We start from the raw sequence: 268655 nt of genomic DNA, 5'->3' as shown, positions 1-268655 counted from the left end.
CACAGGAGTGGAGGTGCAGTGGGAATGTCATTTCTTCAAAGTGAGGAAGGGAAGATGCTATTATTAGAGGGGGCAAAGGACACTGTAGAAATCAAAACAGGCATCTACCCCAGCAAAGGAGACAGGTACATAAAAGGACAATCTTAGTGTGTGATGTATGCCATGAGACAGGTGGGCGCAATATGCTGTGGAAGCCCAGTGGAGGCAGGGGTCTAGCCACGAAGGCTTCTTGGAGTCGGTGATGTTCTGGCTGTTTTAGATGATGAGTAAGAGGTCTTCAAGGCAAGGGAGGAGAGAATGTGGACAGTGTTCCAGGCAGAGAGAAAAGCAACATCAGCAAAGATGCAGAGAAGGAAGGTAGCATTATTAGCTGAATTGTGCCCCCCTGCCCCTAAGTTTGTGTGTGGAAACCCTAAACTCCAGTTCCTCAGATGTCTGCATTAGGTGATTGGGCCTTTAAAGAACTGATTAAGTTAAATGAGGTTGTTAGGGTGGGCCCTAATTCAATTCAAGAATCTTAGTGGATGCCTGAAACTGTGGATAGTACCAAATCCTGTATATACTATGTTTCTTCCTATACATACCTATGATACAGTTTAGTTTATAAATTAGGCATAGTGAGAGATTAACAACAATAACTAACAATAAAATAGAACAATTATAACACTATCTTAGAATAAACATTATGTAAATGTGGTCTCTCTCAAAATATCTTATTAGACGGTAATCAACTTTTCACTTAAAGAAAGCACTTTACTGCTTCTCTGTGGCATATCTGAATCATCAGCATCACTACTCTTTCACTTTGGGGCAATTATTAAGTAAAACAAGCACTGTGATACCTTGACAGTTGATCTGATAACTGAGAAGGCTACTAAGTGACTAACGGCGGGTAATATATACAGCCTGGATGTGTTGGAGAAAGGGATGATAATGCCCTTGGTGGGACAGAGTGGGACAACACAAGATTTCGCTTTGCTTCTCAGAACAGTACATAATTTAAAACTTACTAATTATTTCTGGAATTTTTCATTTAATATTTTTGGACAGTTGTCGACCACAGGTAACTGAAACCAGGGAAAGAAAAACTGCGGATAAGGGGGGGACTACTGTCGAGTCTCTGAGCAACTGTTCTGCCCCCATGGGGTAGTTGCTGCAGGGAACAGGAAGGGCTCCATTCATGTCCATGGTGTCTCTCCCTCCCTTTCTCCCTTTATTCCTTGTCACTCTTCCTCTAGAAATCCATGGCATCCTTGCCATGAAGCCCTGCAATGTGGTCATCGGGATGAGAAGAGACCCCAGTCCTCATTTCTCAGTACCTTCGCTTACCTAAAATTAGCAACAATTGGAGTGAGGTAAAGCAACGGGTGTCAGAGGTGGGCATCTGAGATCTTGGATAGGGCACAGGAGCCCCACTCCATCAAGTCTGGTGACCCAGGTAGCCCTTTGGCCATTGCTTTTTTTCATTTGAGACCCTGGATTCTGACCTGTGGGGAGGTTTCATTTCCTCCCTGTGAGATTTTCAGAGTTAAGGACTGAGCTGATCCAATAGGCATCTCCAACTGTCTGCCTCGCCCTTTGCTAAGGAATAGGAACTGGAATAGGGCCTGATTAAACACCTACTGAGTGTGAGGCCTTTACTAAGCGCAGCCAGGAGAAGAGAAAAAAATCAGGCTGACCTTGGCCTAAGGAGGGAAACAGCCCACTGAGGGGAGTGTTGAGGGCAGGGCAGATAGGTGCTCTAGAACCTGGGGAATAGCCTGCTCCCTCCTCCTGCCAGTCCCCATATGATGAGGGCTAAAAGGTTGCTCCCCAACCCAAGGTCTGGTTCAGACCTGCCAGGGGGTAGCACTGTTCTGGTGGGGGGTGAGGGAATACTCTGCCAGAGCCTTCCAGGCAGCAGCCTCCTGACCATGCGCACTTCTCCACCCCGTCTCTCTCACCCTTCCCCCTCTCACTTATTAAATGAGATGATTGGAGTAAAGCACTTAGCATCTTCCCTAGCTAACAGCGGGCACTTGATAAATGTGAACTTGCAGTCTCAGTCTCCCCCACCCCCATACACTTTTACAGTCTGTCTTGCACACACCTCTTACATCAGCACTTTAAGCCTCTCTGACACGGGCATACCATTTGCTCACAGATATGCATCTCGTCCTCTGACTCACACACATACACTCACAGGGGCACCCTCATCACACCCATACACACCCTCCCAACCTACCCCATTTTTTTCTGCACTGAACTCTCTCCCTGGAAGGCTCCTGGGCAGGGGACAAGAGACATAATGGTAAAGGCTGGGCAGTGAGGAGAAGCTTGTTCCCCATGACCCAGCCCTATCACAGAGGTTGGAATCTGGAGAAGCTTGGAGGAGGGGACCTGAGGCTGGCAGGAGGGGTGGGAGAGGAGTTAAGCTGTGAGGGGTGTGGGCCAGGCTCGCATCAGTCTGTTCACAGGGAAGCTGAGAAGTCTGGAGACAGACTGACCTCTAAAAGAGATGCTGGGGTGGGGAGGAGGTTGCCTAGAGGCATAGTGAGTCTCTACAGGACCAAATCAAGCAGGGAGCAGGGGCTTGGAAGGGCTGTCCCTGACCTACAAGGCCTCTCCTACCTCAGGTCGGAACCAAGACCATGAGCCCAAAGACCTCAAAGCTGATAAGGACCTAGGAAGATGAAAGGGAAGAGGATCAAAGACTTTTCCCTCCCCCCATCTCCACCCCCAAGTGTCATGTGCAAGAGTTATGATCCTTGGGCATAGATAGATAGGGCTAGGACGGACAGACAACACATGAAAATAAAAAGGAATTGTAAGTTGGGCATCAGAAGATCAGGAGAGGTGAGAGGCTGAGCTCTGGGCTCTAACACATGCTCAACACCATCAACATACACTCAACGTGGACTCCCTACACAGATATACAAACACACAGCACAGAGATTTAATCCAGGCTCAACAGACGTAACCCAAGGACATGCACACACACACAGAATAGATACCGCTCACCTAGCTTGCATACCCACATACACACAATACACTCTCACACAACAGTGCAACAGCAGCACACAGAGCACCCAAGTACACTGAACACTGCCCCCAGCCTGGCCACAGCCCAACATAGCCAGCAAAGATATCCCCACCCCTGCTCCCACCTCTGCCTACACCAATGACCCAGAATCAGGCACATACAATGTAGGATGCAAATGTACAGGCACATGGACACATGTGATCTCGGGAACACACACACACACACACACACACACACACACACACACACACACACACAGAGCACCGTCATGAGATGCCCTGGGGAACAGTCTCGGGACAGAAAGAGTTCCTCTATCGCTTTGGGTCTCTGGAAGGCTGAGGGTAGGGATTTCAGTAAGGTGACCACTCTCACCCTGGGCCTTGGCCTCCTGGCTCCTTGTTCAGACCCCCACCCCTCATCTGCTTCTGCTACTCTTGCTACTTAGTTGCAGTCCCAGAACGTACTGTGCTTTCCCCTGCACAATTGTCTTGGCACGCGCAGTTCCCTTTGCCTAGAATGTCCTCACTGCACTAGCTGTCCATGAGTCTCATATTTTTTAATTTCATGGACCAGTTAAAAACTTCAAAAGAAAGTTTGGGGAATGATAGAAGGATGCCTAGTTTTTATTATGTCAGTAAGGATATTTAAAATATAACTACCATCCTTTATCTACCATCATTTCATAAAAAAAAAAATGCTTTAATATCAACAAAGTAGGAAGGACATAATCTCAGGATAAAGGGTAATCCTTTACATTAAACATATTTATTTTTACCTAAAACCCATTGCGTTGTCCTTCTTTTTCTCATTTTTCCCATGAGCCACCAGAAACTTCATTTGGAATTACCAAGTCCTCGGATCATACTGCACCTCCTCCAGGAAGCCTGTCCCACTCCTCAAACCCTTACCTTCCCACTTCCCATTAGACTCTGTGGCACTCTGTACATATAAGCCACAATAGGCACTGTTTATTGAAGGCCTACTCAGCTAAGCATTACCAGGTGCTTAACATGGATTATCTCATTTTATCCTCATAACCCTGAAGGGGGAACATTTTGCAGATGAGAAACTGTTTGCTGTCTTCCCCCAATCCTACACCCCTTGCTGGAGGCACTGATAGAAGTTAACAGCATGGGGTGGTGGAAGGAACTGCAGAAACAGGTCTGGATGCAAATCCAGGCTCTCCACTTGCTTGCTGGTTATATGACTGGGACAAGTTATTTCATCTAGCTGATGGACTGCACATAAAGCTCCTACAACAGTGCCTGGTACATGGAAGACACTGGGCCTGTGAGTTACTCCCCTTCCACGTCCCCCAGTCTTCCCTCCCTGATCCTTATGACTTTCTCTGTATCTCATTCTCCTGATTGTCCTCCCACCTTTCTTTCCAGGCCCCTGTGTTAGACCCTACTGCTTTTCTTCCCTCTAAAAGCGGGAGCGCTCCAGGGAACAATTCTTGACCCTCTTCTGTATTCTACCTGTGCTCCCTCACCAGGTGATCTCATCCAGTCCCATAGCTTTATATATCATCCATACACTGACTCCAACATTTAATTTCCAGTCCTGATTGCTCCCTAAAACTCCAAACCTATATATTCAACAGTCAACTTGACACCTCCCCCACATATAGGCCTTATGTATCTTAATACATATAAAACAGAGACTTGATTCTTCTTGCTCTAATCCATTTCTTCAAGAATTTTCCCATTTCGGTAAATCATAACAGTTGCTCAAGCCAAAATCACATGTGATTCTTCTCTTTCTCTCATCCCTCATCTATACTCACCCAGCAAATCTCACTGCTTTTATCTCCAAAATACAGCCCAAAACCTTCATTTCTCTCCATCTTTATTGTTGTCACTGGAGTCTGAGCTCCCATCATCTTTCATCTGGTTCACGCCAAATATATCCTAATTGGTCTCTCTCTGTACCTACTTTTACTGCTTTAAAAGACTAATTTGAAAGTATGTCTTTAGATCAGCTAACATGAGTCCTTCAACTCGGTTTTTTTCAAAATTATCTTGGCTATTCTAATTCCTTTGCATGTTTCCATAAATTTTAGAATGAGCTTATCATACAGATACACAAAAAAATTTGCTGGGATTTTGACTGAGATTGCATTGAACATATTTATCAATTTAGGCATAACAGATATCTTAACAATAGTCAGTTTTCCAGTCCATGAATATAGTATATCAGACCATTTATTTAGGTATTTATTTCAACACTGGTTTACAGTGTTCAATATAGAGGTCTTGTATATCTTTTTCTAAATCTATTTCTAAGTATTTTATGCTTTTTATGCTATAAATTTATAAATAAGCTTTTAAATTTTCTCTTTCCTGAATTATTACAGATAATATACAGAAATGCAATTGATTTTTGTATATGGACTTTGTATCCTGAAATATGTGCAATTCTCTTGGTTGCTACTCCAATTGGTCTTATTGCTTTTGAGGATCCCTTAGGATCTACATATAAAAGCAGTTTCACTTTTCCTTTTCAATCCTTGTATCCTTTTCTTGCCTTGTTGCACTGGCTAGAATTTCCAGTATAATATTGAATAGAAGTGATGGGAGCAAGCATCTTCACCTTGTTCCTAAAAAGCATTCATTTTTTTTTTTCACTATGAAGTATGGTATAAACTGTAGTTTTTTTCATAGATGTCTATTATCAGGCTGAGAAAATTCTCTTCTATTTCTAATTTCCTGAGGGGTTTTTGTTTTTTGTTTTCCAATCATGAATGGGTTGAATTTTGGCAAGTGCTCTTTTCTGCATCTATTGAGATGATCTTATAGTTTTTCTCCTTTATTCTGCTGATGTGGTGAATTAAATTGTCTTTTAAAACATTAAACTTTGGATCCCTAGAATAAACTCCACTTAGTAATAATGTATTCTCTTTTTTATATATTACTAAACTTGATTTGATAATATCTTGTTAAAGGTTTTTTGCATCTTTGTTCATGAGTGATATTGAACTATAATTTTCTCTTATAAATGTCTTTGTCAGGTTTTGGCATCAGAGGTGTGTTAGATTAAAGATTGCTGCAAATTCCCGCTGAGAGGTAGAGTCTAATTTTCTTCTTTTTAAATCTGGGCTGTCTTAATGACTCGCTTGACCAATAGATGTGCCTTTCCAAAGCTAGATTATAAGACACATTGCATTGCAGTTTCTTCTCAGGCCTCTTGGAATGCTCACACTTACAGCCTGAGAAACCATGTAGGAAATCCAGCTACCCTGAGGCCACCATGCTGTGAGCCAAGAGGCCATGTGGAGAGGGAAAGAAAGATGCCCAGCCAGTTTCCAATTGTTACAGCCCCCAGACATTTGAGTCACCCCAGCTGGGGCTCCAGACATTGTGGAGCATAAATAAGCCATTCCCAGTATGGCCTGTCTAAAATCCTAAACTTCGAAACATGAGATATAATAATAATAATTTATTGTCTTAAGCCACGACTTTTTAGGATAGTCTATTTTCTGAAAATGTTTGTGTAAGACTGGTATTATTTATTCCTTAAATATTTGATAGAATTTACCAGTGAAGCCATCTGGGTGAGAAATTTTTACATTATAAATTCAATTTCTTTAATAGATAGAGAGCTATCCAGATTTTCAATTTTTTCTTATAGAATGATCTTTTTAAATGCCAATAGATTATACCACTCCCCTTTTAAAAAAAAAAAAACCCAATGGCTTCCCCTTGCATTAAGAATCAAATCCAAAGTCCCTTCCATAACCTATAAGGCCCTTTATGATCTGGCTTCTGTCTACCTTTCAGATTTCACCTGGAGCCATATTCCTACTATTCACAGGAATAATTCCTTAATGTCGTTCAGATTTTCAGCCCAGGTATAACCTTTAGAGAGAGGTATTTTTGATCAACAGGTCAAAATAATCTCCTCAATTGCTTTATATCATATCATCCATTTAAAAGTGTTATAACATTATCACTAGCTGACATTAGCTTTATCCTTAGTTTACTCACTTATCATTTCTACATGGTCAGCAAACATTTCTGAAATTTCAGGCCAATGAGGCAGTGACCTTGTTGGTCTTATTCACAACTGTGTTTCTAGAGCCTAGAACCCCTTGTCACAGAAGGTGGTAAATACATATTTACTCAATTGTTGACGTGTTGTGCTGGAATCCCCAGCTTTGACTTGGGTGTCTGTGTTGAGAAAATGCTGGGAAGGGGTGCAAGAAGAGTCTTGGCTGCTACTCTGATTCGTCTTAGAAGTGGTCAGCATCAGGTACAAGAACAGGCAGTTTCCAGTGGCCACACCTGCCCACAGATTATTTTCCTATGGGGGTCTGGCTCCAGCCTGGCTCCCTCTTCCCCATCACTAGCAGCTGGAAGGTAGCTTAGAGGGCATTTAAGAAAGCGATCCAGGTGCAGCATCTAGGAGCAAAGACATGATTACGAGTTGTAGTTCAGAAGCCCCTCAGTTCATATCTTTGAAAAATCACTTCCTCCCTCTGGTTCTCACCTGACACGCTGTACATGCTCAATCATTCTTGAATAAAGATCCATCCCATACCTAAGTTTCTATGTTTCTATCTTATGCCCATACTCCTGTTATAGATGAGGAAACTAGGACACAGAGAGGCTAAGTGACTTGACCAGTGTCACAGAGTAAGTTACTGAAGGCGTGGGAGCTCAGAGGTTTTTCCCCTCGATTTATGATCCCACCAACAAGGGCATCAATTTCAGAGATTAACAGCTGCAAATGATGGCATCAAGTCGGCTGCCCCGGCAGCTCTCCGAAGTGCATCTTCAATTCAGGTTTATCTTCATTAAGCAAGTAATTCATTACTGGGTGGTAAGCATTCACATCAGAGAGAGAATATTAAAAAAGTAATTATATTTTTCACAGTGCAGCTTTCTGGGTAAATTGTATGCAAATTGCTGTCTAAATCAGGCTGGCAGATCCCATGCAGGTCTTGGCACTATTTGGGGGGATATTTTGGAGGCTGGACTAGTCACCCTCCGCTAACCTCAGTGAGTATCCAGCATAAAGCCTTGCATTCAGCCAAAGAAGGCTCAAAAATAGTAGCCATGATTATTATTTCCTTAACCCCATTGAGCCTCAGTTTCCTCTTTTAAAAAATGGGAGCAAAGACTAATACTAATAAAGGAATGGAGAAGACAGACTCCAGCACAATACCTGTCTGGCATGGACATGGGAGGCATGTGACTTCAGGAAATGGCAAGACAGCTTCAGAGAGAACCACAAGGCTGTTTCACCGAAGCGCCGACACCCACTGGCCCAGAGAAAGTGTAGGGGCAGCTGCTAGGGTGGGCGAGGGGGCACGGGAAAGAGGTCAAGAAGTGTGCCTTCCTTCTCATGCAGGCTCTGCCGCCAGCTCATTGTGTGACACCTAGTTCACTGCTTCTCCCCTCTGGCTATGCTTAGCATCCAGCCATAACTGAGCCCTGGGGAATGATCACCCAGCAGGTACAAAGAAGCACCCAGATCATACTGATCTCCTACCTTTGGGAGCAAGAAGTTTCGGGCTGAAACAAGGGCTCGAAGAGCAAAAATATCAGTTCTCTCAGTTTACAGATGAGAAAAAGAAGCCCAGAGAAGGGCATGAAAGACCCAAGGTCATGTATCAGGAGTAAGGACCAGAATCTCAGGTCAGGGCAGCTCCCAAATGTACTGTCAATACCCACATGTCAAAAAAGCATTTAAGGCCTGAGCTAGGAACTCCAAAGTGTGGTTTATACATTTTGTATCATCAGCTTTATCTCAGGGTTGAGATAAAATCCTGGAATTTTATCTGGGGCAGGTTACTTCTTGTTTGAACCTCAGTTTCTCTGTCTGCCAAATGAGGCCATTAAAGAGATATCTCTATGGACCCCTCCCACAAGACTTAGTACATAGGATTTTTATGACATCCTTTCCCTTCCCCCCAGGCACATACTCTGAGAGAAGCCCTGGGACTTCCCAGAGACCTCAAGGCAGAGGTAGCTGGGTCTGCCAAAGGGGATCTTGGTGCCAGTTCCCAGCCTACCCTGCCCACACACTGGGAACCAGCTGGCAGTGAAGGTTTAGAAACATGTGCAATGCCCTTTGTGATGGGGAACCACCTGCTACAGAGCCCCAGCAGCCCAGAGCCCCAGGACATAGGGCTTAGGCTACCCCAAAGACAGTCTCAAACAAAGCTAATGAGGCACAGAGCTATGTTGGGGGCCATGGCTATGCCTGGAGCTATATTCACTAAGCATACAGCCACATCCAGACACAAACTCAGGCTGGCACACACAGCTACACTCATGGGAAGCTCAGATAGAACAGGAGCCCACACCAGGCTGGCCAGATACATCTACTCCTGACTGGGTTGAGGGCTAGGCATGGACTTTCAGAGCTTTCTCCAGGCAGTGAGAATCCTCTCAGGCTTTGGGAATGTTCTCTCTGGCCAGCCTTTCTTTAACTCATATTTCTGGAAGAAGTTCAGGGTTCTCTTGGAAGTCTTTCATGACCATGGTCAGCAGCACTGACCCCTGGGTGCAGACATGGTCAAGACTTGACCCAGAAGTCAGGAGCCCAGGGTCATAACCCTGGTTCTTTTGCTAATGTGCTGAGTGACCCTGGACCATCTCTTCTCTCTAGGCCTCGGTTCTCTTTCTGCACTACGAGGATGGGTGGGGTAGGTTGTAATGAGGAGGACAGCATTGAACAGAACTTGAAATGCCCCTCCAGTCTCATATTTCTCAGGCTCTAATTTCCCCAAACACCGGGGCTGGTGTCTGAAACAGCCAGAACCAGACCCCATCTCCTGACACGTCTCCAGGCTGTAGACCCTGGGCCCCCAGCAAAGGCAGAAAGAAGCAGTGGGAAACGCAGTGACATCTGAATGAGAGAGAAGAGAACTGTGGGCACATGCTGTGCTTCTGGAGGGCAGGGATTATTACAGTTTGGATCTGCAGCTTCTTCTGCAGGGCCTGGCATTCAGAAGTCACTTAACAAACATTTGCAAATTGACTCTCATCCACTCCTTCCTGGCCATGTAGCCTTGGCAGGCGACTTAGTGTCTCTGTGCTTCACTGCTCTCCACTGTAAGATGGGGATAACGGCTCAATCCTGGTTACAGGTGGTCATGAGGATCCTATGAGGGACTGACCCAGAGGGAGCCCCGCCAACAGGAATCCTCAGGCCCTGTCCCTTTAAGCCTCCACTCTCACTCCAACTGGCTCAGGACTGGGACTCCCTGGAGCCTGCCCAGCTTAAGGAGGGAAGGCTTGCCACTGGAATGGAATGTGGAGGGGGACGGAGGAGGGGCTGTGCACTCCAGCATCCTGGCAAGGGGCGTGGGCTGAGGGGAGCAACTCACTTCTCACTGTTGCCATACTAAGGACCCTTTAAAACCCTGAGCTGGTCACTGGGCAGGCAGGGGAGGGGAGAGAGGGAGATAAACACACTCACCAACTCACCCACAGAGATATAAAATTCTGCCCGAGGTCATTAGTCATAAAGCATCTCCCAAGGAAAGAAATCCCGTCCACATCAGCCCTGGCAGGCTTTGCTCCAAACAGGTTGCTCACTGCCTCCTAGGGCTGCCCGTTCCATGGCTGGGCACTGCCAAGCTAAGCCTGCCTCCCTGGAGATTCCCTCTGTTGGTCTTAGCTCTGCCTTCCAAGGCTGCATGAATGCATCTGCTCCTTCTGCCTCTTGACGGCTCCAGGGCCTTCAGACCAACATGGTGCCCCCCTCCCCCACCCTTCACTTCTTAGACCTTTTTCACAGGCCAGACAGCAATTTTGTTGCTTCTACAACATGGATCTGAATCCTCTCGCCTGCTCAGACACATATCTAGGTGCATGCTCACATAGGCCTACACATACACACACTCACTCTATGCCCCCTCCCAGAATCCAGTCCATCCCAGAACGGCACATCAACCCTCTCCTGCCCATGAAGCTACTCCACCCCCTCTCCTGAGTCCCCATTGCTGCAGAACTGCCCTGGGAGATGAGGAGCTGGGAAAGGTGGAAGAGGCCTGAGAGGACACATCTCCCACTGGGAGCCCTTCCTCTTCCCCCACCCCCTGCCTTCTGCCACTTTCCTATGTCAAGGCCATGCTGATGACACCACAGAATCCATCAAATGCCACCCCCGTGTCAGGTCATGTCACAACATAATTAAAGCATTAGATCTTCGTGATGAAGCCGTTGCCATCAATTCTGAGAGTGACTGATCCAATCTACAGAAAGGGGAAATTTCTCTCCGCCTGCCGCAACTGCCACAGCTGCCTTCCCCTCCCCAAGAAGAGAGACAGCATGGCTTGTTCTATTTAGGGCTCTGGACCTCAGGGAGTCAGGAGCTGAGCCACAGGGGAGGAGGGCCTGACCTTGGGGTGTGTGCCTCCTCCTGCCTCTGGGTCTGCTTGGGGACAGCAGGGCCTAGAGACCTGGGGACTCCACTGGGCTCAGTCACTGACTCACTCAGTAACCTTACAAAAAAAAATACTCCCCACCTCTGATTTCGGTGCTTTTTTCTATAAATGAGAAGGGAAGGGTGGGGAGGGTGAGGAGGAAGGTGACTTGGTCTCTAAGGATCATGGAGGTAGAAGAAGCAGGAGCCCTGCGATCAGATGACTTAGGTTCACATCCTAACTAGCTGTGTAACTGTGGTCAAGTGAGTTCTCTTCTCCCTCACCTATAAGAAGAAATTTTTCATTCCTTACAGGATTACTGTGAAGGTTAAAGGCAATGCGGACTAGAAGGATCTAGCACAAAAGAAATGTCCCAATTTCTCAGTGCCCCCACCCCTATGCCCTTGGGCTCTTCGTAGGCTCTTGGGTCCAAGGTATTGGTCAAGGGGCTAGATTTAGGCCTGGTCTATTTCTGCTCAGGACTGATAAGTGTGGGCACAAAAATGTTGGGACTACGGTGACAGAGGACAGACAGAAAAGACAGAGAAACAAAAACAGAAGTGTTGTCTCTGTTGCTTCTCAGATGACGTCACCATCTGAAAGTCCAATATCGTAGGAATGGGAGCCAGGCTAATGGGAACAAGAGGTTAGGGAAGTCACAGCAGGGAGAAATAGGCACTGATGGGTCAAGGCCCTCTGTCTATGGCTGGCATGTCAGGAGAGGGGGAAGGTAAAAGCCAGACAAATGACTAAAGCCTCAGATGGTGGGGGCAAAGACAGAAACAGGGAGGCCAGTCTGAGGCCATTGCAATCCAGGCAAGAGATGAGCATGGCTCAGATTGGGTTTGAGCAGGAGTTGAGGGATGACTCCAGAGTGTTTGGTCTGAACAACTGGAAGTTACCATTTATGGAGTTACCATTTATCAAGTTTGAGTAGATTATAGCAGGAGAAGTTTGGAGATGGTAATTGGGAATTTGTTTAAAATTTGGGAGGAATAATAGACACTCAGGTGGAAATGTTGAGCAAGCAGGTAAATATATACATCTGGAGTTCAGGGCAGAGGTCTGGGCTGAGGAAGTACACTTGAGACTTGAGAGTCATCAGCAGATAGCTAATACCTAAAGCCATGAGCTTGGAGGAGACCCCTTGAAAAGTGAGAGTAGGCAAAGAAGAGGTAGAAGGATCAACTGGAGTAGAGCAACATTAAAAAGTTGGGGACCAAAGAGTCTAATAAGTTAGTTAATGTCTCTCTCCCCTGAAACAGAAGTTGGGGAGATGGGAAACCAACAATTGAAACTGAGTTGGAGAGTCATTAGGGGAGAGAAAAGCCAGGCCAGTGTAGTACACTAGAAAATGAATAAAGAAAGTATCTCAAGGGGGAGAAAGTAATCATACGCATTAAGGGTAATGACAGCTCAGGTGAGATGAAGATTGAGAACTGATGGATGAAAATGTGAAGTAAATATTTGTTGAATGAATAAACAGAGAATAAACTGAAATTTGATCAACAGAACCAGGGTCCTAGATGGGCCCTGGGATTGGACTTGTCCTCATGGATAGTAAGTGAGGAGATCCTAGTTCAGAAGCAGGCAAGGAGGCTTGGGGTCAAGTATCCAAAAGCCAGGTTGGACGGCCATGCCACCCTGAACGTGCCCAATCATCTGATCTTAGAAGCTAAGCAGGGGCAGGCCTGGTTAGTACTTGGATGGCAGACCACCAAGGAAGACCAAGTGTTGTAGGCATTTAAAAAAAAAAAAAAAGACAGGTTGGAGGTGCTAAACCCTTCCAGCCTCAGGTCGGCCAGGATTGATCCTGGGAACTAGGAGACCTACTGCAGGTAAATCAGGTGAAGAAACCTATGGGAGGAGGTGGACTTCAAGGGCCATGTAATGCCTGAAGGTCAAGTCTAGACCATGGATTCATAGCCAGAAGTAGAATTTAAATACTACACAACTCTGCAGAGAATTTGTCACGTGCCAGGCCCAGTGCAAAGCATAGAGAGGAGAACTCAAAGGTATAAAACACGGTCTTTCCTGGAGAGACTCCCCACCTAATAAGGGAGAGACACGGTAGATGGATAACCTAAATACACGATGGTTGTAAGTGCCAATCTTTTGTGGCTACTTTATGTGTCCAGACAAGCTCCTGGAACCAGATCCTACCAGGCTGCTTCGGGCCATCTAGGTTTTAGATTTCTGACCTCACTTGTTAATCCTCTTGTTTTTGAATATGACCCGTAGGGTCTGCTTAAGCCCTGACCCTTTAAAGCAGCCGTTCATGCAGGCCCCTAAAGGAGCTCAAACCCCAACAGAGCTCCTAGAAACCTGTGGCTTCTTCTGAACCTGCTCCCATGCCAGTCCTGTCCAAGTCCTATCCCAGTCCTGCTTCCTTTGTGTGGGGTATCTCAGGATCCAGACTTTCCGGGCCACATGATAAGCTCCTTCACTTCAGGCCACAGTTGAATCTAAGAGTCATTCTACCAACTATTCCCTTGACTCTACTCCATAAGAAGCGGTTCTCCTTTCTGGCTATTAGGCCTGTCCACTCAGTTCCAGATCATTCCCACCCCTACCCCTTCCAGCAGCACACCCACTCCGCCTGACCCCACCCCTCAGAGGTTGGGGTGGAAGCTAGATGTACATGCTCTAGCAGAAGAAAAGCAATGGCTGCAGGAGCACGGATGGGGGCAGAATTGATTCTAGCCCAGAAAGTTCTACTGCCACTTCCTGAATATGGTGCATTCATGCTGAATGGGCAGGTTTTAAACGAGTGTAGATATCACTGTGAGAACAAGGGGAGGGCATCCCCAGATGGAGGGGTGAAAATGAGTAAAAAATGAAGTCTCAGAATGGTATGCTTGAGGAGAAAGGTGTGATGACATGCTCCCCAGGGTAGAGATGGGTTCCCAGGATGGGGGTTGAGTTATAGCCACCAGCTACAGCCTGTTGGCTACTAAGTACAGCTTAAGACAGGAAGACCCCAGGCTCCTCTAAAAGCCCACCCCGGGACTGATCAGCTGCTTAGTAAAGATCCTTCGAGCTGCACAAGTCTAATATTCTTGGCTTGGTGACCTAACACCTTCTATTCAGGAGACATCCACGTCGGTCTCCAAAGTCCCTGCCAGGTCTCTCAGGATAAGATGGAGATTGAGTCTGAACCATTTCCCTGCTTACTGCACCTGCATCTCCCCCTGAGCCTGGAGTCAGGGTCTCAGAGATTTGGAGAAAAAGAATGAAATCATCAGCTTAAAGATGACCTTGGAGAAGAAGTCATGTAAAGGGAGAGGAGCAGAAGGTCATGACTCCCAATGTCTCCTATCGGGAAAGCTGGAGTCACTTATAAGACAGGGGTTAGGGAAGAGGACACACAGAACCTCAGGGCACAGAACCAGGGCTGGGATGGAACTTCAGGGCATCTAGTTCACCCTTGTGCAATGCAAGAGCCCCTTCTCATCCTCCTTGCCAAGTGGCTGCCTAGCCTTCATGTGCATACCTTCACTGATGGAGCACTCGCTACCATTTTATCTTTGGACAGTTTTGAGTCTTTCTAAGTTTAAATCAGCAGTTCCACGCAAGGTCAGAGGTTTCTACTTAGGCACCAAGCAAATGATTCCAGTTCCCCCTTTATAGGGATTGGAGAACAGGAAACCTCCTGGATGCCTCTGAGGATTTTCTTTCCCATGACGTTGTTGAACCAGCTCGGAGGCATCCCTCCACAGACTTCTAGTCAAGTCTACATCTTGGGTCACTATTTGGAGGGGTATGCAAAGCAGTGTCTCTGTCTGTGTGTGCTCAGATGTATCTGTGACTCGTACTATGTGTACACTTGTGGCTGAGGGGTTGCAAGTATGTAGATCAGCTCTGTGTGTTTATGTATATAAAAAAAGCATCACTTCATACATGCTTGGGCTGTGGTTGTGTGCGAGCACATGACGTGTGAGTATTTATGACTGTGGCCATATGTGTGTAGGAATGCATGTGCCAGTCTGCCAGTGATAGGTTGTGTGTATCTGTCTGTGATCACAGTATGATTCTGTACCTTAAGGACTTACTAAGGCTTTATGTGGATGTGACCAGCCAGGCATGTGTGGGTCTTTGACTCTGGTTAGATTGTCTCTGAGTGTCTGGTTGTGACTGTGTGTGAAGAGCATGTGTGACAGATTGCAATTTAATGCATATGTGAGATTGCATTTGTGACAGATTGTTATTTAATGTGTGTGAAAGACTGACTGAGGCCTCGCGTGTGTGAGAGAATGTGTTCCATGTGTGACGGTGTGCCTGTGTGCAAGAATGTGGTTGTATGCACATGCTTGGACGCATCAGTGTAACTGTGTGTTGGCGCTGCTGGCTGTGTGTGTGACTTTGTGTGATGATGCAATGTGTGCACGTGACTCTAGTCTGTGTGTGTATGTGTGTGTATGAAAAGCTGTGGCTAAGTGCAAATGAAGGTGCCTGTGTGTGGAGGTGGACAGGGTGAGGACAGTGCAGGATAAAAAGGAGACTTGTTCAAAAAGGTCTCCCCAACCCCATTTTAATCAGAAACAGAGCAGCTGTTAGTCTGAATAGACACTGCACAACAGCAGACGTCTTAATCTCTTCTGCATTGTGATTCACTTGGCGAAGCCCTATTACTCAGCTTTTGATAGAAGCTTACTTGTCTCAAGTGTTTTCATTATTGCCCTAATACTATCTATTAACATACTGGAGGGAGCTCGCTGCTGTCTGGAGCTAGCATCACTGGGCTTTTAAAGATTATGGGCCTTGCAAATACATAACATTTTACTGCCTTACAGACGTAATTCATTGGGGGGAAAAAAAGGCTCACGTAAATAGATAGGTAAATAGATAACAGAGTGGGGGAGAGAGGGCGCTGGAGGGAGAAGGAGAATCTATGATCCAAATGCTGCTGTCATCTCCAGCTCAAATAATCGCCTTTTGGGAGGAGGGGCCAGACAGACATCTGTCTCGTTTGGGGCAACTCTAGCATCAAATCCTTCATCTCTGGGTATCCAAGGATGGTGGTACTGCCTGGACCCACTGCAGACAGTAAGACTCTGGGCTTCTCTGAGGGGTGGTCAGAGGTGCAAAGTGGGACAAATGCAGGGAAGGATGTGGTGAAAAGATGGCAGGATTAGGTGTCAGGAGGCCCAAGTTCAAACTGCAGTTCTGCTGCTGATTTGCCGAGTGACCTGTGTGGCCATTTCTGTGCCTTGTTTCCTAAACCTTAATATAAGGAGGGAGTCTGCACTAAATCATCTAGAAAGTCAGCGGAGTCCTAGTCTCAGCAGGTGCTTGAATTTAAACAATCAGCATTAATGAATCAACCTGATTCCTGAGGAAGAAGAGGCTGAAGCGATCGTATCTCCACATCTTAGAACTGGCAAAGAGCAAAACCGTCATCTAGTCCAACCGCCACTTCTCTCTAGCATTCCTGTCGTGTGAGTGCACACCCATACTGAGATGGCTCTCACTACTTTCTTTTCATTTTTACAACACGAATATACCTTAAATTTTTTGCTTATTCTTGTGATTCAAGATAGTCTTTGAAGCATATCAAATTTCATTGCAGTTAAAGAAAGTGACATAAAAAGAACACATCCATTATCAGCCCGAGAAAACGAGAAATCACGGCATCAGTAGATCAGAAAAGTTTGAAGACTTTCTAAAAGATAAAAAGCAGACAAAATCAGATTTACGGAGAATACCAAAGAGGTTAAATCAGCACAGAAGAAATTGGCTAAAGAGATATGAACTGTCCTTTTCAACAGAACCTCAGGGAGACTCTAAGTGTAGGGAACAGGAAGCAGGTCACGGTGAACCATCAGGTAAAGAACTATTGAATAAACAAATGATTGGCCAGTCCCTTCCCCTCCCAACATATATAGAATGGCTTAGTTCCATTCTCTGATATGGAAGCCTGGTGGACTGCTTTCTAAACAAAATGAAAGATCTACCTTAGGAGATGTAAGCTGTTACACTGGTGGCAATGAACCACCCTCTCATTACTCACACCCTGGTAGAATTCCCTACAATTTGGCTTTGGACTTGACAATGTAACTTGCTTTGGCCAATGGGACATTAGCAAGCATGATACAATTTGGGAGGGGAGGTTGTCTGCTTACAATACTCTTCCTTGGAACCTGGCCACCATTTGTAAAGAAGTCCATCCTATTCTGAAGAAAGAGGCTATGGAGGACAAAAAGGCGTGTGGAGAAATAGACCACCCAGTGGAGAAACTAGCTGCTTCAGCAGCCAGCCGGCACCAAAGCCCTAGACATGAAAGTGAAGCCTTCTTGGGCCTTCGAACCCAGCCCAGCTGCAGCAACATGAGTATGTCCAGCCAATACTATGTGGAGTAAAAGAACAAACTCAGGCCATCCATAGAATCACGAGAAATAACAAATCATATTTTAAAGCACTCATGGAGTTGTGAGGTGTTTTGTTATGTGGCACTAAATAACTGATACAGGAAGGATGACTGTATAGGTGTTAAGGACAAAGAAGGAAAATGGAGCTAATTCTCTGTAATGGGAGTAGGAAGGGGAAAATAAAGAAAAGATGATGAGGCAGTCCAGCTCAGAAATGAAATATATTAAAGTACTTCACACACAGAAAAAAGTCTTCCTTACTTCAACAATTATGAAGGTCCCCAGCCTACCTTTGTACAGTCCCCTCACTCTTCCTAAAGGAAATCCTGCAGTGAGCAAGCTCCCTGCACTCTCTCACTTCCACAGAGTGGCAGGCAGCCTCCCTTTCAGGAAAAGGCCCATTCTGGAAGCAAGTCTGCACAGCCATGAAAAAAAATCACACAAGTCTCCTGAATATATTATTCAACCTAATCTTAAATTTATAAACCTGAAATGACCATCATGAATCACCTTTGAGGCAAAGCAAAAGTGTGAAGAAAAAAAAAAAAACAAGCTGAAAAACCAAAATAATTTACCCTAGAGGAAATGGAGAAAATGCAGAAGACAGATGGGAACTTTAAAAGAATTCTAGGTTGTTTCCCCAGAAAGAGCCCAAAGAAATTTGCTTTTATAAATTAAGAGCAGATTTCTATTAAAAAGAAGCAATAAATAAAAAGAAATCATTTTCAAAAATTAAAAACATGAAGATAGTTAGGAAAATTCCCTGGAAGACAGAGTGAAAATAGAAAGAGATACAAAATATGAGAAAATTCAAGACCTAATACTTATAGGAGTTCTAGATTGAGATAACAGAGAGAGACTAGAGATGATGAAATAATTAAAAATATAGTTTTAAAATATTTTCCAGAACTAGAGAAAGATCTGAGATCTAAACCTATATGAGACCCACTAATTAGTAAGTAGAAAAAACTAAAAAGACACACATCCTGATGACATTTCTAAATTATGAAATAAAAACAAAATTCTCAGTGCTTCTCGATTATTTCGAACCTATGATTCTATGTAAGCCAAACTGTTAAGCATGAAAGCAAATCCAAGATATTTTCTGATAATAAAGGACATAGGAAATTTACCAGCCAATTGACTTCTTCTGAAGAAATAATTATGTACTGCAGAAAACAAAAGAGGAATTCAAAAGAAAATGTCATAGGGTTTTAAAATTTTTTAAAGAAATCATAAAATGTTTAAGAGTATGAGTAATAAATGAAAATAAATCTAGAAATATTCATATAATTTTTAAGAAGTTACTTATATAAAAAGTATATAAGTAAAGTAAAATAATAACACTTGGAATAAAGTTTCAACGAAATATGAAAGATTGAATGAGGCTTAAAATATTGTTAGAAGAAAAAGTGCTTAAGTAAGTTTTTTAAAAATTTAGAGCACTAGAAAAATAGAAATAGTATACATAACTTGCCAAAAATAGAGAAAAAATAGAAGTGAAGAAAATTTGATCAAACAGAAAGCAGGGGAGAAATCCAAAAAATTAAATTCACGATAAATGTGAATGGGTTAAACTCTCCTATTCAATGACAGAGACTTTCAAAATGGCTGAAAGAAAATTCAACAACATGAACACATATCCATACATAATAGCATAATAGTGTTATTTTAAAGAGTCACATTTAAACCAATGTAATGCAAAAAAATTAAATAAAAGGATGGAAAATGAATATATGCTAACAAAACAAAACAAAAGTGAGGGCATAGAAAAATTAGTATCAGATTACATAGGATTCAAAATAAAAGCTCTCATGAAAGCACTTAATAATCTACCAAGAAGATACGACAAATCAAGTAAATTTTGTACTTAAAAACTGAGTATCAAAATATACTAAGAAATATTTTGAGAACTACAAAGAGAAATTGTCAGACTTGTAACGATACTTGATATCTATATGCCTCTTCAAAAATTGATAGATTAAGTAAACAAAAATAAGTAAAACTATAGAAAAATTTAAATAATAAATTTCAAATTTTAATTTGAGATTTTTATAAGAAAACTTACTGAAATTTTAATATATGTTTTTTATAAATATCTATGGTACATTTACAAAAACTGGCCATCCATTAAAATTAGCTAGAAGCAAACTCTTAATTCCAAAAAGTAGAGATCATACAGGCTACATTTTCTGACTAAAATGTTTTTAAAAATTAGATTCAAAGACAAAAGAGTAGCAAAACAATATAACAAGAAATCAGCAACTTGAAAATTTAAAACACTATTCTATAGCACTCTCAGGTTAAGGAGAACTCAAAACTGAAATGACTATTTATAAATGAATGACACTGAGAGCACCATATAATGAAACCAATTGTCAAAGCCAATACAGTCTTTATAGAAAAGACTGTATAGCCTTGAACACATTTGTTAGAAAACAAGAAAGAGAATCGAAACCAAGCAGCTGGGAAAAGGAAAACCAGGAGGAAGGTGGGGGAATGAAAATCTCTATAGAATTAAGGGATTAATAGAAACAAAAGCAGAAATTAATGAAATAAGAAAAAAACGTAGACCTGGCAATGTAACCAAATGCTCCTCTTTTTATTTATTTATATACCCTTAATGGCTCAAGAAGAGGTAAACATGCTAATATATATAGAAGAAATCAGATCACCAAAGATATACTTCTAAAAATAATATCAAGCCCAGAATGAATTGAACGGTAAGTTATATCAAACTTTCAAAGAACAAATAAATTATGTTATTTAAATGTTTTTAGAGCATAAAACAAAGATGGAAAACATCCCAATCCATTCTGTCGGGCTAGCACAACTAGAATAGGCAGCTGCGGTTTTTGCTCCTCAGTGGTCATTCATCCTTCTAGTAATTATACCCTGATTTTCCTCAGAAGGAGCTATGTCCACCCTATTCTTTGTCTTTGTCGCCTTCCAGGGAAGATGACACCATCCCTAGTTCCAGGGCTGGATTCACAAACATCATCAAGCTTTGCTTTTCCCCGACCAATAAAAGGTTTTGAGCATGTGATCCTGCCAAGAACAACAAAACACAAGAGATTTTTTCAATGACTTCTGGTAAAAAGTTGCCCTTGACACTAAAGCTATAGATCCTGGAGACACTGTTTGCCTGCCATGTGAAGACTAAAGCTGACACAAGGGGAAAGGAGAACCAAAAGATGGAGAGCAAATGAGCAAACTGATTACAGCAAAGAGCCCTGCATGCAGCCATGCCTTCAGGTGTGCCCTCACTCTGGACCCTTCAGCTCTCTGAACCAATGTTTAAATCAGTTAAGGTTGAATTTTCTGTCATTTTCAGCTGAAGCCGCTAACCCTGACATACCAAAGGTGAACAAAGATAGTACATACAATAAAGTAGTGTAACCCACTCACAATTATGTAGATGTATAATTCATAAATAAAATGATAGCACATTTAATCTGGCTATATAGTATATGACCAATTACAAGCTAAACTTAATTTTTAAAATTCACTATAATGGTACATTAAAGAATGAAAACAAAATGATTATCTCTAGAAGATGATAAAAATCTGTAATAAGCTTCCTTAACCAGGTAAAGAGTCCTGTAATGGTCAGTTTTATATGTCTACTTGGCTAGGCTATGGTCTTCAGTTATTCAATCGGACACTAATCTAGGTCTTACTGGAAAGGTCTTTTGTAGTATAATTAATGTCCATAATCATGTGGACTTAATTAAGGGAGATTATCCTAGATAATCTAGGTAGGCCTTATTCAATCAGTTGAAAGGCTTTAAGAGCATAACTGAGATTTTCCAAAAGGAAGAATTCCACCTGTGGGTCACAGCTTTGGCTCACGGCTAAGAGTTCCAGCCTGCTCTATAGATTTTGGACTTGTCTAGCCAGCCCCCACAATCACATAAACCAATTCCTTGCAATAAATCTTTTAATATACATCTCCTAGTAGTTCTGCTTTTCTGGTAGACCCCTGGCTGGTTTCTAACTACAGCGAACATCACACATACCTGTGGACCACAGGAAACATTTCTTCTCAAGCAGGGACAAGGTAAGATGCCCACTATGACCACCATTTTACAGAATTATCAAGGAGAGTCTTACTGGCAAGATGCAGTAGGCAGAATAATGCCCCCTTTCTCCTAAGGATATCCATGTCCTAATCCTAGAACCTGTAAATATGTTAGATTACATGGCAAAAGGGACTTTGCTGGTATGAATTAAGGGTTTTGAGGGAGATGATTCTGGATTACCCAGGTGGGTCCTATGTAATCACAACAGTTCTTATAAGAAAAGAAAGAGGCAGGAGCTTCATAATCGGAGAAGGAGATATGCATGATCCAGCCATGAGCCAGGGGACATGGGTGGTCTCTAGAAACTGGAAAATAAAATAAAATGGATTCTCCTCTAGAGCCTCCAGAAAGAATGCAGCCCAGCCAATTCATTTCGGACTTCTGATAATAAAACTGTGTCGTTCTAAGCCACTAAGTTTGTGGGCATTTGTTACAACCAGAGTAGGAAACAAATACAGAAGATAATATGTGAACAAAGACCTGAGGAAAAGAGAGAATGTAAAACAAGTGTGTATCTGGGAGAACTGAGTTTCAGGTAGAGTGAAGAGCAAGAGCAAAGGCCCTGGGGTGGGAATGCTAGAGGGACAGCAAATATTTATGTTTATATTTATCTGTATACAGATAGATACCATACACATACACATATATAATTTTCTGGTAAAGTATAATATTCACAGAAATGAGTGCACAAATCATAAGCATGAAACTCAGTAGGTTTTCAAAAGTTTATTCACATAACTCCTACCTAGATCAGGAAAGAGAACATTGCCAGTATCCCAGAAGGCTCCTCATGCCCAGTCATTACCTGCTCCTTCCTCCCCAGTGTAACCACTATTCTAACCATAAATTAATTCTGTTTTTGAAACTTATATAGTAGAATCACACACTATGACTTTCACTCAACATTGTGAGATGTCAAATGTAGCAATAGTCCATTCTTTTTCATTGACATATAGTAGGCTCTGTACAACTATTCCACAATTTCCGTATCCATTCTATTCTTGATGGATGGGCCTTTGGATTGTAACTGTTTGTGCTATTATATTTAATGTTACTATGAACATGATTGAGTATGTCTTTTGGTGCACAAGCATATGCATTTCCATTTGGTATCTACAATAGGCGTGAAATTGCTGGATCATAGGGTAAGTATATATTCGGTTTTAGCAGATATTGCCAAATAGTTTTCCAAAGTGGTTTTATCAATTTATACTCCCAGCATCAGGGCAATCCAGTTGTTTCACATCCTTGTCAACACCTGGTACAGTCCCAGGTCTTTTTAATTTTAGCCATTCTGATAGGTGTGTCAGCCCCACCAAGGTTTTAATTTTCATTCTTTTGATAACTGATATGGTTGAGCACCTTTTCATACATTCAGTGGCCATTCGAGTATTTTCTTTTATGAAGTGGCTGTTCCAGTCTTTAGAGGAGAGTTGAGAGGGTATTAAATGGGAGAGTAGGAGAGTAAATGGATTGAGACATTCACCTTGCAACACCAAGCAGAGTGGCCATAAATTTAAAATGAGACTGGTCAGCAGGTCTTGTGTTTTTCTCCAGCCTCATCCAGTTGTGTGGGGAAAAGAGAGAGCATGTGGAGAAATGGAGTTAGTCAGGTTGAGAGCTGCCCTGTTGAGTGAGGAGCAAGGGAGACGAGGGATCTACAATGAAGAACCATGGGCTCTAAGATGGATAGGGTGGAAAGTAAGGACCGTGAAAATACAGAAGGGTTGACAGATTGCAAGTCCCGGTGGGTTGAAGAATGTTAGAGTAGAAGAAAAAGAAGAATGAGCTGAAAAGTTTAGAAGTGATGACTGGAGAGGTGAATTGCTTAAACTGGTTCAGAGATGCCAATTATTGGTTATGATCAGGTCTGTGGCATGACCACAGCCATGAGTGTGGGTGAGGTAGGGTAGAGAACCAGATCGTAGTAAAAATCAAGAAACTGAGAGACCAAGGTATTGAAAAAATGATCAATTTGAATGTTGAAGTCACCAAGAATTATGATGGGATTAGAGCTAGAGAGAAGCTATTGTAATTTACCAGTAGAAAGTATTAACAGAGAAACAAACACATAGAGCAAAAGGCTCAATCAGACCTGTTTATACATGGGAATTTACTATTTAGGTCAGATGATATTTCAAATTAGTGTAGAAAAGATGGGTTATACCTGAAATAGTATTAGGACAACTGTCTATCCACTGGGAAAATAATAAAAATTTACCCCTGCCTCACATCATCTATAAGAGTGACTTAAACGAACTAAAAAACCTAAATTTTAAAAACTATATAATTATTAGAAGAAAATAAAGGAAAACATTCTTATAATATTGGAATGGAGAAAGTTTTCCTAAGTAAGGTATGAGATCCCAAACATTGGTAATAGTTAATATTGAGTATGTGGTATCCTGTGGTGATTACCATTCTACAAGATTTAATGTATATTAATTTATTTAATCCTCACAAAAACCCTATGGATAGCCACTTTTAGCTTCATTTTACCTATAAAAAAGGAGGCACAGAGAAGTTAGGTAACTTCCCTAAATCACGCAGCTATGATAACTTCAGAACATTGTATAAATATTTAATATATAAAACTTCTATATGACAAAAACTAAAGTTTAAAGAAAAAGAAAAACTGGGGGAAAATATATCACTAATTATGTAACTTTCATTTTTAAACAGCTTCATTGAAGTATGATTGACATACAACAAACTGTACATATTTAAAGTGTACAATTTGATGAGTTTTGACATAAGTATACACCTGTGAAGCCATCACCACAATCAAGAATGAACATATCCATCACCACCAAAAGTTATTTATAACTTTCAAACTGATTATTTCCATATCATACACACACAAGGAGTTCCTACAAATCAATAAGACAAAAACATACAACCCTATAAAAATAGGCAAAGGATATAAGCTGGAATTCACAGTGCAAGACCTACAAATAGCTAATAATCATATGAAAACCTCACTAATAACACAGGGGGTGTAAATTAAAATGATGAGATAGCATTTTAACCTGAGTGGTGGAAATTGGCAAAGTTGATGCTATCCAGAGTTAGTGAGGGTGTGAACACATGGGCTCTCACAGGTGGTGCTGACAAAATACATATATCTTTTTTAAATAAAGAAGCTATTCTCTGCACCTTAAATGCGTTCATCTTCTTTCCTTAAAGTTCAATGATTTTCTAGGAATCTATTCTTCAGCAATATCCACACATACATGCTAATGCATAATGCAGCATTTTACATAATAAAACATTAAAACAGGGGGTAAGGGGGAACCCTTAAATGCCTATTAATGATTAAATACTGTCCACAATGGTACAACCATACTCTGGAATATTACATAGCTATTAAAAAGAATAAGTGAGGTTTCTATGTACCAACAGGGAAAGGCAGAACCTCAGTTTTATTTTTAAAAATTCTGCGTGTGTATGAAAGTATTTCACCTTCCATTCCCTCTCTGTACTTAGGAATTGTTTCAATTTTTAACAAGTAAGTTAAAAATACATAAAAATGGAAAAAAGTAGGACATGCTTGTGAAAAAACAAATTCATGCACACTGGAACTATAGGGAAAGATGTAGACATCCTCTCCATGTCTACTAATTCGTGAAACAAACTGAGTGTTAATTTTGTGCCAAGATAAAGAAAACCTGGTCCCTGCCCTCATGAAGTTTACCTTCTATTAAAGAAGGAAGAGCAATTGGTTACCTGCAAGTAAAAAGAAATATCTAATTTAGATTGGAGAGGGAAAAAAAGGCCTCTATGGGAAAGTGAGATTTAGCTGCAAGCTTGAAGGATAGACGAGAGTCATCCGGGCCATGAATAGGGAAAAGGGTGACCTGTGAAGAGGCACAGGAGTGAGAGATATGACTGGGGTGTACTGCACCCATAATGAAAACTGAAAATATCCCCGGGGAAGGGCTTAGCAACTGATAAGACAGGAGGAGACATGCAGGAGAATGAGGAGTCTGCATTTTTAAACTGTTAGCCTCAGGACTACATGATTTATGTTCAGGAAATTCACCCTTTTAGGTATACAGTTTGATGAATTTTGACAAACATATATAGTTGAGTAACCACTGCCACAAGCAAGTCATAGAACACGTTGATCACCTCACAAGGTTCCTGTGCCCCTTTGGGCTAAACCCCTTTTCCCCACAGCCAGCCCCTGGCAAGCACTGATCAGCTTTCTGTCACAATAGTTTTGCCTTTTTCATATTATCACAATGAAATCATAAAGTATGTAGCCTTTATGACTGGTCTCTTTTACTCAGCACAATTCTTATGAGAGTCATCCATAAAATTGTATATCAGTAGTTCACTCTGTTTTATTACTGAGATGTGTTCCATTGTATGGATGTACCATAATTAGTTTATTCAATCACTAGTTGATAGGCATTTGAATTTCGGGGGTTTTTGTTTTCTGGTTTGGGGCTATTATGAAGAAAGCTGCTGGGAACATTCATGAACAAGTCTCTGTGTACATGCATCTTTTTATTTCTCTAGGGTAAATACCTGAGCGTGGAATTGCTGGATTCATAGCAATGTCCCAACTTCATAAGAAACTGCCAACTTGTTTCCCAAAGTCTACCATTTTGCATCCCACCCATAACATGTGTGAATTACAGTTGGTCTCATTCTTGCCGGCATTTAATATTATCAGTTTTTAAATTATATTATTATTACTTTAACTATTCCAATAGTTGTATGGTAACATCTCATTTTGGTTTTACTGTGCATTTCCCTAATGATTAATGTTGTTAAACATATTTCCACATGCTTATTTATCATCCATGTCTCTTCTTCAGCAAAGTAAGCCTTAAAACTTTTCATTTATATTAAATTTTTTATGAAAGTCCAAAATATTAAATAATACATACATACATACATACGTACATACATAATTAAAGTTGGGGCCCAGGAGTCCTAGCTGCTCGATTTCCTTTACTACCACCTCCCTTGTCCCCCTCCCAAGCCTTGACCTTTGAGGAGCAGTATTCCAATACAGACTAGTATTCTATGGAGCAGTATTCCAATACAGACTGGGCTCTCGCTAGCTAGTTTCCAAAGATGGCTTCCCAACAAGCCATGCCTTCCTACATCTAGGCCCTTGTATATTCTCCTCCTAATCTGGGTTAGCCTTATAACCAATAAAATGCAACAATAGTGATGCCTCATGACTTCTGTAGCTAGGTCAGAAGAAGTCATAAAGCTCTCACCTTGATCTTTTAGAACATCATTCTGGGAGAAGCCAGCTGCCATGCAAAAACTCGAACAATGTCAAGACCACTATGCTATCAGAAAGCCCCACGCAGCCATGTAAAGAGGCTGCACGGAGAGAGAGAAATGCCTGGTCAGCCTCCATCTATTCCAGCCATTCCAACCCAGGCACCAGACATGTGAGTAAAGGAAGCCATCTTGGATGTCCCATCCAGCCAAGACTTTGGACAACTCTAGCCCCAGCTGTCCTCTGACTACAACCCTACCAGAGTCCATAAGTTGGAACTACTTATCAGAACCATGAGAAATAATAATAAATTGCTATTTTAAGTCACCAAGTATTGGAGTGGTTTGTTATGTAGCAATAGCTAACTGGAACTTATAACGCCCAGGCTTATTATGGTTTGGCTGACTTGGACAAGTGATGCAATTGTCCCTGAACTGGGGAATGAGAGAGGACTATGGCTGTTGTCATGTTCCTTCTTTTTCCATCTGCATTAAAACTCCCTAGATGTCATCTTATATCCTTACACTGTCAGTGCCAGAATCGTGGGTGGCTACAAGAAAACGGAGACTGAGCAAGAAACAGGAACTGAGAAAGTCAAAGCAGATGCCAGGCTCAGGAATGAGCTCAGCTCCAACAAAATAATAAGAACAATAATTCCTTACAAGTTCATAGTCCTTTACAGCTTCTAAAGCACCCTGAAATGTGTTATCTTATTTGACCTTCATGCCAGCTAGGTGGGTGGAGGGAGGGCATTATGACTCCATTTAACTGGAAGAAGAAACAGAGGGTCAGGACGGTTAAGCATGCTAGAGAGCACAACCCTGGTACATGCTATGCTTGGAGTTGTTGGGATGAGAAAGAGAACTAGGACTAATTCAGAACTGGCTTGGGATAGGGACTGAGGGGAATAAATTATTTAGCATAAAAAGTTTGTAAAGGCAAAGTCAAGGCCTAATTATTTACTGAACATCTACTGACACTACCAGACTATATTATTAACGTACTTCATCTCATTTACTCTTCATTATAACCCTGTAAGGTGGATAAAATTACCACCTTCATTTTGCACCAGGTTCCTGGCTCCACCACTCAGAGATGTTGTCCCCAGCACTAATCCATCCAACCCATTTTGGTTCCAAAATGTCATTACCAATTTACTAGGCGCTGGTTCTGTGGCTGGAGCCTTATGCCTGGATGATGAGCACAGGGCCCTGCTGGCCTTCTTATACCTCCGGTGCCCACTGGTGTCCTCACTGCCCTTGAGGTCATGGTGGTCATGCCATTTCTGTGTTCAGAAACTATCAGGGGCTTCCAGTAGACCAGGTTTTTCATCAGTACCCCACCTTTGCCCAAAGCTCGGGACCACACCTGTCCTAGTTTTAGTAATTCATTCATTCATGCATTCAACTAATAACTCTCAAATGCCTGCTGTGTGCGAAGCACCATATTAGGGAGGAGAGGATAGTGTACGATAAGACAGACACCTTCCTTGACCACAGGGAGCTTGCAATCTAGCAGTGTATATAAATAAGTTTCCCAGGGCACCAAAGAGATTTGTAGAGAGCTATGGAAATATACTGAGGAGAGAGTGACCAAACCTAAGAGAGCAAGGTGAGGGAGGTAGGGAAATGAAAGGGGAAAAGTTGAGGGAGAGAAGCACGTGCAAATGCCCTGAGGCAGAAAGGAGCATTGTGGATGAGAGGAGAGGAGAGGAGAGAGAGGCTAGATTCTGTAGGGCTTTGTAGGGCTTATAAAGGATTTTGTTCTGAAGTGGGCATAGGCTGTGTTGGAGCAGAGACGGTGATGAGGAGTTTTTAATTAGTAATTTGACCTGTCTGCTGATTCCACTTGGACCCAAGGCCTCATCTCAAATAATCAGTTCCTAGAACTGGTCTCCCAGTGTGGAGCTCTTGCCTTGACAACTTGCCTACAGCTCTATCTTTTACCCATTAGCCTCTGTCACTAGTAGAGAATTGGTGGAATAGAAATAATTCATTGCCTACCCAACATCCAACCCTTTGTTGCTAACATAGCCTAGTTGAGTTTAGGAATTCTCCTTCCTATATGGGGTCTATATTTCAGAGCAGCTGGCCTCAGCCCCAGGGGAGAATCCTGACTGGCACGAGTCCACATTGGCAAACCTGCTCCACTGCCAGTGATTGGTTTAGGCACAAGTATGTAAGGAGGAGCGTGATGGGGGACTTCTGGGAAAGGATCCTCATTCTGAGACACCTAGGAGGAGAATGTCTTTTCTTCCACTGGACATTGTGGTATCTGGATGAAATTCCTAGATCTGGGGCAGCCCTTTTGTGATCAAAAAGACAAAATTAACACATTGAGGGTAGCAGCAAAAGACAGAAAGACCTTGGACTCTTGATGACATCATTGAGTCATCATATAGGAACACCTTCTCACTACCTGGAGGGAGTTCTTGTTATATGAGATCTTGAGTTTTCCCATCATTTAAGGCTGCTGAGTTTGAGGTGTTCTGTTACTAATAGCCCACAGCCTGCTGTACCTCTGGTCCCAGGCACCCCTGCTCATGCCCTGTACCTTTGAGGCTGATCCCTGTCCATATGACTGTGCAACCCCCCAGACTTTGAGACTTCCTGTTATAGCATTCTTCTTATGTACCTTGTGGGCAATCTGGTTTTGGCATCATAGCCCTCTTTCTCTCTAGCCCCCAGCAATCTGGTTTTAGAGCTCTTACCATATCTTGGACCTTGGTTCCCTCAATATAACTTGTACCCTTTTGCATTGCATCTGTGTCCTTATAACCAAGGATAAACAGGCTCTTCCCAAGTCCTGGGTGTTCTGTAGCTGAACTGCCCTTTGTCTGGTCCACTGGCTTATTCAGCAAGAGATCAGACAGAAGCTGCTCCATGTGTTGAGCCTGGCAAGGCTGTAATCAGGAAAATCAGTGAAGGCCAGAGCTTGGGGAAATCAGGAAGCAGTGATGAAGGGGAATGCAATAGAGAGCTTGGAAAGCAGATCATGGAGGAAGTGCAAAGGCCTGTTTGGAGAAAAATCAATGCAAGGTATGGAGGCAGGTCTACCAGGTTGATGAAGGTAGGCAGAGCTGGGCACCCCTAACATTCCCCCTCTTTCTCTCCCCACTCCTGTCAGTCCTCACCCAGTGTCTTGTGTAGATTTCAAAGTTTTCCTTCAGTAAACTACTTGAACTCTCCCTAGTTATAGTGGTTCAGACTTTGACTCCAAGATAATTCAACATGGACTGTCTACTCCTGCACGAGGTGTTAGGACTGCTGTGATGAATAAACAATAGCCCCTGCCTGCTAGGAGCTCATTGTCATCAAAAAGATTTGCATCCCAGCCCCAAGGCTTACAGAATCTGTCCCCATTCCCCATCGCTAAACCCAGAACATTCTCTTCTTCCTTCTGCATTCTTTTCCTTATGATTCCACTGAATATTTAGCTCTGCCAGGAAGTTTTTCCTGACCCTTACCATCAGGCTCATTTTATACCATTCCAGCAACCCTTGGAAATTTCCTATTGAACTGTGTCCAGCTGGAATTAACACAGCATACATCCTTTCAGTCTTCAGAGCTAGGTAGGTGTCTGTGAGTTCACTTCATTCAAGCCAAAGATCATATCCCCCAATGAATTGTCATTTGAACACATTTGGAAAGTGTCCTGAGCTAAGACCCTCCTGCCCTTTACTCTCCCTGGAGCCCTGTCCTACTTCTTTAGATGTCTCCCCTTGACGTTCTGCCAAGACACCAGACTCATCATACCCCAAATCATCCTCCCCAACTTGCTTTCTCTCCTACTGTCCCATTCTTGGTCATAGTCCCAGCAGCCACCCAGGCACACTGACTCAAGATCCTTGGACTCATTCTCCAATACACACACACACACACACACACACACACACACACACACGCAGAGTTCTAAAGCCACACTCAAAACTCATAGATTCCACATCTATACAAGATCTTCACCCTTGTGAATAGCCCACTCAGTCATATAATACAAAACTTAGACTCCTTCCTACAAAGCTCATGCCAAATTCAGAGGCACGATCAGTTTCACAAAAAATAAAGTCAGACCTAAACAGAGAGTTATGCAGAAACTCACCCTCCTGCATAGTCACATCAAGTCATGTGTAATGATAAATACATGCACACACTCACATGTGCATGGTCTTGGGTGACAAGCTTTTCACCAGGAGAATTCTGGGGAAATGAAACATCGTCAAGTCCAATCATCTTGAACTCAGACCCAGGCCCTGAACCTATCAATTCTGCTGGGGGAGGAAGGTAAGCAGTTCCTTTCCCTTGTGCTTGACAGCCTCATGATTTGTATCTGATCCATGAGCCCTGGTACCATAATTCACTCTCAGTGCCCACAAGGTAACTGGAGTTTTGCCTGACTTAAACTCCAGTCCTGCCTGGCCCCAGAGCCAAGCTGCATCCATGAGCTAGGGATGGAAGTGGGGAATGAAGGACACACAAGGGTTCTGTCTCCCAGAAAAAGGACTGCAAGATGTTTTTATTAGGTCCATGTCTTTCAGGATCACCTGCGCTGCGCACTTGGCCAGGTACTCAAGGACAAACTCCTCTCTGTGCCCAGACCACAGTCAAATCCAAGCTGCTTTAAATAAATTGGCAAAGCAGATCCCAGCAGCCTGAATCTGGGATGTAGGTACTAATGGCAACCTGGAAGCGGTTTGTCACTCTGCTCCTGTCACTCTGCCTTACTTTCCCCTACCTCCAAACCACACACAGACTGTCAATGCCCTGGGGCTGCCTTCCTGAGGACAGGCAGTTCCTGAGCCATCCCTGGAGCTGATGTTCACTGTTACAGCAGCGGCAGTATGGACGAAGAAGACAGGATGAACTACGTATATATTAGTATGATAACACAGAGGATCTGGGTGAATGGCCAAACCGGTTGATGGAGATGAAGTAATAGGAGGGGAGGCTAACAAAGCTCTGATGTTATAAGGCAACTTGCTATTGACTCCAAAATAAGGAAGACGGATTTTCTTATCAACTGCTGAGAGCTGGGAACAAGGCTGTCCTGAACACACAGAGCTTTCCGGAAGGGGCTCTGATCGAAATGCGAAATGCAGGGTCAGTCCCTCTAATATCCTGCCTCTACCCATTAAGGGTGAACAAAACAGTGAAGAGGAATTCCTCAGGGATTAGCTGCTAGCAGATTCTGGGGAATCTTGTCCAGAACTGCTCTTTTAACCTGTTGGCTTCCTTTTTTGTCTTGGAACATTATTTATTTATACTTGTTCCCTCTCTGGTCCTCATCAGGGGAAAGATCAAATAACCAAATGTTATTAAGATAATTGACCAACCATTTGGAAAATAAAGTTGGAATCATATTTCACTCTTTACACAAAAATAAATTCAAAAGGATAAAAACATAAATGGCAAAAAGTGAAACCACACAAGTACTAAAGCAAAGTGAATATTTGTATTATTTTAAGGAAAAGTGGCCTCTCTAAGTATGACATGAAATATAAAAGTTATAAAGGAAAAGCCTGGTAGACTTAACCACATAAAAATCAAGTACTTATGAAGGACAAAAAATATAAATAAGGTTGAAAGTGAGGATGAAGTAGAAAAACATTAGGAATAGTAGCTCTAATACATAAAAGAGCTCCCATAAATACCAAAAAAAAAAAAAAAAAGATAAATATTCCAATAGACAACTGGGCAAAGATCATGATGAGATAACTCACAAATGAAATATGAATGCCCACTAAGAACTAAGTATACCGATCAAAGAAATGGAAATGAAAAAGAAGTATAAGTTGTCACCTATCAGGTAGGAAAAAGATTTTCAAAAACTGACAAGGGCATATATTATTGGCAATGGTGTAAGGAAAGGGGCTCTCTCCCCACACTGTGTTCATGGATTGGAAGGCTTAATATTGTTAAGATATCAATACTACCCAAAGCAATTTACAGACATATAGACCAATGGAATAGAATAGAAAGCCCAGAAATATTCCTTTGCATATATGGTCAAATGATTTTCAACAAGTGTGTCAAGACAATTCAATGGGGGAAAGGATAGTCTTTTCAACAAATGGTGTTGATATAACTGGATATCCACATGCAAAAGAAGGAAGTTGGGGTCTAGCCTAACACCATACACAAAAATTAACTCAAAATGTATGAAATACCTAAACTTAAGTCCTAAAACTGTAAAACTCTTAGAAGAAAACATAGAACAAAACTTCACAACATTGGATTTAGCATTGATTTCTTAGATTTCAGAACAAAGGCCCGGGCAAAAAATAAATTGGACTTAATGGAAATTTAAAAACTTTTCACATCAAGAGATAATATCAACGAGGTGAAAAAGTAACCTACAGAATGGGACAAAATATTTGCAAATAGTATATCTGATGAAAGATTAATATCTAGAATATATAGAGAACTAAAACTCAACAACAAAAACAAACAAACCGATTCAAAAATGAGAAAACGATTTGAGTAGACGTTTCTCCAAGAAAGACACAAAAGGCCAATAAACACATGAAAAGATGCTCATCATCACAAATAATTAAGAAAATGCAAATCTAAACCACAATGAGGTACTACTTCCTGCCCTTTAGAATGGCTACTACCAAAAAAATAAAAGAAGCAGTAAGTGTTGGTGAGGATGTGGATAAATTGGAATCCTTGGACACTGTTGGTGGGAATCTAAAATGGTACAGCTATTGTAGAAAACAGTATGGTGGTTCCTCAAAAAATTAAAAACAGAATTATCATATGATTCAGCAATTCTACTTTAGGGTATACATCTGAAAGAATTGAAAGCAGGGTCTTGAAGAAATACTTGTATATCCATACTCATAGTATTATTTACAATAGCTAAAAAGTGGAAGCAACCCAAGCAGCCAATGATGGATGAACAGATAAGCAAAATGTGGTGTATATATATGGTGAAATATTTTTTATCCTTAAAAAGGAAGGAAAGCTGACATATGCTACAACATGGATGAATCTTGAGATTAAGCTAAGTGAAATTAGCCACTCACAAAATATGAGGTGGTACTTAGAGTTGTCAAAATCAGAGACAGAAAGAAGGGTGGTTGCAGGCCTTGGGGGCAAGACGGAACGGGATATTGTTGTTAAATGGGTACAGAGTGTCAGTTTTATAAGATAAAAAGAGTTCTGGAGATGGTTGATGATGATGGTCACACAACAATGTGAATGTACTTAATGTCACAGAATTGTACACTTGAAAATGGTTAAAATGGTAAATTGCATGTTACGTATATGTTGCCACAATAAAAAAAAATTGGGAATCAAAAGCTAAAAAGCAAAAACAAAAAACTGGTATAAGGAAAGGGGCTCTCTCCCACACTGCTGGTGGAAGAAATAAGAACAGCTTCAGTGTTTCCGGAGGCTAATGGGCCAAGGTACTGACGGCAGTAGCAAGTATGTATAGCCCTTACTACATGCCAGGCATCCTTCTACGGGCTTTGCATGTAATAACTTATTTAACCTAAACAGTAATCCCATAAAGTAAATTTTATCATTATCCCCAGGTTACAGATGAGAAAACTGAAGCCCAGAGAGGTTAAGTAATTTGCCCAAGATCCTTTTGCTAGGAAATGGCAAAACTGGTATTGAATCCCATGTTCTACTATACTATATTATAGCAAAATGTTGATTGTACAAAGCCTTTGTCCTAGAAACTCCACTCTTAGGAATCCATCTTAAGGAGTAAATTAGGAAACTGCACAGAGATGTATGTACAAGTATGGGGCTGTCTGTATCAAATATATCTGAGGAAGAACGGGAACAATATAAATGTTCGTCAGTAGGGGATCCATTGACTAATTTGTAACGTCCATAAAACAGAATGTCATGCAACCACTAAAGAGTATGAAGTATATTTCTATTCACTGATACAGAAAGATTTCAACAACATATTGTTGAGTGGAGAAGCAGGTTGCAAAACAGCATGCATAGTATGATCCCATTTAGGTAAAATTATACATATATCACTCAAGATCTGAGAGGATGCTCACCGAGAAGCTAAAGTTATTATCTTGAGATGGTGGGATTTCAGGAAATTTTTATTTTCTCCTTTCTTCCTTTCTCATGTTGTTTGGACTTTGTACAGTGAGCATATATTATCTTTGTAAACAGAAAAGGCAATTTAAAAAAATGAGCCTCCTAGAATTCATGTCTCCTTATTTGTATCTTTCTGCACTTTGGTCAGCGAACCTGTAATGGGAACCTACCATGTGTTAGGCCCCAGATTGGAAGGCAAAGGAGAGAAAGGGACACTTAGACCATATGGGGGCAGAGACAAGGCCACAGTGGGAAACATGGGGAGAGAGCCACCTGCACTCTGCTTGACTTGACTAAGACAGAAACCAGGCCAAGGCAGAAAGGCACCAAGAACATGTACCAGCGAAGAGGAAAGATGAGAAGGCACAGACACAGGTACTTGGTATGGGCGCCCTGTCTCCTTCCCAGGTTGGCTAATGCTGTCCTGTTAATGAAGTGAGTGATTAATAGCCAAGGGGATAGAGAGCTGGTATATGAGATTAATCCCAGTTAATGAATCCATTGTTAACGGCATTAAATAGCAATGGGGGGTGGGGGGAAGGCAGCCTCCTCTCAGTGCATCCAGGCTCGGGCTCACTCTGCAGTCACCAGAGAGGGAGGATTTGGCATGAGATGAGGAGAGAGTGGAGAGAAGGAGGACAAGCAATGAACATGCATCACATACCTATTGTAACTCTGGTGCTTCCTCACACTCTCTTTTGTGCTACTCCCCATTTAGCCTTAAGCCAGCGGCGTCAGCATTCCCATTTCACTGGGCCGTGGAGGTGACAGCTTGCCCCTGTCCCTGACTGCTGTGCCCTCGTCGGCCTGACTGAAGGCCAGGCTCTGCTGTCAGGCCACACTCCCTTTCAAGAGAAGCTGAATGACAAGGTCTGGAGTAGCGGTGGGAGAGGGTGAGGAGAAATGGTCATTGGTCACTGGAGGCAGGAGGAGATGAAGGGACAGACAAGAGGAGTTCTCCAAGAACCAGGACAAGAGCCCTTCACTGAGGCGGAGAAAAAGTAGATGCAGAAGATGTCTCAAACAAGCAGAATCCAGGGGTAAAGTGACCTGGTCATGCACTGCCTCTCTCCCGAGAGACCCAGATCTCAGGACTGTCCTGAGGCAAGGCATCAAAATAGAGAAGTCCGTCTCCCCAGGATGCCGCTCTCCTGGTTCCCACTGACCACCTCGAGTCCCAGGTTCACTCCTGCCTGCCCCAGTGTTTCCCAGGCGTGGAAATAAAATTTCCTGACTTCCAGCTTGTCTGGTCCTGAAGGTAGAAGCTGAAAACATGCTGATTTGCTTGATCCTCAAAATAAACCTGAGTAATGGGTGTTATTGTTCTCATTTTACAGATAAGGACACCAAGACTCAGGGACAGACACTGTCTTGCCCAAGATCCCACAGCAAGTTAGTAGTAAAGCCTGGATTTGAAATCAGTTCTACCCGAGTTCAAAATCTGTGCTCTCACTGCAACCCCTCCCTCCCCTAGACCAGTGGTCCTCAATGTACAGTCTCCACACCAGTAGCAATGGTGGCAGCATCAACTTGTCGGAAATACAATTCTTGGGCCTCAGCCCAGACCTACTGGGTGTGGGCCACACATCTGTGTTTTAACAAGCCTGAATGATTCTGAGAGCCACTGCTTGCCCCTGGACAGGGCCATGCTGGTGAGCCTTTTGAGTCCTCCTGTTTTTCCAGCCCTGCTCTTCCCTAAACTGAAGCACCCAGGGGCCCTTCGCTCCTCTAGCTTCACTCTACATGATCTCATCCTATCCTCTGGCTTTAAACAACATTTATATGCTGACAACTTCCCAATTTATATTCTCAGTCCTGACATCTCCCCTGAACTCCTATCTCATACATCCAGCTACCTACCTGACGTCTCCATTTAGATGTCTCAAAGCATCTCAGAATTAAAATGAATCCTGATTGTCCCCAAATCTGCTCCTTTCCCATCTTTCCCCTTTCAGTAAATGGCAACAACACTGATCCCGTTGCTCAGGCCCAAACTCTTCGAATCACCCTTCACTCTTCTCTTTATCTCATAGCTCACATCCAAGCCAACGGGAGACCCCATTGGTTCTGTTTGTAAAGTATATTTCAAACCTAACTGCTGTTTACCACCTCTACATCTGCCACTATGGTCCAAACTGTCTCTCTCTTCTCACCTGGACTCATATGGCAGCATCCTAATCAACCATCTGCTCCCACTCATGCCTCCTACAGTCTTGTCTATACTCAACGGCCAGAGCGATCTCTTTAAAACAAATCTGAGATTAAATCACTTTCCTGGTCAAACACCTCCAGTGGCTTCCCAACATATGTAGAATTAAACCCACAGTCCTTGCTTGTCCTCCAACGCCCCGTTTAATCTACACTCCCACAGCCCTCACTTCTCTCCAGCCTCATCCACTCTCTCACCACACCTGCCCATCACACCACAACTGCACCTGCCTTCTTGCCCCACCTTGATTACAGCAAGCAGGCTCCCACCTCAGGACCTTTGCCCAAGCTATTGCCTCTGCTCAGAATATTCATACAATTCCTTCATTCAGTTCTCTGCTTAAAAGTCACAGCGACCTGCCTACCACCTCCTGATCTTTACTCAGCTTTGTTTTATGCACAGACTCATTTTCACCTGACATTGTGTCATAGATTTATTTGTTTTATTGTCTCCCCTACCAGGCTGTAAACTCAATGGGGACAGGGACTTTTCAGTCATTCAGTAACTAGAATGGTGTCTGGCACAGGAGGTGCTCAATCTGTATTTGATGAATGAATGATTGAATTTCTCTGAACTTTTGTTTCCCCACTTGTAAAAATAGGCATATTCAGCTCATAAAGTACCTGTGAAGACTGAATAAATATAATAAAATGCATAGGTTATGATTGGCATAATGTGGATCCTAAATAAAGATTTTGTCATTTTTGAATCTTAACTTCCTTCCCTTGCTGGCTCCATATTTCCTACCACTAGACCAGGCCAGGCTGGTTAAAGTCTGACCAGGGTTTGCCAAGAGTTGGAAAACAGCCAGATTACAACCCAATCTGCCTTCTCTCCGTCCCCTGAAAGAAACCAACAATAAATTATACCTATATACCTTACAGTTTTCCCTACACTGATGTCGGTCTTCACAACCATCCAGCAGGTTGGTACCATTACGCCCATCTGCAGTTGAGGACATCGACAGTGTGAAGCATTTAGCCAGGATGGCAGCTGCAAGGTGTGGCTGAGACGGTTATCACCCCTAGTCATCCACGGCCCATCCCCCTGCTTTCTCCTACTTCAGGGTCCCTCTCTGCACAGCGTAAGCCCTCACTTCCTACCTTTCACCTATGCCTGTACTCCCTTTCCTTATGCTCCAAGTCTCAATTCTGCTCTGGCTCTGAGATCCATCTTACCTTCCTCCTCCTCTTGAAAGCCCTCCTGACTCTCTCTCTCTCTCTCTCTCTCTCTCTCTTCTCCAAACTTCTGCAGTATGTACTGCATTCTGTACTCTCTTGCTCTCTTCTCTGTCTACCATGTGTTTTCCCTCTTCAACTACAGCAATAGTGACACATAACTTTATAATTACTTTTGTTCTATAGGCAAAGCAGATCAGAGAGATATAGAGGGAAAAAAAATCTAAGCTCCCCTGTACTACCTCCTCCCTAACTCTCAACCCCTCCAGTCGACTTAGCGACCACTGCAGATAGTCTGGTCTAAGCAGAACAGCCCCCTTGCAGGCTCGCGTGCTAACAAAACTTAATAGGTAGGATCATCCTGCATCTAGTCTTCAATTTGGTTTTTTGACTTTGCAATATGTCTTAGTGATGATGCCCCATCAGCACATGTAGATACCCTTTTGAAGAGCTGTCAGGCTGAGGATGCACCATGATTCATTTACTCACTTCTCTGTTGATGGATGTTGGGGTCATTTCCAATTTTTCCCCACGAAAGAGCAACCTGCCCCAGCAGCCCATGTGTACCTCTCTGAGCACACATCTGTTCTGCGGGAGGGGGAACTGAAGTGGAGTGACAGGTGGAAGGCCCCCATTCAAAGAGGCTGGGCCAGTTCATACTCCACAGTGGTCAGCACACTGACCCCGTACTCTGAGTTTACAAACCACTTCCATGGGCACTACTTCATTTTCTCCACATGAGAGGGAGTAACATTTGTACCATTTTACAGGTGAAGACGGGAGTTCAGCCCCATCCTGTCACCCTCCAGAGCTCATGCTCAGATCTGGTCCCATACGGACAAGACGGGTCCCTGGGCCCTGGAAGTGGTGGTGGGGGTGCATGTGCGCTCAGGAGTCCCAGTGGAGTTATGAGCAGCAGAGGAGCAGGGGGTCTTGGGGTGGGGAGTATAGAGGTAAGGCACTTCGTAGAGGCTCAGAAGCCCAAGGAGGGGTTTTCTTCCCACTCCTTACATGGCTCAGAGGAGCCTGGGCTCAGGCTGAGAAGCAGGGCTGCTATGTTGCCATGGAAACGGAGGGTTCCTCTCTCCCTCACAGCAGGAATCACGGTGATTGGGGGGTGGGGTGGGAGGAGGATGTTTCCCTGGCAGCACCAAGGGTTGGGGCTGGGAGGCCAGTCACTCCTCCCTCTCCTCCCTCCGTTCCCTTCTTCTCCCCACCCCACTGTCGAGGCCAGCAGCCAGCAGGAGGTATAGTGTGGGTGCTGAGGGTGCCGGTATAGATGTAGAAGGAACACATTCAGTTGGCGGGGGTGGGGTAAGGTGGGAAGGCAGGGGCTCCTGAGAGAAGCTGCAGCAGGTTCCTCTTGATCAGGGGCTCCCTTACAGCCCGGAGCTCTTCCAAGATACTCTTGCAGGACAGAGCCTCCTATCACACTCTCACTCGCTCACAGAGTCACACAGTCATCCCCACTCTCCAGCCCCGCACGCCCAAGCTGACCTGAGGCACATGTGCAGTAAACTTCTTACACACACACACACACAGAGCCAACCACTCACATGCAGAGTCATGCATTGATATGCTCATATGTTGACATGTTCACACATTCATTCATACAGTCACACCCAGACACACTAGCCACATGCTACCTGATGCACGAATATGGTCACATATTCATGCACGCACACAAACACACATCCTCTCTGACTCTGTGACTGATTGTCAGTCCTGAAGGCGCCTTCCCTTCCTCTTCATATCTTCTCCTGCTCAACCCCCTCTCTTCTGTCTCTCTCCTCTCTCCCTTCGACCCTCAGCCTGTCCTTGGCGGGAGCCCTGCCCTCTGGACTCAGCCCTGGAAGGAGATTCTGTCATCTCCAAGGGGACAGGTTCTCAGACACAGACAGCACTCAGCCTTGAAAGAGCAAGAAGGGCTGGAGGGATGTGGTGTGAGTTTGACACCCTGTCCACCTCCCTCCCCTTCCAGATGATGCTCCTGCCTGATTCTGGCTGGATTTAAGAGCTGCAAAAGCTATTCCCCTCCCCAAACAAAACAAACAAAACCTGAGCTTGCCACTGTAAAAAAAAATGTGAATATCTGAATTATCATAGTTAATAATAATAGGCAGCTAAGTGGTTCATTACCGAGGGCTCGAGTGCCAGCTACCATACTAAGTTCATGGTCCCACTTCTTCCTCATATCAACCTCCAAGGAAAGGAATCGTTTATTTATTTCTCAGAGAAGGAAACCAAAGCTTAGAGAACTCATGTAACTTCCAAGTGATGGAGTAGGGCTCAAGCTCAGGTCTGCCAGACTACAACAACCCCTAACCAGGGGACCCCTAACCTCCAACTACCCAGGTTCCGTGCACTATGCAAGGGCACTTTGACAGGGCATCTGGGGTATCAGCAGGATGAATGGCACGGGAAAGCAGATACCTGCAGGTTGAAGGTGAATATTAGATATCATTATACTTAGGGTTTGTGGGTCATTCTCTGCTTACCACTCAAGGAACTTTCACGAGTAGTTTCCGGGATTTAAGCTCCCTGCTCTGTGTCTGGACTACTCCTTGCAGATTCTCCTCTTCGTGTCACTAGCTTGCTCATCCTTCCAAGCCCCCAACTGCAAGTCAGTTCTTTTGCAGAGAATTATTCTAGTTCCATTTCCCTTCTGGCCCACTCCAGCCAGGCTCAGAGAGCTATTAGGTATGACGGCAATAGCTCATCAACATGTTACGTTAAACACAACTTAGCTCATTTCTAAGAGGAATTCAATTCTCACTATTTTTTTTCTCCCTGCTACACTGAGTTTCTATCTTCCTAGCTTTTTGAAGGTAAAATATTTTTTTAAGTGTCCTTGTTTGATAAAATTGTAAGTCGCCAAATTCTAAAAGTTGTACAATTTATTTTTTTTTAATAGAAGGGTCCAGGGACTATTGATTGCCTACTAATCTAAACTAACCCTTCATTTTCAGGGATGAGAAAAAAAGGAACCCAAGAGGCTTGTCAAAGAATCAGCTTTATTTTTGAGTCCCACAAACTATGGGATCAAAAAATCTGATCCAAAGCCAGCCCAGGCACTGTGTGACCACAACTGGGGAAGCCACTAAACCTAAGTGAGCCTTAGTTCCTCATCTGTACAAAAGACTGATCTGAGAATCAAATAAATCATTACATTGTCACTTTGAAACTATGCAATGCTGTCAAGCATTAGCCATCACATAACCCTTCAGCAGCAAATTTGAAGCCAGAATCCAGGCTTCCTGACCCATGTTCTGTTATTCCTCCATGCCTTGGTATGTTCAGTTGGGACAAGGATGGCTGTGCAGTCGGACCTGGATTAAACTCCAGCTCCTCCATTCACTGACGGTGCAACTATGGGCAAAATCACTCAGGATTACGATACTTAATTTGTGGTTGCTGGGATTAAATGAGTTAATAATTTGTGGTTGCTGGGATTAAATGAGTTAATATACAGACTGCCCCATACCTAGCACATGGCCGACTGACAATAAGTGGGTGTTTTCTCCCCTTCCCTTCAGACTCTTTCCTCCAGCTGTCATTCTCTGAATTTCTTCAGTGGTGACCAATCTCCTGCTTCCTTTGAATAAAGATTTGATTTTGGAAAGAGCCCAAGGTCACTGAGAGGCTTGTCTGGCCAGGGAGGCAGACGATTAGTAATCAAGCCCAGGAAGGAACACCCTTTGGATGCGCAGATGGGTTTGGGCCCTGCAAGGGGGAGGCAGAGCTTCTCCTTTGGTGCCTCCAGAGCCAGCTGGGAAGGAGGCCATTCTTGCTTGGGGGCTCATGGTGCCATTTTGGAGGGCCTCTTCTGGAGGTCTGCACCTCTCAGGAAGGGGCGATCATCATGCTGGCAGTTCAGAGGGGATGGTTCTGGCCTCTGTGACTGCCTCCTATCTTTGCCAAGCCGAATGTCAGAGCCAGAATGACACATCATTCGGTCCACTCCCCCATGTTTTTTAAATGAGAGAACTGAAGCCCTTCCCTCTCCAACCTGTTCCCCAATGGGCAGAAGTGAGGCTTCAAGTACAACCTAGAAACTGACCTTGGTGATATCCAATCTAACCTTCTCTTTATTTCCCGCCCCACTTTACAGATAGGGACACAGAAAGCAGAAAGAGAAGAGCCATGTGCCAAGGCTTCTGTACACCCAAGCCTCCTGGTCCCTAGACCAGTGTTCTTCCACTGCCCAGAGACACAGCTCTTTATATGAGGAGCACATAACTGCTCACCCATCCTCTCCTGAGAACACCCACGGAGGCAGAGAGAGAAGGGCCAGCCCAGGAAGAAACTTGGGAGGAGGGTAGGTGACCCAAGGGGGTGGCAAGATGTGCTTTTATCAAGGGTCCTGCCAGGGAGCATGTAATTAGCAGAGGAGTCAGCTGGGCAGCAACTCTGTTGCTGACTCCCCAGGGTACACAGGCAAGACCCCTTCTCTCCGGCTTTCAGCTTCCTCATCTGGAAAAGAGAATGGGTGCTGCACTGCATACTCTCCTGGACCTTCATCCCTTGACCAAAGGCCGTAGCGCCTAGGGTCCCACAGCTGGATCTGATAGCCTGGGTGGCTGGGGTGCCCTGTCTCACTAACTCCCATAGTGCCCTTTGGAGGAACAGTGAGAATCAACAGCTGCAGAATTCTACCTTAAACTCCCACTTTATTGGTTTCCAGTATCATCTTTGCCCCTCATCTGCTCAAAATCTTCCCACCCCTTAGGAGGCAGTTGTTGGGGGCTCAGCCTAGGAACACTGCGCCACCTAGGGGCACTCAGCCCCCACTGCAGCTTGGCAGAGGGAGGAAGGCTAGATCTAGGCGTTTCCTTCTCTCTTGGAGCTGGCTCCTGATCCCTAAATGTCCTCTGGGTCCTCACTACTACCTTGAGAAGGGAAAGTAAGGGATTTTTAAGCGAAGAAAACTGAGAAGATCAAGCAGCAGCAATGTGGCAGAGTCTGAACCAGAGTTCAGGCCTCCTGATTCTAGCAAGTTTTTATAAACTTTTTTCCCCCTCTATTCTAAGGTTATCTCTGGGTGGAGCAATGAGTAAGTCTTTCATAACTGCTCTTTAGTAAAGCAGAAATAATCTTAAATCGCTATCAAACTTATTTTGTTTGTTTCAATAAGGACTTAGGGTGGACAGGGTCTCATCATGGGCAGTGGAGTGGCCTAGAGGAAATACCAGGGGTGTAGACAGACTGGGAGTCAAGTCCTTGCTCTGTCAAGGACTCAGTTGGGCTATCCTGATCCTCCATCTGGGCGAAGTCTCTGAACTGTCTAGAAAGCTGGATTAACTTCTTTGCTGAGTCTTCGGGAGGATTAGCAGCAAAGCGTGAGAAACACCTGACACGCGGCTGGTCTCGGTGAGTCTGTCCTCCAGGTAGTAGCCAGGGCCAACCTGTCATTCCTCCACTCAGAACCTGCTGCTGGCCTCCCAGCCTGGAGTAAGAGCCCACGTCCCCAGGGTGGCCTGGAGGTCACTCGGGACCTGCTTCCCCTCCCACACCCAGCACCCTCCTTCTCCGTCCCTGGAACCTCGCCTTCCCACTCCATTCCCACCCTCCCCCCCGTCACCCCCTACCTGGGCCTCCTCAGTGTTCCTCGACACCCTGGGTGTTGTGTTTGCTGTTTCTTCTGTCTGGAATGACATCAGCATGACTCGCTCCCTCACTGCCTGCAAACTTCTACTCAAACGTCACCTTCCAGAGGGGTCTTTCCTACCTTAAATTTCAATCCTCCCTTCCTTGCATGATTTCGTTTTTTCTCCTTTCACATTTGTTACCACCTAACATACTGTCTATATCTAACTTACTACTCTTGTTTATTGTCTAGTTACCATTTGCTGTGTTCCCTGCCGAATTCATGGCATATAGTAAATATTTGTTAAATATGTGGATGATGAGTCAAATAATTTTTAGAAGAATGAAAAAAAAATAGAACACTGACCTCCTCATTGCCTCTTGGAACTCATAAAATAGTTAACATGTTTAAGACTTTTCTGTCTAGAAAATATTTTCCTATAAAATATCAAATGTTATCCTCAGGACACTGTGAGGAGCTAGGGAAGGGGGTGGTGTGCCCACTTAATAGATCAGGAAGTGGAGGCTCTGCAGAAGAAAGGGCTTGTGTTTGGGTCACGCAGTTGCTAAGGGACAGAGGCAAGAGAATCCAGTCTCCAGGCTTGGAGGCTGCAGAGATTTCTCCTTCCCACGTTTCAGCAGCTTCTAAGGAGCAGGGGACCTGGAAGTACTTACACTGAAGCACTTGGTTGAAGGATTGTTCTTAGCATAAGCATAGTACTTAAGTGGCCACCCAGTTAGCTTTCCGAAGGCTATCCCAGAGGATGAGCACAGCCTCTCTTAACATGTGTGAAAGCTTATTGGGCACCACCTCTAGGGCAAGACCATGAGACCAACCCGGGGCAGAGAAAGCCAGACTGCTCAAACCAGTGTGGCTAGCTTCCCAGAGCAGAAGTCACTCCTGTCAGGCAAGCCTGGGGGAGTGGATGGACCTGGAGAGAAGCAGTGAGATATCTGGGAAGGAAGCACTAGAGCGGGGCACGGGGGCCCTGGGCTGGAATCCCAGCTCCACTGGGAACTTGCTGCATCACCTTGGTGTTGACACCATCAGGTCCAGTTTCCCAGGAGCCTCTCCTATCTTCTATGCCACAGGGTACCTGTGTTCACCTCTTGCGCAGCACTCAGCACACTGTATTGACATGTCACTCTCTCCCTCTTCCTAAACTAGTGGTTCTCAACCAGGGGGAATTTGCCCCCCAGGGGACATCTGTCAATGTCTGGAGATATTTTTGGCTGTCACAATTGGGGGGATGTTACTGGCATCTAGTAGGTAGAGGTCAGAGATGCTGTAATACATCCTATAATATACAGCCTCTCATAAGAGTTATCCAGCTCCAAGTGTCAAGAGTGCCAAGGTGGAGAAACCCTACTCTAGACTGTGAGCTCCTGGAGGGGTAAGAAGTGTCAGATTCTCCTCTGCACACCCCGTGCCCAGTGTGGCACATGTTAAACCATCCACATGTTTGCCGAGTGATAAGGGCCAGAGCAGAAACCTCTGGGTACCCCCTGCCTCTGGGAGTGTATGACTCAAAACCTCTGACTCTACGCTGTGGGCCCCACCCTCCTTCTCATTGGCAGGACTTACAGACCTGCGGTTGGAGGTCAGAAGGCAGCCTCAGGAGAGTGGGGCTCAAATCATCTTTGCCTGTCATGCCACATCTCTTTTAGATTCAGAGTCCCCCAGCTCTACCCCCAAGTCGCACCTGCCTCAGAGCTGGCATTGGGCTTTACAATCAGACCAGCATGAGTTCATGTCTTAGCTCTCTACTCACTTACTCTCTGTGCGCTTAGGTGAGCTACCTCTCCTCCCTTCTAGTGTTTATGCAAACCAAAGGCATAAGATCTGATCTGCCCCTAGAAGGCTTTTGTAAAACACTGGACTAACGTGAAAAAAAAACAAAAAAAACAAAACTTCCTATTGAGGTAACAAGTAGGCTGGTTCCAGTTGAAGAATCCTGAATTTCAAGGGCCCAGATGAAGAGGACAGCTTCCTTGAGAATCTCTGCTTACCATGGTCCCAGTCAAGCTATAGCCAACTGGTATGTCCCAGAAGTTGGCTGTGACCCAAGTCAGCAATAAGCCAGCCCCAACATGACAATTTAAGAAGCTATCTGAGATCAAGAAGCATCGCCTTGAGAACAAGGCCACATCCACAGTGTTCTCCAGAACATTCCTGGTGCTCACCATAGGTCCTGGCACCTGGTGGGCTTTCAGTAAATACTGGTGGTCAAATGCATATTCACTGTTACTCCCGATGGAGCCCCTATTGCGTCTGTATCCTGCCCTAGCCTTGCACACAATCTCATTTAATAACAGCCCTATAGGTAAGAGCTACATTCTATATTTGCAAAGGAGCTGAAGCTCACATGGTGAAGCTTCGTGCTCAGAGTCACAGAACTCATAGGTGGTATCTCTGGGATCTGAGCTCAGATCAATCTCTTACCAAAGCCTGAAGCCTTTCCGCAATTGCCCCACATCACTTCTGATATGGTCAAACTCCCTTAGCTAAACTCCTGGCTGCGTGCCCCCATCCAACATTTCCTATTCCATCTCCTGCCAGTCTCTTCAAATACCTAGTGTGCCACCTCTCAGGACAATGTGCTTTTGCTGGAACCTGCTGGCACCCTCACACCTCTGTATCTTCGTACATGCTGTTCTCTGTACCTGGGAGTACCTTTTCTGTCTTGTCAGCCAAGCAAATTCCTTCTCAACCTGGGTCTGCTTATCCATAAGGCATAGCAGGTATAGTGCCTTGAACCCACAACACTTTTAGGAACCCACAAAAAATGTTTTCATTCCTTTTAAAATCAGAAGTAAAAAATAGACTTTTGGGTCAAAGAAAATGTTTTAACATGTAATCATACCAGTAAGGTCATAAGGCACACTTTTTAACCGTGTGTGCATTATCAGTTTTAATAATGTGTGTGCGTGTGAGCGCGCGCGCGTGTGTTTGTGTGTGTGTGTTTGCGCGCACACAGGAAGAGAGCCATGAGGTAGAGAGTCTAGAACCCATGAAAGTCATAATGCGGCCCTGTCCTCAACCTTTGAACCCAGCTGTTAAGTAACTTCCTCTAAGAAGTTGTACCCTAAACATAACCCCAACGAAACTCCCTTCACTGTGTCCTCACTATTCATTTCTGTGCCTCGCACATGGTATTATAATCACTGCTAACTTGTCTTTTTCCATTGGATGGTGAGCTTGGTAAGGTAAAGGGCGATACCCCTGTGTCCTCAGCACACAGTATATGGCAGTTGCTCAAGAAATGGTACCAAATTCAATTGAAGCTCCTCATCCCAATAAGGTACAAAGGACTCGCCTCCTCAGGTCACTGGACAATGTACACAGGAGAGCTGTGTCTAATCATGTATTCAGTTTCACATGCCCATTATAGGCTGGACTGTGCTGGGCAGCAAGTCAGTCAGCCATAAAGAAAATCAGCATGGTCCTGCCCTCACAGAGCTTCTATCTGCCGGCTCATTTTGCAAGTCCTAGCCCTTACACTCTCCCATCAGTTCCCTATTCTGCCCCATGATGTGGCCCCAATGAGGAGCAAGGAAAGAAAACACTGATACCCGTCTCTCCTTCCCCACCTGCTCCAGCCCCTCAGGTCCTACCACCTCTCCCACAGGGATTGCATTCCTCCTTCCCCCTCTCCTGGAAGGTGACTGCTCCGGCTCCTGTGTGCTCATTAATTTCACGCTCCATCTCCTGCGTGACTGACCTACTTTCTGCTCTTTCCCCACGTGGCTGCCCAGCAGCGCTGGGTCTCTCCCACACCTGGGGCTGGGTTTCCCTGCAGGCTCTCCCTCCCTCTGCAGCCAGGTGTCCCCTCCAACATTTCAGCCCTCCCACCTCACTGTGGATTGAAGGCTCCCAGCCTGGGAAAAGCAGGAGCAGAGATCTGTGTGGACTCATAGCCCTGAATCCAAATCTAGCTCCATTTCCTCCAGGGTCCTATGCAAGTCATGGTCCATTCTGAGCCTTCTTTCCTTATTTATATGCGAATCTACACTGCAGAGTGAGATTGTGAATGATGGCATCAGTAAATGGACAAGCTACAGATTCAAAAATATCCCTTGTCCCAGCCGCATCCATGGACCCTCTGCCCCAGCTGGAATTCCACCATCTCTAAAGAAGCCTGGTACTTCTCATTCTCTCACAGGAGGCGCCCAGGTTTTCCTGGCCTTTAGCCTCCTTCTGCCCTCCTTCAAGGCCAAATGCAGGCTGTACTCTCTGGTTTCCCCAACCTCCACCATTCTCTCTCTCCTTCAGCCTGTATTTATTTACACCCTGCCCCACTTAGGAACGGATTTGAGGCAGGGCTTTTAATTGGTAATCCTCATTTGGCATTCATCACAGAGACTTACATCTGGGGTTTTCTGGGAGAGCCCCAATGTCAAATATCCTGCCTTCCCATTCCCATGAACGCACAGCAGAATAATGAGAATAATAGCTAACATTCACTGCAAGTTACTCTGACACAGGCTCAGCTCTAAGAGCTTTACACAAATCAACTTCTTTAATCCGCACAATTCTATGAAGTGGGTATTATTATTACCCCCATTTTTAGGGGGAAACTGAGGCACAGAGAGAGGAAGAAACTTGTGCAAGGTGGTCAAGAGCCAAGGCAGACTGGCTTCAGAGCCCAGCTCTAAGCCATTACTGAGGCAGCTGGACTACAGACTGTCACTTGCACTTAGAACTGGCTGAAAAATCCCTTTGTCAAAAAAAAGAAAAAAAATGTGCCACAGACACTATATGCTATTTTCCATATGGTAAATGGGACTAATTAATTGTCTTTTCTCAGGTTCTCTTCTCTAAGGCAAGAGTTTATGGTGGCATTGGGGCTTCTAGAGCTCTGTGCTCTTTTCCTCTGGGCTAGAACCAGGGATCCCTGGGTTCTATGCATACACCCAGAAGGCTGGTGCCATGCCAGCTCCAGCAGGTCAGACTGCATGGTTGCTCCGTATGAACAGTGTGTGCTAAGTATGCAGGGATCCTGGGGATTGTCTCATCTACTTCAAGGCTGTAAGGAGGACCAAGGGCACTCCATCAGGGGCTTGGGGCAGTAGAGGCTTCAGAAGTACAAGTACAGGGATGGAGACATCATACAGGACCTGCCCACTTGATAACCTCCATTTGAAAACAATGGGGAGCGGGGCAGGGCACACAGTTGCAGTGCAGAGCTTGGCTTTCCACCCACCTGGCTCACTAGCAGGGACCTGAGCTCAAGCAAAGATGCCTGGACAGGGGTCTGCCCTCCCTGTGCAGGGGAGGTGCTGAATCCCTACACCACCTCTGAGTGGAGAAGCTGCAGAAATGACTTTTTATCCAGCAGAGTTCATTTAGTTTTAATAATGCATATCTGTTTCTGATTATAAAGATAAAGCATGCTTATTACAAACATTAAGAAAAAATTTTAAAGTCATCTATAATCCCCAAATCCAGAATAAGAACTGTTAATACTTTGGTGCCTTTTCTCTAAGCCATTTTTCCATGCGTATTTTTACATCATTGGGATTCTAATAGTATGTCATGAGAATTTTCCCGTTCTGAAAACTTTCCAAACCATGATTTTTAATGAATTTTTAATGTGTGATCTTCTAGGACATCTCACGACATATTTAACTATTCTCTTCTTATTGAATATTTATTTTCTATCAACCTCATTTTAAAACTGGAACAGCTGTTGTAACAAGAAGCTCTACTGCCCGATCATATATGACTAAAAGAGTAAATGAATGAAGAGGGTCGGTCCAGATGCTAAAGTTTCTGAACATCCAAAGAGGGGAGTCTGGACCTAATGGTCAACAAGGGGGAGGACGGTCTTGAGCTGGCCATCAAAATGCTCTTTGAACTCCCTCAAGGAAAGCCAAAGCCTGGGCCTCCTTAAAGGGGCGCTCCCGCCCCCAGGACTGGCCTAAGGGACAAAGCACTGCAGGAACCCAGGGAACTTGCCAACCAAGCTCCCCCGGTGGTGCGGGACTGAAAGAGGCATTCGCTCTAGTTTTCGCAGCATTCAAAGGCAGAACTGTCAAAAGCTGGCCCCCAAATGCTCATATTATGTGGGAGAAAGTCTTGGGGAGAAAATGAGGGAAGAGGGGAATTATGCAATTGAAAACATGTACGAATCCAGACAGAATAATGAACCACAGACACAAGATTTTGCACTCAATGGAAATTGCATTTAGCCATGTTTTGTGGTTTGAGAAAAAGAGAGAGACTGACTCAGAGACAGATGGAGACACACAGGGAGAGGAGAAAGAGAGAGGAAAAAAAGAGACAAGATGCAAAGAGAAAGGAAGCAGCCGCTAGATGGAGGCCCTCAAAGGCGAGGAGACAGAGCAGTGGGGTGTGGGGTGAAAGGCTTTGCCTTCTCCCTGTGTTTGCGTCTCCTGACTTTGCACCTGGGTCAGCAGAGGGTTGGCTCAGCAAGTCTCCAGACCTAAGCAAGTCCTGACCTGAGCAAGAAGGAAACCAGGAGACCTCCACCCTCCAAATCTGAGGACTTCAGATTTTTTTCTGTATTTTTTTTTGTATTTTTCTGTGTATTTTCTCTGTTTCCCGGTTTTTTTTTTTTTAAATAACTGACCACTTGTGGAATTATACTTAACAATAAAAAAGAGCCAATTATTGCTACATGCAAAAACTTGAGTGGATCTCAAGGGTGTTATGATGACTGAAAAAAAATCAACATCAAAAACTTACATACCATATGATTGCATTTATATGACATTCTAGACATGACAAGATTGTAGAAAAGCGTAGATTAGTGATTGCCAAGGTGAGGGATGGCGAGAGGAAGCAGGTGGGTGTGACTTTATAGAATAGTATAAGGGAGCTTTTTGGGGGGATGGAATAGTTTTGTATATTGATTGTAGTGGTGGTTACATGAATCTATACATGAGATAAAATGACACAGACCTATACATTGGTTTTGACATGGCGCCACTGGGGGAAACTGAGTGACGAGTGATGTGACCTCTGCACTATTTTTTTAACTTTCTGTGAGTCTGTAATTATTTTAAAAATAAAAAGTTACCCAAATAAAGTTGGCAAAGAAAAAAAAAAGAACAGATCACATTGTATTCTTATAATCAGAAAAACTCTCCCAAAATGTTAAGTGCCACATGGATGAAAGCTAAAATAGCCATAACAATAATCATTACCTAAGGGTTCTAATCCACATAGAAATTCTTGCTTAAGCAGAAATCCTCCCTGAGAATGGAAGGCTGAACAGAAACCAGCAAGAGGATTTGGAGGGAGCATGGCTGAGATGGCAGCATATTCTGCCTCTTCCCGGCAGTGTGACTTGGAGCAAGCCATTTCGTCTTCCTGTGCCCAGATTCCTTATCTGTAAAATGGGTTGGTTGCTATAGAGATTAAAGGGACAGCTCTCATGAAATGCACAGCACTCAGTACCTTTGAACTCCCTTCCTTCTTTGAGGCAGTCACCAGCCATGATATCCACACTGGCCAGCAAGGACTCTGCCTTCACCTGCTGGGGCCGGGAATGACGGTTAGCACTAAGAGCACCCTTAGAAGAATCCATTGTATGCCACCAATCATGCTATAAAGTTTTTGAGCCCCACCACAGTTGAAGGAAAAAATATCCATTTTTCCCTGAAAAGGTCTTTCTGGGATTATATATTTTAAAGTAAATTTTAAAGACAACAAAAATGTGATAGTATTGAGAGAAAATACTTTGGATTTAAAACACAGAGAAAAATAGTAATTCTACTAGTATTTTTAAATTGTAAAAGATGAAGATAAATCTTACTGCTATGGTAACTGTAAAACACTAAAGATAATACAAGCGTTTAACAGCAGAAGTACTGACAGGTGTGGAAGGGATCACACAGGTGGATGGACATGGGTGGGGTGGATTGAGGAGGTCAAGTTCTTGAAAGCAGTGAGGAAGCTCTTTGTCACCTGGACTCTGAGATCTGCTGGTGGAGACACTGAGAATCACTAGGTTTGAGTCTAACCCTTTCATTCATAGCTGAGACCCCTAAAAGAGGAACCGTGTACCTGATTCTCAGGGCTCAAAAGTGGCAGTAGGATATGCTTTTGGAAATACATCAGTGAGGGGAGTGAGGCTGGCTTTCAGAGTAGCAGTGTTAACCTCTTAGTATAGTAATGACATTTTAATGACATTTTCAATGTACAGAGTGCCTTCGTGGGGCTGTTTACTTTGCTTCTCCCAGAATCTTTCTTCCTGCTTTAAGACCCCCTCCATCCAGGGCCGCACCCAGCACCCAGTGGAAGGTCAACCATTCACCGCTTGAGTTCCCCCAGTGACAGCAGCCCATTGCTTGTTGGACAGCTCCTGTCTCAGAAAGCTCTCCCCGCCAGCCAGGTGTGATGTCTCTGACCCAGCCAATCAACCCCACACACAGCCTGTCATTCTGCCATCTGAATTCTATTCCTGTACATTTTAAAGATGAAAATATCTTTATGAGTCCCTTGTTGAAATTCAGATATGGCCATGAACACCTAAAGCCCCGCATCAGTGAAGACCTTTGAGGTGCAGTGTTGGCAGGAAGCCCCATGATGGAATGACTGGGAAAATCAGGACGCAATGAACCAGGAGGCTGGGAGGCCAGGAGGCCCAAACACGTTTTATTCAGAGGTCTCTTTGGGTCCTCCAGGGCCTGTGTCTTCTTGGGGTAGAAAATAGAAACATACAGAACTGCAGACACCTTCTTTCCCCATATCTGCATGCCTGGATGCTGAAACAGTCCTAACACAGGTAGAGTGTCTCTACTCTGGGGAGAGTCAAAGAGTCCAGAAACTTCTGGTCAAGATGGTACTGTGAATTCATGTTTTGAATCCTACCTCCATGCACTAAACTCATAGCAATGATAGAAAAAGATAAATTCAAAACAGGATAAACATCTTTGTGGGCCAGGAATGCCAACAGACACACAGCTACATAATATGGAAGCTGGGGGGAACAGCTGGGAATTTGACTCCATTGGGTATAAAGGATTCAATGAGCCTTAGGTGAGGCCAGGGCCAAGCCTCACGTGGTTTCAGTGACTGAATGTGAAACCCTCACCAACATCACAAGGAGAGAGCCTTGAGTCATCAGCATGAAGCCTGGTTCTGGATGGGGTCCCAGGAGCCCAGGATGCCTACCACCCCCCGACATTGGCATGCTGTAGTTTCACTACAGTGTGTCTAGGTGTGAATTTACTTTTATTTCTTCTCTTCAGCACTGAGTATGCACTTTGAATCTGTGCTTTCATATCTTTAAAAATCTGGAAAATTCTCAGCCATTGTTTCTTTAATCTTGCTCCTTCTGCATTTCCACTGTTCTCCCAGGACTCCCATATAGCATTCTGTCAACCTATACCATGTTTCTTAATTGTTTAGGGCATAAGATGACAGTTCTCCCACAGTATCTATTTCCCTTCTTTCCTTAGAAATAGAATCTCTGACTTTTAATTAGGTACATGGCTACTTGGAATAGACTACACTTCTCGGTCTTTCCTTAGCTACATATGGATATATAACTGAGTTCTCAACAATGGGCATACTCACGAGTCTTGTGGAACTTCCTTGAAATGTCTTTAAAACAAGGGAGCGTGCTCTTCATTGACCTGTCTTTCTTCCTGCTACCTGGAAAACACATGAGATGGCTAGACCTGGTGGAGCCATCTTGGACCATCAGGCAGAAGCCAGATAGAAGGAACCTGGGTCTCAATGACTTCATGATGTTACCCTAAACTTCCTAATGCTGGACACTACTCCATGATAGAGAAACGGATTTGTACCTTGTCTAAGCCATTTCTTTTCCTGTCTTATTTTGGGTTTCCCAAAAGCAGGCTGCAAGACAAAAGATTTGGATGCAAATATTTTTTATTTGGGAGATGATGTTAGGAAGCACAGTAGAGGAGTGGGAAATGAGACAGGGAAGGGAGAAAAGCCAATAAAGGATGTGCTCGAGCAGGCTGGGAGCAACAGAGGCTCTATCCTGCTGTGCAACCTGTGGAAGACTATGTGAAACAGACTGCATAATTGTCTCACCAAGGGGGCAAGGAAGCTGGAGCAGTTATCCATGAACTAATGACCTCTACTGGTTGACAGTCCTTCCTGGGGCTAACTTCCCAAGAACTCTGCCTATCCCTTACACAAGCTGAGCATGCTCCTGCCACCAGAAAATGCCCTCATGTGAAGGTACAGGAAGCTGTCATCCTATACAGAGCTATCTTCGGGTGACTGCTGGAGTCAGCACAGGTAATGTGGGCCAGGCACTGACAGTGTCTGCAACCTATCTATTGCATTAGAACCTCTCTAACTTCTACACTGCTCTTTCCCATAATTTATCTCTTTATCTGTTGCTGCATCTTGGGTGAAATCCCCAGTTCTCTCCTCCAAATAATTAATCTTATCTTCTACCATGTTTAATCTAGATTTATTCTGTCTCCTCGGTTTATTTCAATAACTATATTTCTAATTCCCAAAGTCTCTAAATGGTTTTCCTCTCTGTTTTTCATTTATTATTTATGGATGAATGTTATTTCTCACTTTATTTGAAAAACTTAAACATTGAAGTTGTTTTCAGATCACTCTATTATTTTACTTCTGTCTGTAGTGGAATCATTTTTCCAACTGTTGATTTTGTTGACTACCTTTGTCAACATATTAGTTTTACTCATGAATTTCAGAATTTTAGTTAATGGGCTTTTTAAAGTGAGATTAATTTTTCTTTACATATGTACCCTATCTAGTGGTCTGATAGTCTCTCTCCAGACTCTAGGACCCTGACCAGAACTAGGTTTATGCTAATGATTCAGGCTCTCGACCCGGAATGTTTGTGGGGGTTTCACATGTCCAATCACTGAACCTGTGTAAGGCATAGTCTGGTCTCACGTAGAGACCTATTACATGCAGAGAAAAGGCAATTACTTATTTATTAATCCAATAAATATTTATTGAGTGCCTTCTTTGAGCCAGGCTTATTCTAGGGATGGGAATACAATGACGACCTAGACAAATAAGTATAAATAACTCTGTCATTTATTATCAGATTGGTGATTGGTGCCCTTAGAGAAAAATAAAGCAGAGTAAGGGAGTAAAAATTATGGAGAGTGAGAGTATATTATAGATAAGTCGTTCAGGGAAGTCTTCTGTGACATCTGAGTAGAGAACTGAATGAAGTGATACAGTAAGTTATGCACAGATCTAGGGGAAGAGCATCTCAAACAGAGAGAAGAGCAAGTGCCAAAGCCCTGAGGTGGAGGTGTGCTTGTTATGTTCAAGAAACAGCAAGGCGGCCAGAGATCTAGCAAAGTGAGCATGCGCAGATGAGCAGTTTGTCTGGAAAAGGAGTCTGGAACCAGATCCTACGTGTGGGCCTTGGCTCAGCAGCATGCTGGACCCAACTCAGACTGGCTCTGGAGCATTTATTGTTCAGTGAAGTCATGTTGGAAGCTTGAAATCGGCCATGGAGGAAGAATGCACACCACAATTAAATGCTACAAATCAGGGCTCTCCACTCCTGAGAACCTGCTGTTAAGCATTTACCAACACACCACTGCTTGTAGGTGTGGTGAGAAATTTGTTCTAATTGGAATAGGAGGCCATCAGAGGGGTTTTGAACTGGGGACTAATGTAATATGGTTTCTTTTTAACAAGATTACTGTGGAGGACAGACCCCAGGGGTTCAGGAACAGAAGCAGGGAAATGGATTAGGAAGCGACTACAGTGCACCAGGTGAAAAGGGACGGGGACCCGATCAACAGAGGTGCAGAGGAGGAAGCTGTTTTAATTCCATGTTCTATTTTCTGGTGTTTCTTCCCTTAACACTCTGTTTAGCCTGTCAGTAGAGTGATTCCACTGGCTGGGAGAACATATTTTCCTAGAAAGAGGGTGGGCTTTGGAATTAGTGGGCCCAGGTTCAAATCCTGGATCCACTTCTTAATAGTATCCCTTGGGGAAATTATTTAACCTGAGTCACAGTGCCTTGTGTGTAAAACTGAGATAATACTTAAAAGGGTGGCTGTGAAGAGTAAAAGAGGTAAAGAATGGGAAATTCCTGTTTATCCTTCTTTCCTGAGGCACAGCATCCTGGACCTTCAGTCCCCCAGAGTCTCTCCCTCTACAGGACCATGTCCTAGAAGCAACAAAAATGAAACTGCTGATCATCCAGTTCCCAGGCTGCCTGCTGGTCTCTCCTGGTTCCCGGGTGGACCACTAGCGCCACCTAGTGTCCAGTCTGGTTCCTGCAGGCCAGTCTTAATAGGATGATTTCTCCATTCTGAATCACCTCAAGGTTAAAGACTCCTTTGCCAGATGGAGCTAACAGCACATAACTGTCTTAATATTCATTGTCTGCCCTGCCAATACAGCCTGCCCTCTGCTATCCTCAAACTCCTCCTTGCATGTCATTCTTGCTTCCATATCCAGAATGTAGAGGGTAGGACCTGTGTCTTCAGAATCCACTCCTATTTCTTGAACAACTACTATGTGCCAGTTACTCTGCTTTCATCCTTAAGGCAATTATATTTATTTTTCATCTTGAGAAATTGAGGCCAAGACACATAAAATGACTCACTTAAAGTCACTGGGTCAGCAACTGAGGTAAGATTTCATTCTAGGGCTCTTTCTGCAAGATTGTTTCCACAAAAGCATCCAGAACAAGCTGGGCAACCAGAAAATGCTCAGGGGGGTCGTTTTGTTTATTATGCTCTTTTAAAGTAGTGAAGCAAAGAGAATACTGAATAGGAGTCAGGAGATCCATATTCAAGTTCAAGGTCTACCATAAAAAACTTGCTGAGTAACTTGGGGCAGATCAATGCCCCTTTGTGTTTTCAGCACAACCATAATTAAAGAAAAGGATGGGACTTGATAGTCCTGAAGCCTCACTCAAGTCCTGATGTTCAACAATTGCAAATCGAGAGGGTTCTAGATGAGGGGTAAAGTTCTGAGCTCTGAGATCACTACATGGTGATTCCCATCCAGCTTTGCCATTCAGTAGTAGTGAGTTCTTGGGTGAATCACTTATTCTGGCCTCCATTTCTTTGTCTGCAAAGCAAGGATAATGAAAGTGCTCGCCTCCCTACCACATGGGTTGTTGAGTTATCTATTAGACAGTGCTTGGTACAGAATAGGTGATATATTAAAAATATTGATTCTATTTGCTATTTAATTTTTTTTGTTAAATTATTGAACCAAATTATATGAAAGTCTTAAGCATTACAAACAGAACTCTAAGACACAGCTGTACATGCAGCCATAGATACGGCAACGCTAAAAGTCATATGTCTGACACAAAGGTTCCTCATAGAATCACCTGGATTACAGTTTAAATAAAACCTGAAATGCTTAGGACCAAATGATGTCCAAAGACCATTACTGTACCCTAAATTCCATCATTCAGGACAGCCTAGAAATCTGGAGACCTGAGCTCTAAACTGGGCCACTCTGGCTATGTTTCCTCAGGAAGTAACTGAGGAGTGGACTAGCTGAACATTTATGAAGGCCCATGTTAGAGGCCAGGTACTGTGAGAGAGTTTCCCATAGGTAATCAGAAAATAGCATGTATTGTCAAAGGAACAAAGAATGCCTGTCCTCTCAGCTGAGTCACTGTGTGACAGGAACTAGGCCTAGGCAATAAAGTGGTGTGTTCTCTCTTAGTCTTTAGGCTCTCCTCCTAAACAGGAAGGTAGGAGGCTGGAGAGTTTGCTATGTGATAGGACAAATCTCTTCCCCTCTCAGAATCAAAGGACTCTGGAGCACCACTGCCCATTAGAACTTTCTGAGATGATGGAAGTATTCAATATCTGTGCTGTCCAATATGGTGGTTACTGGCCACCAGTCGCTTTTGAGTACTTGAAATGTAGCTGGTGCAACTGAGAAACTGAATTTTAAATTTAATTCAATTTAAATTTAAATAGTGCCTTGTGGCTAGTGGCTACCATATTGGATAGAGCAGCTTGACAGTTGTAATGCCTTATGGGCATCCTCCTGGAGAGATGAGGAGGTAATTAAGATAAAAAGACTTAAGTGATTTTCTTAAAGGTATCCAGTGACTCCATGGCAGAATTTGAACAAAATGCTAAGTCCTTATTCTAGGACATTTTTTTCCCTGTATCACCACTGCACACTTCGAGACTTCTGCCATGCTCTTAACCGACTCCATGCTTTTCTCCTGTTTAACTAGCTACTCCTAACAGCAATCTCTTCCACTCCCCATCCGCCCTTTCTCTGCATGGTAAATTCCTATTCACACTTCAAGACCCAACTCAGACATCCCTGGAAGTTTCTTGCTCTTTCTCCATCTTCCTGTAGCATTTTTTCTACTTAGCTACCAGAGTACTTATGATATAATTATCTATTTAGTTGTCTCCTCACTTAAGTAGAATTTCCTAGAGGCACAAACAGTATTTTATTCTTCTTCCTATCTTCAGAACCCAGTACAAGAGACTGGTCAACAAAAGCATGTAGAATCAACATACTGAACGTACTATAGTCGGCAGGTATCAAATAAAAACAGACCTTTCCCAGAAGATAAGGAGGTGTAACCAGCAATCAGGATGCCTAGGTTTTGTTTGTGACTCATGCTCAGTTGTTCGATGACTATGGGTAATTTGTGCCCCCTTTCTCGGCCTGAGGGGGTTGGACCAGATCATTTCTAAGGCAGGCTCCAGGCCCTTTAATGGCCTGCCTCTGAGAGACTCGTAGATCAGCAAGTTGAGCAGGGCTGGAGGCCAGTGGAGGGAACAGTGGTTGGAAGTAGCCACAGAATGTGGCAGGAACCGCTGGAAATGTGAGCTGAGGTCACTGAGAGTAAGGGGCCACCAGATCAGAAGAGGACAAAGGAGCACTAGACATGGTGGAAAGATGACTGAGAGGGCAGCAGAGGTAAAAACCAATGGGAGGACAGGAAATGGATGGAACCAAACAAATCAGTTGGAGGAGAAAGTTGTGTGTGGAGGGGGGTGGAGAACGCTGACTGTAGAAAATCCATACCTGGTTAGACTTTCATTCATTTCATATTTGCTCAATAAATATTTATTTGTAGATTTTCTGGACCCAGGGGCTCTTAGGTCATCAGACAAAGAAACTAAGGCCCAAGGTGGAAAAACGACTTATTGTAGGTCATATGGGGAGACACTGCACTGGTAAGTCTGGGACAAAGAACTTAGGTGCCCACCTTCTCAGCTATACCAAACCAGCACACGCATTGAAAGTGAGGTGTGTGCCTCGCTGGTATGCCCAGCACTCACTCTGAGTTTGCCAAGACCTTGGGCAGGCTGGGCCAGTCCTGCCAGGAATGGCAATCTCTTCCAGATGGCCAAAGAGGATTTCAGTGTTCCTCTGCTTCCTTAGGGCCTCACTCTTTGTGGAGAGGCTTAATAGAATAAACCCTGGATATGGAGCTGGATAGTTCTGGACTCAAGTCACCAGAAACTACCTTTCAAAAAAAAATTTTTTTTAACTGAGTGAACTTGGAAAGTCACTCATCTTTCATCTTTCCTCAACTATAAAATGAAGATTATTAGTCCTCACAGGACTATGTCGTGAGGTTTAAACGAGATAATACATGTGACCATGTCTAAAAGATATCGGTAAATGTTTTGTAAATAAACAAAATGAGAAAGAAAACAGCCACTCTGTCAGCAGTCTGCTGGCCTGGCACTCACAGGTAGGCCGCGGTGTTCTGCCGGACATTAACAAGTTCACAGAGCATCAACACCAGACAAGGTCACCGACGTCATGGTGTAGCAAGACAAAAAATATATCACTCCATAATCACGTCTGAATACAGACAAAAACAAGAACGCTGAGCAAAATCAAAAGAATGACCAACATCTCCCTCTCCTGGGCAACACGAGTGACAGTGGTTTCTTCACCAGCTCAGCCTTAGCCCTTCTGCATTCCCTCTCACAGGTGAAAATTAAGACACCTAAACACTGGATTGCCTCTGGCTTCTGACAGCATCTAACCATAGCAAACTCCTACTTATAACAAGCCCCTCTTATATTCTCTTTCTAAGATTCCCCATGTGTCCACAAGGAGTGCCATGTCCTTCCTGAGACAAGTAATACACCCAGCTTTGACTAAAGATGTGTTCCTAAGGGTCTTTTGTTATGGGACATTGACAAAAGATTTAACTGGTGGAAATTCAGTTCCCATGATGGAATCATGGAATATGTGCGCGTGTGCGCGCGCGCACACACACACACACACACACAGATGTGTATATATATCACACACACATCTATCTATCTAGATAGATAGATAGATATATTTTTTTTGTCTGAAGGCTCTTTCCTGCAAATTATATAGTATGACTGAATTACTACTCTGCTTATGAATGAAACTGGCCCTTTGGTCTAACTAGCTCTGGTAAAATTTGGGAAACCACTGTGGGCAAGGGAAGAAATGGAGACAAGAAGATTAATATTTACAGGAATTTTACCATGTGCCAGACTTTATCTCATTTGATCCCCACAACTATTCTGTGGGGGTAGGTACAGTATTTTTTCCCCTAGTTTGTAGACAGTAAAACTTAGGGTCACAGAAGCTAGTAAGTGTTGGGATCAGGATTTGAAGCCGTACTGACTCCAAAACCCAGGCTTCTTACAATCAGCCTGAAAGCTCCATTATCCTCCCTGAGAAGGAAGGGATGAGCAGAGCTGGGCCTACTCTGTCCCCCATCCATGAGTGCCCTGGTAACCTGGCCACCTGTATTCAGTCTCTCTAGCCCCATAGCACGAGTAAGGCCTGATAACTAAATCATGAGTAATGCATAATCCATCAGAGATTAGAAGCCCTTCATGATTCTCATTTTATAGGTGGTAAAACTGAGTCCCCTTTCCTACCTAGGCTTCCATCGGTGGTTGCGGAAGCTGGCTTCCACCAGTTTGCAAGGGACAATGGCATGTATCTCTTCCCAATTCAGAGTTCAGTGATGTCCCTTTGGTAGAGGATATCAGCCATACTGTGAGTATTTATACCACAGATATTGGCAAATGCTACAAATCAGGGAGTTTTGTTCGTTTATTTTTTTCTCCCTGAGAGGGCCAGTCATTGAAACATTTACCAGCACATCACCAGCTGCCTCCCTCCTGTAATGAAAAAGAAGTATGAAAATCAGTAGGGATGTGTTTGGGAACAGCTACCATCACAGTACAGGCAAACTGAACCTCAACCTGGTTTGGCTGTGATTTTATCATTAACATGTGCTCTGTAATTTTTTTGTGTCAAAATAATCTGAGGGTCTTGTTGAAAATGTTCCCTGCATCAGAATCTCAGGAGGTAGGACCACAGATTTTTGCATTTAAAATTTGCATTTTAACAGGTCCTCTGAGATGATTCTTTTGGTTCCTATATTACAGCAACTTATCCTTTGAGTCCCAGTTCAAATGCCACCTTCTCTGTGAGACTTCCTTAATTCTTGTTGTCAGAATGAATCACACCCTTCATTCTGCTTAGAATCTTGTACAGTCTCTCATATCATATAGCCCTCTTAACAGAAATGATAGTTGCTTTTAGTTCTTTCATCCCTCCTATGGCACTAAGACCTCGAAGCAGAATTGTTAGAAAGATGTGAAATTCATTTGATTTAAACAAGTCTATCCTGCCACAGCTGTTTCTGCTGAGCTGAGACACCACCAAGGCTAATGAGAGTATTCATTTCAAAGCAGAAGTCTCCAGAAGCTCACTGCAAGCCAAGGAAAGGCTAGCTCGATGTCTGCCCAATTACATTTTACTCTGTGGCTCCCCAGCAACTTGCTCCATTCAGTAAAGCTTTACTGATAGATTGAACAGAACTGGATTGTCATTCAACAATCACAACTGATACAATACCAAAATCTGAACTAAGAGTTCACGTTACAGAGATCAGTAAGACAAGAAAAGAGTATGAAAAATCTAAAGTACCTGGGCATTGGAGCCAAAAAGGCCTGATTCAAAACCATACTGTTAAACTAATTAAATGGTCTTGAGCAAGTTATTCTCTGGCCTGTTTCTTCAGCTAGGAGGGAATACATACTCCGTAAGTGTTGTTGCGTGGATTACCTGCAAGTATATACATGCCTGGCATATTGCAGGTACTCAAAAAATGTTAGTGCCATGCCCCTTGACTATTCATAAAATTACTAGTCATGCAGGCAATACTTATCGTATACTAAGATGAATGCTGTAACAGACATCCAGTGCTGGGGGAGCATAGTGAATAGAGGAAACAGGAAAGGAGGAAGGGGAAGGTTTGGAGCAGGATGAGGACTTGGCCAGGATGACATTCCAGTCAGAGGGAAGAACATGTAAAAAACAGGGCTGTCCTAGCACCTAGTCTTCCTTTTTGTCTGCTTCCAGATGAGATGGCATCTAGGACCTGAAGTTAACGTAGAGATAAAACAAACTCTTCCTTCTGTGACAGATGACCGATGTTTTTATTCCATTGCCATAATGAAGAAAATATCTTCTCAACCAGAAATATGAAATCATCCAATTTGCAGCTAAGTTAATGCTGAGAATTGAATTGCACTAAATCCCAAAGTTCTGATTCTAAGAAAAATGTTAAATGAGTCTCACTTCTGTGCATGTGACACATTTTTTAATATATTCTATGGAGTTTGATGCTATTAATTGAGACATATGTACACTCTGTGAGTGATACAGTTGCCTTGGGAAACTTTGGAATCTCCTAATTTTACAACCATAATTTCACAATCTTAATGACTTAGACTCACAGAATCCTAGAATGTTAGTAATAGAAGATTCATCAGAGACTCAACCTTCACATCCTCTTGATGGAGAAACTGAGGCCAAGACATGAGGAATGAGCTACCCAAGACCATAGAAGAAAATCCTTAATTTCTGACACTGGAATGTAGGCCCTTATGTATCCAGTGCTCTTTTTCCTGTACTAGGGTTACCTCCTCCCAAGGGACTGCTGTCATTTGAGGGTGGGTCTTTTTGAATTGTACACTTCAGTAATAGATTTTCGTTTTGAAAAAGATTCATTTCCTTTGAATTCAGTGGGCTGTTTTCAACAAGGTCAATACTAAAAGATTGTTATCAACGCACAGGTTCTTGATGATCTCCTTAGTACTTAGGTGATAGAATCATAAAATCTTATAGAAAAAAGGGACTTTAGATGTTTTTTTGGTTCTACTCCACTTCCACCAAAGAAATAGCCTTCTTGAACATATCCAGTGATTTATTCATTTCTTCCACGGGAATTTATCCTGTCGCTTGGTCATGATTCTCAGGTTCATTGAGAATTCTGTTTTTCTGTGTATTCTATGCATTAAGAGAAAGAAAAAAAAAGAAAATGGTGTTCACTTATTGAGCACCATTTGGGTACCAGGCACATGTGAGGGGCTTAGATACATTACCTCATTTGATTCTTAAAATATCCCTTTGAACTAGATGTGACCATTTCAATATAAGATTGGGGAAAAAAGTTCAGAGAATTTAAATAATGTGCCCAAGTTCACCCATGATAAACTTATCAAGTCCATGTGTAACTTCAGAATGTCGAGATGCTCTGTCTCCCCTGCCTTTTGTCTCTCTTCCATAGAGCCCTTTCGGCACAGTACACTAGAGTTTTCCTTTTAAAATAAAAATCCTCTGCTTAAATGCCTTTGATGGCTCTTTAATACCCACTCCAGGTAAGTAGTCCAAACTCTTTAGCTTAATATCCAAGGCCCTTGACCATCTGGTTCCAACTGGACTTCACAGGCTCACTTCTCTCTACTCTTCCAGAGCATCCTAGGTTTTCCATGAGGATGCCTTTCTGTCTCTGAACATGCTGGACTTGCTACCTCTATGCTCTTCCCCATTCTCTCTGCCCAATCAAATCCCAGTTTTCCTTTCAGATTTCACCTACTTGAAGCCTTCCCCAGTCACTCTGCAGAATTCATTCTTCTCAGCTTTCTCCCAGCACTTTGTATACAACCTCTTTTGCATTGTCATGGTCCTTTGTAGTCCAAAATCCTCAAGGATAGGGATTACATTTTACTTTTCTTTGCATTCCCAGTGCCTGGCCCATCGTAGGTGTTCTATAAATATTTACAAACTGGACTGAGGCTTAACCCTTTTCCAAATGTTAGCCCTTCAGTTATTTGAAGGCCCCGCTAAAGATTTGCCCTATGCCGTTCTCTCTTAGTTATTTCTTTTATAGTCTAAATATTCCCAGCTCCTTCAGCTATTATTGTAAAGTCTAATTTCCAGATTCTTATCATTTTGGTCATTTGCCTCTGAGTGGTTATTTGTCAACATCTCTTTTTAAAAATATGATGCTTAGCACAAAACTTAATAGCCCAGAAAAAGTCTGTCTATGGAAAAGGATTCCAACTTCTGTTAGATGTAACATTTCTTTAACCTTTACCGTGTTCCAGGAACCTCTGCCTATCTTATTTTCTTTCACTCTTGCAATAATCTAATAAGGTAGGTGTTATTTCTCCCACCTTATAGATGAGGATACTAGCCATCTGGTAAGGCACTTTGAGAGTAAGTTAACTTAAAAGTCACGAGCCCAGAGCACATAGTGAAGGTGTGGCCAACTGATAGCTTTAGATTACTTTTACATCAACTACTGTCAAGTTTTTTATATTTTTTCCCAAGTTACCAGCTAATAACAAGCTTAAGGGCAACTGAGGACAAAAAGAATCAGTGCCTTTAGCAGGGTGTGGAACCACAGCATAGAGAAAAGGCAGGTTGGGTTAATGGCCAACTTCCTAACAATAACAGCCATCATCTCGGCACAGACAGAGCCTGTAGTTTCTCAGCCACATAGCTTCCTGGAACTATTTTTATTTGGTATTTTACAACAGGAACAAGAGCTGAAGTGTCTTAGATAAATAATGAGGTCTGAGGCTCAGCACTCCTCTGCCAAGCTTTCACACCATCAGAATCTGGGCAGCCAATCCAGTCAGGGCCCTGTGAGTTACAGAGCAGACAATGAAGAGGCTGTCTCTTTGGTCTGTGGCCTGGGCCAGAGAGGGGCACCCCACTGTGCACATTCACTCCATAAATATGAAGGAAGCACCAGTATATACCAGGTATGGTATGAGGTACTGCACATGTAATGAACTCTAGAGTCCCAACCTTCTTGAGCTTACCATCAGGTGGAAGAAAGGCTCAGAAGCAAATGATGTACACACGACTTACCAAGTACAATGATGAAAAAATGTGCCCAGGCTATTGGGAGAGCACCCCTGCCTGGGGAGAATATGGAATAGGAGGGATCAGAGGAAGCTTTCTGAGGAAGGTAATCTTAATTAATAAGTAGGAGTTAACCTGGTGAAGATTGGGGAAAAAAAGACAAAAGACAAAAGAAAAAGTTCCATGTATGAGCAGAGTCTCAAATGCAAGAAAGAGCTCAAAGTTCCAATACAATGTAGGATGAATTACGAGTAGTTGGTGTTTAAAGTTCAAGAGGCTAGGGAGGTAGACAGGATTAATAAGTGTGTGCTGTGTTAGGCACTGTGATAAAAACTATTACATACATTATTTCAGATCATTAACTCACTGTGTAACCTTGAGCAAGTTACTACACCTCTCTGGGTCTCACCAGTAAAATGAAGACTAGACAAATTCCAATATCCCATCTAATCTCAGCCTCTGGCATAACTGAATGGGAAGGCATTCTAATCTATGGTCTATCATGGTTACAGAAATGCTAGTCAGGTTGATGGAGCATCGTGGCCCTGCTTCCCCAAGTTACAGGCAGAGTATTTAAGAGGAAGCGAATTCTATTAGACTCAAAAATATTTCAAACATTTACCAATGTGTTCAGGATTCATAAAAGATAGAGATTAAAATAGCTATCTGCAGGGTAGGCTATGATAAAAGTCATTGGAAAGGGTCGGATGGTGGACTAAGGGGAGCTTAGAGTTACTGGGTTAGAGCAAGGTTTCTTGAAGAAGATAGCACTTGTGATGTGCCACAGGATGCACGAAATGGCAAAGAGGCTGAGCAGAGGCATTCCAGGCAAAGAAAACCGTGAGAGCCTGATGAAGCCAACTAAAAACCATACTTCTGCTTCCCCAGCTTGTCCCCTCCACCCCTCCACTCCTGCAAATCTTCTGCATACCTTACCCTACTCACTATCAAGATTCTAAGCTGACAGTTGAGATACCCCATACTTAAGCCTCATTCTGTCCAGATTATTGACCCATGTCTCTTCTAAATGGACCCTCAGCTCCAACTACTTGCCACTTCTTATATATGCCTCTTGGTTTTCTGTCCCTACCTCATTATACTTTCTCTATACAATGCCCCATTCCCATAATATTCTCTCCTCCACCTCCAACTTTCCTACCATTCAAGGTCTACTTAAAATATCATCTTCTCTATCAGGCCCTTCCTGAATCTCTTCCAAACAAAACATCTTGACTCTATTTCCCTTGTGGTACTTAAAACTATCTGTCTTGTATTATAATACCTTTCCTCATGAGCTTTTTTGAGGGGAAGTGCTCTGTCATTGGTGTCTCTCCTAAGGGTCTCACACTGGGAATACTCAATAACTGACCAGATGGCCAGTTCCCCAGTAAACACATGGGCTAAGAACAAAGTAGTCGGAGGGAGAGTCTAAAAGAATCTGCCCTTTGGCTATTATTTAAGGAGAACTAGAGTTGCTCTGTCATCCTTTGGTTATTCAGCTTCATCCTTTGGTTATTCAGCATCATCCTCCATCGTCCTCAGGCATGTGTTTTGGCGGTATTAACTCATCTCTAGCTCTAGCAGTGGATTCTGTTTTTCCATCCTCCTAATTGTTTCTAGGAGGTTCAGGGTTCCTGGTGAATCAGATCAGAAAATTTCCAAGCATTCTTCTGATCCCAGACTTAGTATACAGATGAAGCCTGGCCAAACTGCCCACTTAATGATCTTAGGCAGCCTTGGAACAGGACAAAAGGACAAAAACAAAAAGGTGTGAAAGGGAAAACATCCAGATTAAAGATTGGTTAAGGGCTCCTATGTGTTTCAAACCCCCCCTTACCACCACCCCCACTCTCTTTAAGTACCAGAAGCCATTTTTGCCTTTTCCTTAAAACTTCCCTTGAGGTCACTGTCTACCCATCAGCATGGTATTATAAAATACTGGTCCCTTGGCTATCAGCCCTAGAATAATTGCTCTTTCTTATAGTCCCTTATGGAGGGTTCTGACAGGTTTACTCCTTAATGTAATAAGGTAATACATAAAACAGCAGACCTGGGATTTTCTAGCATCTTTATTTAAAAAAAAAATTACATTCTAACTGATTTGTCTATTTTTTTTTTCCTTCTCCATTGCCTCTGTACTTCTTGGCTTCCTCTCATTTGTGACCCTTTCCAAGGGTCTGATCATAGTACAAACCCACTCTCCATCTGCCTCTTGGTTTTTAAACCCCTTTCATCTCCTTTTTTAAAATTCAAACATTAGCAATTAATGAAATCTATGATGTGCTGGTCCCTGGGATACTAAGCTAAATCAAAGTGAAGAACTATCCTCAAGGAAACTACAGTGTAACCTAAGATACTACAGTGTGATATATTTCATACAGAAGTATTTACCAAGTGATAGCACAGAGGAGGGAACAATGAATTCTTCCTGAGAAATGTCAGAGAAGTTTCGAGCTGAATCTAAAAAGCAGCAAAGTTCCGAAAGACAATATGTACACTTTTGAGTTTTTCAGCAAATATGTAGGAACATCTCCATATGAAGCCTTGTCTGAGACATTGGAGCTGCAGATGTGAACGTTTCCAAATTTTAAGAAACTTTCAACATGTAAAAGGAGTTTTAAAATGTATCTAGTCCTAATAATGACAAAAGAAGGCATTCTGTGCCATGTAGGAAGTTACAGAACAAACTGCCACGGGAGTTCATGGAGAAATGTTTAAAAGAACATTTCTCTCTAGGTGTAGTAGGCAGAATTCTAAAATGGCCCTCAAGATTCCTAGCCACTAGTGTACACATCCTACATAATCCCTGGACAGTGACTATCATGAATTTTACTCCTGTGATTAGTTTGTTATACGGCACAGTTCCCCTTATGTAGGGAGATTATCTAGGTGCACCTGACCTAATTATAAGTGTTTTAAAAGCTAAGAGTTTTCTCTGACTGGTTGAAAGGGATATTTGGGAGATTCAAAGTGAGTGGAATTTGATGAGAGAGGTTCTCTGTAGTTGAGATGGAGAGGGTAATTCCATGCACATCTTTATACTTTTACTACATATGTACATGTATCCCTAAACAACATTGGCATTGTTTTATTTTAAAACTTTATATGTAGAATAATACTGCTGCTTATCCTTTTTTTTTGTTCAATGCATTTCTAAGATATTTCCATGTTAGCTCTAGATAAGGGGCTGGCAAATTTTTCCATAAATGACCCTGGAGTAAATATTGTAGGCTTTGCAGGTCATAAGGCTCATTGTAACACAAAAGCAGCCATAGAAAGCCTGTCTAGGTTCCAATTAACCTTTACGGTCATGCACCCCATAACAACGTTTCAGTCAACAATAAACTGAATATACAACAGTGGTCAGAAGATTATAATGAAAATAAAAAAATGTCTACCACCTAGTGATATTGTAGCTGTTGAAATGTCATAGTGCAACACATTACTCACATGTTTGTGATGATGCTGATGTAAACAAACGTACTGTGCTGCCAGTTGTATAAAAGTATAGCACATACAATTATGTATAATACATCGTACTTGATAATGACAATAAACAATTATGTTACTGGTTTATGTATTTACTATACTATTCTTTTATCATTATTTTAAAATGAACTTTATACTTATAAAAAAAGTTTGCTGTGAAACAATATGTGCCATGTTACACCATCAGCAGCCTCATACATCTCCCACTTACCCCGTCTTCATTGCATCATTTTTTGTGTGTGCTTCTTTTAATTTTGTGTTGTTTTCAAGATTAATATATTTTCATCTGCTCTGGATACTGTCTTTTAATATGAAAAGAACAGATTCTCAGCACTCTAGGAGAACTCAAAAGCTGCTTTCTAGACAGCAGAGGTGTTGTTACAATTGTATTCCCTCTCAATGACTGAAGAGCCCTAGAAGTTTGTGAAGGATCCCCTGGGCTGGGTGTCCTTGGAGGACCTCTGCCAGGATTCCCATGCCCACACATGCTATCATTGGTAACCTCTTCCTTTTCTCTCATCTGCCTCCTTGACTGCTTTTCAGAAAATGGGCAATAAGAGGTAACAGAGTGCTGGGGTCAGAGAGAGCAGCAGCATCCACAGCAAACAGAACAAAATCTTCACTACACAAAATTGGAAATAAAGGAATAAAACACTCACCTTAGTGCTTACCTGTCAGGTGGTGAGGCAATACCAAATTAGAAATAAAAAGACCAGAGTCATCTGGGTCATTATCTACCTGGAATGCCTGTGCCTTGTGAACTCACCTCTCAAGGCCTGATTTGGATCTTGAAATCTCTTTCTGAAATGGAGGTCTTAAGAAAGGCACTCCCCTACTTAAAACTTCGATAGCTTATACCCAATAACAGGCATTCAGAAACTTTTTGGTCTCAGGACCCCTTTCCACTCTTAAAAATTATTGAGGACCCCAAAGAGTTTGTTTTTTTTTTAAATGTGCACTTGGTTACTTCTATCAATATTTATCATATTAGAAATTAGAACTTAGAAATTTCTAAAATTGTATTATTTCATTTAAAATTTACAATAAATCCATTACATGTAACAAATGCATTTTAATGAAAATACATTTTCTAAAATAAAATATTAATGAGAAGAGAGGTGTCTCACATTTGCACAAATCTCTTTAACACCTGTCTTAAAAGAAGAGAGCTGGATCCTAAAATCTGTTTTTGCATTTAACCTGTTGAAATATCATGCCCTATATTCTATGGAAAATATCACTACATGCTAGAGAATGAGAATGAAAAAAAGCAAATAACGTTTAACATTGGTATAAAACTCATTTTGAGCTCACTAGACCCTGAAAGGAACTCAGAAACACCCAGGACAATATGAAAACCATTGGCCTACAAAATAAATTCTAAGCTAGATGTAGAAGACATTCAATGTTGTTATGGGCAAACAAGGACCTCCTTCCATGTCCTGGCTTCCTTTCCCTAACTTGAGCATCATCATCACTATACCTTATGTCTCCCGTACTCCTGCCACACCAGTCACACCAGCCAGCCATACGGTATCACTCACGTCTTCATCCCTTTACACACCTCCTTTTCTCTGCCTGAAATCACTTTTCCCTTGTACACTCTTTCAAGAGCTAAGTTGCATGTGTTTAACTCTGGGTTGACTCTTTTGACCCATCCTAAGAGAACTGACCACTCCCGGCAGGCAGAATATAGGCTCTGAAGTCAGTCATTTACCTTGGACAAGTAGCTTCACCTCCCTGAGCTTGTTTCCTCAGTGCTAAAATAGGAATAATTGGGGGTGGAGGTGGGGTTAACCAAGAGTGTAGCAAAGAGTGCTCACTGGCACTGAAAGAATGACGCTGTGTACAGGGCCTTACACCTAGGGTTCCATGCGTCCCTGTTAAATGCGTGAACCGATGAAGGACCTTGAGAGCTTATACTTACTAAGCAATTACTTACTAGATCTTCGCACTGTTCCGTGGGCTTTACAAGCATTAATTTATTTTATCCTCACACCATCCGTCTGGATTAAGTGCTGTCACGATAGAGATGAGGACCCTGGGGTAGAGATGGGTCATTTGTCACACGGCTGGTCATGAGCAGGGTGGGGATTCGAGCCCCGGGAGCGCCCGCTCTTCGCCAGAGGCAGCGCCACGCGTCAGTCGGCCTTCGGGCCGAGACCTGACAGCTCGTGGGTCCGCCACATCCCTCATGGGCCCACGCGCGGCCTCGGAGCCGGTGACGCGCGGCGGCGGGATTCGAACCCGAGTGTCTGACCTCTCCGCAAGCCTCGGTTTACCCATCCGCGAGACGCGTTGGAAGGCAAGAGGCGGTTGGAGCTGGCGAGGCCGTGCCGCTCGACGGCGTCCCCGCCCCCTGCCCCCGCGCGCGGGCCCAACGGCCGAGGCGCACGCCACCTCGCGGCGGGGGGGCGGGGCCGGGGAGCCATCGCCCCGCCCCCGCCCCCCGCCCCGCGCCTCAGCCGCCGCGGCAGCCGCCTCGGTCGAGCCCCCCGCGGCCCGCCGCCCGCCCGCGGCCGTCAGGAGCCGCCCCCCGGAGCCTCCCTCACCCGCCCCCCTCGCGCGTCCTCTCTTGCTCCCTGCGCAGCGGAAACATGGCGGCGGGAAAGGAGTGAGTCGCCCCGCGCCGCCCCGCGCCCGCAGGTAAGCGCCTCGCAGCCGCCTCCGCTAGCTGGGGCAGCCCGTGGCCCGCGGGGCCTGGGCCACCAGGGTCCGCCCCGGGCGAGGAGGCGGCGGCGGGACCTGCCCGCCCGCTGTCCCCGCCCCTCCGGGCCCGCTAGCTGGCCGTTCGGGAAGGTCGGCCTGTCGGTGGTCCGACCGCGGCCGCGGCCCTTCCGCGCCCTGTCAGCCCGGCCCGGAGCCCCGGCGGCAGGTTCTGCATCCGCGGCCGGGCCGCCTGGGCCCAGTGTCCGGTTGGCAGCCCTGACGGCTAGGAGCTCTCCAAGGGACCCTGCGCGGGGAACCTAAGGACAGAGGGACCTTTGGTGGTTCGGCATCGGGGGCGGTCCGTGCAGGAGCAGTGCTGTCCAGGCCGGCGGGGCTGGGGTCAGCCAGGGAGGGCCGGCTTTGGGACGAAGACCAGGAGTCTGAGTGGCTGTCAGTCTGCGCGCGGGTCTGTCAAGAGCCTGGAGATGCTGGAGGGTCCTCGCTCGCTGGGTCCCGGTTTGGGGCAGGCGAACACCGAAGTCGGCTGGCAGCAGGGCCCAACGGAAGGCTGGGGGTGCGAAGAGCTCGGAGCTGTCAGCTGCGATCCCCCAGGCTAGCTCCGGCAGCGAGAGCTGCGCAGGGACAACTCGCGTGTGCCTCCGGAAACGGGCGGGGAGAGCAGGTTTCAAACTTCAGAACTGGGGTTAGGGTGGGGTAGCCGCTGGGCACCCAGGTGAGCAAGCTGCCTAGAGGGCTGGACACGTGGGCACAACTGTGGGCCAGCCCCCAGAGGAATGAAAAAGAATTTCTAGGAGATGGCTGAACCCAAGAACATCTCTTGACTGGAAGGGAATTTAAAAGTCATCTAGGGTACCCTTCTCTATCCCGTGTCAAAGTAGCTTTGAAAATCCCAGATTCTCCCATAATAATTTGACCTACCCGCTTGAACACCTCCTGCAGTGATAGGAAATTAATTTCTTCCCAAAGAAACCCATTCTGTTCCTGGACAGCTTTGGTTTTTATAAATACTTTTGGTTGAAAGAGGAGGGAACAATGAATTCTTCCTGAGAAATGTCAGAGAAGTTTCGAGCTGAATCTAAAAAGCAGCAAAGTTCCGAAAGACAATATGTACATTTTTGAGTTTTTCAGCAAATATGTAGGAATATCTCCATATGAAGCCTTGTCTGAGGCATTGGAGCTGCAGATGTGAACGTTTCCAAATTTTAAGAAACTTTCAACATGTAAAAGGAGTTTTAAAATGTATCTAGTCCTAATAATGACAAAAGAAGGCATTCTGTGCCATGTAGGAAGTTACAGAACAAACTGCCACGGGAGTTCATGGAGAAATGTTTAAAAGAACATTTCTCTCTAGGTGTAGTAGGCAGAATTCTAAAATGGCCTTCCATTCTTCCTACTTTTTTCCTTATAGACAGAAACCCTTTTAAGGTATCTGAAGAAAGTAATGTCCCTGAAGTCGCGTCCTTTCCTTACTCCAGTTCCTTCACTCAATTCTCATGTGTTGTGGTTCTCTGATCCCTTTTCTGAATAAGCTGTCCTTTCCCCATATTCCCCTCAAAGGAGAGCTTCTTGATGTGAGGAGACAAAACCTATTCTCTCCAAGAAGCTCCTTGGTCACAAGAATTGACCTGCTTAAATAAAAAGTACTCAATTCCCTTGCTCCTTTCTGTGCTGTTTTGAATTTTTTTAAAAATCTAGTACTGTTGTGACAAACTAAAAGACTCTATTTTGTAGAAATTTGGGGGTTTTCTCTCATTGTTTAAATATCTATAAACTTATCAAATGAGCTTATATATATTAAAATGTTGCAATGCACCATACTAATAGACAAGTTTATTAATTTTACTCTGAAAAAGGATTGAGAGCCAGTTTGGTGCCAAACTGCAATTTAATATTTAGTTGGAAAGGGAAATGCTTTATTACATTGAACTCTATGCTCTGACTGCAGGCAGAAGGCCTAAAATTACTATGAAAAAGAACATTTTTTGTTATTGTTGCTCACTTACCAGCATTATTTCTTATTTGCTTTTTCACTGCTGAGCCTTGGTATGTGGGGTTAAGTTTTTTAAGAGTCTTTTACCAATGTCCTAAACCCCTGCCTAAGCAACCCTGCTGGTTAGTAATTTTTTAAGCTCAGCAGAGCTGTAATGGCCTTGTAGGTAAAATGCCAACTCTTGTACCTGGGACCCTGTTCAAATTCTAAGCAAAGTGTACTATTTTTATAGCATAGACAAGCACATAACAGCAGTCAAAATTGGTTCTCTCTTTGTGCTTATGTCTTCATTGTTTAAGTTTTTCAGTGGTTTTGAAGTTTGTAACATACATGTCAAATTTTGATTTCTGGTATGTTTGCAAATGTTGTTGCCCTTTTATGTAAGTTGGATAAAAATTTGTATAACACCATTCTATACAAAACGGTATAGACCCAGGAAAGTCTCTGGTTCCTTTTCTTAATAAATAGTAGGTAATCCTAAAAGCTCTGTGAGAAAAAAACTGGTGTGAATATCCTACAGAAAATTAAGTTCAGCGTGTTCTAAACTTTACATTTATGTATCTACTGTGTTAGGCACTGTGCTATGTTCTGAGTTTAGCTGGGTATACCAAGATGAATAAGATACATTTCTAATCTTTGTGCAGCTGGTAAATTAGATGCTAAAATAGGTCATCTCAGAGTAAAAGGTAAGAGCTGTGCCCCAAGGTGAGGGTGTTTAAACTAGCCTAGGACTTGAGGGAAGGCTTTGAGAACAAATGACACCAGACCCAAATCTTAAGTGGTAAATAGGAGTAAGTCAGGTAAAGATGAGTAAAAAGTGTGCTTCAAACAGGAAAAAAAAAAACAAAACACCTTGAGGAAAGGCATCAATGTGAGAAAAAGAATGGCTTGCATAGAGAATCACAAGCAGTTTGAGACTGCTAAGAATATAACAATAAAGATGTAATAGGTAAATTGTGAGGCTGGAAATACACGAAGAGGCCATAGGCGGACCTTGTATGCATAAGTATCTTGAAATTAATTCAGTGAACGATTCTTTTTTTAAATCACTGAAAGGATTTTATCGGACATGGTTGAATAACATTTTTAAAGTGTGGTCATAGGGATAAGGAGAAAGGAATGAAGTCTTATGATTGATTGGCTATGAATATAAGAGGGTGAGGAGTCCAGCGTGATGCTCAGGTTTTTGATTTGGGTGACTAGGGGCATAGTGGTGACATTAAAACAGAAAACACTGGATAATAAGTTCAGTTTTGGACTTGAAGATTTTGTGATTTCCTGAGTTAGATCAATGAGCAAATATGAAAGTAAACTAGAAAGAAAAAGGAGGTTATGGTCAGAAAGTGGAAAAATGAAGTTAATTGACGTGGAGCTGTTCTAAGTGACAGCTAGTTCACTGTGTGTGGGTGGCTGAAGTATAGCAGGGGTGAAAGTCAGTGAAGCTGAGTATGACAAGGAACTATGAGGCTTTTGTACTGAATGAGTCTTCTGTGTGGATAGTGAAGTGATTTAGGATGCTAGAATGCAGGCAAGAGAGGACAATTGTGATCCAGGTGCAGTGAATATAGGGGATTACCTAGGAGGGTGGTAGATGATAGATGAGAAGGGTAGAGAGTAATACAGCCAGATGGTATAGACCTCAAAGGAGGGGTTTTAAAATGCAAGAGTAGGAAATAATGTTTTTTTACTTTTCCTTCCTGAAAGCAGGTGACTGAACTCTTCATCTTTATTCAGGATTCATATTAATCATTCTGTTTGCTCTGAAGAGTCTCTTCTTAGTCTCTGAAAATAGGAGGGCAGATACCCTATATCAAATCCTCTCTGTTAATACTTAATAACGGGCAGTGGAAGTTTTTTTCCTGATGATTAGTGGGTGGATAAGAAACAATCAGATCTTTCTAGGCTCCATTGCTTACTGGCCTTAGGACTGTAAGCAAATTGTTTAACTTGTGTGACTTTTAATGTCCTTATCGGTAAAAAATAAATTCCTACTTCATAGGGTGTCACAATTACATGAAATTGTGTGTGTGTGTGTGTGTGTGTGTGTGTGTGTTAAATCACTAGAAAAGCAATTGGCACTTCATAGACGCAAAGTAATTGTTAGTTCTCGTCCAACTACCGTTAAGGGACTTCAGCTCTGCTGGCAGAAATGAAATTTTTTCATGCTTCACTTGAATTATACAGCAATAAGTGCTGTAAATGCAAAGTGATATAGGAATTCATAGGAGGGAGCCATCATTCTCAACATTTGGAAACAGGGTTAAGTGTCACACTCAAGATGAATTTCATTTAGGCCTTAGAGAATAAATTTCAATAGATTAAATAATTTAGGTGTAGATACAAAGTGAGGAAAGTATAAGATATGTTTGTTAATAATTAGTAGTTGCCACAGGTTTGAGTATTGTGTTTGTGTAAGCCAGTAGTTTGAGATGTGGCTAGAGAGATAGGCTGGATCCATAGTATTAAAGACCTGAAAACTGTGGAGTTTAGACTTAATACTCAAGTGGTATAGATTTTACATCCTCTCTCCCTACCTCAGCTTCCTATGTGTAGAATTTATAAGCATTAATTCAGAAACTTTGAATTTGTGTTTAAAGTAAACCAAGGAAGAATTTCACAATGGAAAATAAGTTCTTCTGTAGGCCACATATAGGATAAGTGCTAAAAAAAAGATAAGTGCTAAATTTTATTCCATAGTTGTAGTTTAATCTTTGCAATAACCTTGTTTAGTAGATATAGTCTTAGTGGAGTTAAGAAATATACAAGATCTCACTGATAGAAAGTGACTTAAAGATGCCCTGATTTCAAATTGTCTTTTTTGTACTACCATACTGATTTAGATTTGAAAAGCCTGGGTTCCTCAGTGTCCCTAAATATTAATTATATAACCCAGGGTGGTCACTTTGCCTCGCTGATCCTCAGTTCCCTCATTTATAAAATGAGAGATGGTATAGGTATAAGGCTTAATTAACTAAGAGTATGTAAAAGCACTTTACATAATGTCAGTTTTACATGCTAGGTACTCAGATGTTGGCCCCCAACCCCCAAATTTTTAAATGCTAGAATTCAACCAAATCATTGCCAAGGCCTTAGTGTTAACTCCCTAACCACCAGAGAATTGCTAGAACTAATTATTTGATAACCTATGGCCATATAAACCCAGCAGATCTTATATTTTCTTTGTCCCAAACCCTCTAATCATCTGTCTTCTTCCGTACTGTTACTCCTGTGCTGGTATAGCTTCCACTTCCTCTCCCCCAACCTTCTTTGTTTGTTCCCTCTCAAACCTTTCTACTTATTCTCTGAAACTCCAATTTCTTATACTGTTAACCATTTTACTGGATTATTTTTTTGTGTATTCAGGCCTTAAATGGAAGACAGAGTCTCTCCTGATTCATGGAGAGCAATATCACTTGGGTGCAGCTCATTCTCCCACACCACTGTTATATCAAAGAAGAGAGAGAAGAATGACTGTATTTTTATTGTACTGTTATTTTTAGACCATTATCTCTCCATCTTAAAATCCTGTGCTCTCTGGCATAGGGGCTTTACCACTCTTGTCTTCTTATATTCTTATACATAGATCTTTTCTCTCATTTAGGACCTAGCACATACAATCCTTTTCAACTCAATTTCTGCCCTCATCTTGAGTAACTTCAGTATTCAGATGGATGATTGTTTCTCTGGCATGTTGGCCTCTTCAACTCAGGTGATCATTTTTTTAGCTAATCGACTCCCGTAATCATATAGTCATATATCGTCATAGTCTTGTTACTACCCAGAAATGGCCCACCTCTGAAATTATAAATGAAGACATGCAGCTTTGTTCAAAATTTCTTCTTCTACCCGACCTTTGACTATCTCCACTAAACATGTTCTTTAACCTCATCAAGGCCTATCTTTACTTCCTTCTCTATCAGCTTAATTTTCATAGTTAAGAAATATACAAGATCTCACTGATAGAAAGTGACTTAAGGATGCCCTAATTTCAAATTATTTCACTCACTCTTTTGCCATTATCCTCCATTCCTTTGCTCCATTGGCGTTCTGTCCCTGTCTGGGTAAAATTCCAAACTCCTCTCTTATTGCCTATAGTAGCTCTCCTGTGCCCTGCTGGAAAAAATTACACATTTATATAAATTGTTGCCATTGAGCCTTCAATACCTAGTCATTTCTTTGCCCTGTTCTCTGTGTGGTCTTAGTCAAACCTGTTCCTTAAACTCTGCCTATCTTTTCCTGCTTCTTCCTCTTGCCCAGTGCTAAATCTCTGGCTCCCATCTTTTCATTGCCTTCAACTTCTTTCTCTCTTCTGCTTCTTTGCTTTTTCATTTAAATCTGCTAAGAAGTCTCCCATCTTGAAATAAATCTTAAGTCCATCTTTCCCTCCAGGTACCACCTAGTCCCCCTGCATATTCTTTGCTTAAACTTCTTGAGTTATATACATTTGATATATAAACTTTCTCATTCTCACTTCTTCATTGCATTCTGGTTCTAACTCTTACTCAGCAATATAAAGTTAAATGCTGTTGTTGATCTATCACTTAATAAGCTTCACTTTCCTCATCTGAAGATGGGGGTGATAATAGTACCTATTAGATACTATAGAAAACCTCAAAGTTTTAGTGATTTTTTTTTAAAGTAAGGTAATCTGTATGAAAGAGTGTCCAGCACATTGTAGGAATGTTATATGTATCTGTTACTTTTATTATTATTATTATTTTCTTCTTCTTTTTCTTTTTCTTCTTCTTCTTCTTCTTCTTATTATTATTATTATTATTGCTACCTATTTAATTTTCAAAATACAAGGAGATAATAGTCTTCTTATTTTACAAATAATGGAAACAGATTTAAAATTTTAGAAACTCGCCTAAATCACACAGTAAGTGGCAAAGTCCCTGAAACTGCTCTGAACAGGGTCACCAGTCTTCTCCTTATTGCTAACATCAGGGGGAGGCCTTAGCAGCAGCATTTCACATTCAGGATTATTCCAACTGCCTCAAAACTTTTTGCTTTGCCTTTAGTGCACATTAAGTGTGTTAGTTCCTCCCTGACTACCTCATCTCAAGTGTTTGGATGAGAGCTTCCTTTTTCTTGCCAGTCTTTGGTCCTAAGCTTTCTTCTCTACATTCCCTTAGCAATCTCATTCACTCACTTGGCTTCCAGTAACATCTATGTATGTACTTATGACTCAAATTTTTATAGTCGAGATATCTCTTAGTGTTAGCTACCTACAGTCAGCTTCATAAACATTTCTGTAGTGTATCTACTTCCAAGTCAATCTGTCCCAAGCTAAACCTAGCACCCTTGCCACTTTTCCTGCCCTTCTTCCTTTGTTTGGTTAAGAAAATTTCTCTTCCTGAAGAGTGCTTCTGGTTTAGAGAAATTTATGTTTATTCAATAAATATTGTTGATCACTCAGAGATGAATAAGACATATCCCTTTCTCTTATTGAGCGTACCATTTATGAGAAGATAAGATGCACACTTAACTGATTCTTAGACAGTAATATAAAGTTAAATGCTTTGTAACTGTAGAAACACTCCAGAAATGCAGAGATGGAAGGAGAAGTCACAAACTTCTAGAGCGATCATATAAAGCCTCCAAATTCATTGCTTATGGAAGTTTAAAATACATAATTCAGGAATACAAGCTGAGATGGAAAAGATGAGAACTTGGGAACTGAGATGCTTTTGTAAAAGTATGAATGAAAATTTGTCATTTCTCTTGAATCCTTGGAATATTACAAATTCCATTAAAACAAAAGTTTTCATAGGATAGATCAATTTTAATAATTCCTTGGCAGAAGGTATCATAAGTGTAGTTATCAGCAGTTTATTGGAGCATTCTATTGAGCATATACTATGTTAGATACACTGTTGCTATATTGAGCAAAATCATATGTTAAAGTCCTAACCCCCAGTACTTCAGAATGTTACTGTATTTGAAGATGGGACTTTTAAAGAAGTAAGTAGGGTAAAATGGGGTCATACGGATAGACCCTAATCCAATATGTCTGGTGTTGTATGTATTACAGGTGTCCTCTGCTTTTCAAAAATTAACTTTACACCACTTTGCTTTTATGAAAGACCTACATTAGTACCTAACTGAAAGAAATAGGAAGAGGATTTTTGCATTTACAAAAAAAAAAAAGTGGAGGTTGACAGTGAAATAGTCTTCAGTTTTTCTTTTGCAGTGAGTAAGCTGTTATAGAGGCAGCATGCACTGGGAATAGTAAGAGTGGCACCGCCAAGCTTCTTCCCCAGGAACTTAGTCTCAGTATCTAGCCACCATAGCTTTGAATCATGTCTGTGAGCATCTGTGCTTTATCTTATTATTTTGTTCATCTGTTAGCAAGATGTGCCCAAAAGTGATTGCTTCTTCACTTTATGCTTTTTTAGCTTGGGAAAGTTTCAAAGGAAAGCTCTACTTTCAGATAGGGGAATCCTGATTAAGAAGAGGTTAGGACAGAGGAAAGACCATGTAAAGACAGGGGGAGAGGGCAGCCATCTAGATAAGCCAAGGAGAGAAAGCTCAAAGGAAATCAACCCTGCTGATACCTTTATCTTAGACTTCTTGCCCCTAGAACTGTGAAAAAATAAATTTCTGTTTAAGTCACCCAGTTTGTGGTCTTTGGCAGCCTAGGCAGAAGAGTACAATATCCGCCCCAGAGAAGTTTGTATCCAGTTCTGCCTCAAGAATTTCAGGATGGTGAAAGTGACATTGGGGAAGACAGGAAGATGAGGAAGGACAGATAATTACAGTTGCATATCATTGAAAGGTGTCACACATATTTTCCTATTTAATTTGACACATGTAATAACACTGTTAGGTAGGATAGCAGATCATTATAAACTCTTCATACTGATAATGAACTGAGGGGCAAGTGGATTAAATGATGTGCCCAATGTCAAACAGCTAGGAAATGTCAGAACCACTCAAAACCAGGTCTAACTACAGATTTTGTGCTTTGTTCAGAATGATTCATTGCCTACTATGACCTCCTTTTTAAGGCACTGCTGTCTGAACCTCCTGCTGGTTCTGCTGCAAGTCATCATGTATTAATTTCCTTATATTTTGAAGCATATAAAGGCTGCTGCATTTCCCCTCCTGCATTTACATTAAATGTTTCAAATGTTAGCTTTGAAAATTAAAGCATATATAGTGTATTTATTTTAATCACTATGTCCATTGCTCATTGGTGAGTGTTTTTTATTATAATTGCTTTATGCTTGTGCTTTTGTCGAATTTCCTCTGGGGCATTCAGACGTGATGGAAATAAAGGCTATTTTAGTCATTATGTCCTGTAAAAGTATAATAGAAAACATGAGAGGCAGCATACTTGTTCTTGGAGATATTTGAGAAGAGAGCAGACAATCATTGTCTTAGAGGATTTAGAGTTTTACACATCCAACTCTGATTTTTTTGGTGCTCTGTCTTACTACCTCAAGAGACTGCTGGAAAGCCTCCAAACAAGTTAAATTTATTTCTTTAAAAATAAATGGATTTTTAAAATGAGTTTGGGAGTGTGAAAGTTTATAAAGCCTAGCAGGCATAGAGGGTCACAATTCCAAAATAAGTAAATATAGGAGCTTAAAAATATTGTCTAATTTATGTGTATTCACTTTTTCATTCCTTCAACAAGTATTAATGTCCACTAACTGCCAGATACTATGCTATGTTTAGTGGCAAAGATGAATGCTATAATATTTTGAATGCAATAATAAGCCACAGAGTTAAAGAATATATTTGTGGCACACAAAATAGCCCAAATATTGCTATCTGTAATAACAGAGAATTACTACAAATATATTAGAAAAAGACAGATCAATAGAAAAATGATAAGGCATAAAAGAGGCAATTTAAATGTTTATTAGCCATTTACTAGTAATTATAGGCTTAGTAAAGCTTTAATGAGATGTCATTTCACACCTGTTAGACTGGCAAAAATTAAATGTGATAATCCCAAATATTGGGGGGAATGTGGAGTTAAGGGGACTCCTGAACTATTGATGGGAATAGAAGTTGCAAAACCATAATGAATAACAACTGGGCAATATCTATAAAAACTAAAATGCACATAACTTACAATCCAACAATTTTACTACTAGGTAAGTACCATTTAGAAACTCTCCAATGTATATGTAAAGAAACATGCAGAAATAGTCATACAACCTTATTATAGCAGAAAATTCAAATAGAAGATTCAGATGTCTATCAATAAATGAATGAAAATATTGTGGTATATTTACCTACCGGAATTACACACAATAATGAAAATGAATGAACTAGATCTATATAGTAATGTGGGTGAATCTCACATATAAACGTTGAATAAGCAAAGCAAATGGCAGAACACATTTATGTGAAGCTTAAAATGTGTGATTATCTAGGGAAGCATACATACATAATAATTGTTCAAAGAGATGCATGGTAATGATAAATATCAAATTAAGGATAAGTGGTATCTCTGAAGGGTAATAATGCTGGGAAGAGCACACAGGGGCTGAAATTGTGTTAATATTTTTTTTTCAGCTAGTTTGTGGATTTAAGGGTGTCCATTCTATATACCAGTTTATATATCTGAAATATTGTATAATATATGTACTTTTAAAGAATAATAGCATGTAGTCCTTGTTATGAGTATAATGTAGGGAGGGAGAAGGTAGCAGAAATATGAAGAGATGTTATTACAATAAATCATGTAAAGTTGCTATTTTATAGGTCTAAAATGTTCTAACATAAGTAATTATAAATGGCTCAACCTCATTCAATCTAATGTAACAAGTGCTCTCATTGAAATATATGCAGAGTATTATGGGAACACAAGGGCAGGAACAACTGACTTCCAAGGCAGAAGGAGGGAGGTGATCTTTGGAAAGGTTCTAGGGAGAGAGAAAATGACATTCAAACTAGATCTTAAAGGTTGAGAAAGAATTCACCAGGTAGAAAGTAAGGAGAAGGAAGAAGGCCTTCTAGAGAGGCAGAAGTAAAGACTTCTTTGAATGTATGGAATCCCCCAGGTAGAGTATGTGGAGATCAAAATATGCAGTCAAGGAAGAGACTAAGAATGGAAGCAAAAATAATAGCAAATATCTGTATAGCATTTACTGTGCATATTTATATACATAAAAATTCAAATAGTTCTCTCAGGTGGGAAAATAAGCACTTAAGAGTTAAGTAACCTGTCCAAGGTCACAGGGTTAATAAGCGGTAAAACCAGGATTTGAACTCTGGTATTCTAGGTCCCAACTCTGTGTTCTTGGCCAGTTAGGTATACTCTGAATCTCTACATGATAAGCAAAATCAGGAGAAAATGGTGGTTTGAATGCCAAGGGAACAACAGTTAAGTTTCAAAAAGGAATAGTCAGCAGTGTGAAAGTTTCTAGGGAAATAAAGTAGGAATATATACAAAGAGACCATTGGATAACAATAACCAAAAAATCATTGTTCTCTGAGGTACAGTAAGGGGTACCAAGATAATAAAGATGTGGATATCAGAATAGTACTGACTCAATCAATCTACCAGTTCTGTGAGTCCCAATTCAAGTCACTGGCTTTGTGATTTAGGCAAGATGTGGTTCCTTCCTTTGATGAGCTGACTATCCAGAGGATAGTTGGGATAAAAATTATTATAACTTTACCTAGGTGGTCTTCCTCCTTAAAAGCTATAACTCTAGTCTAATCATGAGAAAAACATCAGACCATTCCTAGTTGAAAGACATTCTACAAAATACCTGACAATTATTCCTCAAAACTATCAAGGTCATCAAATAAAGAAAGTGTGAGAAACTGTCACCCAAAAGGAACCTAAGGAAACATGACAACTAAATGTAATGTGGTTTCCTGAATGGGATCCTGAAGCAGAAAAAGGATATTAGGTAAAATCTAAGGAAGTCTCAATAAAATATGGACTTTAGTTAATAATATTTCAATATTGGTTCATTAATTGCAACAAATGTACAATACTAATGTAAGAGGTTAATAATAGAGGAAACTGTACAGAGTACATGGGAACTCTGAACTATCTTTGTAGATTTCCTGCAAATCTAAAATTGTCCTAAAATAAAATCATATTTTTAAAAAGTTATAATAAAATTAAAATAATTTTACATGCTATTTTTGGGGAATTTAATTAAAGCACATTTCTTCATAAAACGTTTCCAGTTTGGTTGGCTCATTTGGTGGGACCAACAAGCTGCTGTCTGTTGATAGATTCATACACCAAAGTGTATGCTAGATGGATGTCACATAAACTTTTTCCACCTCAGTGGCTTGTACATGTAGATGACAAAAATATGCCAAGTGTTTAGTCAACAGAGTGGACTCAGACAAATGTAAAAAATTCTTACCACATAATATTTCTTGTTAATTGAAAACACAGTACAATTATTTGGGAGGATTGTCGCTAAGTCTCTGCATTAGCTTGTGAACAAAAAATGATTCAGTTCACAGAGGAATATTATTTTATTTGAGTTGTTTGTGTGACACCAAAAAAAGTGCTTCTGCCTATTACTGCTATATATTGAGTGTGGGTTGGGTCTTTTTTCTGCAAATGCTTTATAATTAGTATAAGTCTTGAAAACAATTTCGAAGTCTTGGATTTGATTTTAAGAAAAAACTTTTTGAGAACTCTCAATCACAGAGTATACAGTTCTTCTACTAAGTGTATCTTCATCATTAGTTATAGTTGTACCTACCTTTACAGGAAACCACTCACAGAAATCTGTCTTCAAGGACATAGTCTGTAAGGACATAGTTATTTAATAACCCTAGATGTCCTCTCTCTACAGAAAGCTTAGAAAATATTATTAAACAAATACCATAAGAACTTGTAATTTTCTTCCTTCTATATTGCTCCAGAACCTGTACTCCAAACTCCCCTGCTCTTAACCTTCAGATTTCCACAATACCTCCAGTTTTATTATGTAATGTAACTTTCCTTAATAAATAAGAATTGGTTGTTTGGGCCGCCTTAACAGAAAATAGATTTTTTTATGCTGACCTTGACACTTAGATGTCAAAGTTATCTTCTTGAGACCTACTAGTTGAATTTGGTGAAATGTTAAGTAATATTTTTGTCAACTTCTTGATTCTCAGTACTAATAATTTTCTTTTTATTTGCTAAATCCCCTAATGATGACATTTAAATAAATCATTAGCCCGAAAAGAGAAATGTCAACTAATGTGCTGGTGTTCTGATTATTAATGAAAATCAATATTTAGATGCCTAATATAGTAAATGTTTACATTGTAAGTGCTCAATACTTGATAGTTAAATCTAAATTTGAGTTAATAGATGATTTTTATTATACTTTTTTGTATGTTCCTCTACCTTATGTTGAAAGGGTACTATATTTTACACTAATCTTGTTTTGGAAATAGTTTTGTTGTATGATGGATAGAGACTTAAATCTCATGTCTGCTGTAACCCCTAATATGCCAAAAAGATTTTTAGATTATTCCATTGATCAGATTCAGCAGTCCTGATGTGTTTCTAAGTTTTGCCTTTTCTACAAATTAAAGAGCACAAGATCCTGGAAGGCAAGGAAATGTCTTAAACTTTCAGTGCCCATTGTATACCCTGGTGATTTCTGGTACAGTGGTGGGCTCATAGTATGTTCTGAGTAAATATTATTATAATGCCCTTCCTCTCCATTACTGGGAAATAACAATTGCCCTTTCATACAGTATGGCAAGATGGGAGATATCATGCTCCCTGATGTTAAACTATACTATAAAGCTACAGTAATCAAAACAATATGGTTCTGGCATAAAAATAGATGTATAGATAGATCAATGGAATAGGATAGAGAGCCCAGAAATAAATCCTCATTTATATAGTCAATGAATCTATGACCAAGGATATAAGGATATACAATGGAGTAAAAACTACCTCTTCAATAAGTGGTGTCAGGAAAACTGAACAGATATATGCAAAAAAATTAAATTGGATCACTTACACCCTATAAAAAAAATAAACTCAAAGTGGGTTAAAGACTTAACTGTAAGACCTGAAACCATAAAACTCCTAGAAGAAAACTTAGGCAATAAAATCTTTGACATCTCTCTTAGCAATATCTTTTTGGATATGTCTCTTTGGGCAAGGGCAACAAAAGAAAAAACAAATGAGACTACATTAAGCTAAAGAGTTTTTGCACCGTGAAGGAAACTGTTAATGAAATGAAAATGCAACCCACTGAATGGGAGAAGACATTTGAAAATGATACATCCAATAAGAGGTTACTATCCAAAATATATAAGGAACTAATATGGCTGAACACACACACACACACACACACACACACACACACACACACACACACATCCCAATTTAAAAAATGGGCAGAGGATGATTGCTAATTGTGACAACATGGACGGACCTCAAGGTAATCTAATCATGCTAAGTGAAATAAGCCAGACAGAAAAAGTTGAAAATCACATGATATATGTGGGATATTAACGTAAAAGCAACAAATGAACAGGACAAACAAACAGAGACTCATGGACATGTACTATAGACTAGTAGTTACCGAAGGGTAGGAAGTGGAGGGAGAGGGGAAGTAGATGAGGTAAAGGGGGTTAAATATGTGGTGACAAATCTAACTATGGAAGTGAACACACAGTGTAAAAAATACACACACACACACACACATGAACACACACACACACACACACACACACACACACACCTGACTGTTAAAATGTACAGCTGAAACTTACTGGATTTCATTAATGTCACCATAAAAAAATAAAAATTTTAAAAAATGAGCAGAGGACATAAAGATGGCCAACAGGTATGAAAAGATGCTCAACATCACTTATCATCAGAGAAATGCAAATTAAAACCGTAATGGGATATCACCTCACTCCTGCCAGAATGGCTTTCATTAGTAAATCAACAAATAAGTACTGATGAAGATGTGGAGAAAAGGGAACCTTCATACACTGTTGGTGGGATTGTAAATTAGTGAAGCCATGTAGAAAACAGTATAGAGATTCCTCAAAAATTAAAAATAGAGCTACTACACAATCCAACAGTTCCACTTCTGGGTACTTATCCAAAGAAAATGAAAACACTAGTTTGAAAAGATGTATACACCCCTGTGTTCATTGTAGCATTACTAATAATAGCCAAGATATAGAAGAACCCTAGATTTCCATCAATAGATGAATAGATAAAGAAGATGTGGTATATATGTGGGTGTATACACAATGGAATATTATTTAGCAATAAAAACGAAATCTTGCCATTTGCAACAACATGATTGAACCTGGAAGGTATTATGCTAAATGAAATAAGTCAGAGGAAGACAAATACTGTATGATTTCAGTAATATTTGGAATTTAATAAAAAGACAAAGACAGACTCAGAGAATGAGCTTAAAGGGGAGAGGAGAGGGGAGATGGGAATAAATATTTAAATAATAATAATAGTAATGGATAACCTGACTTGAAGATTCTGTTTCAGAAAATTCGGGGTAGTGCCCTTGGTGATCTTTCTGAAAAAAATCAGTGTCCTAGTTTTTAAATATTTAAAGACTCCCTTAAGTCTCAATCTTATCCACAGTTGTAGGTCCTGCCTTTCTGCATTTGCTTGTACCATTTTTAGCCCTGGGTAGTTTTCAGATTCAGCAAGATTCCTGTGCAGGCTCTAGGCAGAATGAATTTTTGGAGGGGAAAGCCATGTTTTCTTCCCAGTGCTTTCAGAGTGACCTGTTTAACTTGAGACTGATATTTTCCAATACATACTGATATGACCTTACAGATGGTTAAATATTTTTAATATTTCCCTTATTTCATATTAAGCAGTTTCTTATTTTTAGGTACTGATCGAAGGCTGTTTGTATAGCCAATGTGCATTACATCAATATGTTTTCCTACCAAGTCTCTTTTTGCAGCATACCCCAGTAGTGGTGAGTCCTGGTACAAAATAGACCACAATTTGATCAGCTGTCTCCTACCACATGAGAATGGCCAGCCTCTCAGCATGAGATGAGTCTGCAGTGTTCTGTTCCCAAACCTTGATCCAGTCAATTCTACAATTTAGGGACTCATTTATACCACCCCTCTCCCCATACCAGTTTGTTTCATAAGGATTCTTTTGGTTGTAAGCAATAGAAACCAACTCTTTGTCTATAGCAGTGATTTACAAACCTTGCTGAATATCAGAAACACCTGGAGAGATGTTTAAATTAAAAACCCCATATACCCATATACCAAAAAAAAAAAAAAAAAAAAAAAAAACTAGGATCTTTCATGGAATGGAACACAGGAATTAAGATTTAAAAAAAACTCTCTAGTTCAGTGGTCCCCAACCTTTTTGTCACCAGGGACCAGTGCTCCTATGAAAATCTAATGGCTGATGATCTGAGGTGGAGCTGAGGCAGTGATGCTAGTGCTGGGGAGCGGCTGCAAATACAGGTGAAGCTTAGCTGCTCACCCACCTCTCACCTGCCATGCGGTCTGGCTCCTAACAGCTACTGACCAGTACTGGTCTGCAGCTTGAGGGTTGGAGACCCCTGCTCTTGGTGATTCTGATGCTTGCTCATTGTTGCCTATTTCAATGAACAACCTCCTAATTCATCTATTTTCCCAGGCCTAAAAAATGACACTTATTTTTAAAATGCCTTAGTCTCCATTTTCAGTATGGCTAGGACTGTATCCTAAATATCTAATGACTCTCTCCACCCTTAACCATCACCACTTCTGTTTTCTAGCTTAGGCCACCATAGTTCTTTTGGTCATTGTGTTAACCCCCTAAATGGTTTTTATGCTTCTACTTTTGCACCCCACCTCCCACCAGTGAATTTCCATAGATCATCTCCTTGCCAAAAATTCTTCAGTAGCTTCCTATTGCACTAAAAGTGCAAACATTATTTTTCCTTATGATCTGTATGATACAGAGCCTACTTTCTTAACCAATTTCATGCGATGCCACCATCCCCCAGTTAAATTCCAGTCACACTGGCTTCTTTTTTGTTCCTTAAATATATGAAGCTCTTTTCCTGTCTCTGAGACTGCACAAGCTGTTCCCTCTGCCCCTGGAGGGCTTCCCTTGATTCTTGGTTAGTGCTTTCTCAGCTCAGAAATCATCTCCCAATGGAGGCCTCCCTTATGCCCTTCCACAGTTAGTTCGTTTCTGTTTTAGCACTTAATCACAAAATGTAATTATTTATTTGTTTATTTCTTTACAAGTTCCATGGGAGGGGATCTTGCAGATCCTATTCTTATATTTGATATCTATCAGTACTTGGCATATAATCATATTCATTAAATATTTGTTGAATGAATGAATGAATGAATCTTCATTGCTACCATCCTAACTCCAAGCTTCTGTCCTCTGAATTTCTATAGTTGCATCCTAACTACTCTGCCTGCAACTGCTCTGGCTCCCCTTTAATCCATTTTTCATGTGGCTTTTATGATTCATTTTTTTTTAATTCGAAGTCTGAAAATTACACTTTATTTCTTTTTTTTTACTTCTTTCTACGAACTTTATTATGTAAATTATGGAATGCCATTTTCAGGTATTAATTAAAGAATTCCATTCCACCTTCGCCCCACCGCATTGTTTTTCACTGTAGAACTGTTCTCATTGAGCTCGTTACTGCCACAGGAAGAGTTGTCATAGCTCATTTTACTTACAGTCTTCATGTGCTTCCTCTTGATCTTAATGTAGCTTACAGAGCTTTTAAAAATAATTATTTTAAAAATGTGGTAAAATATACATAACATAAAATTTACCACTTTCACCATTTTTAAGTGTACAATTCCGTGGCATTAAATAAATTCACAGTGTTGTGCACCCATCACCACCATCCATCTCCAGAACTTTTTCATCTTGCAAAACCGAATCTCTGTACTCATTAAACAAAAATTCCCCATTTCCCTTTCCCTTCAGCCCCTGACAACTACCATTCTACTTTCTGTCTCTGTGACAGACTATATATTTTGACTACTCCAAATACCTTGGATGAGTGGAAATCATACAGTATTTGTCCTTTTATGACTGGCTTAATTCCCTTACATAATAGCTCAAGATTTATCCCTGTTGTTGTTTATGGAACTTTTAATAATCTAGCCTAACTTTGGGGGGTTCCTAGGACCTATCTCAGGGTCAGTAACTCATTAGAACAACTCACTGAACTCAAGAAAGTGCCATACTTATGATTACAGGTTTATTATAAAGGATATAAATCAAAAACAGCCAAATGAAGAGACACACATAGGGTGAATTCTGGGAGAGTCCCAAACACAGACCTTCCATACACTCTTTCTCCATGGAATCAAGGCACATCACACTCTTGGGACATTCACAGGTACCAGGAGTACACAGTTTGGGAAACACAGTTTAAGCCATAACAGCCTACCCTCTGCTCCCCCCACCCCGCCCCCAAATTCGTGTCCTTTTGTGCAAAAGACATTCAGCCCATCTCAACATCTCCCAAAGTCTCAACCCATTCTAGAATCAGCTCAAGTCCAGAATCTCATCTAAATATAATCAACTTTTTAAAAATCACAGACCTTATTTTCTAAATTATATAAATAAAGTGAGACTCTATCACGGGAAGTTCTAAAATGATCTCTAGGCTAAAGCAATTCATGACCCATCAGGGCAGATTCTATTTGATCTCAAGGCCTGGGAGGAATCCAGTGTGGCTAGATGCTCTGTCCTCTGGCCTGCTGGGGCAGCACCACCCTTCTAGCCTCAAAGGGTTCCACTGACTTAGCATCTACATCTGTCACAGTGCCCTTGGTGTTATTCTTCATTTCGTTTCTCTCCCTTTCAGTCCAGGCTGGCCATACTTCTGCTTGTATGAAATTCTCAAAAACTTTGTCAGTCTCCCATGCAATTCATGGGGTTCAAACCATCTTTTTTTTTTTAATTAAATTTATTGAGGCGACATTGGTTAATAAGGGGTTCTCTACAGATCTTTCCTGGATAACCATGTGTGCGTGTGTGTGTAACCATATCTCTATTCCTGTATACATACACATACACACGTGCATATATATATGTGTGTGTGTATGTATACATATATATGTGTGTGTGTGTGTATCTATGTATAACCATATCTCTATTCCTAGCTTCTGAGATAGTTGATTGTATCCATGAGTCAGGATAATGATTGTCCAGTCACACCCTTGAACCTGTTTCCAGAACACGCTGTCTGAATAGGCAGAGAATTTTCCAAATCATCAAGTGCTCATTCCTTTTTACTTAACAGTTTTTTCTTCAGTTTATCTCTTCTCATATATTACTATAAGCACCAAGGAGAAACAAGGCCACATTTCAACACTTTGCTTAGAAATCGCTGCAACTAAATATCTAAGTTCATCACTTACGAGTTCACCCAGTGGATGAAAACAATTCAGACAAGTTTTCTTCCATGAAAATAAGAATTGTCTTTCCTTTATTGACAAATAACATGTTCATCATTTCCTTCTAAAGCCTCACGGGAAGTGCCTTTAATGTTCATATTTCTACAGACCATCTCTTCAAGGCAATCTGGGTTTTCTCTGTCCACTCTCTTAAATATAAGGAAGCCACTTCTTTATATTTAAGTATTTGTTCATGTAGCACTCCACTGTCATCAGTACGAAAATCTATGTTAGTTTCCAAAGGCTGATGGAGGTGGAAGAGGCAAGGAAGGATCTTCTGCAGACTTCAAAGAGAGCATGACCCTGCCAACACCTTTATTTCAGACTTCTAGCCTCTAGAACTATGAGAAGATAAATTTCTGTTGTTTATTACATCCAGTTTATGGTACTTTGTTATGGCAACCCTAAGAAGCCAAAACAGGGGGGTTACCTGGAGGTACTATAGCTATTAGTGGTATCTCCCTGTAACTATAGGGTTTCTGCTATTTTTCTCTTTTTTACATATATTTCTGTCTGGTTGCACTATAAAGTTTACTCTTTTGTGCTAACAGCTTGTGATTTGGCTTTATCTCTGTAGAGCCAGCCTTAAATCATTGGTAGGGATGTCTTGATACCAGGAGGCCTTCAGACTTTTAGAGGGGTAGGAGCTTTAGTTTTATAGACCTTTCTTCTGCCAGCACGCCTAGTACTGGTTCTTGGTTTCCTCCTCATGCATACTGTTATTAACACCTGCCTCCATCAGGGTGAACCAAGAAGGGCGAACCAAGTGACCCTTGAATTAGTCGTTGGATAGGAAATTGACTCAGATGATAAATTATATAATGAGTTCTTTATCATTACTTCCAAGGATACTGCGTTTTCCAGTTTTTAGTTATTTTTTAATAACTATCCTAATGAGGACTGATACTTTTTTGAATTCCCCTCAGTGCCAGCCACAGTGTTTGCAGGTCTCTTAGAATATGCTCTAAATATTGTTTTGCTTTGAAGAAGGCTTATCCATGGCACTGCTAGCGAGAGACTAGCTCTAGTGATAAATAAGAGATGTTAGTTGCCAGGGCTGTCATTTCAATTTATCTTGCTTGCACTGAGCTCATTAATAAATTGCCACAGTGGTAATATGAAAGTAATGAACCTTCTAGAGGCCCAGCTGGGGCACAGTGTACTAGCAGGGACCTTCTAGCCATTGTTAGACACAGTTCAGTTAAAAGATTTTGGCCTCTTTTTCCCCTTTCAAACATTTATATGCAAAATCCAAGTCCTTTTTTAACACTTATGTAATTTTTAAGTGAGTGTATTTGAATTCAACTCAAACATGCATCTATCTGATGCCTACTACTGTCAGGTAGTGTATTAGACCCTAGGGATGTAAACATGAATAAGACATCCCTTAGGGCTTCACTGTCAAATAGGAAGGAGAAGTATATAAACAAATGATTGTAATATGGTATTTAAATGCTATAAGTATGAACCAGATATTAATATAGCACAGAAGAAGAAATGATTATAGGGAAAAGAGCTAAGAAGGCTAAGGGTACATTGATTTCTGAGTTAAATTTTGAAAGATGAGTAAGTTGACAAGTTGAGTGTATAATGTAAAAAGGGATTTCGTTACAAATGAGTTGAGGGCTGTAGATCATTTATAATAACTTAAGGCAAGAAGGTAGAGAAGAAGATGCATAGATGGAAGGCTGGAGAAGTAGTCAGGGACCAAATCTTGAAGGATTTAGGTTTCAAAGGGCTATGTATGTAATGCCAGGAACTTTGGTGAATTTTGTTCTATAGACTACATGAGTCTATAGGATTTTATACGGAGGCTGTTTATTTTAGAATTATTCTGGTCGCATATATATGCCATCGATTAGTTTTGTGCAAGCAAGTAACATAGTATACTGCAAGGAGCATGACCTAGATTATAGTAAATCCAAGTTCAACTATCTAATAACTCTCTAAACTAACTAAAATTCGCTTATCAGTGAAATAGGAATAATGGTAATTTCTCACTAGATAGTATGGAAAATCATATGAAATAATATATGTACATAGAATTGCTCCCAAGAGCTGCATATCAATAGTAGTTGTTATAGTTCAATTTCTGTTTGTTTGTTTTAGGTAGCTTATAACCAAGTTTAGAATTTTTAAGAAGCACTTTTATTTTCCTTTTACCACTCTGTCCCAATAAAACAGAAAGAAATCAGAAAGTTTACAAACATTTATATTCAAATTAAGATCCATATTTCAGGATTTTCCAAACATTTTAAAAATAAGATAACTAAACCTTTTTTCTCTGGACACCCTGCCATACTCTCAATTGGAAAGACAGGTTTGGTATCTTGTTTGAGTCAGTGGTGCAGTCAGAAAAGACTAGACTTAGCCCAACAAGAAAGCTTTTTAGTTGAGAAATAGCGTCACCGTTTACTCTGCTTCTGTTTCTTCAAGTATTTAATAAGAATAATGTGAATACGTGTCCTAGCCACCTTGCGTATCTATTGTGAGGATCACATTCTTTCTGTTAAGTAAACATTTATTAAACTACTATCCAAGGCACTGTTACAATGAGTATAGAAATGAATTGGATCTGCATCCTAATTTCAAGAGAATTAATAGTGCTAATAAAATTGTAAAAGTTGTATACAAATAATTAAAATACAAATAAGATAATATGTCAGTTAACTTTGAAAAGTATAAAGGATTGAAATTGGAAGTCATTTATATTTTGTACATTATAAAAAGTATGTTTTATAAAGTATATTTCACATGTTATTTAAAGTGCCTCTCCAAGTAAAGCTGAGATAGAATCACTTTCTTGGATACTTGTGGAAAATAAATGAAATAGATTTAGATTTTAGGTAGATTTTTAGGAAGAATAACGTATATGCATATTTTGGTCCCAGGCTTGATCAGGCTTAGTATCCACTGATACCCAAGTAATTTGGTTAAGGTACTCTCTGAGTCTTAGGGGCATGAATGTGTGTGGGTGCATATGTGTAATGGAGGTAATATCACCTACTTTCCAGATTTTTTGTGATGAAATGGTCATCATACATAAAAGTGCTCAAAAAACAATTACTGTTCATCCTTTCCTTTAGTCTCTTTGAACTAGCCTATCCACCTTCCCACTATTGCCCAATGTTGAGCTTTGAGAAAGAAAGTAGCTTCAAGAAGTACTCCTACACTATCATTTCTAACCTTAACTCATCCTACTGCATTTTCTTGAGATTGCCTTCACGTTTAGAGTAGATTCTTTATAGTAGTACTTGTTGTCTTTTTCTTTTTTTAAAGTATTTAAAAATTACTAAAAATAATAATGTACATTTTATGCCTAGTGGCAAACACTGCTGCTAGAAGCTTTGTTTGCATAGAGAGTAAGGTGCTAATTAGCAAGGTCTTAAATTCTTTCCATCAACTTCCATTTCTTGTTTCTTAGCTCGGGTTTTTTTCCCAGGACAGTTGGTCTGTCTAGTATGCTCTCGGAGTAAATACAATCCTATGTTTGTTAGAAGCTCTCAGCAGTTGATTGATTTTCTCCATTATATAGCTGTATTTAAATAATATGTTACAGAACTTCTTCAAAGTTTCTGATTCTTTGATGGTACTCTTCCCTATTTTCCAGTGCTGCTGAGAGCTGTGTATTTTCTTGTATTTTAAAAATCTTTTGTCATCTCAATGCATGTCTTTTAAATGAGTTTTAATCAGAATTTGCCTTTGTGTCGTGTAGATTTCTTTAATAAGCTATGAGGACTATACTCAGAAAAGTCTTTGAAAAACTGAATTTTATTCTCTCATCCCCTTTCATCATCTTATTACCTTTATGTAATGATCCTGTCAGATATGAGAGTTGCTGAGAGCTACTTGACCCAGCTTGTTTTTGTTTTAAGAGATTTTCTGTAACTTTTTCTCTCTCAGAAAACATCTATGAGTTTAAATTACAGACCATCCAAATATATTATTTTTTAAATTAAGAAAGTAGTCATTCTGGTCATGTAGTTTTTAATGTTATGCCTTTTTATCTTAATGATTAGCATTTATTCATTTCATTCAAAAATACTACTGAGTGCCTCTTCTGTACCAGGCACTATTCCAAGTGCTGGGATATAATGCTGCATAAATAACACAGGCAAGGCCCCAGTGGAGGAGACAAATAGACAAGGAAAATTTATTAAATGGTGCTAATTACTGTGGGGAAGTAAGTGATATCGTAGAGTTGGGTGACTACTTTAGATTGAGTGGTCAGGGAAGGGTTGTCTGAGGAGGTGACATTTAAGCTAAGACCTGAATGATAAGCCAGCCATATAAATATGGGGTGGAGCATTCCAGATAGTATACAGGCTCTAAGGTAATAAGGAGCTTGTCCTGTATCAGGGGCAGAGAAGGCCAGTGTGGCTGGAGTAAGTGAATGTTGAGAGCAGGAGAGGAGGTGGAGGACATAGGGGTCGGATCATGTAGGATGATGTGGATCAGGGTAAGGTACTTGGATTAAATTTTATGTGCTATGGGAAGCCTTTGGAAGATTTTAAGCATGGGTGCGACATCTAATTTACATCAACATATAATCAAGATAGGGACATCTAATGGCAAAAGTCAGCCAGTGCTGAGAGCCTCTAACCAAACATAGGCAAAAGGTTGCATTTACTCCTAGAGCATACTCATAGCTCAGTTTTTCTGGAAAAACCCTAAACCTCAGAAACAGGAAATGGGGCAAACTACCTTACTTTGAATCTGAATCGGGCTCCACCATTTACTAGCTGTGTAGCTTCGGGCAAATTATAAGACACCTCTCTCCACTGGTTTCCTCATCAATAAAATGAAGCTAATAATAGTACCTACCTTGTAATGTTGTGATAATTGAGCGATTTAATACAAGTAGAGTGCCTAGGCCAGTGCTTGGCACATAATAACTACTTAACATTTAATTTTATTATTTATTTCCTCTAGATATGGGTTATCTAACACAATAACCATGTGTTTAGTGTGCCTTAAGTACTAAATTATAAATCTTACTTAATTTTAATTAAATTTAAATTTAAAAACTGAACCTTGATGTAGTTTTTGGAAAAATTTCAAGTATGTTTTGAATAATTCAGTATATGAATCTTCTTTTTCAACTATAAATTTTATGAAATTTGAATACAGATCAAGTACTGATAAAAATTTAGCATCTAAATTGAGATAAGCTATAATTGTAAATACATAACATATTTTGAAGACTTAATATAAAAAAGAATGTATTTTCATTGATTTTTATGATTACTGGCTGAAATGATAATGTTTCAATATATTGTGTTAAATAAGATGCATCAGATTTATTTTCACCTGTTTTTTTCCTTTTAAAATGTGACCACTAGAAAACTCAAAATGACATAAGTGGCTTGAATTATATTTCTGTTGGATGATGTTGCTCTAGACTCTAGAGCTGGGGAAGGACAGTGAAAGAAGCATATGGTCTCGGGTAGGTACTTTTGCTAATTACACAAATACCCCTAGAGATTCAAAAAAACCTTCACCAAATGGAGCCTCCCTCCCCATCAAATTAATTCTACTTCCTACCTTCTTGTTGCAGATCAGTGCCTGTAATGAGCCTGCCCTCACTGATTAGGAATGTTTTGTATTCTTCAGGTGTGTCAGGGTGGGAAAAAAGTTGAATCACTGCTCTACATAAAAGAGTATTGCCCAGGTTAGACACATGTCAATGATTTTGATGAAATAAATATCTGGAGTTCTCTGTACTAATACTACCATGTAAAATTGTTCTCTGAAGTAAAGCCTACCACTAATCCTGGTCAAATGAACCCTAGAGACTTAAAATGAGGAAAAATTAAAGTAGGTTTTAAATAGGGATAAATTAAATAATTGGGTCAAAAGTTAAGTCGAGAAAGGCACCTTGTGTCCTAAAAGCTAAATTTCTGGGATTAAAATAAAATAAAACTCAAAAAGCCAAGCAACCATAAACTTGATTTTGAAGTAAAACTGGACATATGTCTTTTTCTCTTCTCATGCCTCTCGATGCCTGCTTGTTCCATAGTTACATATGGAGATTTTCTGACATGTTTAAAGAGGTAATATTTTCAGGAGTTAGCATAAAGAAGATTCCTAGTAAATTCTCTTAGCAAATAGTACCATTCTTCTGCCTTAGCTATTTGGAATGCTTATTATATATTCTTTTTGTATCAACCCTAAATAATTTTTAAAAATCTGTGATATGCCTTAGCTTAATATCACTTAAAAGATTATTTCATGCCTTCTCAGTCAAGTCAGTTTTCTAAAGAAGAGAGCCCTTTTCTCAGACTGCTGTATTGTTTCAGATTCACATTTCACTGGAAGCCACTTTGTGGTCTCTGGCCTTAATGTTACAATGAAGAAAAAAGTAGTCTCAAAGTTTCCCAACCAAAAATGGGTGTCAGGGCAATTGACTCAGTAACTCACAGGAAAACTGGGTATCACTTGTTAAATTTCCCTTATTTCAATAATAACAGGATTTTCTCTGAAGCCTTAAAATCAGACACATGTCGAGGTAGATGAGGAAACAGAGGCATGTCCCTAGCTTATAGTAAATATGAGACCTGCCTGGGAAGGTACTGTAGAGTTCTGAGCTCCTGTTTTTTAGGTGAAGAATTTGAAGCCCTTGAGGAAGTGACTACTCAGTGACAAAGAATGAACTAAGCCAAGTTTAGGTCTAAGTTGCATCTCAGTTTCTTGGTACAGAGAAACCATAATTGCCCCAAGTTTGTAATTCTGTAAGATTCATACAAGACCATGGGTAATGCCAAGCATTCATAACTCATTTTTTTAATGCTAAGAACCTGAGACTTTAGGGGAGTTACAGAATGTCTTATAGATGTGGCTTTGCCAATGAGCCCAATTTTCCAATCAGAAATAGGTGTCAAAGCAATTTCCTGAGTAGCTTTACTTTATGTACCTGTTTCTATGGCCTAAGAAGAAGAGGATTTAATCTATTCTCAGATCTCTGTGTTTAAGGAGGTAGTTTTCTATACAGGACACTATACTCCTAGACTCTAATAAAGATGATCTTAAGATCTTTGGTACCTTGTATCATATGCATCTTTCAATGGTCTGCTTGGACAGTGTGAACAGATACAAAATAGTAAACAGGTTATTAATCTCTTATGTGTCCCCAAAGCCATGTGACTCTGATCTCAGATTTTAATTTTGTCACCATGAAAAGCTTCTGTTAAATGCTTCTATCTGCAGATGGTGACATGTATTCAAATCTTCATTCCAGAAATCCTTGGGAAGTAAGTCACAATTAGAAGCTTAACGTTCTGGACAGTTACAGGTTTGTTTCATTCATTACACATTAAAACTTTATTTTAAAAAATCATTTTAGTTGTAAATTATTCTAAAATGGATTGCACTTTTTTTTCTTAAGTTTATTGATCCTAATTTAACCTTTTCTTAATGATTCAGGTCCTCATGGTGTTTGTGTATGTGTGTAAAGGATACAAAGTTCCATGGGCTTTTCATAGTCTATTCCTAACTCTATTTTCCCCGTAAGCTCATTTTTTTATTGCATGATTTTAACAGAATATAAGATTTTTCAGAAATGCATATTGTTGTAAAAACTCCTAAATTTAAGTCTATGAGTCCCAATCAAAAATAGTTTGAAAGCCACTGCCCTGGGTAGCTCTTTCCTTGTGCTAATAATAATTTCTTATATTTACACAGTACTTGACTAATTTGTCAAATATATATATGTATATCTATAAACATATACACACACATATATATAGCCTATGATAAGTAAATTAGGGAAGAGATTGACTTCCTCATATTTTAAAACTATATGGTGGGCTATCATAATGGAGCTAAAAAAGCATGAACTTTGAAATTAGACAGTCTTTAATTTTAGCCTTCCCATTTAGTAGTCATGTGACCTTGGGTGCCTTGATTAATTTTGTTTGACTTCAGAACCTTGGTTTTGAAGTTAAATAGGTCATAATTGTTGGGTGCTTTAAATATAAAAATGCCTAGAAGGAGCACCATGGACAAATCTCAAAAATAAAATGTTGAGTACAAGGGATACAATTTTATTTATATAAAGTTTAAAACAGGCAAACTAATCTACGGTGACAGAAGTCAAGAAAATATTTACTCTTGGGTGAAGTTAATGACAGAGAAAGAAAACAAAGGAGTACTTTAAGCACTAGTAATGATCTCTTTCTTAGTTTGGAGACACATTGTAAAAGTTCAAAGAATTTTATACTTATGATCTGTGTACTTTTCAAAAAGTATATATAATACTTTAACAAAAAAAGTCATTTTTAAAGTGCTTATTAGTATAGTACCTAGCACATGGTTCTTTCCTTTCTCCTATGATGGTTCCATTAGTTACCAATATGAAAGTTTATTTAAAATGGTCCTAGCCTCCTTTCCTGTAACCTTTCAATTTCTTTGTTCTGTTATGGTTCTCTGTCTCCTAATTCCAGTTATATACCTAAGCATGTTTTGTAAATAAATTCTGGTAGTAATCCTAATTGGTGTAGTTGAAGGAGTGTAGGTCAGTTAGAGAAGGTGACATTGAATGTCTGACCAGTGTGATCTAAGAGTAAGTCAAGAATATGAATTTTGATTTGATGCTATTCTCTGATAATTACATGATTTGATGTGTTACTTTGTAAATGGAGATTAAATGGATATTTTCCTAGTTTGTGTAATATAATTTTGCCTTAGATAAATGTCATTATTTAATTTCTTTGTAGTGGGATATCAGACTTATTCTGTTATTTCTGGCACTTTTAATACAAGCCAATTACAGTGTAGCAGGCTTTGAAATGGTCACTATCATGCTTTGTAACACCTTATATATTTTGCTTAGTTTCTTATCACTGAAAGAGAATCATACTTACTGTTTTATTTTGTTTTTGTACTACATGTATAGAAATAGAACTTGTATACTTGGAAATTTATGCAAGATCCTATTATAAAAAAAAACTTAGAATTGTTGAAAATTCAATTTAAAGAATTGAGAAAATTATTTTTTCTGTCAGGCAATGTGTGGAATATAAAATAAGCCTATGATAGTCTCTGCCCTCAGGAAGGATGGAATGCTAATAGGAGAGGTATATGAGCTAGGCAGAATACGAATTTGTCTGCATTTGCTTTGGTCTTTGGACATTGGCCTTTGAGAGAAGGTTTCTAATATAGTAGCAAGGCCATCTAAACCAGAGAGCTGTGGCGATGATTGTATTGTAGATGCCAATGGAGCCAAGATACAGAAAACTGACTGATTTCATCAGTGATCAGTGATATGACAAAAAGTTAGGGAGGTAGGAAAGTACCCCTTATCTATCAGATACTTATTTATATTAATTTGTTAAAATAGATAATGCCATTCAGTCCTCAACTCTTTGGAATAGATGCTATCATTCCCACTTTAAAGATGCAGAAATTGAGTCCAAAGACATTTAATATCTTGTCCAAGTTTACATAGCTAATATTCAAATTCAAAGCCTATCTGTATTACTTGCTAAATATAGATAGTATTGTCATCCAAAGAAAGGATGTGTTTATTGGAAGATAGTCAGCTTGAAAACATGCTAAATGAGAGGTCATAAAGAAAATAGATAATAGATTACATCTAGGATTACCCAGGAAAAGGAATGCTATAAGTCCAGAAGTTAATTTTTTGAGAGTCCCTCTGAAGCTTTTTGTATTCCTCTTGTGAGGTGGATGAATGGGACTGTCACATCCTGGTGCAGATTCATCTGTTGCCTGTTTCTTTTCATTTTTTTGTGGTAAATATACATAACAAAAAATTTACTATTTTAACCATTTAAACACAGTAAGTACATTTACAATGTTATATAGCTTTCACCACTATTCATCTTTAGAACTTTCTTCATTAGACCAAATAAACTCTGAATCTATTAAATCATAAGTCTCCTCTGCTCAGATTCTGGTAACCTCTGTTCTACATTCCATCTCTATAAATCTGCCTATTCTAGTTACCAAATATAAGTGGAATCATACAATATTTGTCCTTTTGTTTTTGATTTATTTCACTTAGCATAATGTATTTTAAGATTCATCCATGTTGTAGCAAGTAACAGAATTTTATTCCTTTTTATGGCTGAATAATCTTCCATTGTTTGTATATACCACATTTGTATATGCATTCATTTACTGATGGACACTTGGATTGTTTCTTCCTCTTGTTAATAATGCTGCTATGAACAAGTATCTGTTTCAGTCCTTGCTTGCAGTTATTTTGGGTATACACCCAGGAGTGGAGTTAATAGATCATATGGTAATTCTGTGTTTAACTTTTTGAGATTTTCCACAGCAGCTGCACCATTTTCATTCTCACTGGCAATTCACAAGAGTTCTAATTTCTCCACATTCTCACCAAATTATTATTTTTGTTTGTTTGTTTTCATAATAGCCATCCTAATGGGTATGAAGTGGTATCTTGTGATTTTGATTTACATTTTTCTAATGGTTAATGATGTTTAGTATCTTTTTATGCACTTATTGGCCATCTGTGTAGATAAATAGAAAAATGTCTGTTCAAGTCCCTTGCCCATTTTTGAATTGGGTTTTTTGAGGTTTTTTTGTTGTTGAATTATACAAGTTCTCTATTTATTAATCCCTTATCAATTTGTGATCTACCAATATTTTCTTCTATTCTGTAGGTTGTCTTTTTACTCTCATGATAGTTTCCGTTAATGCACAAATGTTTTTCATTTTAACGAAATCCAATTGCTCTGTTTTTTCTTTTGTTGCCTGTGCTTTAGATGTCATATCCAAGAATCATTGCCAAATCCAGTCTCATGAAGATTTTTCCCCTATATTTTCTCCTAAGATTTTTATAATTTTAGCTCTTATGTTTAGGTTCTTGGTATATTTGGAGTTAATTTTTGTGTATGGTATAAGGTAGAGGTTCTGCTTTATTCTTTTGCACGTCGATATCCAGGTTTCCCAACATCATGTGTTGAAAAAATATCTTTTTCCCACGAATGGTCTTGGCACCTTTGTCAAAAATCATTTGACTTTATATGTTAGGGTTTATTCCTGGGCTCTCTATTTTATACCATTGGTCCGTATTGCCTCTCCTTATGCCAGTACCATACTGTTTTAATTACTGAAGCTTTGTACTATGTTTTAAAATCAGAAAGTGTGAGTCTTCTAACTTTATTCTTCATTTTCAAGATTGTTTAAGCTACTTGGGGTCTTTTGAAATTCCATATAAATTTTAGGATAGCTTTTACATTTCTGCAAAAAGCATCATTGAGATTTTGATAGGGATTGCATTGAGTCTGTAGATCACTTTGGGTAGTATTGTCATCTTAACAATATTAATCTTTCAATTCATAAACACAGATGTCTTTCCATTTATATATGATTTCTTTAATTTCTTTCAACAGTGTTTTGTCATTTTCAGTGTACATTATGGCTCTTATATTTCTCACAGTAAATTAATAAATTAGTATTCTAGTTTATCCATCATTGTTTAATGACCTATAGATCTGCCCTCAAAAGTCTATTTTATTTTTAACAGAGTTAGGATTCCAGATCCACAGAGCTGAGGGAAGGATCCCTGGAAATTGGAAACCTAACTAAATTGCTGCCCTTAGGAAACCCCGTCTGGGAGTCCAGACTGCTGGTTTCCTCTGATAAAAACCTAATTTCACTGCATGTCTTCTTTGATCTACAGCAGTTCACGTTTCTAATTTTTTTCTATCTTTTGCTTCTAGATTTCTCCATCTTGCTAAAGAGGAACAATTTCCTATTTGGTAAAACTGTGATGGTACCATGCAAAAATCAGATTCTCGAAAAGGTCAGAACCTGTGTTTATACATAATTGAAATAGAGAATTATCCTCTTATTAGACTATATGCGATTGTATGTGAATGTATGTGTCATAAAAAGTGATTAGAATGAATAAAAGAATCTCACCCTTTCTTGCCAACTTATCCTGCAGTTCTAACAAATTTCGTGAATCATTTATACAACACTTTGTGATTTGCAAAGTAACCTTCACATAATTATCTCATACAACCTTTACAGTAATCTTATGAAGTGGGTACTATTGCTATTGCTGTTTTATGGAAATAGTGAGGGGTTAAGAGACTTATTCAAAATCTTGTTACTGTGAATGGCAAGATTTAGTCCTAGATCTTTGCCTCTAAATCTTTCTCTTCTCACTATATCACAGATTCATAATTAGTATCCGAATTTAGTAGACATATAAGTACAGAAGCTGTATGAACATTAGAAATAGTGTATATAGAAGCTGTGAAGAAAGTTAAATACCATTAATAAATAAAATCTTGGTATTGAATGTCTGACATAATCTTTGATATGACACCACTTAGTATGGCAAATAAGGCTCTTCATAAGTTGCTGCCTACCTACTTTTCTCTTTAGATCTCACCCCATTGCTGTCATTTGTCTCTATAGCTTATCCTATCCCTTTATATCTATAATAAACTGATGGCTGTTATCCAAGTACACTGTCCATTTCCATGCCTTAGTACCTTTGTACTATAGTCTCTTTGCCAAAAATGTGTATTCATCTTTCTTCTGATAATCTTAGCTCAACTTCATCACCTCTGTGAAGCTTTCCTGGGATCCCCAAGCAAAGTTAATCATTCTTTTCTGTTTTCCCAGAGCACTTTGTATAGCAAATCACCATTACAGTATAAATTTACATTATATTATGTTTGTGTATTTGAATAACTCTCTATCCTGTGAGTTTTTTGCAAGCATAGTCTGGAACTTATTTGTCTTTGTGTCCTCAACACCTCAAGTTACTCCTAGGTGTAGATATATTGTGTTTAAAGAATAAAAGAACAGCTTTCTTTAAAGGATCTGTACTTTAAGTAGGAGACTGACTATGTAAAAATACTTAAAAACTTATAAACATCTACAAATGAATATAGTACATGCTTGAAATAGAATAGTGGGATGATCACAGTCAGGCAGTTATTTAGAAAAGGATTCTTCTAGATCAGGGATCAGCAAACTGGCCCATAGGCCAAATCCTGTCTGCTGCCTTTTTTGTAAATAAAGGTAGATTGGGACATACCCATATTCATTGTTAATGTGTTATATATGCTACTTTCATGCTAACAATCTCATAAAACTGAAAATATTTACTATTTGGCCCCTTACAGAAACAGTTTTCCAATCCTTGCCTTAGGAGATGGGTTTTGAATAAAGATATGAAAAGAAGAGGAACATGAATTGATGAAGCATGAGTATATATCATAATGCAATGAAAACAGGCCATAGTAGTAGGTATGCCAAATAAGAAAGTTCCACTTTAATCCAGTTTGCCAGAGAGAGTTATGTTGAAGAGATGAAATGTCAGGAATGCTTTGGATTGAGAAAGAGGGAATGTAGAAATCCAATGTAAAGAAATTGTCAAGGAAACATTCCGGGCCTGTAGTAAAATAGTTTTCTAAGTAGTAGCAAGGCATAACGATGATGATGATGATGATGATGATGATGATGATGATGATGATGATGATGAAGAAGAAAGAGAAGGAGAAGGAAGCAACAATACAAATAAATATTGTCTGCTGTGTACCAGGTACTATTCTAAGTGCTTTATGTGTATCCTATTTATTCCTCCCAGCAACTATATGAGGTAATTACTATGCTGTCTTTATTTTGCACATGAGGAAACCAAGGCACTAGGGGTCAAGTTACTTGGCCAAGGTTATACAACTAATAAGTAATAGAACCAAAACTGAACCCAGGCTGTCTGGCTTCAAAGTCTTCGTAATAGAGGAGAGAAATCTGGAGATAAAAATACCCTTATTAGTAAAAAAAAAAAAAAAAGTACCCTTCAGCTCAGAGTAAGGTAATTAGTCTTAGTAATTAGGAAGTGTGCCAAACCATCAAAATAAAAGAAAATGAACGCACCATAGAAGAGTAATGTTGGAAGGCAAATAGAATACTATGGATTAGGCATAATGGGCAGGAAAAGGAGGCAGATGCCATGTACACTGAGTCATGTTACAGTTAGTCATTGAATTGAACCCTGATGAGACCAGAAAGCTGTTATCCTTCTTTATACACATGAAAGTTATCCTAAAATGCGTAAAGAGCCGGCATACACAATTGAGAAAGAGATTAGCAGTGATGGCTATCTTTTCAAGGAGGTAGGTGGCATTCAACCTTACCCCAAGTATATTACAATCAGTTCAGCACCTTACCCCCAAATATATTATAGTCATATTTCAAATCATAACACACACCATTCCCTCTCATTCTGTTTTGTTCCCCTAACAGGACTTGTTACCGTCCAATTTCCTATCACTACTTATTTCAAGAAATCAGATGCATATATGTTTTCCAGGAAGTATGATGTAGCACCATGGGTACCAATAAACTTTTTCACCGTTCAGAAAGCATGAGCCAAAAACTTTCTAAAAGGCATTAGCTTCTCCTATGCTCAGGATCACGCCTCTGTAATCTTCTGGAAAGGGTAAACAATATACATAATTGAAGTCTACAAGGACAGCCTGTAAGACAAAGGAATTATGGCTTCTCTGCATTTTCATTAGCCACTCATTGCTAGCTGCTTTGCTTGTTAAAGGAAATATTGATGTTCTCTGGGGGTTTGTCTCTCAGTGTGCACGTGCGGAGATGTATAATTGCTACAGAGCGAGTGGGGGGAGGGATGATCACCAAGGAGAGATCTGCTCCAGCTTCTTTGTTCACATCTGCCACATGCACAAGACAGGATTTATTGCTCTCTTTGAGAAAGTGATTGCCTAGCTTGCCTCCCCTCCCCCATCTTCTGGTGGATCATCTCAGAGGAATATTACCATCTTATCACACTTATCTCTAAATAGATCAAAGTAAATGAAGGAGAACTGGAGGCAGAGGATCAGCTGAGAGGCACTAGGAATACTTGTTAATAAGAGAGTGGCTAATCAGTGGTATATCCCAGACCAGTCCCTGTCTGTCTCCTGCCTTCTCTGTAGCTTGTCCTTCATGACCACAGTGGGGGCAGTTCTACTCCAGCTTTTCTGATTTAATCTCTGTGCATACTGGCAAAAGATTATGACTTACTAAAACTACAGCTGTTATCTAACACTGAAAAAAATCTATTTTGTCTCAATGGGTTTTCAGAAGTACATTCAATGATTCTTTTTTCTATTTTTTATTAGTGGGGAAAACATCCTTTATTCACTGTTCTCTTCCTCCCTTCCTCATCACCCTCTCTTTCTCATTGGTATGTGCATGTAAGCTTGTGTTACTTCTTTTGTATTTTCCAAGCTCTTCAAATATTTAAAACACAGTACTTATAGATATCCTCTGTTTAATTTTTCCTCATTAAATCGCAGACTATGCCTAATCTTATTCAATACTCAGGTCAAGCTAATAAACATTAGTGCTTCAGTTTTTACTTTGGTGAAACCACATTCACATGTGGTTTGTAGTTCTTCCCAAACTGAGCTTTTTATGTTAGAAGCATTTGTAAGGTTTCTCTTTCATGAGTTTGTTTTTAAAGAGAGGTACTGTTGTTAAAGACATAGTTTGCATTCAAATCCTGCCTTTTCTACTGACTGTATCCTTTTAGAAAGTTATTCAACCTGCCTCGATATCATTTCTTTATTCACAAAAAGTGGAAATGATACCATTTTAAGTGGTATCATATTGGAGAAGATTCAACGAGATGATGTTATTGAAATTCTTAGTGCAACATAGTAAACACTTAGTGGCACATAGTAAACACTTAAATATAATAGCTATGTAATGCTAATAATAATTATTGCTATCTTAATATACAAGTGATATTTACAACTGAATTTTTTTAATATCACAATATATGAAAAATTTTCTCTACTTTTTCTTGCTTTAGGTATGACCCGTTGTGATTGTTTTGTCACATTTTGAAAGGATGCTTCCATAGCCTTTTAGATTTTTGTATTATGTATTATCTTTCTCTCAAGGGTTTCCAGAAAAACCAGGATCTTTGTATTTGCTAGATCTGCACTACATAGCACAGTAGCCACTGGACACATATGTCTCTTTAAATTTAATAAAAATTGAATACAATTAAAAATGCAACTCTTCGGTCATACTAGCCACATCTCAAGTACTAAATAGCCACATATGGCTAGTGGCTACCCATTAGATGATGCAGATACAGAACATTTTCATCACTGTAGGAAGTTCTGTTAGTTGGCACTGCTTTAAGTATTACTAGTCTATGCTCTTGCACTCTTTTCTCAGAAATCAAAGAGGATATAAGAGACTACTCTCAGTGTTTCAGGGCTCTAGACATGGAAGGATTCAGGTTACTCTTCCTTCTCTAGCCCCCAAGTGTCATAACTCTGTTTTGAAATAAATACAAGTACTTTCACTTCACCCAAGAAGATCATATTATCATAATTTTTAAAGGTCCCAATCAACAAATGAGAAGAAATCAAAGAGAGAAGAAGCAAAGTAGGAGTAATTCTATAGTCAAATGCTCTACCCCTGAGCTGTACTCCCATGACCAAGTAGAAGTAATTCTAGCAGATATTCCTAGAGTAGTTATTCAAATTGTGAATATTAAAATCCTTAGGGACTAACTAGTAACATGTAGTTCTAATGTCCTTTTTATAAGTACATTGTATTATTCACAATCTGAGTTTTTCCTTTAGTAATCAGCAAGTTTTTCCTTAATAATTCTGATTATCTGTATTATGCACTTTTAAAGCCATTTTTTTATTTGTTCTTTACAACCGAATGAAGCAAGTAGCATTGGCTTACCATTTCTGTTTTACTCATAAGAAAACTTAGATTCAGGGCAGTTAAGTTACTTGCCTAAAGTCTTTAAGGAAAAGAGACTTTAATGGAAAATAGAGTCGAGATTCTAAACAGGATAAAATTTTAACTTCAAATTCAGCATTTTGTTTTGTTTTGTTTTTATTTTGTTTTGCTCTATTTTACCAATTAGACAGTGATAAAAGAAAAAATGAAGGTTCTTTTGGGCAACTAGAAAACTCACTAATGTTGCATGGAGTGTTCTCAGAGAATCGCTACAACCTCATTTGTCCTATGACCATGTGTATTAGTCAAGGAGGGCTGCAAGTCCAAGATCAAGATTTTAGCAAACTGGTTTCTGGGAAGGCTTCTCTCCTTGTCATACAGACAGCACCTTCTCGCTATATCCCCACCTGACCTTTTTCTCTGTATGTGTTTGTAGGAGAGAGAGACAGGAAGAGGGAGAAGGAAAGAGAGAGAGAGAGATCTCTGGTGTCTCTTCCTCTTCTTATAAGGACACCATCCTGTTAGATTAGGGCCCCACCCCATGACCTCATTTAACATTAATTACTTCCTTAAAAGTCCTGTCTCCAAATACAATCACACTGGAGATTAGGACTTTCAACATATTAATTTTGTAGGATCACAGATCAGTCTATAACAACATGTTAATGGTTTTTTTTTAGTATCTTGATTTTCTGGCTTAACCGGGTTAGTTGGAAACTATATTTGATTATTTGCATGAGACCAAATGTAGGAAATATCTATATTCTTTATTTCTGTGGATATTAAGGCTTAGTTGAATTAAACCTGTGATACTTGCTATAAGGTACTGTCCCTGAGATATTCTAATTAGCAAAAAAAATTATATCTAACTGTCCTACTTTTCTTATGATGTAGCCTAACTTGTTAATAGTTAAAAATCTCAGTGCTTTACAGGGTACTAAGTGTCCCCCTTCTTTCCCACCCCCATTTTACAGATGGAGAAATTAACATACAGAGTAATTAACTTGTCAGAGGTCAGAGCAAGGTACTGGTGGATCCAGGGATAAATTTCAAACTTCTTAACTCGTTGACCAGTTTTTAGTTCATTGACTATGCAGCCTAGTGGTAAGTATCTTTTACCCTCCTATTACATTGGTATTTAATTTTTAAGAGTACATTCCTTCTAATTATAAAAATAATTGTGAAAAAGTTTAAACATAAATTCAATTATGATACACTAATACCTTTCATCTCTGTCAGTGATTTTTAAGCTTGATCCAGTTTGTAATCTTTAGTAATTATTTAGAAGAGAACAAAAATGGCAGATTACTAGCAAGATAGGAGACATCAAACCAGGAGAGAAAAACCACACTTGGAGTGGGACATTGACTAGTGTGACTGGAGTATAGTGAAAAAGGGAAAAGTCATAATAGATAAGATCAGAGAAGTGGCAGATGCCAGATCCTGCATAGTAAGGTACTCTTAACTCAGTGGAAAGCTGTTGGAGGTCCTTAAGCAACTAAATGACATTATCTGTTTTATGTTTTAAAATGCCCACTCTGGCCCCTGTGTGGAGAATAGGTTAGAGTAGGGCAAGAGCAGAAGCAGGAAAACTAATTAGCAGACTGTTGTAATGTTCCAGGTAAGAGGTCGTGGTGACTTGAACTGGAGTGTGAATGGTGAGATGAAAAGCAGTAGATGGATTTGGGATATGGACCAACGGAACTTACTGATGGATTGGATGTGAATGTAAAGGAAATAGAGACATCAAGGATAATTTCAATAATATTTGGCTTGAGCGACTAGGTGATAAAGATGCCATTTACTAGTTTAGGGAAGACAAAAAGAGGAACCGGTTGGCAAGCAGTGGCATTCTGTTTTAGCCAGACTGTTTCAAACTGTTAAGTTTGAAATATCTGATTGATAATATGTAGAGATGGCCTGTAGGTAATTGTATGTAAGTGTAGAATTCCAAGAAGGGGCCACTGCTGGAAATATAAATTTGAGAGTAATCTTAATGGAGTGGTAAACAGAAAAACCCTTTTCAAATGAGGCAATAATGTGAAGAAGTGAGGAGGCAATGACTATAGACAACTCTTAAAATAAGATTCCCCATGAAGGAGAGCAAGGATATAGCAGAAGGGATATACATGGGATTAAGAGGGTTGGGGAGGGGTTGTTTGGGTTTTTGTGTGTGTGTTTGTTTTGATAGGAGATGATGGAATAGTAAGATAAAAATGATCTGTTAGAAGGGGAATACTTGCAAAGTCCTTAAGAGAAGAGAGGAAATGGGATCTGGAGCAAAAATGGAGAGTTGGCGTCTGATAAAAACAGATACTTCATCCACAGCAATGGGAGAGAAGTCAAAGAATAATGAATAAGTAGCTTCATTTATTCACCAAATATTAACTGAACACCTACTACTATTCTATGCATTGGGGATATGCCACTAAACAAGATCAAGTCTGTACCTTCCTGAAATGAGAGGCATATAGGAAGATCCTATCCTTTATTTCTGTTTTCTCAATGAACCCTGAATTAACATCATCCCCCTAAGACTGAAGGTGAGAGAGGGAGTATATGGAGTATACAGAGTATATGGAGGAGAAAGAAAAGGATATGAATTTTACTTTATAATTTTTTTTTTTTTTTTTTTTTTGCAAAATGGAAAAGAAAACTTAGTAGAAAATGTGCTGTGATTTCTAGACAGTGTTAAGTAGCATTTGAGAATTACAGCCCTGAGTTTAAAGTGAGACCAGTGAGCTTGCATTCTTTAGTACTTGTGAACTCTGGGGTAGGCTTGATATAGTTAGATAAGTGGCTTTAACCAGAGTTAGGATTGAGGCTTGGAGGGAGTTAAGTGTTTGCCAGGGAGTGGTTTTAATGAGGGACCATAGAATCTGAGCTGTATGTAGGAAGAGAAGTGGAAAAATGATGGGCGATTGATAGGTAGAGTCAGTAGATGAATTTAAATTCTCAAACAAGGAAAATGTATTTCTATTGCGTAAATAATATATTCTCCTTATAGAAAACTTGAAAATATTTAAGATTAGAAAATAGAAAGGAGGAAAAAAACAGTACTACCACCCAAAGATAACCAGTTTATATTTGTTGTGTTTACTTCTGTTTTTTTTCTAATGATAATTTGTATTAGTTTGTTAGGGCTACCATAACAAAGACTACAGACTAAGTGATTTAAACAACAGAAATTTATTTTCTCACAGTTCTGGAAGCTAGAAGTCCAAGGTGTCAGCCATATTGTTTTCTTCTGAGTCCTCTCTTCTTGGCTTGTAGGTGTCCATCTTCTTCTTGTTTCTTCATATCATCTTTTCTCTGTACCTGTCTGTGTCCAAATTTCCTCTTCTTATAGGGATACCACTCATATTGGTTTAGGGCCCACCCTGATGCCTTCATTTTAACTTGATTAACTTCTTAAAGACACTTTCTCCAAATAGTCTCATTCTGAGGTACTAGGGAGTGAGGACTTCAACATCAATTTCGAGGAGACACAGTTCAGCTCATAAAGGGTTATTCTTTGTTTTTCATTTTTTACATAATTGTTATCATTCCATGAATATAATTCTTTATTCTATATTTTACCAGAAAACTTTATAACTTAAACATTTTTCTGTTTTGTTGTTTAACCTTTATAAAGTTCACTTGCAAAATATTTTGCAAGTGAATGTATTCCAGTATCTTAATCTGTCTTTTGTTTTAAACATTTAGATGCCCCCCCCCCTTTGTATTTATAAACAACACTGCAGCTTTTAAAATAAACCCTTTTTCTGTATTTTGGATTATTACCTTAGAATAGAGTCAGAAGTAGATTACTTTATCGAAAACTATTGATGTATACTGCTAAATTGGAGAAGTATTGAATCTTGTATTTTCTTATCACATGACTTTTCTCTTTTTCCACAGAAATAGACTGGAATGATGTCAGAAAACACAAATATGGTCACCTATCAGCATGTGCATCCCAATATCGAGGTAAGAAAAAAAACTATTTTGCATGGAAGACTTTTATTTAACATCTCTTACTATAAAACTTTTGCTTTTAAAGGTCTGAGTATACAAAGAACTCACTGGCTAAAACAAAAGCAAATATTGTCATTTATACAGGTATCTGTCAAAAACAATGTGCTTTGTTTTGAGCTGGAAATCAGGAAACTTAATTTGAAATACAGGTAATCCCAAATTAGCTTCAGAGTTTTAGGCACTTAGCTTAGCCTCTCTGGACTTCCATCGTTTTAAGAGTTTACACTTGGGAATAAGACAGAATTGGATGGTGTACTTGCATAATTACTACTTCTAAACTTGATATTTTTTAAAGTGAGAGAATTGGACTAGACAAACTCTCAAGCCTTTGATTTACCCCAGAACTTCACTTTTGTATCATTTCGGTATGCTTGTCATGATGACTTACAGTGTGACGTTTTTTTCTTTAATAGAAGCTATTGACATCCTGGAGCTAGGTAAGATATTTTTCTTGTGTTTCTGTTAAGCCAAGGATTAGATTGCAACTAGGAAAATAATTCTGTGTCTGACCCATAAACTAGTAAATCCTGTGCTCTTGTCTGCCTGCTGAGCCAGCGTAATTCATCTCAGCCGCCATGTCAAGCCCTCTTATCAGGAGGCCACAGACCAAGCCAACAAAAAAAGGAAGAGAGCAGATTTAATTACATAGAGTACAAGGAAAATGGAAACTGAACCATCTGAAGTAACTTAATTTACTAAATCCAAAGCTAAAACAAACTTCCACCGTCCATAATTCAGAATTGGTGGTATTTTCCTAAAATAAATTATTCATGAGAGAGATTGAACTGAAATTAAAACCTAAAAATTTTTAAATTTTTCAACTAAATAAAAACTTAAATACTAAAATATGCAATAACATGAGTCAGATTAATATTTCACTTGGTTTTCATCCCTGCATAGTGTACTTTAGAAGTAAGATTTGAGAAATAAAACTAGTATTAATATTTCTCGGTCAGCTTTCAGGTTTTCTGCATAAACATTAGTCTTTATAGAACTCTTTAAAATCCTTCTTCATGTTACATGAATATTGATATCCTGGTGCCTTTATCTATTTTTGTTCAAGTATTTCTATATATTTTGTTACTGCAACTTCATGTGTTCAGCTCTGTTATTATCATTGTCTATTTGCTTCCTCCTTCCTTTTACTCCAATAACATAATACTTGCATTGCCCATTGACAAAGAAGATAATGTAAAGTATTAGAACACTAGGGTAGGAGCCAGAACTTCTCGGTTCTTTGAAAGCCAACTCTGCCGCTTAGTAACTCTGTGATTCTGATCCTTAGTTTTCTGACTTGTAAAATGGGAATAATTATCCGTTCTGCCTACTTAACAGGTTTATTAAGAAGATTACATGAGCTAATAGATGTAAAAACATCTTTAAAACTCTCCAATACTTTTCAACTTTGAAGGTTTATTATTTTCATCCTGTTCAGCAACTATCCTCAAACTTTAAGTCAAATTTTGTGACATTCTTTGAAATGAAGCATTCTGTGAATCTAAGCTGAAGAAATGAATGAAATGAAATCATGCAGGTAAAGGGCCTAGCACTTGAAAAACAATAAATGATAGTCACTTTTTATTATTCCTTAAAAATTTCCTCAAGCTTTCTAAGGTACTGGTGTGTGTTAGAAAAAACATGGACATAAAAATCAGCAAGCCTTGGTTCAAATTCCTGTTCCCCACCTGCCAGTTTTGTGAATTCAAGAAAATTACATAATCTTTCTGAGCCTATTTCCTCATCTATAAAATGGGAGTAAAACCTACTTCTCAGGTTATAATGAACATGGGAGCTATTGAACATAGTGTAGCATGGGGCTGCCAAGTGAAAGCACTCAGTGATAGCTGCTGCTGTTTTGCGTTTTGTTGCTTGTGATAATAACAATTATAGTTCAGTGACAACTTAAGGTGTAAACAACCTGTTTTTTGTCAGGGAATTGTGAAAAGCGGATAATCAATTTAACATATAGAATATACAGTAATGTTCAAATTTGAAAGTATATTTTTCTTTTGGGAATAGAGTTAGTACACCCAGGCATATCCTCTGATAAATTAATCTTACATATTTCCTTTTACCCATAAATCATGGAGAGCAGCCTCAAATATCAAAATGAAATAAACATTAGAGGATTTTTAGAATTTTAGAGTTTGGAAGAGGCCTCAAAATAATCTAATTTGGCCCAGCATTTCAAAATCCAGAGTTTTGAATTTCTTATAAATTGTCTTGTGTTGAATTCCTTAAAGTTGTTGAGGACTTATAACCTCCTTAGGCAACTCACATCATATTCAGACAGATAATTATTGGGCCAACATCTGTTTCTTTGTAAATTCTGTTAGAGCCACACAGAGTAGGTTTAGTCAGTTTTTCAGTCACCAGCCTAGTTATTAGAAAGCAGCTCTAGGGACTGCCTTCTCACTGTGTTACTTTCCTAGTGCAGGCTACCTTCATCTCATACCTAGATTGTTAGAAAAGCTCCCTAACTAGTTTTCCTGCCTCCACCTTTTCCCTCCTCCAATCTGTTCTTCACACTGCAGATGGAATGACTCACCCTAAACCCTTCAATGCCTCTTATTATTAATGTGATATGTGAGGCTCTCTAATACCTGAACACTGCTTTTATCTACCTCTTTTCTAAACTATTTCTTTAAACTCTATCCAGTAGCCATAGAAAAAGATTCCCTTTTTAGAACTGCTTTTTCTCACTTCTAGATTTTTATACATACTTTTCTTTCTTTCTGAAACAAACAAAAAATTCCTCTTTGCTGAATCTTAGAGGTTACTCCCTCTGGGAATCCTTCCACATACCCTCTAAGGGGCTCCTGTAGTATCCTCGTCTCCAAGGGTAGCACTTATCTGAGTTCATAATATTTGGCCATTTGGGCTCTCTCCCTCTCTAGACTATAAACTTCTATGAGGTCAAGAACAGTATTTTGATTATGGTTGTATATCCAGCACCCACACAGTGCTTTGGTATACCAGGGGTCCCCAAACCCCAGGCCATGGTCCAGTACCAGTCCCTAGCCTGTTAGGAACTGGGCCACATAGCAAGAGGTGAGTGGTGGGCGAGCAGCAAAGCTTCATCTGTATTTACAGCCGCTCCCCAGTGCTAGCATCACCACCTCGGCACCACCTCGGCTCCACCTCAGATGATCAAGCATTAGATTCTCATAGGAGCACCACTCACTGGTGCCAAAAAGTTTGGGGACTGCAGGTACACACTATAAATATCTGTTGGATGGACAGATGAAGAAATGGCTCTGAGACTTTGCTTTCTTATTCATGCTAAATTTCATTGTTCTTTCAGCTAACCCTCAGGTGACATGGCTTTGTGTTCTTTTACCACTTAGATCACCATTTAGGCTTTGGTTTATTATATTTCTCTCAAAGTATAGCTCCCAGAACTAAATTTAATATCCCAGGTATGATTTTACTCATCAAAAAACATTAAGACTGTTACTTGCTTGCTTCTTTTTATTTGCTAAACTTTTATGTAACCACTGTTAAGTTTTAGGCACTGCATTAAACAGAAATGATTTTTAAAAATTAATATAAGATAGCCCCTATCTGTGAGGAGCTCACATAAATAATTAGGATGATATAATGTGATGAGTGTGAAAGTAAAACTATGAGCATGATGTTATAGAAGATAGGAAAATGGATGGTTTGTTCTGGGAAGACAGGTAAAATCAGAAATTCTCTTTTCAATTTGGTATCTTTAGATAATCTATTCACAAATATCAAACTGTTGATCTAAAAGATGTGGACAATGTTTTCAGAATGAGCTACTATGTATCTCATAAACTTAGCTTTGGACATTTTAGAATCACTGGGTTTTAGTCCTACTGGATGTGCCACAACTTATTAATCATTTGAAAGTGTCAAGAAAGCATAGAGTTAAGAGTATGACTTATGAAAAGGACTTGCTGTATCAGATATTTAAATTGATCATGAAATTAGATGAAATAAAGTCCTCCTGGTGCTAGAATAGACTGATAAGAGGAACAGAATATAGAGTCTAGAAATAGATCAAGTGTATTTAAGAAATTAACATATAATCGAGGTGACATTTCAAATTAGTAGGGAGGAGAAGATTTATTCAATAAATGATATCGAAGCACATTTGTGGAATAAAGGTGAAAAGGAAAGCTACATTTTTGCCAAGTTTGTCTCACAAAATAAATTCCAAATAGATCAAACACTTAAATATAAAAAAATGAACCTTGAGAAATCCTGGAAGAAAACATGGGTTAATATTGTAATATTGAAGTAAGGAGAACATGATATGAAAAGGAAGAAACTATAAAAGAAGACAGAAATTTAAGGGCAGATCCTATCAGACTGAGACAAATGTCTTCAACGTATTTGATAAAGGACTAATGTTCTTAATCTATAAAGAACTCTTAGAATCTGTGAGAAAATAAAAGAAGACCTCAGTGAAAAATGGCAAAATAAAATACAAACTGACTAATAAGCCTAAAGAGATCTTCAACTTTATTAGTGATCAAAGAATTGCATAAAAGTGTAACATTTGTTTTTTTCACTGGTAAGATTTATCATAATTATAGAAATGGATAAAATAATTTTAGCAAGGATAAAAGAAACATGGTTTTTTATGTACCCTTGGCAGAAATTATATTGTGTCAAAATAAAATATCCTTGCTCTTTGTCCATTAATCTCACTCTTAGGAATTTGTCCTAAGGGAACAATCTTAAAAGTGTTAAAAGGTGTGTGTATACAAAGATACTCATTAAAAATTAGAAAACATTTAAATGACAATAAATAGTATTTAACAAATTCTATTGCTATGTAAATTATGGTATATAGAAACAGCTGAACATTTTTCACATAGTAATCTTGGAGTAGAATTTCTGGTCTAAAGACTATGAGTGTTTTTATTGCTCTTAGGAATTTGGGTTGCACACTTTAGATGGAATAAAGTAGAGTTCTTGTAGAGGAATGTGGCCAGAACAGTAGCCATGAGTGGAGATACCTGACATGTTAAATTAGGAGTAGTTAAGGAACATATTTAGCAGTTGGGACATATTTAGAGAGATTAGATATATTATGTCTAGGATCAGTGGATAGAGGTTAGGAGAAGGCAGACTTTGACTGACTATAGAGGTTAAAGTCTATCCATTTGTACCATTAAACAATAGCGAATAATGAGTTTCTCATCATTGTAAGTATTCAAGGCACTGGAGGAACCTTTCAGGTCTTAACTGTTGGATCAGCTCATCAAGATTCCTTTCTTGACCATCTGCCTAAATTAGTACACATGTTCTTGGCACTCTCTTTCCTGCTTACCTTACTTTATTATTTCTTTATTTGCAGAGGGCTAGGAATTATATAAGTATTATCTGGTGTCTCTGTTATCTTCTGGACTAACTGATATATGTTTGTTTGTATATTTATTCTCCCTCTTCCCCTTATAATGTAAGTTCCATGTGGACAGAGACTTTGGCTATTTTGTTCTTTGCTGTGTATCACCAGTGCCTAGAACTGGGCTTGGCATATAGTAGGTGCTCAGTAAATATTTGTTGACTGAATGAATATTGGAGAAAGGGATTCACACATTCAACTAGGTGGATCTCTTATGCTTTACATTTTGGAAAACTTTTACTTTTTAAAAAATACTTCTATTTAGTTTGAAAGTCTCTTCAGGGCAGGGATCTTATTTCCTAGTACATGTAACTGTCGTGATGTGTATGTTACAGTTTATAAAACATTTTCGTTAGCATTATTTAGTAACATAAATGAGATGGCTGGCTTTTTCTCATCTGTAAAGTCTCAGCTCAAATATTTCTTTTGTAGACCACCTGTCCATAACTTCACCATCTAAGATAGTTTCCAGTCTCTATTTATCACATCACATTATTTTAATTCCTTCAAATACTTGTCACTTATTACTTCATTTGTTTATGTGTTACTTGTATCTCAGCATGCACCAGAATATAAATTCTATGAGAGCAGGTATCTCCTGCCTTATTCTAGCACTTCAAATTTGATACATACAGGATACTCACATATCAGTTGAATGAATAATTGAAATCACTCTGTAAATTATAAAACATACTTATGTTAGTTAATAATGTTAATCTTCACAATAATTCAAGACCCTAAGTATGGATTAGATTTCTCTGTTCTACATTCCCAAAGCAACCTGTACTACCTTATTAATTTGAATTTATCAAAATTGTACTAGATTATGTGTTTTGTTATTTATTTAATATCTCTGCTTATCTCTAGACTGCAAGCTCTATGAATTTAGGAATCATGTCTATCTTGTACCCCTAACATTTAACACAGTGATTTTACACTAGGAAGTTTGGTAAATATTTATCGAACGAATGAGTATATGTACAGTCTTGTGAGATACATATTATCTCCATCTTTAGATGAGTAAACCGTCGCTTGGATGGATTAAGTAATTTATAAAAATAGTTATTTATAGAAACAAGACTTTAACTAGCATCTTCTGACTCTCAATATCACATTCTTTCAACTACACTAGTAGTTTCTAGACACAGATGTTAATCAGAATTACCTAATGAATCTTTGAAAATACAGAGTCTCAAACTACACTCATAATCTAAATGAGAACCTCTGAAGATGGGGCCCAGAGCTCTGTTTAAAGAAATGAGAAAAATTATGAGGAGATTCTGATGATAAGCCACATTTAGGAAGCAATGATAATATACCAAGGGTTGGCAAACTACTGACTGGGGGTCAAATCCAGCCCGCTGCCTGTTTTTGTCAATAAAGTTTTAGTGAAGCATGTCATGCTCATTCATTTACAGATTGTCCATGGCTGTTTTCACACTACAGTGCAGAATTGAGTGTTTGTGATAGAGACTATATGGCCCACAAAGCATAAAATTTTACTCTCCAGTCCTTTAGTTTGCTTGGAAACATGGGAGATGTAATGTTGGGCTCCATTATGAGCATTATAGTAGGTGCTCAGATATTCTTATTGAGTCAATAAAATTTAACTTATTTTGAAATTTACCTGATAATAAGGGACTAAGCCTTATATAGCCTATGCAGTCAAATATAAGAGAGATACTAATCTAAGTATGATTCAATGACCATGCCACCCTGAACATGCCCAATTTCATCTGATCTTGGAAGCTAAGCAGGGTCAGGCCCGGTTAGTACTTGGATGGGAGACCACCTAGGAATACCAGATGCTGTAGGCGTTAAAAAAAAAAAAAAAAAAGACTGATGATTCAAACCGGTCAGCCCTCATAGTGGGTGAACTGTTTTTCACAGAGATTCCTTTTCATTCAGTTGGTAATGGGATGTTCCTTAAATGAGGGAAGATGGGAGGTTTCTTGCCTATATAACAGAGATTGATTACCATAATTGATATGTATAATATGGAACTGTGATTAAATCCATAATTATTTTGGTACCCCTGATGCTGCTGTAATTCTTAAAACCAAAGTCTCTTGGGTGCTATTGGTCAGAACTCAAGCTAATACAAGCAATTGCCCAGGACTGACCAAACTTCTAGACCTGCCACTGCCTAAACAGTAGCTGTTAGCTACATATAGGTATTAAAATTAAAGTTAAATTAAATTTAAAATTTAATTCAATTTCTCATTCACACTAGCCACATTTTAAGTGTTCAGTAGGTACCTGTGGCTAGGCTACATTATGAGACAGCAGAAAGAGAAAACATTTTTATCATTGCAGAAAGTTTCAGTGGACAGTGCTACTATAGATGCTAGAGTTCAGGAGTTTCAGCCCAGTCAAATTCAAGACTTATTATTTTATTTAATCCTTTATTTGTAAGTATGGAATAATAATCTGTAATGTCTCCTTTTTATAACAGCAAATAGTGATGAAATATATTCAGTTCTTGCTTTAGGACTGTCTCAGCTAAGAGCAAACTCTTTATTAAATCCTGATAAGCTCTTTAAATCTTGACTCCATGAAATATCCATCTCATTTACCCTTTGGACTACAAGATGATTAATCATTGGCCAGTTCATGAAATGGTTTAGAACTGACTAATTTCTGGCCAAATTTATTTGGCTTGGTTAAGAGTGGTGGGAAAGGGACCAGTTTTAAAACAGAAGCTATAAAATCAATAGAGTATAAAGTCTTGGCATCATCTTTAATGTGATTTAGATTTCATCATACAGTGACTCATTTTTATTCCCAGCATCTAGTGCTTTTTGCATGGCCCAAAGGGGCTCTGTGCTGCTCCACTGCAGAGGAAACCTCAAGAAATGCTGGTTTGCTACAATGTTTTAGCTTATGAGAGTCTCTGGGACCTTCCCTGCTCCACCATGGGGTCTCCTCTAGGTGGGTATTAGGAGAGATTGGTAACTGGTTGAACCTTTATTTTGTAGTCCAATGAGATATATATTTAACAGCCTGTCCCTTAAAAATGTTTTCCCTGGGCCCAGCATAGTGTTATTTTAAAGATTGTTTCTCTTGTGCAGTGTTCCTTAAACTTTGAAAGACTCTAAGGGATCTTCAAGAGGCGAAAAGATTCTGTAGGGCCCCCAATTTATTCTTATTTACTGTCATCAGAAATACTACCCGGGACTTATTTCCTTTAAATTATCAGATCTTCGTCATTTTGCACCTCAAAGCAATGCAACAGTGACAGGGATGGAAGTGGAATGGGGATGGGCAAGAGAGAGCCAGTTTTTAGAGTGAGAATTTGGTATAATCTCACTCATTCAGCTTTTTCTGCCCTCTAGTCCTTACCTAATATCTCCAAATAGCCTTTTCTTCATTCTTTCTGAACTGAAAAAGGATCCAACCATATTGGCTGTTAAATGCCTTCACCTGATGGTACCAAAGGAGCTTTTCAGGAGTCAGGCTGTTCAGGAGGAATCTCCTCACTCACTTTCTACTTCTGTTTTCCACGTGCTTCCTGGGCACTTCTTTGAGACACTTGTATATCTTGCTCTGGCATTTTGGATCACTTTAGGGACTAATGTGAAAAATACCTCAGACCATCTTTAGACCACAATTTAAAAACACTTAGGATCTAAAATAATCTACTCAGGTCACCTAGATTCCTCCCCCCAATATTCCTTTGAGCCCAAACAGGGAAAAATATATTTTTTTATGCTCCAAACAAGCCTGAAAATAGCCTAATGTTTAGTGTAGATTACATCCTGAAAGCATTTTTTAGGAAGTTGACTGTGATAGAGATTTCTATTTCCTTTACAGGTCATTTTACCTGGGACAAATACCTAAAAGAAACATGTTCAGTCCCAGCGCCTGTCCATTGCTTCAAGCAGGTAATTGATTCTCAACATCTTCAGTAGGTGGGAGGCAGGTAGGATCTTTTTGGCCCGTAGACAAGCAAAACATGAGGTGGGAGCTCTTGGCCTTCTTACCTGAAGCTCCCATAATAAACTCCTATGAGAAGAATGAAACTCAAGACTCACTATGAGTTTTGGCAGCACACATTCTTCTCAACTTCATCCTAAGTAACACTTTTTCCTTCTTCACCTCCTTGAAGATATTCTGTGTTACTAAAAACAATAACTAATTTTTACTATAGCTCTTTTCAGACAAAGGAAACAGTTATAGCCCTTAGGCAGTTCCTGAAAGTAAAGCAGTATTTGTTTCTCTGTACCCAACACCCCTGCCACAATCTTCTCTTTCCATAAAAACACTGGCACTGAGTCCCATGAGGGAGAGTAATTTAGGAACTCATCGGAGGTCAACCAGAGCTTCCCATTTAGGATTAAGTGCCCCACACAATGCATAGATGATGTTGACTATATCAGGACATGATAACGCTGGGAAGCAAAGAAGTGTACTGCTGCTAAACAAAGCTAAAAATTAGAAGTTATTTACATCTCCCTTCCTTTAGCAGTAATGGTTATTTCCTCAAACTGTCAGCATTTACTTTGGATTTGAATTTTGTCTATGCTCTAAATAAAAGTACAAATTCAGGACATCTGCTCATTTGAAATAATAGGGACTAAATTTGTACTCCCACCTAAAATAACTTAAAAAGACAAAATATATTAAACAATTGTTTTCAAGTTGCTGAAGATCAGGCAACCAAGCACAGTGATCTCCGAGAGATGGAAAACAAATGAGTTGAGCCCCTTATGATTTCCCAGTTTACTGCCTTAAGAGAGTTTGGAGACCATGACCCAGGGAAGGGGAACTCAGGTTGAGCCCAAAAGACTCCCTAATGTGAGGAGATGGAGCTGAGAATCCAGGGAAACCAAGGTGGCTGGAATTTGCAGGATACACTCCCAGAGAGGAGAGAGCTGCATAGGAAGAAAACAACAGAGATCTATAGAGAACTCCTTCCAAATATTCAGCAAAGTACTATTGTTCAGTGTTTGCATGTGAGGAAACTACCCAAAGCCAAAGGATAAACCATCTGTAAGGATTAAAAGGAATAGAGCCTGGCACTCATACTGGGCTGTGACTAGTACTTGATTCCACCAGCTAGACTGGAAAATCTCAATTCATGTGGCATTGGGTGAAATACTGAGGAAGGTCTTTCTCACTAGTAGGAAATAATTAGCCTTAAAGTGAGCACCACTCTGGACCTGCCTAGCAAATTGTAAAAGCAAGACTCAAAATGATCATACTATTTCCAAGTAACTTAACTGCATCAAGGAACAAAGCACAAGAAGAGAATATAAAAATATCCAGCACCCAACAGGTAAAATTCATAATGTCTGGCATCTGATCAAACTAGGCATATAAAGAGTCAAGAAAACATAACCAATAATGAGCAGAATAATCAATCAATGTAACAGACTCAGAACATATACAGACCTTAGAATAGCAGACAAAAACATTAAAACAGTTATTTTAAATTGTATTCCATATGATTAGAAGTTAAGAAGAAACATGGAAGATATAAAGAAAATTCATATTGAACTACCATATGCAAAATAAAAAATACACTGGATGGTATTAATGGTAGAAGAAAATATTGGTCACTTGAAGACATAGCAATAGAAACTGTTCAAAATAAACACAAAGAAAAAAAGGTTTTTTAAAGATTATAAGAACATCATTGAGCCATAGGATAACTTCAGGTTTCATAGACTATGTAATTGGAGAGACCAAAGGAGAGACCGGATGGGAGAACAGAAAAATATCTGAAGACATAATGGCTAAAAACTTTCCAAAATTGATGAAAACTATAAATCCACAGATCTAAGAAGTTCAGTGACTCACTGCAAAAAGAAAAACAAGAAGAAAATTACACAGAGGCATAAATACTTCTTTCATAAATGCTTAAAAGTAGTGATAGAGAATATCTTAAAAGCAGCCAGAGAAAAATATACTTTATGTAGAGGGGAACTAAGATAACAATGACATATTTTTTGTCAAAAATAATGGAAACAAGAAAGTTGAGTAATATCTTTAAAGTACCAAAAGAAAACACTGTCAACCTAGAATTCTTTATGCAGCAAAAATATCTCCCAAAACAAAGGCAAAATAAAAGTATTTTCAGACATACAAAAGCTGCAGGAATTCGTCACCAAAAGACTCTCTACAAGAAATGTTAAAAGAAGTTCATCAAGCAGAAGAAAAATGATACAGATGGAATAACAGATCTACACAAAGGAATGAAATTCTAATTGCATACACATAGACATAAGATGTTTTCTTATTACTTAAATCTCTGTAAAAGATCATTGTATAAATGACAATATACTGCATTGTAGAAATAATTTACAGATGTGTAAGTAAAATGCATGATAACAATAAGCTTGAAATCAGGAGAGAAGGAATCTTAAGTAAGTTAAATATGTTTACTATAAACCCCAAAGCAACCACTAAAATAATGGAAAACATATAACAATATGGAAGATTTAAATTCAACCATGTCAGTAATCAAATTAATTATAAATGGTCTAAATGCCCCAATTAAAAGGTCGAGATTGTCATATTGGTAAAAAGCAAGACACAATTATATATTCTTTGCAAGAAATTACATTATAAATATAAAGACACAAATAGGGCAAAAGTAAAAGAATGGAAAATGGTACACCATGATGACTGACATTGGCTACATGAATATAAAAGTACATTTCAGAGCAAAGAATCTTACCATGGATAAAGAAAGTAACATCATGCTAAGGGGTCAGAAAATCCTTATATGAAACAAAAACACATGATAGAACTGTTAGGAGAAATAATTCTAAAATGTATTTAAGTCAGACTTTTAATACTCCTCTCTATGATTAAAGAACAAGTAAACAGAAAATCAGCATGTATATGGTAGACTTTAACAACACTATTAACCTCCTTGACCTGATTGACACTCTCCAACAACAGTAGAATATGCATTCATTTCAAGTGCACAGAGAACATTTACCAAATTAGACCATACTCTGGACAATAATATATAGCTTGTTATATTTAAAAGGATTTAAGTAATATGAAGTATGTTCTCTGATACATTGAAATTAAATTAAAAATCAATAGCAGAAAGTTATCTGAAAGATCTCAAAATATTTGGAAATTAAATATCATATTTTTAAATACCGTTGGGGATATTTAGGGACATTAGAAAGTATTTTCAATTAAATGAAAGCAGAACATTCAAGAATTTGTGGTATGTTGCCAAAGCAGTATTTAGTGAGGAGAATTATAGCACTAAACACCTATATTAGAAAAGAAGAAAAGTTTCATTTAGTGACCTCGGCTTTCACTTTTTAAGAAAAAGGAAAAAGTAAGTTGACTCCAAAGTACCAGAGGAAAGGAAATAGATCATAAATAGAGTTTAGAACATAAATCAATCAAATAAAAAACCAAAGTGATAGAGAAAATAATTGAAATCAAAGCCAGTTCTTTCCAATGATCAATAAAAGTGATAAACTTGTTCAGATTGATCAACAATAAACAGAGAAAACACAAATTACTAATATCAGAACCAAAAGCAGTAACATCACTATTCTATAGATATTGAAAGGATAATAAAGTGATATAATGAAAAATTTATGCCTTTAATTTGACAACTTAGATTAAATGGATAATTACATGAATGACACAAATTACCAAAGCTCACTTAAGAAGATAGAGAAAATTTGAATAGTACTATTTCTGTTACAGAAATTTAATTTGTAGAAAATTCCAGGCCTCAGTGACTTCATTGGTGAATTGTTCCAAACATTAAGGAAAAAAAATAATGCAAATTCTACATAGACTTTTCTAGAAAGTTTAAGAAAAGAGAATACCTCCTGTCTCATTCTATGAGGCAAGCATTGCTAATACCAAAACTAGGCAAACACTTTGGTAGAGAAGAATACAAAGGAACATTCCACCTGAAAATACATGTAAAATTTTTAAACAAAATTTTAGGAAATTGAATCCAACAATATAAAAGAATAACTCATGGTCAAATGGGGTTTAATTTCAAGAAAGTGAGGTTGTTTTAACATTCAAAATCAATGAATGTAATTCACCATAGAACACACTAATGACTAAAAAATAGGGTCATCTAAATAGATGCAGAAAAAGCATTTGACAAAGTCCAGTGTCCATTACTAATAAAAAATCTCAGCAAACAAAAATAGAAGGGAATTTTCTAAATTCTGAACCCTAAAAGACTTCAATGAAAAATCTACAGGTAACATTGTTCTTAATGGTAAAAGACTAAATGCTTTTTTCTTACGGTCAGGAACAAGACAAGGATGTCTGCTCTTACCACTTCTATTCAACATTGTACTACCAATGCGACCAGACCAAAAAAGGAAAAAAGAAAACAAATAAAAGGAATCCAGGTTGAAAGATTAGAATGTAAACTGAAGAAAATATGTGGATGGCAAATAAGCAAATGAATTAATGGTCAACATTTCATTAGGGAAGTAGAAAGTAAAAGCATAGGAAATATCACTATACATTTATTTAAATATGTCTGATGAAAAAAGAATGATCATACATAATAGTAGCAGGATGTAAAGCAAGTGGAATTTTTATAAACTACTGGTGAAAATAGAAAATTGTTCAATTACTCTGAAAAATAGTTCGACAGAAAAACTTCAACATACTACTAAGCAAAGAAAATCACTAAATAAAACTAGGAATTGAATAATATATGATTAACTTGAAAAAAAAATTATACCTCAGTACTAAACTGGCATTTACTCAATGGTAAAAAGTAACTCAGTAGAAGATAATAATGGAAGGGAACCTCCCATTTACAATAGCAGCAAAAAAAAATAATAATATTTATGAATGAACTAACATATGCAAAACATAATAAGAAAACTTTAAAAGAAACAGCTTATCAAAAGCATGATCCATTTTTTTTAAAAAAATCACAAAGTTGATTATGTCAGAATTAAGAACTTCTGCTCTTCAGAAGACATTGACCATCATCAGGGCAGAAAGCACAGAAGCAGAATGGGACAGTAGAGAAGCAACAGTTGATTTTTATTGGCCCTTGTTCCAAAATTGAGGCTGAAGTGCAGCCTGAAGCCCCCAACCCAGAGGGCCCATTGCCCCCCATACCCTCTGAGACCGATCACTGCGGAGCCCCAGGGAAATCTGAGCAAACACTACCAAAACTGTTGCTAATGCTGACAGGGACTGAAATTGAGAGTAGCAAGTGTGATTAAATATCAACAAGAAAATAAAAAAGCGATTTAGGCTTATATAAAACAGAGATCCAAGAGACTTAGACACCTTCTACTGGAAACCAGAAGAAAAGCACCTTCTTCGCAGCAGGCTAAAGAGAGACTTTTATGTAATAAATCTTTCTGAAAAACAACAGAATACACTTCCATTAATGCCCAGGCAGAAAAATAGTCTATTAAACACCATGAACAACCAAAGTGACAAGGCATCTCAGAAAGAACGAGAAAAATCTCCAAAAAATAAGCTTACAGGCATAGAAATATGTGACTTAAATGACAGAGAATTCAGGATGGTACTTCTGAAAAAATTCAATGAGATCCAAAACAATTCAAATCAAAAATTTCAGGAATTGAAAAAACAACTAGATGAGCAGAGTAAGGAGATTGAAACCCTCAAAAGGAACCAAATAGAACTTCTTGATATGAAGAACACACTGCATGAAATAGCAAGCTTGGGAAATAGAATCGACCAAATGGAGGAAAGGATCAGTGATATTGAAAACAGAAATCTAGAAATAAATCGGAAGAAGAGAGAAACTGAAGAATGAAAAATAATAAAAGAGAAGTACAAGAACTAGCTGATACCATCAAGAGAGGAAACATAAGAATAATGGGCATTACTGAAGGTGAAGAAAAGGAGCAGGGACTAGAAGGTATCTTCAGACAAATAGTGGATGAGAATTTCCCAAATCTAAGGAATGAGCTGGAACTTGGAATTCAAGTCAACAGAACACACAATTATCATATTTCCCGATTTCAAAACTTACTACAAAGCTACAGTAGTCAAGACATTGTGGTACTGATATAAAGATAGACATGTAGATCAGTAGATTAGATTTGTGAGTCCAGAAATACACTTATACATTTATGCTCAATTGATTTTCAACAGACATGCCAAGATAATTCAGTGGGATTTTCAGCTGATACAGGAACAACTGGCTATCCACATGCAAAAGAATGAAACTGGACTCTACCTCCACACCATATACAATAAGTGGATGATAGACCTAAGTATGAGAGCTAAAACTGTGAAACTCTTAGGAAAAAATACAGGAGTAAATCTTCACGACCTTGGATCAGGAAGTGGTGTCTTAGATATGGCACCAAAAGCACAAACAACAGAAGGAAAACTAGGTAAATTGGACTTCATCAAAATTAAATCTTTTATGCTTCCAAAGGTACTATTAAGAAAATGAAACGATGACCCACACAGTGGGAGAAAATATTTTCAAATCATGTATCTGATAAGGAACTTGTATCCAGAAGACATGAAGAACTTCATCACCTCAACAGTTAAATAACTTGTTTTAAATGGCAAAGAATTTGAACATATATGTGTGTGTGCGTGCGTGTGTGTGTATGTATGCACACACACACACACAAATGGCCAACAAGCACATAAAAGATGCTTAACATCATTAGTCTTTAGGGAAATACAAATAAGATACCAGTTCACATCTACCTGAAATCAAAAAGGCAGACAATAACAAATGTTGGTGAGGATGTAGAGAAAGTGGAACCTTCTGTGTAGCTGGTGAAATTGTAAAATGGTTTAGCCACTTCAGAAAACAGTTTGAAAGTTACTCAAAATGTTAAACATAGCATTACCCTATGACCCAGCAGTCTTACTCCTAGGTATATAACCAAGAGAAAGAAATTAAAACATATGACTACATAAAAAATTATATACAGAAGTCGAAGGCATCATTATACTTAATAGCCAAAAAGAGGAAACAACTCAAATGTCCATCAACTGATGCATGGATAAGCAAAATGTAGTGTATTCATATAATGAAATATTATTCAGCAATGAAAATTAAGTACTGATATACAGTATAGATTAACTTTTTAAACATTATGCTAAGTGAAGGATGTACTCATATATTGAAAATTCCATTTATATTAAATCTCCAGAATATCCATAGATTAAATCTCCAAATCCATGGAAACAGAAGATAAATTAATGGTTTCCAAGGACTAGGCTAAGGGAAGAATGGGGAGAGAATGCTAATGGGCATGGGGTTTTTTGGTGGTGGGGTAATAATACAAATGTTCTAAGTTTAGATGGAGTAATGTTTGTCTTTGTGAATATACTTAAAAACCATTGAATTATACACTGTAAAACAGTAAATTTTCTTGTATGTGAGTTAAACATATATTTATCATACAATCCATCCAGTCCACTTTTAGATACTTCTAAAATATGTATTGAAATATAGAAACTATATTACCACACAAAGATTTATACATGGATGTTCATAGATTTATTTGTAGAAGTCAAAAACTGGAAACAACAAATGTTCATCATTATGATATACTACTCAGCAATAAAAAGAAAGGGTTGTTGATACATTCAGAAATATGGATGAGTATTATAGTTATGCTGAATGACAATATGTGTAAAAAACCTATAGCCAACATCATACTAATATCTATTTTTAAAAACTCTATAGCCAGCATCATATGTAATGATGAGAAACAAGCTTTCCTACTAAGATCAGGAACAAAGGAAAGATGTCTCTCGCACCACTCCTTTTCAGCATCATACTGGAACTCCTAGTTATTGCAATAAAATAAGAAAAGGAAGTAAAAGATAGGCAGATTGGGAAGGAAAGAATAAAACTCTGTTTGTTTACAGATGACATGATTGTCTATGTAGAAAATATAAAAGAATTGACAAAATTCCTGGAACGAATAAGCAATTATAGCAAGATTGCAGGATACAAAGTTAACATACAAAAGTCAATCATTTTTCTGTATACCAGCAATTAAAAAGTGGAATTTAAATTTTAAAAAACAATAATATTTATATTAGCACCTCCAAGAATGGAATACTTAGGTATAAACATAACAAAATAAGTATAAATTTTATCTGAGGAAAACTATAAAACTAAATAAAATCAAAGAACTTAAACACGGAGAGATAATCCATGTTCAAGAATAGGAATACTCAATAGTGTCAAAATGTCCATTCTTCCTAATTTGATCTATCGATTCAGTGCAAGCTTAATCAACATTCCAGCAAGTTATTTTGTGGATATTGACAAACTGGTTCTAAAGTTTATATGGAAAAGCAAAAGACCCAGAAGAGCCAACACAGTGTTGAAGGAGAATAACAAACTTTGACGACTGACACTACCCAAATTCAAGACTTACTATAAAGCTACAATAATCAGGACAGTGTGGTATTGGCAAAAGAAGAGATGGATAGCTCAATGAAACAGAATAGAGAGCCCCAAATACTCTTTAATAAATATAAATAGTCCTACATAAATATAATAGTCAACTGATCTTTGTTAAAGGAACAAAAGCATTACAGTGGAGCAAAGATAGTCTTTTCAACAAATAATGCTGAAACAACCGAACAGCCTCATGCAAAAAAAAAAAAAAAGAATCTAGATGCAGACCTTACTTCTTTCACAAAAATTAATTCAGATAGACCACAGCTCTAAAGATAAAATGTAAAACTATAAAACTCCTAGAAGATAAAAAGAGAAAAACAAGGTAACCTTGGGTATGATAATGAGATTTTAGATACAACACCAAAGGCATGATCCATGAAAGAAAATTGATAAGCTAGACATTAAAATTTAAAAATTCTGTGAAAGACATTGTCAAGAGAAGAGGAGAAGCCACAGACTGGGAGGAAATATGTATAAAAGACACATCTGATAAAAATGTTTTATACAAAATATGCAACAAACACTTAAAAACAATAAGAAAGCCAACAACTTAATTAAAAATGTGCCAAACATCTTAGATACCTCAGCAAAAAAAAAAAAAAAAAAAGATAGCAGATAACAGAAAAGCATATGAAAAAATGTTCCGAATGCAAATTAAAATAACAGTGAAATACTGCACACCTCTTAGGATGGTCAAAATCTAGAACACTGATACCAAATACTAGTGAGGATGTGGAGCAGCAATAATTCTCACTCATTGCTTGTGGGAATGCAAAATGGTGTGACCGTCTTGTCAGACAGATTGGTGATCTTACAAAACTAAATTTACTCATACCCTGTGATGGAGCAATCACATTCCTTGGTGTTTACCCAAAGGACCTGACAACTCATGACCACACAAAAACCTGTACATGGATGTTCATTGCAGCTTTATTATAATTGACAACACTTGGTAGCAACCAAGATGTCCTGCAGTAGGTGAATGGATAAATAAACTGGTATAGCCAGACTAACAAATATTATTCAGCTCTAAAGAGAAATGAGCTAGCAAGTCATGAAAAGACATGGAGGAAACTTAAACGCATATTGCGAAGGTAAAGAAGCCACTTTGAAAAGGCTGCATATTCTATGATTTCAATTATATGAAATTCTGAAAAAAGCAAAATTATGGAGACAGTAAAAAGATTAGGAGTTGCCTGTGGTTGAGTGGGGGACAGATGAATAAGCAGATCACAGGATTTTTAGGGCAGTGAAACTATTTTGTATGATACCATAGTGGTAGATATGTGCCATTATACATTCGAACAAACCCATAGAATGTATAAGACCAAGAGAACCCTAATGTAAATTGTGGACTTTGGGCGATTATGATGTATCAATATAGGTTTATCAGTTTTAACAAATATAACACTGTGGTGGGAGATGCTGATAATATTAGAAACTGTACATATGTGGGGGCAGGTATGTATGGGAAATCTCAGTACCTTCCTCTCAATTCTGTTGTGAATATAAACTTGCTCTTAAAAAGTCCTTAAAAAAAAATGAATTGTTGATACATTCAACAATATGGTTGACTTTCAGAATAGTTATGCTGAGAAAGTAGATTAGTCTTTGCCTAGCGACAGGAGTCTGGGAAGGCTAGACAGAGGGATTGTAAATGGACATAAGAAAACAAGTCCATGTTCATTATCTTGGTTGTGGTGATGGTTTTAAAGGTTTAAGTGGTGTATATGGTATCGTGGATGTATACATATGTCAAGACTTATCAAAGTGTATGGTTTATTGTATGTCAGTTATAACTTAAAATTGTTTTTAAAATATGAATCGATTTATAAGCTAATGCCAAAATAAGAAAAAAATTAATCCCCAACAGTTAGTCTCTGTGGTGGATATACAGACCAATATACTGACATGCTCCATGAAGAGACACTAAGGATATATGATAGGTAAACAGGGTGATTTCTGAAAACAAAGCATTATAAACACCTAGAGGATTAGGGAGTTAGGGAAGGAAGATAGGATGAGAAAATGTTTAAGTTAGGATTGTTTGAGGCACACTTGTCCTTTTCTAACTTGTGTGAGTCAATACTTGATGCTTTAGTAGAAAGTAACTTTTTCCCCTTCATCTTACCTGTCAAGTGTTCCTTTTTGCACATAACCCTTCCTAAGTATTAGGGAATAATTCAGGGTGGTTGTCCCTGGCCCAGCTGTAACCACTTTGAGTCTAAAGCATAAATTTTCAGATTCCATCTCTTAATGCCCTTACTGAAAATGCCATTTACCTTAGTCTGCCTAATCCCAATGGCTTGTTCTCCTCAGTCCTACACACCTCCAAGCAACGAGTTCAAGATCAGCATGAAATTGGAAGCACAGGACCCCAGGAACACCACATCCACCTGTATTGCCACAGTAGTTGGGCTGACAGGTGCTCGCCTCCGCCTGCGCCTTGATGGCAGCGACAACAAGAATGACTTCTGGCGGCTGGTTGACTCAGCTGAAATCCAGCCTGTTGGGAACTGTGAGAAGAATGGGGGTATGCTGCAGCCCCCTCTGGGTGAGTAACTAGACCCAAGCTCTCCTTAGTCAAGTAGTTATCTTCCCAAAATTGTCCATTCCCATTATGGAAAATCCTAGAGTCCTCCCTGCCTGTCTCTTCTTTTTCATATGGTCCAAAAGAAAAAGCCCACGCAAAATAAAATGAGCTCTAAAATCAGGATAATTTCATCTCTACATTAACTTATGACAGCCAGGCATCTCAGACTTTCTGTTTTCTAACAACAACAACAACAAAAAAACCCACACCCTTCATTTTTCTTTGTCAGTTCCCATTTACCCTGAGAGACAGACTGGATGGAGGTCTTGCCATTTAATCTCCCTCAAAAAGCCATAGAGCTTTTGCCAAATCCTACAATGATAACAAGAACTGAGGGGAAAATTTCCCAGTAAAAAGGATGACCTTTATAGGGGTCCCTTTTCTCCTTTACTCTAAATTCTTACTTGGTCCTGGGAATTTTCTTCCTTCGAATTGTCTAATAAAATGCATTATTCTTCTTAACTACTAACCCCACTAGATTTTTCTCCTTAAGTTCACTTTTTTTTTTTTTTGCCTTAGTATACCTGAGGGATTTAGCCAATCTCTTCAGTTATTGTGAATCATTATTGCAGTGAGTCTCAATGGAGGCTAGGGAGAGATGAGTTATGGGCTATGGGATATGTTCCCATCAGGAGGCTGTGCTAGATTAATTGAGCATTACAGGACATGTACTGTTTGAAAATGCTTCCAAGTTATTTAGCATTTTCCTCCATTAACTAATTATTTTAGTGTAAAATTTCAAACATATGCAGAAGTAGAAAGGATAGCACTATGAATGTCCATGTACCCTTTATCTTTGATAATTATCAACACAGAGTCAATCTTGTGTTATCTGTACCTTTATACTCCCTGTCCCCGTCTGCCAAATTGCCCAAACATATCATTTTTTCATTAATATTTAGTATATATCACTCATATATAATATTTTAAAACACAATTGTAACAGTGTCACATGTAAATAAATGAACAATAATTTTAACATCAGCAAATATTTACTTAGTGTTTAAATTTCCCCTATGCATCTCTCTCTGTTTCTCTCTGTTTCTCTCTGTTTCTTTCTCTCTCTCTTTCTCTCTCTATCACAGTTTCTTTGAATCAGGATCCAAATAAGATCCACATATTGCAATTGGTTGATATGTCCCTTAAATCTCTTTTAACCTTTCAGTTCTCCTCAAATTTTTTTTTGGGGGGGGGGCAGTTTATTAATTGAAAAACCTAAGCCATTTGTCTTCAAAATTTCCCACAATTAAATTTTGTTGATTATGTATGGGATCATTTAACATGCTTCTCTATCCTCTCTTTCCTAGAAATTGGTAACTAGATCTAGAGGCTTGATTAGGTTCAGTTTCAGTTTTTTTCATAAGAATAATTCATAAATGGTGGTGTTTACTTCTATTAGGAAACATGTACGGTTTGATTATCTCTTTTATAATGTAGCAGTCATTACTGCTTGTGGTCTAAATCAAAGGTTGACAGATTTTCTTAACAGGTCTGATAGTAAATATTTCAGCTGCTCAACTTTGTCTTTGTATGAAAGCAGCTATAGACAATACACAAACAAATGGGTAAAATGAGTGGCCAGCCTGCTGGCTATAGTTTGATAACCTCTGATATAGATTCATCAATTTATTGTGCTTGCAAAATGAGAAATTTAAATCTTATTATTCTGTCCACATAACTTAAATGGAATACACCCATTAAAATAAGTTTTCAACAACTATTTGGTTGTCCTTAGGCATAGTTTGTGCAAGAAAGATGGTTTAAATGCTCAATTATTTTCTGTATTTACCAACTTTCAAAATTATGAATTGCTTTACAGACATCCTCCAAAAAGATTTAGGAGGATTTTATTGTTGTTTAGTATCATAAACTCAAGGATTTATACATATTTAATGTGTTTTAGTTCATTATACTAATCGTTTTTATTGATTCTCGAATTGTCCCACCTTTGGCTTCATAGGAGCCTCATCAAGTTGTCTCCTGACTCTTTATTGTTTGATAGCTGTCTTGGATTTTTGGAATTTCAAACTGTTCCTTGCTTGCCTTATACATTTCTTGCCACAAATATGAAATCAACTATTTCTTTTAGGTGCCTTGGCTCCTTTTAGTGGGAAATGGTATTTAGAGACCATAATCTGAGCAATAGAGTGCTCAGAGCTAGTGGGTTGCTCATTTTTTCTAGGTCTTTTTGATATAGAGTGGTAGGAACATCCTTTTTAAGATAAAAAAGTTCATTTTGATGCTTGCTACTAAAATTCAGGACAGTAGTGTACTTATTTCATCTTTGCTCTCATAAATCTGTATCTCTGTTGTACAACAGCAAAACTCTAGTTCTTTCTGTCACTAACAAAATAACTCATTTGCTATATCCTCAGTACACATACAACAGTCTCAGGATAACAATACCAACACTACCATTATGAGTACTAACAGTGTTTGAGTTATTTGCCTTTCTTTTTTTTCTATTCAGGGGAAATACAGTCAAGTAATGTATTATAAGGTCAATTGGATTAGTTCTCCTTGGGTAGCAGTGCTACTAACTTGATATAAACTTAGACTCACTTGTTTCATTTTAATTTTGACTTTTAGAGATTGCCTTTTTAAATTTTGTTTTATAAATACATAAATGATATGCATTTTTCTTAAAGACAAAGCCATACAGCAAAGCATATTCAATGAAAGCCTCTTCATTCTATTCCTTTCTTTTGCCATAGGTAACCACTTTCTTTCATAGTTTATAGTCAATTTTTTAAATATAAAAAATGTATTCATGTGTGTGTATGTGTGTGTACATATATAGATATGTATCCTCCACCTTCTTATATAAATGACAGCATACTACACATACTTATCTTGACCTTGCTTTTTTCATTTAACAATATGTCCTGAAATGACTTCTTAGTAGTATGGAGATATTCTTCAATTCTTTTTATAGTCATATGATACTGGATTATTCTCAACCTACTTTAGGAATAATTGTTTAGAAGTATCTTGGGAGGCTATTAAAAATAAAGTCTCAGGGATAATGGTGACCACTTAAATCAAAATCTTTCCATAAATTCTCCATAAATGCACAGATCAAAACGGAAAGCAGATCAGTACACCTAGAACTCATGCTAAACATAAATAGGAGTCAAGAATATCACAGATTTCAATTACATGTTAGTCTATATGTTCAGTTATAAAGAACTGAAACAGTACAGTCAGTACCAGATTCATGCCAGAATGAAGAATTGTATGTAAGCGGGAACTGCTTAAAAAAGAGAAAGGGCAGTAGGGGTTTAATATAATCCCCAGAAAAAGTCTCATCCAGAGTGGGTAATTCTAAGAACAGAGCTAAGACCTATGGGATCAGAACATTGGCTTCTGGGGAATCAGAAGGAAGAGAGTGACTTGAAAGTGTAAGGGATTGGAGATAGCAGCCTTGGGAAGATAACTACCTTTGGGGGCAAGGGAGACTTAATCCTAAAAGAAAAGAAGGAAGCAAGGGATGGTAATTTATATAGGAACAAAAGAGAATCATAAAATCAAAAGACATATCAATCTTTCCATCCCATCCCATCTACTAAAGAAACTGCATTTCACTATGCCAATAGAAATACTCAAGACTCCAGATCCCCGGCCAAATAGAACCTCCTGTTTTTGCTGGTCCAGGAAAATACAGTACATTTCAATTGATTAGGAAACAGCAGTCAACATTCATAAAATGTTTCTATATGACAGAAAACAGAAGATGTGGATAAGACCATTTTAACTACTGAAAATTAATGACTAACCAGAGGAACACTATTGTATGACAACCCAACTTGAATTAAACAAGTATTGACAGACATGAAAAAATAACCTTGAATCACAGATTTTAAAAGCCAAACTAGAAATGCACAATAGACAAGAAGATATAAAAAATAGAATTATCCAAACTCAAGAAAAAAATTGAAGAAAGACAAAATAATCTCAATTGAAGACTCAATTCCAGGTGCCCAATGGGACGTTAGTTTCAACTAAAATATAATAAGGGACATTGGGAAGAGAAATAAAAATTGCCAAGAAAATAAAAATAAATATTAGAAAAGATCAAAAAGTATCAGAAAGAAACTAATAGATATAGAACCTACTCAACAAAGACCCAGTGAATATCTGTATATGTTTGTATGTATGTATAATTGGAGCCCCTGAAGAAGATAAACTAAACAATGGAATAGAATTAATACTTTAAATTATAATACAAGAAAGTTTTCCAAAAATTAAAGACTTGAATTTACATATTGAAAGAACCTACCTTATTCCTAAGAAAATTGATTCAGATTGGTCAGCTCTAAGACATATTCTTGTAAAACAATTACACTTTAAGAATAAAGAAAAATTCCTCTTACGCCTCCAGCAAAAAGGCCAAATTATTTACAAGGGGAAAAAAGTCAGGTTTGCATCATACTTTTCAAATGCAAAGTACAAAGTGAAAAGAAGTGAAACAATGTTTTCAAGAAATTCAAGAGAAAAAAGTGAGAACAAGAATTTTATATCAAGACAAGCTGTTCTTCAAGTACTGAGATTATTACTGAAACAGTTTTCACCATGCAAGAACTTAGGAAACCCTATAACCCCAAGCCCTTTCAGAGGAATTAGAGAAAGAGCTTCAGCCAAAAAAAGAAGTGGTCAATCTAAGGCAAAAACAGAAGTAGTAACAAGAGAATAATATGTGTATCAGTCTAGGTCTCATGAAGAGAGAGAACCCACACAGTAATTTGAACACAGAAAGTTTAATATAATTGTTGACTATAACAGAAGATTAGAGGAATGAGGGATAGGCTAGTCGAAAGAAAAGAGAACTCTAAAGAATAGAAGAGTAGCAGGCACAGTAGAAGCCACTACACTGGGGCCAAGATAGAGGGCCCAAAGAAGAGTGTGCCCTCCCCCATTCTCAGAGCTGAGATGTAGAACTTGTTGGAGGGGGCACAGCTATGGCTCACTGGACAAGAGAAGTCACTGTGGTGCCACAGCTGTAGAGCTTGTTAGAAATTTACCCTTTAATGCTCTAGGAAAGCTATTCAGGGAAAGGTGTCTTTTTGGAGAAACTGCTGCAAAACCACTTAAGGTGAGGAAGGCGGCGGCTGCTGCTGCTGGCCACTGATTACTAGTTGCTTCCATGCACTGCAGGAAATGGGCAACAGAGAAGATTGGAGTGCTGCAGAAGCCTGCCGAGCAAAACACTGGAACCAGAAAGCAAGCCACTTTCCTACTGTAATATTCTTAGGATATCACTTAAAACTAATAAATCAAATAGTAGAAGTGTAAATGAGAAAGTTAAAACAAAATTCCAAAACTTTCTAAATACCAAAGGAGCAATAAGATCAAGAAATAGACCACACAGAGAAAGAGGTAAACTAATATGGAAAACACAGAAAATAAAACAAGGTTGAAACCAAATGCATAATTTATATTAATAAATGTAAGTGGTTTTAACTTACCTATTAAAAGGAAATAATTTTCAGATTGTTACTCAAAGTTAAATCCAGCTTTATACTGTGTAGAGTGGGCATATATGTAAAGTGAATCAGAAAAGCTAAAAATAAAATGATGATCAAGGATACACCATGGAAGTTCAAGTGATATAATAGCAGAAATTGCAATTCTGGTATTAGAGAAGGTAGAATTCAGATCAGGATGCATTAAACAAGACAGGGAAGCCATTTTATAATGCTTGAAGGTGTCACAATTTATAATGAAAGTGTAATGGTTAAAAATATTTCAGTACCAAAATAGAAATTATGATAGATGCAAAGAGATATAGACAAACACCCTAATAGGAGATTTAACATAGCTCTCTTAAGGTAAGACAGGCTAGGAGGACAAAAAAAAGTACTGAAGATGTTAATGAATAAGGAAGAAAATCATGAACTTTGACATAATTCAGCACACTACTGGGAACTCATATTTCCCAATTTTTTATTTAATTTTATTATTGATTTCAAGTATACAGTACAATGGTTAAATATTTATATAGTTTATAAAATGATTGCCCTGATTGCTCTTTTTCTCCTCTGGTTCTATACCTAGCCATTACATTATTGCTAACTGCCTTCCCTATGCCATGCTCCCAAGTTTCAAAACTTTTACTGCAAAACTACAGTACTTAGGAAATTGCAGGACTGACATAAAGATAGACATAGCAATCAGTGGATTAGATTTAAGAATCCAGAAATAAAGCCACACATTTACGCTCAATTGATTTTTAACAAGAGTTTCAAGACAGTTCAGTGGGGTTTGTCAACAACTGATGCAGGGACAACTGGCTATCCACATGCAAAACAATGAAGTTGGACCCTGCCTTCACACTATATACAGAAATTAACTTCAAGTGGATGATAGACCTTAATGTAAGAGCTAGAACTATAAAAATCTTAGAAAAAAAACATAGAAGTAAACCTTAGATTGGGCAATAATTATGAGATATAGCACCAAAAGCACAAACAACTAAAGAAAAACTAGATAGATTGGACCTCATCAAAATTAAAAGCTTTTGTGCTTTTATGGACACTATTAATAAAGTAAAAGACAACCACACAATGGGAGAAAATAGGTAAGTCAATAAAGACAGAATGTAGATTAGTATTTCCCAGGGACTGGGATAAAGGGAGAAATGAAAGTGGCTGCTAATAGATATAAGGTTTCTTTTTGGAAGAGTGATGAAAATATTCTAAAATTAGGTACAGTGATCTGGCACAACTCAAAAATCACTGAATCATATACTTATGGGGTGTGAGTTATATCTCAATAAAGCTTTTGTTTTTTTTTTTTAATCACATATCTGATTCAGCATATAGTATTGGGGAAACTGTATATCTCCATGCAAAAAAATAAAGTTGGACCTTTACCAAATACAATAATTAACTCAAAACAGATCAACTTGTAGGAGAAAAACAGAGGAAAAGCTTTATGATGTTGAATTTGGAAATGATTTCTTGGATATGATACCAAAAGCACAAGCAACAAAAGAAAAAAATAAAATTAGACCGCATCAAAATTTTGTTCATCAAAGGACACTGTCAACAGAGTGAAAAGGGAACTCACTCAATGGGAGAAAATATTTGCAAATTATATATCTGTTAAAGAGTTAGTGACCAAAATATATATATATATATATTTAAAAAGAAAAAAAAAGAAACTCCTTCAACATAAAATACATAACAAAACCAAAAAAGAAAAAACCAACCTGATCTAAAAATGGACAAAAGACTTGAAAAGACATTACTGTAAAGAAGATAGACAAATGGCCAATAAGCACATGAAAAGATGCTCAACATCACTAATCATTAGGGAAATTCAAATCAAAACCACAGAGAGATAAGCACTCCACATCCATTAGGATGGATGGCTATTATCAAATAAATAGAAAATAGCAAGTGTTGGTGATGATGTGAAGAAACTGGAACTCTTGTGTATTACTAATGGAAATGTAAAATGGTGCAGCCACTATGGAAAACAATATGGTGGTTTCTCAAAAAATAGAATTACTATATGATTCAGAATTTACACTTCTGGGTATATAGGCAAAAGAATGAAAGCCAGGGACTCAAGCAGATATTTATATACTTGTGTTTAGCAGCATTATTCACAATGACCAAAAGGTTGAAGCAGTCCAACTGTCCATCAGCAAAAGAACAGGTAAACAAATACAGTGTATATATGTATATACAATGGAATGTTAGTCAGCCTTTAAAAGAAAGGAAATTCTGCTGCGTACTATAGTGTGGATGAACCTTAAGATATCCTGCTAAGTGAAATAAGCCAGATACAAAGGACAAATACTATGTAATTCCACTTATCTGTCTGAGGGAACTAATAGAGAGAAATTCACAGAGACATAAAATAGAATGGTGGTTGCCAGGAGCTGGGGAGAAAGAAGGGGATAGGGAGGTGCTGTTTAATGGGTACAAAGTTTCAGTTGGGAAAGATGAAAAAGTTCTGGAGAGGGGTGGCGGTGAGAGGTTGCACAACAATGTAAATGTGCTTAATGCCCCTTTTGAGAAAAAAGGAAACGTGTTTATACACACATACACATATATAATATATATGAAATTATTTTATATACTTAGTTTTATGGAGATAAACACAGGAATATGAAACCAGAAAATAATGAAAAGGTCACCTGTTGGGAGTGTCTGGGAATATGGTGGAAATTATGATAATGAGAGAGAGACTTCTCTGAGAATACCATTTTATAATCTTTTGACTTTGTGTTATATAAATATTTTACTTAATAAATAAAATTAAACCAAAAAAGATGAACAAAGCAGAAACAAACTGAATTGTGTATTAAATGCATATCATAACCATATTGAAAAAAGAATTCAAATAACCTGAACACTGAACCTTCACTGTACGCCCTTAATGGAGTATATTTTAAAGAAAAAATGAAACTGCAAAGAAATTCTGACTTTTTCTTAATTTTGATGGTTTTGCCATAATCTAAAACTATTTTGCATGTATTGAAGATAGAGCAAATGAGTAAATAATATACAAATGTGGAATGAGAGAAGATGAAGAAGAATACTGCATTATAAGATTTGATAGGAGGCATCTGTATGGACTCTAAACTTTAACTTATATTTGTATGTCTGTATCATATGTATATATTTTCCAAGCTCTGTCCATTGAAAAGGCCTGGAAGCAGTGACACCTCAGAGACACCTCAGAAGCTATGAGCACACCTTGATTTTGGTTACTAAATCCCGTTCTCTACTAAAAGGAATTATGCTCCTTGGAGAAATGACTGATTCAAAGGCTGAGCAGAAGAGAAAATATAAGGTGAATCTGGAACATCTTACCATGCCAGAAAACAAAGACATCTCAAAGAATGTTGGGGACATAACAGAAGAATATAGGAACTAGATTGAAGAGGTTCTTACTAACCAAAATTGAAACAATATGAGTATGAAAAAGAATAATAAAAATAAAAGAACAATGGTAGTAGTATTCATGGTTCCCTAGTAATATACAAGGGGGGAAAAAAACAAGTTTCAGGAAAAGGCCTTCTTTACAGAATGCAAGCTAATAAATAGAGATGGAATGGTAGAAAATTTTAATAGATTCAGTGAAAGATAATCAATGAATGCTAAACCCAGAGAGTAAAACAGCTTATTGGAGAATAGAATATTCAGTCTCAAGTTTCTTCCCACTGATTACCTATTACAAAGGTATTGCAGTGAAGAAACCTGTCAGTCACCCATAACAAGTGATCAAATTTAGTATCATTAGAAATTTGGCAAACTGACATGTGCCTCTTGAAGTAATGCAATGAGTAGTAGTCAACATTACTTGTATAGTATTTTTGTCAAAACTGTTTTAGCATGAACCTAATTAATTATAAGGAAGCAATTAGAAAAAAATCAAAATCGTGGGACATTCTATAAAACAGCTAGTCCAAACTCTTCAAAAATATCAACAGGCAACAGGGCTATTCTAGATTAAAGGAGACTAAAGAAACATGACAACCAAATGCAATATGTGATTCTTGATTGGATCCTGTATTAAAAAATTAAACAGCTATAGAGAACATTTTGGGGGTAATTGAGAATATTTTTTAAATTCTTGAGTATGATAGTAATGCAGCATTAAAGGAGACTATCCTTGTTCTGAGGACAAATGTACTGATATATTTAGAGGTAAAGTGTCATGATGTCTCTAAATTTCACATAGTTCAGAAGACAAAGTGTATATAGATATATGGGAAAATGTGGTAAAATGTTATTAGTTATTTAATCTAGGTGAAGGATAGATAGTTGTTCATATGCTGTTTTACTACTTTCTCTAGGTTTAAAATTTTTCAAAATAAAAAGTTTAAAATAAATTATATATATAATTATACATATATATGTGTGTGTGTTCATGTTCCCCAGGCCTCCTCTGGACCTCTCCCCAGAGTTGCTGAATCAGAATCTCTAGGTAATGGGGCTTGGGATTCTGCATGGTAAATGGCTCTCCCGAGACTCTAATGCAATTGGTCTATATTTGGGAAGCATTGCTCTAGAAGAGCATTCTTCTCTATTAAAATTTTGTATGATTTGTGTGTATGTTTGAGTGTGCGCGCGCACGTGTTCTGTTCTCATAAGAACATTTATTACTCTCTCACAGAGTCCTCCAGGGGAAAAGGTAGAAAGGTAGGATGATTTACAGGTGACATTATCTATCAGTGCTGCCAAACTTTTCCTCATGACCCTTTGTTCTACTGACCTTTTTCACTGCTCAAGACTGATTATTTCTTGTAAACAGAGTTGTCTGGATCACTAGTTCTCAAACTTGGCTGCCAGTTAGGATCACTTAGGAACTCTTAAAATTTTCAGTGCCTAAGCCTTAGATCAGTTAAATCAGAATTTCTGGGGTGACATGGATGTATTCTTTAATGCTCCCTACAGGATTCCAGTGTCCCTGGTCTAGAGCAAAAGCCAGCCTCTGGTGGCCCCTAACTAAGTGTGTTAGGATCCCAGTACAAACTGCCTGCTTAGCAAACTTGGTCACGTACTCTGGTGTATATATGTACATTGACTTGAAAGGAACCTTTTGTATGTTTCTGTCACTAATCAGCCTTTTCATTTACTAAGTCACCTCCCAGACCTAGTAAAAAAGGGGATTTAAAAAGATGCACATTTCATTTTCTGGTCACAGAAATTTGAACTCTGTTTATAGAAATTTGTGGGGGGAAAAAAATTTTAGAGAGAAGTAACTTTAACTATGGTGGCATAAATGTTTATAAAGTTAATTTTTTAAAATTTGGCTTTGGGGAATTCTAAAACCATCTATAGCTATGCCTAGCTCAAGATTAGTCACAATTCCCACTGCCAATTGAGTTAATCTGAATTAATTTGTGTTTGAGTGTGTATATGGGGATATAGCTGGGAAGTGGTGATAGAATCCTATCAGAGCTAAAAGGAATCCTAACAGTCCTTCCCCACTACAATCATTTCTTCCTCAGAGAAGATGGTTTGTTCAGCACCTACCTGTCTTCTAGTTCTACTCATTTCTGTCACTCTTGGGGCAAAATTTAGATAGGCCACCAAACCTTGGTTTGAAAGCACTGCTTTAATTCAGTGTCCTTATCTGACAAATACAGAAACAGGCAGAGGAAAGCAAGTTGTCCAAGACTGTACAGAGAGCGGCATATTTCTGTACATGTATTTGTATACACACACATATACAAAGCTCTTCTGGGAGGAGAGAATACATTGGGGCTGTCATGGAATCATCTTGACCACCATAGAGTCTAATAACTTCACAAAGCTTGTAATTATGTAGCACAATGGCAGGGTGGAGAGTAGGGCCCTGGTTCCTGGTGTGAGTGTTGTTCTGTTACCTGCCACCAGAGGGCATGAACTATGATTAGATTCTAGATCTTTTGATCTGCATTTAAATCCAGAGCTTCATCAGGTCATTGTTTAAACAGCTGTACCCTAATTTATTCAGTAGTTTTTTCATCTTGAGAGCACCTGGAAACTCTTTATAACTTGTTCCATATTAGTATTTTTAAGGGAAGCAGAACACTTGTAGCATGCTTACGTTTAGAATTAAAGAGACCTGGCTTTGTAATATTAGCCACTTACTAGTTCAGTTGTGCGGTAAGTTGCTTTGCTTTGACTTTTAACCTTGAGTTTCAACTACCAGGTCATTAATAAACTGCCACAAATGGTTTTTGTGAGGATTAAATGTAATAACATGGTAAAACATCCATCAATTCCTGGCACCCATTTAATAAATGGAGATATTTTTGCTTTGTTCAATAAAACTCTCATAGAGCTTAGAGTTGGAAAATGCATACACATTACAAGGGGAAAAAAGGAAATTCAAGCAGTGTTAAAAGCTAAGGATAAATAAGAAGGAAGCAGGATTAAGAGGCTATTTTAGGTAGATAGTCTAGGAATGCCTCTCTGAGGAGCTGAGATTTCAACAAAAAACTATTTGAGGAAAAGGAAAGGTGTTTGAAGCAAAGAGACACAGGTTAGTGTGTTTGAGCAACAGAAAGACCAGTGAATAATGATAGATGTGTTAGGAGAAGTAAGCAAGTTCCAGATCATATAAGTTGTGTTAACATGCATAAAAGAATTTAGATTTATTTTGTGCTGTGGGATACGAGCATAAGAGTGATGTGATAGGAGATATATATATATATATATATATATATATATATATATATATATTTTTTTTTTTTTTTTTTTAATGAACATTCTGGCTGCTATGTGGAGAGCAGACAGTAGGAGGCAAAAGTAGAAATAGTCTGGTTAGAAGTCTGTTACAAAAGTCTAGGCAAAGTCTTCCTGTGGCTTAGAACAAGTTTGGAGGAGATAGCAAAATCAAGAATTCTGTTTTAGACTTACTCATTTGGCAATCTCTTGGTGTCCACATAGAGCTATAGGATAAGGCAATTTGGAAATATGAGCATGAAACTCAGAGCAGAGGTTTGGGCTGGAGACAGTTATTATATGACAAAAAGAGAGTGGGGACCAAGAAATGACCTGTCTTTTTCCTTGTAAGCACCCCAGGCCATTGTTTACTTTGAGGAGACCCTCAAATTGTTGTTTTTATTCTTCACTTCCTGCTTTCACAAATTTATGACTCCAACATTTTTTTTTTTTTTTTTTTTTTTTTACTGAGAGTACGGAAGGGTCGTGTGAAGAAATATTTGAAGATATTAATGTGATGAAGGCTCTGGAGACAGAGGAGTTGGGTTTAAATCCTACCTCTACTATTTTCTAATTTAGTAATCTTGGATATTTTATTTAATTTCTCTACTCTCAGTTTTTTCGTCTATAATAATAATAACACTAGCCAGCATTTATCTAACAATTATTAGATACCAGGCAATATTTTAAGTCCTTTGCATGTATTAACCTATTTTAATCCTTAGAACAACCCATTGAGGTAATAAGTATTCTTATCCCACTTTATCATGAAGGAAATTAAAGCCAGAGGGAGGATTTGCAATTTGCCAAAAGTTACACACCAAGTAAGTATCCGCTGGATTTGAATCAAGGCAGCCTCGCTCCACTATTTCTCTCCTAATTCACAGAATTGTTGTAATGGTTAAATGAGATAACCCACTTGAAGTGCTTAGCACGTGGAGCCTGGAACATAATGTATGCGTAATCAGTGTTTTCTTTGAGAGGCAACATAGAACCAGATGAAAAGTCCTGAGGCTCCAGCCTGACTTCAGGAACAACGTACATGACCATGAACTAGTTTCTTAGGCTCTCTGGACTTCAGTTTTGTCATCTGTAATATAAAACCTTCATACTATATGGCCTCTGAGGTCACTTTAAATGTTAAAATTCTATCTGTGACCTCCTACCCAAGACAGATTATGGATACATTTGAGTTTGGGAGGGGGGTCCCCACATCACCTCAGAGTGTGGGAAATAAGGTACCTCAGTAATTCTTTGGGTTGGTAATTTTTCTTTTTGCCCTTCTACTTTTGAAGAAGCTTGCTAGGAGGTACTGAAACAATAGTTCAGAACCATGAAATCTGGGGTGAGACATCATATATTGGAATTTGTCTCTACCACTTACTACCTTGGACAAGTTACTTGTCTTGAGTTTCTGTTTCATCATCCGCAAACTAGGAATAACAATAGTGCATACCTCACAGTATTATTTCAAATATACAGTAAGAAATTACATATAAAATATTAGCTATTAGAAGGGTTCCCAGAGCTGAGAGGATTTTTTTTTTTTTTTTTAGCTTTTCAAGTTCCAGATGAGGTAGAGGCACCTGAGTAACCTGTTCCTAAAAAATGGAATTGGGTGTTAAATGGTGAAGCACTCTAGTTGTTGGGAACTAAGGACCCGAATCTGAATTTTCTAATTGTGCAAGCATTCCTTACTACTTCCCTCTTTTACCAAGGTGTAGGGAGCATTTTTCTAGAACAGTTGTCCCTTGCTTTGCTTTATCCATAGGTGTATTGAACCACTCATGACAAATATGATCTAGGTTCGGTTTGCTTCAGCCGTACCCTACCTAAGGAGAGTTGTTTTCCCCACACACACACATACGAGGCCCGAACCAGAATTTCTGGAGAAATTTATTTTTTTTTCTTTTAACTGGTAAAAAGAGTAGTAGTTAAGACTCTTTGAACTACAAGTGACAAATTCAACTCAAACCAGATTTGAGGAGGGGTAAAGAAGGATACAGGAGTTACTGACTTGTATAACTGAGAAACCTAAGGCCTGATGTTAGCATTTGGATGCAGGATTTCAGACACTCTGATGTCTCTCCATCTCTTGCTCGCCCTTGGCTTTATTCTCAGTTATATTCTTCATATAGCAAATCTACAAACATCTTTCTAGCCATCCTCTCAGAGAAAGAAACGCTCTCTCCTCCAATATACATATATCAGAAAACAGTTGACCCAACTTGGGACATACATGCTCATATGCTCATTCTTGGTCTAAGGGAATCTGATACTCTTAAATGCCATTATTTTCCATTCCGTGACTGGGCAGTTAGAGTCATATGACAGACATTCCCAACAAATCACATAGAATTAGGGTGGGTTGTTTTCCAAAAGGAAAAAGTAAGTGATAGCAGTTTTAGATTAAGTGATAAGAATGTCCACGTTGCTATCAGCATCCTTGATGTAAGTGACTTTGGGAAGCTTGACGTAGCCTAGCCAGCTTTGAGACTAAAAGTTTATTTAAATCATATGGGTGATAACGCTCTTCTTTTTTCATTTTCTTCTCTCTTCTCCCTTCTTCCCGTTTAATTTAATTGTAGTTATTAATCAGTACTTAATCCCAAAAGCTGATTTTTCTTTTTTCATTTTACATGCATACTAATAGTTTAACATAGTGTTTAAGAGTATGAGCTCAAGGGTAAGATCGCCTGGGTTTTGGTCCTATCTTTGTTATTTACTCACTTTGAAATCTTAAGAAGTTTGCTTTATACCTCATTTCTCATCTATAAATTGAAGATAATACCTACTTCACCAGGTAGATATTAGTAGTGGAAAGTAATTGGTGCAGTGTCTTGTGTACAGTAAAGTGCTGAATAATATCAGATACTATTGTTATTTCCAACTCTGCAGCTTTGGAGCAACCTAGTGGTTCTTTTGTCAAGAACAGGAAATCTGCAGTAGTTTGGGAAACTATCCAAAAGCACTAGATTTTGGTATCTCAGGACAGAGAGTTGAAGCTAGATTGAAAGAAGTACTTGGATACTTGGAGCTTTTTTTTTTTTTTTTCCTTTACTAATTAGAAGACCTACTACAGTAACAGTAATCTTTTTTTTACAATTTCTTAATTAAGTGGTGCATTCCTCTTTGCTTTTTCTTGCTGAATGACAATGTACAATTAACCTCTCTAGGCTTCTTTTTCCTCTTTTGTAAAAATATTTTCAGATAGGATGATCTCTTACATCTTCATCATTGCCTGATCCTAAGTTGTTTAAGTTAAAATAAATATCAAAAAGTGTTTTGTACTTTGTGTGTGTGTGTGTGTGTGTGTGTGTGTGTGTGTGTGTGTGTGAAAAAGAGGGTATACAAACTAGGGTGAAGAGCAAGAACGAGCGAGCAAGAGAGAGAGAGAAACAGTGAATTAGTTTATATTGACGTAAACCAAAAAGATTTACTCGTGAATTGGGTTTTATCAGTTGACATAATTGGTTTCTTCTTAAGAAATTATTAAGAAGAATAACTTTCACACTCTACTGTTTAGATCATTTCTAATTTGTTAATTCTATCTCACATCTATTTTGGATTTTTCAAGGAAAACTTTTTAGGCATTATAATATATAATTGGTAATACTTATCTTGGAGTCACGAAACTTGGTTGGGGACTTTGTTCCACTACTTACTTTGCAACATTACACTTGGGCAAGTTATATTCCCTCTGTGTGCCTCATTTCTTCATCTGTCTAATGAGGCATTTCTTCTGTTTAACCTTTAAGTCCTTTCCTAACAATCTATGATTCCGTAACTTATCACAGCATAGGTTGTGGCAGGAGTAGCTGGATTCCAAAGGGAAAACTTAATATCACCATTCCCTTTAAAACATATTTTTTATCTGTTGCTCATTATGTTTGCTACAGGATTTCGGCTGAATGCCTCCTCTTGGCCCATGTTCCTTTTGAAGACGCTAAATGGAGCAGAGATGGCTCCCATCAGGATTTTCCATAAGGTACAGTGTCCCTCAGATACCACCAACTCCAAACTGCTTAAGGTCAAATGCTTACATTCTTTCAAATACTAAGCCTCTAATGTCTATATGTTTATGGTCTGAGGATACCTTCTCAGAAACTAGTTCAGCAGAAGGATTTTTTGGTACCTTTTGAAAGAACAATTATGCCTAGAGGAACATTAGATTATAAATTAGGATTCCTGAATTTTGGATCCCAGCTCTGCCAATAATAAGCTATATCCTTTTAACCTCATATATAAAAAAGTGGGATTTTATCTGCCTCACAGAGTAAAAATGTGTTTACTAGTAAAACATGTAAAATATGATATAAATCTAAAGGAGCTGGTTTTATTACAGATCTTGGAGTTTTATAAGGTCCATATGCTAAACAGAAAGAAAGGAGATGATTTTTTGAGTGCCTATAGTATGTTTGGAGTTTATATGCACTACCCCATTTAATATCCACAGTTAACTTTCTGAAACAAGAATTATTATTTCTATTTAATAGTTAAGGAAACAAATACTTTCAAATAAGCAGCTTGCACAAGATCACATGGCCAATAAGTGGTGGAACAGAGATCCAAAACCTGTATTCATTCTTCCTTGTTTCTCAAGTGATGAGGCATCAGTCTGCTCTCAGTTGATTTCTTTAATGAGATTAGAGTTACTGTAAAGGGTTGTGCTGCTATTAAAGTCTAAATCCTGAGAGTACTCTGGTTCCCAGAATATAGTCTACTGGGCAACTTAAAAACTCTTTCACTGCAGAATATCTCAAAATGTTGAGCAGAGATTCAACAAATGTTCTTTTAAATGCTTTGCTGAGCTTACTAGAGAGTAATAACACTCTCCAGAGGCCAAAATAAAGAAGGCAAACCAGAGTGTTAAGTCTATGTACTGAACCCGCAGGCGTTTTAAGGGGCTTTGCCAGTCTTACTTTCCAAGAATCTTGTCTTTTAATAGCCACAATAGGATAGGAGGTTAGGCTTTGGGCCCAGGCAAGCCAGGGCATGGACCTGAGACTGCCACATACAAAACCAGATCAGATCCTTCATATGTTTACTCCTTTAACATAATAGTGAAAAGGCTGTTATGTTGATGAGGAAGAGTCTTTGCCTGGCTTTGGAAAGGGGTGGGAAGAGAGACATCTCCTCCATAAAATAATCTTCCCAATGACAGTTCAGGGGTCAGATATAGTACCTGTGTTATCTAAGAACTCCAGAGTTGTATGGAGATATTTCTGAATGTCTGGCAGAAGCAAACCCAAAACCTCTCTAGAGGATTTTATTGCTTTCAACCCCAATGTCATAGAAGTCCCAAAAGTAAAGTACCACTGAAGATGAGTACTCGATTCAGAACTATAGAGCCCTCAAAACAAATCCAACATAGTGGGACATCAGTGGACACAATAAACAATAATATTATTTTTAAATGAGAAAAGTATAAAATTCTATTTTTAAAATACATTTGAAAAAATCAAATTGAACGTCTAGAAATGAAACTTAACCATTAAAATTAAAAATAGGTATACAAGCAACTTAGACATAGATGAAGAATTAACTGAAAGACTTGTAAGAAATTTCTCTAGAATGCAGCACAGAGCGATAAAGAAATGGAAAATATTAAAGAAAAAAGAATAATATTGGAAGGTCCAATGATGCTGAACATGAAATCCAGAAATACTTATCTTAGAAAGAATGAAAAAGAGTCAACATTTGAAAAGATAATGATAATTTTCCAGAGTGTACAATAAAGACAAATATATACCTTAAAACATTGTGGTATAACTAAAGTCAAAAGAAAACATCTAAGCAAGTAATCACACAGAATACCTTCGATAGAATTAAAGTTAGGCTGTCAGCACATTTCTTGACAGCAGCAGTACAAGCCAAAGATTACAGAATATCTTTGAAGTACTGAGGAAAATTAGTTGTCCACTTAGAATTTATATCTAGTTAGACTATTATTTCATAATGAATATAAAATCAAGACATTTTCAAACAAACTAATATAAGTAGATACTAACATATCTGTTGAAAGAACAACTGAAGAATATATTTCAGGAAGAAGATAATTGAATTCATAAAGGAAGAAAAGATGCAAGAAGTGTTAGGGAAGGATTGGTTAACATTTAGGTAAAGCTAATCAAGCATTGCCTAAAACTGCATAAATGAGTTATAATAACAAAAGTGATTAATCAGTATAACCATGTGGAATAAATTATCAAACATTTACAAATATAAAGAACAATCTGGTGATGGGTTGAGGGGATGTGGGTTGAGGGGCTGGGAGAAAGGGGTGAAGGATTAAAGAAGTACAAATTAGTAGTTAATAGATGGTCACGGAGGTGGGGAACATGGCACAGGGAATGCAGTTAGCATTAATGTAATAGCTAGGTGGAGAGCCAGAAGAGAGAAAGAGCAACCAGGGGAATTGTTTTATAAACTATATAAATGTCTAACCAATGTATTATATACTTGAAATTAATAATAAAACTTTTTAAAAACAAAAAAAAATCAAACACTTATTAACTCAAGTTAAATATTCTAAGGCTCTCGTATTGTTTGAGACTAGAGATAAAAATGAGTTTTAGACGTATATCAGCTATACAGTTACAATCTTAAGGGGATCCGCTAAAAGACTATAAATAGAATGGGTAACATCTGAATCAATGGAGAGGGAAAAGGGAAGCAAATTCAGTCAGTTGTAAAGGAGAAAAAGAACCTTAAAAAACCAAGTAAAATAGAAATATAGGAAATATAATAATTATAATAAACTTAAATATATCGATTACCACAAGAAATAAGCTTAAACTCATCAGTCTAGTCAGACATAGATTGTTAACTCTAGCTACATGCTATTTAAAGGAGACCCTGCTAAAGTATGATGCAAAAATTTTGAAAGTAAAAGAACATAAAAGATATACCAGGAAAACCTAAGCTGCTGTTACTATGCTGAAGTTAGACAAAGCAGACTTTGATGCCAAAAAAACATTAAAGCAGTCATTATCTAATATATATATGCAATATATATACAACTATATACATAATATATAGTTTTATATATATCATATATATATACATGCCTTACTGTTAAATTGTACACCTGAAACTTACTGAGTTTTGTTAACCAATGTCACGATAATAAAAAATTAATTAATTTTTTAAAAAGATACCATTTATGACAGCAAAAAATTATAATACGTCTAGTAAAAAAAATGTTAGTAAAAAGCTGGAGATATTTATAGAGTGCATTTTAAAATCTGTATTAAAGAAGAAATCTACATTAAAGAATACTTAACAAATAGAAAATGCTATTATGTTTTGGTTGGGAAGGCTCAATATCATATATACAAGTTATTCCCAAATTAATTTATAAATTCACTGGGATTCCAGTCAAAATCCAAATAGAGTTTTTCTGTGGAACTTGAAAAGCTGATTATAAAATTCACATGAAAGATCAAGGAGGAAAAAAAATAGCCAAAACAGTTTTGGAGAGTGACAAAGTAAAGAGACCTTTTCTTCCAAATATCCATTTAATAAGATTATTATTGGTACAGGACCAGACAGTAAAACCAGGGGAACAGAATAGAATGTACAACACTTATTCATTACACTGCAAATCGGTTGGGGAGTAAAAAGAACACCCTACCGATGTACAATGTTACAACTACTTTGGAGGGCAACTTAATGTTTAATAAAGCAGGAGAGGTATATATCTGTCCTATAACCCAGCAATTTTACTCCTAGAAACCCACCTACATGTGTACAAAGGAATAAGTGCAAGAATGATCATTAAAACTCTTTTGAAATAGTAAACAATTGGAAAAACCTTAAATGTCCATCAAAAGAAAATGAATAAATTATGATGTAGACATATAATGGAGTACCATTAGCAGTTAAAATGAACTGGAGCTAAATTTGTCAACATGGAAAATTTCAAAAACACAATGTTGAGCAAACAAGTTATAGAATATTTACAATATAATACTATTTATATAAAAGTTTTAAATAAGCAAATAGATATGTACATATAAAGTATAAAAGCATGTGTAGGGAATGGGACAGGAGGGCACAAAAGGGGATTCAACTTTATCTGTTACCTTTTATTTCTTTTTAAAAAAACCTGAAGCAAAAATGTCACAACGTTAGGATTAATAGAGTAATACTTTGGTATACTTTGAAATTCATTTAAAAGAAAGACTAACTCTCCATTATAAATCTTACCTTAGGGGTCCCTTTTTAATCATCCAAATGAGGTAGCAGTCTTTTGGCATACATAGCCTCTCTCTTGCCTCTAGGTCTATATATTTCTTTTCTCATCTAGGAACCACCATCACCTTCCCACAACTTCTTCAAAATGGGAATGAAGTTAGAAGCTGTGGACAGGAAGAACCCTCATTTCATATGCCCAGCCACTATTGGGGAGGTGCGGGGCTCAGAAGTGCTTGTCACTTTTGATGGGTGGCGAGGGGCCTTTGACTACTGGTGCCGCTTCGACTCCCGGGACATCTTCCCTGTGGGCTGGTGTTCCTTGACTGGAGACAACCTACAGCCACCTGGTACTAAAGGTAAAGGCCCATCTATGAGCTCTAGAAATCAGGACCCAAATTGTTAATAGAAATTACTTATATTTCTCATGGTCATCATATCTTCACTAATAAACCTCACTAGGAGGCAGAGGAGGAGCAAGGGCCAGCAACTTAGGTAAAAACCGAAGTCTATCCTAGAGTCATCAGAAACAGTAAAAACAAAATATCAAATGAAGCTGGATGTGAAGTTTGTGATAAAGTAAAAATTTATTGCTTTAAATATCTTGGTTTATTCTCAGGCAACTAGTTTCTCACCTTCTGACTTTTGTTCCTAACCCATTTCACAGTTTGAGGAGTGTCATTTTCAAGGTAAACATCTTGTGCGGGTCATAGGGGCTTTTATATGAGTTGGAGTAGCATTGTGTTATAAAAATACTTGAAAAGCACTGTAGCAGAATGGAAAAAGCATGAGTTTCAAAGTAAGATAGACTTAGGTTGCAGTTCCACCTCTGCCTTTTACCAGCTGTGTGGCTTTGGGTAGTTAGCTCACCTCTCTAAATCTCAGATTCCTCATCTGTAAAAGAATACTGCCTTTATAAAGTTATGGTGAGGAATAATTGATATTATATGGGTGGATTACTCACATAATATCTGGCAAATAGCAAGTGCTAAACAAATTTTTTTATTGTATTACTGCTACTATTATAGTTATTAGGTACTATATTTATTACAATTACACTATATTATTACTGTATTACATATTATAACATGCTATTATGCTATTATAAAAATAACCACTACCAAAGGGCAAATATATATATTCTTCCATGTGGTACCAGAATAGTTCCACAGAGTTATTGAACAGTAAATTATATTTTTAATGATGACGTTGAAGATTATCCAGGATAGAGTTTGAGATAGCTGCTCTTAATAAAGGAAATAATATGAATCTCAACCCCTTAAGTCTAAAAGTAGTGATGAAGCTGAGGAAAGTCACCCTTCATATTGTCTGTAGGTATCTTTTAAACACCTGTTGAATTCATTCATTCAATTAGCCATCTATTTATTGAGCACCTGATTTTGAACCAAACTGAGGATATAGTAGTTTTAAAAAAAAACTGAGCAGCATTCCTGCCCTCATGGTACTTCATTCTAATGGGATGAGATAGTAAACATTTAAATCAAGAAATAAATGAGGTGATTTCAGATAGACAATATTTCCTAAGGAAGTAAAATATGATAAAATACCAATAGTAAAGATGTGATTATGAAGGAAGATTTTTAACAGCTTTAGTGAAGTATAATTAAAGTAAAAAAAAAAAAGTATATATTTAAAGTATACAATTTATAAGTTTTGACATATGTATGCATTCATGAAACCATTACCACATTCAAGATAATGAACATATCCATCATCCCCCAAAGTTTTCTTGTTCCCCTTTGTGGAGGGGGAGCTTCTTTAGATACAATTTCTTTTCACGAAAATCTTTCTGAAGAAGTGATATTTGAATTGAATGATAAGAAGGAGCCATTCAAAGAAAGCGAATTCCACGCAGGCAGCTGAGATGCACACACTGAGAATGACCACTCTGACTCCTGCACTATGTGAGGGGAAGAATGGCACAATCATGTAGGACCTTGGAAGCCAGAATGAGAATTTAGATTTTATTGCAAACATAGTAGGAAATCATTAAAAGGTACTATATAGGGGAGTGACAAAATCTGATTTATTTTTTTAAATCACTTGCACTTGAATCCAGTATACAAAAGAATACTTTAACTCAATGAATAAAAAAGACAAATAACCCAGTTGGAAAAATGGGCAAAGGATTTGAATAGACTTTTCTCCAAAGATCTACAAATAGCTGATAAGCACTTAAAAAAACTGTCAGCATCATTAGTCAATAGAGAAATGCAAATCAACACCACAAGGAGACACCATTTCACATATATGGGTATGGCTATAATCAAAAGAGACAGTAACAAGTATGACAAGAATGTGGAGAAATTAGAACACTTGTACATTGCTATTAAGGCTATAAAATGTTGCGGCCACATTAGGAACAGTTTGGAAGTTATTCAAAATGTTAAACATAGAGTTGCCTGTCACCCAGCAATTTCACTCATGGGTATATACCCAAGAAAATATAAAACATACATCCACTCAAAAATATATCATGAATGTTCAGGGTAGCCTTGGTCATAACAGCCAAAAGTTAAAATAACCCAAATGTTTGTTTTCTGTTGAATAGATAAATAAAATATGGTATATTCATATGAAATGTTTTTTGGTAATAAAAAGGAGTAAAGTGCCAATATATGCTACAACATACATGAACCTTAAAAGCATTATGCTAAGTGAAAAAAGCCAGTCACAAAAGACCACAGGTTGTATGATTGCATGTATACAAAATGTCCAGAATAGGCAAAAACAGAGACAAAAATAGGTTAGTGGTTGTCAGGTGCTGGGGTGGGAGAAGGGAAATGGGGAATGACTGCTAAAAGATACAGGGTTTCTTTTGCGGATGATGAATATGTTTTTAAAATTAAATAGCGATGATGTTTGCACAACTTTGTGAATCTAGTAAAAGCACTGAATTGTATACTTTAAAAGAGTGGGTGTTTAAATTATATGTCAATGAAGCTGTTTTTTTTTAAATCACTTGGGTTGCTCTGTGGGGAATGGGTTGTGCCATGGTATCTATGGACAAGGAAGAAAAAAGGATGACTTGGATTAGGTTGGTGGCACTGAAGTGGAGGGAACTTGATGAGGGGTGAGGAAAATAAGGCACACTTCCTGTGTAAGGAAAGTGCTGCTCCTCTATATGCTTCAAGAAACAAGTGCCTTGGGGTTGGTATGCGAAGTCCATTGTCAGCCCTCTGCAAGCCCTGTGGAAACAGCAAGAAAAGAAGTGATAGTGGAGTCATTTTTGTTTACTCAGGATTGAAACAGGGTAAGCCTTGTCAATCCAGGCTAGGATCAGTTAGTAGGTTTGTTTTCTCACTTTCCTGCCTAGAGAACTATGTTACTTTGATCAGTAAATCTCTTAGAGCAGTTAGGCAGTTCTCAGAGCCAGGAGAGCTGAGAGTCTTTGCGTCCAGGAATTGCTAGACATGCATTCCTTTCTGACTGCACACACGCTGATAAGAAATATGACTCACTACATGGTTGATGCTTCCAGAGGTATTTGCTGCCTGTTTTCTCCTCCTCTCCTGTGTGTCTCTGGAGATCTTAGAGTTTTAACAGAGATGATCAGAAGAACCAGGCCCAAAAGGTATAGAGAGACCTTCTTACAGTTTGCATTTCCAGACCAGGTCCTGCGGTCATCATTTCAGCAGCCAGGTTGTTTCCTCCAACAATTCCCTCCTTCCTCACCCCATACCCTTAGTGGGTTCTGTAATGTAGCTTTCAGTAATGGCAGAACTTCAGCCATCTCAGTGTCCTGGCTCAGAAGCAAATGATGCATTGTGAAAAAAATGTGGTTACTCAGTTCATTTCACAAAACAAGATGTTCTCTGTGTGTGAGTCTGTTCTGTTTCTAATCATACTATCTCCTCCTTTTCTTACTGTCTCCTTCTTTTCTACCTTCTGGTTATTAGTGTGCATATGTTAGATAATACCAAGTGTTTCTTGCTCGCAGTAAGTAGTAAAAAAAAAAAAACAATATTCATTTAGTGTTCTTTTACATGCATTATTTCATTTTATCTTCCTGGTAACGGGCTAGATGTAATTATTTTCAGATACATTTTATCTATGAGAAAGTAAAGTTCAGAGACTTAAGTGACTTTGTTCTGTTGATATCTGAGTCTACAGGGCGAGACCATGGAGATCTTTCATTAGGACCAGATATCAGTGTTACCACTTTGAGCCATATTGCCTTCACACATGTCTGCCCTATACTTTCCCCCATTCTCCTTTGGGCTCTCTTCAAAGCTTCACTTGAGACACTGAGTTTTGGCTTCCAGGTTCTTACATGGAATAGGAAAGAAGCAGTATAGTGTCATATCAGAACACTGAATTGGGATCTAATCCCAACTGGGCCACAAACTTATTTTATGTCTTTGAGCAAGTCGATCCGAATGTGAGAGGTCGAATTAGATGATTTTTACGGGTCCATCATCCCCTATAATACTGTATAGTTTTGGAGGAATGGGTAACAAGTGACTCCTGTGACTCCTACTTGATTCCAGATCCATCACTCTCCTCCCACCTAGCTCAGCTCTCCTCCCACATAAGACTCTGCCTCTCTAAGGGGACTCCTGCTTCCCAGCTGTTTCTCCTTTACTAAATCAGATGTCTTAGCTCCTCAACTCCTGGGGCCAAGCCGACTTTGATAGATAGCAAATACCAAGCTTGCAACTAATCCAGGGTACCTGATTGTAAAATCATTTTTTTTTTTTTTAGCTCACTTTGTATGTGTGTGGCTTAAAATTGAAACAGAGGCATGACTTTTTAAATTTAAAAGCCACATAAAAAGTTCAGTTCCTTGGTATAACTATAATGCTAATTAGGGCTTTAGCCATCATAATAATCCACTTAACTCCCCCTTTCTCTGATTTCAGCCTGGGCAAGCCAGTTTCAGATTTTAGCTTGACTACCTATATAATTTTACAACAGTAAGAGAACATGAGATCCAAGCTACTTCATGTTTATATTTGTACTATAAATTAATCTATTGCATTCTGGATTATACATCAGTCTTTTGCAACTTAATATAATGTAAGCTGGGTCTGGCGGCAGTCTATATGCTGATACAAATGTAGGAGTCCAGTAGAAGTGCTGAGCATACATGTCAAAGTAAGTGGTCAGTCAGCCAGGCCTCTTTTACCCTTTCAGTCTACTCTTTCTACCTTGTCACTGTACAAAGAGAAAACTTCAAAATCTGACTCAGTGCTGTGGTTGATGTGCAAGAATATCACCATGGTCTGGAGAGTAAGAATTTGATGCTTAAAAACAAAACTTCCAGAATGTCTCTTCTTTTTTTAATGTGAAACATTTAAAAACATTTCCCTTACTTTATGGGTGGGCTCTTTCTGTTATAAAACTACATAGGAAACTAAACTATAATCACTTTGGAATTCTGGGTCATAAATAAGATTACACTGTAGTTCTAAACTAGGTAGGAAAAACTAGGGTAGAGGCAAGAATAACACAACCAGGGTTAACCGTAGGTTGTAGCGTATAGGTCAGCCAAGGGACTGTCTGATTTTCTTCAGCCAGCCAGCCAGTCATTCATTCAGGTCCTAACTATTAAGTCATGACTAAGTGCTGGTCATCGAGTCAGTTCAATGGGAATTCTGCCTTTAGAGTTTACAGTTTTGTGAGCATATAGACCAATAGAGAATTACAACTTTTCAATAATAAAGTACAAAAGGTCCCCTAACCTAGATTGGAGGATTGGAAGTTGGAGGTCAGGGAAGGCTTTCAAATGAAGTGACATCTAAACCTGAAGAATGGGGAGGGAGAGAAAGGTTTCTAACTAGCAGTGGGAACAGATGAGTGAAGGTCCGAGATTTAAAAAAAAAAAAAAAAAAAGTATAGTTGAGGAACTCAGAAATGTTTAAATGATTAGATTGTAGGGTGTAAGGAGAGGAGTGGAAAGAGATAATCATGGAGAAGGTCGCACAGGCAATGCTTGCCTTTAGACCATTTAAGAATTTGATTCTTTACCCTAAGAGCAGTAAGGGCTATTGAATGGACTTTGATTAGTGGCCAGATTTGGTTTAGAAGAACTGGTAGCAGTAAACGGATGGGTGGCTTCCAGAAACTGGAGGCAGAGATATAAATTAACAAGCTGTTATAATATTCCAGATGAAAGAGAGAATTGAGGCAGTGGCATTGTAGTGAAAAGGTTAAGATCAGGGAGGGGAGACATGTTCTTTGAATAAAGGGGCCGAAAAGTAAGTTCTTAAAGTTTATTTGAGCACCTATCACAGCTATTTTATTTATTTACCAAATGACACGGCAACATGTAAAGTAATGCTAATTTTTCAGTATAAGTATTAATAAGGAAGCTAAAATTTTTTCTTTCTGCCATGCCTAGGAATTTAGGATTTATTTCTACCTGGAGTCTTTGTTAAGTTGAACTAATGTATTAATTTCATCTTTATATCCCTGCTTGGCATCTAGTAGTTATTTAATACTATCTGTTGAGTAAGATCATGCTATATTTTCTGATTTCATTTCTATTCATTATTAATGAAAGCCGTTATTTATGTAATTATAAAAGTGAGAGTGCTACTGCAATTTTAATAGATTATAAGTTATTTGAACTAATGTTCTATTTTTTTAATCTTAGAAACCTTATGGCCATAAATAAGAGTGGCAAGGGGGACTCATCTTAAGAGGCTCATCTCCAAGCCCATATTCACCCACCTTTCTGTCACTAAACATATGTATACCTCTATACCTGGGCTACTACCTCTCTTCTCTTCTACCCAACTTCTTTTTCTACTAAGCTACAACAAGCAGGAGAATGTCTCTATAGGAAGCTTCTGGCAACCAATATGTCCCTCTTGTTTCCTGAAAAGGTGTGTTTACTAACCATGTCAGAAAAAGTATGGGCACATTGAGTAATAAGTGAAACAAATTCTTTGGTGCCCTTAACGAGGACAGCCTTTGACTATTTGGCTATTTTCTCTTTTCCCCTTTCAGATATACTAGTCCAGGCCTTGCCTTTATTTAACATACCATTTCCTCCCTACACACACATACACAGAGTATCATTTCTTATGCCAACTTCATCCTTGTACTTTTAATCACATCTGGAAACTCTGGCCTTTGTGCATCCATCTATCCAACAGTTGTAGAGCAGCCTAGTATCAGCAGTGTTAGACTCAGTGGAGGTGATAGAGAAGTGCCTCCTTCCCAGGTTGATTGATTTAAATTTTAAAAAGTGGGTGTGCAAATGCATAGTACCATGTAGCATATAGTAGATGCCCACTATTTGTTAGTTATATCTGAATTAAGATACCTAGACATCCCAAGAAAAGGGAACTGTACCCAAAGAGGCATTTTAAGTGCTCTCTTTTGGTCAGGAATAATATATTTATGGGATGAGGTTTGTACAGTGAGCCAGTAGTCCTATAACTAGTTTTCCCTTATTATATGCTTATGATATACAAATAGAAATAGGAATATGGGAAATGAAAAGAGTAGCACTAGAATATGAAATGAGACCTGGCTTCTGTCACTGATCCTAGTTATATCTGCCCAAGGGACTGAAAAATCCTGTCCCATGCCTCCCTTCCAGCTTCCTTAAGCTGCCCCTTGGCTCTGCTCAGTTTTCCTATCTTTACCAACCACAGATGCCTGAGAATGGTAGCAATTTTTTTGGCATGTGTAATGAAACAGCTGGTATTTCTCAAGCTCCTGGAAATAGTGAGAAGTGACTTAGGCAATTCATAAATTTGACCACACCTGCTGTTTTCTTGGGAATACTTAGACCCATGTAGTTTTCTTTGGCATGCTTGTATTGTAATGCCGAGTGCCACCATCAATACATATTTGAAATAAGCATACGTGGTTCTTAGGAAAGTCATATTGGAACTATGACTTTGGAACGTAATACAAACTCTATGTTATTACATTTTCCCCTTAATTCCCTAGATGATTTTTTGAGCAAACATTATAAGTGAGAATTTCTGAATATCAAAATTACTTACTGGAAAATAAATAAAACAATCATGAATGTATATCAAGAAGATGAGGGAAACAACAAACTCTTAAACACAGCAAAGAAAAATAGAAGATTTTGAGGGTGACATAGTAATAAGGCAGGAATTTGCTTTTTAGATTCATTGTCTTATGCAAAGGAAACTGGCTGGAATGGGTTCATTTGACTGTGTAGCTAATTAGGAGATGCTTCATCACAATGTGCTTTTATGCCACCTCTCTGAGGGCCCTAGGCTTCACCAGATGTATTAGCAGACCATTTTCTGTGAAGACATAGGTCTCCACTTGCTGAAATTGCTTCTGAATCCTCTTACCTATTGCCCTAGAAAGCTCAGGTTAGTCACTCCTTTGAGTTTCAGTAGTATGAGGCTTTTGAGGTTTCTTGTGGACTCATCATGTATGATTTTGTGATCCTTCTGTCTCTCCCACTCTGTATGGATTTATCAGCCTAAAAAGTCCTCAGGAAAACATGAAATGTCTTTATTACTGCAGAGGTCCTCTATTCATGCTGTAGAAATAAGAGTCAAGAGGGAGAGAAGGAGCTAGAAATGGAGAACCGAAAGTGTTAACTGAGTTAGATTAGAGCAGGAGACAACCCATGCTTTATTAAATGAACTGGAATTTAGAGGAATCGAGTTTCAGCCTTGGCATCAGCCCAGCTGGCAGCATATAGCTGAACCCAGCCAAGTTGAGCAAAGCTAATAAAGAACACATCCTCTAAATTACTGTGCCAAGGCCAGTGATACACTGCCGTGAATGAAAACAAGATCCCAGTCCAGGAAACTGATAAACCAAATGGGTTTCCCCCTGTTCTTTTTCTTCTCCATTGTTTATGTTCTATGTCATGTAGACACAGACACACACGTGTGAGTGCATGTACACACACACACACAAACACACACACACAAGCTGGTATTACTTACATTTTATGACTCTGTTTCCGATTCCATATTCTGTGTGTTGCTTCAGAGAGGGGAGATCTGATAATGAATTCTTTGGGGGCAGCTGAGACTCCTAACTAAAGATTCTTAACAGAAACCTAGAAGTCAGCAATATCCTGATGCCATTTGTTATCATAACTAGGCATATTTAGCTATTTATATTCCTTTATTTGCGGGTACACTCTTGTTTTGTTTATTGGTTTTAGGGTAACATAGTGGAAAGTGCATGGACTTTGGAAACCAAAAGATCTAGGTTCAAATCTTAGCTTTAGTTACATATCCTTTGGCAAGTCTTCTTCATCTTTAAAATATCCAAGTGTAATCGTCATCTCAGGATAAGGCACTTGGTTTGATTGAGTTGCAAGCTGAAGTGGCCACTTTTTTTTTTTTTAAATGAACATCATCTTTATTTAAAAGAAAAACTGACTTGGCTATTTGGCAGATACTTTCTCCAAAATTAAATGAGCTGGTCACGTCAAATAAAACAACCTATAAGCATCTGTTATAAATGATCAATGTAAACATTCAAGCAAAAATTAGAATATTGGAAAACTCATATCTACCAGTATGAGCTTAACATTTTTCTAATGTTTAAAGACTTCAGAGCCACTCTTTATCACATTCTCTCCTATCTACTAGTTACTGTGGTTAAGATTCAGTTAGTTGCCTTAATAATAAATATGAGATGTCAGGAAAGTAAAAAGTCATAGAATCTTGGGATCTCAAGGTTAGAGGAAATCTCAGAAGTCATCAAATTCAACCTCCTACCTAATTCAGGACCCATCTAAAGACCATGCCCTATAAATACTCATCTAGCCCTTACTTAAATTCTTCCAGAGCCAGGGAGATTGTAACTTCTCAAAGGAGCACCTTCCTTCCACTTGTGACAGCTCTAATGGCTAAAAATGTTCCTTTTTAATTTTGAGCTGAAATCTACTTTCTCCCAGTATCTGTTCATTGGCTCAAATTTTGTTTTCTTGTTTCACTTGAAACCTTTTCAGGTAGCTCTTGATACTCTTGTTCCTCCAAGTCTTTTCTATTAGATATCTCAGAAATTGGATAGTTTCTAAGCTTCTCATCAGTTTGGACTTTCTTGATCCATTTCAGTTTACAGTGTTGTGCCAAGAGTGAACTCACACATCAGGGATGGGCTCACTAGTGTGGAATGCAGTGGCACTCTCACTTCCTTTAAAAGAGGACTATGCTATGACCCAGCTTGATGATGAGGCCTTGCATTTTTCTATTTTTATATTCTCAAATGGTCACAGTAGATGCTTAATGTTACTTCTTATCTAGGCTCAGCACAAGCTGAGTTTAAGGACATAATAACCATGTCACGTAAGAGGTTATCTGGTTATTTTGTCATTTTTGCTACTGAGGGGTAGGGATGGTAATTCACAAAATTTTGAAAGTTTTATTATAATTTTCTTTTTATCATAATACCCAGGATGTGAAAAGCCAAAGTATTTTCTAAAGTAAAAGTTTTTATCAGATAAGAGGATTCCTCTTTCCCCATAACTTTTCTTCATTCAATTCAGTAGCGATCATGCAGTGTCTGATCTATAAAAATATGAAAACCTACCTGAGAGATGAATTCAGTCATGACATGTAGTCAATAATCAAAGAAGTTAAGTGATTTGCAAGGACTTGAACCTAGCTCCATGGGTTTCTGGCTTCAAAATTTATGTTCTTTCTACTGTACTACACTTCAGTTCTCTATACCTCAAAGGAAGTTTCGAGATGATCATCAGGCAAATAAGTCTGAGATAATTGTGAAGAAGATCAAATGAGTTAATGAATGTTAAAATACTTTGAGAATTGTGAAGTACGATTCTTATGGGAGGGTTTTCCCATCAGTGATTTTGGAAATGCATAGTGATATCTACCAGAAACTCCAGGGTCCTTTTTTAACCCCACAGCTGGAGGTTGGGATGAGTTTGAAATGTGCATTAGAAGTGAAAAAAGAAGGACCAAGAGTGGGAGATAGATCCTTCAAAGCACCAATGACTAGTTACTATACATTTGGATAGGAGAAGTCAGTTATCCAGGCCAGTCACTACCAGCTATTCAGCCATAGAAAATGAAATACAATAGCTGCCAGAGGGAAATCATTCATAATTGAGTAAGCCACCTGCATATAGTGTTGTACAGCTAATTATGTCAACCAAGATATTCCTAGGAAATTTAACTTTCATGGAAATGGGATTATAAAAGCCATCGAGGGAGGTTTCCGGGGAGGAACCCCCAAGGATATTTTGAATATGTGCAAGTTTCTTGGTCCTTTCTTCTGCTCCTTGGTATAGCTGCTGGTGGTCTGTCTCTGCTTAATACCTCCTGGAAGCCTATTTGGATAGGGGCTTATGGTGCTTCTGGTTGATTATACTTTTCAGTGACAGTGTATCACCACACTTTTTTTCTTTTTTTCTTTTATTTATGTGTGTTTTTGTTTTCAGAATTATATTAACATATATCAAATAAAATAATATTTTCACCTTGACTATCTTGGCCGTAGCTAACCCCCAACCCTAAAAAAAAAGTTAATTTTTTTAACTCCATATTAACACTGAGGAGTAATTAGGTTTTCTTTATCTCTTTTTTCCCAGGAACATCTGTTGACCTACACCTGTCTTTCAGTGTAATATGTAATGCTAGAATAATTGAAAATTTATTCAGAAATACTGAGTTCCTACTGTGTATTGGCCAATATGCTAGGTACAACAGGGAATATAATTTTATTGGGGGAGATGAGATATAGATAAATAAAATATAAGATAGAAACAGTTGTTGCTGATTTGACTTTATTCTGCATCCTGTTCTGATTTGGATATTTTTTAGAAGCATAGAATTCTCATAAGACTTTTCAAGGGGAAGGACTGTTTTAAAGATTTACTAGCTATGTGACTTTAAACAAGTTATTTAACTTTTTTTATCCTTAGTTTCTTCATCTATAAATTGGAGGCAATAATAAGTAGTTCCTCCTGTCAGGAAATTGAGGCCCAATAAGAGTAAGTCACTTCATCAAATTTTGTTTGGGTTAGCTATCAGATGATATATGTCATTTGTATGATAATAAGTAAGCCAAATATTTCATGGGTAGTATTAAATGTTTAAGTTTATGTATATTACAAAAGCTTGTGTTTATAAAATGGTTGTCAGAAATAGAATGAAATATTTAAGAGTTACTCGGAAATAATTAAAATAATACCATACAAACTGAATAGGTGAAAAGAAGGAAGGTTGGGTAAGGCTTCTTGAGATTTGCATCATTTGCTGAAAGATGCCTAGAATTAGTAGTCAACTGAAAAAGCAGTAGGAAAGAGCATTCCATAGTACTATCATGTACAAAGCATAAGCTAAGCAAGCTATGACAGAAAGTGGAACAGAAAGAAAGAGAGAGGGAGGGAGAAACGGCAGGCAGGCAGAGAGAGAGAGAGGGAAAGAGAGAGGGAGGGAAGGAGGAAGGGGTTATTGTGAAAATCGAGACACAGGGCGTAAGTCATAAAATTAAAATTAGATGAGGTAAGATAATAAGAGACCATTGAAGGGTTTTAACCAAAGGAGTGACATGGTCATGTTTGTGTTTTAGACAGATCCTTATGGCCTGTTAGATAAGGGCTAGAAATAATAAGAGGTGGGGGTAATTTAGGCGAAGAGAGATCAGTTAGTTGGCGATTTCAGTGATTGAGAAAAAAGGTGATGAGGATCTGATTTAAGGCAATGGCCGGTGTGGTCAGAGTGAAAGAAATGTATTTGAGAAATTTAGAGCACAACTTCTTGGCAAAGGCATGTTCTTTTTTGAGCCACGTTTCTTTACTCTTTCAGTGCTGGCAAATTTTTTTTTTCTTAAGACCTTTACATCTTCTACCTCCTCTACCTGAAACACTGTCCTAGATCCTCACATGCCCGATTCCTTCTTGTCATGCCAGTCTCAATTCAAATGTCACCTTCTCAAAGAGCATTTCTTGACCTCCCTCAATTATTCTCTATTACATTGCTCTGTTTTATTTTCTTCATAGCACTTATCACCATCTGAGATTACTTCTTTGTTTATTTATACTCTTGATTCATACCATAGAGCCTACCACATAATATAGTCTCAATACAGAATGTTTATTGGATGAATGAATAAACAAATGAGTGAATGAATGGATCTTGAGTTTGTAAGACGAAAGCTGTATGTCATTATGGAAAGAGCAAGGACTTTGGAGTTAGGCATTCTAGATTTAAATTCCAGCCTTGCTTTATTACTTATGTGACATTGGCCAAGTTGCTCAAGCTATAGTCGCTTCATCTGTTAGAGATAATAATATATGTTTCATAGGCAAGACTTCAAAGCCCATTGTTTTAACTGCCAATATGTACTGCTTTTTATGCACTTTGGTAAATTTTATCATCAACATTGATTGTCCATATCACCATTGCAAATAGTATAGCACCTCTTTCATAGTATGTGCTCAGTAAATGCTACATCCTTTTAAGCAAAATTAACTCCATCATTAGGAAGTATAAACTACTTCCTTTCTCCATTCTTGGTTCTAACAGCTTCTGTCTGTCTTTTCGTGATATTACTGGTCACTGTTATAATCAAAGGAATAAAGATTAGATACCACACTATGTGCACATATCAAGAGTTTGTCAAGGAGAGAAGACTCAGTTCTAAACGCCCTTATGTGCTCCTAACCTGCCTTAGATGTGCTTCTGCCTTTACAGTGAACCTTACCATTAACTTTTCCATATGTAGGGCCATGATACCCATTCTATGCCTCTTGGTATATTAGAGCTGGAAGGTTCCTTAATTGTAGTATAGACTCTTCTCAAACTGGCTCTAGCATCTCTAACCTTAACCTCTTTCTCCTTATGTTCTTAAGCCACCCAGAACTACCCACAGGTTCTCATGTAATCATGCTTTTTTACAGCTCCATGCCTTTCTACAAGCTATCTCTTCTGTCTAAAGTGCCCATACTCCCCTTCCATCCTTGCCCTTTTCCTGATGCAAGATTCATTCATTCATCAAAGATTAGTTAAAATGTCACTTACTTTGATATCTTGCCTGACAAATCTTGCTTGCTTGTCTCTCTTGCCTTCTCCCCTTCTCTTACAGACTTAGTTACTCCCTCCTCCAGGTTCTTTTAATTGTAAAAGAATTTTGTCAAAGTATTGTGATTAAGGGTGTAATTCTGTGAACCTTAGTAGCATCAAGGGTGTTGGAAAATATTCCGATCTTTCATCTTTTTCTGAAGTAGAATAGTCATTAAATTATTTAATTATTTACATTTGGAAAAATTTTTTGGAAGATTTATTTAAATGACAACTGAAGGTCACACCATAAGTGACAGAATAAGAATTAGATCTCTGGTCCCCTGACATGACCCAGTGGTTTTTTTTTTTTCACCCCCGACTAAGATAATTAAGTTAGGATATAGCAGGACAGGGCTTCCTGGTGGGAAGAACTTCCAAATCTTGGAATCCCTATGGAAAGTTTAAGAAATCCATTATTAAGAAGCTTTTAAATTAATATGAAACTTAATTTCGGTGCTAGCTACTTACACGTGACTTGTATGCCCTGATTTTTTAGAACTGTTAAGTATAATTGGTTAGTTTCTTCTGTCCAGAGCTTTCATGCCAGAGACAGCAAACTTTGCTAGTTGGCATCATGGATTTTTATGTCCAGCCTCAAGGGAAAAGAAGAAAAATATATTTCGTGACTATTAGAAGGTCCAGTAAAGCCCTATTCAGTTTTTCTCTTATATCTGTTTCTTTTTTTATTCTACAAGCATGTGCTAAATACCAACTGAGAATGAAGCACCTTGTCATATTATGGCAGGAATTCCAAAGTAAATCACTTACCTCTCTACCCAACTCAGATTTGTTACAGGAGATATCTGTTACAGGAGATATGTGGGGCAGTCTTAGGGTTTATAGTAATCTATTTAAACATTCGCCATATTCAGTTACTCAGAGTTAGGCATGAAATAGAGAGTTGGAGTTTTTTCTAGGCAAGTGTATTAGAAAAAAAGAAAGACAGTGGAGTGGTTACAATTATGGATCAGTGATGCTCAAACTTTTCAGTATCAAGAAACTTCTATATCTTTAAAAACCCCAATGAGTTTTTATTTATGTGGATGACATTAGAAATTAAAACTTTGAACTTTTTAAAACATAATAATATACAAGCACACATTCCGTTAACTGTCGGAGTGATAATATCACACATGTAGTCTCTGGAAAACTCTGCTTTGAGATAATGAGAGTGAAAAAGGCAAAATAATGTTTTACTATCATAAAAATAGTTTTCACCTTACAGACCCTCAAAAAGATTTCAAAAACATCCAAGGGTTCACAGACCATACTCTAAACTACTAACTACATAACCTTTAAAAATCAATTTTACCAATAACAGACATTTGGGTCATTTCAAGTTTTTAGTTATTACAGATGACATTGCTATGAGCATTTGTTTACACATACCTTAGTGTACATGTTCAAGAATCTGGGTGGTTTATTCCTACGATTGGAGTTGCCGAATCATAGTGTATATACATCTTCAGATTTATTAGATAATGCCTGTAATGCCCCCAGAGAGTCTTCTGAAAAATGCTGCTGTGAACATGCTAGTATATGTCTTTTGGTGGTCATTCCGCTTATTTCTCTGGGTCATTTATATCTAAGCAGTTTTTCAAAGTGATTTACATTCCTACCAGCAATATGTAAGGGTTTTAGTTGCTTTGTATTCCTCATCATATTAGGTATTATCATTTCTTTTAATTTTAGCAATTTTGGTCGAGATGTTGTGTCTTGTATTTTTAACTTGCACTTTTCTGATAACTAATAACATTCAGCAGCTTTTCGTATTTTTATTGGATATTCATTCATTTCTATGGCATGGCTCTTCAAGTCCTATTCAGTTCTTAAATTGTATTGTCACTCTTTATTAGAGTTTTAGGTGGATTTTTCTGACATATGTGTTTTGTATATCTTTTTCTACTCTAGTTTGTTTTTTTTACTTAATGTTATCTTTTGATGAACAAAATTTTTTAATTTTAATGAAGTCATAAATGTCACTTTTTATAATTAATGCTTTATGTGTCCTGTTTAATAAATCTTTGCTTACTCCAAAGTTTTGAAGACATTACCCTGTGTTCTTCTAGAAGTTTAAAGTTTTACTTTCACATTAATTTTTATGTCTCATGTGAAGTGTAGGGTTCAAGTCCATCTTATTTCCATATTGATATCCGTTTGACTCACCACAATTTTATTGGCAACACCATGTTTCCCTCACATGTACACACGCACAGAATTACAAGGGCACCTTTATTATAAATTAGATAACTGTGTTTACATTTCTGGACTCACAGTTTTGTTCTGTGGATCCATTTTCTATCCTTACACCAATAAATATGTCTTAATTACTTTAATTTTATAATGAACCTTGATATCTGATGATGTAAGTACTCCCTTTAGCTTTGCTTCAAAATTCATCAAGATTACTTGGTTATTCTAGATCCTTTGCATTTTCTAGTAAAAATTAGAATTAACTTGTCAGTTTATACACACACTCACACATTTAAAAAAAACTGCTGGGATTTTGATTAGAATTGCATTGACTCTTTAAATCAGTTTGATGAGAATTGAGAGCTCAACAGTATTGAGTCTTCCAATTCATGAATGTGATATGTACCTTTAGGCCATGAGGTATCTAGAGCTTTTTAAATTTCTCTCAGAATGTTTTATAGTTTTTAGTGTAGGTGTCTTGTGCATCTTTCACTGAATACTTGACTTTGAGTTTTTAAATTTATTTTTTAATCGATATATAGAGAAATATAATAGATTTTGGTATATTGAATTGTATATGGTGACCTTTCAAAATTCATTTTATTATTTTAATATGTTTTGTAAGTGGAAAGGGGTGTAGTTTATATAAAAAATCATGTTATGCAAATAATACCTCTTTATAATCTACATTTGTAGCTTTTATTTCTTTTTGTTTGCTTATTATATCGACCTCCAATACGTAATTGTATTGACGAGGCCAAGTGATAATAATGGATATTTTTGTTTTGTTTCGTAATTCAGTAAGAAAGCCTTTGATGTTTCACCATTAAGAATGCTGTTGGCTATAGATTCTTTTGTAGATGCCCATTTCTATAAGCAAATTCCCTTCTATTCCTAGTTTGCTGATCATTTCTATTATGAATGGGTATTGAATTTTGTCAAATGCCTATTCTGCATCTGTTGAAATTATATATGTTTTCTTTTTTAGTTGGTTGGTATAATGAGTTCAACTGGTTTTTTCTATTATTAGATACCTTTGTATTCCTGTGGTAAACCCCACTTAGTCATGGTATACATACATACATACATACATACAGACATACATACATACATACATACATGTATAACATATTTCTGGATTCAATTTGCTAATATTTTGTTAAGGATTTTGCATCTATGTTCACGAGGATAGTAATCTATAGTTTTGTTTTCCTGTAATACCTTTATCATGATTTGGTACAAGGGTTATATTGGCCTCATAAAATGAGCTGGAGAGTGTTCCCTCCTCCTCTGTTATCTAAAGGAGTTTGGTACAATTTGTTATTTCTTCTTTAAATGTTTGCTGGAAATCAACAGTGAAGCTATCTGGGCCTGGAATCTTCTTTGCAGAAGGTTTTTCATTGCAGTTGTAATTTCTTTATTATGTATAGGGTTCTTCACTTTCTATTTTTTCTTGTGTCTGTTTTAATAATGTGTTTTTTTCAGAAAAGTTGGCCATTTTATCTAAACTTCCAAATTTATTTATATAAAGTTCTATATACTATCCTGTTATTGTCTTTTTAATATCTGAAGGATCTCTTTTATTCTCGATATTTGTAGATTATGTATGTTTTCTTTATATATTTTTTAAATCAGGCTTGGGTTATCTTTTCAAAAAACTTTAATTTTTTATATGTCCGCTTTCTTTTTATGTTGACTTATTCACTCATGTCTGTGATTTTCTTACTTTTACTTTTTTAAAGTTTAATTTGCTGCTATTTTCCTAGCTTTTTGAAATAGAAGATTAGACCATTGATATGTAATCTTTGTTCTCTTTTAATAGAAGCATTTAGAGCTATAGATTTCCTTCTGAGTATTGCTTTAGCTAAATCTTACACATTTGGAGATGTCATTTTTTATGAATTTTAAGTTACAAAAATTTTCTCTTTTAATTTATTTGATATACGAGTTATTTACAAACATATGTCACCTGATTGCTTAGCATTTGGGGTTTCTCTAGTTAATTTTATGTTATTAATTTCTATTTAAATTCCACTGAACTTAGAAAACATATTCTATATTATTTCAATTCCTTGAAACTTAGGATTTCTTTTTTGCCCCATATATTCCATAACATTTGAAAAGAATGTGTATTCTACATTTATTGGATGTAGTGTCCTGTATGTGTCAGTTAGGTTTTTAGTTATTTATGTTATTAGTTAATTTGTTATTCAAATCTTCCTATCCTTACTGATTTTTTGCAACTTCTTGGCCTATCAATTATGGAAAGATGTTAAAAATCTCCAACTTATAATTGTGTAACTGTCTAATTCTCCTTTTCATTCTTTAAACTTTTTCTTTACGTATTTTGTGTTATTAGGTACATAGAAATGGAAGGTTATTATAGATCCCTTTTGCATTCATTGACTACAGTCATATGCCCCATATTGATTTTTCAGTCAACAGTGGACAACATATCTGATTATAATGGAGCTGAAAAACTCCTATTGCCTAATGATGTCATAGCCATCATAACATCGTAGCACAACACATTACTCACACTATATTCATGTTTAGATGGGTTTAGATACACAGATACTTACCATTGTTTTACAGTTGCCTGCAGCATTCAGTAGAGTAACATGCTGTACAAGTTTGTAGCCTCGGAGCAGTAGGCTATATCATCTAGGTTTGTGTAAGTATACATTTCTCAGAACATATCTCTGTTGTTAAGTGGCACATGACTGTATTTTGTCTTGATGAAATGTCCCTTTTTAGTCTAGTCATACTCCTTTTCTAAAAACTGCTTTGGCTGATATTACTATAACCACATGATCTCTCTTTTGGTTAATGTTTACAGGGTATATATTTTTCCATCTCTTTGTTATCGTCTTCTTATGTCATTATATTTCAAGTGTCCTTATAAACAGATATAATTGGGACCTAGGGTTTTTCTGGTCTGGTATGTTAATTTTTTCCAATTAATTGTTTTACTTAATCCACTTGTGTTTAGTATAATTATTTGGGTTTAAGTTACCATTTTGCATTTTGCTTTTTGTTTTCTCTTGGAGTTCTTTCTCGTGTCTTTATTCTTTTTTCTTGCTTTCTTTTGGATTAATCAAGAATGTGTTATTGTTCCATTTTTCTCTCCTTAGCTTTTAGCAATACATTCTTGTGTAATTCTTTGATTCATTACCCTATATAAATAGGCATCCTAGATTTATTCAAGTCTACCTTAAATAAGCTCTCAAACCACCCCCCAAGTAATGGAAAATTCTTAACAAAGTTTGGCTCCATTTACTGCCCCCCCCACCACTTCCATCTTTTGTGCTATTGGTTTCATATAATTTACTAATAAATATATTATAAATCCTGAAAGCTATTTTTTAAATTTTTGTTTTAAATATTCAATACTTGTTTGTATTTTCCCACATTTTTAACCTTTCTTATGCTGTTCATTCCTTCCTAAAGTTCCATCCTTCCATCTGGGATTACTTTCCTTCAGCTTGAAGAACTTTATTTCCTGTAGTTTAGGTCTGCTGGTGACAAATTTGCTCAACTTTGATTTATCTGGGAATATTAATACATTTTTGTTTTTGAAATACATTTTCACTGGGTATAGAACTCTAAGTTAGATGTTTGTATATATCTTTTATCTTTAAATGACTCAAATATATAATCGGCCAACCTAGAGTTCTATGCCCAATGAAAATATCTCTGTTCCTTAAACATAGGCCCTCTTGGACTCATGATTGAGAACTTAATAGGTCTCCATCTCCTCAGCCTAAAAAACTGCAAGAGATTGTCCTACCTTTGAGAGGTTCGGGGCTTAGTTCTTTGACCTCTCACTTTTCTTAAAATTTCAAAATATAATATTTATCTTGAAGAGTAAATCAGCTATATGTTTGAGGTAGACCTCCTCCTTCTAGTGGGACCTTGTCTCCTAAAACTACAAGATCATTCTGCCTTTTAGAAGCTCTCAGCCTTGCTTTGCAGCTCAAGTGCGCATGCTTAGAACTCAGCAAATATCCCATGGGGAAAATTGGCCACATACATGGAGCTCCTCAAGTTCCATTCTGTCACTACAACCTCTCCTATTTCTCTTTCCTCCAGTAGAGTCCCTCTGAACTGGCCAAGACTAATCCTTAATTCATGCTGCAAATTGGCAAATGCCCTCAGGAAAGAAAACAGTCAGCTATCTCAGAAGCCCATCTCACCCAGGTCTGGAATTCCAGTTCATCTAATTCTTTTGTTTTCTACAATACTCCAATGTTTTTTACAATCATCTGACTTTTTCTAGGTGTTGCATTAGCAACATTGCACTGCCATAATCTATTATGTTCCACCTGGAATATAAGAAACATTACCTTTGACCTGCCTACTATAATTAGGTTTTTTTAATCTAGTCTCCCCAGTTCTACTTCTTTCCTGCCCCCTCCCAGAGGAGCCAGAATGTTCCTATTAAGTATATCTTACAACTCCCATTTTTAAAACCCTCCAGTGGCTTCCTTTCATAGTTAAAATAAGTTCAGGTTCACATTTACGGTGTGCGAAGTCCTATAGGATCTTATCGCTACTCCCTTTCTAATCTAATCCTCTTCCACCCTCCCCTTTGCTCACTCAGTTCCATCTATACTGACCTCCTTTCCATTTCTGAAACTCGCAAACATGTTCCCATTGCAGAATCTTTGCCCCTGTTATATACCTACTACTTGGAAGGCTCTTTCCTCAGATCTTCATAAGGCTTTGACTTTTTTTCATTTGGGAGCTCTGTGCCAATGTCACCTCTTCAAACAGGGCTTTCCTCGCCCTCCTATCTCCTTATCTTGCTTTAGGTTTAATCACAGCACTTACCTAACATTATATTGTATATTTATTTGTATATTTTCTGTCTCCCCTTGGAAAATAAAGTCCACCAGAGTAGAAACTATGTCTGTTTTGTTCACTGTTCTATCCGCAGGGCTTAGAACAGCATATAACTGATAGTAAGTGCTCAATAACTATTTGTGGAATGAATTAGATATCTCTTACCTTGAAAAATTCTCAGTTTAAGGAAAAGATGAATGATTGGAGAAAAATTGAAAGTAGTCTTGTTGTGGCGCAATCACTTCTAAGACCCACGGAGCCAATTGAGATGAATTGTGAGCCTTTATTAGCCGGCCAGCAACTGACTCTCTGCCACGCAGGGTCAGAGATCAGTCCTGAGCTCCCAAAAGAGGCAGTTTATAAAACCTAGAACCACATCCTGGTTAACATCAAACAAGCAAGCAGATTACAGAAGCAGAAGTTTGCTCACTTAAAAATTTTCCACCCTTAACATTCCCCACTGGTTTTCTAGGGGAATTCAAATCATCGATTCATCAACCTGGAGCAGTGGGTAGTAAGTTCTGAGAACCATGAGTTTCACTGCCTGCACCCTTTTTTGACATATGTAGTTAACAGTAGATCTAATCCTCTCCTGTTCTGTCAGCTTTCACCTAAAGCCATACAAAGACACCCTTACTTTAGGATGGAGAAAATTAAGATGGTCTAGACTGGACCCATGATAGTTTTATCTTTAGTGGGTCCTCTGTCCCATGCAGGGTCCATTGTTCTGATGTCTGTGGTGGATACGCAGCCTTGATCCTGGCATGGTGAATCCAATGACGGCGTCCAGCTGCCTTGACAGCACTGGGTGTTGTGAGGATGACAGGGAAAGGTCCGTCCCAGCAGGGCTCAAGAGAAGCAGGCTGTACCTTTTTCACCCAGATATAATCACCTGGAGCATGGTTGTGTGGCTGGACTGGATGCTGAGTGGTTGTTCTGGTGGCAGAGACCAGTGTTTGGTCTCCTCCCATGCAAGATAGAGGAGGGCCTGTGAAGACTTAAGCAGTGAAAAATTATGAACTTCTGTTAGCTTTTCTTCCCCTAACTTGGGGAGGAGAGATGGGGGTCTTCCAAACATTATTTCATAAGGCATGATGCCCTTACATAGGGTGTGCACTGTGCCCTTAACAGGGCACAAGGGAGGAGACTCACCCAGTTTCCACCAGTTTCCAGCTTGAACTTAGTTAAGGTTTCTTTCAAGGTTCTATTCATTCTTTCTACTTGCCCTGAACTTTGAGGCATATAAATGCAATCTAATTTCCATTTGATCCCTAACACCTTTGCTAGAGATTGGCTGGTCTGGGCAATGAACGCCAGGCTGTTGTCAGACCCCAGTGTTATGGGCAAGCCAAATCGAGGCAATATTTCTGAGACTAATTCCTTTGCTACTACCTGAGCAGTCTCCTGCTTGGTGGGGAAGGCTTCAGTCTATCCTGAACAATGAACACAAGCAAGTACTTGAATCCGAAGATTCCCAGGCTGACGTCCATGAAATCCAGCTCCCAATGTTCCCCCAGTGTCTGTCCATGCAGATGTGGCACCGGGCTGATACCTGTTTGGCCATATGTTGCAGCCCCAGAATGTAATAGTCTCTTTTTCAATAGTTCAATTAACGTGGTTTCTCCCAAGTGAGTGCTCTGGTGAACCTGGGTTATAAGGTCTCGCCTCAAGGCCTCAGGTACTACAATGCAGCCGTGGAGCCTAACCCACCCAGTAGATTCCTCTTTGCCTCCCAGCTTGTTGCATAGTTCAACTTCTGTCTGATCAGCAAAGGAGTTGCCTTGTGCTACCTCAGAGCCCGAGTTCTGGTGCCCTGGGCAATGGATGATTGCCACTTTCTTTGGCAGCCAAATTGCCTCAAGAAGGGCTAGTATTTCTTCCTTATTCTTCATTGGTCCTTCTCTAACCCGACTCTCCCGGGTCCATTGTTCACCCTGGGTGTCTGTTCTCAGCCCCTGCCTTTTTCCTGGTGATCCCTTTGGCTGGGCTCCTTGCATGGTTGCAACCAGGATCTTGGTCATCTTCTTAGTCTGTGCTATATCTACATCATCTCTATTGTGGAATACTCGTTGGGCTATCTTGACCAACTCAGACAGGTCCTTTCCTTCAAACCTTTCCATCTCTGCAGTTTCTTTCTACTATGTGGGGCCAACTGACTGGCAGAGGCTAAATTTACAGCCTTCCTTTTATTAGGGTCCTCTGGGTCAATAGGGGTATATAACTGGTACGACTCTAAGAGCTGTTCCAGGAATGCCGCCACCGGTGATTCATCCTTAGTTTGGATGACCTCGCTTACCTTAGATAAGTTAGTGGGTCGTCGGGTGGCAGACCAGAGGCCCTGAAGCAGAAGCTGGCAATACCGTTTGAGAGCCTCTTTACCGTGTTCGGTGTTGCGGTCCCAAGGCGGACGGGTATTCGGGAGAACATGTTGGACACAGGCTGGATCAGTGGAAGGCTGCCCGTTGGGCTCTAATACCGCTTTTGTAGCCTCCCTCAGGATCCACTCCCGCTCCTCTAAGGTAAACAGGACCTGGAGGAGTTGCTGACAATCGTCCCAGGTCAGCTGGTGGGTAAAGAAAATAGTCTCTAGGAGAGAGGTTAGTCCCTGTGGTTTCTCTGAGAAAGAAGGGTTCTGATGTTTCAGTTCACTAGTAGGGAAAGGCCTCTGAGATTCAGTCCCCACAGGAGGTAGGATGATTTGAGGAAGAAGCCTGACCTATTTTAATAAGCCAGGGCTAGGATCAACCTCTGACCCAGAGTCTAGTCAGACGGGGCCACGGAGGCCAGACCTAAGGAAAACAGTACATTCGACCAGTCCAGACAGACAGACACAATACAGACAGACAAGACCAGTACCTTTGGCCAGTCTGGACAGACACACAATACAGAACAGTATATTTGACCAGTCATGACAGACAGACACAATACAGACAGACAAGACAAACTACAGGTAACACAAAACGCTAGCTTACCCAAAAACCTGAATACCTGAACCAGAAACCTGAGTACCTGAAGTAAAGTCTGACATCTCAGACCTTAACCAAACTAGGGAAGTATTGCTGCGTCCAGCCTTCCACTAGTTTTCTTTAGAGCCCAATGACAAACAGATACCCAGAAACCTGAATACCTGTAGTGCAATCTGACTCACCAGTGAAGCTGCTCCAGATGGCTCGTGCCCACTTGTTACAGAATTGAACCTTTTGTCCACCTGCCCTCCTGGGCAAGTCTGCCTGGCGTCCGGGGCTAAGGAACATCTCTTGGCGGCCATCCCCTGGATGGGGCAGGTCCTCGCCCAAGGTGGCTGGAGTCGCGGGTCTTAGGAGATCTCCCCCTCTGGAGAGATCTCTCTGGAGCTTCCAAATGTTGTGGCGTGATCAATTCTAAGACCCACAGAGCCAATTGAGATGAATTGTGTGCCTTTATTAGCCAGCCGGCTAATAAAGCTGACTCTCTACCATGCAGGGTCAGAGGAGATCAGTCCCAAGCTCCCAAAAGAGGCAGTATATAAAGCCTAGAACCACACTCTGGTTAACATAAAACAAGCAAGCAGATTACAGAAGCAGAAGTTGGCTCACTTGAAAATTTTTCACCCTTAACAGTCTAACATAGGTGTCTACAGAATGCTTTGGGGGAAGGTATAGTCAGACAAGGCTTAAATAAGGAGGTGGCCCTGGAGCTGAGTCTTAAAAACTGAGTACTGATGTATATCTGACCAGGAAGAATAGAGAACTCAACATTACCTGAATGATGTGGTGTTCAGAAAATAGTGGGTCTAGAACATGGGGGCAGGTGACAGGAAATGACATCAGACATACTGGAGAGCAAGGCAGGGGCAAAGTCACAAATGTTCTTGGATATCAGGATAAAGAATTTGAACTACCTTAAAGGTAACACAGCAAAAATTTTTAAGGTGAGGAGAGATGCTATCAGATGTATGTATTTCCACATGTTTCACTACTCATTGCAATAATCACACTAAAACTTTAAGTAGATTGATATAGAAAATCGCTGACTTGGTTGAAGAGCCTAGTTTCAAAACAAGTCCTCATCCTAACATCCATAACCTAAGGACACCTTTATTTCCTCTTCTGATCTTTATTCTTAGCAGGAAAGGATTGTAGGCTTTTAAGACTCATTCCATCTCTGAGCCTATGGTTCTGTTTATATGTTTTAACTAGATACTTAGAAGAAAATAATATTTTTTCTGCATTTGCCAGAAATAATGAAAACTTCCAATTTTAGCCAATCTAAATTCAATTCTCCTCTGAGATTTTCTAACATTTAGGTCAGATGCCAGGAAACTAGCTTCTTGAGATAAAAAAAAAACCCAAGTAGAAGTAGCAAGTCCTTTTTGTTTTTTGGTTTTTTTTTTTTTTTTTAACCTGGCTGGGATGGGAATGCAGGTGGGAAGAAGGGTTATAGAATGAGTCTTTTTCTTGCAGTTGTGATTCCAAAGAGTCCCTATCCTGCATCCGATGTGAACACTGAGAAGCCCAGCCTCCACAGCAGCACCAAAACTGTCTTGGAGCATCAACCAGGGCAGAGGGGGCGTAAACCAGGAAAGAAGCGGGGCCGGACACCCAAGCCCCTAATTCCCCATCCCATCTCTACCCCATCCAAGTCAGCTGAACCTTTGAAATTCCCAAAGAAGAGGGGCCCCAAACCTGGCAGTAAGGTAGGTAAAAATGTGGGTTTCCCAGAAAGGGATAAAGGATTTTAAAGGGGTAACTCATACATATCCATCTGTCTTGGAAAGGGGCATTTCTAGCCCTATTATCTACCTATGCTTTTAAGAGGAATCTCCTAGATTGTCATCCCTACTTAGCTACTTACATGGGAGTTGGTAATATTAAACATAGGATTTTGACTTTGAAAATTACTCACGTGCAAGGGAATTCTGGTCTAATGTGTTCCATAGATGGATAGCCCTGCTCCTAACTGTTAACCTACCCAGAGTAGATACCCAGGCATGTGAACAGAAAGCGCAAATTGACTCTGTAAATGTATTTCTTTTTTCTATTCCTGCCCCCTTGTAAAAATATACATATATATTGAATACCTACTAAGTATCAGGCTCTGTACAAGACAACATTACATACATATCATATAATCTTCACAAAACTCTAGATGAGTAGTACTAATGTTATTTAATAGTTAAGTAAATTGAGACTTAGAGATGTGAATTGACTTCCCTAAGGTCACATAGCTAATAAACAGCAAAGGCTACAGAGATTGGGTCCCCAGATCTTCTGGTGTCAAGGCTAATGCTGCAATACCACGTTTTCATTCTCTCACATTTCTTGCGGGAATCAACACTTACCTCTAATGTAGGAAAAGACTGCTGAGTCAGGCTTCGCTGAGCACTTCCTGAAAGTACAGTTGTGACCAGTTCTTCATGGCTATATTACCCTGTTGGGATTGCTCTGCAGCTCCCTCCTAAGCCATACTGAGTTCCAATGTGAAGATAATACCTATTTCTCCCTGGGCATTCCATTCCAATCTCAGGTTGGTTTGGTTTTGTTTATCAGCTCCAGCTGACTTCAGTCCTAGAATATAAGCTCTTCAAGGCTGAGAACTAATCTTTTTCTTCTCTTTTTCTCCTGCAGTGCCTTATATCTCAGTCTTTTGGGAGATGTTCAGTATATGCAGGATGGATGGATGGATGGATGGATGGATGGATGGATGGATGGATGGTTGGTTTTAGCGATGATGTGCCAATTGAGATTCTCTCTTATTTATTGACTTAGAATTCTTGATGTCACATCCCGATCTTTGTGTGTAACACATAATGCTCCTGACCTACTACCACTAACCCCTAACCCAGGTCTTCAGTTTTGTCTCCATTACTCTCTTCTCATTCTTGTGTGATAGAGGAGACGCTAAAGTCCCTAAGATTCCAAGGCTATAGAAGCTATGCTTTGATGATATGAAAGCATCTTGAGGACAGTCAGATTAAAGAGGGAGAACACTTGTATGTGAGGTTCCAAAGACAGAAGTAGAAACAATAAGCAGAAACTCAAGCAGATAGCTTTGTCTCAACATAAAAGGAGCAGTTAAATCTATCCCCAAATGGAAGTAGTGATCTCCCATCACTAGAGGTATTTCATCAGGAACTGGATGACTATATGGGAGGAATGTTTTCAGGGAGAGGGAAGTAGAAGTATTGGATGGATGGTTGGAATAAATAGACTTTAAGATCCTTCAAAACCTAAGAGTTACAATCCCGTGATTGCCTCTGATGTGCTTCCTTAGGCAGTGCTAAACATAATAGCCAAAGTCCTCTTTCTTTCCGACACTCTTGAAAACAATAATTCTCATCTTATCCTGTATTTTATGGCCTGGCATTTTACTCCTTAATTTCCCTTCCTGTCCTTTTTGCCTATTTCTATAAGTGTATATCCCTTCCACTTAACCCATGACCTCTATATTCATTTCTAAAGCAAAGACATCTTGTGACTGGAACATAGGCTTTGAAGCCACACAAACTTAGGTTTATATCTCATCTCCACCTGTGTGACTTTGGGAATGCTTCTATAAGTAAGGCTGTGGGCCCCAGTTTTCTCACCAATAAAATGGAGATGAGATAATATATGAGTAGATGCAATATATGTAATTGCACCTATGTCAACTAATAATAATGTCTTTCATCTTTCTGCTTTCTTCTACAATATTTGGGTACCTTACTTATCAGAGTTGTTCTTTCAGGGACCCCATGAAATCCTACCAACAACTCAGTAAAATTGAACTGGTATTCCTTTCTTCCCCAATTGCTTATTTGGATTTTTACTTTTTAGTAATATCAAAAAATATGAGGAGATGTCTATGTCCCTTTTGTGCTTTGCACATTTCATAAGTATTTTCATTACTTTCACAGGCCAGGCTGTCTTATAATGTATGCTTGCTGTCATTGGTGCTCTTTAGATAATACATTCCTATAAAATAAACAGGTTTATACAGCTCCCAGCAATATACCCTGTGTGAAATTTAGTAAACAGGGATTTATGTACTTCAGTGATGATTGTTTTCCTTACATTCAGGAAGGCTTTTAGAAAACCGTATCTTAGAAAGAACCTTCTGAGATCTTTCTCTCCCAGAGACTGCCCTGATCAGCAAAGAGGAGATATTAGATGTCTCTCAAAACATTTTTATTACTTCCCCCATTATTAGATTTCTATGCTGTATGCTTTGTTGAAAAACATTTATTGAGACATATGTGCCAAGTGCCATGCTGGAAATGGTACTCAGAAGCAGATTCTCAGTGAGTTCCAGGTTAATAGTGTACACCAGTATATAAATATATAATGGCAGTACATTATGACAAATGCAACAATACAAAGTACAGAGATAGCACAAAAAAGACAATAACTAGAGAAAATCTAGAAACGCTTCCTAATAAACTGATATTTGTAAGATGAAAAAAGAAAGGGCATTTCAGGCAGAGGGACGGTTTATTATCGTAAAAGTGTGGACCACGTAAAACTGCAGGGTTTTTAGAGAAGCGATGTAGTTAGAGATTACTACTAGATTATAAGGTTAAAAATAATAAATGGCAGGTAATGAGCTGAAGAGGTAGGCAGAGGAAAGTAGTTTATGAGTTGGGGAAGGTTCATTTCTATTTTTCAAGAGAAAGAAAAAGTGCAAAGTAATGACAAAGTCAAGCCACAACACTTCCTCCTATTTTGCTTTTGTCTGCCCAACTAATAAAGAACTTCAAATCATAATGTCGCAGCTAGTATGGAAAAAAAAAAAAACAGTGAATTAAGCTCTGGCTTTACAGAAGCTCAGAATCTTATACATAGATTCAGAAAATATTTACTAGGCATCTACCGTACATACAGCTTTGGGCAAGATAACTACTGGAAAACAGATAAAACATAGCCCTATGTACAGGTATATTTCAGTTTCATGGATGAATTAAGTGCTAGAAATAGAAGACAAGTTGCCTACCATGGGTAGCAAACTTTTCCCCATCCATTTTGACAGAGGAAACCTCGGACTTTGCTGAACCCACCACCCACCTCACCAACAACCAGCACCCCTGAACCGGACACCAGCACTGTACCCCAAGATGCTGCCACCATCCCCAGCTCAGCCATGCAGGCCCCCACAGGTAAGAGCAAATCATGGTACTAGCTATAAAAAGCCCCAGACCTAAGTGTCTGTACTTTCTCTTGTCTTGCACCAATAATTAGCCCTCTACACATTATAAACATAAATAGGATCTTTTAAAAAAGATCTTTGGCATTAGATATAGTTTCAGAGAAACCTCCATCCTGTCAAAACAATCAAAGAAACTTGGGTAAATATTCTGTGAACTCAGGGTTGAGGAGCTGGTGGTGCATGAGGGTGGGGTAGTGGTGGGGCCACCACCAGGAGCTCACTATCCCAGTTTGTAATAATACTTACTTTTTCCAGTTGAGGGTATTCCATTCTTAGCATGGTCCCATCCAGAACCCTACCAGCATTACAATATCCTGCCAACATTCAAATATATATGAACCTGCTCTGATTTTTCTTTTAACATCAGTGATGGTGGCAAACTTGGTACTATGAGAGTGAACTTTATTCAGAGCTAAATCTGGTAGCTGAAGTGGTTGTTTAATCACCCTAGGTTATTCATAACTCTTATTCCCTAAACTATATATGAAGGTAGCTAAAAGAGATGCTCCTTTAGAGTAGATACACAGCTTCCCAACGAGGTATCTATAAAGAAAAATACTCATTTTCTTATGTGTAAATTAAAATCCATGTGTACAACCTTACTCTTTTATTCTGCAGATACTCTGTCTTCTTTAGGGATGTCTAATCAATTGGAGTATCCCCATGGAAGTTAAGGTAGTCTTGTCTTGGAGGGAGTTGAGTATATCTCTGCCCATATCCTAGAATTTTAGAGCTTAAAGGGAAGGCCAACCATAGTTTCCCCTCCAAATAACCTTTGTAATACAATAGAGCCAGCCTGTGGCATTTATGTCCAGTTCTCATCAGGGTCCTATCATATGATTTCTCCAAACATATCATTTGCCTCTAACCATGTCAATTACTGGGTTTGTTTAGTCCAAGTGTCATTAGATTAATGACCAGTGGCCTTTGTGCCTAAGCACCAAGAATGAGGAAGTAAGGACAAATGCACACCTTGGTGAAAATATTGATTATGTTTTCAAAACTCATGACATGCCCCCTAGATGCTTAGATTCTTGGTTTACCCAATAGCATTCTAGATACCACTTAGGTGCCTATGTGCCTTTTCAACAATACCTAGAAGATCCACAGCAATGGGAGCTTCATGACTATGCCTCACTATTCCTTTTAAATGAGGCCAACCATCTCTTCTGGCAGTCACTGAGCTGGCATTCCTTCCTTGGCCTGCTTCTCACGGCCTAGGAAAAATGGAACCTTTGTGTCCATTTCTGTCTCTTGGCCAGGCTATAGCAGTTTTTACTGATCACTGTGTCACCATTCCCCAGTTGGACCTTGGCTTATTCTGGTGATCTTGAAATCATTTCCCTTTCCGAGCCTCAGTTTTCACACCTGTACAATGATAGGATTAGTCCAAGTTACCTGATAGTCCCTTCAGATGTTAACAATAAAATTAAAAGTTGTCTTAGATTAAAAGCTGTGTGTCACACTGTTTCCTTTATTACTTACCTTCCATTCTTTTAACTGTACAACACTTTTTAAGAGTTATTATATGCTCATAATTTAAGGAAACAGTAGGTCTACAAAAATTATTACAAAAACAAAACGAACCACCCTAATTCCCCGTCATTTGCTGCTCACCAAAGGAAATCACTTTTAATTCAGCCGATTCTTGTATTTACCTCTGTATATGAAAATCGGATGTTTCTATTGCTATTTTTTTAGCTTTAGACATTTTCCAACTAACAGCCCACTTTAGAAGATGAGGATGTAACACTCTAATCTCCTTGCCCTTACCCACCCACATGTACTTCTCTATCTTAATACCGTTTCAATATCCTATTATAATTTCGATTAGATTGAAATTCAGTATTTTGTTCGGGCAACTTGTTAAATGCCTTTCTTAATTGAGCCATGTAGTGTACTGTGATTATTTTCCCTTTGTTGCTCAACATTTTGTTTTCAGAGTAAATCTTGTGGATTTATTATGTATTTATTTTGCTATGTACTTATTAATTCAACCTTAAACTATCTTACTACTGTATACATCTCTTTGCATTCAGTTACATTATACATTCTATTTCAAACTCTAAAAGAAATCTTCCTGGATCCTTCAGAATTCCTTGACCTCCTCTTCACCAATCTTTTGTGTTATCCTCAGTTTGCTATTTCCCATGTTTTTGTTTTCTCATGTAAATCTTTCTAAGATTTACATCTTTAGCTTTATATGAAACCTGTTTATTCTCTTTGAAGCCTCTCTTCATACCCAGTATTCTGAAATTTTACCTAACACGTGAGTATTTTTACCTACTATGCTGGACACTTAGTGTGCCCATTCCATTCTTTAGTTTCTTAAAATTTTCTTAAATTTTTTTATCAATGATTGTCTTCCACTTTTTGTCTATTAACTCTTTCTGGCATATTTGTTATTCAGATATCGAATCTCTTGATCTCCTCTAATATTCTTAACTCTCTTTATTTTTATTCCTATTTTCTTTGTCTTTTGCTCAACTTACTTTAAACTTTTCTCAACTGTATCTTCCAAACATTGTATTGAGTTTTTTGTTTCTGACATCTTACTTTTAAAAGTATTATTATTTATTACTCTAATGGCATTTTCCAAATGATATTTGGTGGAAAACTAGTCTTTCAAGATGTTATGCATAAAAGGATTTTGCATACATTTAGGAAGTTTGATTGCTTACATACATTTAGGAAATGTTTATATTCTACTTCCCATTATTGATATTTGCATCTGCTATGAAGAGCTTTTTTGTTTTCTAAATGTTTTACTATACTGTTTTTTAGGTTTCCAGCAAAATTGAGCAGTAGGTATAGATAGTTCCCATATACCCCTTGCCCCCATATATGTATAGACTTCTCTATTATCAACATCCTCCACCAGAGGGGTACATTTGTTTCAATTGATGAACCTGTATTGAAATATTATCACCCAAAGCCCACAGTTTACATTAAGGTTATCTCTTGTTGTACATTCTGTGAGTTTCAGAAAATGTCTAATGACATGTTTTCACCATGATAGGATTAGACAAAATAGTTTAACTGCCCTAAAATTTCTCTGTGCTCTGCCAGTTCATCTTTCCCTTTCTCAAACTCCTGGCGACCACTGATCTTTTAACTGTGTCTATAATTTTGCTCTTTCCAGAATATCATATAGTTGGAATCATACAGTAGGTAGCCTTTTCAGATTGACTTTTTTCACTTGGTAGTATGCATTTAAATTTTCTTTCTGTTCTTTCATAGCTTGATAGCTCATTTCTTTTTAGAGCTGAATAATATACTATTGTCTGGTGATACTATAGTTTATTTATCCATTCATTTACTGAAGGCCATCTTGGTTGCTTCGAAATCTGGGCAATTATAAATTAAGCTGCTATAAACATTTGTGTGCAGGTTTTTATGTGGACATAAGTTTTCAGTTTCTTTGGTTAAATTCCAAGCAATGAGATTGCTGAGTTGTAGAGTAAGAGTATGTTTAATTTTGGAAGAAATTGCCCAACTGTCTTCCAAAATGGCTGGACCATTTTGCATTTCCACAGGCAGTGAATGAGAGTTCCTGTCACTCCTGTCTAGATTCATTTTTTTTTTTTTGCATCTTTTTTGCCATTTAGTTGTTTCAACACCATTTGTTGAAAAGACCGTCCTCCACTGTATTGCCTTTGCCCTTTTGTCAAAGATCCATTGACTGTATTTATGTGGGACAGTTTCTGAGCTCTGTATTTATGTTCCACTGATCTGTTTTCTGTTCTTTTGCCAATACCACACCATCTTGATTACTGTAGCTTTATGGTAAGTCTTAAAGTGGCCTAGTGTCGGTCTTCCAACTTTGTTCTTCAATATAGTGTTAGCTATTCTGGATCTTTTGACACTCCACATAAACTTTAGATCACTTTATTGATAGCCACAAAAATACTTACCGGGAATTTGCCTGGAATTGCATTTAATACATAGATCAAATTGGAAAGAAGTGACATCTTGACAATAATGAGTCTTCCTACCATAAACATGGGATATCTCTCCATTAGTTCTTGTTTTAATTTTATTCATCAGTGTTATAGTTTTCTTCATAAAAATCTTGTACACACTTTGTTAGCTTTATATTTGTTTCATTTTTGGAGGTATTAATGTGGTATTGTGTTTTTAATTTCAAATTAGACTTGTTTATTGCTGTTATATAGGGAAAAGACTGGCTTTTGTATATTAACCTTGTATCTGGCAATCTTGCTATAATTACTTATTAGTTCCAGGAATTTTTTTGTTGATTCTTTCACATTCTCAACATAGACAATTACATCATCTGTGAACAAAGAGAGGTTTATTTCTTCTTTCCCAATCTGTATACCTTTCTTTTTCTTGTCTTACTACATTAGTTAGGACTTAACAGATTTATAATGTTGAAAAGTTACAACGAGAGGGGATATCCTTACCTTGTTCCTGATCTTAGTGGGAAAGCTTCTAGTTTCTCCCATTACACATGATGTTAGCTGTAGGTTTTTTGTGGATGTTCTTTATCAAGTATCAAGTTAAGGAAATTCCCTTTTATTTCCAGTTTGCTGAGAGTTTTTATCATGAATGGGACTTGGATTTTTGTCAAATGGTTTTTTCTGAATCCATTGATACGATCATGTGATATTCCTTCTTTAGCCTGTTAATGTGATGGATTATATTAGTTAATTTTTGAATATTGAACCAGCCTTGCATACCTTGTTTGTAGTGTAAAATTCCTTTTAGATATTGTTGGATTCAATTTTCTAACATTTTTGTTGAGGATGTTTGCATCTATTTTCATGAGAGATATTGGTCTCTAATTTTCTTGTAATGTCTGTTAACAAATAAAATTTAACTGAGTAAATTTGAAAATCTAATTGGCTTTATGAAACGATTATGAATTGGGCAGCATCTCATCTAGCAGAGAGATAATCTGGGTGTTATACAAGATGGAAGGCTTTTATAGAAAGGAAAGTGGGGGCAAGGAAGTCATCAGCATCAATAGAAAAATGAAAGTTAATTGAAGGAAATTAAGAGTTTAGGTGACCACAGTTTCTTGTTGGCTGAGCTGCAGCATTTCCATTGGCTGGACTTGTTTTAGGGTAGGAGGAAAATATTTCTTCGTCCTGCTGGAGTTCTAAAGTAGCTGAAGTTTCTGTTTGGAAGTGCAAAGTAAGTCTCTTCCTTTTGGGATCTATAACTGACATATTTCTGTTCCAAGTAATTGACATGTTTCTATTTGAGGTAATTGATGATAGTGTGAGAGCTCCCTCTACGGGCCTTCCCAAATCCAATTTTAGTTGAGGTTTCCTTTATCAATTTTCACATGCCATTGTCTGGTTTTGGTTCTAGGCTAATGTTGGCCTCCTAGAATGAGTTAAGAAGTATTCTCTCTGATTTCGTTTTCTGAAATAGATTATAGAAAATTGGTAAAATGTATTTCTTAAATGTTTGGTACACTTCACCAGTGAATCCATCTGAACCTGCTACTCTCTATTTTGGAAGGTTTTCATTATTGATTCATTCTTCAATAGATATAGGTTATTCAGGTTCTCTTTTTCTTCTTAAATGAGTTTTGGCAGATTGTATCTTTCACAGAATTGATCCGTTTCATTTAGATTATCAAATTTATGGGTGTAGAATTATTTATTGTATTCTTTATTATCGTTTTAATGACAGCGCATCTGTACTGATGTCCTCTCTTTCATTTCTGTTATCAGTAACTTATACCATCTCTCTTTTCTCATTATTTAGCCTCTCTAAAGGCTTGTTGATTTTATTATCTTTTGAAAGAATGAATTTTGGTTATATTTTTTTTTCTGTTAACATCCTATTTTCAATTTCATTGATTTCTGCTCTGATTTTTATTATTTCTTTTCTTCTGCTTACTTTGGATTTAATATGCTCTTCTTCTTCTAGTTTCCCAAAATAGAAGCTTAGATTTTAGATCTTCTTTTCTAATATATACATTCAGTGCTATAAATTTCCTGCTTTTGCTGCAGTCTCCAACTATAAGAGTAAATAGGTCCTTAATAATGTAATAATGAGGTGGAGGGGGAGGAGAAGTATTCTGTAGTCCTAGAAGTAGGTCTCAGTCTTTTGGTGAGCCTGTGACCCCAGACTTTGACTTTTACCATTGCTTCTTAGTCCTCTCAACCCTTTTTAGGTGGAACAGGATGGCTGGAGGGGTCTGGAGTTGGGTATTTCACTTCCCCCGGGTTGGTTAGGGTCTGATCAAACTCCAGCAAAGTATGCTCTGGTAAATTAAGCAGACCTTGTCAAGAAAAACAGAATGCTCTGTTGTATTTCAAAATGGTTCCTTTGCCCCTTCCCTTGCTGGTTGTCTGAGGGAATTTTTCTCTGATATTCACTGTGAGGACATTGTCGAGCTCCTGGAAGTAAAACTCATAAAAGTTTGGGGACCCCTTGTGACTGGGTCCCCCTGGAGTTTGTAACTCTCAGAGTTGTCCACACTGAATTTCCAGCAATTCATCAATTACAGTTTAGATTTTCTTACCTTAGCACTGGTTCCTCTCATGAGTTTCTGCTCTAGCAAATTGTTATTTTCTATATTCATCTACCTCTCTAAATTTGAGGGGCAGCAATTTGTCCTGTAACCTCACTTCTCTGATGGACCTAAAATGAGTTGTTGATTTTTCAGTTTGTTCTTCTTCTTACTTATTGTTAGAATGGAGTAGGTACTTCCAAGCTCTTTTATATGCTGGACCCATTTCCAAAATTTTTTACAACTTCCAATTCTGATTTCATGGATGCAGTAGAAAGCGAAAACATGACAGTATACAAAAATATCTTTATGGCCTTAAGATTGGGAAGGATTTTTAAAGCAAGACAATAAGCATAAACTATAACAGAAAAGGCACATAACCTTTTATATACCTGAAAAAGGTAATATCAATATATTCAACTATTTTAAAATTAAGACAACTCATCTCTCTTCCACATGGCATCAGTTGGCTCACCTGGGGCTGGAGAATCTACTTCCAACATGGTTTATTCACGTGGCCAGCAAAATTGGTGCTAGTTCTTCTCTACATGGACCTCTCCAAAGGATAGCTTAGCCTTCCTCATACCATGGTGACTGGATTCCAAAAGCAAGTGTCCCAAGAGACAGGAAAGTGAAGGTTATTATTTTTTTAAGGTTTGATTCCAAAATAAGCGTAGCATCATTTCCATCATATTCTATTGATAAAGTAGTCACAGAGCCCAGATTCAAGAGAAAGGGAATATCAGTCCACTCTCTGGACATAAATTATTTACATTTTTCCACTTGGAATATTTATTTTTCTCCTTGTAAGATTTCCCATTAAAAGTCTTATCCCTTTGCAACATCAGGCTTCAAATGTAGGATTTTATCATCTAAATCATATCCAGGTGCAAATGAGACATTTCAGGTGCACATTCTCAGGTACAGTTCCTTGAACGTAGTTCTTCCCAATCTGAAGACTCGCGAATTAAAGAAATATGTTGTCTGCTCTCCACATATTCAACATACAATGGTAGGACTGGCACATGATAACATAGATACACCTGTTCAAAGGGTAGAAAGACTAGAAGCACAAAGAAGTCATCACTGGTCTATAAAAATCCTGATATCCAGCTGGGCACATGTTACCAATTTAATTAGATCCAATAGTACTTTTTGGGAGTCGTTTTTCATTACTCTTGGTTTTGTCCTCTGAATCATTATTTCCTTAACATAAGAAAACTGAGATCGCATTCTTGGTCTTCTTCCTACCTGTGAAAGGTTGGAAGCAAAAGGTTATTGGAACAGATTGTAGAACCAAATCTAAAAGATTCTTTTTATTTTGTACCTTTTAGTCTTAGCCTGCAATGTTTCCTCCAGAATGATTCTCTTAGAACTTCGATGGTTTTCTATGAATACTGTTGGGATTTACCTGACTAGACAAAAGCTACAAACACAAATCTTTTAAAGATAAGCCTTTCTCTAGTTTGGGTGTCCTATATAGCCACTATGAGACAATGCCCATAAGACTCTTAAAAATTCTCTTGTTTAAGAGAGAGAATCTGAGAGATGTGCCCATAAGATTCTTAGAGGGCCTTTGGTCTGAAAGAGTCTGGGGAGCATAGCCTTAAATAATTCTGACATCTTAACAAGAGATTTTATTGCTCCATTCTGGATTTGACCCTTTCATAATTTAGGATTACCTGCCTTATGGTGAGACAGGTATGAGGAGCAGTTTTGTTTTTGAACACTGCAAATCCTGGGATTCTTTATGTTTCGTATTTGTTATTTTTTAAGCTCATCCTTTTCATCTTGCATTTTTATCATAGGCAGTGAGAAGAAGCCAGATGGTACTTTCATTACTTTGTCTAGAAATCACCTTAGCTATTTCATGGAGTTCATCAGGTACATTTTCTATTTCCATGTTACTTCAAGTGACAGTATTGTCAAACTTCCCATCACTACCTAACAAGTGTCCCTGTCATCCATCTTCCATTAAGAATTTCCTCACTTTCCTTTAAGCCCTTACTGACAGCTTTCTCAACACCCTCTTTGTGGCCCTTTATGCTTCTTTTTGCTGCCCTTTTCCAAACTCAGTGCCATGTGTGTCAGGTTTCTGTTATTGCAGCACTCTACTTTTGGTTCTGCAGTCTGTTCCAGTAACCTTTTGCTATGTAACAAAGTACCACAAAACTCAATGGCTGAAAACAACACTGTCGGCAGGGCTAGCTGGCAACAGCTTGTCTCTGTTCCATGCAGTATCAGCTGTAGTGGCCCGACTAGGAGTGGAGGATGCTGACAAGTTGGTTCTGGCTGTTGGTTTCTCTCCACATGGACCTCACCACAGGGTGGTTTTGCTTCCTCACACGTGGTCATTGGTTTCAAAAAGTGAATGTCCCAAGAAACAGGAAGTGGAAACTGCAAGCTTCTTAAGCCTTGGACCCAGAAACTGGTACAGTGTCATTTCTACCATAGACTATTGACCAAGTATCACAGAGATCGATGAAAGGGATATCAAAGAATTTGGGGGCCATGTTTTAAAACTGCCACATTCTTCTAAGGGTTTAATAGTTTACCTTTTATATTTCACCTTTTAATCCATGTAGGATTTCTTTTTTTAAACTGCTATACTGGTTATATTTTTTTTTCCTTTTCGTGTGTTTTAATTAGGTAAAGTTTACATACAGTGAATGTACTAGTCTTAAGGGTACAGTTTGATGAATTTTAGTCAGTGTAAGCACCCATGTAACTACCTCAATCAATGTGAAAGTCATTTCTACCCAAATCCTCCCCCTGCCCTACCTCAGAAGTTACCTTATAGATTTTCCTGTTCTTGAACTTTATATAAAGGGAATCCTACCATATGTACTCTTTTCTATCTAGTCTTTCCCTCAGAGTAATGTTTGTGAGAAGCACCCTATCAGTAGTTCATTTTTACTGCCAAGTGGTATTCCAATAAATGAATATACCACAATGTGTATATCTATTCTCTTGCTGATAGACGTTTGGGTTGGTTCTCATTTAGGGCTATTATGACTAAGCTGGTATGAACTTATAATGTTTTCATTTATTTTCATTATTCTTATCGCTGTGAGTTCTTGCATTTTTCAGCAAAAGAATCATATTTTGATATTGAAATCCTATATAAATCCTATATAGACCTAATAATCAACCAGTCCTTTGATTATTAGGTCTACCTTTATACCCACCTCCAGAGGCACCTGCCCATTCTTGGGTCTTTTGTGAATTATTAGGTGAAACAGTTTAGTTGACATCATTCCCCATTCTTGGTTAAGGATTTAGCTTTCTTAGGTCTGCTAGGTCAGTTGTTACTTTGCCAGTCTGCTTTCCAGCTTCCAGAATTTTATGTTGTCTCCTCTCTTGTTTTTTGGCTCCTTTTTGTGGGTTTTAGGAGACAACAGAGTTAAATGTTTATTTCAGTTAATCTCGTTTACCCATTCTTTTTTCCTTTCTTTCTTTTTCACCTGTCATCTTGCACATCCTGCCTCTCCGTTTCTGTTTTTCATTTTCTTCTCACCTTAGAAAGTGGTATAGTGTTATTTGCTTCCCCTTAGAGTTAGAATAATAAAAGTAGGAAAGTTCTCAGATAACATCCGGCTCAGCTCCCACATTTTACCCATGGTAAGCTTGAGACCCAAAGAGGAAAGCAGTCCATCCACAGCACACACAGATATTGCTCTTATCCTTTTTGCCTTTAATAGCAAAAGAGAATTTTTGCCCTTCTACCTTTTTAGTTAGTGAGCCATGACAGTGTGAAAAAGGAGAGTACCCCTTACTCAGGTAGAAGCCTAGAAGTCAGATCGGCAGGGAGAATGTCATAGCTGTGCAGGCTGCTATGGGTCATCTCCAGAGACCAAGGAAGCAATTCTGTTTAGGACAGCCTCTTTTTTCCATACCCACCTATCCCTTACCCCATCACAGTGCCAGATGGAAAGTTGTACTTAGGACAGCGCCTAGCTATCAGTATTCAGAAAATACTGAAACAAACAGCTATCTAGATGGGACCCTCAATCCCTTTCATGTTTTCCTTTGTTCCATTTTTTTTTCCTATTTTTGCTACTTTCTTTGGGCATGAGTGTTGATGTAGAAGTAACAAAAGGACTTCAAGGCCCAGAACAGAAAGCAGGGCAAGTGACCAGTGGAGAGGCCAATCTAAGTCCAAAGCCACACACACTCACTCACTCACTCACTCTCTCCTCTCCTCTCCTCTTCCCCCCTCTCCCTAATATAGCCATGGCCCCACAACTCCTTGGGTATGTACGGTAAGCTACACAAAGAAATTGTGAGGCAACCAAGTATAAAAAATGAAAGTTCATATATCTGGGAAATTGTTTTGATTTTCTTTTCAGTGCACAGAAGACAAAGTGCAAGTTCTACTACGCACGCGTTGGCTTTTGGTCTGAGCTGTTCCTCCAGCAGGCTTTGTTCCCAGAGCCTTTGGTCATGCAATTTGGGCTGGCAGCAGCTGGGCACAGCCACCCTCTACCCCCTCCCATGGTGTATCACCAGCTTAGCAGCTGGGAATCCTGCTCAGGACCAGAGTCCAGGGTACAAAAGAAGAAAAAAGAACTATTCTCTAACTTCTCTACCCCAAGTACTCTGTAAGCTTCTTTAATTCTTTGTCTCCTGCAGTTTGTATTTACTTGAACAAGAACGGCAGCACAGGCCCCCACTTAGACAAGAAGAAGGTCCAGCAGCTCCCTGACCATTTCGGGCCAGCCCGCGCCTCCGTGGTATTGCAGCAGGCTGTCCAGGCTTGCATTGACTGCGCTTATCACCAGAAAACTGTCTTCGGCTTCCTCAAACAGGGCCACGGTGGCGAGGTTATCTCAGGTAAGCTCCCTTGGGCTGATATGGCCTCCTAGCCACAGGGCCAGCCATTCTCAGCTGGCTGATTTCTGACAAGGTAACCTGGTTCCCACCTGTAGACACTGGAGAATTGTGAAGGTGTTCCTTTCCTCAGAGAGTCCTCATTTTCAATTCCCTGAGCCCCTCTCAGCCTTATGCAAACCTTTGCCAAATAGAATATGCACGCAGACTCTGCTTAACTGAGCCTCTAAACAGACTCCTCTCCTGTCTGCCTGCCTCACCTCTCCATACAAAAAATATATGAGTATGTTGCTTTAAAGACATGCCAGAAGATAGAATCAAAGTAGGGGCTGTATTATAGCAAAGGAGAGTTTACCCAGACTGCCACGGCCTCCCACCTGGCATCAGGGAACCTTGAACTCCTTTTGAGAGTCTTTTGACTCCTTAGTTTTCCAGTCCCAAGCCAGCCCTAATACAAGAAAGTTGAACCCCAGGGCAGAGTGGGAGGAGTCATTTCCTCTTTCTTTCCTGCTATGTGAGTCTGAGTCAACTGCACAGTGTTTCTTGGTGGTGGTGGTGTTGTCACTGAGAATGTTCACTTTTTTTGGTGTATCTCAGTTCTGTTTCAGTTTTCCTAAGTCCAAACCCCCTTTTTTTTACCCACCAAACCCATGAAGACTTGACCTAAAGCCTTTCGGTGTTAACTGTGTGCTACTTTATAATCTCCTGCCCCTTCCTTCTAACAAGTTGCAGTATGCAGCCTCAGGAAGCAGTTGACATGGAAAACCCCATAAATAATCCAACTGTATTCTTTTAGTAAACACTCATCGCGCCCTTACTATATGTCAGAGGTTATTGCCAAACATGCTGGCTGGGGGAGGAGGAGAAAGGAGGATGAAGGCTCAGGCTCTGCCTTGGTAGAAAAGGAAGAATATCTCATAGCTGACTATGAGGGGTGTTACAGTAGAGAAATATGTACAGGGTGATATAGAAGCCTGGGCAAGGGAGTGATTGGCCAGGTGGAAGATGAGACAGGCAGGGACGGAATTTTAATAGAAGGCTGAGTAACTACACAGGAAATCAAGCCTTCCTTTCCTTCTGAGGCTGAGGCCACTCCCTCTCTCTCCTTGGCTCCTGTGCAGCAGTCTGCAGGGACCTGGTCTTTACTGCCTCTCTGTAGCTGCTGTCACCTATACCTCCTCTGGGGTTCTTCTGCCCCCAAATTGTTTCCTGAGAATCACCTATCCCCCCATTTTGTTTCTGCTCTCAGAGACAAATGCAGAGACCCTTGCTTTTTCAGGATTATACAGATACTTTTTGAATAGAAGTAGATAGGGGGTAAAATAAAACCAAACATGACATAGTTCCAAATGTTGCCAAAATTCCAGTGCCCTTATAAAGATTGGATTGTGCACCTAAACCATTGCTGGCAATGGCTGTATTCTCCTCTTCTGCCCACCTCCTCTGTTCTTGGGCAGTTCTTATGGAAATAGCACCCTAAATGAACAGATTTCCTGGGCAAGGCCCAGCCAACTGATGAAGCAGATAGAATTATTTTCACAGTTGTTTTCACAGGTTGAGTAAAATCATTCCAGAGCCCCGGGGTACAACAGACTTGGCCTGGCCACTCCCATTATTGCAAGCTCTTTGTAGTTGGAGGCAAAAATCAAACCCACAGGGGAGGGAGGGAGGAAACCTGGGCACTGATTGCCTTTGTGTAACCAGGTAAGCCTGAGGCAAGCCATGGGCTGGACTCCTCCTGCCTAGAGCTGCACTGAACTGCCCAGCTGACGTTCAGCCCTGTTTACTTCACTCCACAGCCGTGTTTGACCGGGAACAGCACACCCTCAACCTCCCGGCAGTCAACAGCATCACCTACGTCCTCCGCTTCCTGGAGAAACTCTGCCACAACCTTCGCAGTGACAATCTATTTGGCAACCAGCCCTTTACACAAACTCACTTGTCACTCAACACCACAGAGTACAGCCACAGCCACGAAAGGTACCTACCAGGTAGGAGCTGGGATGGGGCCTGGGCTAAGGAAGGGGGCAGGACTAGCAGCAGCACCAGCAAGTGCCAGCCGTCACATCTGCTAGCCTGGCACCTACCATCCGGAGGTCTGGTTTTCTGTTCTTACTTTTGCCACGTGTGGGACTCTTTGGTCTCTTCTCATCTGTACTCTCTCTTCAGGATTTTGTCCCCTCTCTCTAGGATTAACCTCCTTTCTTCTGGATTTTTATCCCTAGAAAAAGATGGTTCAGAATTCTTCTGAGCTCCAAACTGCATGTGGAGCCACTGTGAAGTCACAGTACATCCCCCAGTGTGAATCTGGCAGCAAAGGCCTAACATAGATCTCCCTTGCCAGCAGGAGGGTTTAGTCTCAAGCTACAGATTGAGAAATTTGCTCCCTGGTGATTGGCCATCTACTCTTTCCTTTGGCACGTGGCCCTAACTCCTCCAGCACTGCCAGTCTAGCAAGTCAATTCAAGTTCCTGCTGTTTCTAACTAGGCTGGAAAAATAACTTCTTAGTTAACATACCAGACCCACAACGGGAAAGCGGATGCCACGTGGCCGGATCAGTGACTAAGCACTTCCGAGAGAGGTTAAAGAGTGAATGGAACGGCATCTCTAATCTGGAGCCCAGGACACAGACGACAGGGAGGGAAGGAAAGCTCGGCCCTAAACATAGCGAGGTAGGTCGTTGTCGAGAGAGGGAGGACGGCTCTTTAAAGGAGTGCTGTGGACCTTGTCCTGGCCCGAGGAATCCAGAGGTGGTGCTGTCAGTGTCAGGGCTATTGATAGGGGAGCGTAAATCTTAAAGGTGCCCCCTTCTGACCTTCTACACAAGTCTTGTTCCCACACTGTCTTCCCTGTAGTTTTTTTTTTATTATTGTCTTAAACAGAACCACTTTTAATAAAAGTGCCACATCTGAAGAATGTGCTCAGGGAAGTGACTGCTCACCCAGCCCCCAGCCACCACTACCCCTCCCCCCTATATTTTTGCACTCAAATGAGCATTGCCTAAGTAACTTGCAAAAAGATAACCTGAATTTCAAATACTGCTTATGGGGGCCAGACCATCTGGTCCCTACAGACATATCTGTGACCCTTCACTCATTTTTTTCTCACCTGATCTGCTCTAGATTGCTTTCTTGCAGCATCAGAATCTCTAAGAATAGAAAAAAAAGCTTTCTTACTTATAATTAGAATGTTCCACTGCAAGTCTGGGCTGGGCATGGTGGAGTTGGCGCAGACAAAGGCAGGCTGTTAAATATCCCCAGCTATTGGCATTCAGGAGCTCTAAGCTGCACTTCAGTAATGAAAATTAAGCCTATATGGGATTCTGGAAGATCAGGCACATAAGAGGAGGTAGCATGTCCATGAGCATAGCTGCTAGTCTAAAGACAGATTTCTTAAAAAAATAAATGGCAGCTCTGAATTCCTCAATGGAATATCGTCATCAAGAACTAAGAGAAACATACTGGTAGCAGCATGCAGAGATTGGTTGGGGTACACATCATGGGCCTGCAGTCAAAGGTAGTTTGGCACTGGGGGCATGACCTTTCCTGGGAATTCAGTTCCAGTTTGCATCTCTCAGATTCAACTACCAGATAAGAGGAAGCAAGCTTTAGCCACTCTTCTGTCTCATCAAGAAGGAGACCAATACCAGGATGATCACATTTCACCATTGGCTGCCCCCCTCTCCTTCCTTCATTTTCAACAGATTCAGCAACTCTCTTCATCTTTCTGTGCTCTCTCACCTCTGTTTCTCATAGTGGGTGCTCAGCCACTTGGCTGCTCTCACCCTAGTTTCTATTTGCTTCCCTGAAATGTGCATTTTAACTATGCTCAGACGAGTCAGAGCATTGCCTAGATTTCTGACTCCTCTGTGCTCCCTCACTTATCTTTTCTGCCTGCCTACATACCTGCCTTTCTGACCCTTTGCTCCACCTCTGATCGTTTATCATTTCCTGCACTTTTCTGATCAATTACCCAAACATCTGCCAAAGAGTTGGATCTGGACAAGGGCTGTCTTTTGGTTTGCCCTTTGGATCTGATGTTTATCACGCCCTCCCCTCTGCTTGGTTACATAGTTCTGCTTGTTCAACATCCAAAGGTGCCACCTCTGTTAACTAGATGCTTATTGGAGCCCTTTTCCCTACAGATTTTCCAGAAAAAAAAAAAAAATGACATCTAAGCTTGGACCTGAAGGAGTAAGATAATCAGATGAAAATGCCATAGACCCAAGGAGACAGAGACAGGAAATAAAGACTTTACCTACTGATGAAGTAGCATGTGAGAATGTGAAGGACAAGAGGGTGCACGGCCTGTTTCAGAGGAACTGAATGTCTAGTATAGAATATAAAGTAGAAGAAGAATATGAGAGATGAGGCTGAAGTGGTTGGCAGAGGCCCAGTTATGAGGGTCTAGTTGACCTTGTTATAGGCTTTAAAATATATCATTGAGTAGTGAGGACCCATTGAAATATTTAAAGCCAGGAAAGTAACATAATCAGATTTGTGCTTTAGAAAACTCAGGACTTGTGTGGGAGAATGATTGGAATGGAGCAAGATAGTAGGCAGGGAAACTAGTTGAAGACGTGTAGAACTCTGCAAGTCCTTCTAGATTCAGGGATTTTCTTCTCCTTTTATATCCAAATCTAAATGAAATAAAATGAACCCCCATCCCATGTAACCCAGAATAAGGTTACATTTTGCTGGTAGTGCCACTTCTAGCTGTGAATTCCTGCATCTGACTCAGTTCTTAATCCCTTCTTCCCCCTTCAACTCCCATAACTGATGGTCTTTACATACAGTCCTTTGCCCGAGTCAGTACCTCATCTTTCATTTCAGAAAAAAACTAACACAAGGTTGTTTAGTGTAATAGACTTGTACTTAAGTTTGAAGGGTGGAAGGAAGAAGAATTATCACAAAGAACAAGAAACAATTTAACATTTTATTTTAATATTTATCAGCTATTATAATAAATATCTTTACTGTCTTCTTTCACCTTAAGCCTCAGCCTGCTGCCTTTTCTGGGGCCCACTCCAGTTTTAGGGGATTCCCTTTCTCCTCTGATTTCTCTGTTCCCTCCATCCCACACCTCCTCCTTTTTAAGTTATCAGCAGGCAACTCAAAATTAATTTATGATCCAAAATAATTTTGTTTCCTTTTGTCTCAGCTTTCTCCTTCTACACAATACCTAGGCCTTGTCTTTCATAACTAAAAGCACCATTACTGTAATTATCTAAATGAAAGAACTATCTAGCCCAAATCTATACTTTTAGCAACTCAAAGAACAAAGGCAAAAGCTGTGGATGGAGAGATTTGTTCCATCTATGTTCCTCTTTTTCTCTTTTTTTACTTTTCTATGGATTAATCCAGTTCTTTTTTATTTCCTTTGTTAGCTTACTAGCTATAAGTCTTTGTTTTGTTATTTTAGTGATTGCTTTAGTTTATATTATACATTTACATTTTTTATATATCACAATCTACAATAATAATTGTATCACTTTTACATATAGTATAAGAACGTTTCAATAGTATTCTTTCATTTCTTACTTGTTGGCCTTTGTGCTATTTATTGTTACACATACTTTTACGTACATTATAAAGCCCACTATAAAGCCCACTTGACATCGTTATTATTTTACTTTAAATAGGTAATCATATTGTAAAGATTTTTTTTAAATAAGAAAAAATTCTTTTGTATTTACTCTCTTATGTTACCATTTCTGGTATTATTCATTCTTTTGTGTGAAACCAATTATGTCATCATCTCTCTGCCTGAAGGACTTTCTTTAACATTTCTTATAGTTATAGTTTACTGGAGTGAGTTCTTTCAGTTTTTGTATCTCTGAAGAAGTTTGGGGGGTTTTGCCCTTTATTTTGAAATACACTTTTGTTGAATTTAGAATTTTTGGTTGACCTTTGTTGTTCGACACTTCAAAGATGTTGCTCCTTTGTCTTCTGTTTCGCATGGTTTCTGATGGTGTCTGTTGTTATTCTTATCTTTGGTCTCTTATATGCGTCCTTTTCCTATGGATGCTTTTAAGTTTTTCTGTCTATTGTTGTCTTTAAGCAATTTGATGATGCTGTGCTTGGTGAGATTTTCTCTATGCCTCTTGTGCTTGGCGTTCACTGAGCTTCTTGGATATGTAGGTTTATATTTTCCATCAACTTTGAATTTTTTCTGTCATTCTTCATATATATTTTCTGTCACCGCTCCTTACAGGTTAGACATATATTAATCCTCTTGAAGTTTTCCGACAGTTTACTGATGCTTTTTTTAAAAAAAACTTTCCACCTCTGCATATGTGTGTGTGTGTGTGTGGTTATTTTTGATAAATTCAAAACTATTTTTAAGTTAGTTGATCTTTTCATTTACAGTGTTTAATCTACTTTTAATTCATCCCATGTATTTTTCATCTCAGACATATTATTTCTAGAGATTCAATATGAGTTTTTGCTTTATATCTTCATTGTCTTTGCTTTCTATACTCAGTCTTTTCTCTACCTTCCTGAACATATGAAATATAATTATAATCACCTATCTAGGGCTCTTGCTTGTGAATTCAGCTGCCTTGGCCTGTCTGGACTCTCAGCTCCATCACCTCATCTCAGGGGGATCACTGGGCTCTGTCCAATCTTCCCCTCTCTGTACTGTGGCCCGGAAATTGTCCCCGGATAGGAAGGTGGGAGCAAGCCTAGGACTCGCAACATTTGTTTCCCTTTTAGGAATCACTGTTCTGTACTACATGATGCATCATGTCTGAAAACTGTTATTTCATATATTTTGTCTTTCATTTACTTGTTTTAAGCAGTATGGCATATCTACTCTACCTTAGCTGGCAGTGGAAATCTAAAATGTATCTTGAATCCATGTTCATCTTATCATTTCTACAGCCTTCTCTATCATCCTCTCTCTCCTGGCCTGAGAGATCCTTTCTGGCCTACCCATCACCTTACTACCTCTCTTGGTCCGTTTTCTACTTAATAGCCAAAATGGTCTTCTCAAAGTGTAATTAGATTATGGTTCTTGTCCACTGAAACTCTTTAGTGGAATTTTAATGCACTTATAATAAAATCCAGATGTCTTACTTTGGTTTTCACTGTTTTGCATGATCTTGTCCCTGCCTATGTCTCCAAACTTTTCTCTTTGTTTTATACATTTTAGCTACACTGTTTTTCCCCATTTCCCTGAATATTGCAATCTGTTTCTACCTCAGTCTTTCTTTATGCTACCAGGCAGCAGCTCCTAGCCATTGTACCAAGGAACCTACAGCAAATCCTTTCCTATGATTAGATTTCACCCAAACCAAGTCAGTTCCTTAGCCTCCCCATAGAATTCTTTGCATGTGGGGCGGGGAATATTCTGGATCCCGGACCATATTCCTATCTTTTGAAGTTTTTCTTAGCAATTGAATGCTTAGATAATGCTTAGGATTCATTGAGGGCTTCCACTGAACCCTAAAACCAAGCACATTGTCTGGCACACCTTCATTTAGACACTTCTTCAGACCACAATTTAAATATCAAGTTGTCAGGAAGACCTCTCTGAGTCTCCTCATCTAAAAAAGATCCCTAGTATTTTTTATCTTAATACCCCATTCCTTTTCTTAGTAATATTTATAATCATATCTAAATTTTTTTGTCATCCTCCCCACTAGATTAAATATTCTATGAGGGCAAGGGCAATATCTATCTTTTACACTATTCTCATTCTCACGTACTAAGTATTTAATAACATTTGTTAAATGAAAAAGGTAGTAGAGGAAGTGGGACATGTGGTTCAGAGAGGGAATTTTTTTTAGCATAAAATGGGTTTAAGCATATTAGGAACTGTGTTAGTCTCTGGGTACTATGTTGATGTAAGAATTTTCTTAGATGCGTGGCTCTAGTTCTTGGTCATTCAGGTCACCCTCAGAAAGGAGAGAGCATGGTTGTGAGCACAGCATCCTTGAATCTCAGAAGTATAAAGTGCTCTAGAGACAATCTGCTGTCTAGTCCAACAGATGAGGATGATTATCTGACTTCTGCTTAAATAATCTTAATGACAGTTTGTTCCATATCACCTTTGGCAGTTGATTTCACTGTTGGATGCTTCTGATTGCTAAAATGCCTTTCTTTTTGAGCTGAAATCTTCTTATAACTCCTACCCCTTGTTCTACTCTCTGCCTTCCAGAAGAACAGATCTACGTAAAGCACTCTTCCCTTCCCATCACTGCCTTTAGAGTTTTTGACTTTTTTGCAGACTATACAGTCCCAAGGTTTTCCTTCTTTGCCTCACCACCATTCCCTTCCCTGAGAACTCTAGTTTTTAAGGTCAGCCTTGCAATGCGATACTCAGAAAAGATCTGCCTCTCGCTAAAAATAAATGCATAAGGGCAAGGTCCTTATCCGTCTATTTACCTCTGCATACCCCATACCTAGCATAATGGCTTATATTCAAAGGGAACTCAACAAATTTTTGTTGAGTGAATGAATGAGCTTTCTCTCATGCCGATTTTTCTCACGTCTCCAGCATATCAGCAGCAACTTCAATTTACATTATGAGGTTAAGGGTTTTCATCTTCATTTTATAGATAAGTAAACTGAATCCCAGGGAAAAAAAGGTAGTGATCATTGACTAATTTTTGTGCTGGAATTAAAACTCAAGTCTTCCAACTCCAACCTCTAATCTCCAGGCCAGTGGTGTCAAAGTGTGTTTTTAGAAGTAGAACTCCTTTTTTTGCAAAGGTAAGATTGTACAAAACTCTGGTATATAAAAGTTAAAACCAGAGCTGTTTTGATAGAAACTGGGATGAGACCCAGAGCCCTACTCACATGGTCTCCTCCTGTGGAGCACAGCAGTTTTCTACCCGCCAAAGGCAGCCAAGGCCTCGTGGATCAGCAGACTAAGACCTCCCAGAGCCATGGGTATGAGACTTCATTTTTCCACTGCATCTCATTAGGATAAGATTGATGATCTTGCCTAGTCCAGGTGCCACCAGTCCAGATTTTCAGACCCCTCAACTCACAATCCAGATCTCAGTTGCCATCCTTAGCATTGCTGAGAGGAAGAGACACTTAACTGATTTGCATCCTCATCTGGTGAGCCTCAGGCATTGTCATCATACTTATTCTTCACATCTGTTAGCTCATGTGAGGCAGGTAGTACTATCCCCAGTCTTCACTGTAGAAAGCAGACTTTTCCTAGAATAGCTGTTTTTAAAGGTTCTCCTTATCCCAAAAAAAAGCATAAGACATCCAGACCAGAAGAAATCTCAAAGACCATCTAGTTGAAGAGGAAGAGTCTCTAAGGAGATCTGAGTCCAAAGAGTGGCATTGGGCTTGACTAAGACTATCTAGTGAGAGCCAGAGCCATGACTGGTACACAGGCCTCCTGAGACCCAGCTCAGGGCTTTGTATTTTGCTGCCTTTTGCTCCATCCAAACAGGTACCTGGGAACCAACACCCTGGCAGTCCTTCCAGGTTAGTCCCTGCTCTAACTCTGGTTTTACTCTTTTCCAGGTGAAACCTTTGTCTTGGGGAATAGTCTAGCCCGGTCCTTGGAACCACACTCAGACTCAATGGACTCCACCTTGAATCCCACCAACCTTGTCAGCACCTCCCAAAATCTTCGAACCCCTGGGTACCGGCCTTTGCTTCCATCCTATGGCCTCCCATTGAGCACTGCCTCAGCTGTGCGTAGGCTGTGCTCCAGGGGTAAGCTTACCAAAGTTCTGGTCCCCCTGCTCTCCTTTACTCTTTCTTTCCTGAGCTCTGGAGGCCAGAAATGACTTAGCTCTGTTGTTCTCTACCTGGTTGTTGGACTGGGATCTGGGCTTCCTATCGTGCCTGGCTAGTTACCTGAGAGGCAACTGAAGTTCTGGAGTTGGCTTGAGAATAATAGACACTAAGAGCTGAAGATCTAGAACCAAAGGGACAGGGAAGGATTAATTCCTTCCTTCATTAGCCATTTATTTGAACATCATCTATATTGCATCATGGGGATACAAAACTCAATCACGCTTGTCCTCGAGGAGCTCAAAGTCTTGTGGGAGAGACAAACAGATCATTATAAAACAGCATCTTGAATGCAGTTATAGGGATATGCTTTGATGGTATTAAAACTGCAAAAAGGGACACCCAGCACAAGCTAGGTGTCTGGGGCAGCTTCCTTGAGGAAATTCTGCCCTGTCTGAGACTTGAATGGGTGACTGTTTGAACAACCATATCAGCAGGGGATAGCAGGGGAGGGAGAGCTTTCCAGGAAGAGAATACAGCATGAACAAGGGCAAAGAGATAAGAACTGGCACAGATTGTACCAGGAACTACATGCCATTTGCTGTTGCTGAAACAAAAGATAATACTGGAACTTCAAAGAGAAAAGTCTGGAAAGGTCAGAGATTATTGCATAGAGGACCATAAATGCTTTAAAGAGGTTGGAGTTGTTCTTACAGGCAATGCGAAGCTTTGAAGGCTTTTAATTAGAGACAAGCCCTAAAAAGTTTTGTATTTTCAGTAGATCATTGACTACTGAGTTGAGGATGTATTTGAAGGAAGACAAGATGAGAGAGAGCAGTTATGTGGTTACTAGCATGAGCCAGACCAGAAGTGATAAAGGCCTGGATTAGGGCTGTGGTAGAAGTTTGTAAAAGAGAGAATAGATTTGAAAACTATTCATGAGGTAAATTCTGTCAGATTTGAGGATCGTGAGGAAGAAGGGAATGGGAAGTCTCCAAGGTTTCTAGATGGGGTGGCTGGATAGATAGATGGTGGTACCTAGAAGAGCAAGAAGGGTAGGGGGCCCATGGGTCATCTAGGCAATATCCAGCAGGTGGTGGCTATGCAAGTCTGATTCTCAGGGAAGAGCACGGAGCTGAAGATAAGTAATTGGGAGTCCTCAACATACATATGATAGCTGAAGCTGTAGGGTAAATAACATCCACTTCCCAGGAGTATGTATAGAATGAAAAGAACAGTTGATCAAAGATGGAGTCCTAGGAACCAACAAGTTTAGGAGATGGAAACAGGAAGAGGATCCCACCAAGGGAGTACTGAAATAGAAAAACAGAAGAATTTGATATTGTGGTGGCCAGGAGTACAGAATGTTTTAAGGAGAGCACAGCACAAACAAAGGTTCAGAAAATAATAGGACTGAGAAATATCTATTGGATATGGTGATTAGTAAGTAATTGGTGATCTTAACAAGAACAGCGGCAGTGGTGGTGGAGAGTGGTGACCGCAGATTATAGTGAGTGGGGATATGAAGGAGAGTTTGATGAGAAGAAAGATGATAACCTTGAAAAGGTCTAGAGTGGGAGCAGCTGAGCATGTTTATAAGCAGACAATTTGAGCCTTTCAAGAAGAAGAAATTAAAAATACAGAAAAGAGGAGAAAGTAAGGCCTTGAGGGTGGTAGGAAGGATTAGGATCAAGAGCTCTGACAGATAGATCAGTCTTAAACCAGAAGGAGGCACACCTTGTCCTCTGAGACTGGAGGGAAGATTGACTTGGCCATGAGTGAATGGAGGGCAAAGTGGGGAAGGGCTTAAGAGTGCTTGCTGTAAGATTAGTTCTAAAGAAGACAGGAGGAACTGGATCAAGGGGAAGGGAATGATTTGCAGGAAACACAAAGGCCCAGCTATGCTTGGAGATTAGTTGCTGTTTTGCAAAAACGATGGTTTTCTTTTGTGGTTCTTAGAAACCTAGATGTGAGGTAAGAAAAGACAGTTTGAGAATTAAGGTTTTATGTTGAACTGGAAGGATAAGAGGGGGCAGATAGCTGGGGTAGATATAAAGGAATCTTTGGAGCTGGAAGGAGAGTAGTTTAGACCATCAGCACTGGAGCTGGCAGGGTGGAGAGGCAAAGCTGAAAGGAGACTGAAGGATGGGAGGAACTGTAAGTTGGATGTGCTGAAGATCTTTGTGATATAATGGTTATAGTGGACATAAGTCCCAAGAGAGTTGGACAGACAGGAGGCCAGAGTCAAAAAGTGTTTAAAATTCTGAAGTAGTTTTGTTGCAAGGGATGGCAAGAACCAGACAGTAGCCTTGGCAGTAGGCATTTGAAGTACAGCAGAGGTGAAAGTTACTGTAGGAGGCAAGGTGGTTAACTGGATTGCCTCCGAGGATGATTATGGCCGGAATTGGAGTGGAACAGAAGGCAGTGAGCTAAGTATCAAAAAGTCTTCCTTTACAAGGGGTAGAAACCCAGAGACCTACAGAAGGAAGTGATCGGGAAGAGCAGATGGTCAGCTACATGTTTGGCCTCTGAAGAAAATGAGTTTTCACTGATGGCTGGCCTAAAAGTGCAATGGGGTGACAGGAGAATGCCACCTCCCCACCTTGGCCTCCCCAAGCCCAAGGATGTATGGGATGTGAAAGAATAAGAAGACTCCATTAGCAGGGCCTGCAGTGGAAAGAAGTGACCTCAGAGGAGAGTTTTCAGGAAGGCTGAGCTAAGAGAAGCCTGAGATACCCTTCCCCCAACTCTAACCCCAGCAAGGCAGCAAAGTGGATTATGAGGAGCTCTGAAGTAGAGGTAGAGCTGAAAGTTGATCCCTGCCTTGAGATTTGGGTAAATCATCTCACCTCTCACATCTTCATGTTCTTTTGTGTGCAAAATGGAGATGGTGATATTGACCTGGTCTTTTCACAGGACTGTTAAAAGGATCAGATGGAAACAGGGATATGGGATCATTTTGAAAACTAACTCATTCCCCAGGTATGAGGGCATTACTATTATGGTGATCTTCCCCAAGGCCCTGTTTCTGTTTGGAGTGTCTCACACCGCACTGGCCTCAGATGTCACTGTTGTTCTGCAGACATCTCCACTCTTCCTTTTGGATACATTGTGAGTCTGTCGGCCTGGTCACATTCTAGATCTCATCTGACCCTGAAGAACTAAGGCTATGAAAAGATTTCATTTGGTTGGCCCTAGAATTGGTTCTCTAAAAGAATTTAATAGATGCGGAGTCTATCCCCTCTCTTATTTCATTAATCCAGGATGATTGGGCATTGGCTTGTTAGTCTGGCCTCTGTGGATGTACCCACCAGCTGTACCCTTTGGGAAGAACTCTAGTCTGTCTGCAGAAATGGGACTAGGAAAAACAAAGATAGGGCACTAACTTGTCTCCTTCCAAGGTATGTTGTCTTGAGCAAGTCACTTCACTTCTCTGGGCCGCAGTTCCCTCATCTCTAAGCTGAAGAAGGTGAAACTTCCTTCAAGGGTTGTTTTGAGAGTCAAATGAGCTGATGAGAGTAGGTGTTCCTTATAATGTTCATATATGAGACCACTCTTCACCATTTTCCCCACTACCACTTAGGGCACGCCAGTCATCTTTTGTCTGGACTATTATAGCAGCCTCATTTTCAACTGGTCTCCCTTGCTTCTGCCCTTGACCCCAAAGTCTTTTATTAACACAGACTGTGAGAATGGTCCTTTTATTGATAAGTTGGTTCGTGTCATTCCTCTGCTCAAGACCTACCTGTATCACTCAGAAAAGCCAATAATCTTTCAGTGGCATATAAAGTCCTCTACTATCTCTACGCCCACATCCCCTGCCCCATCACACACATACACACCTCTCAGATGGTATTTCCTACCACTTCTAATTCACTCAGTTCTGACACATTGGCCTCCCTCCCTACTAAACCTTAAATGTACCCATCACTTTTCTGCCTCAAGGTCTTTGCTCAAATGTCTTCATCTCAGTGGAGAGTATTTTAATGGGAAGAGGCTGACAGATAAACACACATATAATATTATACACATGAATATATTTGTGTGTGTATGATTCCTCGCTCCCCTGGGTAGAGGAATTAGCTAAGATGGTCCAAGGACACATACATACAAATATCTTCTTTCTGCTCTCAGTAATCTCTGCAGTTGGTTTCTCTGTTAGCATCACAATGGACTTTTAGGCAGGGAGAAGTGGCTGGCTCACAGAGCCCTTTCCAACTTCCTGTCTGTTACCACCTCTAAAAAGTCATTGGAATTCCTACAGCTCTAATAACCTCTGCTTGCTCCAGCACACTTCTCCTCTGGTCTGCTCAGTGCCCAACCACAAGCTTGAGAAGTAATATGATAGAGTCTCTTCCCCAGGGAAAAGGGACTGGGCAAACTGGGCCTCAACTTTTAGACCTGGGACCCAGAATAGAGGAAAATGGGAAGAGATTTTTAGCCTTCGCAAAAGATGGTTGAAGAGTAGGGTCCTTCTACTTTCACAGGTGTGTTTCAGCTCTGTCACTTAGTACTGGGACTGGGCATCTCCTCGGTGGAGAGGATACAGATATGACAAAGGCAAGGTCCCTGTCTAGAGACAGAGTCTGGCGGGGGAGACAGAAAAATACACAAGTAACATATATGGTCATTTATTCATTTAACAAACATGTTTGAACATCTATGTCAGACCAGGCACCTATTTATGCATTGGGGTCTGTAAAAGGAAAACACTCTCCTCCTGTGTGTGTCTCTTACTCTCAGTTAAGCACTCCTTCACTTTTGACACCAGCCCTGTGGGGTCTCCACACACTAAGCAATTCCATGACACCAGCTGGGTGTCCCATAATTTAGCTCGAATCTGAAATTATCTACACTATCTGGAGATAGTATCAGATCCCACCGGTTAAGGGTTCAGTCCCACAAGACTGCCACCATACTTTCCCCCACACTTCAGATGCCGGTCAGAAGTCCAGGTTGTTAGTGACTGACTACTGTAAATTGGCGGTTCCCACCAGCCCCTCCTCTGGTTCGATTCATTTGCTAGAGCAGCTCACAGAACTCGGGAAAACTTTACTTACTAGATTACTGATTTTTTGTAAAAGGATACGACTCAGGAACAGCCAGGTGGAAGTGATGCATAGGGCAAGGTATGGAGGAAGGGGTGTGGAGCTTCCATGCTCTCTCTGGGCACACCACCCTCCCAGCACCTCCATGTGTTCACCAGCCTGGAAGCTCTCCAAACCCCATTCTTCTGCATTTTACTGAGGCTTCATTACATAGGCAAGAGTGATTAAATCATTAACAGTTGGTGATTGAACTCAGCCTTTAGCCACTTCCCTTTCCTAGGAGGTTGGGAGGTGGGACTGAAAGGTCTAATTCTCTAGTCACCGTGTTGGTTCCCCTGGCAACCAGTTCCCATCTTTAGGGGCTTTCAGGTGTGGCTGAAGGGGCTTGTTAGGAATAGCAAAAGACAACACCTTTATTTTTCTTGCCACTTAGAAAATTCCAAGGTTTTTAAGAGTTCTGTGCCAGAAATGGGGATGTATGTTTTTTATTATAAATCACAATAGCAGTGACCAAAATAGAAGACAGATAATAAATGTAAATGCACAAAATTATTTTAGGTAGTTATATGTGCTAGGAAAGAAAAAAACTAGATAATTGGATTGAGAATGACTATGTGGGAAGTTGAGTACTCTTACTAAGAGATCAGGGAAGGCCTGTCTGAGGAATCCACATTTGAGATGAGACCCAAATATTGAGTGTGCAAGGAATTGAGTGTGCAAAGATCTGGAAAAAGAACATTCCAGATAGAGGAAATTGCAGGTCAAAGAATAAAAGCATAGCCTAGTCAAGTACTAGAAAGAAAGCTAGCATGTCTGGATCATGGTGAGTAAAAGATGGGGGAGGAAGGCGGTGATATGATTTCAAAGGTAGAAAGGGTCAGATGATGGAATACCTTCAACACCATGGTAAGGAGTTGAGATTTCATTTTGTGTACAATGGGAGGCCATTGCTTTGAATTTTTAGGGATCAACCTGATGCAATTACTTTTTTAAGGTTGCTTTGACTGCTTTATAGGGTATAGAATATTAGGGTGTTATGCTGAGGGAAAGTGTGTAGAGATTGAGCTGTAACCAACAGATACATGAAATGCTTTGTGAGACCAATTATTTCCATTTTAAACCAGAAAAGTTTCTTAAAAGAGCTAGTCCTTGAAGCCAACTCTTGCTTAGCTAAGTTGGAGTATATACAAGATGAGGAGAAAGTGAAGGTAGAGAAGGGGAGCATTCCAGGCAGAGGGGATGAAACACGCCAGAGATCTGTGGCAGGTGGATGATCAAAACACAGAGATCACAAATCCCAAAGAGGAAATGGAAGGAGCCATTTTTGAGCCAAGATGGAGATAAAACGCTCTAAGCAGAGCACTAAATTAACTCTGAGATTCCTGGTAGCCAAAGCAAAACTTTTCTTCCTCCATGCATTAGGCTTTAGTGAGATCAGCTATTTTTCAGGTCTTGGAAGAGGCCCAGGGTATTATCCACCATTTTTTTTTCTCCCTAGGCCCCAAGAATTGGGCTGTAATCTTGCCCAGTTTCCAAGGTCTCTCTAGAAATGGTCCCCAGAACCAAGGTAAAACCAGTCTCCCAGACCAGCCCTCTCCCTCACCCCACCCCCCACTAAACCCATGTAATCCCCTTATCTCATTGTTACCCCTGACTCCCATCCAGGATGAATCATAGCCTCAATGTAGAATTCCTTCTGACCATTTTCAAGACCATGTCTACCCTTAAAGAACAAAGATTTGACTTAAGAGTCTCAGCCCCTCGGGCTCTTTATGGAAAACCCTCCCCTTCCTCCACTACCTCGTTTCTCCCTCTGCCTCGATTTCCCCACTGCCTCGGGTCCCCTGCTCTGGCAAGGCAGTGAGCTTCACCCATAGAGCCTTTCAGTACATGCCAAGGAAAGTGGTGAGTAATTACAAACCAGTCCCCTCTCGTGATGACAGATGCCCTTCTATCCTGCAGGGACGGACCGATACCTCGAAAACCGGGATTCCTCTCGACTGAGTGGCCGGGACCCCTCTTCGTGGACAGTCGAGGACGTGATGCAGTTTGTCCGGGAAGCTGATCCTCAGCTGGGACCCCACGCAGACCTCTTTCGTAAACACGTAGGTGCCCCTGCCTGATCTCTCCCACGGTCACTGGGGATCTTGCTCTGTGATTCTTGTAGACTCCTAACAGGCATGGACTATATATTTGTTCCAGGTCCCTTGAAACTGAGCACAGGAGATCATACAGACAGAGAGAGAATCCTGGGCCTCAAACAGCCCTCACTGGGTTCTGAGTCCAGCTCCTTGAGTTTAGGAACTGATTCAGCCACATTCCCTCTGGGTGTGTGCCCTGTGGGCTCAGTCTCAAGGACAGGCTCTCTTTTCCTAGGAGCACTTGTCTCCCATTGCCTGCCTTGGCCTAAGAATCAAGAGCCTCAGCCCATTAAAGAGTCCCTTGCCAAGTGGCCCCCAACATTCCACTCTCATTAGTCTCCCATCCTCTACTAGCCCCTCTAACATCTCTTCAAGTGACCATTTGGCCCTGTGACCTGGGACTCTTCCTGACCCTCTTGCAGTGACCATACTCCTGTTTTGAGGCTCAAACCCTTTTCCCCGTAGCCCCTGCTGCTTGGTGCTGTTCTGCTCTTTGGGTACTCACAACAGTTCTGCTACCTTCCATTGGTCATTTAAATCTCTCATGCCAGGCGGGTTTGGAGGGTGCTCTTAGATCAGACCCAAAGGTCATCTCAGAGCTGCTCAGGAAGTGCCCGCTTTGTTCCTAGCTCACACAGGGTTCCTGCCACTCAGGAAGGAAGAGGACTCACTGAGTAACAGTTGAGGGTTGTTATAAAAATAGGCTGAGAGAAGTGACAAGTTCACTGCCTGAGGGGGCTTCATGGAAGAGATGGAGTTGAGCTGGATTTCAGAGGTTTGGGAGGGTAGGGAAACTGCCTCGGGCAGCAGAGAAGGGAAGTTAGTACAAACCAGTGAAGAGCTTAGTTAGCAGTGGTGTCAGCAGTAGATGTCTTAGGGAAGGGCTGGTTGGAGAAGGTGGGGAGAGCAGGCAGGCTTTAGTGTCATAGCGGGCTCACTGGACTAGCATTTCCTGGGTGGTCTTTAATCAAAACCTGGGTCAGGCCCACCAGGCCTCTGAGGGCTCCTCTTCCCACCCCCCGCAGGAGATTGACGGCAAGGCCCTGCTTCTGCTGCGCAGCGACGTGATGATGAAGTACATGGGCCTAAAGCTGGGGCCCGCGCTCAAGCTCTCCTACCACATTGACCGGCTGAAGCAGGGCAAGTTCTGAACGGGGAGATGCGGCTGAGACAGCTGAGGGGTGGAGCAGATGGGGCAAGCATTCTTCTCCCAGGAGGGAGGACCATCAGCCCACTCCCAGGTGCCTAAGTGGGGTTCAGGGCCGCCACTGCCCCCTCCTGCCATGATATGTCCTTCCATGAAGGACCGAGGAGGAGAGAGTATGGGGCCCAGGGCTGGCGCTGCTCTTCCCCCCAGCCCTGCCTCTACTTTGAGGTCCCCTATATTTATTTCCCAAGCCTGGCCAGCCTCTCACCAGGAGTTTAGACTGAACACCTTCTAAGCAATGGAGGAAGATGGGGCCCTGAATTAACACTCATGCCCAGTCCCCTCACCACCTGCAGGGCCTGATGTAGCAGCATCCACTGCCCCCCAGCTCCTGCTTTCTCTTCACAAGATCCCCAGGCTCCAAGCTCATGGTGTAGACCTCTGCCTTTTTTAAAAAAAGAAAGACCTTTTCTTTTTGTTAATTTATTGTTTCTGGCACCTGGGCAAGCCCTTCAGTTCCCACTCCTCTCCCCTCCAGACCTGGGGTTTCAGGAGGAGAGAGACTGCACTGCCCTGGTCCCAGAGAAGCGTAGCCCTTTTAAAGAGGATGTTACCCCAGGGCACTTTTTCTTTGGGATGGACAGACCCAGAAAGCCTTGACCACATTACTCCACATGGGGGGAGAGGGTCCTTGTCACCTTACCCTCTCTTCCTCCACTGGGCCCTTTGCAGCCCCAGCCTCATCTGCGAGAATGAGAGTCCCCTGCCCCGCCCTGTCCTCATACAGTTCCTTGCTCTGGCCAGAACTGCTGTGGAAGAAGGTTGGGCCCAACGATTTTAGGCCGAGAAGGCCCTAAGGTGGGTGGGAGGCAAGGGTCTCCAGGCCGGAGTCTGGCTGCACCCTCTGCACTGTCCACGTGCTTCCTTTGTAAGCAGGTCAGCAGCATAGCTGCCCCGCTGCCATCTGGACTTATTTTATGTCGATTTGTTTATAAATAAAAAACAGTATAGATGCCAGTGTCCTTTTAATCAATCAACAACCAAATCACTGTCCCTCCAATGGGCAAGTCAGTCCCCTTCTCTTGGTACTAGTTTTTTTCATATATAAAATGAGGAATTTGGACAAGATGATCCCTAAGAGTTTTTCTGATCCCAGCAATCCATAAGGAATGAGCTATCTGCCAGATGCCCACTGGGTCCTCAGCATTTTATAGCCCCTCAGGACTGAGTACATTCTCTGCCCTCAAAGGGCTTCGCGCTGGTACAACTCAACACACGAGCCCAAGCAGGAAGAACAGTGTTAGGGTCAGCAGCTCCAAGGAGCCTCGAGGGCTGGGTTCATCCTCATCCTCATGGAATGAGGAGAGATGCGGGCTGGCCTAGCCAGGGGCCAGGTACTTAAGTCCAAGGCCACATATCCTTGTTTCTCATGGGGTCGCAGAATAGGGTGTAGGGGGCAGCCAGGTAGTGCATATAACCTGATAATAACTAACACTTTCATATCACTATGTGCCCCACAAACTGCTCTCCATGAATTACGATGATCCCATTTAATCTTCACAAACCCATTTTATAGATGAGAAAAGGTCAGATCACATAGCCAGGAAGTACCAAGGTAGGTATTCAAAGCCAAGTAATCTGACTCTGGGGCCAAGGCTGAGGTTCCAGCCAGTCCAGCTATTTGCTGTGACACTTTATGTCAACCTTTTCCTTCCTTTTGGTCCATCTGGCTCTGAGGAGTTTGGATGAAGCGGTTTCTGAGGGCCCCACCAGCTCTCACGAGTGACTACTTCTGATATCATGGTTAACTTCGATGCCTTTTCCACTTGGCCACTGCAAGGTTCATGATCTCCATGAAGCAGTCAGGGTCAGGGCTGCCAAACCAGAACAGGCCCCAGTTTCCCACAGATGCCTGGACTTTGGGTCTGGTAGGCTGTGCTGTTCATTCTGGGTACTCGCAAAAAGGGCCTTGACCTATTTTTCTGGACTCTTCTGGACAACAGCCTCTGTCTCTGGCATAGAGAAGGGCATGGTGTCAGAGGGAGCCCTGGAACCAACTGTGTGCATTCTGATTCATCCTGGCAGTAGCTAGGCCCTGTCAGTGCTCAGTGGAGCCTGAGATTGGTGACCGAAAAGGGTAAGAGGGGTACTCGCTGTACCGGGGGACCAGCGTGGGTACTAGTGCCTAGAGAGACATTAGAGAAAGGAAGTACATCTTCAGCCTCATGGTTCTGGGAGCTGTCCAGAAGAAGCCCAGGGACAAGCTGGTATGTACCTGTTTACTGTGGAGTGGGTAATGGGGGAAGTAGTCTCCTGATTGACTTCCCAACCCCGCATGCCTGAGTGCTAAAGGCTGACCCAGGAGGCATTGTTGACTCATGAGATCACAGAGGTAGTAGTTACACAGGCTCCGCCCACTTCCTACAGCCCTGGTTCTCACTGCCACCCCATGCCAAGCCCCTGAGTGCCCTTGGGAGCTGTTGGCCAAGGGTCAGGGGGCTGTGGAAGCTCAGGGCTGGCACCTCCCATATCACCCAGGAACCATCAGGACATGAAGGTCATAGGCCTCTCTTTTCTTCCTATACCTGTTTGCCCTGAATGCCACCACCCCAGCCAAGGTGGCTCCCAGGCCCTGACTGCCTCAAGGATCCAATCTGAAAAGATGCAGGCTGATAGTACTTGCCGCACAGACTGGAGGCTAGGGCTGTGGGGGTAAGTGGAGGGGCTGATGTGTGTCACACAGGGGTCCTGATTTTCTCCTTGGCCCACCTCATTCATTCACTTGACCAACACCAGGAGCAAGGCCCCTGGCCTAGTGGAAGGTGGGATGGGGGTATGTAGGGCCCTAGTTCTGCTCCTCGTTCTGCCCCTCCTCACTTCTCTCTGAACTAAAAACAGAACACTAGATTAGGAGTTCTTAAGAAGGGTTTGCAAGCCTCCTTAAATTATATGCAAAGTCCATTTTTCTGGGGAGAGCTCATAGCTTTCATCAGTGTGCCCAAAGCATAAGAAACTCTGCTCTAAAATCCTCGACCCAGCCCTGCCTGTTTGAGAACCTCTGCTGGGCTCACACCAGGTTCAGACCAGGCAAGGAAAAGCAGCAGCAGAGCCACAGCCAGCCCTAGGACCTCTGGGTTAAAGCGTCCTCCAAAGGACCTTGAAAATGCTTCTCTGGTGGGCAGGAAACTCTGCTGGCATCTAGGAGGTCCCAAGCCTATAGATTAGAGAGAGAAGACAGGACCCCTGGACCAATGAAAGGATATGGGAGGCCCTCAGAGACCCGAGTCCTGGTGTCCTCTGCCCCTCTTTGGGCATATTCCCTCAGTGTCTTCCCTTCTGTGGAATGGAGGGGCAGACTCACATGCTCTGTTCTCTGGCTCAGCCCTGTCTGACTCTCCTCTTTCCTGTCCTAGGCCTGGGATGAGTGGCAGGCCCGTTCCTGCTTGTTCTCTGCCCGCCCTCACTCTCTCTGGCCCTGCCCAGCCCCTGCCAATTTGTGAACCTCCCAGGAGCCTTGGCACCCCTTGAGTCCCCTGGGAGGCCCTGGGCTAAGCTGAGAGCCCAGAGCCCTGGAAAGAACAGCCAGCAGTAAGGAATCCTGGAAGCCATTCTGAGGGAGACCCCTCTAGAGACCCCCAGGAAGAGAGCAGCACAAACATAGGCGCAGGAGCCCCACATGGAGCCCCCAGGCAAGCAGCCTCTGCCAGAGCTCCCCGCAGAAGAGTCCATGCCTGAGGACTCAGGCCTTGAGGCGGCTCCTAGCACACATGTTCTCTACGTGGGCAACCTGAACCCCCAGTTCTCTGTGCCAGTGCTCACTTGCCTGCTGCGAGACACCCTGGAGCGGCTAGAGCTGCCAGTGGCACGGGAGCACATCGAGGTCGTGAGGCGGCCGCGCAAGGCCTATGCGCTGGTGCACGTGGCCACCCACAAGGACACCCTAACCTCTCTTCCCTGGCGCCTGCAAACTGCCTTGGCGGAGCACCAGATCCTCAAGGAGCTGGTGGCCCGTGGGAAGGAGCTGGTGTTGGGCAAGGGCCGGGGGCCCACAAACCGCAGAGAGGTAAGTGAGGCTTCCCCAAGGCCACTAGGCCTATGAGCCCCAGCTCATCCAGTGGGAGATGCCTGGTGTGGGTGGCCTGTGCTAGGTGGGGGTGGAGGGTTAGCTGAGAAGCTGGGGACAATTCTGCAAATTTGGGGACTGCCACCCAAACGATATTGCACTGAAATTGGCACTGTCAACTTACTCCCAGAGGTACAATGACCCTTACAGTTTCCTGGAAGCATCTGAATAAAGGTCAATGCATGGGATTCTTCCCTGCGTCCTTCTGCATCCAGGCCTCTGAGTCTGGGCCAGCCTTTGGTCACACAGAGGTCCAGATTTTCTCCCTGGCCCACCTCATCCATTCAGCTGACAAACACAAGCACCTGCTCTGTGCCAGGTGGTAAAGCAAAGAGTAAAGGCTCAGTGCCCTCAGGGAGCCTTACACCTGTGAGCAGAGCTGACAGCCAATGGCTGCGAAGTCTCCTGGAGCTGCAGGAGAACATAGGAGGGTCCTCGGTGTTCTCTGGGGACAAACTATCAGGGCAAGTGAAATCCAGGCTAGACATTAGGGAGTGGGACAGGCATTCCAGGCAGAGGGACATGGCTCATACAGAGGAACAGGGTGGTAAGGGAGAATGTTATAGATGCAGAAGGACAGGCCATTTGGTGTCCCTGGAGCTCTGGCTGAAGGCTGCAGGAGCAACTAAGGAAGAAAGTGGGCCAGAGGGCAGGAGCCGGCCATGAAGGGCTGTGAGATCAAGGCAGAGCGTGGCGTGGCTGAAAGATCAGCTTCTATGGGGGATGGGAGGGAATAGTCAGTTCACTGAGGCTGTGCAGGTCACTCCATGAGACAAATGATCTTGGTTTATCGTTTTAGGAGTGGAAACTCCATAATGTTTAAATTGTTGCACAACTAAACAGCTCTGTAATGTATATTTTAAGACCTGCGAGCCTGATTTCATATTTGTATGTGTTTTCTCACATTTCTGACAAACCTGTCTTCTTTGAGAGCTACAGGAAAATGCCCCTCATGGCCATGTCCCAGCCCACACTGAGCTCCCAGCCCTGAGAGCAGCTTCTAGAGCCTGGAAGGCAGCAGAGAACTCAGTAGGAGGGGAGTGATAATCCGAGTAACGCCTAGGGTCAGTGAGGAAGATAGTGGGACAAGGAGAGCCTGGAGGACACCCCAGACCAGGAAAACGGCCATGAGTTCATGACCAGAGCCCCCAAACAGAGCAGAAATCATGGAAGGGGGTGGGGGCTCTGGGAGCCCCTCTAGGTTCAGAGACCTGAAGCTCTGTCACATGGCACCTCAGGGGACTGAGGTATCTCCCGCAATGATGGAGACCTGAAGCTCTGTCACATGGCACCTCAGGGGACTGAGGTATCTCCCGCAATGATGCAGTCCTGGGACTCACAGGCCTATCCACAGCCCAAGTGGGAAGAGATTGGCCCACAGGTGTCCCAGTGCCTGGCCCTAGGAGGTGGAGCTCTTACCTGTCGTGCATCCCACAGTCCACCTGGGAAGAGGGCAGCCCAGCCAAAAAGGAGCAGTGGCTGGTCTGAACTCCTGACCCCAGCAGGGTTTCCTGCACTGGTTGCAGGACCCTGAGTAGAATTAGACCCTTCTGCCTGGGAGAAGACATGGGGTTGCCTGAGTGCACTGGGCCCTGGCAGGGCGGAGGTGAAGGTTCTGGCAGCCTGTCCTTCTCAACGTCCTGGTCGAGATTCCTGACTTTTCCCCCACCCCAGCAGGAGGAGGACAGTGGCCCAAGTTCTGGCCCCAGCCCAGGCCCCAGCCCGGGCCCTAGCCGAGGCCCCAGCCGAGGCCCCAGCCCAGGCCCCAGCCAAGGCCCCAGCCCGGGCCCCCGCTTAGGCTGCGGCCTCCCACTGGCCGGACTTGCCAACACACCACCTGCTTGGGCCCCAGAGCAGCCCAGCTACCAGCAGCGGCCCAGTGGCACACGCTCGGACAGCGCCATCACGCACCAGGAGATCCGGGGCCAGGAGCGGCTCTTCCAGGGCGCCTTCCTGGGCAGTGAGACACGTAACGTGGAGTTCAAGCGGGGAGGCGGCGAGTACCTGAGCCTGGCCTTCAAGCACCACGTGCGGCGCTACGTGTGTGCCTTCCTCAACAGCGAGGGTGGCAGCCTGTTCGTGGGCGTCGAGGACAGCGGCCTGGTGCAGGGCATCCACTGCAGCCACCGAGATGAGGACCGCGTGCGCCTACTGGTGGACTCCATCCTGCAGAGCTTTAGGCCCCAGGTCTTCCCCGATGCCTACACACTCACCTTCATCCCCGTGGTCAGCACGTCCACCCACACGCCCCTCAAGGTGAGCTGCAGGACAGGAAAGCCTCCGGGCCTGTCGTGCTGTCCGTCATGTCGTCACTCTACACGTGATGGCCCACATCTGCTCTGAGCAGTGCTGGGCGGGGGGCGGGGGGCGGGGGGTGTGTGTGAAGAGGTGTCAAGGAAATGGGTGACTGGAGAAGATGCTGGAAACAGCCCCGCCCCAGCCTCACCAGGCCGCCCCCCAGGAGCCAGTGAACTAGGAGCAAGTAAGGCAGGATTGGGGCTGGAAGCTGTCCAGTGCAGCGTCCACCAGAGCTGCTGTCGCCCCTGCCCAGGTGATCCGCCTGAGCGTGCACACCCCCAAAGCCCAGGCCGAGCCACAGCTCTATGAGACAGACCAAGGGGAGGTGTTCCTGCGGCGCGATGGGAGCATCCAGGGCCCACTGGCCGTCCACGCCATCCAGGAGTGGTGCAGACAGGTAAGTGTAGAGGCCGGGCAGGCAGGATAGGGGGCCCGGGTAGCCCTGGGCCACTTTACCACTCACTGAGCAGTCCTGGGCAAGCCCTCAGGTTTCCCCTGGTGCTACATTGCCCCATGAAATAACCCCACTGCCTCCAGTATTCCGCTGTTGCGTGGCTACAGGAGCCAGGAGAGTGGAATATTGAGAACTTTTAAGACAACCACACAGATTATATACTGCATTTTTGGAGAGGCCCTCAAGATGGGGGCCAGTGAGTGCTGGACACTGTCCTAAGGAAAAGCTTTTTCAAGAAGAGGTATCAGGTAGCAGAAAAGCAGAGGAGGGCAATGGGCTGACAGAGAGGGAAGGACGTGGTGGGAAGGCTGCCCCCGAGCCTAATCCTGGTACTCGAGGAAGCTGCTCTGGGATGCAGGCCTGACCTGAGGGTCAGGCAGCTTCCCTCGAGACCCCAGGGCCAACTGGGTCAGGGGTGGCTGCATGGCCAGGGACCTGGCTTCCCACCTAGCGGCGCCAGTACAATGTCCAGTGGCCTCGAGCAGCCCCCGCCCGCATGCGGGCCTCGCCTTCTTCCATTAGTTCAAACCTCAGTGGAGGGTGTGCGGGTCTGAGATGATGTCAGCTTAGACACGTTTCTGTGATGTCCCCTCAGAAGTGGATGGCGGAGCTGAGCAAGATGGAGGAGAGGATAAAGGTGCTGACAATGGAGAAGGAGCAGCTCCAGAAGCAGCTGCGGCAGCAGAGGCCTGTCTCCTGCACCTGCTGCATCCTGTGAGGGCACCTGCTGCATCCTGTGAGGGCCCCGGCGGGCAGTGAGGGCAGCAAGGGGAAGCTGGCGCTCAACCTGGGAGACGCAGGGATTTCCTATTTGAGCCAGAGTCCTCCCAATAAAACCCATCTGGCTGCTCAGAAGTGGACGGGAGCACCACGCTTCCTGACGCCTGCAGCAGCACTGCACACGAGCTGATCTCCACTTGGCTTCAGTCCTGAGCAGCCCCTGGGCTGTGTAGCTAAGAAACTGCTCATAGCACCATCTGCAAGGACTCTCACCTTTAGAAAGAACTTGTAAAAAGTTGGCCGGAGATATCCTAGGGCTGAGCTAAAGGGGGGACTGTCCCTCACCCTAAAATGCTTATTTTGCCCAGGCTGAGGTCGATGACAAGGCACATCCGGTAACTGTGGGTACACAGCAAATGGGCCACCCTGCAGCCCCCACCCCTGGCTTACTGGAACTTGTCACAGCTCTTCAATAAATTACATGGACCTGGGGCAGAATGGTTATTTCTAGGACGTTTGGCCAGCCAGCTGATACAGCTGGGTCGAATCCCTTACCCAGTGCCCCTCTGTCTGGGCCAAGCCAGCCCTGGGCCCCTACCACACAGAGTTGATGGGGAAGGAACCCAGGCAGTCGGGTCTCAGCTCTGCCTTAAAGGCTGGGTACCGTGGGGCAAAGTGCTACACCTCTCTGCTTCCGTCTCTTCATCTATTAAGATAGTGGCAATGTACTTTGTCGTCATCAGGGTGGTACCGTGTCTCTCCAGCACACATCGGCACCTGCACAGAAAGGGTCTGACTTCTATTCCAAGCACCCCCCAGCCATTGGAGAGGAACCCTGCTCAGCAATCTCCCCTACTACCTCCACCAGCCGAGCCAAAGACTCTGTAAAGCCAGTGTGTCTGATCGGGACAGGCCTGGCTCAAAGCCCTTCCAGGGCTTCCCGTTTTATCAAGAGCAAAGCCCCAACTGTGGTCTACACAATTCTCCATGACCCAACGCATCTGCCCTCAACTCCTCTTGCCTCTTGCTCATACATTCCAGCTACACTAACCAACTTGTTTCGTGAGCACACTTGCCTCAGGGCCTTTGCACTGGCAGCTTCTCCCACCTGGAATGTTCCTCCCCCACAAAGCTGCTTAACTCTTGTTTCCTTTCCACCTTCAAGTGGACAGGAAAAGAAATTTTCTACTCACCCAAGAAGCCTCTGGGTACTGGTCAATGGTACCGGGTATGGAAGGCCACCCTCGACTTCAGCCCTCATCCCCCATACAGTCTCATCTGCCACAGCCAGGGTGGCAGGGTGGGTCAGGTTTTGCAAGCCCTGGAAAGGCATTTGGGGTTCCTTTTCTGGAAAAGTTATGCAAGTGGCCAGCACTTAACTCGTCATTTGAGGCACCCCTAAAAGCAGAGGCAGGAACATCTAACCACTGTGAGGCTTTTGCAAACCACCCCACACCCAACCAAGTCCTCAGTTACAGGGAACACTGCTGTCACCATCGGGCACTTCAGAGTCCTCGGTTTGGAGATGGGTTGTATAAATATAACTGAAAACTGTCTCATGGGACCACTGTGTAGGAAAGGAGGTTAGAATCCAGCCAATCAGCCACAAAGTACCAAGGTGGATATGAAGACCTCTGTAAGTAAATTTTATTTTGGTTCATAAGAAACAGAGCCAGACAAAGGCAGCCGGGTTGCTCTTGGTCAGGAGGCAGGAACACCAGCGGCCTTGGACTAAGCAGTGAGTGGAAGGATAAAAGGGTGCCCACTTCTTTTCTAGATCTGATGGAGGCACTGGGCCAAACAGTGAGAAGAAAACATTTGCTCCCCAATTTTTAACTTCTCAAACATCAATGAGTAAAGGTGGTTGATCACTGACAGGCAACCTGGCCTGAGCCCTGAACCTCTGCCTCAGACTTTGCAGAGGAGACAGCTCAGGAGGTGTACTCAGCAGCCAGAGGGTGGGTGGGTGGGTGCCAATGTCACCAACATGCCAAAAGGAGCGTGCTGCAGATTCAATATCGCTAAGTTCACTTTGAAGGAAAAACCACTCCGGACCATGACCTGGACTCAGGAGGCTGGGGGAGCAGAGAACCTACAGAGGACAAAGAGGTCCCTGGCCACATGTGTGAGGGGCCAGGTCTCTGCCCAACACAGGGAAGGCCCTCTTGCATAAATAAAACGTCTACTCACCACTTCCTCAAGATCAAACAATGTAATTGGCACCCGTGTTTCTTTGAATCTCTATCTTTATATGCTAAGAATCCAAATTTGAAACCTTGGGGTTAATTCTGGTTCCTACTAAAAAGGCTCCTCTCAGTTTTTAAACCATCAGATTATCCACTTAAGGCCACTCACCTGGAGGAGAGCCTGGGACTGACAGTTCAGGTGGCTGCACATAGGCTTGACGGGCACCGTGCTTATACGTTTTCCATCCGGCCGTGACAAAAAGAGCTTTACAGACAAAGCGTGCCTCTTGTTCCGTATTATTTATTTCTTAAGTTAGAGTATACATGGAGTCCAAGCAGAATATAATGGGCACACAGCTGTGCCTATCACATCACGTAAAGAAAATAGACTTTCATATTGCATTTCAACTGCAGTAACATCTTGGAAGGAAAAGTCCCCTCGAGCAAAGCTGTCTGCATGTGAGAGGGTTTCAGAGGCAGTCTCCCCAAAAGATTCTCTGTTCTTTTTTAAGTGACCCCTTGATGCAAGGAGTGTTCCCCAGCCCCGGGAGAGAAGCTCGGCCAGAGGACAGGGATTGTAAAATCATACTTCAGAGAGACAAAGACTTCTTGCTGTTTCGTGTCACACCAAATTGACCATCCCTCTGAACAACGAGTCCCAGCCACCGTTTGCACTGAGTCCCCACAGTGTGGGGCAGTGCTGAGGCTTTGTTCCTGGTTCCACTGCTCTTGGCAGCAAGCAGTGCCCTCAGGTTACCAGCACCGAGTGTTGTAAGCATTAGCTAAAATTACCCCTCCATGCTCAGTAAGTACACATGGCACACTCTTTATGCAGTCTGGGCCTCCCTGGGGGAAGCAACAGGCTACATCCTCGAATCCACACTGACTCGAGGTGGATGGAGAAATGAGGTGATTGATGGGCACTCCATTAGACCCGTCTGTCACCTGCTCCTGCCCCGATGTCCTGTTTCTGGTCTGAGGCCAGGGGACTGAAAAAGAGAGTGTCAACACCAGGCAGCACACCACAAAGGAGCCGATACACATGATGGGACATGCAAGTTACACAGTCTTCCAAATACCTTTCCCCCGTAATAAAATAGTCTTAATAAAAACATAATTTAAAGGAAGTGTCAAAAAAGCCGAGTGTAAAATCAAAGCTGTAAACTCTCAAAGTCTGAAGGCTCTCTTGAAGATTCACCCTGCTTTAAAAAAAAAAAAAAAAATCAGCAATTATACGATATATGGATATAAAAGTGGAAAAGGTAGAATTTACAGTCAGCTGCTATGGTAAGCTATACCTGTTTTTCATTGAAGACCAGTGGTAGGAGCCTAATATGAATAACTATAAGCTAAATTTATAATTCCCATAGAATCACACATTTTCAAGCTCTTACATGAACCTCTACCTCTGCCCTAAGACGAGCGTTCTTTTCACAGCACCTGGCCTCTAACAGGGACACTGACAGCAAACTCTCCCCTAACCAACCAAATTCCTACCCCTTTAAAGCTGCCTTTCTACTGGAAGCAGTTTCTTAGACTATGAAACAGCCTCTAGCTCACTATCTTGTGGAGAGGATCAATGAGTCCATCTGAGCTACATGCTCATCTGGCAAGAGTAAGCAGCCAATGCTGTCCTCCCGATACAAACCTACTTCCCCTGCCCGCCCACCCCACTGAGGTTATCACAGGCCGCCAGCTGGCTAATCAAACAAGGCAAAAGCAGAAGAGCCGTGTGCCCACTGGACCAGACCTGCGCAGTGCAGAGGCCCACTGGCAGGGAATGCAAGGCGTCCAGGAGTCAGGGAAGCTACCTGCCTGGCCCCTGGGCAGAAGCTCATCTTACCTGTGCTGGGACCCACACACAGATATGGGACCACACCACATTCCTGGTTCTCCTGTCGGACCCCCCAGATGCCTGACGCCCCTAACCCCCTTCTGACACCCTCACCAGCAGACTGTGTATTTTTGCTGACATAGTTCACTCACTTATCTTAACAGGACTTCATACAATTCATGGCAGTGGCCACAGCTATTACACTTCATACAATTAACAAATCCTGTCACTATAAAGACAAACATTCAAAGTTTGTTCAATAATTATTTGGATTTTAAGGGATTTCCAGAATAAGCTGCAATCAACATAAAAGTGTTCAGTTTTAAAGTGCTTCCTGATACAAGCTTAAAGTTCTGCAAAAATTACATATACCATATTGTCACACCTGTCACTTCCTCCAAGACCTCTAAGTTTATGGACACATGAAATAACAAGGTGCTAAGAATCCGCTTCCCCCAGATGTGGTCACATTAGCACCCAAATCAGTTAGGAAACAACTGCCCGGGGACTGATGTCCCCCACTGGAGTCGAGAAGCAGGGTGGGTAACGGCACCGTACTAGGAGGGGTCTCACCCGTTTGATGCCCATGCTGACCTTACCACTTTTATTCTCTGACAGATAAAAACTGTCAATACTAAACTCATGGTAGTCTTACAATTCTAATGTTATCACCATTTAAAAACTAAACTGAAGCTTAAAAAGATCACATACGTTACCATCAGTCATGATTTATTGATGGAAACTTCAATTCGGTGATTTCAGAGTCAGGGGAACTGCTTCCGCTTCGGTCGCTGTAGGTGTCCCTGGAGAATTCACACAGTCTATTCATCATCTCCCACCAGAAATTCACTTTACTGTCCTGCTTTTGTAGCTACTGTTTCCACAGGGACACTTGTCTGCACACGCAGAAATCAGACTCTTTACTACATTATATATTTAGCACAAAGCTGTGATTTCTTCTTATAGTTACAAAAGATACACATTCAATTTCTGCTTCAGTCATGATACCTAACCACCAACTCAGGGTAGTTAACTGGTTTCAGATAAAGGTGCATCAGGGCCTGAAACCACCCAGGCTGAGGCAGACACCTTGGGAAAAACCACAGTTCCCGTAGGACCATAGGGTCCTACTTATAAATGGGATCCTGGAACCCAGATGCTACAGAGAAGGGGACCTAACGACCATGCCGGGGGAAGGTCATGGGCAGCACAGAAGGAGCCCGAGAAAACCCTGGGGAAGGAGAGGTCACTTGCATGTCAGTGCGAGGGCGCCTAGCCAGGTCCCAGCTCCTAAGGCTCTGGCTCAGCACTAACGGGATGATGGCTTGCTGTAATGAACCAGTGACCACCTGAAGGACGAGAGAAGCGGGACCCCACCTGGGCGAGAGCCTGCAGCCTTTCTGGAGGTAATGCGGGAGCCTCCCCACGGAGGCTAGAAGGAGGCCAAAGTAGGGTGGGGAAGGCTTGATAGGTCTGGACAAGAACTCGGGGTGGTACTGAACTCCAACAAAAAAGGGATGATCTGAAACAGAAATGCAAAGAAACAACTTCATTACTTATGTACACATAAAATATAAAAAAGGAGAAAAAAATCTTGTTAAACGTTTCACATTTCCACAGATCCTAAAATTACTTGAAAACAGCTTCTTAATTGGAACCTGGGTAAAGGTAACCACGGGGCATGGGAGATCTGATGCCCTCTCCCGAGCATGCTGCCACCCTCCGGGCTGAAGGGGCCCTCTCTCCTGCTTCCTATCCCTGGCTCCTTGGACTTCCATGGGATTGAGTCATGCAGGTCACATCAGATCTGAAGCGGGGCTTAAGTACCAAGTCCGAACTCTCATTCTGGAGAACAGAGAACTGAGGCCAGAGGTGAAACAGCTGTCTGCAAAAGGCTGTGGCACAAAGCTCGTCCCTGTGGAGCCCTGGTGTCCCAGGGCTCCAGACACCTCACTTACCAAGACCTCTCCCCTCATAAGTCTGTTAGGAAAAGGGCGACAACTAATATTTTCACATTTTCCCACATGCCAAGAGAACCTTACTAAGTCTTCCATTAAATACAATTGCCCAAGGAATCACCTTCCAACTCCACAATTTCCATTCTCTCTCCTCCAACATCTTGGCCAACGAACTTCAAGCCTTGCTCTTCCAAACACTTTTTCAAGACTGGATTCACCTGTTGAGGCACGAGGAATAATTTTGCTGGCCTCTAGACTTACGGGGTTCCCAAAGTAACAGAGACAATTTTTACATTTCAAAGCTCAATTCCTCACCTCAAATCTGTGGCGGTGCCTCTCTTCCAAGTAATCTGGATCTCCATAGAGCTTCCCTGGCAAAAAAAATAAAAAGCATGCTGGAATTCTGATCTCTCTCTCTCTTTCACACACACACACACACACGCACGCACGCACGCACGCAAAACCTATTTATAACCGTATCCCGCTTCCCAGTTTACTTTCTATCATCAGGCCTTTTGAAGGCTATTTCTAGGATTCTCCTGCCAACGACAGCCCCGTGCTCATCGTAGCACAATTTAGAGTAAGTCTTAGGTTTTGACTGTTCGACCACACAAAGAAAAACCGTAATAGAAACAGATTTCATCGCCACCCTCCAACACGCGATTTTTGAGGCACAAAGCACTTTTCTGCTGGAAACTGCCTTGAAAAACAAATCAGGATGCACCAGAAGTCTGAAGCTCTGTTTGAAGAGCTACAGAGATGACCCTCGGGGCCAGCGCCGTGGCGATGTCACCGTTGTCAGAGCTCCCGAGCAGCTGGTGGCCGCCCTTGAACAAGTGAGCGGGGCTGCTTTACAGACTCACTTGTGGCTGCCAGATGAGGTTCCCAAGGGTACAGAACATTAGAGATGGAAGGGCTGAAAGGTCACCTCGAGTGACTCGAACTACGCTGCTACTAACCCCCCAGACAGACACAAGGGTGCCCGTGCTGAGGCAGACGGAATTTTCCCAGTGGGCAAGAAAATAAAACCTAATAAACTTTCTTAAATATTTTCCTCCTCAAATTTTCCTTAAAACTTTAGCACCTCTTGGTATTTTTTGAATCAAATATATTTAGGACAATTTTAAATATAAATTGATGACATTGGCAATTTCTGTCCCTCCGAAAATGGCAGCTTCATACAGTTCAACCTAATACCATAGGAAAGAAACAAATTACAATAGATTTCACCTAACTGCCTCATTCTGGTGAGTCATCCACACTCAAGACCCCCCGAACCCTGCCTGCACTACCTGTGACCTTTCTAAGACCCACACCGCCACATTACAGTGCATCCTAAAAGAGCATGAATAGGAAAGGGAAAAAAAAGAACTTCAAAAGCAAGAACAGAACCCAAAATGCCAGAGCTCAGCACCACCCCAAGACACGCTTCCTGGAGGTGCCAAGCCAAAGGCTGGGCCAGGGGGAGGCAGCTCTTACTCATGACGGAGTTCTTGGTCTGGAACAGCGTTCTCCTCTTGCCCAGCCTCATGGTCCCGCCCATCTGCCCAGGATTGTGTTCTGGCATGTCTATGACCTGGAGATGTACAAAACACAGCCAGGCATTACCAAACTCTGCTTCCGTTAGAGACAGCCAGCCAGCACTGAATGAAATAAACCTGTGAAGAGGCTCTAATCCCCAGGCTTTCCTTGTAAGAGATGTCTGTCACGGGAAAATACCTCCCGATAATCACGTTTAAACTTTCATTGGGTAGGGGACGAATCCTTTAGCTCATGAGCTACAGGACCAGACACAGCTGTTCCTTCCCTTGGTGGCCATTCCTTCCCCCAGCGCTGTGGATACTAAGTGCTGCTGGGCTGCGGCATGTTCGCACAAGGGCTGACACAGCTGCAGGAAGGACCCCAGACAGGATGTGTTATAACACGTCTCCCGCACTTGCCTGCTGAGCTGCTCAGAGGAGAGGGATGCTCATCTGGGGTCTGACAGTCCCAGCGGGGGCTTAGTGAACATCTCTCTATGGAACGGAGAGGCCGAGGCACCCCGGCCCTGAGTCTAGCTCGTCACTCAGTCCTATGCTGCTCTGAGCGTCGTCTGGCCTCGATGACCTTTTCTATGCCCCGCCCCCTCCCCACTCCACCACAATTCAAAACCTTTGCTCTCTTCCTCCTAAGGTCTGACTATGAGCAAAGTTCAATTTCAAGTCGATAAACATATACTGATGCTACTGAAGTGCCCAAGATCAAGAACTTTGTCCATCCTGTTCGTCATAGCTTCCTCAGTGTCAAGAACAGGCCTGCCATCCCCGGGTTGGGGATTCAAAGACAAATAAAGGCACTGTCCCTCCCCCATGAGCCACATTTCTGTGATAGGAGATATAACGAGATATGCCGGCCTCAAAAAGCTTTCGTTACCATTAAACAAATCAGGACTATATTCCAGTTCTTTAATAATATGCCCCTCTCCCAGAGTTGTTGGGGATTAAATGGATCAATATATATGAAGCAGTGAGAACAGTGCCTGGCATATAATAATAACTGCCTATAAGTGTTTCATATCTGTACTATTATAACGTGCTCCTAAGGGGTGTGGGGATGGAGAATTATTTTAATCAGAATCCTCTACTTGGTACCTGTGCTTAAAACTTTCTTCGGCAAACTAGGAAGAGTGGCGAGAAATTACACAACAAAAAACCAGTTCTTCCTATGAGGTACGTCTGAATGTGCAGGTCCTCAGGGTTCTTTGGGACGGACCCAAATGGTCTCATTTGCTGTCTCTAACCATCATCAACCACTTTCATAAACATCCCTTCCACACCCTTCTATGCCCTGGCGAAATTCAAACACTGGACTCACCACAGGATGACTGGTATTGGGGTCAAACTCTGTAGAATTGGCATCTGAGGAATTAAAATACTTAAGTTAAGAAAATAATTATATTATAAACAAAACTGATTATTTAAAATTTAATTCCTAAGCTCTAAATCGAAATTTCTTTCCTCAGTTTAAAGTCATTCAGTGTTTAGAACAAAAATTAGGGATAACATTAAACACACATACACACACAGAGGTAAATTTTTTGCATCAAATCTTAAACTCTCTGGATAGAGGTCAGGCTGTACAAAATGGGGACATAACCTAATAATCTTTATTTAGATAATGAATCCTTAAGACAGTTCTCATACGGTCTCAATTTTTTACACTTTTCATTTCAGGCTGTCTCACTCCAAGATGGGGGAGTACTATTTCTTTTTACCCTCAGCATCTTATACATTGCCCTACTCGACTTTCCTCACTCAATAGCTAAATCAAAAATTAGTTGACTTCAAAACCCAAATAACCTTTCTATCCTTCACTGAATTTACCATCCAACCATAAGCAAAATCACTAAAAATTAAAAGGAAAAGCACTGAGCTCCTGGTGCTGAGTGTCTGGTCCTATGTGAATATGCTAGGTATTGTTCCCCTGCCGGGCCTTAAACCCAGGCCAGGTCTCGACTGAAGGAAGAAAGCTCATCACCAGGTCACTCATCCACCTGGGAGGCTGAGTGGGTGGCAGGTGATGGCTGTGGAAAGGTCCAGGGGGCCCAGAGGGCTAGCTCTAGGTGGTGGATGGTAAGACAGTACCTGCCAGTTCAGAGACCAGAACTAACGGGCACACTGCCTACAGAACTTAGCCAACCTCCCCTTAGTGTGAAGCAGCCTCTCAGAAAAAATGTGAACTGAGCCCAGCCTGTTAATAGCAAGCTGGCCACAGAAGAACCACTTGTACTTTGTAAAGCCAGACCACTTGTACATTCCTTCAGGTTGCTTTGTTTATTTTTCTTAGAGCTCGCAGGTCTTTCTGAAAACTTGGTATTTGTCGGCTGGACTACAGAGAATAAAGGGGCTGGGGCAGACTCTCCCAAGGGTGGCCCCAGTGAACCGCTGCCAGTATTCACACCTCATGGTTGTTCCCTCCTACATCCCCCGCCATCTCACCTACCTCCCTTCCCCCCACCTCTGACTCTGGACGTGACTGTGGGACATTAGCTAGTTTAATAGGTGCTTCCACTACTTGGAAGCAGTCGGTCTCCATGCTGTGAGGAAGCTCGGGTTTTAACTAGTGACTGATGAGCTGCCATGTGAAAAGACCTTTGCGATGTCCTTGTTGGGCAGAGCTGAATGCAGGGCAGGGTGATCTCAGACGCACCCCATAGAGCAGAATACCAGTCAACCCACAGAATACTGAGAAAGAATAAACCGTCGCTGCCGGAAGCCACCACTGAGTTTTGGGGTGGTCTGGACGCAGTGATACAACTGGCTGGGCACAGAGCCGATGTTATTTCCTATTTGCCAGGCCCTATGCTGTAACTACTTACATGCAATATTCATTTAATACTTATAACCATGCGAAGTGGGTACCATTATTACCCCATCTTACAGAAGAAGCAGAGGCCCAGAATGCCTGAGTAATTTGCCTACAACCACCCACAAAAAATGCTAATGTCAGAATTTGAGCCCAGCTCTTCTGACCAGCTCCACAGCCTGAGTTCATAATAACTGCACAGCCTCAGAGTTTTCTTACTGGACAAAAGCTCAGGGACAGTGACGATGGCAACGGAAGCGTTGAGAATCTCCAGAGCAGGAAATGCAAGGGAAGAGCCGAGGCTGTGTGCTCAGTGGTGTTCCCTCCTTCCTGGGGTTCACTTGGAGGAGCCCTGCTTTCCCTCAATAAACAGCAATTCCCTGCTACCACACCCCACAAGGTACTGGGAGACCAGGCCTGCCCTTTTCCATGGCTCCCAATCTCCCAGCAGGCACCGGGCTTCACACCTTCCAGACACATTTAAGCAAAAATGTAACAAGTTTTTAAGTAGACAATTACCTTGCCATCCCAGCACATTTCTTGAAAATTCAACCACTGCCAACTGCATTCCTAAACACACACCTTGCAGATGGGAGAGAAAATCGAATGAAGTTCCGGCGAAAAGGCAGCATTCCTACATTTCCCACCGGCCTGCCACAGACTGTGTCCTGTTTGTTCGCAGCATTCCAATCCAGACTCTCACAACTTCCTGCTGTACACAAACACCCCGCTACACTTCATCTGTATCAGATTTCAAAAGCTGGATCTAAGTGTATGTGAAGATCCAAGGTTTTGAAAGTTAATCAATTTTAGAAATGAACAACATTCTATTCATAGTACTTAAAAGTTTAAGTTTTCCTACCCTCTCTCATTTAGTTCCCATTTATAATTGGTCAAGTTGAAAATCACTAAAATTTACAGCATGAGAAGTCATCCCAAATCACTTCGCCCAGTTACAGTCAGCTGGCGTTCCAAGTGGGGATGGAAAACAGTCTCCCATGCCATGCCCAGCAGCTGCGTTCAGTAAATGGACAAGATTGCCTAACTGAATTCGTTCTCCGAAAATTCCACGACATCTAGTCTACACGCAGCTCAAAATTTAAACTTTTTCATTTTACAGGAGAGTTTGAATTTCTCCCAAACGGAACCAACAAGGCTTTGGTGTGAGTTGCCATCTGGAAAGACGGCGCCGGTGTCTGGTTTTGGCAATCCCATTTTATTTACAGGCTCCCACGTGACACCTTCTTTGCTCTTTCCTCCTTCTTACCCAAAAAAGGCTTCTTCTGCTTCCGAGCCCAGGCGATTGCTTGGATCTTTCCTTCCGTCCCTCGAACACCAAATCCCCCTGGAACCAGCACTCCACTGTTCAAGAGAGCACACGAGGTGAGCCCCCATTCCATCAGTCCAGCTCACAATAACCACCCAACGGGCCATCTGCAAGACACTGATGCCATGAAGTTACTCCTATACTTTGCTACTGGACTATGACTGATTTGGGGACAACCAATGAGCTGTATGTAAACACTATGAACTTAGAAAATGCACACAAATCCATGGGCTTTTTCTAAGTGACATTACAAAATGCTTATGATGTAAAAAAAAAAAGAAAAGATGGCATACATAATTATAATAGTGCTATTGTACAGTATTTGTCCCAGGCCCGGACTTGTTCCTATTTTTAACATATATTAATATAAATGCAATTTTTTTTACCTCTTGGCTTAGCATGGTCCCCCAAGTAGGAAGGGGCCTTTCCTCATTCGGTCAGAGTGCCATGCTGACCTAAGGTCTTAGTCAGAGTTCTATGGCACCATAACATTCAATTGTTCTAGTAAACCACAAATTCTTGCTAATGTTTTACCATCACAAATAACAGTGCTGAAAACAAACTAGTCATGGGATCCTACAGACGTGTATTCATCAAATATTCTCAATAATCTTTAAATGACCCTCATCAATAGATGCACACAGCAAATAACATCAATAAAATTAGAAAGCGTTCTCTTGAGATTCAACTACTTTGATAAGCTGTATTTTTTAAGACTTAAATCATCCAGTATGCAGTCCTTCCAATAATTAAAAGATACTTAAACAACTAAGTCAAAGCACAGCACTCGGCCCATTAAAACAACCCCAAAGCTGCTGGAAACCAAAGGCAGAGATACTCCTTACTGGGCGCTGCAGAGCTTCTGCCAGGCTTCATGGTAGCGCACGGGCTCCTCCTGTAAGGTGCTTGGCTCCAAGTCCGTAGAATCAATGTACTAGGGAGGGTTCAGACAGGGCGGGGGAGGGGGGCAGGAAAGAAGCAGGCTCGTGACTCCAGAGCCGTGTTCTTTCATAATTTCTAAGTATCAGTATCAATGTTCCAACTGTCTCGATGTTAAAATAGTTTTAAAATGATAGTCTATGGAAAATTACTGTCATCCCACAAATTCCCTCTGCCCTCTGCAAACCACCTTCTCCTCCTCCCAACCTCCGGTCCCTGATAACCTCGGGGCTGCTTCTATCACTGCAGGTTCTGCCTCTTCTAGGACTTCATCTAACTGGAGCCATACAATGTGCAGCCTGTTGTGTCTGCCTTCTTTTGCTCAGTATAACATTTGTGAGATTTGTCCATGTTGCTGTGTGTAACACTAGTTTGTTCCTTTTTATTGTCGATCAGTTTTCCATTGTGGGGCTATACAATGTGTTTCTCTACTGACTCATTCTGGACATTTGAGCTATTTCCAGATTTTGGCTATTATGAATAACTGTCCATTTGTATAAAAAATATTTTTTGTAGACATGTTTCCATTTCTCTTGAGTAAATATCTGGGAGTGGAATTGCTGAGCCATATAGTAAGTGTATATTTACCTTTATATGAAACTGCCAGGCTGTTTTCTAAAGTAGTTGTACCATTTTACACTGCCACCAGCAATGAGAGTTCCACATCCTCACCAACATCCTTAGCCACTCTGGTGGGTGTGTGTTGGTATGTCACTGTGATTTAATTTGTATTTATTTCCCTGACAACTAAAGAAAGGTATTGAGCATCTTTTCATATATACTATGTGCATCTTTTATGGAAGTGTCTGTCTAAATCTTTTACCCACTTTTTTATTAGATTGTTCACCGTTTTCCTACTGTCTCCTGCCTGCTGCTTCCTGCATTGAACCTCTGGATAGGATCCAGGCCCAGCTGAAATTCACGGCCACACCCTCGCCACCTGTCTCCAGACAGCCTCCAATTTCTCTATTTTCATGCCCTAAATTCTCAACTATTCCCTGCCTCCAGACCCTTGTGATGGGAATGCTCTTCCATCTGCCTTATCCATCTTCCCAAACCTGCCCAGGGGTCCTTCCACAAAGAATTCTGCCTTCCTCACACATCTACCATGGCAGGATCACCCATCTTCTGTGTGCTCCTATTATACCAAAGAGACCTTGCTGACTTTCTATTCACCTCTTACCTCTACCACCTAACAAATAGTAGGCACAGACTACCTCCAAGTGGATAAAGCAAATAAATCATCCAAAAAACAAAAAATATGAGAATAGTTTAATGAGATCCCATAATTCTTAAAACATGTATAAATGGGTCATTCTACAGGAATCTGTTCACCAGCACAAAGCAAACTAAATTATCACGCTGAGAAACACCTGAAGAAGTAGGAGACAAACCCCAGTGCCAATGGAGAGAACATCTCCTCCTGAAAAGCTCCAGCTGGGGAGCTACGACGCTGGGGGGAAAAGTATAAAAGGGACAGGTGGAAGGCTTTCCAGAAGAGCCAACACACATAGCACTTCCTTTATGCCAGGCACAGCGCTAAGCACTTTTTATGAGTTCATCTAATTCTTATGATAACCCTATGAGGAAGGTACAGTCACTCTCCCCTTTTAAAGATGAGGAAACTGACACACACAAAAGTTAAGTAACTTGCCCGGGTCGCACACCTTGTAAGCAACAGAGTCAGAATACGCGTCCTGGCTCTGTGGCTCTGGAACCCATGACTCTTGACACTCAACTGCCTCAAGCAGACAGGCAGGGACCATGCCTAGACTTTCCACCGGCTCAGCTTCTCCTTAGCACGTCACAGAGCAAAACACACTAACTACTACCTCCTGGGTGCCGCCCGTGTTCCAGGCATGGCTGGGCAACTGAATGCATATTTTGGAGAAACCTCCCAGCTCTATGTGGTGGATATTAGCATTCCCACTTCACAGATGAGGCAAGTGGTGCCAGCAACTGAGCGATGTGCCTCTGGCCAGCCAACCCCCTCATTCCCACGAGGCAACTTCACTTGGTCACCTGATACTCGATACAAGCTTTCACCCTCTCTCAGCTTCTACTATGAACGTCTCTCCCATTCATCATTTCCTGAAAATGCCCTACTGTTTTCTCAAAGCCAGGAATCCACCATGAACCTTTGTGGTAACTGAGCTCCACAAATATAAAGCACTTATGAGACTAGAGATGGCCCCCCTGCTCACGCCCCAGTTGTATCCACACCACCCCTCTTACCTTGATTTCCAGTTTGTGGTTGATGGCCAGTGCAGAATGCTCCAAAGCTTTAATGACAGAGGCATACGAGTCTGAGAACTTGGTGTACTTGCCCACAAGGGCAATAGAGCAAGTCTCCAGCAAACGATCGTATCTATCAAACGAAGGTCAAAAAACAGCAAATTATGTACATACAGCCATGAGCTCAAAATTCCCTTTTAAAGAAAAGAAAAACAAGTCTGGGAAGAATAAAACGGGAGGGACTATTATCTGACTTCTATGTATAGAACAGAAAAGAGGAAACAATTTTCGGATCAATGTGGCAGGCTTTTTAAGCAAATAGAATTTTAGAAGCTGTTACAAAGAGATGGCTTCGAAATTTCACACATTGTTTAAAAGTAAATTAAAATCACAAAGGGCAAAAAAATTAAGACAATCCATAAGAGTTAATGTGATGAAGGGAATAGTCGAATATATTATAGAACATTCACACAATAGTCCATATTCATTAAAAATTTTCATTGTAAAGTTTACTTAGTAACAGAGCAAAAATGTTTATAATAGTTTATGAAAAGATCCTAAAACTATGTGTCATTTTTGTAGCTACAAAAGATATACATGTGAAGGGACAAAGACTGAAAAAATGAAAATAAGTATCACAGAGCAATGGATTGAATACCCCCCAGATGCTCATTAATATTGTCATATTGACTTTGTAACTACAACTAAGGCACACCCAGGGCTCTGAGGCACTGTGTAACAATGTGAAATGTGAGCATCACAGAGCTTTAAGAGGAGGAAAGCAGAGTGGGGACAATTCTCAAAGTGATGAGTTTTGGCAGCAGTAGTAAGGAAAGACTGGAGATCCTTGCTGATCCTTTTCTGGTGTGGGGTGAGTGACAAGTTCCCAAACTCAGCTCAGCTATTTGAGATGCTACTCAGGCGTATTCCAGCCACTGTCAGCCATTCGTTTGTGTGGGCCTCAGCTATGTGCACTAACCCACTGTCACTAGGACACCTGTTTGTATTGATTTTCTAGTTGATGGGAGACAGGATGACAGACGTGTAATCTGAACTCACTGTGACCTGGGCTAGCTCTACCGGGACTTCTTCATCCACAATGCAACTACTTGAGGACTGAGATCCTTTCTTAACACCCTTTACCATTAACATCTTTCTAACACAAACTGATAGCACGAGTAAGAGCTGAATTCCCTGAGGCCCTATAAAAAAAAAGAGAAATTAGGCTAGAACTGCCAGCTCCTTATTATGAGGCAAACCTGTCAGCCATCTCTTTCCACTTCATCAGCATTCTTCGTGGCTGCCTCTCAATAGGAAGGTCAAGTCTTCGAAGAAAATAATCTACAACCCCCTGCTCCTCTAATAACAAGGGGACTCGATAGATGGACGAGACATCGTGGACACAGATCACCTGTTTAAAAACAAGCAAAAGTTATTTAATAAAAACAAAACCCAGGCTGATAGCCTCCGACTAGCCACATAACCTTGGGAAAATCACTGTTCTAAATTGGAAAACAGAAAAGAGGGCAATTTTCTAGAAAAATATAAATTACCAAAACCAACTCAAAAAGAATGGAATAGGAGCTAACATTTTATGAACGTGGATGCAAAAATCTTAAAAAAAAAAAAAATCATGTCCAAGTAGGGTTTGTCCCCAAAATAGTGGTTCTCAAACTTGGCTGTACACTGGAATCACTTGTGGGTGCTTTTAAATGCACCCTACACTATATCTCTGGAGGCAGAAGGCAGGCATCAGTACTTTTTAAAACTGGGTTTGAGAACCACTGCATCAAGAAATTGAACAGTGGAATTCACTACACAGATTAGAGGACGAGGAAAAAAAACCACTTCAGCGAATGTAAATTCTTTTAAAAAATTCGAAACCAACTCATAATAAAAATTCTTGGTAAATTAGAAATATTAGGAAAAATGTGAAAATATAAAATATTTAATATTAATGCTTAATATTTAAAGTCTGGGACAAGACGAAACTAGCCAGTCTCACTAATTTTATTCAATGATGTACTAGAGATACTAGCCATTACAATTAGATAAGGAAAAAAAGGGTACGTGAACTGGAAAATAATAAACAACTGATACTAATTGCATAAATTATTATTTATCTACAAAAATCAAGAGAATTTATAGTAACAAAAATGAAGATCTCTAGATAAATCTAAAAAACAAATTTACAAAGATAAATCAATCTAACAAGCACCTTTATAAAGAAAATTATAGAACATTATTGAAGGATAGTCTTTTCAACAGATGGGGCTAGAAGAACTGGGCAAAAAGATGTATTTCAACTTTTAATGAAAAGTCACTATGTTAATTCGCCATGGATCTAGACCTAAATGTAAGATCTTAAATCATAAAACTTTTAGAAGAAAACACAGAAGAAAATCTTTATGACCTTGGTTAAACAGAGTACTTAGTATGATACCAAAAGCATCTATAAAGTAAAGAATGGATAGAGTTCATCAAAATGTAAAAGCTTTTGTGCTCCAAAAGATACTATTAAGAAAATGAAAAGATAAGCCAGACTGAGAGAAAAAAATGTGCAAATCATCCCCAATAAAAGGCTTATATTCAGAATATATAAAGAACTCTTATAACTCGATCAACCCAATTAAAAAACAGGCATAAGATTTGAAATTCAAATTTAAATATAGAAATACTTGTCACATTTCTAAAGTGAATAATTTTAATGACAACCTATTCTTTTACAGAATTGAATTACCTTCATTTGCTAGGACAGAAATATCTAAAATAATTGAAGTGCATAATAAAAAGGCTGTTCATAACAATAAAATTATTCCGATGTTCCACATACTTAGTATGAAGCAGCATCCTTTGACAGAGCTCCCAGCTCAGGAATCACACCCGGGAACACTGACCTCAGGCCTCCAGGCTACCCTCACTCCCCGAAGCTTGAGCCATCACGGACATGGAGATGACAGCTGCCTCTGTAATGGTCAAAGACTTTCCTCTTGCTCTACTAACTTCAAGGCCAGGCCAGTGGTTTTAATTTTGTTACATTCACTCCCATATTTCCAGTATCCCTGTAAATCCATTCTCTTATTTTAACTCTGCTGCTTCATTCTCCCCAGCTGGGCCCTCCTGCTCAGTCTCCTGACCCTCAAATAATCTACTAGTAAAACGAAGCATCTATAACTTAATCATAAATTCCTTGACCTCAACTCCCCTTCTACTCTCCTTCAGCCAAACCTAACCAAAGCCACAGTCTCAACTTATCACCACTAGAATTTCTCTACCATGTACCACACTTAGATATATTCCTATTAGATAGGTTCCAAAATTTTGAATTTCTTTTACTAGGCACCAGAAATATATAAAGTTGAATATGATGGTCTTTGCCCTCATGAAGCTCCAAGTCTATAAGGGAAGACAAATACACACACACACACACACACACACACACACACACACACACACACGGCTCACACCAGTATCTGTGAGCCTAGAGAAGGATTAGCCTGAGGCGCAAGGGTGAGGAGGTTTAGCAGGTAAAGCTTCTCAGACAATACTGTGTTCTAGCTGGGCCCTGAAGGATGAAAATGAACAGCAGGATTATCAGGCCAAGAGAAATGAGGTGGGGCGGGGTGAGGATGGAGGGTCAGGAGGGGTGTCAGGGATACCCATCCAGCATGGCTGGAACAAAGAGCACAAGGAGTGGGCAGAGAAGAGGCAGGAGAGGTAAAAGCATGTTTGGGGAACCACAAGACATCAAGTAATGGAAAATCACAGACCCAACGGTATCAGTTCTAGGGAATCATCTACAGTCTCGAATTCTGAAATAATAAGCCTTATGAAACTGGTTAAGAGACTTCAGGATCATTAGAAACAAAAATCAATTCATGTGAAGATGGAATTTCTACTTACCTGTTCAGGTTCGACGTGGCAGAACATTGATATTTTCTCTTTCACTGATGTGTCAAGAGGATTTGAGCACCTGCACACAACCTGGCAGCAAAGAAAACAAGACACTTAGACAGAAGGAAGGGATTACAAAGCTGGGTTTTTCTCCTGATTGAAATCGAAACAGACATTATTACATTGTTAAGCTAACTCCTAGCACAATACAGGCAGATTATGAAAATATCACCTGTTTTCAAAACTGAAATTTCTAAACCTCAAAATGGAGAAACCTAAGAGAGTAGTAGTACAAACGAAGAGACAGATTACTGAACCAGCCGGGGTTCCCTCAGTGTTCTTGGGGGGAAGGGGGGGAAGGAGATTAAACCACTGGCTGAGAGAAAAAATGAGACATGGCCTCACACATGCCAGGTTACGATCATCTTTGCAAACTGTAGCTCGGTTCATAGCACTAGACTTATTTCTCCACCATTAACTAAAAACATGCAAAGAAAACAAAGGGTTTGTTGGCCATAGAGGAGAGATTTTAATTACACACAGAAGATAATGCTGAAACCAGGTGATGAGAAAAATCTTACCAGATCCGGGGAAAGCCCAAGGCCTCTGAGTTCCCGAACACTATTCTGGGTGGGTTTAGTCTTCTGTTCCCCAGTTGAACTTGGCTATTTTACAAAAAGAAAAAAAAAAATTAATTTCTCTCTGATAAGGAATTTTCAAGTATGACTTTTCTATATTATAATTTCTAAAAGTTTTATAACTTTACATTTAGGTCTAGGATCCACTGTGAATTAACTTTTAACTACAGGGAAATAGGTAATTTGATCATTTATCTAATTTAGTTTTTATTTTTGTCAAAGGTTACATGTTACATATATATACACGCACATACATACACACACACATATTTTTTTTTAGGTGAGACAACCCTTAGTTGACCTCACAGATTGCAAGGACCTTGTGTTCTTACAATCCCTAATTTTTTCATTTATTTTTTACGCCTACAGCACCTGGTCTTCCTAGGTGGTCTCCCATCCAAGTACTAACCAGGCCCGACCCTGCTTAGCTTCCAAGAACAGACGGGATCAGGCTTGTTCAGGGAGGCATGGCTGCAGGCATATATATATATATATATGTTAGAGCCCAACAGTTCTACAAAGTTTGTTCTAATGACCAGTGGTGCTAGCCCTCATCTCTCCCCTCCCCTTTTCCAAACCCTAGAGGCAGTTACTCTTCCATTCTTTTAACCAATCCTTCTGGTGTGCTTTATTGCTACCCTTGGCATTTAGTTTGAGGCATTTTCTGTTTATTTCTCTGTTAGATACGGAACCCATTCTCTACTACACGCACCCATCCTGTCCCTGCAACCTGCATCTCATGATCACTCTTTAGTGTTTGCATGCTTTTGAGTATTTAAACTGCCCATGATTAAACCATGCGCCACATTTTTCCCTTCTGGTCCAAATGTTTGTTTTCTTTGTTAGGTTTTCTTGTTTTGTTTGTTGGTAAGCTGAGTTTCTATGTACTAAATTATCTTTATTCTCCTCTCACACTTAAGAGATACATTTTCTAGGTGGGGAATTCTAGGTTGGAAATCATTTTCCCTAAGAAGTTTTAAGGAAACAGCTTCATTATCTTTCAGCTTCCAGTACTGCTGGTGAGAAGTCGAAAGCCATACTGATTCTTGATTTTTCTCTCTAGAGCCTTTTAGAATTTCTGCCCCACTATTCTGAAATTTGACGATATACTTTGGTGTGGGTCATTTTTCATTCACTATGCTAGGCGTTCAGTAGGCCCTTTCAATTTAGAAACTCATGTCTAGAAATTTCCTTGACTACTTTAGATGAGAAATCAGAAAACGTTTTCTTAGGGCCAGATAATAAATTTTAGGTTTTCTTGGCCAAGCAGCATGGACAATACCTAAACATATTGATGTGGCTCTATTTCCAGACAATTTTATTTTCAAAAACAGGGTGGGCTGATTTGGCCTGTGGGGCATAGTTTGAGGTCCCCTAGTTCAGATTACTTCCCTCTCCCTTTCTATTATTGTTTGGAAATCCTATTATTTGGATGTTAGAATTCCTGGACCAGTCCTCTAATTTTCTTGCCTTTTCTCTATTTTCTCTCTCTTGATCTTTGTGCTTTATTTCCTAGAGTATTTCCTCAACTTCCTTTCTCTTAAATTTTTCATTTCTGCTATCCAATTTTTAATTGCCAAGAATTCTTTTCTGTTTAATGGATGCAGTTTATCTTAATTCTCTTAATTTTTTAGTTTCCTGCTACCTGTAAAGCCTCAACTTCCTATAAGTTTTCTTTCTGTTGTTTTGGTCTCTTGCACATTAAGATACTTTCTCCAAAAGTCTGGTGATCACTGGCTGCCAGATCATATTTAAAAGCTAACCAGAAGCTCTGAGAGTGGGTAGCCTTGCCCACCAGGGTCCTCATGTGAGGATCTGGCTGGCCTGTTTCACTGGTGAGCCCCTAAGAGCAGTGCATTTTCCCCTGGGCTGCTCATATACCCCAGGAAAAATCGTATAGTCGCCTATGTGGAAGGTCCTGCCTGGCTGCAGTGACTCTGGGAAACAAGTGGCAGAAGGAGGTAGAGTGTCTCAACAGCACAAAATTACACTGAACCCCCCATGTTTCTAGTTCAGTATTACTGCCGTCGACTGCCCCTAGTGTTTGCTTATCCAGAAACCCTCTCCAGAGGAAAAACCTACAGTCTTTTGACAAGATGGGGGAGGGTTTAATGCCCCACTGTCTACCTTAGGGAAGGGGATGCTGGGGTCTAACTACTCCTGAAACAGTAGTCAGAAGCCCCACCCTTACCTCTACTCCCAGAAGCACTGGATGCTGCCCATTCCTCAGCCTCTGGGGGTTCTACAGGGTGAACAAGGTTGCTTCTATGTTTTTTCTGATGTAGGCCTAGGATCCAACTCTCCCAGGTCTGTTGGGTCAGTTTCTACATGTCTATCTGCTCCCTACTTTCCAAATTTTTGTTACTGGTGACTCCTCTCACAGTATTTATCTTTGTGAATTTTTGTCTTAAAAAAAAAAAAAATCCCTTCACTCTAGTTGTAGTGGGGTTTCACCATGTGGTAAAGACAAATAGATATGTTCAATTCACCTTCTTTAACTACAACTTCTCTGAATAATTGTCTAATGTTTTTCCACTGGATCTTTTCAAACAGTATAATTATAATAAGAAGTTTTTTATTCCCTGCTTTCTGTACCTCAAATATTTAAAACAGATAAGGAGTGACAATCATCATTTTCTCCCTCCTCACCATCCCCATAAGAAAAGTTTTGAATGCCTTACCTGAGGAACTAAACTGACGTGAATATTACAAAAGTTTTCTCTTTTGACTTTGAATTGGAACTGACGGAAGGCCTCAATAAAGGGCATGCTTTCTATATCTCCCACTGTTCCACCGAGCTAGAAGAACAAAATTATTTTAGAGGTTCCTCTTGTGGTTTACCATCTCAATTCCATGATCAATAACAGTATAATGTGGATTCTTTGGCCCATACAATGTCAATTAACAGTAATTAGACATTTCTTTGTGCTAAAAGATTACTTTTTTGTATGGGCTTACCATTCCCTAAGGTTATAATGGATCTTTCCACATCATTTCAAGAAAAAGATCAAGTGACAGATGTACTAATTATTTTATTTGTATAGAAGTCACAAAGCAAAGGAACCTAAATCTGATCTTCTCTCAGCCATGAATAATGCCGGTATTAAAAAGCATCAGTTATACAAACTGCTGGAACTTTTGAGTCTCCTATTTTCACAGGAACACTGAGATCCGACAGGTAGGATCAGCAAAGCAGGAATACAGAAACTGAAACCAAAGGGGGCTCATTCGCTCAGAGAGATTAATATTCCTGCCAGAACAAAAGCCAAAGGCCAGTTGACTTTCTCAAGAGACAGATAAAAAAATGTGTCACAGTCCATACTATGTGAATGTATAAATGCTAAAAAGGAGGACTCCCTTGAAGCTTGGACAAAGTATCTCTTTTGATGGTGCAGCCATTCCACATGACTCTTACTGTGCCCTGACCTGCTATATCAGTTATGAGGGTCAAGGGCTTCACTGGGAATGGTCTTATCAGCTGCTGATAGCTGACTAAGGAGGTAAATATGCCCACTTGGTCACGTACCCAGGAATCATGGAGTTTAGAAAAGACTCATACATACCTCAATAACACACACTTGAGGTTCTAAGCCATCTTCATCCACAGGTATTAATGCCTGTCTCATTACCCACTCCTGAATTGCATCTGTGATGTGAGGGACAACTGAGAAGAAGAAAAGAAGTATGTGACACAGACTTTTCCATCAGCATCTATAAGACAGACACACTTATTGTGACAACAAATGGCTGCACTCTTTGCCTGCACAGAGAGGCGAAGGGGTCACAAAAATATTTTAGAGACCACTCTTAAATGGCCTTAAAAATTCTTGGGTTCACACTTCCTGTGGCTTCCTTTCCAGATTTGCAAGTTGTAGATGGAAGCACTACAAGAGAGTAGGGCTCAGAGCGGCATCTTAAGCCACATAGAGCTTTTGCCCCTGTGCAGAGACTATCCTGGCTGCATAACCACACAACAGACCATGTGGCCACTCCACTGCTTTGTAGCTGAAGGTGAGCACTTCACACCTGGGTGCTTTTCCAGGAACAAGAGAAAGCTAGGACCCAGTTCCATTACGTTTCCCATTTCCCAAAGGGGAAACAATCCATTACAGAGAGAGAATTTGGTGCAGCAGAGCAGTAAGGAGCACATCTGAGCTCAGAATGTCTGGGTTCAGTTCCACCATTCATTAGAGGTGGATCTTTAGGCAAATTACTTATCTATTCTTAAGTTCAATTTCCCTATCCATGAAGTGGCAATAATAGCTTCTACTTCATAAAGCTGTGGAAATTTTATGAGACAGCATTAGTAAAAAGCTAAGTGGAGTGCCTAACATGTCAGTGCTCAATAAATGCAAGCTATCACTAAACACTTTTAAATCATAGCTGTCAGGCTCTAATGGCGAATTCCTGAGGAGCAGAGATTACTGTTTAACTTGCTATGTATATTGCCAGAGTGCCTCAAGCACAAGGATATTCATTATCTATTCCATACACAACAGCCAAAGTGACCTTTTAAAAATGCAAATCAGAGTTCACCACTCCCCAAGTTTATGCTCTTAGTAAAATCCAAACTCCAGAAGGCCACATATGACCTGGGTGTAACCCACCTCACCCACCTCTCTTTCCATCCCCAAGGGTAACTGTGCTCAGGCTCAACAGCTCCTCACCATTCCCTGACCAAGCCCTTTGCAGCTTTGGGCCGCTCCATGTGCCCTGTGGTCCTGCCTCCTTCCATTCTTCCCACGGCTGGCCTCTCTGCTCACACGGCCTTTCCTAGGATGCTTTCCCTGACCACCTGTCCAAACCGGCTCTCCCACCACTTTCTCAATCTCTCTTCACTCTGCTTCCTTCAAGCATCACAGCTCCTATCAGATATCTCGTTCATTCTGTTTGCTTCTGTCTCTCCCATAAGGTAACGTCCACAAGGGCAATGGCCTCTTTGGTCTTGTCCATCAAATATTCCCAGCACCAGGGAGCATTCAAAACATATTTGATGAATGAATAAGTGGATGAACACACTGGAGGCCTAGAACAACAAAATGAATGATCAAGATCATGTTAATTTCTAATTGATCCCTTGTGTGTGTCAGGAACTCAAGAGAAACACTTTAGTGATTTAGCTCCTTTAATCCTCCTAACAGCCCGGAGAGGTAGGTACTGTTATCATCTCCATTTTAATTAAGAAAAGGAAACAATATCTGAAAGAGGTTAAATAATCCACCCATGTTCATAAAAGCTAAGATCTCAACATGACCCAATTAGCCTAGAATCTGGTCTGGCGCTGCCCATTGTCAGTAGGACCTTCAGCTTTCAGTCCAGTAAAGTCTAAAGCCAAAAGCAGATTTATTCTCACAACTTGGACGAAAGCCGTTTCACAGCAGCCCCTAAAATCTGGACTTATGCCACTATATTAGACCAGTGGTTTTCCAAACCCACATTTTCCAAATCAGCACTTTTCTCAAATGAACACTATGAAAAACCCCAAGACAGCAAACAGAGACAAGTGAAGTTGTGCTGGTGATAGCTCAGGAGGACCCAGAGACTCAGTTCTCATACTCCGCCAAGCCCATTTGCACTGATGACCAGCCTGAAAACCAACGTACACGATGGATGTTCTTTTCCCTATCACTGCCTATACATAGTAAACCCCAGATACACAACACACAAAGTCTGGCTTACTGCCCTAATCCAGCTGCCTTTATCACTTCACACTCATCACTGTATAAAAACAACAGCTCTCTGGACTCAAACAATGCCGCTGAACTGACAGCTTCAATGCCATCCACAGAGCAGTGATGGCTTCTTCAAGTTATTAAGTAAGCAGCCATACAAACCTGAAATTTCAGTAACAATACACAAAAGAAATTTAACTGCTTAAGATTTTTAAACCTTGAGGCAAATCCAGTATTACCTTGGACAGTTTTCCCCAAGTAATCGCCTTTGCGTTCCTTATTAATGACATACTGGTATATCTTTCCGGTGGTCAGATTATTGTCCTTGGTAAGGCGGATGTCAAGGAAACGCTCATAGTTACCCAGGTCAAGGTCTACTTCCCCACCATCATCCAGCACAAAAACCTCACCTGTGATAAAAAGTGAAAATGTTTAGGATAAGTGAGAAATACATATAACATGGCACAACTTGCGTGCCAAAATATAAACACTAGAACAAGGTCTTCGTTACCTACACACGAAGCAAAGACTTTTATTTCTAGAAAACTAAACAGGACACAAAAGAAAAAGAGCAACCATTCTCCAAAAGGTAACTTCACACTTCCAGTCTATTAACAGACTCAGTCTGAATCAGGAAGAGTTCTGAAATAGCATGGAATGGAAGGAGATTACAGCCTAAAGGGCTGTGGGTATATGGGACTTTACAGTTAGCATGGCATCAACAAAGTCTCCTACTTGAGCAGAGCAAGGTTTGAAGTGTGATAAAAGCATGATTTGATTCAAAACTTAAACAAGACATATATTAAGGTCATGTTGATTCTAAAAGCCAGCTTCTGGACTATGCTTTAGTCCTAAACAGTTGTGAAACTGCAAAGTTTCTCCCATCCCTTTGTTTAATATTCATTTCTCAAACGTCATTCTAGAAATTTTGCCCAGAATGGTTCATTCCTCCAATCACAATAGGAGACAAGGTCAAGAATAGGAAAGGTAAAAATGTCTTATTTTCCCTCTCAAAGAGACAGATCATCCTCTGCTTAAGAATATTCTATTAAATATTGCTTCAGTATGTCCATCTTTTCCTGTCACTAGTTATTAAAGATTTTTGCTCTGGTGAGACTTATACTTATAGATTTTTACCTCAACATTAGAAAGTAGTACGAAACAATTTAAAAACTTAAGAACTATGTTTTATCAGTACATCTACCCCAAATTTTAAGCAAATAATCTTTTAGGTGATTCAGACAGTCATACATCACACAGTTGAAAAGCATTCAGCAATAACAAAGAAGTAAAGTGATAGTCTTCGACCCTCCCTTAATGGTTTTAACTTTTCACTCATCTCAGAAGATGCTTGTTTATTTTATCCAAACTCTGTTAGCAAAACAGAATCTCCGGCTTATAAATCATCCAATTCCAGCAGCTATCTGTTGCCTGAATCCCTATGAAGTGGTCTTTCATCTTCTGTTTGAATGAACACTCCTACCTCTAGAAGTCGGTTACTTCACAATTGGAGAGCACTTGCTATTATAAAGATCTTTCTTATATCAGGGAAAACCTATTTCCTTATTATAACTTCTTTCCATGCATCCTTTTTCTAAAGCTCGGGGCCGCAAAGAATACACATAATCCCTCTTTCTCAAATATTTGAAGAAAGATTATGTTACTAGATTACCTTTTTGCAATCAAAGTGACAAATTTTCACTCAGCCGCCAAAAAGGTCATTTCTATTATTTCTATTACAAGAACCTCTAGACTCTAATCACTACATTGCACACAGTAAGAGTTCTGCTTCCTCTCCGGCCAAGAGAGAAAAGCATCATTCTGCTACTCTAAGGATCTTTTTAGAAGACAAGAATTGGAAGTTATGTTATGCAAAATACACACAATTTCCAAGAGCTGACATGTTCCTCCACATAATGTACAAGTATTTAAAAAAAAAAAAAAGGAAAAAAAGAAAAATGCATTTTGCTTACCATGTTCATAAGGAGAGAATGTTCCGGCATCAATGTTAATGTATGGATCAATTTTAATTGAAGTTACATGTAAACCACACGACTTCAGTATTGTACCCACACTGCTGGCGATGATTCCTTTTCCAATTCCTGATATAACACCACCAGTAACTAGAATGTACTTCATTTTACTTTTTGACCTGGGAGAAGGAAAAGTTACAGACTAAATATATCTCAAAAAATCAAACTTATCTAGGTTCAAATACCGGCTCTGCCACTTACTACCTAACCCTCTTGGAGCCTCGGTTTCTTGTCACACTTAAGAAAGTTGTTATGTGGGTTCTTGAATCACTGAATGGCTTCAGTTTAAGTATGAGTTGAAAAACAACTGCTAATCGAATAATGTAGCTTGTTTTTTTTAAGCTTTGACAACAACCTTGGAAGTCAACCTAAGTAAAAAAAAAAAAAACTTTAAGCTGTTGATAGAACACTATGCCTCAAATGTTGGTTGACGTCACCACCAGACAATGGGATACGAAGCAGGTGCCTCATTATTTTCCCTACATGGGGAAAACAATTTCACTCTTGGATGAGCACTCTCCCCCAGGAAAGAAATAGTGTCTGGCTAAATTACAATGTAGCACCAAGAAAACACAGATCCTCTAGGTTATACAAGACAGAATAAAGGAAAAGAACTTCAACATTTAAGAGCTGCAGTTAAACCTAAAAATCTTTTAAAGGGTGCTCTGTCTTCTGTAACTTAACAGTGACTTACTCCCTGCCAGCAATCTCTCCCAGGTATGCCCTGAAGAGAGCCTTATGTGTTGGGGGAAAGGGACATCAGATAATAAACCAGTCTGAAGCACATATGGACCGATCGGATTAAATCCAAAAGGCAGGACAGTTGTGGGATTGGAAGAAACAGTACCGTGACGAGAAATAAAAGGGATGGATGGATGCAAGAACAGCAGTGGCAAGGGACAGGTTAAATAAGAGGTGGAAGAGACAGCAAGAGGCTCGCCAGGGAAAACATATCACTGGCCCTGAGCTTCAGCGGCCCAGAAACATCATTTGGTCAGCAAACCTAAATGTAATCAAAATGAGAAATATAATCAAGTATAAGAGAATGCTTGCTTTGGCACAGTCTGATCCACCTCGGAGCACTTCGTGTGAAGCCAAATTATAAAAATAAGCTAAGAAAAGGAACAAGGAAACAGGAGTTTTGCTTGAAGCACTCCCCCACCCGGCTCCTCCCCAAGGCAGGCAGGAATGAACACACTTGGCAAGGAGATAAGAATGCTCAGAATGTCTTTCCCCTCAGACAGCAAGAAGGACACTGTAATCATGTCTTACTCTTTCTTCAGCATTTCCAAAAGCATGCTTCTTGGTTTCCACAAAATGCATATGAGATTCCCAAAAAGCGTTTTGGAGACAGATAAATCAGAGAAATGTTGGAATGCTAGTTAAACAGTCAATTGGTTTCTTTAATGCAAAAACTCTGAGAGCCTTTAATAAGTTAACATTCAATGTGATCTCCAAAAAGGGGTATACAGTGTGCAGTCTCCCTAAACTTCTTTGACTCCAAGTCCCTAATATGTGAACAGTTCCTTAGTGACACAAAAATAAGACTTAGCTATATTTTAGATATGTCCTAGCCAGGTACATCCTAACAATAATGCCTGGTCTCACTGACTAAATTTTGGATGATCCCTGCAATTCCTCAGCCACTTTGAATGTGTTACAGAACGAGTTACTTCTACAGAAGATTCGTCTCAACCATTTACATTTGATTTGCTCCAGTTTCACTCTAAGAGGGTGATTCTTGCAGTCTCCTACAGTGCCTGGCAATAAATATTTAATGTATTCAAAGTCCAGGTCAGGGGCCAACAGGACTCATCCACTCACATTCACAGACTACTTACCATGTAAGTGCTACTGTGACAGATACTTTGGGGACCACAACAATTAATCAGATTGGGGCCTATACCTCAAGTTGCTAGTGGTCCAGAGACAAAACGTTTGCTAAGAAATGAGTTATCCAGCGATGGCAGAAGCAGAGGTACATGTGAAGGGTATAAAAGCGGGAGAAGAGAGAGCAGAAAGCTTTCAGTGGCAACACCAAGATGATGTACCATGGCCCATCTAGAAGGTAAGAGAAATCCAAGGGGAGAAGACCTAGATTGCTCCTGCTTTGTTGACCTGAAATTTGCAATGAGCCTTGAAGGACTGTATGACTTAAAGCGTGGGAAAGGGAACAAAGTGAAAAGTGCAGGCTATCTACAGAAAACAGAGGTAGGGCCAAGACGAGAGATGGGGGGAAGGGGTAAGACAGTAGGAAATGAGTTGGAAATGTAGGCAAAGGGCCCAAATATGCGGAAACATTAATGTCCAATCTGAACTTTATTCTTAAGATGATGGAGATAGCAAAAGGTTTTCAAGCACAAATAACAAATCAAGATGCAAAGATTTAAAAAGCTTCTTATTTTGTTAAATGTTGTGAAATTCAGTTCCAGCTCCTCCACTTACGTACTGAGACCTGTCAAATCACTTAAGTTTCCTGAAGCCCTGGTCCTTACATCTGTAAAAATGGGGTAAGAATCTCCACATTGCCTGTGTCACAGGGCTGCTGAAGATTCAAAATTATAATGAGTGTAGACGTAAGTGCGCCACGCAAACGTAGTGAACTTCTTTCAAATGCAGCATCTTCACTCTGGGCGACCGGGAAGGGAGGCGGCCAGCTGTGGGGCCAACGCGGACTGGCCGGGTGAGCTCCAAGGCCCCTTCCACTACCGGAGGGGGCCGAAGCCAACCTGCCGAACCCATTCCACCGCGACCGGCCTGTCTGGGACCTTGAAGCCCTCTCGGCGGGGCTACCGCCGTGCCTTGAGGACGGAGGGTCGTGGCCCGCGGCAGTCCGACCCAGCGGCACCCTCCCGGGACTGCTCGGGGAGGGCTGAGCAGAGGAGGCTCCCGCACTCTACCGCCCTCTCCATCCCACAAGCCATCCTTGGCTTTTTGGTCAGCCTAGCCAGGCTGCGCTGAAATGGGCGCTGCCGGGCCCCGCAATCCGGGACCTGCGCCCACTGCGGCCCATCTCTCCAACGGCGCCCGGCCACGCGGCCCCGCGCGCGGGAGCCGGCTCCTCGCCGGCCTGGCCGACCGTCCTACTCCCGTTAGGTACACAGCTCATTGGGCTGGCCGGCGAGCCACATCACCCCTGATTGGTGGGAGCGGTGTCTGTCACCCGGTGGTGGGGCTGTCCCGCGCCGGGCGCAGCTCGCGCTGCTGATTCCTGCACGGGAGAACAGCTCCCCCGGGATCTCTGGAGTCAGCCTACCTGAGGCCGACTTCAAACCTTCAGTCAGCCTAGGAGCCAGGAGCGGGCGATGCGCGCGGTGCGGCCCAGGCAGCTAGTGAAGCAACCCGGCCGCATGCGCCCGGCAGTCTTTCACGGAGGCGGGCGCTAGGCGGTGCGCACGCAGAGGCGGGGGGCGGGACGGGCTGCGGGCCCTCCCCGGGGCGGGGCCTGGGTGCGCGCGGCGCAGGACCGTGCGTGCGCAGGAGCGGGGCGGACGCAGTCTCCCACTCCCCTAGCGGCGTGTCGCGCATCGTGCTCCAGCTGTGGACACCAGGGAGGTAGCTGTTCGAGACTGGGTAGGTTGTGGCATTTCTACCAAGCAGCTTTTGACACAGCAGGTTGTGCAAGCTTCCTCTCTTGATGGGGAGGAGGCCGTTTTTGGATTCATATCTGGTAAATCCGTCACCTGGCTGCAGCCCCCTGCCCAAACAGCCTGACGAAGTACGCTAGATCCGTTGCACGGTGGCTCTGAATCGCCTGGCCTTGTGGGCAGATGGTTACTGCTCCTGGTGGTGTGACCCCAACCCATCTCTCCCGCCGCGCCCCCTGGATCTCGGCCTGTAAAAGGGAAGGCCAAAAGGGCGGCTGAGCGCTAACTTTTTCCATACCTGGCTCCCCTTTCCCTTACATCTACCCTGACGGCGGCCGCTTTAGCTGGACAAGGGTTCAGAGACGTACAGTGTCATCTAGGTATCATTCACTGAGCGCTTACTGAGTGCCACATGCTGTGCTAGGCTCCTAGAATCCTGTCCTGGGTCCAACGATGTAGTGAGGCCGCCCGATCACCTAATTATACGTCATGATTTTCGTAAGTGCTTGCTGCTGAAGTGCCCAATGTCAGGGGAGTAAGTGCTGGGCTGGGGGATGCGGGGTGGGGGTGGGAGGACATGGAGGTGTACTGACCAAGTTTGGTGGTTGTTGGGGATTCAAGCAGGGAATTCTTACCTGAAAAAGTATCTTTAAAGCTGAGACCTATAAAGTTTAGTGGCAAAGGAAAGGAAGAGGTCAGAATAAGAATGAGTGAGACAGGAAGAATAGCCTGTGTAAAGGTCCTGAGTCCCAGAAGAGCCTAGCACAGCTAAACTGGAGAGAGCCAAAGGAAGAGAGAGGTTCTAGGAGCTCAGCGGAATCATACCATGCAGAGCATTATAGACCAGGTTAAGGATTTCCTTTCTCCTAAAGGTAGTGGAAAACCATAGAAACTTTTTTGAGGAGAGGGTTTTGATTTTCTTTGGAGTAGTAAATACATGCACATTGGTTAAGTTCCTCTAAACACTACACAAGGGCAACTTGAAAAGTCTCTCATCTCTGTACCCCAGTATTCCTATTTTCTTCCCTAGAAGCAATTTGTCACAAATTCTTGTATATCTTCACTGAAGAATTTTAAAAAGTGTGACATGATCAGATTTGTATTTCAGAAGAATCGTGCAAACAATTGGATTCCAAAAAAAAAAAAAACACACAGGCGGCTTCTGGCTCCTTCCAGATCTGGATCACCACTGATCCTACCCTGCCAAGCTGCCCAAGCTGCACTCAGCTCCAAATCTAAAACATGCTTGGGATGTATTTGAAGTGTATGGCCACATATTCTTTCAAGAAGTATTCAGTGTTTATTAAGGTGTTTGGTACGTGATAGACATTGAGAGCATACTTACTGAAGTGATGAAGATGCTGTAGGAGATACACAAATGAGCCATTCACTCAGCCACTCTTCTGAATGACCACTTCACACTTTCCTCTCCTTCCTCAAACCTCTACCATCTCCTACCCTCCACTCTTAGCTGATGGTCTTACTTCCTATGTCACTGAGAAAATAGAAGCCGCCAAGAGAACTTCCTTGAACTCTTACTACCACCACATCCATCAATCTTTTATCTATGCACACAAGCTCTGCCTTCTCTCCTGTACTGTGGACAAACTGTCCATGTTCGTAGAGGTCAACCTCTCCTCTTTGCTACAAGTGCCACATCCTCTCAACAACTCAAGAATGTCACTAGTATTTCTCACCTCCTGCATCATCAAATTTTCCCCCTCTACTAGATTATTTCCACTAGCATGATGCAGTTTCTCCCATCTTAAGTAAAACTCCTCTCTTGACAGCATCATTCTCCGGCTACTGCGTTTCCCTGTGCCCTTTTTCAGCACAACTCCTGGAAAGTGTTGTTCGTATTTGCTGTCTCCAATTTCTTCCCTGTTTTGTGAACTTATTCTGATCAGGCTATTGTTCATATAAATCCACCAAAACTGGTCGTGTTAAAAATTACCCACCCCTGTGTTCCCAGACCTCTTCTCTTTATACCAGCCTAGACTGACAAGTCCCAGATAAAGATATCAGTGCCCCTATATGTGCATGGCATGGGTGCATCTGTGTATTTGCATATTTGGGCTGCTCCTGTCCCCCACCTTGAGTTCACAGACTCCCTGTGGGCTTCTGGGTACAGCCATACTGCCCCTAGATCCTGCCCCTAAACTGACTATTTCCCTAACATTTGTCATAGCTACTCACTCCCTCCTTAAAATGTGTTCTTCTGAAAAACCACTTTCTCTCAGTTTCTCTTCCTTTTTACATGCCTCTCCTTCTGGGTCTCCTTCCCTACATTCTTTCCTCTTCCTGACCTGTAAACATTGGTATGGCCCAAGACTCAGAAGATCCCTTCTCCACCTATAATCATTCTCTATATAATCTCATTCAGACTTTAAATACTATTTAGATACTGGAAACCATCTGGTAATTAGCAGAGTGGGGAAGGGGAAGGGCAGGCAAAATAGGTGAAGGCAAATAAGAGGTACAAACTTCCAGTTAAAAAATAAGTCGGGGATATAATTTATGGCATAGGGAATATAGTCAATAATATTGTAATAAATTCGTCAGGGGACAGATGACAACTACACTTATTGTGATCATTTCGTAATGTACATAAATATCAAATCACTATGATATGCACCTGATATTAATAAGGTATTGTTTGCCAATTATACTTCAATTAAAAAATATATCTCTGAAGGATACAAGAATCTGGTGACAGTAGTTGTCTCTGGAGAGTAGAAAGGTGGCTGAGGAACAGAGTGAGTGAAAAATTCCTTATACCGTAAAGTCTTGTTCCTTTTGAATATTTTTATCATGTATATGTGATACATATTCCAAAAAAAAAATGAATAAAGTAATGCAAATAAATATTCAAAGAAATAAATAAATACCATTTATATTCTGACAACTCCCAAATTTATATTTCTAGCCTGGACCTCTCTTAAACTCCAGATTCGTGACCCTTCTAAGCACAGTGCCCTGAAGTCAGCCCTGTGCAAAGGTTCAAAAGGCCAGGTGCCTTGTCTTCAGGTGAGATAATTCTGCAGTGCTACTCAGGCTCTAGAGTTCCCCCATGATAGACTGAGGATAGACTCAGCTAAACCAGGGATTGGCAAAGTTTCTATAAAGGGTCAGACATTTAAAACTTTAAGCTTTGTGGGCCATACAGTCTCAGTCACACCTACTCAACTCTTAGTCACAGCTAATCAACCCTGGGTTCATCAAAGTGCCCACAGATAATATGTAAACAAAATAATTGTGGCTATGTTCCAAAACAGATTTGTTCTGAAGGCCAAAGTTTGCCAAGCCTGAGCTAAACATAACTTTTGTCTAGCTTCCTCCCTGCTCTCTCCTGCATCCTTTATTCCCTTGCGGGTTTTACTTGAGACCATTCACCCATCATTCACTTACACAAGAAACCCATCTCAGACTGTGTTCCTAGGGAATCCAGCACCCCTCCTACATGTCCCTCCTGTGGGACACTCCATGCTTACTTTAAGACATATATCCCGGGGTGCTGAAATTGCCTCTGTCCCCTCCATACCAGATTATAATCTCTTTGACATAAGCTTTCTGTGTCTCAGTTCCCTTATCAGATATAGTCTTGTCCACCTTTTAATAATCAGGATCTAGCATATTTAATTCCTACTACCACCCTATAATACAAACACCATCATTATACTATATTACATATGATAAAGCCAAGACTGGGAAGTATAAGCGCCCTCCTGAGAGCACACGGGAAGGTTCACTTTGAATCCTCTTTTTTGTCCCCCTCATTCTACTCACCACCAAATCTTGTTACTTGTTTCCTCACCAAGTCTTCTTTGGGTTTCTTTTTTCACTTTAATATCAGTTAGACGTCACCCCTAGTCTGGCATCCTAATAGATTATCTGGGTGAGCAATGGGGCAGGAGGGGGACTGCAGCTATTGACTTAAATTTATCATTCCCCCCACCCCCAGAACAAGGATATTTATTCTAAAATTAAATTTTCATTTTCAGTAAATTTGTAATGGCACAAAATTCAAAAGGTAAAAAAGGATTACATAGTTAAAGCCTCCCTCCCATACTTGTTTCCTAGCCACCTAATTTTCCTCCCAGAGGCAACCGCTATTACCTGTTTCTTATATATCCTTCAAGGATATTCATGAATGTGTCTATGTTTTTTCTTATTGGCTATATGTTATTTTAGTTTGAATGCGTTGTGTTGGATTTTCCTCACTTGAGCCAGCTTTCTTTAATGACATTATTTAATGAACTAGTTGGTTATACCCTCACTTTGCTCATGAAAGGATTTAAGGCCGTGTGTGTGTGTGTGTGTGTGTGTGTGTGTGTGTGTGTGTGTCTGAAAAATATGAGAGAAAAATGAGGCAAAGGAAAAATAAGGATGGGAACTTTTCAGTGACACTCCACTGCCTTCGAGATAAAGTCAAAACTACACCTTGACTTACAAGGCTAGGCACAAACTGGCCTCAGTTTACCTCTCTAGCCACATGACCCACCCCATGCTGTAGCCACACTGCACTCCTTCGACTCCCTGCACATGCCATTTGTTGCATTTCCCCGATCTGGATCTTTGCATAGACCACTGATGGAATATCCCCACCCTTTGTCTTATTAATGTCACATTTCAGCTTAGCCTTCAGTTCCTCAAAGTAACTTTTCTGGACAGCCTCCCTTCATCAAGCTGGGGTTAGCCTTTTTCCCCTGTTCTTTTTACTGCCTGGACTTCCCCAAGCATAGTACATACAAATCGTATTTTAGTAGTTTGTTTCCTTGTCCAAACCTCCCTCTTGTGAGGTCTGGGACCTTTTTATCTGATTTACTATTGCCTACTCAGTGCCTAGCTGGTCCCAGCACACAATTGGCATGTGATAAATAGTTGTTCCACAAATAAATGAATCCAGAAATTAAATTAGATCCCAAATCCTATACCCTTTCTAGAGATGAGTCACAAAATTTGACCTTTAACTTCTCAGCAACCACAGTAAAGAGGATCAGTGTGACTAAGTAGAAAATCATACAATTGCGCATGAGAAACATCACTTCCTTAAAGAGCCCTTCACTGACCCCTAAGTCCCCTTACTGGCACCTCTAAGTCCCTCCTACTATTTTTTCTTATTAGCATATATCAAAACTATAATGGGGTAATTGGTTATTTTATATCTGTGTTCCCTACCAGATTGTATTTCATTTTTGAGTATATCCACAGCACAACTCACATTGCATATAGTAGAAACTTAGTAAATATATCTACTGCTACTGAGATCAGAAATCAGTTTCTCCTGTGAGTCTTCATGAAGAGGACACAGGACATATAATGTAAAGAATTTTCTCAATAATATCCACACAGGAGACCCACAAGCAGTGGGCACAGGGCTGTTCCTTATGAGTCTCAATAAAGGCTGATAGCAGTGCCACAAGGCACAATTCAGGCAAAGTGATTCTGCAGAGAGCCAATAGGATGCCAATAGTATGAAGTGTGGTGGAGAAGCCTCTGAAGACATGGTTTATTCAAGAGTAAATGATAAAACATCTTCTAGTTTTACTCTCCAAAGGCTATCCTCTAACCTTAGTGCTGGGTAGATTTAAGGGGCAGTGAATTCAACATTATACTCAGAGATACATGACATGAATCAATTCTGAGCTTCAGGTTAAATCCAAGGCTGTCAACAGTCAGTTGAGCTCGGGGGTAAAATTCATATTCACCGCAGAATTAATTAATGTCCTTTACAGAGAATATGATGGCATGTCAGAATAATCTGATAGAGACATCTGTCTCATGTATGGCATATAATAATATTCATTACTGTTATATAGGACCATTTGGTATAATCATATACTATTGCTTCAATAACATGTACGGAAAAATGTAATAAAAGAGAAAGAAAAAAATACTTTATAAAAACATGTCATTCAAGCATAACAATAAATTCTTAGCTGATAAATGTACCATAGCTAACCTCACCACATAGTCCCTATTTGGGGGCACAATCTGATTTCTTGAAATTTTTTAATTTTGAATAAAAGTAATGTGTTACATACAGAACTAAATGTCATTTTGTTATTAAACCCTTATAAGACTTTTAATGCACATAAATGGGTAGATGAGAAAATGAATACTTTTCAGATCAGATGTTTTGATGTTCGGGTTCAGAAAACATGGCAAAGAGGACTCATTTCCAGTATCCCAACCTGCAAGAACCCCTCCCGGCTTCTCATGCTCATTGAGTACCACTCTGACCTACAGAGTCCTCTCTTGATTCATCCATCCCAGCATTTACCACATTATATTGAGGTTATCTGGATTTGATTCTTTCTAGATAGAGAGAAAAACTGCCTCTTTCCAGCTCTAGTAGCTACAAGAAGGGGTGGTGAAGCCTCCCCCAGACTTCCCTAGACCCCCCCAGAACCACCTCAGACATGTAGTCTACATTGAAACTATGTGCTCATTGTGCAAACAGAGTTTCAAGACAAGCTCCCAGCGCTTGTTTCCAACCAAATTGTGGCCCCAGCACCCTTCCAGTATCCAGACTCTAGAGGCAGAGCATTCTGTCCACAGCGCCTAGCACGGTGCTTGGCACATAGCAAGACCAAATAAACAGTGGATGAACCGAAGTGAGGCTATAAAATTACCTTGTGACTTTTAACTTCCTTGTGATCTGGCTTTTTCCCCACCTGTCTGACCAAGGCAAATGAATGTTCTTGTAAGAAAACCAATTGTTGTGTTCCAGTTGGTGGGACGACACTGTGAAAGCAGTCCTTAGATCAGTCCAGCTCAGTCATCCAAGAGTCGCGAGCGTTTCAAGGCCGTGTTCCCCAGGGTGATTTGTGGACGGAGGATCACTAAGGGGTCAGTGTGTCAGTATTCTCCGGGTTCCCTCTGGGCATCTAGCATTCTCCCAGCTGCCACAGAGTTGAGTGACCTAATTGAATCATACAAAGTGGCTGGACAGTCAGGAGATGGAGTGATTTAGAAACATTTGCATCCAGGAAGCACTCAATGGAGCCATAATATATGTATAGAACTCAATAGTTATAATTTCAAAATCTGGAGCCAGGCTCTAGACGTTTGTATCTAAGATCTCTCTAAGGGATCTACTTCTGTCTCCAATAACAGCTCATATTCCTTCCACTAGGGCCATGATCACTCGAAAGGCACCTTTTACACCTGGGGGAAAATGAGAACTCATAGGCTATCCAGCAACTACCAAGTTTATATAATTAGCACTTGATTCCTGTTGTACATGATGAGAGTTTTTAAAAATGATTCAACCTTTTAAAGTACCCATAATCAACATACATTTAATTTGAGTTCAAGGGGATATAGGAAAAATGCCCTTCCGTTTGTGGGTTTAGATAACTGGGAAGGTTGATGGAGATAATGTAGTAGAGGTGATGTTATCCTGAAGAAGAAGTTTAGAGCTGGTTTTTTAAAAGTAATTCACTTATAGTTTGTAAACTTTTTTGAAGTATAACATACATACATAACAGTATAAAAATCATAAGTGTACAACTTGATTAATTTTTACATGTTTGGTCACATCCATGTAACTAGTACCTAGACAAAGAAACGCAACACCAGCAGAAGCCCTTCATTCCCCTCCCAGTTACCACTCCCTCGAGCATAACAACTACCCTGACTTCCAAAACCAGAGATTAGTTTTCTCAGGGCTCTTTTTAAAGCTAAACTAGGAATAATGTGGTCATCTACTAAAGCACTTTGTTTTTTTCAAGTATCCTAAGATTCATTACGTTTTATTTGCTTCCTTTAAATTGTGCCTGTTCCTTGTCTCCCTCCCTTCATGCCAGATCTGCTTCCATTTTAAGAAAACAAATCATTTTTCTCTGATTGTCATTATGCAAACAAAGCAAACAAGCAGGCAAAATGGGCATCATTATTTATGGAGCATTTATTGGCATCTCCAATGTGCCAGGCACTGTCCCAGGTTTACAAAGGCAATTACAATATTGGAGGAAAGCAGTGGGGTGTCTTGGAACCCCCAAGAGGGGTACCTAACCCAGCCAGGTGGGCAAGAAAAGCCTCCCAGAGCAGTTGTTTCTAAGAAGCAAGTGCCAAGACAGGGAAAAAGGGAGGCCAGGCTGGAGATATAGGGGGTGGGGGAAAATGGCAGGAGGCCAAGGGAGGGGGGTCACATGCTGAGTCACAGAGGAACAGGGAGCTCATCCATTTTAGGAAATTACAGATTGTTCCACGGGAAGGAAGCCCACAGTGGCGAGACTTCTGGGTTACAGTGGTAGATTGTACAAGCACATCAATCTTTCCCTCCCCACTGAAAGCTCACCAAAACTACAATAAAGACATGTAAGAAGCAAGAAAATAGATGGATGAGTGAAAACAGCAAATTCAAAAACAGCCAAAACCCAAGCCGGCAGTGGGGAAAATAGAACCGATTTGATTTACACTAACAGCGTGAGGAATTTGAATTAGACAACTAGAGGAGGAGCTAAGGAAGTGGAGGTTTGGAGAGGGGAGATGGGGAATCAGAGGAGTCAGTAGCAGATCCTTCTGAAAAACAATCAAAGGTGGATATCACAGAGCTTGCTGGGAGGTAGAGAAGCAGGCATGCGTGGCCACTGGAAGGGGGAACTTGTGCAGAGGCCTGAGGAGGCAGCAGCCTCCACGTAGGCACCACTTCAGTGGGCGTTCCTGGGGCCACTGTGGCCAGCATTGGGACGAGGAGCTGACTGTGGACAAGGGGACAAGTCGGAACCCGTTGGAACCCACCAAATGCTCCCGCATCCATCTGCCACCGTATCTCCCCTTCAGAGAATGACGGCTGCTACGTCACTTTCACCTCCCAGTCCTCACAGCAGTTCCTCGTTTGGCCCTCACTTGCAGTGGGGGGGACTCTATAGGGAAAGGGGTTCCAGGTAATGCAGCTCCAGTTTAACCAAGTTGAAAGTAAAATTTGGAACAATGAGTGCAGGGGAGCAACAGGGCAGAAGGAGGCCGGACGCCGGCACCAGGAAGCACCATTCCAGACCTGATTGCACATGCCTGGACAGCTGGGTGAGAGGGAAAAGCTGTCTTGCATATGCTCCTGCACCTTTGGGTCACTGTTTCTTCAGCTTAATGCTTATCCCACCTAAAACTCCCTATCCATATCTACTTGTACTTCTCACTTTCAATTTCTAATCGCTCCTAGTTGCATATCTGCTATTTATTTGCTTTTCATTCTCAGTCAGACTCTAGGCATCCCATTCTGGTTGGCGGGCCGGCCGCAGCCACTCACAGCGCGAGCTAAGCCTTGCACTGCTCACTGCTCACCCCTGGGGGGCTGCGGTGAATCTAGGTCTTTCGTTTAGGCAGAAGAGACACCGCTCTCACTTTTGAAGATCCCGTTTCTTCTGTGGTGAGCCCCGCCTGCCTCTCTTGCCTCCTTTTCCCTGAACTGGCCTCAGGTGTGCACTTTGCCCTGCAGCCACTTTCCTCCAGCATAACTTACTTTCTCTGGCATGGACACTTGCGTCTCTTTAGAGGCTTCCTTCGCAGCCAGTTGTGTGAATGATTTTGAAAGTCGGTCAGCGTCTAAGTGCCCAGAGTGTGCTCTCCTGCCTCCGTCGAAGGCTATCTTCCCCCAGGGCTTACAGCAAGCTAAGTCTCTGTGACAGAGACACAGACGTGCAGCAGTTTAAGTAAGATAAATATTTCGCTATCATTTATGTAACAGCCTTAGGATGAGAGGTCCTGGCCAACAGGCCAGCCGTCCAGGGACCCAAGCTCCCTCCATCTTATTACTCTGCCTTCCCACAGGGTGTTGTTTTCATCCGCGTGGTCAAGGCTGGCCTCCTGCCATGTCTGTGTTCACATCCTCGCAGGTATGTGGAAAGAAAGGAAGTGAAGGAAAAACAATTTCCTTTTCAGCAGGTGATGTAGGAGTTATGCATATCCTTTTTGTCACATCCCACTGGTCGGAATTGAGTCAGAGGGCCACATCGTGGCTGCAGGAGAGGCTGAGAAATGTCATCTCTACAGAGTGACCATCAACGCAGGTAAACTTTTATTACGACAGAAGACGTGAGATGATGTGGAGGATAGATTTGGAGGGATAACCAGAAGTCCACCACAACCTGGCTACTACCCGACCCCTAGAGGACAATCACTCTCATCTGCTTGCCACTGCCCACTTCCGATAATATTCTTTTTCCTATCTCAGACAAAATTTAGAACCTACTCAGAGAATTTTCCCTAAAAATGTAAAAATGGTGTCATCTGGTATAGCAGACGCTGTCTTCACACTGCCCATGTTCTTAGCCCTCCAGAGCACATTACGCTGACTTCCAACTGTCAGTTCCTGAAAATCTTCACCTAGGGCTCTCTGTGGCTACCAGAGCCTGCTGCGTGCAAGGGGCAGGCCTCTTGTGTTGGAGAATTAAATCCATTCTCCGGACCCCAATTCAGTTCAGTTCATCTCAACCAATACTGATATAGGCTCCCCGTTCCAGGGTCCATACTGGATACCAGAGACACAAAAAAATCCCGAGCCCCATCAGCCCACGCTATAATCCAGGCACATAGCATACCAAGTGCTTTACCTGCATCCCTCACTCAATTCTCACACAGCCCCTTGAGGTTGGTTCTCTTCCTCTCTCCATTTTACACATGAGGAAACTAAGGCTTTGGAAGAAGACGTACTCTCCAAAATCTTCAGCTTTGTAATCAGCAGAGATGAAGTTTGAACCCATGTCTATCTGGCTCCGTGAGGCTCCCTGCACCAAAAGCCTATAGTCAGTAGGGGAACAGGGCAGGTCAGGGAACAGCTACCATGTTGAATGCAACAATGAAATAGGTAAACTAGATAGATGATGGTTTCTTTTGCCTTCTTGCTGGCGGGAATGCATTTGAGTGATGAGCTAAGGAGCCACCACACCGTCCCCTGGACTGCTTATGTTTGACCTGAGGGGGTAATACAATTCTATATTTTTAAGCCACCATTACTTTGAATTTTTTACAGCAATAAAACTCTTTTAGCTCAGTGCTTCCCTACGTGTTTCACCCCATGAGACATCTAGAAAATGGTAGTATTTATATGACATACTAGAGTAAACTCGAGATTTGGGGATGTCTATGAAGGACTGAGTAACAATACTAATTGCATTTTCTCGATAGTGCATAATTATGAAAAGAAATCAAATATAAAGTATTTAGGAAAATAGTAAATATTGAATTAGAATAAAACTTCCAAATAACATCTTTTCAAATTTTTGATGAGAAAGGAACATGCTTTTTTATAATAGATTCTAAATTTGATAGAGCTACAAAACTAATTGTTTTCTAATTATGCTCTCTTCAGGTTCGCCATAGACAGAAACTAATTTTTCACAGTAGATGGCTGTGAATAATAGTGATAACTATCATTTTTTTCTCCAATTGTCAGAAACTCATTTCTTGTTCTTAATGTAATTAGGATCCTTTGATTTTACTTAATGATACAATTGTTTTCTAAGTCTAACGGTTCTGCTTTTTTTTTTTTTTTTGAGAAAATGTAATGCTGAAATTTCTTGTAATGATATAAAGGGCTTTACAATACCATAGTACTTTGTTCAAGTCAAGCGTTTTAAGATTATGATGAAATTGTCTTCCAACATACATAGACTTAGCTCTATTAGTCTTAATATTTTTTCTTTAGGATTCAAATAATAAGTCCAACTTAGTTCACTGGTAAATAACTTGTAATTTCACTTCTCCAAAGGTAAGTTTTTTCTCCGAATCCATGAATGTGGTTAGCGCATATTACTATTGTGTTGGGGGTTCTCAAGGCAACCCTCAGTCTCCATGATTTGCTAGAAGGACTCAAAGAACTTGGAAAAGCTGGCATACTCATGGTTATGGCTTGTTACAGTGAAAGATTACAGATTAAATTCAGTAAAGGGAAAAGGCTAGGAGAAACTAGGCAAAGCTTCTAGTCATCCTCCTCCAGTAGAGGCACACAGAGAACCTGATATATGAAAATGTGGGCAAAGTGTTGCCAACCAGGGAAGCTCACCTAGCTTTGGTGTCCAGGGTTTTTAATTCGGGATCCATCATGTACTGATGCAGCACCCACATGACTGACTTTGGCTACTAAATCTCCAGGCCCTGAGAGGGTAAGCTGATGCATCATGGTCCAAGGACTCAGGGATGCAAAAACGCTTTCGGTGTGCAGGATTCCGAGGGCTCAAAGGTTATCTGCCAGGAGCTGGTCAAGTACTGATCTTGGAGACCTTTGGAATGTGCAGGGTTTTGGCAACCTAGGCCTTTTGAGTTAACCCATTACTGCACAAAGATACTCTCAGATGATTCTTACAGTTTTTGATCAACTTCATTCAGAGATTCAAAAATGTCAAGTAAGTCAGATTTCGAAGCCAATTACTATCCTTCCAAAAAAATTGCCAAGTGAGTCTGGTTCACAACTTTCAAATTTTATTTTTATTATGTTTTAAATCACAAATTCTTGGTAAAACTCTTCATTGGAGAGTCAATTCATTTCTGTATGAAACAGCAGAGAGTAGTTTTATTGTCCTATTCACATAAAGCTAAAGACATACAGGCCTGAGAGTCTTGGGGTTTAATTCATCATTTTGTTCACCTAATTTATTATGGAATTCAGATCTGCAAGGACAGCTTTACATACAAAATGTTTCTGTGAATGAAAGAATGTGCAACTCACATCTCAGGGTTTTTGGAATGAACCTGTGCAGTAAAGCCTTAGCATCTTGTTATTGTTGCAGGAGACCACAAACTCACAGGGTCATCACATACCTTAATCAGTTGAAGGTGCTTGTTGACCTCTGGCTGCTTCCTCCTCACCAGGTTCTGAGAGTTCTGCTGGTGCTCCTAACTGACCATAGTTCCTGGAGACCGTAGAGTCTTCAGTCTTACTTTGCAGTGAAAGCTTTTTTCAAGCTTCTGGATTCGTTTTGGTTCTGTGTCATCTTTTCAATGTGTCCATAGAATTGTTTGGAAGTAGCAACTTTTCTACTTGCTTCTTTGGCCCCAGACTCAGTTTTGACGATTTTCCTGTGCATTGGTAAAATAAGTGATTCTGAAAGTGGGCGAGATTATTTGGCTATTAAGTGCAGGACCTTGCAACCAGTTTTCTTGAGCTCTTCCTGGAAGTGTTTTAACAGAGCAAAAAAAAAAAAAAAAAGAACTCCATTTATTGTTTCACAATGATAGACATTTCTCAAAGATCAATATTTTCCTGCAGTAGCTGAATGATTTGCAATTAGGTATAGGCAGAGATGGCCTTTTAAAAAGATGTTATATTTTATACTTCCTCCTTGTATAAGTGAGCATTCCTATATGTTATACTTTTATATGCTGTGAGATAGGTTAGAGTGTGATTTTATGATTTTTTAGAGCAGTGGTCATAGCATTTGTATTGGCTTGGAAATTAGGTTCCATGTAATCTTGGAATTAAGAGTCAAGAGAAATACAAAGAGCGTGGCCAGCCACAAATATCAATGACAATTTAGACAAGTTCATATTATATTTAAAGAGGGATGAATTTTATGAAAGAGAAATGTATCACAAAGCAAAGAGTGAATTCATCTGCAGCCTGTGCAAAATAATGCACTGAAGCAGGACAAGGCGCTGTCTTTTGCAGGTTCTTGAAAAATATCGTATGTTTAGTATACAGTGTGTCATTATTTTGATATAGTTGTCTGGCATCATGCCCTGCAAAGGAAAAAAGTAAAATCCTAGGAAGATCGGAGTATTGGTGCATCCCAAGTAACCACATTATGAAGAATATTTGGTTCATGGTGATATCATGTTAATTCTCAGGGAAACTAATAGGGGTCCTGTTTCCATATGGTATACAGCAGGGGAACAGGGCTATTTGGAAAACAATGCAAAGCAGGTGGTAACTTGAGGAATGCATTCCAGAGCAGAATCTGGGAAATGCCACTTGGGTGGGATGGTTTTTACTAGGACTGTCAACTTTGGATGGTCTCACTAGGACAGGTACTCTGGGTCACAGGGGAATGTTAATGGTCTGGATGGCTTGCAGTTAGGTGTAGGCAGAGATGGCTTGGCCACCTTGTTCCACATGATGAGTTGTCCAGGACATAAGATTTCTGGGCCAAAGGACAGAACTGGAGGGCCCCAGCATGAGATCATCCTTGGTATATTTATTGCCTGTTGAGTGACAAACATCTTTTTGTACTACTGTGTTTAGTGATTCTGATGACATCCTAGTTTTAATTAAAAAGTTCTCCCATTGTGGTGGAAAATAATTACCCATAAAAATTAAACCTATTTAAATATAAAGTTCTTAAGGTTACTATAGGCCTTTATACCTATATAGGTCTTCTGCCTAAGACTGTCTTACACACATTGCATTAAAATTTTTTTAAAAATCACAACATGTAACTATTACTCATATTTAAGTATGATAAAAATATTCTGAAAATCAATTTTCTGGAGCTGTTAAGTCTTACAGTCTCTTGAATAACTTACTTAATTTATTTTCAATTATTTGTGGTTTTAGATATAAATTTTTTGTTGTTCTTTTTAATTGTTTTATTGTGATATAAAAAACACAGAGTGAGGTGTGCAAAGTACATGAATCTGTAGTGCACACGGTGCCTTTTTCCAAAAAAAAAGGAGAGACTGTTTCCATCCTCCCAGAAAGCAGTCTCATCCCTTCTCTCTGATCTGATATTTATCACCATAGGTTAAATTTGCCTGTATGTGCTCTTCTTTTTTTTTTTTAACAGTTTTACTTTATTTATTTTATTATTATTATTATCATTATCATTATTATTATAATGCCTGCAGCACTTGGTATTCCTAGGTGGTCTCCCATCCAAGTACTAACCAAACCTGACCCCGCTTAGCTTCCGAGATCAGACAAGATCAGGCTCGTTCAGGGTGGCATGACCATAGACGTATGTGCTCTTTATCTGGCTTTTCCGCTCAGCATCATATTTGAGAAATTCATCCTTGTTTTTACATGGAGCTATAGTTCGTTTCTTTTTAGTGCCAAGTAATATTCTATTGTATGGATATGTCATAATTCATCTGTTGAACATTTGGGTTGTTTCCCGTTTGGGGCCGTTATGAATAAAGCTGCTACAAACATGCTTATGTACATCTTTTTATGGGCATATTATGCACTCACTGCTATTGGCTAAATAAATACCTAGGACTACAAATGCTGTGTGAGAGTAGGCATATGTTTAACTTTAGAAACATTTTCTCATTTTTAAAAACAAACAATAATTCATCCTGAAATTCCATCAAGAATCAAACTGTGAGAAATGGTAGTGTTAAAAATCTATAGTCATTCACTCAATCAAGAAATGACAACTAAGAAAATTAACAAAATAAATTATTTCAATATGGATACACAACATTAAATAGTAATAACATCCATACTTCTGCTAGAAAAATGGAAAATAAGAGAAAATTAAATTAAAGAAACATCAATATTTTATATGTATTTGCAAAATAAAATGTTGCAGATGTGAAATATCTAGGGTCATCATTAGACTATTTGAGGTGATTTGATGGGCACCTGTGGGGAGTATGGCATAATGTGGCCATAACAGACCCTTTCTGGCAGCAGATGCTTTGTATAAAATCTTAGCCACATACATAATTATTACCAAATTCAGGAAGTACAGAGGGAACCATCTAAGTTTTTGAGTGATTGAATAGGTCAACATGTCTATAGCCCCTTCATTGGCACACCAGTTGGAAAGCGCTATCCTAACTAATAGAAATAGTAATTCCAAGACAAAACATATTCTGTGGTCAAATAATTTTAGAAGATTCTATGCTAAAGTTGAACTATAGGTTTAACACTACAGGAATTCTCAGAAAGTTTAAGATGGGCAGTGCCCATTGTGGATTCTTCTGGCTCCCAGATGGAAATGGGCAAAGCGCAGAAATGTGCAGTGTACTTGATTAGAAACAGAGCTCTCAGTTAAGGTAGGAGGCTCTGTAGATCCACGCAGACTGAGGGTGTTAATTAGGGATGATACTCAGCTGCATGTAATAATAGTCAATGACTTCGTCAAATAGGGATTTTTATCCTCCAAATAAAGAACTCTAGGTATAGGTATCCCAAGCTGGTGCAGCCGCTCCACAACATCACTGGGGTCTCAGGCCCCGTCTGTCTTTCTGCTTCACCGTACTTAGCATGAAGCTTTTATGCTCACATCACTGTGACCTCATGATTATGAAATGGCTGCTTTACCTCCAACCTCGGGTTCACGTTCCAGGCAAGAAGGAAGCAGCAGGGAGGGTGCCTACATCAGGAAATCTATATCAGAAATGCTATATCAGAAACCTCCAGCATTCTTCTGCTTACATCTCAGTGTCTAGAACTGGCCACCTCTAGGTGCAAGGAAGGCTGGGAAATGTAGCGCATTAGTTTGCACATTGCCTCCTTGAGCAAATCAGATATTGCTTTGCCTAATTTGGTCTCAGCTGACTCAGATCTCATCTCATAATTCTTCCCCTTGACTTCTGTTCTTCAACCTTATTGATTATTACAGATAATGTTACTGTTCTATCCAGATCCCTCCTTTCCCTCACTGTGCATGTGGTCCCCAGCTTTGTATGCTTTTGCTTCCAACACTCGGTACCCATGGCTTTTTGTGGAGTGGGGTCTGCCCTCAGCCTTTCTGGAACCCACTTTGCCCACATGAAGCATCTGAGAATTTGCATTGCCCTGGAATAACCCTAAACCAGGGACTGATGAAAGTCACAGCAACCTTGCCTTAGGTTGGATCAAACTCTAAGGCATAAGTCACACGCCAGGGCTCCCTATGGGGTCAGGCTGAGCCCACCTCTGCAGTTTCTGTCTGAAGTAACATCTTTGCTTGGCCTCTCCTTTCCTGCCCTGATTCCCCTACGTCCTTGCTGGTTACTCCCCGCCCTGCCTCGTAAGCAAGCACTTGATAAATCACTTGCACACAGACCCTCATCTTGGGGTCTGTTTCTGTGCCCCCTAACTTCAAACATTGGCTTTCTCACTGCTGCTAGAACGTGCTGAGGCTGCTCCAGCCTTCGCATGCTGTCAGAGAGCCTTCTCCCAGATCCATGCATGGTAAGAGCTTCACTCCGTCCTGGTCTTGCCTCACATATTACCTTATCAGTGAGGATTCCCTAACCACATTGCCTAAAATAGATACCCTTCATCAATTGCTATAATGATGTAAATGTTCATTATATCATTTATCACCACTTAACCGTCTATAATATATTTTGTTGTCTTGCTCCACTAGAGTGTAAGCTCAGAGGCCAGGAACTTTGTCTTGTTTTATTCTTTTCTGCATCCCCCACATTTGGAGGGCCTCAAATATATTTGCTGGTTGAACTAATGAATGAATACTATCTAAGGATCAAAATAGCCTTATATACTAGCAAGTGATTTTCAGTGTTAAAAGGGGGCCTAGACAGCACATTGGGGATCTTTTTGTTTTGGGAGGTAGAAAAAAAGTTTTTTAAATTCCATAAGCAACAAAACTGAGTCAGGAGACCCCAAATTGTTCATGGTCTCAAGGAGGACCCAGACTCTTGCAAACCAGTACTTACAGCACTGTGAGGTCGTTGTGGTAGTCTGTGCAGGAGCTCGACGGACAATCACTTCTGCCTGAGAGAGTCCAGGAAGGCTTCATGGAAGAAGCCACATTTGACTTTAAAGAAAGAGTAATTCTCTTGCAGGGAGAAGGTGGCTGTAGTCCTTTAGAAGGAATAGCATGTGGAAAGGCATGAAGTCCATGTCCTGTCTGTGCGAATAAAACAAAAGATTCCTGAGGAGGGCAGCAAACAACTGAGGGACGTGTGTGTGTGTGTGTGTGTGTGTGTGTGTGTGTGTGAGAGAGAGAGAGAGAGAGAGAGAGAGAGAGAGAGAGAGACAGCAAAGGACCTGGAATGTTTAGCCTTGTCCAGAAGGCAGTGGAGAGCCATGGATGGGGTTTAACTCAGGGGATGGACAAAGCGGAGTATGATCAGAACTGGGTTTTAGCATGTCTGGTGGTGATATGGAAGAGGTGGGGAGGGGAAGCCCATCCCTTCTGTCACCCATCGACTCGCAGCTCTAGGTGCAGAGCTGAGCTGTTGACACCAGAGGGCGCTATGACCCAGGACAAGGGCGTCCTTGCCTTCCCTGACCTCGTTGTGGGCACCTCACCTCCAGCCCTCCCACACCCAGCCCAGTCAGCACCAGTGTCTGCCTGTCGGCATACAAGGCCTTGGGAAATCTTTCATGTTGCTTCTGGTTACTTGACTCTCTTTCCAGCGAGACTGAGGTACTGCTGCAGGTGCCGTGGGGAAATAAACAGGCATGATCTTTGGTATCTTAGAACACTGGGGCTAAACCAGAGATTCTCAAAGTGTGATCCTTGAGGCCAGCAGCATCAGCAACTACTGTGAACTTGTGAGCAAAGCAGATTCTCAAGACCTACTCCAGACCTGAGTCAGACACTCTGGAGGTGGGGCCCAGCAACCTGTTTCAATAAGCCTTTAGTTTGAGTCTGATGCATGGTCAAGTTTGAGAATCACTGGTCTAAAAAAAAGCATTGCACTCAAAGGAGTGAGTCCACTGTGCTGCAGAAGGGCCCCAACTCAGACGAGCAAAGGCCATGGGACTCTTCCTGGAGGAGGTGTCATAGGAGTCAGCTGGGCAAAAAAAAAGGCACACCAAACATAGAGAACAATTATGCGAAAGCCCTAAGAGGGGGAGCTTAGACTCTTACTAGACTCTACCTGGAAGAGAACTTACACAATGGGGCTCAATCTTTGTCCACTTATACATACTTATGATTTCTCTCCATGGGGTCTCATATTTTTTTAAAATGTCGTCTCCCAAAAAGTTGCCATAAATAATAATTCATTCATTTCCTATTACGTATTAATCAATACATATACAGAGATTCTGATTAGCACGAAATGTACAGACTTCCTACTTTGAATTAATAATGATAGTAACTGCCATTCGCCAAAAGCTGACTTTGGGCCAGGCTGGGTGCCAAGCGCTTTACGTGCGCTATCTCATTTAATCTCTACCATAAGCCTCTGAATGGAATATTGTTGTCAACCCCATTTCGCCGAAGAGGAAACCAATGCTCAAGAGAGGCCGGTCACTTGGCCAGAGACCCAACTAGATAAGATCTAACCTGGGTCAGCCCTCGTGCAGAGCAGGCTCTATTCAAATGCTTTCCTGTTTCTTGGGCGAGATGGGGTTCCAGCTACAAAGAAAGATACCTGGCCTGTCAGTGCATACGATCTTATCCTGAGCAAATGCACGATTCCCGTCATGCATTTAGAAGTACCAGAATAGCTCATGGTACCCATTTCTATCTTGAGAGTTCCCGAGGGTTCTGAGACTCCAGGTCAGAATCATTGAGCTAGTCCAACATTCTCTCTGTCCTCCTTGCCCCCCACACACACTTGGTATATAAGAATATGGAAGCCCAAGGAGGGGCAATGAAGTGGAGTGAGTCATCAGTGGCAGGGACCTCCTTAAAGCGCCCCCTGATATTGTGAAACTAGCGAAGAGCTCTCTGGTCCTTGGGCCATTATCCTCATCTCTTCCCTTGCTTCC

At 40.4% G+C, this 268655-nt stretch overlaps 3 protein-coding genes, 1 long non-coding RNA gene and 3 pseudogenes across 24 annotated transcripts; 3 read left to right on the top strand and 4 right to left on the bottom strand.

The window, feature by feature from the left end:
- Window positions 1-71282: 71282 nt before the first annotated feature.
- SCMH1 (Scm polycomb group protein homolog 1) lies at window positions 71283-211862 on the top strand. 18 transcript variants are annotated; one of them, XM_036232600.1, is made up of 17 exons: window positions 71286-71398; window positions 98001-98085; window positions 102503-102585; window positions 111423-111491; window positions 111953-111976; window positions 120733-120803; window positions 131633-131867; window positions 147976-148064; window positions 152388-152631; window positions 177768-178000; window positions 181309-181435; window positions 192608-192808; window positions 194605-194796; window positions 202298-202492; window positions 209060-209128; window positions 209524-209666; window positions 210728-211862. In XM_036232600.1, exons 3-17 carry the CDS (start codon window positions 102561-102563, stop codon window positions 210851-210853), a joined length of 2043 nt encoding a protein of 680 aa, XP_036088493.1. In that variant the 5' UTR covers window positions 71286-71398; window positions 98001-98085; window positions 102503-102560; the 3' UTR covers window positions 210854-211862. The 18 variants fall into 18 exon arrangements, with proteins under 18 accessions (XP_036088496.1, XP_036088493.1, XP_015995496.2 ...); XM_036232636.1 differs by lacking the exons at window positions 71286-71398; window positions 98001-98085 and adding exons at window positions 108497-108626; window positions 119708-119850 and having other exon boundaries at window positions 111953-113073; XM_036232610.1 differs by lacking the exons at window positions 71286-71398; window positions 98001-98085 and adding exons at window positions 103925-104048; window positions 108497-108626 and having other exon boundaries at window positions 102534-102585.
- LOC118604075 lies at window positions 118618-118736 on the top strand (annotated as a pseudogene).
- On the bottom strand, window positions 187296-195381 carry LOC107508309. The gene is made up of 3 exons (XR_004954480.1): window positions 194794-195381; window positions 191164-191349; window positions 187296-189226 (listed from the first exon to the last, which is right to left on the bottom strand). It is a non-coding gene; the product is annotated as an uncharacterized LOC107508309 (long non-coding RNA).
- A 124-nt stretch (window positions 211863-211986) lies between the features above and the next one.
- SLFNL1 (schlafen like 1) lies at window positions 211987-218446 on the top strand. The gene is made up of 4 exons (XM_036232672.1): window positions 211987-214912; window positions 216647-217228; window positions 217524-217667; window positions 218320-218446. Exons 1-4 carry the CDS (start codon window positions 214526-214528, stop codon window positions 218440-218442), a joined length of 1236 nt encoding a protein of 411 aa, XP_036088565.1. The 5' UTR covers window positions 211987-214525; the 3' UTR covers window positions 218443-218446.
- Window positions 218447-220911: 2465 nt separating this feature from the next.
- On the bottom strand, window positions 220912-248901 carry CTPS1 (CTP synthase 1). 4 transcript variants are annotated; one of them, XM_016140030.2, is made up of 19 exons: window positions 248761-248901; window positions 245445-245623; window positions 243711-243881; window positions 241363-241463; window positions 240481-240597; window positions 237743-237826; window positions 237171-237251; window positions 234527-234678; window positions 233268-233400; window positions 230939-231027; window positions 230034-230128; window positions 229286-229348; window positions 227276-227319; window positions 225902-225998; window positions 224738-224793; window positions 224544-224640; window positions 223842-223986; window positions 223176-223267; window positions 220912-221832 (listed from the first exon to the last, which is right to left on the bottom strand). In XM_016140030.2, the coding sequence occupies exons 2-18, from the start codon at window positions 245608-245610 to the stop codon at window positions 223183-223185; spliced, it is 1776 nt and encodes a 591-aa protein (XP_015995516.1). In that variant the 5' UTR covers window positions 245611-245623; window positions 248761-248901; the 3' UTR covers window positions 220912-221832; window positions 223176-223182. The 4 variants fall into 4 exon arrangements, with proteins under 4 accessions (XP_015995516.1, XP_015995513.1, XP_015995517.1 ...); XM_016140027.2 differs by having other exon boundaries at window positions 223181-223267; XM_016140031.2 differs by having other exon boundaries at window positions 220912-221829; window positions 223181-223267.
- Window positions 238160-238278, bottom strand: LOC118604856 (annotated as a pseudogene).
- Window positions 248902-263869: 14968 nt separating the features above from the next.
- Window positions 263870-263988, bottom strand: LOC118607369 (annotated as a pseudogene).
- Between the last annotated feature and the right edge of the window lie 4667 nt (window positions 263989-268655).

Source organism: Rousettus aegyptiacus, unplaced genomic scaffold (genome assembly GCF_014176215.1).
Source record: "Rousettus aegyptiacus isolate mRouAeg1 unplaced genomic scaffold, mRouAeg1.p scaffold_m13_p_1, whole genome shotgun sequence".
NCBI lineage: Eukaryota > Metazoa > Chordata > Mammalia > Chiroptera > Pteropodidae > Rousettus > Rousettus aegyptiacus.
Note: the sequence above shows the minus strand (reverse complement) of the source record. Positions and strands in the feature narration are given on the sequence as shown.

Excerpts from the sequence above, each read along its gene's own strand:
- SCMH1 (XM_036232603.1), top strand. The coding sequence starts at position 102,561 with ATGCAAAAATCAGATTCTCGAAAAG. Across the intron at positions 131,868-147,975 it reads TATGCTGCAGCCCCCTCTGG|GATTTCGGCTGAATGCCTCC; the intron begins GTGAGTAACTAG and ends TGTTTGCTACAG. Across the intron at positions 209,667-210,727 it reads CAGACCTCTTTCGTAAACAC|GAGATTGACGGCAAGGCCCT; the intron begins GTAGGTGCCCCT and ends CACCCCCCGCAG.
- SLFNL1 (XM_036232672.1), top strand. The coding sequence starts at position 214,526 with ATGGAGCCCCCAGGCAAGCAGCCTCTGCCAGAGCTCCCCGCAGAAGAG. Across the intron at positions 217,229-217,523 it reads CCACCCACACGCCCCTCAAG|GTGATCCGCCTGAGCGTGCA; the intron begins GTGAGCTGCAGG and ends GCCCCTGCCCAG. Across the intron at positions 217,668-218,319 it reads TCCAGGAGTGGTGCAGACAG|AAGTGGATGGCGGAGCTGAG; the intron begins GTAAGTGTAGAG and ends ATGTCCCCTCAG.
- CTPS1 (XM_016140030.2), bottom strand. The coding sequence starts at position 245,610 with ATGAAGTACATTCTAGTTACTGGTGGTGTTATATCAGGAATTGGAAAA. Across the intron at positions 231,028-233,267 it reads ACCACAAACTGGAAATCAAG|TACATTGATTCTACGGACTT; the intron begins GTAAGAGGGGTG and ends AACCCTCCCTAG. Across the intron at positions 227,320-229,285 it reads AAATGTGCTGGGATGGCAAG|ATGCCAATTCTACAGAGTTT; the intron begins GTAATTGTCTAC and ends TTAATTCCTCAG.